General features: G+C 38.5%; 4 protein-coding genes across 8 annotated transcripts; 2 read left to right on the top strand and 2 right to left on the bottom strand.

Annotated features, from left to right (window-relative positions):
- Positions 1-16,032: 16,032 nt before the first annotated feature.
- On the bottom strand, positions 16,033-18,200 carry LOC133272241 (D(1) dopamine receptor-like). Its single transcript, XM_061459171.1, has one exon. The coding sequence runs from the start codon at positions 17,857-17,859 to the stop codon at positions 16,486-16,488; it is 1,374 nt and encodes a 457-aa protein (XP_061315155.1). The 5' UTR covers positions 17,860-18,200; the 3' UTR covers positions 16,033-16,485.
- Positions 18,201-37,897: 19,697 nt separating this feature from the next.
- Positions 37,898-84,550, top strand: TBC1D12 (TBC1 domain family member 12). Of its 2 annotated transcripts, XM_061459168.1 has the most exons (14): positions 37,898-38,724; positions 56,481-56,604; positions 62,832-62,888; positions 69,800-69,915; positions 71,579-71,661; positions 73,259-73,376; positions 73,948-74,054; positions 74,684-74,764; positions 77,354-77,448; positions 78,206-78,277; positions 80,149-80,277; positions 80,579-80,688; positions 82,365-82,623; positions 82,877-84,550. In XM_061459168.1, the coding sequence occupies exons 1-14, from the start codon at positions 37,913-37,915 to the stop codon at positions 82,943-82,945; spliced, it is 2,232 nt and encodes a 743-aa protein (XP_061315152.1). In that variant the 5' UTR covers positions 37,898-37,912; the 3' UTR covers positions 82,946-84,550. The 2 variants fall into 2 exon arrangements, with proteins under 2 accessions (XP_061315152.1, XP_061315153.1); XM_061459169.1 differs by lacking the exon at positions 62,832-62,888.
- A 350-nt stretch (positions 84,551-84,900) lies between these two features.
- On the top strand, positions 84,901-102,857 carry NOC3L (NOC3 like DNA replication regulator). 2 transcript variants are annotated; one of them, XM_061459166.1, is made up of 21 exons: positions 84,901-85,041; positions 86,235-86,439; positions 86,912-87,038; positions 88,393-88,550; positions 88,660-88,713; positions 89,334-89,464; positions 90,128-90,289; positions 91,060-91,153; positions 91,363-91,538; positions 91,754-91,882; positions 92,345-92,476; positions 92,850-92,930; positions 93,464-93,564; positions 94,038-94,110; positions 94,187-94,250; positions 94,337-94,408; positions 95,384-95,565; positions 95,794-95,922; positions 96,559-96,656; positions 101,196-101,280; positions 102,337-102,857. In XM_061459166.1, exons 1-21 carry the CDS (start codon positions 84,916-84,918, stop codon positions 102,466-102,468), a joined length of 2,511 nt encoding a protein of 836 aa, XP_061315150.1. In that variant the 5' UTR covers positions 84,901-84,915; the 3' UTR covers positions 102,469-102,857. The 2 variants fall into 2 exon arrangements, with proteins under 2 accessions (XP_061315150.1, XP_061315151.1); XM_061459167.1 differs by having other exon boundaries at positions 86,235-86,454; positions 86,930-87,038.
- A 5,174-nt stretch (positions 102,858-108,031) lies between these two features.
- On the bottom strand, positions 108,032-258,230 carry PLCE1 (phospholipase C epsilon 1). 3 transcript variants are annotated; one of them, XM_061459163.1, is made up of 34 exons: positions 258,064-258,230; positions 231,314-231,486; positions 229,895-231,034; positions 189,560-189,848; positions 166,686-167,002; positions 151,327-151,472; positions 149,287-149,545; positions 148,385-148,593; positions 143,588-144,254; positions 142,910-143,092; positions 142,505-142,622; positions 141,968-142,127; positions 133,002-133,124; positions 132,779-132,915; positions 131,560-131,798; positions 130,332-130,393; positions 130,014-130,179; positions 128,094-128,201; positions 127,553-127,669; positions 127,314-127,472; positions 126,192-126,315; positions 124,251-124,292; positions 123,363-123,487; positions 122,525-122,642; positions 118,876-119,007; positions 117,426-117,716; positions 116,221-116,384; positions 115,052-115,313; positions 114,010-114,128; positions 112,749-112,877; positions 111,790-111,999; positions 109,805-109,966; positions 109,419-109,637; positions 108,032-108,665 (listed from the first exon to the last, which is right to left on the bottom strand). In XM_061459163.1, the coding sequence occupies exons 2-34, from the start codon at positions 231,461-231,463 to the stop codon at positions 108,486-108,488; spliced, it is 7,026 nt and encodes a 2,341-aa protein (XP_061315147.1). In that variant the 5' UTR covers positions 231,464-231,486; positions 258,064-258,230; the 3' UTR covers positions 108,032-108,485. The 3 variants fall into 3 exon arrangements, with proteins under 3 accessions (XP_061315147.1, XP_061315148.1, XP_061315149.1); XM_061459164.1 differs by lacking the exon at positions 124,251-124,292; XM_061459165.1 differs by lacking the exons at positions 231,314-231,486; positions 258,064-258,230 and adding an exon at positions 145,927-145,965 and having other exon boundaries at positions 229,895-231,197.
- Positions 258,231-259,420: the final 1,190 nt, after the last annotated feature.

The raw sequence follows: 259,420 nt of genomic DNA, 5'->3' as shown, positions 1-259,420 counted from the left end.
TGACTCATTTTTTGCAGTAAAGCAGATGTTAGTCTTTGGTAATCATTCATTCTATTTGAATTTTCCTGCACATGTTACAATTTTATCTCTTGGTTTTGATGGGGATGTGAGGGGGACAGACACACATTACTAAAATTACTCTATCCCATTCTGTGTTTGTGGTTAAAATAATGTGGTTAGTCTGTGTTGCTCTGTAGCTGGGTTTTGACTTCTCTTTCCCTGTTGTCCCCCTCACCTTAGAATATAACCTTTATAGCTCTAGAAGTCAGCAGATTATGGAAATACCTTTGAAAACATGATCAGCGTGCAATGTGGCAAAGATACCTGCCTGATATCTGCAGAGAGCCTGAAACAAACCTCTGAGGAGTTAACAGGCCTGTTCATCTAAGTAAATAAACTAAAGTGCATGCTTGCTCTGTGGCTCCTGCAAGAAGGCCAAACTGGAAGGAATTACAGATGTACTGTGTTGAATTGCAATTTGGCCTCCAAAACAGGTTTTAGACCACATTCAGAGTCAATGTGAACACTCACAGGAACAGTCTAAACCATGAGATTAGGTTCAGTGAAAAGAAGTGAAAATTATAGTCTGAAACACTGGTACAAATGCAAGATGACTGATGCTAAGTAACATGTCTGCAGAAGTTCATGCAAGTCTACAGTGAATCACAAGCTGAATATGAAATAACATTCATTATTGTGCATTTTTCCATTTCAGAAGTCCAGACCATAGCTTTAACCACAGTTTTCATTGGCCAGTGATGAAACTAACCTGTTAAATTTGAACTAGAAAACCTTAATTCTGTTTATAGGCCACTTTGTCCACATGGCAGATATTGTTTGGGAAACTGGGTAAGGGCTTTGACTTCATGGTTTTAAACTTTGAAAATTTAGTTAACAATTTGTTTTTTATGCAAGTTCCAGTCACTGTAAAGAATAATACATATTTCTTTTATTCCAGCCCCTAAAATTGCAGTAACAATTGTTAATTACTGCAAGAATAGCTTTGCTTTACAAGAGGAAAGAAGCCAGTTTTCCACCTGCCATTAAGTTCCTTTCAGAGATGTGGGTAGTGTAAAGAACATTGATGATTCACAGACCTTAGTTGTTTTAAACATACAGCATGAGCGTAGCTGTGTTGAACCTGCTTGTTTGTGCTATCAGTTTTCTGATTTCTTGCTACTTGTTACACGTAATATCATATTTGATGTGGTAATAAGCATCATTACAGGGAGATAGACCGACTTCAATTACCTGTTCTCGTTCAGGGCAAGCCAAGCTCTGCATGGTATAAAAGACAAAAACTGGTGGCTGAAGAGCCATACAGGGATAGATTTCTCAATTTGGTCATGAAGCAGAATAAAATATTCCCTTACAATGGGAAGGTGCCCAACAGTCCCATTCATCTCTGCTGGGCACCTCAGAAGTTCAGTCCCTAAAGGGTATCATATATTTAACTGGCTTTAATGTTAGAGGTGTCTAACGCTTCACGTTCAGTTATGCTGGAGGACCTTCTGAATGCAGACACTTGTAAGGTCCTTCACTTTGAGCTCGAGCAACTGCAAGGCAAAGTTGTGACATGTTTTTCATCATCTTTCTTCCTTCCATCCCAAGCTGGCAAATGAGCATGACTACTGGAAAGTTTTGTAAGATTATTTACATGTTAATATATTATTAGCACCTTTGACGTGCAGATAGCTGAAATTCTGGGGTTTGTGCCATGTTTCTAATAGCATAGAAGGAACAAAGTGAAGCAAGAATTTCCTTGCTCAGATTTTCCTTTCTTTCTAAGCCTCTTCTAGATCCTGTTCAAACACTTTTCTAGGCTCAGACTCATGTGTTTGTCTGGGTTTTTGGTGTGTTTGTGTGTTGGTTCTTTCCTTCCCTAAAAATAAAGTTCCAATGAAGTTCAACCCAACCTTTCACTCAAAAGATGGCTTTTGCAAAATGCTAGAATTGTTAATGAAACTGCATAGGATTGATCAGAGATTAGCAGATTTATAAGTAAATTTCTGATGCTGCAGAATCTGAAATCATCTGTATGTCCATCCTTCAGCCAACAGATCATGCTACTGCTCAATGCTCTCTTGGAAGCCAGGCCATTGTAGGGTGCTTCAGAATCATCCTAGAATACAGTTTCCCCTCAACTCATTTGCTTTAACAAAAAATGTTCCACATATGTTTCCACCATCTTTTCTGTCTCACATTCCCATAGGCTTTTTCACAAGCTGATCCCAGCCGTTTGCCTTGTGTTCTCCAACACTGTATTTTTCACTGGAGTTTAGGAAACCTTAGTGATGAGTGTTTGGTAGTTGTTATTTGCTCCATAGGAACAGCTTTGTTCCTCACACCATGTGTATGTTTCTTTCTTGATTTGGCTTGTATATTGTCAACTCAAAGTGTTGTATTTCTGATTAGAGATACAAAATGATGTGCTAATTTTAATAAGCAAATAATTTTTCATATTTTAAATGCCACATATTAAGTGTTTTCTTCTATAATTTGCTTTCCACTGTGAGAATGTTTATTCAGTCATGTTTATTCTTTACCTCCGTAAGCAAACTTATGAAGTTCTTTCATTTCTGTTTCTCAGATGTTTGTCAAAGAGTCGTTGTCTCCTTTTGCAGAGAACTCTGAAGACCACTATTTCCTACCTTCATTCTTCACTGTATAATTAGTAGACCTCAGCATTGACAATGCCCCTTTTTTGAGCTTGGTATCGGAGCTGCTTAAACACCCTTACCACTCCAGGCTTTTCTATCAGCTGATCAAAATTTTAAGTCTTGTGAAAGGCTGAACTTCAGCTTTGCCTTTTCCATTCTTTAAGCTCATTCAAAATAATTCAGCCTCTGGCCTCTAACAGAGAAGAAAATCACAGAAAGAATTGATTTCAACCAGTGCTAAACAGAGGGATCCATTGACATACCAAAATAAGGACCATTTCCTTTCATAGAACTTATGGCATCCTACAGTCCATTTAAAAAAGCAGAAAATACATTTCTCATTGTTGTAGCAATATCTGTACAGATCTATAGATAATTTTAAAAACCACAAGTATTGTAGAATGAAAATGAGCCTTTTAAATTGATCTTGGCCACTTATTTTAGACACAGACAGAAGGAGTAGGAGGAACCCATTTAACATGAGCATTTCTAGAAATGTGAAGTGTTAAAATTAACTCAAGAAATCCATCTTGAGACTTTCTTTGCTGTCTTTCACAATGTGGTGGAGATGACCGACATGCTATGAACAGCTTATTTCATCATTTAAGTGAGAAAAGTAACTAAAGAGTAGGAAGTGGGGGGAAGGGGAGGGGGGGGAAGCTAAAATGATTCAGGAGATCAGCTATTAAAATGCTACCAGAGAATGTTTGTATCAGATGGTATGAGAGTTTTTATTCATGAAGCAGCAGGCATAGCGTGAGGATAGCAGACGGCTGGTAATGTAAAACCTGGTGCTGCAGCATGAGCTCCCCATTCGCCACGTGTGGGTGGAAACATATACAGATCACTGACAAAACTCAGACGGCTGGGATTGCTTCTTATTTTTCTTCTTTTTGTGGAATGTGAGGAAATTTCACATTCTGCAAATGTAAGTTGTGAGGGTTTCATTAACAAAATCTAGGTTGGCATAGCTTTCCATAAAGGAAACAAATTACGACTATTTGACAACCAAGTTGTGAACAGAAGACTGAATTATTTAAAACAGGTTAAATGTCTTGTGGTTTGAGTAAAAAAATGTCAAAGCTGTGTGTTGAAATACAAAGGTTTTTAATAAATAAATAAACTATAGAACAAAGGGTCTGAAATACAAGGTTTCAGTCAAAATTTCCAGAAACCTAAATGGCAAATTTGTAAAGCATATAATAAACTGACCTGGTATGTTTAATTTTATTTCATAAAACATAATAGAAATAGTCTATTTTTTTCTGAAGAAAAACGTAATATGGATAGTGCTTTCTGTGCATCATCCCAGTGAAGTGCCTCATCTGAAACTGGAGCGAGTTCTGACATTTAAGCTGTCTGGTCATTCAGTTTATTCAGAGCTTAATTCTCTTGCTAGCTGCTTACAAACTGAAGGCTGGAGGTCCGTTTTCCACAGTGTGAGCTGATATGTAGATTATTACATGGAAGAGAAATGCCAGCACAGATAATTATGAAAGATGTCATGTACCTAAAAGGTGGATGTTTTTGTAGGGGGGGAAAAACAGGCAGGAGCTATGTTTACATTGTGGTTTTACCTAAAGACCTGAGGTAATGGGGAAAACGCTGGTGTATTAGACACTAGCAAACAATGAAGTTGCCTCTGCCCTGTAAATTAAAGTGATTTTTATGGGACAGAAACACACAGGCTATACAAGCCCATGTATAATCTGACAACACAGGATTCATGGCTCTTGTATTACATAATTAAAAGCAGTTTGATATTGTGGTTTTTAAGTGGAGTTATACTATGCAGAAGTACCAAATAAAAAAGCACACCATAATGAATCAAGGAAAGACACGTGATTAAAATCAGACCTAAGAACCTAATATTAATAAAAGCAGCTGAGCAGCATATTCTTGCTCTGTGTGTTTCCCTCAACACTGCACAGGCCACTGGGTTTCCAAAAGGGTGTTTTCTGGTTTGATACAAACTGTATCCTATTACCAAGCATTTGCTGTAGGCAGTTTTTTAAGCAGTTCTGGCATTTTTGAGTCTGTGTTGGAAAATAATGGTGTTTTATTCTCATGGTAGAAGATATGAAACAATCTGCCCATAAAAAAAAAAGAGTAATAGTAAACACTGCACTTGTACGTTTCTGCTCATCTGTTTTCTTGTAGTTTGCTGTTGCTAACCAAGTGCACCATGGCTTCCGTGAGTTCTCCTGCCAGTCTCTGCCTGTACTCATAGTCCTAACACATTTATGAAAGGCTTCTGGTACATGGGGAGAGCTTCATGTAGGCAGCTGTGGAAAGGTTGGAAGTGATAACAGAATTTATACCCAAAACATAGTTTTCCCTTCGCATACTGTAGCTGCTGCTCTTCCCAAAGAATATAATTACTTTACCTATTGCCTCGCTACTCTCAATATGTACTAAGGGATTAGCAAAGCGAGACAGGATTGGATAACTGAGAAACTGAAGTTCCTTCTCTTATTTCTCAATCATAATGAAAACAACTCTAAGAGATCTTTTTCTCCCCTCAATTTAAAATGAAAAAATAATCACAAAACTTAGAAACCCTTTTTAAGCCTGCACTAGTGCTTCACAGCTGTGGAGGAAGTAGTTCATTCATCCCTTTGCTCTGCAAGGAAGGAAGTAGGTAGGTATCGTTTTTGTGGCATATACAGCACATGTGTTCCCATCCCTAAACTATGAATGTCAAAAAAAAAAAGGTATCCTGACAGCCAGCCAGACAAGCCTATCCCACTGGAGATGTGGGTTGGCTCCGGCTGCATTTTAGTCAAGTCCAAAGGGAGAAAATCACATAAACAAAGTCCTGCCCTGGCTCTCCACTGCTGTCTCCGTGCTGCAGCTGATTGTCTTCTCTGCTGGGTGATCACTGAGCCTCCAAGCAGGACCTGGGACTTGCTAAGCCTTGAAAGGATCATTCTTTGGATATACGTTTTAATCTTTCTAAAGACCTGATGTCTCTGAAAAAGTCTTCCCATTGTGGACTGAGTGCAACCAGAAGAAAATGCATCCAGAAGAGGTGTGCACATCATTGGTTCCATCACTGCACAAAACACCCTGTGCATGCACTTCGCTCTTTTTGCACTCTCTCTACATCCAACATGGTTAGATACATGTCTTTTCTGCTGTTAGCAGATTATGTTTGCTTTCTTCTTTCTGCATCCTGGTCTCTCTGTGACTACAAGTCTCAATTAGAAATGGAAAATATTTTTCCACATTCTGGCTTATTAGGAGAGCATAGTGATGAGTCCTTTATAATTACCAGGTCAGATAGTAACAGAATTGCAGCAAATACCACAGTATCAGGCAGGGAAGGAACTGCTTGTACTGTATGGAGGATGCATGCTAGCATGGTTAGCAGGCAATATAGAACACTGGTATTGCATGCAGGAAGACTGAAATTGAGTCAAAAAACCACCTTATTTTGTGGATACAAAACTGTGTGATATTAGATGCTAAGTGTAAAGGCTCTAAAAATCACAATGACTCCTGCTCTATACATCCAGTTCTTCCAGGTCAACCCCTTGCGGATGCTGAAATTCTTTATATTTTCTATTGTATCACCACACATGATACCATGCCAAGAGTGATGGGTCTTCTGCCTCTAAACTCCTATAGCCTAAGTGAGAATATAGAGTTAATGAGGAAAATTGTCCCTTTCATTGAACATAGAGTATAGCTGAGGCTAAGAGACAGCGATTAGCATTTCCTGAATGGAAATGTATGATTTTCTGAAGTAATACAGAAATACTCGTGTCAGTTCTCAGTGGTATTAAACTGTTTTTTCCCCTGTGCTGCTCTTCTTCCTTTAAAGTTATTTTTTTTTTTTTTTTTTTTGTTACATATAGATTTCCTTCATCTTCCGCCAGTGTGCTTCCCAGGAATGACTCTCTTGACTGGACTTCCAGGCAACAGGAATGTTGAAGCAACATCTAAGGAGAAAAAAATAGATTTGGAAGCTTATGGCTTGAGGAACTGTTTGAACCCAACTTGTTCCACCCCAAAATTACACATTTCAGCCTTATAAAGTAAGACATCCTAAAGAACAACTGAAGCTCAGTGGGACATTTACAAGTCAAATTTTTTGCCTCTGCAGCTGCCTTGTCTCTGAAAGTTAGGCTTAAATTCACAAAAGGGATTATTCAGAAGTGAAATAAAATGTTGTTTCTATTTAAAAAAAAAAGAAAAGTAATGCATATTCAGATAAGGATTTATTGTGCATATTTTGCTGGAGGCAAAAGAATGGTAATAGTGAGTGCAGTGCTTTAAACAAAATCCGTTTATTTGAATTGTCAGGCATCAGCACAGCACAAAAGACATTATCGTTTATCTCTGTTCTCTTGTCCCCAGACAAGCACTACATGTGCAAAGATGGTGCCTCTGAGAATCATCATAGCAACTTTTTACCTCATCTCAAGGAAATGGCTTCCACTACAAACATCTTTAAAGCTAATTTATGCTGCTTCAGTAGAATAACTTGTCAGCAGTACAGCGAAAATCTAGCCCCTTTTTGAAGAAGCCTGCAGTAAGCTCTTGTGCCCTCAAAATACTCTGTCGTTCCCAGCAATAGTTGCTCTGTATGTTATGCTTTCTTGTGCCTTGTATACAGACATTTTATGAAGTAATTTAGGCAGCTATATTGAGATCTGGCTATCTTAATACCTATAAAATTCAGCCTTAAAACGTTCTTGAAATGCATCAGCGGTGCAGAACTTCTATTGCAGCTCCATCAATAAAAATTGTTTTCAAGAAAGTCTCCTATGAGTAAAGTGCTGTCAGGCTGGTTTAAAAAGTAGTCTGGGTGGCTGGACTGGCCCTGTTATGAATTATTGTCATAATGTATTTTGGTATCACTAATATCCTGCTCTAGTCCAAAACATGAGACAAAATGTCTAATTACCAGTTTGCTGTCTTGAAATGCAGCTCTGTTATTCATTTCCTTCCCTCTGCTAACGAATGTGCACCAAGAACATTTGCCTCTGATGTTGCCTCTGAGGACTATATTACTAATTAGGCATTAGTAAATACTCTATGCTCTGTGTTATTTTATGCATCCAGTTATTTAAACTACTTTAAAACATTGATAGTTCTTATCACTTTGATGGTTTATATCTTTTTATTTCCTGAAGTATAAATGGTAAGACTTTTCAGACTGACCATCAAACAAAAGAGCAAATCCAGCTCTGTGTACACAGAAAAGATTACCTCTTCTCAGGTCGACCCCTGACTGATTCAACTTTGTTACCAACTGCAAAAGTTTGCAACTACTGTGCACACTTGATCTTGTTATCCCCTGTCTGTTACTATCCCACAACACTGGCTTTTTTTACTCCTTCATCTAGTCAGAGGTTAGGGAGTTGTTCCTTTAATCCTGAAGTAGGTACCTCCATGTCCTGGTGTCAGCTGTAACAGTTTTCTTCCTAGTAGCTGGTGCAGTGCTGTGTTTTGGCTTTAGCCTGAGAGCAATGCTGATAACACACCAGTGGTTTAGCTGTTGTTAAGTAATGCTTACTGCAATCAAGGACTTCTCAGTATCTCATGCTCTGCCAGTGAGGAGGGGCACAAGAAGCAGGAGGAAGCAGAGACAAGACACCTAACCCAAACTAACCAAAGGGGTATTCCATACCACAGCACTTCATGCCAAGTATATAAACTGGGGGCAGTCACCTGGAAAGCCCAGATCACTTCTTGGGTCAGACTGGGTATCGGTCAGTAGATGGTGACGTATTGTGCATCAGTTGTGTTTTCTGAGCTTTTCTTTTTTCTCTTGTTTCATTAGTATTAGTATTCTTTCTATTATCACTATGTTTTACTTTATTTTAGTGATTAAACTGTTCCTATCTCAACCTGTGGGATTTACATTCTTATGATTCTCCTTCCCATCCCACCCAGAGAGGGAAAGGTGGAGGGTAAGCGACTGTGTGGTGCTGAGTTACCAGCTGGGTCTAAACCAAGACCTGGTCCAATAAAGCGCTCTGGACATGCTTGACTGTCTGGCTCAGATCTCCGCTAACTGCAATAGAAGCTCAGTCAAATTGCTTAGTTGCAAGTTGTAGTTAGTTAGTTTTCATGTGGTAGTCATCACAAGGTTTGAGCCCATGAAACAGTGTATATAAATTCCATTCAGCTAGTTCAGATTTAAATATGAAAAGAGTGAAATGATGTGTTCTCACTGAGGATGGGTGCAAAGATGAATTTACTTAAAAATATATTAAAATGTTGAACTGCAAAAAACTATGAAAATGATCCTTAAAAAAAAGGGGAACCTAGCAACAGTTTCTGCAGATTTTACAAATGGAAATGTCTTCTCACTACCTAAATTAAAATAAAACTGACTCAAGATTAAATTCTTTCTCTCTGGATAAAGACAAACCTGTATTTTCCTTAGCATTTTCAGTCACTTTATGCTATGCATATAAAAATCCTTCATACATGTCCACTCTTCATTTATTGCTGTCAGTAGTGTCACTGATAGGCAGTCTACATATCGTGTAGTAGTTAATCTAGAAAAAAAAACATAAAATGCAAGCATAAGCCCTGGATTTTCTAAAATGCCTTGAATGTTTAGACACAGGTAGGGGACTGGAGAGGGATAACCAGCTCAGATCAGGATTGCTGTAAGCTTTTCAAGCCAAATATGCTAGAAAAGTTCATTACTTTAACATCTTTGTGCCTTTCTTCGGTGTAAATGCAAATTCAGTCTTAAGAGAACTGCAAATCTGAGGAACAGTCCAACCCCAGGGCGTGCATCCTGCAGTAGGAAAGGTGAAAGGGTTCAGGAAAGTGAGTTAAATTATAACAATGAGTTAAAGTTTAGAGTTGTGTGATGGGAGTTTGTAACCATGGTGTTGAAACCCCTTAAATACATCAGAGTCCAGGGGGATTGGACTGATGGTGCTTAACATCCAGAAAGCCACTTCAGCCTCCCAGGTGATGGGGAAAAACAGTTTATGAAGAATAGTGAATTTTTCCTGAAACAAATTTTTACTGAGGAATATCATCTGATGGAAATATACTTAACATGGTGTGTGTAGGTGCATTATCTGAAATCTAGCACAAGAGGCATGATTTTGGCAAAGGCAATACAACAGATGCTGCTGACAACCAAGTTGTATAACAGATTTCTCTTTTTGCTACCTAGGTCAGCTGTTTCTCACTGCAATTAAAGCTTAACTGAAATATTAAGGCATCAGCTTAGCATCAGAAAAAATATACACAGTTAAGGTATAATCTTATTTTTCTTGACATTGATATTTCCACTGAATTCATCATTTATTAAAGTTACACCTAACTTATGGATGAGGTTGGTTTGGGTTTCTTTAACCTTTATCATAGCAATTATATGTAATAGTTGCTAAATCAGAACCACTTCATTCATTTTTTATCTGGATGGAGTTTCTAAGGCCACAGTGTTGTTCAGTCTGTATTCACCTCAGCAAAATGAGTTACAACAATTTTGCAAGAAATAAAAGGAGGATGAGCGAAGACTAATTTTGGAAAAAGAGTATTTTTCTGATGCCATGAAAATGTTTTGCAGCATATAAGGACTAACACCCCTCTGCAATATCCACATCTGTGAAAGAGGAAGAAGACGGGGAAGGTGGAAGGTTTTCCCTGTGTCCTGGGTTCAGCAGTAGCTTAAACCATGACACCCTGCAGTTTGGATACCTGAGTAGACTTCCAGTCCTAGGGGAGGGGGGGATGGGAAGGAAATCAAGTCTTTTTTAGGTTTTGTTTATTAGGATTTTGCTAATGGGGGGGTTCTTTGAGAATGTATTTTTCTGTTATGGTTTGAATTGCAGAATTGTCCCAAGGCTTTATGTTTCCTCAAGCCAAATGACACATGCTTTTTCAACCCTTTCTCATTCCTGGAACTGACACATGTAAAGGCAGTGCTGTAACTGTAACAATGTTCTTAAAGTGCATGGCAATCTCTGACAGTATTTGTGTAATGCAAAATTAAGCCCTACATAAATGATATGGCAAGTAGATAAGCTATGCACAACACAAAAAATGTAAGCATAATGTCAAGGATATGCATGTGTTTCAAGTGAATCTTTTTAAAATATTGCTTAGGAATAAAGATGAAATTCAGCATCAACCTCATGTTAAGTCCCTCTTTGCTGTTCTGCTGTTGCCTTTTGCTACAGAGATGTTGCATGTAAGTAACTGGTGACACTACGTTAGTTTTGAGTAACAACACCTGATGGCTGGTTACTGAATTGCCACCTGGCACCCCTGCCACAGGGGATGGTGAGACCAGCTGTGGTCCTTCACCAGGAAGGAGTTCTTGTCCTGGCCCTGCTATATCTCCACCTCCAGGTAGCCCTGCCTTGAGGTTTATGTCCTCTTCCTTGAAGAACACTTTCTAGCCCAGTTGTCTAAGAAGGCATGCACACATGCATGCGCGTATCTGTCTCTGTTTACCCCCATGCTTAACTTTTAAACCCAGTGAAGTTTCAGAGAAATCTGACAGAGGGGAAAAGCTCTCATCTGGATAAGCATCGCTACAGCCACCCCAGGCACCTACAGACACATTATCCCCATTTCTCATGTGTGATGTAATAGTGAGAAGGGCTGCAATGGCAACTCAGCTACATAAGCTTTTATTTGACTGCAAAAAGTTTGTATTAATTTTAGCTGTGTGCTAAATAGGAGCTGTAGCAGGTTAAGACCTTTGTAGACTGACAGAAGGAAAGGGAGTGGGAATTATTGTAACAAAGATGCATTTGGTAAACATTGTAAAGCCCCATCATTTGTACTTCACTAAGCTGGAACATGTTTTTATTTGGATGGTTAGATACTGGCTAATAAGAGTGCTTAGATAAGGTATCTGTGAGGTTGAAGTGTTTTGACACAAAGGCTATTTTAAAGCTATGTTTTAGGTCACTGTTAATGGTGTTGTATGTGTGGAATGACTAGTGAACTGCTAGTTTCTGTCAACTGTTTTTAGTCAGTTAAATACACATATTGTAGTGAAATATGTAGATTTGATGATCTGAGTTATAAAAAGCGTGTTTGAGGAGTAGCCATAGATCTCCCGAAAACTCATTTCACTTTACTTTGCCAAGCCAAGAAAGTTGCGACCCAGAAATGGATTAGAAAGTGCCACCAAGTTTTTGCTTTGGAAGGAGTTTTCTTTTGAGTAGCCGCAATAGTGTGGATAGGCAACAACTTTATCTCTTAATTTCTGCTGAAGTAAACCTTTGGATTTTTTTTGTAACAGTTTGATTATATCTCATCAGACTTGAACCCAATGATGCTAATCGAATCTCGTGTGATCTAACACAGCTGCTTACCCTAGAAATCACTAGAGAAAAAATCCTGGGAAAATCAGTTTTGCTCACAGATCTGCGTGGTCTGCGGAAAGCTTAACAATGAGGAGCCCTCCCAGGCTAGGAAAATAAATATACATACAGTATCAATATTCATGTTATTAAATCAGCAACAGCAGAAGATGTATCCTGAAGGGCTAGGTGGTGTAGCTTTCCTATGAAGTACCTTCAGTAATAGGCTACTTATAATAAGCGATTTCTGAAATTTATTGCAGCCTTGAACATGACATTTACTATAATTGAACTTACAGATGTAAATTATTGTAGCATGTATCATCTGCACATCAGTAATGACCATTACCAATTAGGTACAAACACTTATTTCCAGCATTACTTACAAAGAGCAATTTTAAACTGTCCCTTTAAAAAGCTTCAGTAAAGACCAGGGGTTTTATCCTCAGGTAAAAATCCATTTATTTTCAGGTGCAATCTGACCTATTAATGAACCTTAGTTAAACTATAGCCACAGGCACTGATACAAATAGCTTTTTCCATTCTTAACACAAATACAGTTTCATAAATCAAAGCTACCATGCATTTCTGATTATTATTAAGAAAAAAGATTATTCAAATATATTCTTTGCCTGATTTCTGCCACCCACTCTGTCATACGCTAAGTTTTCATCACTCGCTGTGGTAATTCGAGACTACTTCTCTCATACAGACTACAGCTCTCAAAGGCAGTTCGAACCTTGTGAGAATGTAAACTTTTCCCTTCCATTGATTCCTGACACAACCAGGGGTTCAGTTACTTAGAGCATGGGACCTGCTTTGAGAAGCCTGGTCTGTGGGAGCTGATGGGGGGATCTGTCAGAGAAGGGGAAGAGCATCTTCAGTCATAGACTTGCCAAACTGGTGAAGAGGGATTTAAAGTTACTGGGGTAGGGGAATCTCAATTCATCCCACTCCCTACCAGTTTGATGCCAGTGCTAGCAAGAGGTACCCAGAGCCTGGAAAGGGATCACTTGGTGGGTAAGGAATTGGCTGGATGGTTGCATCCAGGGGGTAGCGGTCAACAGCTCAAGAAATGTCCAAGTGGAGATCAGTGATGAGTGGTATTCCTCAGGGGCTGGTATTGGGACTGGCACTGTTTAGCATCTTTGTTAAGTGACATGGACAGAGAGATCAAGTGCACCCTCAGCAAGTTTGCTGATGACATCAAGCTGTGTGGTGCAGTTAACACACTAGAGAAAAAGGGATGCTATCCAGAGGGACCTGGGCACACTTGCAAGGAGGGTTTGTGCAAACCTGATGAAGTTCTACAAGGTTAAGTGCAAGGTCCTGCAGGAGGGTCAGGGCAATTCCAAGCACAAATACAGGCTGGGTGAAGAATGCATTGAGAGTAGCTCTGAGGAGAAGGACTTGGTGGTGTTGGTTGACAAAAAGCTCAACATGAGCCAGAAGTGTGCACTTACAGCCCAGAAAGCCAACTGTATGCCAGGCTGCATCAATAGAAGCATGGCCAGCAGGTCAAGGGAGGTGATTCTGCCCCTCTGCTCTTGTTCTGATGAGAAGCCCCCCTGCAGTCCTATGTCCAGCTCTGGGGCCCCAACACAAGAGGGATGTGGAGCTGTTAGAGCGAGTCCAGATGAGGCCACAAAGTTGATCACAGGGCTAGAGGACCTCTGCTATGGAGACAGGCTGAGAGAGCAGGGCTTGTTCAGCCTGGAGAAGAGAAGGCTCCAGGGAGACCTTATAGTGGCTTTTCAGTACCTAAAGGAGGTCTACAAAAAAGCTGGAGAGTGACTTTTTACAAGGCCATGTAGTGATAGGACAAAGAAAGAGGAGAGATTTAGATTAAGTGTTAGGAAGAAGTTCTTTACTGTGAGGGCGGTGAGACACTGGCACAGGTTGCCCAGAGAAGCTGTGGCTGCCCCATCCTTGGCAGTGTTTAAGGTCAGGTTGGATGGGGCTTTGGTCAACCTGGTCTAGTGGGAAGTGTCTGTGATCATGGCAGGCTCCCTTCCAACCCAAGTCATTCTGTGATTCTGATTAACAGCTTTTATCACTGTACACACACTAAAAGAAACCCACAACAAATTGCTCCTGTGCATGTGTGTCTCTTGTGCCAGAGACAGCCTGCCCACAAGAAGAAAGATGTGTGTGGGCAGAGGGAGATAGCCCTCTGAGGGATGGAGCCAGCTGAAGCTCTTGCAACAGAAAGAGAAGTGTAGCAGGCAGTGAGGGAGTTACACTTCAGGATTGTATCTTATCAAGTATGTCAGTATATCCCCAGGATGGGCTTTTGTCTGGAGGGGGTGAGATAAGAAGTCTCTTACAGCTGTAAGATTCAATTGATTTTTTTTTTTTTTAGGAGATAAAAGATGCTGATGCTCTTATAATACATGTTTCTGGTTTGTGTAAGGAAGAAGAAATAGAGCAAGAAATATCGTCTCACAAATTCACTGACCCTTTAGCATCTGAATCCATGTATAGCTCACATACAATCACCTAAAAATAACCAAAGGGAACCAAACAAAAAAAAAAAACCAACCCACCCTATGTACAGAGAGGTACATCTTGTACCTCTTTTAAAGAAATATTAGGTTTATTTTGGGGTTTCTTTCCAGAAAAGGCTCTAAGCATGCTTGAATGATAGTTGTTAAATGTTAAGAAATATGGGTAATCATTAAGAGAAGAAAGGAAATACACCAATGGGGTCTCAAAGTTCTTATCCGTACGCTTTTTTGCCTTCAAGAAAATAGCTGAAAATCATTGCATGCAAACATAATAAATAACCAAACATCTTAAGCTTAATGCTTAAGGAGTTGTGTTGTCATAGTGAAGCAGGACTAGAACAGATCTCAAGAGATGCTATGCCACTTCCCCAAGACAGCATTAACAATATCAGTGTCATTTCTGACAGACATTTAGCAGTGTCGTCTTCAAGACTTTTATTGAGAGATGTCATAACTTCCCTTGGCAATCTACTGCAGTACTAATTATCCTGCTTCTTAGAAAGTTTTTCTGAAGTCTTGCCTTGGTCTTCCGTACAGTTAAGCCCATTACCTCTCATCTTGCCACTTCTGGCCATGAAGAACAGATTGCAGTCATGGCCAGCTAACCATCAAGGACACATTCCAGTAAAAAGTAGGTTAGCAGAAGCATTTTTTCCCATAAGAATTAATGCAAGTGGAGAGAAGAGGGGGTGAAATACATGCAGGAACTTAAGGACTACACACAGTTAAAATTCACAGGGAGAAGGATCACTGAGAGGAGAGTGATCAGCAACTGGCTTTTCAGCACTGTTCTGAAATATACCAACTGTACCATCTACGAGACTGGAAGTTCAAGAAAACTCTTGAATTGTAAGCATTTTTGATGTCTCTTTCTGGACAGTTGCATCTTTATCTTCCTTAGATGAATCAAGGTCCATGAACTCAATTGTAGGCAAAGGCCAAAAAAATGGATTAATGATGGTCAGTAGCAGAACTCTTCAGTGGTGGACACGGAAGTGGAGGACAGTGAGGTGTTGTTGTATTCCCTTAATATTTGCTGAGCCCTTTCACCCATACAGAAATGACCATCAATGTTCCCCAGTATTTTCTCTCCTGCAAGCCATTCAATGCCCATTTGCTCTGCTTTTTGTTGCTGTTCATGTCTACAAGTAGTGAAATGTGTTCAGAGAGATGATACGGTCAGTTTTTGTTTTGTGGACCAGCTCGCTTTCTGGAAGGATTAGCTGCCTGAGCTAGCAGGAGAAAGGAAGGATTGAAGCTGCCTCAGCTGATAGTTTAAATTTCTCTGGAGTTATAGTGTTAGTTCTCAAGCACCATCCCACTATACTACATTTTCTAACATTTGAGGATGAGGAAGATCCTAGGTCAATATCATTAAGCTGGAATACCAAAGCTGGGTACCTGAAATTGTGTTTGGGGTCTTAACATTAAATCAACTTAATTTCCCAGGGTTTTGGGCAGTCTTTTGACTCACCATAAGATAGTGATGTTTTAATATTCTATTTAAGAGCCTAAACACAGATTCAATTTGTAAATCCACAAGGCTTTGAAATAAACACACAGAAATGAAACCAAACACAAACCTTTAAGATCAGAACTATGCACATTGTATGATGTGAAACAGGGAGGCAGAGAATGGGATTTTAACTAAATCTAAGATTAATTTATCTATTATAGTCTCAAACTATCAGTTGTTTTCATTTTGATCTAATTATCTCACTAATCTTAATAAATATCAGAAGTTTGATTGAAGAGTGAGGGTAAACAAATGCATGGGAAATGTCTTCTGACTGCAAAAGAGTAAAGGGTGAAGATGGCCATGGGAAGAGGTTAATATGTGTCTGCTAGATCCTTTTGGAATGGACTTCATATTCCCATCACCCCTCTGCGGTAAGAGCAACAGGTTTCCATTGCTTTGGGATGGGATTTTTTTTTTGCTGTGGGATGGTTGTAACTTAAGTGGAGTCAGAGTGAGCTCTCCCTGCGGGATGGCTCTGTGTGTGAGGAACATGTAATCTCTTACGCCTCTGGAACAGAGTGATGGGGTCCCTGACACTGACCAAGCCCTGTACAATGGGTAATAGTTTCCAGAGATAGCTCTGCTTTGCAATCCAACTGCAAAACAGCTGGCACCTGACAACTCTTGGGGCTGCTGCCAGGGGCAGCCTGTGACTGGGAGGTCACAGGCCCCTTCTCCATAGAAAACTCCTCACTGCTGTCCTCTCCCTGAAGGTTTATGGCGTGGGGTGTGGGCTGCACCCAGGCAGTGATGGCAGGAGGGGGTACTGATGACGAAGCAGGTCCTCCCTTCTGGCAGGTGGTGTCATGGTGATAGGAAACCAGCTCATTGCTGAAGTTGACCCTCTCCACAGTGGATCCAGGTGTGCCACAGCAGAAGCACCGGCAGCCTAGGAGATTGCTGAAAGCCCGCCTGAAGTCGGCATTGAAAGCATATATCACTGGGTTCACTGAGGAGTTGGCCCAGCCAAACCACACAAAGACATTGAAGGTGGTTTGGCCAACACATGGTAACTGTCCTTCATGGTCTCTCTTGAGCTCAGGTTGGCAGAAAGGCAGCAGGCAATTGAGCAGAAAGAAGGGCAGCCAGCAGCAAACGAAGACTCCCATTATGATTGAGACAGTCTGCAGCACCTTGGTCTCCTTGCGCAGGGAACTCCGCAGGGAGGAGGTCGGCTCCTTGCCATGAACTGGCCACTGCCCCCCTGCTCTCTCGAGGGTAGAGATACGGCGGATCTGGGCCTGGGCAATTCGATAGATCCTGGTATAGGTGATGATCATGATAGCCACGGGAATATAGAAGCTGATAAGTGAAGAGGTGATGGCATAAGTACGATTCAGGCTGACATCACAGCGGGGTGTCCCAGGCAGCCAGGAGCCTGGATATCTTCCCTCTTTGGCTTTATGCCAGTGTAGCTGCACTGGGATGAAGGAGATGAGGATGGAGAGAGCCCAGGCTGTGGCTATCATGGCACAGGCAAGGCCCTGCGTCATCCTACGCTCATAGCGAAAGGGGCTGGCAATGGCCCAGTACCTGTCCAGACTGATGATGCAGAGGTGGAGGATGGAGGCAGTGGAGCACATGATGTCGAAGGCCACCCAGGTGTCACAAAAGCGGCTGCCAAAGAGCCAGGAGCCGTCAGCCACTTCAGTGACTGCCTTCCAGGGCATCACCAGGAGGGCCACACAGAGGTCCGAAACGGCCAGCGACAGCACGAACCAGTTGGTGACCTTGGCACGCAGGTGTCGGAAGCGCAGCACGGCCAGGCACACCAGCGCGTTGCCCACCAGCGTGCTCAGCACCAGGGCGCCCAGGAGGCACCCGGTGAGGACCTGCAGCGCCTGCGGGCCGCCCCCCTCTGCCGCGTTCCCCATCAGGGGCGCTCCTCCTGTCGCTGCTGCCGGCGCAACGCTCCCCGAGGGGCCGGCGGGACCCCTGGCAGCCGGCGCCGGTCCGTGGTTGGGAGGGCGCCCGCCCGCGGGGGCATCTCCGTCCGCAGCCGCCTGCCTCAGTTCCCCCCGCGAGGGAGGCGGGCTGCCCCGGGGCTACTCACCGCGCCGGTGCGGGGCCGCCCGCCCTCGCCTCGCAGCGGCTCCTTCCGAGGAAGGGACCCTCCCGCTGCGGGGGCAGCGCGGGGCGGGCGGGGGGCGGCGGCGTGCTCGGGGTCCCGCGGCTCTCTGTCCGCAGCGCCGGGATGGACGAGCAGCAACTTTCCGCGTGCCGCGCGCCCAGAGGGAGCAGAGAGGCGAGCCGGCGTTCCGATGGAGCTGGCTGCCAGGGGAGAGTGGCGTGGAAAGGCTCGAGCGACCTTCGTAATGGCACGGAGGGAGACTTCCCTGAGCATCACCCTGGGAAGAGCCTTTTTCTTCTTCAGCGTGCAGGTGCCGAAGTGTTAGGGACGAGCATCTGGCGCTTTCCAAGCATCTCCTTTTGGAGACCACGACCGTATTTCAGGTTTCTTAAAGAGCAGGATAGCGCTTTGCGTCTGCTTACATTGAGAATGATACCAAATCTGGGTATTAGAAGCTGTGTTTTTCACCAAAACAGTATTTTGCTATTTTTGGGGGGTTTTCACCAAAACAGTAGAAACCTAACACATCTATAGTTCTGCATTTTAGCAGACACAAGCGCCCAAAACCTGCCCCTTTATTTTCAGCTAGAGGTGTTTCCGGATGTATTTCCACAGTCTTCTATTTGCTGTTATAATAATATGTGTGTTGTCATATAAATGTCTTGCATATATTTGCAACCTGCTTTCAAAAAAATTATCCTAATGCAAATAGGTTATAAGCCTTTATTTTGGAAGAATTTATCCAGTAATCCTGTCATGAGAAAAAAGATTGGGACCTGAATAGAAAATATCAGCTCATATCATTAATTAAGATACCAAATGGGTACTTGGTTTTAGATGAGGTATTTTATATTTTCTTTTTGCCTCCTAATTAAAACTACTGTTACAATATTCTTGGTAATCAGAATACAGACTGGAAATCTTTAAAACAAATTTTGAACAGCAGAGCCAGCAGCTCAGCCTGTAAAACTCAGCATATTTACAGAAAAACTAACTGGGTTGTTCACGTTCATAACAGATTGTTAACATTTGGTCATGTTTTTTTAAGATTCTAGTTGCTTCGTGCCTTGGAGACCACAGTCTTCATAATGCAGCCCACTGTGTTATTCCTGCTGTGACACTGAAAATTGGAATATGTTTCTTGTTCATGCATTTGTCTATAAGCCTAACAATTCAAACAATTCATCTAGAATCTTCTCTAAGATAATATATATACTTTGTTTAAAGAGTAGTAGCTGATCAAATAGCATAGGCTGTAAGATAACAGCCAGCTCCACAACTTGACTTATTTAGAATCGTTTGTAGTTCCACATACATGGATTTTGCCAACATCTGCAAACCATAGTAGGTCTCTGATTGCCATTCCAATACTAAGGACTAAATCTTAGTTTGCAAGGATTATTTACACACTTGCTAATCTGACTCAATAAATTTACTCTCATTCAACAATCGATCAAATATCCCTGAAGAGCAGAATATAGTTGTGAAGAATTGTAAGGGACAGTACATGGAATTAAGGCAATATAGCATTGAGAAGGAAAGAGCAATGCTTTTGCATATTCAGCAGATAGTAGTGCTTCAGGGCTCTGCAGTGGAAGGGAGCTAGTATTATTCTTATAAAAACAACTGTTTTCAGTGTCTCTGCGTACCTCCAGTTCCCAGGATCTCATTATACTCTATAAATAGCTCCTTTTTAGCATGCATTATAAAGGGGAGCATACGTGATCATGCTGGTTTGTGTGCATATTTTTTTATGCAAATGCCCTACCTCAAATTTTTATGTCTGTTGGCTGAAGTAAAATCTGTCTGAGAGGTAGATATCTTAAAAAATTAATTTCCTACAGTTGTAATTAAAGGAGGCATCTGCGTAGAAGTCAGAAGCCCTACTCATATCCTCACTGACAGGAAGGTTGCAGTGCACACTCAATCCTTATTAAACACAACAGAATACACACATCGTGAATGCTCTTCTCCTAAAGAAAACATCAACAGCCACATTCATCTTCTTAGATACAAGAGGATCCAAATGCAAGATGCAAATGCTTAAGAAACTATACAGTGAGTCAGTGGCAAAGACAGGAATAGAAGCATTTCCCTGCTCTTATTCCTATATTGGGCATGGTGGAGTGAAGTGTAAGCTTACTGGAGAGGGAGGAGAGACATGGGGAAAAACACAAGTCTGTGTGAAAACCAGTGTATGCAGTGAACTGAAAATGCTTTGATTTTAAGGCACATAGCTGTTTCTTGAATTAATCTTACTCAGGATTGAACAGGAAAGGTCTGAGTGACCTCTTGTGACTCCAGAAAACTGCAAGCTCATTCCACTAGTGAAAAAATAAACTTACCCAGAGAATATACATAAAACATACTGCAATGTATATAATGTCTTGATATTGTACAGTTTTAAACAGTCACTGTATTCAAAATCTCTCTCTCCCCATGAAGAGAAAGAAGGAGGCCTAAATAGACAGACCTATATAAGAAATTAAAATCAGTTTCCTTCTCCCTCCCCTTTCCTACTCCTTATCTTACTTCCTCCTTGTAAAACTATCTCATCCTAGACTCAGTGCTCACATATTTATAGCATGTTATGAATAAGAGAAGATCTGATTCAGAACATAAAATTAAGCCTTTAATGGTTTTCTATGATTGCGTTTGGAGCTCATGCCTCTGCCTAGGTCTCTGATGCACTGGCTGAGCAACTGAAACAGGTTAAAACTCAGTGCTCAACAGTACTGTATTTCAACCCAAACCTCAAGGTGCCTCCTGGAAGGGCACCACAGTTCTCATGTCCTGTGCTGTCATGCTGGAGTTGGCTGAGGAGAAAGAGCCTCCAGCAGGTTAATGGCAGGGTCCACACTGTGCTTGCAGCTGTGTGCAGACTAATGCCAAGTCTCACTGACACTACATGGTCTCATAAAGAGGATGACTGTAGATTTCAGCCACATTTGTTCAATGCAAATCATTACTGTTTTGTCAAACAAATGTAATACCAGCAGCGGTTAATTAAATAGTTCATTTAATTTTGAAATCTTGTTCAAATGGGGGAGCACTATTATAACCAAGTTCAAGAACTGATATAATTTTATGGAATGAGATCATACTGTGTAAAGATGTGTTGAGGTACTGGTAAAATGATGCTTTGAACAAGCTGCCTTCCTTGCAGTCTGAAAAACCATTGCCAGTATGTGAATCAAACTAAACTGGGGTTTGTAATTGCCTTTACAGCTACTTTTGGGGGCTGATTTTAAATGTATTGGAACAAAATGTCATTGAAGGCGATAACATTACATCTGAAGCCAATATGATTACCCGTTTATCCATTTCTGTATAGCTAAGGAATCTAACCAATTTTGTACATGTGTGTGTGTACACTTATCATCTTGAATTTATATATTAATGCTTTCAATGCCTTGTGAGTTTTGTGAGCTTGATCATAGACTGCTAATTAATTTGTACAGTGAATCCAGCATTTACTGAAAAATAAATGTTCTTTTATTACAGAGATATGGATTTGCTGTATGAGTGAATTGGAAGCCACTAAATAATTAATTGTTTCAAAAACTATCTAGGAAAGTTAAAGAAAGAATAACTAAATCAACAGCTAAGTATCAAAAGCATGTTTAGTGTGTTCAGGCTTAACAGAAATAATTTGAATTTGTGATGTCCAGTACAGAGTCCACTGTAGCTCTTCACATCATTTGAAGTTAATGTTCTTACTATGATTTTACTATGAGTTGCTTAGTAAATCAACTCCTGAGTTTGGAATAGCTTTAAAATTAAATAAGGGAGAACAAAAGTGATGTAATATCTAACTAAATTACTTTTCTGTAAAAAATGCCTGGCTTCTCTCCCATTATAAAGGCCAGAGCTATCAAATTCACTTTTTGGAAAGGCCTTCCAAGCATCACTATATGATAGCTTATGAATACCAGTCTGTGGGAATGCTGTGACACTTTCATATGATGCAATTTGGAAGACAGTCCCTATTTGCAATTGGGATTTCCTTGTAAAGACATTAGGAGTACATGAACTACAGATAAATGGCTTTTTTGCAATACTTGCTGGTATCACAGTGCAATGGGTACCCAGCAGTGAAGATACTACCTCTTGCGTATTTGGACCACTAAGCAGCTAAACAGATTTCCTTAAGAGATAGAGAGGTTTCATATTTTATTTTATCAATCTGTCATGAAGGATAATATTTAAGAAATTTTAAATTTAAAGAACAATTGACATAAATTCTATTTTCTTGTTATTTTGGCAAAATCAAGATAGTATTTTATACCAGCTGAGCAAGAGGTAATGGCTCTTTGCAGAAACTTTGCCAATGAGATCCTTTCCTACCATAATCAGTAACGTAGTTTGTTGTAGTGTGGTTGACATATTGATGGGGTGCAGGGTCTCTGCTTCATGTGTGTATTTGGTTTATATAATCTAAACAGAGTGCTTCTGTGTTCTAGTGACTGCCTCACTCAAGCTTTGCCTGAATTGAGCTGTAGGTGTGTGCTGCAGCATGCTCCAACACCATCATCCAAACCGGGAATGTCATTAGAGTATGGCTCTCTTCCTGCTGTTGTACCCGAGTTTCCTTCCTGTGGCTGCCAGCATGCTCAGGGAGTGGCAGGATTAGCACACACTGGAGTCTCCCGCTGCAACTCATTCAGGCCATATTTAGGCTGCATACACAAGAGTATTTGGACCTAAAAGTTTGGGTGTTTTCAGAGTTTCCTCAGCCTAGAGATCATGGGTGTTAATTAAGGACCTGATACCGGCTTCTAGCAAATACTGAGGCATTTGGATGAGACTACACTGAGCTATCCTTTTCAATCCAATGTCTTGAGTAAATCCCTTATCGAGTGACTGAAGACAGCACTGTAGAGTTCTAATTTAAACACAAGTGCACTATTTTGACCTGTCAGGTCTCACACAAAAGCTGCGTGTTTTTGCTAATGGCCTAACCACTTCATCTGTAAGTGCTTTCAGAGTTCTTGGGTATGCCACCTGGACATGATGACTCTTAGGCTTCTAAAATGATAGGATTGCTCAGATTTATCTTATAGCTACTCTTCAGACTGAGAGAATGCTTCATTTTCACTACTAAAGATTAGGTCAAGGGTAGTTGTCTTCCCATCATGTTCTCCAATTTAGAACTGAAGTAGAAAAGACTTCCTAGTCTTTTCTAGTAGAAAAGTCCTTCCTAGGACTGCTTAAATATTTTTTTGATTATTCCCCTTAACCTCTGGTGACACAGAAAATGCATAGATCTATTTTAGGGCCATACCAACCCTTCTAATTCCTTTCTAATCCTCTGTCTGCTATAGTTTACTATTCCTGAGGCTGTTTTCAGTAGTTAGTTTTGGATCTGGACACCAGAATCCAAAAGGACTACACTTTGGCTTAGCTATCATTGGACATGAATCATTTAGCTACACTGTTTTTTTGGCAAATTACTTTCATGGCATTCAGAAGGATGTATCCCTTTGAACGTCTCTGTGATTTCCTCAAGCAACAGCTAATATAAAGATTCTGCCTCCTTCACTGTTCCCTTATTTGAGAATTTTTATTAGTTTTTTCATTTTATAGAAGTCTGCCTTTTCACATATATTTAAAGTGTTCACAGATGACTACTCTAAATAATAGCTATTGTAAATATCAAGAGTACAAAATATATTTAAGTGATAAACTGTTTAAAAAAATAGGTAGATGGAACAATCTTTAAAAAGCTATAAATACTGAAAGACTGAAGCAGTATAGGAGGTTCAATCAACTGTCATCTGAATTGCAATTTTAATGTGAATAGCATTAAAGAAAACCACAACTAATTTGAAAGGGTTTGCTTTGCAAAGCAACATTTCATAACTGTGCCTTTAACCTGAGCTATCTTACTTCAAATTTCTATTTAAAGCTTTCTGTTAACTATAAATAAAAAAAAATAAAGAAATTTAACATTTCTAAATTTCTTCCTTCAAATAGTCAAATGAATTCACTATTGTGCTGAGAAACAAGTGAATTCTTATTATTAATGGAAAAAATCATTCATTTCACCACAGATAATGCTAAAAGGAGTCTTTCTCCTTTATTTTAGTCTACTGTGTAATACTTAGTTTAAAGTCAAAATCCATGTTTTGAGCATCCTGTTTTGCATGTTTTTAGTAGATCACCTTTAGAGATGGGATCTTTCTGATCAGCTTCAGTAATTCAGCCTGTTCTCCAGGGAAGTTCTGTGTTGATATCACACTGATAAGATCATCCTATTGTTTTCTTTTATCAAGATATTATTCTCCACAAGTAGCATGAGTGTCTCGGGTTTTCCCAGTGGCCCAGCTTTTATCAGATTCCTTGCTTATCAGCCCCGCCAGAACAGTTCCAGTTAGGTGCTTCCACCAAAGGGACCATGGCTGGAATTTTTTCCCCTCTGGCCCACTGATTTTGACTTTCCTGAGAGAGTGCCAGTGACCCAACACTGGTATTTTTCACTCAGCACCTTCAAAAGCAAATACCTTTGAGCAGGCACCCTTCACAACTCAGGCGGGGATGAAATTCCCACTGTGACATTTAGGTACAGTGCAAAATACAGGAGGTAAAACCGGAACCTTTAGCACCCAGGCAGCCCTGTGACAGTGCTCTTGACTCCTGATCTTGAGCACCATGCACTGGCAGCCACAGAGCACTCTGTAAGGCAAAGCACCTTACAAGGTGACTGCAGGTATGGTGGGGTTGAGTTGGCTCCTGACACAGCCCGTAATTTAGGAGGTGGAAAGATGTTTTTAATGCAGTCTTTGTCCTTTTGCACATGAGCTTCATTTTTGAGTTGCACAGCTCCAAAGCCAACAACGTGTACAGCTGCTTGGGTATGTTGTGACAGCGGCTACCTTTTCCCAGAGAGGCAGGGCAGAGTGAGTTTTTACTTTTGCTTTTTAAAAAGAAATGAAAAATGCATTACACTGCTATAGTAATCAGTACCTACGCTATTTTAGCTAGTGTTTAATCTAGATTAAAGTCATCAAGTTAATAATAATGTGAAAGCCAGCCTATAATGAAATGTTGACTATTTCAGAATGTTACCTCCATGCACTTTGGGATACAAAGGCTTCATTGACTGTCATCGCATTCATAAAACAAGCTTTAAGATTAAGATTTAAAAGTGCAATCCATCGTTTCCAATAGAGGGCACACACAGCACTTTGCAGAATGAAAACTGCTTTTGCAAATGTGATGTGGCAGAATTATTAACAAATCATATTCAGACTCCTATAGAAATGAATAATTTGCACTCCACTTCTGACAAAAAGTTATCTGCTAAGTCAGGAACTTATTTCTTTGGTTTGCTTCAGAATATGCAGATTTAAATTATTCAGAAGATCAATGCAAATTTTCCTTCTTTTTTCACCCATGCCCCCACAATATGTAAATACTTTTTTGAGAGATGTCTGGTATTTTCAAAGGGTAGGCTGCAAATGGATTTTCTGTCTATACAGGACACTACTCAGCATTCAGGAATTGCAATTTAATCTCTACTCAAAATTATTTCAACTTTAACAAATTTCAGACAGGCACAGCATTGGTTTTTGGTTTGTTTTGTGTCTACCTTGGCTTGTTTTGTGTCTTCTTATTTTAGAGATATAGTGAAACAGAGGCCTGACAGGAAGCTGGAAGGCTTTCTAGCACCCAGCAGATGTGACACAGGATAGCCACTGAATTTTAGTGTTTCACAAGGACCAATTAAATTTCTCATCTTGTTAAAAGTCTGCATGCAGGCACTCAAAACTGGTTCAACTACACAGTCAGACAACACAAGGGTGGCGTTCAATTGTTTCTGTCCTGAAGAGATGACCACACCATTACCACTAGTAAGGCTTTGTGCTTGGATAACCTGTGTTTGAGGAGTAAAATTCAGTTCACAGGATATAAACAAGGCAGAAGTGATGCCAGAAGCCAGATAATAGACTTCTGAAGGCTTCATAACCCTATATTCACTCTTTTTTCTTTGAAGATTAAACATCCCTGCAAGCTATCTAACATGTATTTTTGAGCAATCTTTGGATTCCTCTCAAACAGTCATTTGACAACATAAACTTTCTATTATGGAAGCTAGGCTATCAGCCCATACTAGCAAGCAATAGCAAGCCTAATTTACCCACTTCCTGCAAACTCATGGCTGGACTACAACATTTAAAGTAATTTGTCATTGATGTTCAAGGGTAGTTAAAGATGTGGGAACAACAGATAAGGTCTCCACAGCCTACACCAGCTCCTTTGGAAGTTGATTCAGATGCAAGTTCTTGTTCTTTATCTTCAAGGTTTTCCCAGACTTCATGCAGGTAAAGGCCACAAAAAATGTTCACATAAAGATCATGGTTAATAACTATTTGGTAACTGTCACTGGTCAGAAAAAAATCCATCCTGCAGGATGTTTGATTGCAATCTTTGTTCCAAAAGTTCCAGCACCTCAAACAGTTTGCTACCTAGTGCTCCATGCTGCTTCTCTAGCAAAAGCTGAGCAAATTTGTGTTTGAATACAAAACATAAACAGAAATCCTTGTCTATAGTATACGCCTCTTTCACTGTAGTAGAACATGACAAATATTAGTTGCATTGGCTATCCTTTGATTGCATGGTAAGTATTTCCCATAAGACACCCCAACCATTTAGATGGGCAACAGATTCGTTTCAGACTTTCCTTGGCTTTTCGTCTATGGAAACTGTTGCAGGGAGCAGCATGATGTATGATTAGGTATTAACATTGAGTCAGGATAAAAGAAGATATACTCCTAGAACTGAGAAATGAGAAGTGTTCCACTGTCCCATGGTTCAGACGTAGCCATTATATAATGGTTGTGCCTACAGAATGCAGTGCTGGATTAGGACACCGCAGTGATGAACAGAGCATAAAAAACTCTGGTGTTGCTGACTATAGAATCACTCAGCAAAACCAGCTTTCAGTGCTGTCTGGAAAACAGCTCAGGATATGTGTAGGATGCAACACTGCATAACTAGAAAGTGATTATTTCTGTGTAGTAAATACATGCCTCTTCCAACCCCCCCCCCCCCCCCCCCATCCATCCATGGTGCCAAGTGCTACATTTTTGTTTTTATAGATAAACATTTCTTAGTAAATATATTCAACAATGGCCTTAATAAATGATAGACTTCAGAAGTTTCTCCCTTTCTGCACTGCCTGTGATTAGCCTGTTGTACTGCCTGTGCCTGGCTGCAGCATTTCCTAAGGGACTCTGCCAGTTTAATGACGTTTAAACACAGAGCAGTAAATTGAACCTTACCCTTTCGAATCATTCCCTGTTATTCTGTTTGCCCAAGATAAGGGAAACCTGTTCTTTTAAGTATAAACTCTTATTTACTACCATTTAGGACCTGGTTCATCATTCACAAGCAGCACTTTGTAGACTGAGGAAGGCAAGTCTTGCTTCCATCTGTATATGTATGTATATACATCATCCAGCTTCATGTGCTGTGAAGCCAGCAGAACTGCTAGGACTGTAAAGTAACACGGCAAAAAACAACTGAGATGGTGTAACAGCAGGCAGGATTTGAAAGGTGAATGCGTGGCCAGGGGCTGGGACAGAGTAGGGTCTGTTCACACCAACGCTGCTGGTTCTCATAAAACTAAATTAAAAGATTTCATCTTCAGTTCTCACTGAACTCAGGAGGAAAGCTTCTTTCAAGTTCCATCTATTCTTCTTAATGGAATGCTCTAGACACTTAGTGGACAGAATTCCAGAGCACCCAGGACTTGATGCTTAGTCTGGGCAACTGATTTTGTAGTTATGCTGTATATAATATGTGTAGGTTCAGGGTAGCATAAATCAGATCAATTAGATTATTCCTAAATATTTGCTATGAACTTGTGAAGCAAAAAGAACATGTTGGGAGGATGCAAAGACAGAGCCCTGTTCTCATAGCCTTCAACTTGCTTTAGAACACTTTTTTTATTCCTATTTTTAATTTAACAATACAAATACAATATGACTTGGCAAAAAAAAAAAACAAACAAACAAAAAACTAGCAAATTTTTTTTCCCCTGATTTTACTTTATCAGCCATAGAAGTGATTTTATCGGTATTAGCAACACAGTGAGCAAACAGAGCATGAGTCTGACACAGGAATTTGCTGTAATCACCGTGGGGGAAGACTAACAAATCTTTATCACCTACATATTGACTTTAGGAAAGTAAACATTCTCATTGCATGTGACCGTAAATGTTGATCGGAAAAGTGCAAAGTAGAGTCCGTGAAATTGAAAGAGTTCCCACAAAAACATTTTCTGCTGTAGGCTAAGGACCATGCTGATATCCTGCCTGAAAACAGGAAAGGGTTGAGGCAGAATAAAAATGATTTAAAATGGGCCTAATTAGTGGATGAAATAAGGAAGAATTGTTGTTGGTCCTAAACAAACCAAACCAAACCCAAACAAACCCAAACGGGTTAGGTGGAGAATAACCAGCCAAAATATTCTCAGGGAAAGGAGCAAAGGCCAGATCTCTGCTTCATTACAGTGACTCGCCTTTCATTTCATCCCAAAAATATGACTGCACTAACAACACAGGCTTACTCCTTGAGGGAGTGAGGATCTCAGGCTGAGGAATGTGAGATCCTGTGTTGCCTGTTTTCCCTCATCTACTCCTTATATTCTGCTTCATCTGCATCTGCTCTCTGCTAGCTTGCACCTATTCCTTCAGTGGATCTCAAAGGTTTGAACAAAATGGAAGAGAAAACTTGCAGTCTCTGTGAACCCAACCTGAGGTTTCTGTCAGGCAGATGGACACAGCCTGTGATCAGGTGACTAATGGATTAGCTTTCCTAGAAAAAGGAAAAGGAAAGCTTTCTGGATCATAGCAGAAACAGATTTTTTTCCTCTTCCTCTCTCTCTTCTGTTAAGAATCAGTGTAATTAAATTTCTGGTTTGGATGTGGTAAAGAAATCTTCTGTTTGCTTATATCTTAACCTGGTTTCAGGTAAGGGTGGTTCCTAGGCAACTCTCTGTTCCTATGAGGTTACTGACATTTAAACCAGGAATATGTTAGGAGTCCTTAGCTTTTGAGTATCTTGATGGTGATATCCAGCTGATAACAGAAATCTCTACATAGGGATGTCATCTACATAAACCAGTCTGGTAGTGGTCAGCATTGGAGGTTACATGGAAGGAGAGTCTTTCAGTGATTGTCAATAACCTGTAAAGCAAACAACTGCTAGTCTTTAGCAGAGCAATGGCAAATACAGCTTACCCCACTGCAGTGCTCAAGGAAGTTTTGGCACTGTTTGAACCACAGCAAGAATAAGCATATACCTAAGGAAAGAAATACAGGTTGAATTATCTTAATACAGATATAGAGTGTGTTTGATCCACAAGCAGTGTAGTTTAATTATAGGACTGCAGCATGACTAAGAGTGTGCTAAGGAGAAGCTTGCAGTGTGCAGGAGTCTGCCAAACTTCACGTCTCTGAACATCTTAATTAATTGTTAGTTATATTCTGAGATGAGATCCTGCCTAGAAGGCTTTGTGTTAAAAGTGCAAACTGCTATTAGTGGGGTGTAAAGATGTTCTTGCCAAAGTAGCATTTCCAAAGAAGCAAGTGAACTGCCAAAGAGCACAACTATACTGCAAATGCAAGAGCGTCTGAGGTTTTGGGAGTCCTAGGGTACAGTTATTCCTATATATTGATTTGAGGGAGCCATTCCATGTTTTAATTACAGAAGTAATGAAACAGCAGTGGGAAACCACTAAATACGTTATTGGTTATGTGTGTAACTATTAAATGTGCATTTTAGCTATTTGCATTGGTTGGTACAAGAGGTAAGCTAATATCTGAGTCCTTACTATGTTGTTCTTTTGAGAAGAAAACCCCAGTGATAGGCATTGGCCATTTTTTTTGTACAGGCTATTTTTGTGGGTTTGTTTTGGTGTTTTAAGAGAGTAGTGTTGTTTCTCAGCACTTATTTCACCAGGAACAAATTGTAAATCAACAGTTTCCTTGTTCACATTTTCCAGAACTACAGAGTGTGCCTGATTTATGAGCTGCAGTTTGGGAACTGGAGATAAGAACTTACATAAGAACACAAGAAAAGTAATTCCCATCAGACTAAGGATGCATTTAGCCCAGTATCCTGCCTCTAAACCAGAGGCTGGGGCTCTTTGACCACTGCTAGGAAAATGTCTGAGTCTCCCTGGGAGCACAAGCAGCTCTATGTCAGTGTCCTAAACTTTGAAATGATGAATGAGAGCCCCTGAAACCTCCCTGAGCAGTGGCACGCTGTGACTGACTGTACCCTGCTCGATCTCTCAGTCAAGCACTGCCCAGTTTCCCCTTGAATCCTTGCAGATGTTTTTCATTCATAGCACCTAGTCCCAAAACCTCCCCTCTCACTCTTTCCTGGGAGAATGCCCCTGGCTTGTGTGTTGCCTATATTCTCTCTCCTGTAGACAGCACAGATGGGCTTCTGAAATTAATTTCAGGTGAGCTAACTTGCCCCTTAGAAAAGTTCTCTCCTCATTGCCTATAGAGGGGACCTGTAAAAGTGCTTAGAAATAGGGAGGATGTGTCTGAACCTTGGTCTTATTCATCTACTTAGGTTCCCTGAAGCCCCTGCACAGCAGCTGTAAGAAAACTTAAGTACATCTCACCACTTTGTAGGAAGATTTTATGACACAGGAGTAGATCACCTGTCTCCTCAAATCATTAGTTATTGTTTTCCTTGAAGAAACATAAATACAGGAAAGAGGAAGACTAACTGGAGCTTAGGCTACGTCATCTACTGTGATAGCTAGCCCTGGGCAAAACAGTTGTCATGATTTTGGGATCAATTTAGGGACAATCTCTTTGCTTCTCACCACCAGACCTGTTATATAAGGAAAACGATTTTTAACAATTTCAGACTTAGCACTTTCAGTAGCCATTTTGATGTTAAAATTTACTGGCTTATGAGGTTTTGTGCGCAGGCATTCAAAATGCAAAGCTGCATCATCTTCTTGATGGCAAAGCGTTAGTGGTAAGAAAGAGACTTAACTGTTTACTTTCTTAGATCAGTTTTCTCAGGTTATGTTCAATATCACAGCAGGCTAGCATTTGCATTGTAATATATTAATGTTAAGGCTAGCCCAAAAAATGTTAGATATATGTCCCCAAAGAGAAAAGATGGTTCATGGTTTATGACAAAGGCATTCTCTTGAAGAGACCTCTACCAGCATTTGATGAGCAGTCAATAACTGTATGCAATAACATACAGTGTTATTGCAAAGTGAGAATGTTGTGGTAATATTAGTCTGCAGGCTTTGCAGCGTAAATTCACTGTGCTAAAATGGTCAAGAGAATTGTGGCCACAGCCTTTTTTTTGGTTTTGTGGAAGACACCAGTCCTGACAGAGCTTTTGATCTTAACTACTAAATACCTTTGCCCAAGGTGTTAAACCTCTGAGGTTTTCAAAACGTCACACTAGACTTGAGCTCCCACGGAGATGTCAGTTTGGTGGGGAAATCAGATCACTATATTCTGCATTTCAGCAACAGGCTCTTGTTCCTGAATGAATACCTTATGATTTTCTCCATACTGACAGTAGCACTCTGTGACTTTAGTTTTGCGAATGCCACACACCAAAGTATGCAGAGGTTGCAAGCTTGTGTTTTTAGCATTGTTCACAGTATCCCTTGTCATAAACGCCTGAGTAGATCCTTTGCCTGTGTTCACAGACTCCATGAAATCAACTGCCTAGCTCATGTGATCGCAGCATATTCCTTACACTTTAAACTTGGGAGTAAAAAATTGTCTGAATCACCAAAATCCATAACAGGATGGTCCAACACAGATGAAACTGGAAACCAGAGCTGAAACTAATGACCTAGAATTGTGCTAATTATATAAGAGATGTGTGATATTTCCTGAGTGTTCAGACCTTTGAAAGGATGCAGTTATAGATAGGGGTAATTCCTAATGAGGAATGGTATTGAAAGGTCAGCTGTCCAAAACAGTCAGTGATGCAGACAGGTCTAGTTCTGTGTTGCTGATGCATTTACCAACCAAGAAGGCTGCCTCTCTCAGACATCAAGTCTGAGTCACTGCAGCATGCGATAAATCTCTGGAACAAGAGTCAGGGTTGCAGTTTGTGCAAACTGTAAGTAAAGAGTACTGAAAAGCCTGTTTTGTTCCTTACATGATATTTTAATTGTAAATTCTTTGGAACAAAGTCTACATGTGTTTTTTTTTGTACGCTGTCTCAGCAAGGACTTCTTTAGTTGAAAGTTGTAAGTGCTATCTCTAATAGAAAATAATGAGTCAGTGAAGATTGCTTCTGTTCTCTTTCAGTGACTAACAGTGAGAACAAACTAGCCAGATTCCTCTCACTTATCTTCTGTTTTGTATATATTCTCTTGTTACCACCCCAAAACTGGCATAGCACTCAATGCTGACAGCCTTCTATGGTAGAAAAGATACTGCTCTCTTCTTTCTGACATCCAAAATGCCTGGAGTATCTTCTTCATAGCTGAGGTATTTTATAAATTGAGCTAGTGGCTTTGTTACTGCAGGAAAGTTTTAGAAAAAGAACTCATCTTCATATTTATGTAACATGACTCACTCTTTCTTTACAGAATCTTATTTGGTAAAGGTGCCTCCTTTGTAAGGGTCACCTTAGAGAGCCAGGAGCACAAAGGATCTTATTACATGCAAATTGCTCTAATCAATTTGAGGACAATACAAAATCACTGCCTAATAAATTATTCACAAAATTCAACTAAGCAGCTATTTTCTTTTCACTAATCAATTATGCTACTTCTCATATGAATGTCTAAAACACTGGATAGTAAGAATCTTGCTACCAGATCAGAACTACAGTACAAATAATGTCATTTTTAAAAATGTCAGGCAACAGCACAGTTACTGTGTGGCGTGGTTAGGGTAGAATCCCATGTTGTAATTTCTTCCATATCAAAGTGAAGATAAGAGGTTCCCACTCCGGCCAGTCATTCCTAACCTCCAACTACAGTTTAACTCTCTTTCACTTGTGATGTTTCAATTGTTTGAGGGACTTTGCCCTATCTAAAATGGACCAGTGAAATGATGTGGGATTTTGATTTTCTGATCTGTTGTAATAGTTGTAACATTCTTGCAAGGCTCAAAATGTGTTCCTTCACTCTTAGTCCTTCCAGTAGTCCTGCTCTTAAAATTCCTGGATTTTATAACTGCTTATCTGCTGTTTAGTCCCCATTTCTTCCCTGTGGATTGCTGACAGCCTACAGAATCCAAATTACCTGCTCATCTTTGCTCATACAAATCAGAATGACCTTCTAACTCGAAACTAGTTGCCTGGGGGAGCATGCACTTTTCTGTGAATTATTGCTTTGACTTTCAGATACTTGGCTCAAAGCTGTTTCATTATGAGCTATGTGCAAACTGCATAATATACGTCCCTGCAAATCACATCTTTAATTCTTTAGTTCATTAAGGTATTCCTCAGGATTGAGCATTTCTGGAAAATACAATAGAGTTTAAAAATCTTCATTCAGTTCTAAACTCTAACTTGCAGGAGTGATTTTAAATCCAAAATATTCTGTAGAAATCTGGGGTGGGAGGTGGTGCTTGGGTTTTTTTGTTGTTTTGTTAAAATATATGCGTGTGTATATATCTCTGTAAGAGTAATCTGCCTGTCTAGCAAGTCCTTGTACTGTTTTTGGCTGGGATAGTTATTTTACTTCATAGAATCTACTACGTGGATACTGGGTCCTGGATTTGTGCTGAAAACAGTGTTGATAATTCAGGGTATTTTTGTCATTGCTGAGCAGTGCTTACACAGAGTCAAGGTCTTTTCTGCCCCTCATACCACCCCACAGTGAGTAGGCTGGAGGTGCACAAGAAGTTGAGAGGAGACACAAGGGATATTCTGAACCATATGATGTCTGCTCAGCATAGAAATTTGGGGGAAGTAGGGGGATGTTTGGAGTGATGGCATTTTGTCTTCCCAAGTAACCTTTTCTCATGATGGAACCATGCTTTCCCAGAGATGGCTGAACATGTGCCTGATGACGGGAAGTAGTGAATGAATTCCTTGTTGTGCTTTACTTGTGCATGTGGTTTTACCCTATTAAACTGTCTTTATCACAACCCATGAGCTTTCTTGCTTTTATTCTCCTGATTCTCCCCCCCACCCCACACTGGGGAATAAGCATGTGGCTGTACAGTGGCTGTGCAGTGCTTAGTGGCTGACTGGGGTTAAACCACGACAGTTCTAGTGGTGGAAATAAATGCAAACACGGTGAACCAAGTGGTTTTATTTTGTGCAAAACAACCTGCTATCCTTCAGAATCCCTGACATAATTACCAGCTGCAATGACTAAAATAAGTCCACCACAAGCCAATCCTGTGTGTTATAATCTCAGCACCAGTCCTTGTTTTGCTTAGCTTACTCAACATCTGGTACTGTTTTGCAGGTTCTGCATTAATAGGAGTCTATTCAAGAGTGACATTGCCATAAAGCATCCCAGTTAAACAGTGAACACTTTGTTGAAAATGAGCACAAACACTGGATTTCCGAGCGTTTCCTTAGACCCAAAAACCTCATGAGTAAAGGCAGCTTCTGTAGCACTCAAAATGTATGTTTACTCAGCAGCCATAATGATCAGACCCCATGTGTCTGAGATGACCCGGATCACAGTGGAGAACAGAAGACCTACCATATTAGTTACAGCAAAAAGCTTAATTAAAAAGCTTTAGTTAACCAAAAAGCTTAATTAGTTCATCTTAGCTAATGGTTGCTTTTGACCAAACTAGCCTAAAAAATGCTTCCACAAGAAGCTCACCTGGCATATCCAAAGGACAGGTAATCCTAGCAACCTTTACAGGGCATTTTTGTAAGCAGCTGAGGCCAACGGTCCTTTATCTGGCACAGCTGTAGCTGGATGAGGCTGCATGCTTGCTGTCAAGATAGGCAAGACAAAACAAAACAGAATCAGGTTTGGTTTTATTCCAGCCTCTGAGATCCCAAGAATTTTCCAGCTAAAGTCCAAAGGGGTGAGATCAGACTTGTTTGTTACATGTGCAACACCCAGTGTTGCACACCCGACCACAGAAGTACAGTTACAAGATGACAAGGGGGTGAGAGGGGGGAATTACAGACTTCTTTTTTGTTTGCTTGTTTATTTCCTTACTAAAGCAAAGCCCCAAAGGCTTTTTGTTGCAAAGTCATAACACAACGAAGTGCACCAACTTCTTATTTAGGTGAATATTCCCAGTTCGTACAAAAACCAACCCCACAAAAACATTTAAAGGATGACCCTTTCTTCTCCATTTCCATGTGATGGGTGGGGTCTCTCTCCCTGGGCATGCCCCACCTGCCTGCTTTTAAAAGCAAGGACCTCCACCATACTGCAGGATTTTGGAAAGTGGGGTTATCAAGTGGAGGGTTTCTCTGGCCAAGGATTCTCAAGAGAGTGGCACTTTCTTTGTGACCGGCTGTGAGTATTACTGTAGAAATTTAAGAGTAACATGGGGCTGAGGCACTACCTTTGATGCTAGCCTAGGATGGGTGGCAACCTTGCATGGAGCTTATGTCGTTACTGCTTCTCTGAGGACTTGAAGCCCCTTTGCCTTTTCTTTTGACTGAGACATTTGGCCTGCTTTCTCACTGAACAGAGGGGACTGCAATAACTTGCTTTTACCTCTGAGAGATGCTGTGGGAAACACGAGTGCTAGGACCTGCATTCCTACGTGTCCTCCATCCGCCTCCCCAGTGTTAACCTGAGGAATTTTGTGATCCCCTCGTTCCTCTGGAGAAGATTCATCCCGTGATTTCACAATGTCCATCCTATTTATCTTTCTCCCCCTCTCTCATTCCCCTCAGAAGTTCATGTACATCCTATCTCCTCAAAAAAAAAGAGCCCCAGACAGCGCCGGCACTGTCCTGCTCACCCTGTCCTCTCGGGCACTGGTGCGGACCTCCGTGCAGGCGGCGGCTGTGCCGGGCCAATACTCTGGCCGCGCTTGAGATATCCCCGGCTCTCCCCGTCCTCCCCATGCCGCGGGACTGGCTGCCCCATGCCCTGCCCGTGACGGCTCGTCCCGGCTCCGCTCCCCGGCAACAGAGCGAGTAACGACACCTAGCGCAATCCCCGCCGCCCTCAGCGAGCAGCTAGCTCCGCCTCAGCGGGGAACCGGAGCCAGGTCTCTGTGAGTCCTCCGCAAAATCCGCCCCGATCTAAGAACCGGGATTACTAATCCCGGACTCCCGGGCCCCGCTGCCGGCTACCTCCGCGCAGCTCCGTCTGTGCGATGCTGCCGCTTCTCCGTCCTGCCTCACCTGCAACAAGCACATCTTAACCTAAGGTACCAAGCGTACCTCGCACCACCCTCGCTGCTGTTAAACGTCTTTTTATTGGTGTTACTCCTTCGGGGGGAAAAAGGGGTTAAAGTGTCAAAACCAAAACTACCGCGCGCACTGCGGGTCCTCCCTTTAAGCACGGGCGTCCTGGGGCGCGGACCCCTCTTGAGGTGTCCGGCGGTTCGTGGGTGCGCGGGGCGGGGCCGGCGTCCGCAAAGAGACTGTGTCCAGCTGCCGGCCGCGGCCTGCGGGGCGCTGGGCTACCCCCGCCGCCTCGTTCAGTCCCAGCACAAGCAGCAGGCGGTGAGGCCGGAGCGGGGGCCCGGGTGGGTGGTAGCTCGGGAGGGCACAGGCTGCCGGTCGCCGTGGTGGAGCGGCGCGGCACACCGGCGGAATAAACCTGAAGGCTGTGCTGCCACTCAGTGGGACCTTGATAGGCTGGAGAACTGGGCACAGAGAAACCTAATGAGGTTCAGCAAGGGCAAGGGTAGGGTACTGCACCTGGGGAGGAAGAACCCCAAGTACCAGCAGAGGTTGGGGCTGACCTACTAGAGAGCAATTCGTCTGAGAAGGACCTTGGAGTATTGGTGGATGGTGGACTATGAGTTGGTAGTGTGCCCTTGTAGCCAGGAGCAACAATAGTATTCTGGGAGGAGTGTGGCCAGCAGGTCGAGGGAGGTGATTTCCCCCCTTCTAGTCGACCTTGGTGAGGCTACATCTGGAATACTGTATTCCAGTTCTGGGCTCCTCAGTACAAGAGAGACAAGGAAAGGGTCCTGCAGAGGGCCACAAGGATCATCAGAGCTCTGGAGAAACTTTCTTGTGAGGAGAGATTGCAAGAGCTGGGCCTGTTTAGTCTAGAAGAGAGACTAAGAGGGGATCTCATGAGCGCATGTAAATATCTTGAAGGATGGTGGCAAGAGAACGGTGGCAGACTCTTTCAGCAGTGCCCAGTGACAGGATGAGGAGCAATGGCCATAAACTAAAACACAAGAAGTTTCACCTCAACATGAGGAAGAACATCTTTACGTTGAGGGTGGCAGAGCAGTGGAACAGGCTACCCGGAAGGGTTGCGGAGTCCTCTCTTCTGGAGACATTCAAAACCCGCCTGGACACGCTCCTGTATAACCGGCTCTGGGTGGCCCTGCTTTGGCAGGGGGTTGGACCACGTGACAGCCAGAGGTTCCTGGCAGTCTGGGCTATTCTGTGCAATACGGTAGGACCGCGCGCCTTTAGATGTACTACGGTCGGGGCGGAGGGCGGCACCTCTCTGGCGGGGAAGATCCGGCCTAGTTGGCATCTCTATGGTTCCGGATGTGGCGGCGCCGGGGGCGGGCGCGCCCTTCCCGCCCTGCCTCTCTATGGTGCCTTTCCGGGGGGAAGGGCCGTGGCCGCCGCTGCCTGACCCGCTGAGCGCCGCCGCCGCTGCGGAGGAAGGCGCGCGCCCCGCCCCCCTGGGCCCCCGCTGCGCCGGGGGGGCCGCGCCCCCACCCCGCTGCGCCGCTGGCACCCCCGGGGCTCCGCGGCGGCAAATGGTGGGGCCGGACGATGCCGGGGCTCCGGGCAGCGCAGCCGTGCTTCCCGCGGGCCGGCAGGAGGCGGCGGAGGAGGAGGCGGAGGAGGAGGAAGACGGGGAGCGGGATGGGAACCGGGTCTTGAGCCGGAGGAGCGGCGGGCCGGGGCAGGAGCGGCTGCTGCAGCGGTACCTGGCGGCGGGTGGGAAGCGCTGCCCGGAGAAGCCCGCCAACGGGGCCGCCTGCGCTGTGGGCCCCCGCGGGAAGATGACCAACGGGGACGTCGGCTTCCTGCTGTTGCCGCCGCCGGAGGAGCCGCCGCCGTCTCCGTCCCCTCGGGCAGGACGGGCCGAACCAGAGGAGGATGAGCAGGGGCTGGGGGAAGAGGAAGCGAAACTGCAGAACGGGGGCTTCCTCCCCCGCTCGCCCAGCCCGGGGGGCGGTGGCTGTGGCCTCGCGGGAATCGCTTTGGAGGAGCCGCTGAGGAACTGGCGGCTGCGGAGCGAGGCGGAGCAGCGCGGGGGGACCGTCACCAACTCCCCGCCGTCCCTCGCCCCGCTGGACGACGCCGGCAAGCGGGCGCAGGCCGCCCCCGGCTTGCGGACCTCCCGGGGAGCGGCGGAGCTCGCTGCCTTGCCCCTCGGCTTCACGGACGTGAACCTGAGCTCCCGCAACACCTACGAGGTGAGCCGTCGTCGCAGCGCCCCGGACCACCTGCCCCACGGAGGGATGGCGCCCGCGACACCGGCGCTGCCGCAGGAGTCCGCGGAGAGGACGCGGCGGGCTGGCATCGCCAGCGCCGGGAGCAGCTTTGCCGAGTTCTTCACCAGGTAAAGGGGCAGGCGGTGGGGCCGGTACCGGCGGGCCCGACCCTACCCTGGAGCCGGGAAGGGGGTGCACCTCAGGGCGCGGGTTGGCGTGTGTTGGGGTTGTCCGGAAGACCAGGTCAGCCGGATTTGGCTGCCGGGCAGCGGTTCCAACCCCGACGGGTGCTTTTACCACCAAGAAAATACTGTTACAGCGAGGAAGAGGCTTTGTGTTGGGCGTGAGGGTAACGTGATAAAGGTACTTTCACTGCTACAGACTACACGGACTTTAAACCGGAATTTGCTTCCTGTACCAGAGCATTTTACTTTCAGAATGAACACAGTGGTACTAATGAAACTGCTGGTATTGGGAGCTCCTTTGGGGCGATTCTGAGTATTGCCATGGAAGTTGAAAAGGCTCATAAAGCTTTTGCTACTTGTTGATACTGTAGGTACAGTTTTTTTATTCCACTGTGTGGTGTGGAAAGCTTTAAGGAGTAGGCTTTGTGCCCAAATTAACTGGGCTTCTGTTACGTACAACACCAAAACCTTTAGGGCATCCACCTGGGGCGCTTGGAGACTCTGTAGCAGGAGTCGCTAACATACTACACCGGAGAGACATCTTGAATGTAATAGTTTCTAGTTTCTGTTACTTCTGTTTGAAGAAGAAAGTTTAATTTCCAATTTTCTAACAGTTTTATTTTCCAAACCTTATTATAGTTACTGTGTGACAGTCACTCTGATAGAACAGTGAGTCTCTAATACAGATTAAGTCTATTAAGTGAAGAATTGATGTAGGAGAAGAGAGGTATGATCTGAAAGCAGGATCCCAAATTGAGAAATAAGCTCCTTCTGCCAGCCCTCAGGAAAGGCAGAGATGGATTCCCGCCTGAGGATAAGGATAGTGGCAGTTGCAGGGTAAGTTTAATGCCTCATCTTTGTTTCAAGGATGGGTTGAGAGATGTCCCTCTATTCCCAATATTTCCTGTTAGTATTCTTCCTTCTCACCCTTTTTTTTTTCCCCGTTGTGTTACATGGACTGCAGTACTTCTTCCCTTTGCCTCATTACTTGAACACTGACATTGGTACTTGTTGCTTTTTGCCCTAGAGCAATAGCTTATGAAATTCTGGAGGATTTTCCTCATAGAAAATGCTGAACTTGGTCTGCAGTATAAGTTGTCAGTATACACTGATGTTTGCTGTTTTCAGTGAAGGCTTTGGTAATACATGGAAAAAAAAAAAATTGCTTCTATTCTGGCAAAAGCTACAGCACTGACACCTCAGAGAAAAAAAGGATTTGCCAGAGTCAATTTCATAGGCCCTGATTGGCCCAGCTGGCTGTGCCTCTTGTGCATTGGTCCTGGTGAGCAATATTGGCTTTAGAGGCTTTATCTTCAGCTCTGCCTATACATTCATAAAAGTGCCTCAGTTACAGCTGATTTCATCTGAACAGCCAAAATAGGATCTTCTAACAAAAACCATCTACTTATTTAGAAAAAAAACAAAACCCAACAAACCAAAACCAACCAACCAGAAAACCAAACCAATATGAAACTTCTCTTCCTTGATAGATTTGTCCCTAGGTACAGTAATACTAGTTTGTAGTCTCCATTGCTTAGAAAAGTGGTAATAAAACTTTCATAATTTTTTTTGGAGTAGTTAGTTCTTCTTTTCTGAACTATTTCTGACACTTTAAAAGCTTAGATTTTTCCCTTTTTTTTTTAAGCTGCTCAGATTCATTCAGAACTGACAGTTGCCATTTGCCATTTGTAAGTGAATTTTTCTCTAGTTCTTAGAAAGAGAAATACCTTGGCTCTCAGTAATGAGGATTAAATTGTGCAAAAATTGCCCTGTGATTGAATGTTACAGCAACTATGCCTCCTTGTGAAGCTTCTCAGCAGATGGTTGCTTGCATTTTTGAGTATGCACAGAGCCATAAATGCTGTTTCTCCCTAAAGTTTAAGTAGTACCAGGTGGCCGTGTTCTATCAGCAGTACTTGCTGAGAGAGAACTCATTTGTGTTCTGTCAGGATGTGTACCTGCTCCCACACTGTATAAGAAAAGGTGCTGGATATGTTAAACACAGGTAGTTCAGCAGCCTGGAGCCTCTTATATAGGATATTTTGCACTTGTAATGCTCTTTGTCCAGTTTACAAACTGTCTAAATTTCTGCAGTTCCCTTTGTCTTTCCTAAAATTATAATTATATGGAAATTCTTTTAAATGGTGGACACTTCTTGCTGTTATTTAACAAATGAGAGAAGGCAAGGGGGAAGTCCTGCTGCCTTCATTGTGAAACTTTGTAATTGCTGTGACCAAACGGTTTGACCAGGCAGATCTGGGTTCGGAGGCTACCGTTTCCAGCTGCTCGTTCCCAGCTCTTCAGTTCTCAGACTGGCCTGCCGTGCAGTCATTGAAATGATCTGTGTTAATTTTCTGTCTGCATTTCACTGAACTAGAGGAGAAAGTGATGGGGTGAGGTAGGGGAAAATGCAAGCAGCTGTCAACAGCAGCATCTTACCCAAGCTCTGCAATGGGAAGAACAGCGGTGCCCTCAAGATTGTCAGTAATAATTATTTTAAGATCATGGGAAAGTTCACATCAATGATTACAGCTTTCTTTTTCAGGTAAGTACTAGGTGTAATATTTGGCCCTGGGATCTTAAATTGTATTTGTGCCAAATTATCAATGCTAATAACTTCCAACTCGAAAATAATCGTGTTTGCTGTCTTTTAGTTCTACTTCTTTGTTTCTCTCAACATGTGAACTGGGATGCCTCAAGTAAATCAGAGGTATGTGGAGCAGAGTGCCGTGGCAAGGAAAATTGCATGACTATGGTCACTTGTCTCCACTGTGCTACTGTTATGGTCAGAGCATTATGTGGCTTCTTGAAAGTCACCTGTCACTGCTTTGTACTTCTGTGTATGATTCGTAATATGGTCATATATAGGCACTGTTCTTCTGGTTTGTGGTCTTGCATAGCAGCTTACAGTGTTCTGTTCTTGGGTTATTGGATCACTTTTGGGTAGTTCCAGCAAATTGCTGTTGGATACAGAACGGTTCAGTGAGCAAGAATGTTTCATGGACAGTTGAATTAAAACCATGATGATTACCTGCAGTGTGCTTTATCTGTCAAAGTGGTACATACAGAGCACAACAGTAAACCAAAAAGGGCAAGCAGCAGTGAGTATTCCAGGGCTGAGATTAAGCCATGGTGATTCTAAACCTCTTGTAAAGATTAATTATACTTCATAGTTCTACATGTACATACCAGGCACCTTCTCAGCTTGTGTAGACATTGTTTCTTTCCAAACTGTGTATTTACTAGATAAATATAGGTATCATAGAATGGTTTGGGTTGGAAGGAGCATTAAAGATCATCTAGTTCCAACCCCTCTTCCATGGGCAGGGACACCTTCCGTTAAACCAGGTTGTTCAAAGCCCCATCCAGCCTGGCCTTGGACACTTCCAGGCATGGGGCATCCACAGCTTCTCTGGGCAACCTGTGCCAGTGTCTTACCACCCTCACAGGAAAGAACTTTTTCCTAATATCTAAATCTACCCTTTGTCAGTTTAAAGCTGTTCCCCCTTGTCCTGTCACTACTTGCCCTTGTAAAAAGCCACAGCTTTCTTGAAGGCTGACCTTCAGGTACTGTAAGGTTGGTATTGACAACAGCAGTGATACTTTGTTGTACTAAAGCACGGCTTCCCCAAATACTTGTTTTCCAGAAGCCATCTAGCAAGTCTTCCCGATAAAATCGCAAGGATTAATCCATAACTGCCACCTTTCAGAGGACTTCATGTGCTGTGAGCAGTAGGCATAAGGGGTTGTAAGCATGTGTGGTAGTTGGCACACAGATGCTTATAAAACATGTGTTTAGTCTCATCCTTCCTTCCTTCCTTCCTCATCCAGAATGGTTGTGTTTGTTGTCCGGAAGTTTTGAAGAATCTTCACTCAGGGAGATGGTGGAAAGTTGAAGGGACTGATGTGTGTAGGAGCAAAGAACTGAGAAATCTCTGAGGCCCACATCTTTTTTAACTCCCTGTTTGTAAACACAGCAAGTAGGTAGCTCTTCAAAAGCTACTAACCTAGCCCCTACAGATAGCCTTGACTAAGACTGGAGTTTGCAAAGAGGTTCATATCCCTGGGTATTATTTGTGTACATAGTAATGTCTCTAGATCTGTGGTTTGTATTTCAATTTATTACTAAATAGCACTGGCACCTTTTTGTGCTGTATAAGCATATACCTAGTCCACAGTTGCATCTTGTGAATGTTTAATACCAGAATCGATGTTTTTCTTTGTGTACAGAGTTTTTCTGTTACATCCCCTTAAGTTTCACAGATTTATGAACTGTGCCTGTGTGGGGGAAAAATTCTGTTTCATGATGTTTTGGTCAGTAACAAGTCAGGAGGAGAGCGAGCTGGCCTAGTTACCACAGATCTTCTAAACCTCGTGTTTGTGTGAAGATCAAAGAACATGTTTATGGGGGCAGTTCACAATGCTTGGTTTATGTTCCTTTATTACCTGTGCCTTGGTCAGTTCTTGCTGCAATCCTGAAAGACTTGTGTGTTTGGTTTTGATTTGGAGGTTTTTACCTTGTTCAGATTTACTACAGAAAAAAATACAGAGTGCTTCGGTCAAAGAAATAAACTGATTGGGAAGATAATTAAGGGAGTACAACAAAACTTCCCCCCACGGCACCCTTCACTCTTCTGTCTTTGTTAGAGGTAGGTTCTTTGCTTTCTCTAAGCAATCTTGTAACTTAAGTGAACAAGCTGATACTTATAATTGAATTACAGCTGACTGGAGAAAGTGGGCAAGGGCACCTGGACCCAAGTGACTAGCTTGAGCAGTATTTTTTTTTTTCCTGTTAGACATAATTAACCTGATATAAATAGGAAAAAGTATTCATGTTGTCAAAACAAGAAGCTTCTCTGTAGGCTCTTCATTCACTGTTTGCAAAGAATGATTTATGAGGTTGTGTTGATATGTTAGCCAGTTTCTGGCTCTCGGTCATATGAATAACAAATATAATGATAGAGTAAATGTAATCTCCAAAGTAAAACAAACTGTAGCAAACTTGACAAATGCTCAGCATTTTTTTTCTCCCAACTTTTTAAATAACTGTGTACACAGAAAACTTTATTCAAACCTGCTGTTCCTAAAAAAGGTGAAGGAAATACCCCTGCACATTTGAAGTTTCTCTTGCAAGTGCGGATTTCACTGTAGCAAATTAAATGTATATGGGAGCAGCCTCTCCAATTCCAAGCAATCACGAAAATGAGCATGTCCTCAAGGTCTGTGAGTTGAAAATGCCTGGGCCTCGTGACGTGTAGCTTTCAAAGAGTTTTGTGTTTCTGAAAAACATTGGTAATGGGTGTCCCACTGTAAATATGTGAGATGTTTTCCACTTATCATTTTGGCTAGGATGTCTGTTGAATAGCAAACCGAACAGACTTTGTTACGTGGTAGTGGAACAATCGTATGCTGATTTAACTCTGGATAGGTGCTGGATTGCTATACTGCTCTAACTTCTGCCTGCAGCCTGTCTCCACACTCCCTTCTGAAAACCTGACTAAATAAATGTTGCTTCTAAGACCTTAGAGCATACACATAATCATCAGTTTAAACTTCCCTAAATATTATTAGCAATTTTGCTTCTTTCCTTGGTAGACAGTGTAACATTCTGTGTTGGTACAGATATTTGCCCTGGGAGCCTTATAATCCTAATAGGATTTTTCCTGAAGTAAATTCTCCTTAAGCTAATACGGTGTTTTTTGGTTTTGGTTTTTTTTGTTTGGTTGGTTGCTTGTGTTTTTTTTTTGTTGTGGTGGTGGTGGTGGTTTTTCTTTGGGGGGAGAGTGGAGTGTAGGCTTTGTGTTTTCTTCTTTTTTAAGCCAGAGAGCTGAAATTGCTGTTTAGCGTGCAACAAACTGTTGGAGTCATAGCTTGTTTTGCTAAGGAGTGTTTTAAGCATTTAAACTTAATCTGAAAGTACTTCCCACTCTGCTTCATTTTGCAGAAGGTGTTTTTCATTCCTTGGTCTCTTCTACTTATTTTCTGTCATGGAATTTCTTACAGACTCTAAATTGAGAATAGTGTGACAAAGTGAATGGAATCTCTTCTGAATGGGGTATGACTAAAAGGAGAATGTTTTACATGGAAAACAACAACCAAAGGAGGTTGCTTTAACCACAGCTGGCCTCTAAGTAAATGGTAGTTTTATGCTTTTGCTCTCGTGGCTGTTCAATTATTCATTAGGCTGTTTTGTCTTCATTGCTTAAGAAAAAAAAACCACAAAGTTTAAGGGTTTTGGTTACATTTCATTTACATGGATGCAAAAATTATTATTCTTTCTTTCAGTTTTTGGGAACTGCTGAGATATTTACGATATAAAGCCTGTCCTCTTTTATCCCTTATTGGTCTTGTTTATAGTCAGCTGGGAAGGGACTAGCTTTGTTGGACTGGGCAGTAGGCATTGCTTTAAGCTTCTCAGCCTCAAACTGTGCTGTGCTTCTCAGCCTTTTTATCACTGCTTTCTAAGGAAGTAAAGCTTAGGCAGTTATTGCCTGATGTCTCTTATACTGCATAGACTGTTATCCATGTTTAGTCAAACCTTTCTGAGATTGAGAAGACTCAATTAGAAAAATCTTACAAGTTTTTGAATAAACATTGAGCAGCAGGAGGGTCTGCAAAGAGAGTCTCTGATAATTTGGCTCTGTATTGCGGAAACCAGTCAGTTGTGTGAACACCTGCAGAGTGTATTGCTTCTGGCCTGGCACTGGGGTAGCAGTGTGAGAGGTGAATAGATGTTGTGTGGGTGAACTTAGGATTTCAATTAGTAGAAAACTAGTTTTGATGGTCATGGATGAGTTTATTCTTCCAGAACTTCTGAGAGCCAAACACTCAGACTGGTGTTACTGTAAATTTCTTTCCTGATTTCTTACCTCCTGACTGAAAATAATACCTGTAGCCTGTAGAAGGAAGCTCTTTTCAGTTTTTCTCCATCCTTCCCCAAGGTACTCCTTTGTTAAGATGAAATAGGGTTCAGTTTCCATTGTTATATTTGGAACTTTATATAATGTGCTCTTGGGTAAGTCAGAGTCTTTCTTGATCATGTAGTATAATAAAAGTTGCCTTGATGGCTCCCCTTGCCTAGGACAGTTCTGTTGATCTCAGACTTCTAGAATAGGCAAGCTAAGTGATTGTCTAGAAGGAGAAAAGACACCAAGAACAGTGAAACATCTATAGCCCTTCTGCCTCTGCTGGAGCCACAGAAACCCAGACTTGCTGCTGCCTCTGTCCCTGAGGTCTGCTTTGATGTGCTGTGGAAATTGCTATGGCAGAAGGGCATACTTTGTACATCTTGTGCTTCAAGAACAGCAGTTGTTGGCACCAGCTCCTCTGCTTTCTCTAGCAGGGAAGGCTTGGCCCTGGTCAGCCTGTGGGGTCTGAAACCCCACAAAGCTCAATCCTATCTGTATTGTTTCAGTTACCTAATGTATCTGTTTAATGTAGGATCTTGTCTGCCTTGCTGCTGCGCAGTAATGAAGCTGCTTGTATGCTGGATGCCAGAAAGCTTTAAAAAACCAAACAAATCATGAACTACCAAAGGTATTTGAGAAGCTGATAGCTGTGAACTGGGAAGCAGTGGAGATTCCAGAACACAAAATATCTTTGCTTTGGTTGGCTGAAGGAACTGAGGATGTTTAGCCTGGAGAAAAGCAGGCTGAGGGGAGACCTTATCGTTCTTTACAACTACCTGAAAGGAGGTTGTAGTGAGGTGGGTGTTGGTCTCTTTTCCCAAGTAGCAAGTGGTGTGATGAGAGGAAGCAGCTTCATGTTGTGCCAGGGAAGGTTAGATTGGATATTAGGAAAAAAATTTTCACTGAAAGGATTGTCAAGCATTGGAAAAGGCTGCCCAGGGAAGTGGTTGAATCACCATCCCTGGAGGTATTTAAAAGACTTGTAGATGTGGTGCTTAGGGACATGGTTTACTGACAAACTTGGCAGTATTAGGGTAACAACAGGTAACGCGATTCTAACTTCTTGCTGTAAACCTCAGGTGTTTTGCAGATTGCTTGCTGTTCCTTAAATTCTGCAGGCAGCTGTGTGATTGAGAAATTTCTTCCTTGCTTTTTACAGAACCATCAGGCAAACCAAAAGGAGTTGGGCTCATACATATTAATATCTTTTGTCTAACAGCTCAGAAGTGGATTCTTACATTTTGTAATATTTCTGCAAATTTATTGCTAAAGCAGTGACATAAAATATACCGTGAATTGCTAACCACAGCAGAAACCTGATACATGGAGTGGCTACACAAGCAGTGCAGTAATATTTTGTATTACTATGTTACATGATTGAGTAGTCAGCATACACTCTGTTTAGGACCAGAAAGAAAGAACATTAACTGAGGTTCATCTAGGCAGGTCAGAGTAGTAAGCTTCACCAACCCATGGGACAGTCTTCAAGATAAAACTCTGCCCCATCTTTGAGCTTACTGTTCACAGACTTTTAGGCTGTGTCAAAGGCTGGAAATCTTTCTTTCTCATCTTTGTCTTGAAAATGTGTACAGTATAGAAACACGGGGACTATAGGTTTAGTGACTGCTCTGATAAAGATGGTGGCTTTTGTCTTAACCAAAAGTGAGTCAGTCATTACTAGAACAGTGTTAAGTAGTTTGCTTCATTAGGTTGTACTTCTGTGAGGTGTTGCTTCATTAGGTTGTACTTTTGTGAGGTGTCTTGGTGGGCCGATTGAAGAATTTGCTGTTGTCAGAAAACTAAGGGAATGTGTCTTCCCTGCTTCTGGTATTTATTTGATCCTCTGTGAGCTTCTGTAGCTCACTAAGCCAGGGAGTGAAAAAATGTGGATAGCTTTCTGTGGGCTTAGTGAGTTGAATTGACTTGCAAGGTATGGAAAGTCTCTGAATTGATGCAGCAGAAGGGAGTGTAGAACATTAATGGTGCAAAGAAAAGAAATGGGCTTCCCCTTAGTGGAGCTGAAACAGCTTGGCCATTATGTGTGTGGGGAGGAGCACTGTTTTCATTAGAGTGAACACCGATTCACTGATTTCATTCACTGTTTTCAAACAAAATTCACTGTTTTCATATTGCTGGTTAATCAGCTCTGGCTTTGTTGGAGTAGATATCCCTGGCCATGCACAAAAGAGCAGAACATCTGTAGTCGACTGGTAGAAATTCTCCACTTCTTGCAGCTGTGATCTAGAATTTTGTTTCAGTTCTGTGGGTGAGTGAAATTTGGTTATTATAGATTCACCATAGTGTTAGATGTAGTGTCAAAATAGCTGCTGAACTGCCTGATTAAATATGAAAATGATAAACTAGTTTGGCATAGTGTCATTTTGCTAATTCACTTTGAAATATAAAGGTGAGACCACACTGTTTATTTTCCTTTAGTCTTTTTGTATTTGAGCATTCCAGAGTGTAACTGTGTCTGTTGCCTTGTGTATGTGCTTGCTTACATATGCTTTTGAATGTTTAAGCCTGTTTGTAAAGCTGACCTGTGCAACAGCTCTTTAAGACTGTAAGCGTAGACTGTTAAAAGACTGTTCCAATAATTGTTCTGTACAGTATGTTCTTTAATAGTGCTAAATGCTTTTAACTCTTAAAGCTTCTCAGGTGTTTGTGTACCTGTATTAAAACCTTTTCTAAAGCTTCTTTGGGACTGGTATCAACTAGGAGCTTGAGCAGTCGGGCTGATCTAATTTAGTCTCTTCAGTGCAGTTCCACAGTAGTTCTCTTAATCTTTGTGTCTTCTCTAAGAGGTCAGAAACCTCCTTCTCTACCTTCAGTCCTTAGCATCTACTCCTTTACAGTTCATAAGCTTTCAGGTATACCCTATTGTAGCTGAGGATTTAGTTTATGAATAATATCAGTGGAAATGCCATTAAAAAGGAAAAAAAAAATACTGCAAGCTTGGTTTTGCTGAAGAAGCATGTTCTTCTGATTATGATTTTTTTTTTCTTTTCCTTAGTTTATTTTAGAGGGAGAAGGGGAAACTCAAAACTTGCTTGTATAGCACTTAAAGACTGTAGAGTATTATGCATGCAAACATCAAAGTCTGTTTGGAGAGGGTGGTTTGGGATATTCTTTGGCTTGTCTTGCTGTGGAGAGGAAGAGTAGATCTTTGTACTGCTAAAAGGTGCTAAAACTACAAACATCCCATAACAGGTCTATGTATGGGGGTAACAAAATGTAAGGAGAAGCTTGTGTTTAGCTTCTTGTAGTAAGCTGGTAGAAGAGGTGACCTGTAAAATCCGTCTGGTCGCCTCTCCTCCAGTATAGGGCAGAGCTTGGAAACTTATGCTTGGAGCAGCATTATAAATGCATTGAATCAGAACAGGCTGATGTTATTCTAAGTTATTGAAACTAAAAATATAGAATGTGTAATAAATTATAAATGTGTTTTATTAGCGTTTTGTTCTAAATCTCCATGTTAAGAATTTTAAACTAAACCTAAATACATTTGAATATTAACTAGCAAATTAAAGTTGAAATGTGGAAGTAAAGGATGAGTTGAAAAGCGTATCTGTAAAGTAGGGAGTATTTACTCTTAACTTTTTTATGTTCGTGTCACTTTTCTAGCTATAACTAATAATGTGAGAAGACATGTGAAAATCAACAAATAGCTCCTAGGCAATGTCATATAATTCAAATCTAAAATAATGGGGAAGCAGTAATACCCTATCCATTGGTCAAAAATAATTACTGTCTGCACTCTGAACACATTACTTTTGAGATAATTTTTTGTCAATTCCTATGAGTTGTGTACTGTATATAAACAGTTTCAAATGTAGAAATAGAATCATACTTTTTGTTGCTCTGCAAGCTTTGTAAGTGGCTAACCAAAAAGGTTTTATTTCCTTTTAATGATTCATTATTTATGCTTAGAGTTGAGTTACATTTGTTTCTGTATGTAAATTATTGAGAAGTCTTGTTTAAAGCAGAGGAGCTAATTGTGTATAATCAGGCAATGTGTTTTCTGCTATAATTTCCAAATTGTTTCACATAGGACCTTAGCAGAATGGACAAGACTTGAGTATGATGAAAAATTCTTTTGTGTTCTTAAGAGGCTTTTGCGTTTTGCACATAACAAAAACATGACATGAAAAAATGCCAGTGTGAATGTAATAATTCCTGTTATGTGATCACTAATAGTCATAAAGGAATATGGAATCACAGGTTTGCAGGGGTCTTCAGAATTGGTGCAAACTGTTCTGAAAGTATGGGTTTAAGTCAAAATGATTAATTTTAATGCTATACCAGTAAAAATGCATCTATAATAATTCATGGGACATACATCTTCTAACTCTTCACTGATACAGCTTTTTAGATGAAGATACATAAGTAGTTTCTTTATCAATTTGTCTTTCAGCTAATGCAAATTTCAACAAATTTCAAACATAGACCTGTTTTACATGCCTAGGAAGCTTATTTAAAAATTAGCATAGGGATGAAGCAAGACCAGGCTGTGTGCATAAGCAGAACTCTAATCTTTTTGGAGATGCGAAATCAGTTGTGTTGTAACACATACACAGTTTTAAATGAGTTTTACTTTGTATTCCTGAGGTTTTATTGGAATCAGTGGATTTTTAATGCAGTTTAATTATTGCAGAGAAATGCAGCTACTGGGGTTTTTAAACTGCATTTTTAAATTATTTAAAAAAAAAAAGGCAAAAAACTATGCTGCTTTTTGTCTAACTCAGTGCTCATTTGTCACATTAATTCCATGCTGGATTCCCCTTCTAAGCCTTTGTGATTCTGGGAAGAAAAGTTATATGCAGTGGAGTAAGGGTGCTTTGATGTGATTCTGATCCCTTCCTGTTTGTCTTGCTTGCCTGCAGTTAACATGAGACAGTTGTCTTCTATGCGGTGTCTAATAATGGGAACTAGATGTTTAATAAAAAGGAAAATATAACCAGACCTCACTTCCTTTGGTTCTTGTGGCTTTCAAATCTTTACTCGGTGCTTTCCTGTTACCATAGGTTTTGAAAGGTGGATGCTATGAGAAGAAATGTTTGTTGACAGAAAATGACAGTAAACCAGGTTAAGTGTGTAAATGAAGTCAGAAAAACATGTTTTAACAGTAAGGTGGGTTTTTTAAAAAGTGATTTTTAGTAATCTAACTTACTGGTCACTTCTTGGAACTATTTTATTTGTAGATCAGTAAGTAAACATTTTGAGCAAGGTCAACGTTACCTTGTAAGGGAAATAAATTAGAAAACAGTAGTCTAGCTTTCAGCATCAAGATTTAAACACAGTATTAATTTATTTCTATGATAACTATGACTTCTGAATATTTTATTTGAAAAACAAAACCAAAACAATTGCTGTGGTGGCAAACTTCAAGTTTTTGCAAGGACTGCTTTCCAGTGATGCCCACAAATTTTTGGTTAATTATCTTTGAGGTTGCTGTGCCTTTTAAAAATCTGATTGCAACTGCATTGCTAGACTCACTGGCTAAACAGTTAGAATGGCTTTCTAGGCTAAAAAGTACTTTCTAGTCCCAAAAGTACTTTAACAATGCAGAGTCAGCTATTCGCATCAGGTCTGCATTTAAGTTTGCCATCTTGTAACTTAGCTGCATTTCACACATTTCTAAACTACTATTTTATTTTTCCTTTGTAGTTCTAGCATAATTCATGCTGCTTCTTCTCAATCAGGTTAGAATAGCTGTGCTACCAAATGACTTCCTTTACTCCTGTGGTGTTCCAAGTTGGGGGTGCTACTTAAGCAGTTGCTGCTTAATGCATGGGTTTAAGTTCTGCAGGTTACATTTTAATAGAGGGAGTGGAGACAGTAAGTCAGGGTCTAGATCTTGTTTTTAGGCTAGAAGACTAAGGGCAGATACAGACTTATGAATGCTGTTTCAAAGTGTTAAGAATGCTATACTCAAATGGGAGTTCTAGGAGAAAAATGGGAAGTAAAAGTTGATTGCTTCCAACAATGCAGTATTATATCTCCACAACATAAGAGCTCTAAATCACTGGAGGTGATTCTTCTGGTAGGCTTCTTTGAGGCTGAAAGTTAAGGTTGGAAACCTAAGGATGTGGATTTGGAGTGGAAAGGAAAGCAACTTCAGGTTTTGTTTGGATGCACAAAGCAGCGAAATATTTTTAGCCTGTTCTTAAGTGGGGCACAGTGGAGTTGTAGAAAGGGAAGATTCATGTGTATAATCTTTGAAAGAAAGAAATGTAGCAAAAGGACATCTAGCTTGAAACTAGATTTGAGTTTGACATTTTTTGTCAAACAGAAAACTACCACGAAACTACTTGGTCTTGTGGAGAGGTGAATCAGTTACGCCCAGAAGCAGAGTGCTGGAGTTGTATCTAGCCTGGTGCCTTTCCTACCTGCTGATGTTCATGGGTGCTGCTATTTGAAGCATTTCAGCTTTCTTTGAGTGGCTGATGTACAAATATGGCAGCCCAATTTCTAGTCTGGTGTTGGATGAAATTAAGATCAAGCTTGAAGTAAATGTCTCATATTTTCCAGTGACTTCCTCTAAAACTTGGAAATCTCTCATCCTCTTGTGCTGGCATATAACTAGCTGAAAAAGTGGAAACAAGTTTTGTGTTCACATTTCTTTTGGGGAAACCAAAACACCAAAGTAAACAAAAGAAATCCCGTTAAAATAGCAAGTTTCATCTACCCCCTTCTGAGGCTTATTTCTGACTGCATTTAACCTTCACTAATTTACATTAAACAGCAACAAAAAAGTGTTTTGAAAAGCAAAAGCAGAGTGGAAACAAGCAATTGCATTACTGGAATATCACATGAATGCCATCTGTGGAAATGGTTAACATCTTTGGATTACTGTACTGTTGATGTGGTTAAACCTTTGCCCAGAGTACCATGGCATAGGCAGGAATACTTGAAGCAGTGTTGTTAAATAAAGAAGAAAACTGCTGCTTGTAGTTGTTGCTACAGCTGCAGTTGTGTGCTCAGAGCCCATAGGTTTTTTTGTATAACGGAATCCAAACCATGTTAGGTATAGATGTATTGATATGTGCCAATAGTGGCTTATTGTGTGTTGCTTCAGTTACTTTTCAAGCTTTTCAGTGCACCTACTGAAACATTTTTGAGTGTCATTTGAGAATGTTAGTGTGTGTTCTAGTGCAGTTATATAAAACAGGGGAAAAATCCCCTTGCAGCTTTTCCACTGGGCTTTTGTAAACTTGAGTTCAATTCAGTGAACTAATTTAATACTGCTATCCCAAAGGCCCTTTCAAAAGAAAGCATTATTCAATTGTAAAATGTAGGCTTCTTTTTAAGGAATTCTGAAGTTTTCAAATAGCATTTTGGTACAGAATCCCCAAATCCATTGACTTTTCAGTCCATCTCGATGATTTTCTGTGGGATCAATGAAACTCATGAATATTCCAAGCAGTAACAAATATATCAAATCTAGTACACTTTCTGCAATTCAGTGAATACGACTTGTAAGCGTTCACAGATGCTGTTCTTTAACAGGGGTTTTGTAAGGCTTTACTGTTGTCAACAACACATCGGATGTGATACTGTTAGCTGCCAAAACAATGTATTAAAAGTGTCCTTCCATCTTCAGCAAAGCTTATTTGTAAACCTACCATTAATTTCTCTTGAATTAGAATGCCTGTGTGAGGTTTATTCTGGCATGATACGAAGTATGACCTGCTTTTTGCCTTCAGAAGAATCAGACTTCAATAATCAATCAGATATTGAGTATCTGCTCAATAAAAGCAAAATCTTATGTTTTCATTTGTCCATTCATAAAAGTGAAACAACCCTTTGCTTAATTCAGAACACCAAAGAATATTAACACCCCTTCCCCCCCCCCCCCCCCCCCCCAAGTTTCATTATGATGGGGACTATGTTCTGTAAAGGGTTTTTTTTAATGTTATATTTGTTTAAAAAGAATTAAGAATAACATCTTGTAAGAGCTGTGAGCATGCCTCAGTCTATTACACAGAAATCTTAATGAAAACCTTCAGAGTAGCTGCATGTTTTTTGTTTTAAATCTACCAGCTTCCTGGTTAATCATAAACCAGCTTTGACATAGTGACAGATTGCCATCAGTGTTAAGGCCATACATCTTTCAGCTTCCACAAGTGCTAGAAGCAGTGGAGCTGAACTGCCAGGTAATCCTGGTGGTATTCCATAGTTATGTGCAGAGACCAGATGGTTATTTCTATCCATGAAGTCGGGATGTGTGAGCTGTTTTGTATGTCAAGAACGAAACTCCAGAATATATCTTCCTGCATATCTGCTTCTGGGGAAAAAAAAATTGTCCTCCAATTAAGTTCGAAGGCAGCTGCTGCAATAGCTGCTGATTTAAGGGCAAGGCTGTAGTGTAGTTTTTTGTTTGGATGGACTTGTTTATTTCACTAATTGTACACAGTTCTGGGATTTACTGAGGACAGGGACTTTTAAAGATGTTGGTACCATGGCTTAGTCATAAGCCTTCCTTCCAGGTCACGTGTCAGAAACCAGTAGTTTGGTATTCTGTGTGCTTACTTTGGCCCCATCAGGGAAACTTGCAATATCTTACTTCATCCCTGTGGAAGCAGAGTTGTGGGATGCAAGGATCACAACCTTATATTAATTAAGCTATTATTAATAGCAACAGCTTGATTCCATTAATGATAGGTAGCTGTTAATATAGTACAAGCAATTATTCCCAAACGTAGTTACTACTTGTCGTGGTTTAAACCCAGTCAGGTAATTCGTTCGCTCACTTCCCCCCCCTTTCTTGCCCTCCCCCTGCTCTCGGAGGGACGGAGAGGAGAATCGAAAAGAATGCAACTCCCATGGGTTGAGATAAGAACAGTTTAGTAACTAAGGTATAACACAGATCACTACTGCTACCACCAATGATAATAATGATAAAGGAAATAACAAGGGAAGAGAATACAACACCTCGCCACCAGCTGACCGATAACTCGCCCCCCAAGCCCGACCAAGCTCCGACCGATACCTCCTCCAACCCTGCAGTCTCCCAGCCCTTCCGGCTAACTCCCAGTTACATCCTGGGCATGACGTGCTGTGGTATGGAATAGCTCTTTGGTCAGTTTGGGTCAGGTGTCCTGTCTCTGCTTCCTCCTGGCTTCCCCTCCTCCCTGGCAGAGCATGAGGCTCACAAAGTCCTTGGCCAAACCAAAACATCACTATCAGCTCCGTTCCCGAGCTGAAAGTCAAAACACTGCACTACACCAGCTACCAAGGAGGAGAAAAATGACTGCTACTGCTGAACCCAGGACACTAGACACTACTATAGGAGAGTCTTGGTGTTTGGAGTTTCTCTGTTCTGGATTCCATACAAATGCTAGTCTGGAGTTTAGCAGTTTTTGGGAGACTTCCGCGATTTATCAGCATCTGCTGCTTCTCTACAGCTTGCTATTTTCTGGTGGCTAGATCTTCAACTGTGCACAAGTATCTGTAGAGTCCATTAACACAAACTTGCACAGAAGGGATTTTTGTGACAGACATTTGCTTGTTTCCCGAACAACAAAAAACATTCTAGGAACTGAAAAGATAGTTTGTTTTTGAACACTATACAATGTCTTACATTTATAAACTGTTAGTGTTTGTAAAACTATGCTGCCTGGCTAGAAACCGTGACAACACTGCAATTTAAGAGCAACTTTGTACTTTACAGATCAGTTGTGGTTGTTGAAGCTTGCTACTTCATCTGGGCAAAGACAAGAGCCACTTTTCTTGTGCACAAACATTACTGTATTCATTTTGAGAAGAAAATATATTTTAAAATAAAGCAAATGCTTAAGTGAAGAGTAAACCTGGGGATCTCTCTTTCAGAGGAGGAGCATGAACATACAAGGTTTGCTAGTTAGCACTGCACAAAAATATCTTCAGATGAAAATGCTCCATATTCTGTTTGCTCAGAAGTCAGCTTGTAAGCGTCTTGAGAAATAACCTTACAGACTACTGAAGTTTTAATCCCTCTGTGTTACGAAGTTTCTGGAAAGTAAATTTCAATATTTAGAATAAGTGTGCTGCTTTCATTTTCAAAGCTGTCATACATAGCATGCTCTGTGGGAGCTTGTGGTTGGAGTCAAATAGTACAGCTGTGTATCTAGACAAATAGTTTCTAATATGATCTTGTGATTGGCTTTTTAAGTAACGGAGCAGTACAGTCATCCCACCTGTTTGAGTGTAATTGCTTTAGGCAATGGCAAAGGTTATCTATTAAACTGAAGCTGTGTGCATGTTCCCTGGTTTTCTGGTCCATGCTTACGGAAGTTGAAGGTGTGAAGAAAATGTGAAGGTTGCAGAAAATATTAGCAGAAGCAGTAGTTCGCTATTTCTATATATATATATATATATATATATATATATATATATATATATATATATATAATTTACACAGTGATTTCCAGCTATTTTCTTTTCAGTCTCTGAATAGCTCTGTAAGATACACTAAAACAAACCACAGATAAAAGTCTGAGAGCTGTTGCATGCTGGTAACTTACATGTAAGAAAATATCTAGTATTACTAAAAGAGCTTGGTTATTGCATAATGTACCTTATAATGCACAGGTAAAATTGAGTGTTAAGTGTAAATATTTGCATCAAAGCACCTTTAAAAAGCTCTTCCACTTCAAGTTGATAATCTTAAAGTATAAGAGAAAGCTAAGGTAGCACACTGTATTTGCAGAGAGATCTCTGCAGTGATCTTGGTTTAAAGAAACGTATGTGGGTACAAACATAATTTGTTTATATGCTTATATCAAAAAGAAAACTCTCTTCTCTTTTCAGAAATTTTTTCACTAAAAGGACAAAGGAACTCAAACCTGCTGCCCAAAGTGCTCCTGGTTGGAAGTTGTTTGGAAAAGTCCCACCCAGGGAAAACCTTCCAAAAGATTCCAAAATTATTCAGCAGGTGAGTAAACATCCCACAACTCTAGGTACAAAACTTGTAAAAATTAATGCATAGGTATTGCAGTTCTCTGCTGTTTATCTCCATGTTGTTGCTATACAACTGTAGGGTGCTCTGGGAGGTATTGTCTAAAGAATAGTAGTTACTGAGTTTGAGTTTTATAATTTTCTAGTACATTCTTCAGTACATTTCTTCTTATCAAAAGGTGATACATGTTCAAAAAGTGTTTAAGCTGTTCCAGAAAAAAAATCAGAACTTGTATTAATTTTCTGTAAAAACTGCCTTATTTAATGTGACATGCTGCTTTATTTTATTTATTTATTTTAAATAATAAAGGGATTGTGAAATACTATTTTTTAATCTAACTTGTCTTTGCATAGTCCTTCTTGCCTGGAAGATTTACTTTCTGGGTGACTTACTGACTAGGTAACTTAAGCAACAAATTGCATAGAATTCTGAAACATAATCTTGTTTCATTTAGACTTTCAATCTCAAGATATTTTTGTTTCAAAATAGTAATGTAAGTTGAACTTGTTTTGGAGTTACTGGGGTACTACAGAAAGGTAATTCTGATTTCCTTCCTCTAATACAAAGTTGAACTTAATATATGCATTCCTGGGGAGCCTGTCTTTAATATGATAAAATAATAATGAAACATCATAGTCTTTAAAGATGAGGAATTGGTAATGTATCATTCACGTACGTTAACACGCAGTTCTTAAGTGCAAATGGCTGTGAATGAAGCAGTGTTCAGCCATCTTCTAGAAAGAGCTTCGTGAAGAGGGCCTTTTGGGAGCAACTAAAGTGAAAAAGGAGGGTTCTTTTTGAAGGACTTCAGTGTAATGGGACTTGTCACAATAAAATGTAGGGAATGATGAGATTACAGAAACTGCAATCTTGGGGGTTGGACTAGATGACCTTTAAAGGTCCCTTCCAACCTAAACTGTTCTATGATTTACTGTGAAGTAAACGGAATGCTTTTTCAACATTTTCAAATACAATTTTCCTTATTTATATGGTTTCCATTTTTGGGTGGGAGAGGGCAAGTTGTCTTAGTTTACTTGCAGATGAATGCTGTTGGACTTGTGCTATAAAAATACTGTAGTAAAAATCCAGATGTCTCTTTCATCCCGAGAAATGGAGAGTATGCACAACGCTACCAGTCATAGAATCATAGAATAGTTAGGGTTGGAAAGGACGTTAAGGTCATCTAGGTCCAACCCCCATGATGTGGGCAGGGACACCTCCCACTAAACCATGTCACCCAAGACTCTGTCCAGCCTGGCCTTGAACACTGCCAGGGATGGAGCATTCACAACTTCTCTGGGCAACCCATTCCAGTGCCTCACCACCCTTACGGTCATCTGCTTCCCATTTTCTAGTAATGAAGATGTTTGTTCTGGAGACCAAGTCATCTGCAGAAATAGTCTTAATTTCTTATCCTGTTGGCCCTCAGTGTCAGTTTTTCTTTTAAGCTGTAGTGTTAACCGTTTTTTTTAACTTCTCCAGAATGTTCAAAAAGCAAATACAATAAAACAGTGTATTGTCTTTAAACGTGATTGAGTTGATTCTAGCCACTAGTCGTGTGGTTTTTGTTATAATGGTTGCCAGATTATTGGATTTATATAATCTTGAGTAATGTGTCAGTAGTAGCTAATATTTTTAGCTTTTAATTTTATCTAAAGTATGCATGGTCTTTCGATAAAGTATCATGAGCTAAAATAATGCAGTTATCAGAGGGGATCCAGATTAATGTTAACACAGAGTTAGATCTACAATACCCAAGACAATTTGATTCTTAAATTGAGAGGTGACAGTAATGTCTCTATACCTAACATACATCAAATGTCTTGCATGTGTGTTTAAAAATTACAGTGTAGCTCCTTTGAAGAAAATCCAGTGGTTTTCAAGAACGTTCAAATTTGCGAAACTGGCAGTGGGTTAGAATGTATATAGACACATACGGTTATTGAAGACCAGTGGAAAACACTATCTTCACTTTCTTGAATGGCTGACTGAAGTCTCTAGACTAAATTCCTCACTCTGCAGGAGAATAAATTAAAAGAATATACTCAAGAATGCAGTTATGAGGCCTTTAATCATATTTCTGTCAACTTCTTAAAGTAATTCTGTGTGCCTAGCAAAATACTTAATATCCTACATGGAATGTCTCTAAAACTGCCACTTTGACTTTCTAAATTGAAGTCAAAGGATCAAGTTGAAGTCACAGTTTATGATCTGAAACATAAACCCTGTATATTCCCCCAACTTTTTTAGGTATCTATGGTCAGAACGATGGCTGCTCACTGTTTACCAGTTTTTGTAAAATGAAGTTCTATGTGTAAGATGATGCAAGTAGAATAGGCTTAAGCTGTAGGCAAGCTGCCTGCAAGGGAGTTTATGGTACATTATTACTAGCAACAAATCTTACTGTTCCTGAGCAGTGTTAGCATTCTCCATGGTTAAACACAGTTCTGTGACTTTACTGATGCTAATAGCCAGCCTTGGGAGGGTGCAAATAACCACTTGATTAAGGAAACTCAGTAATGAGTCAGCATCCTTCAGATGAAGGATGAGGTCTTGAGAAGCCCTTTTAGAGGAAAAATTAACTTCTGACAGGAAAAACTTCATAATGAATAGGAGAAGGAAGTCTTTTGGGTAAGGGTAATGCTTATATCAAAGGTTTATAGCAGTATTTATTAATAGGACTTCCTATTAGTAAAACAAGAAAAAAAATTGCATCATTGTAGATTTACAGTCAAAAGGCTGGTAGAACTCACATGCCCTGTTGTATCCTGGCCAGTGGAAGCCTCCTTTGTTACCTTCATTTTGGTAAGGATGATTTAGTAAATTGATAATTACATTTAAATGAATGCTTGTGGCTCCTAATCACTGTCAACTGGAAATTGCTATATATGGCTCTCCAGAGAAGTCAGGTGGTGATTCTAACTTCCAAGAAAATCTGGAAACTGAATTTGGGATACTGCTTCAGACATTTTTCAGACGATGATGCTAGCCAGCTCTGCCTTCAGAGACTGTCTACTGAGTATTACTGTAAATAATTCCTTTGCAAGTTTCTTAGCATATGTGGAAGATGATAAATGTTTTTGTCAAAAAGCCACCTTCAGGGCTTGCCTGTCTGGGGAGATGGCAGTGTCCCTTGCAGCTGTGCTGCCATCAGCATGCTGTCGGTGAGATGCTCTAGTGCAAACTGGGTCAGAGGTTGAAAGTTCTTGGCAGCTGCATCTCCCTGCTCGCAGCTGCTGGCACGCTTGGCTCTCCTTGGATTTAGAGCTGCCCAAGCAGGATGTGATTGAGGCCAACTCTTTTGCTGGACATCTCCCTCCTCTGGGCTTCCTTCCTTCACTTTTTTTTAAAAAGGGAACTTAGCAACTCCTTAGGACTGCAAATGTCGAATGCATTTGATGGTTTGAGGAAGTGTGGCTTTCTTCGTGAACTGCAGCTAATAAAACTGGCTATTATAAGAAGTATGTGGTTAGTAATGATCATTCTAGTAAATTCTTTTCAATCTGTACAGAAATCTGCTTTAAATTAGACTGCTGAAACATTTTAATACAGAAGCATTTAAAGGAGAAACTGACTTGTAGGCCAAGTTTTGGTGTGTATTGACTGAAGTCCAAGTTCTTTTTGAAAATGCAAGCTCGATTTCATTTTTTATGGTTATAGCTAAAAGAGCTTTTAATCTATAATTCAAATGATTCCAAAAATCAACTCGTTAAGATTAGCTCTTGATTTTATTAAAGCAGTCTTGAATACTTATTAATTTGTTTAAAGCAGTACAGTGATTTTTTTTTTTCCCCTAATATGCCTGAATTAAACTCAAAATACGGAAATGCACATGGCAAGATAAAAAGAAGTAAAACATACACTAAATTAACTTTATCAGCTATTTTAGCAAAGTACTGTCAATGGCAGACTTAAATTGGGGGAAGAGGCGAAGCTTATTTTCTATGTAAATCTGACGCACCATGAAGAGCTTGCAGTGATTTACAAATTATTCCTTATTCAGAAGTGATGTGTCTTTCAAAAGCTGTCATGTTGCATACAAAATGTAAGGTATTAATTTTAGACACTCTGTTAAATACTGGTGCTGATTTTGATGACTGGGTCACTGTCCTATAACCTCTAAAAGTATTTTTGAATCTCTCTGAATATTTTGAAAAAAAACCAAAAAGTACTTAAGGGTTGAAAAGCTTAATGATTTCACTTGCATATGTTTCCAATGTCGTTGTCTCCAGTCCGAGTTCTAATGGAGAAATTGCATTCACTGAATCAGCAGAACTCCCATGGTCTCCCAGGGACAACTTATTGGAGTCCTCTCTTCAGAGGAATGAATGTATTTTGGATCAGTTTTCATGCAACTCAGGCCTTGTAACTTGCAATATTAACTCTTCCCTCCAGTTTTTGTTATTTTGATATAACAGTGGAGGAAGCTCTTGATGCTTAAAAGTGTATATGGCATGTTTGTCAACAAATCTAAGGACTGAATATAGGCATGAAGTAGGTAAATAGAGTGCTAGATGCTTTTCCATAGGGTTGGTTCTTAAGTAGATTGTTATCTAGATAGGCTGGCTCATCTTGCATCCTACCAGAGAAAACAGAAAAGCAAGACTTCTGCCCGTTTAGCAGATACCGGGTAGAAATGGTAACATTGGTTAACAATGGTTGGTAACAAACTGCCTTGAAACCAGGACAATAAGTCGGGGTATTTGGTCTTGCAAGGACCAGTGTAACACCTGAGTAACAATTTCTATACTAGCAACAGTGAGATGCCTTCGATGGTTTGCCTTTGTCGACAGTGTAGCAGTCAGATTTTCAAGAAGTGTCCCTTATCTCTCCAGAGTCACACATGTAGTCAGTAAACTGCTATGCTAAGGATAAACCAAATATATTCCCCAGTGTTTTAGGCTTTTGCAGGATTATCTTGTAAGTAAAATGGTAATGAAGCTGATTGGACCTCAGTGAGACAAATGCCTCCTTTTGTTTGCACAAAGAATAGAAAATACACTTCAGCTTCAAGTAACAGGGCTTACCCAGCTTGGTAAACTTGTCAAAACTTACCAAGTTTTGACAAATTTTTACCAAAGGAAACTTGTCAAGGAGAATATTTCATGATGGCTGTGCTGTGCTGTGCTGCTGGCACAAATGCATCTTCAGGGGAGTACTCTACAATGAGTACGGATGGCATTAATGTTTTGAAAACACCGTGGAGGTGTTGACTGCTGATGTGAATTCTTCTGCTTGCTGTTTTTTTGTGGGGGTTTTGTGTTTTTTTTTTTTTGTCTTTTTTTTTTTTTTTGAAGTCTTTGAGGTTAAGTTCAAGCAGTATTGAAGTGAATTTTCACTTCCCAGAGCTTGAGAAAGAAAGCATAAGCATTGTATGTAATTTCATTTCTGTCCTTGAAAGTTCCTGGGTTTTGGGGAAACAAAGATAGAAACAAATTGATGTAATAAAAATGATGGAATGTCTTTGATTTGCTGGGACAATAACTTTTTCTTTTCTTCTGTATCATCTTTTTGATGGGATTCCTTCCTCTCTATTGGGCCTTTGAATTTCATTAGCAAAGGATGGCACAGGTGAAAATAATTGGGGGGGGTTGGGGGTTTTTTGTTTTTTTCTCTTAAGTGAGCTTTTGAGGTTGAGCAGACTTGTGTTGGTGAGCTTGAGGGGTTGTGTGCTAAGTAGCTTATAGGTAAAGATCTAGTTGGGTGTGTGAAATGCAGTCTAAGATGAGCTGAAGGAAAGCGAGGTTTTCAAGATTTGTTTTCCGAGCAGTTTCTGTTTCCTGTCATCCTGTAGACAAGATATAATTCTTTTTAACAGCTATCTTACAAGGCTAATGTTTAAATAAGTATAACTATTATGGGTGATTGGGACTAGCAACAGTGTATCATACCTTTTGTTATGCACCTAAGAACTGCCACAGAAAAAGATCACCCTTCAGGCAAAGATGCTGATTATAGAAAATATAAATTTAAATTAAAACAGAAAAAACAGTGCAATAGATGTCTCTACACATTTTGCACAAGTGGGAAGTCTTTGTATGTGTTTTCATATATTTTGAGGGCTGAAGAACAAGGAACAGATACATATGTGTTTCTTCCAACATATAAATATGTGTGAATTTAAATTTTGGCTTGCATGTTGCTATATTGTAATGGTCTTTTTAATTTATTCACTAAGGCTTTGCTTCTGTTTTTCTCATTAGGATGACAGTACTGGCAGTCTTGCGTCAATATCTGCTCTCAGTCTATTAAACACAGGGGTATGAAATTTAATATATATATATATTCTTCTAGTTGTATGCGATGCTGTGCATGGGACTGTGTAACACTCATTAAAATAGAACAAACATCACATTTTCACAGTAGCATGAATATTTTATGGAACTAACCATCAACTCATTAGATATCATTAGTAAAATAAGCAAACAAACTTCACACATGAATCTCACTAACAGCTAAAAGTGTTAGAGTATTACTGTTTATATTGCATGTTCTTGAATAGCAGGAAATAGGTAATGCTAGAGCTTGATAGTAATTTACTTACGTTTGCTGTGCCTCCTTGCTTAATGATAAAAGTTGTTAAAAGGCCTAATTTGTAATACTTTTGAACACCTTGTGTTAGCTTTGAAAACTGATAACTCTTTTTTTCCCCAAGTCATACAAGCTATTAACACAGAACACACAGTGGCACATCAGAACTCCAGATGCTTTTAATCACTATTTCTAATATGAAACTGGAAGCCTAGAAAAGCGTAGCTTTTGAAACATTTCTTATATGTTATGTCTTCGGTTTGCTGTGACTGGTATCCTTCTGAAATTAGTCCAGTGCACGTCTGTTACTTTGAAAACTTTTAATGTAATCCCACACTTTATGTTAAACTGGAATGGTACAAGTTGGCTTTTTAGTTCTGTGGATCCCTTAACTCTTGCTTTGTGAAATAGAGCAGTAATGTAACTGCTAGTTGATATTTGATACCTATGGTTCGTGTTACATGGCCTGGCCACTCTCAGCTTTTCTTTATAGTGCCCAAAGCCAATGGCTTCATGCTCTTTGTAAAGAACAAAAGGTGGAACTTGATGCGATTTGTTAAATATCCAGTTAAGGAAAAAATAAAGAGTTGAAGATGGATGGCATTACTTTGGAAGGTTGACCTAGAAAAACTCGTCAGTGTCTGGCTGTTCTCTTGCACTGTGTGAAGATTAGTATTTTTCCCTCTTTCAGTATAGGTTCTTCCTGTGGTACCTGCAGGTTGCAGAAGAATGTACTGTTCTGTCTGTCCTGATAGCATCTGGCATTTACTTCTGGGAAAATGTCTAGTTTATGACTTAGAGTTTTTCAGTGACATCTACTCTTGCTATAAGCACTTCTTTTTCATAATTACCTTGTAGCTGGTGCTAGCTCAGCAATTTTAACTTTTAACCTGGGACACACACAGTGGCGTAAGAGGGAATCCTTATATGTTAGTAGAAATTCTTCTTACATAAATTTTTGTATTAGCTTTATTAGGGTGATGTAGATGGGCACCCTCCTAAGCAGTTCTGTTAATGCTTCCATTTGTGGATGATCAGCCCTGCTTGAAATGAAGGGAAATAATCTTTCTGCTGATATTTCTAATAACTGTACCACATTGTGGAAGTAATCATATAGATGTTTTTAGAGGCCTACCTGCTCCACAGTTGAACATGTGTGTGAAGGGGAGGGAGGTTTGAAACCACTTGCAGAATATATGGCAATCCCCATTGTTTGCTCAAAAGAAGTAATGACTGATTGAATAAATCCTGTTTCAGTACAAGGCTTGGAGTTTTAGGGGAGTAAAGTGTGTTGAAAGAAATTGTCATACACAGGGTGCATGTTTTATTTAATTGGAGTATTAGTATGCCTTGATGTCTACTTTACAGGCAATCCTTAAGGCAGACAACATGAATTAACTTTCATTATAATTTTCTCCTCTAGCATACCTAAACCATAATTGGATATGTAGTGCTTAATCTGTATAACTGGTACTTTCAGGACTCTGAGGACTTTCACAATCCTTGTAATACAAGGCTTTTATCACTCATTTCCAGTTCAGCTTTTGTTGTTGGATCCTCAGAAATTAGCCCAGCAAGATGCACATTAAATTTCATGGTCAATATTTATTCCTTTAAAGCTCTATAGTTCAGGCATTGTAGATGCAAGTTTGTCTTCTAAAACGGAATCATTATGTGCACACTTAGTTAAGTACTTTATCCCTGTGAGCATACCCTACTTAAGGTCATATCTAATGCTTTTGGAATGCTGCAGTGCAGCTGGTTTTCCTTTCTGTAAGGTAATTTGCTAAGATGCTGGAAGAAGCAGCTATGGGCAATTACACATGTGTTCTACAGTGCAATCCAGTACTGTTTAGAGATATCTAAAATAGCTTTCAGTGGTCTAGCTGTCCTATATGGTGGTTCTGAGGAAGGAAAAGAAAAGAAACTTTAGTTTTGTATAGTTAAAAGCAACATTGGTGTATCTTTATCTTCTCAAGCACAAAGGCAGGTTATAAGCAAAAGATTTTTTTCCAGCCTCATTTACCTGTTACCTGTGTGTAGGTTAATAGGCTTATCTGTATTTCTGCAAGAATAAATACTGGAAATACAAGTCCCTCCGCATATTGCAGTGCTCTTAAATTATCGTCACAGTGTTTTTCAGGAAAAACATGCTTTTTTAGCCTGTTAACAGGTTAATTATTGTCAGTATTTGAGAGAATGCAGTTTCAGACTTAATAAGGTCATAACTATGCTTACTTTCTATTAAAGCTGAGATTTATTTTTCTTTGGGCTTGTGAAATGTTCTGCAACTTTCAGTAAGTACCAGATATGCTGCAATATTTTAACATTTCCTAAGCTAGAGGAACCATACATGTGACACCTCCACAATAATTTTTTTTTTTACATAGTCTTGAATCTTAGCTGTCAGTTGTTCTGTCCTCGTCATATGCCCTGCATGTTAAGCATTTGACAAGATATTTGACTTGAAGTTGTATTTCACCTTGTTATGGAAGAGTATTAGCTCACATCTTTTGAAGTTAAATTCTGTATCAGCTCAAGCTTTTTATCCCATGCTACGAATTTTAGGTTCTGTATCAAATGCATGTTTAAGGCTCATTGAACTCTTTACATCTAGTCCTATGAAATATTGCAGGAAAAAAAAGGTATTTTAGTTGCATAAATTAGTGGGTTCAGTGCATGTCTGATGGTTCTGGAATCTAATCTTCAACTAAGTTTCCTAGAGCACAGGCTCCTTGAGGAAGAAGCATCTTCCATTGGATAGTTCTGATACTTCGGAATGTGTTTAGTCTTGGAGAATGTTATGACAGTTTGAGCCTGAAGCTATTTTGGTCTCTGCCTAGACTCCAGTAACAGTTTTCCCTCTCTGTTCATGTGTGTTCTTCTCTTGCAAAACCCAGCTGTTCATGAAGTTTACTTGCTCTCAGAAACACAGTTGGGTGATGAGTTCTGCTTATGTGGAAATCTCCCCTGAAGATTTTTAATTTCCACTCCTCCCCATGCCCCAACCTCTTTCTTTCACTGTTGTTTTGAAATAGTATATCAGTTCTTAGCATGTACAATAGCCAGAAGCACTAGCACTGTTCAAGCATGTTGCTTGTAATAAAAAGGTGAGAGTGGCTTCATCCTAATATCCATCTTGCAGTGCTTTTATTATTTAACTTGCATATGAATCAGGTGTGTAGGAATGTGAAAAAGGTTGGTACTATTTGAGTTTCCTCATTTCTGACGACTAAATGAATTTGATTTCGAGCCTCCTGTTATGAAGTACTAGAAAATATGAAAGTAAATCAGAACTTCTATGCAAGGATATGAGGGATGGCATTGCTACTCTACTGGAGCCTGGATGTTGACCTCCAGGGTACTGTAACAGGATACATTCCTAAGTTAAGAATGTGCTGGGGTATCCTGTGGTGTAAAGCATGGCAGAAGTGCCTAAAATGTCTCTGATTTTAAGTGGAAAGAAATTTTAGACTTAAGATATATACTAATTACAGCAGAACTCTATGAATCCTGTATGTCCAGTTCTCTGAGACATTTGTTTGAAAGTGCCAAATCATGTTGGATGCATATTATTTTCCAGTAGTTGTCGTGAAATCGCCCTTCAGGAGAAAAATATGTTCTAGGGAATTTGTATAACCACTGGTTTTGGCCAAAGATACAGAAATATTTAGAGCAAAGTTGTATTTAAGAACAGTTGGCTAGTACCTTGTAAGTCATTGTGTTTACAAAGAATTAGATTTTTAATGTGAATGTATGTATAAACGATAATAGCAAACAGTTGCTTGCGCCTTTTCTTTCCAAGGTGCATATTTGGACTGTTTTTGAAGACAGAAAAGCAACAGAGCTTCTCCTCTAGTTGAAGCTGCGGGCTGGTTGCTTTAGATTTGTGTTTGTCTTTCCAGGGCACTAATAAAATGATGTACCAAATAAAAATTTTGGTACACGTTTTGGGGCAGAGTATGATACAGTGGTAAAAGGGTGGATAGCTGGAAAGATAGCTGAAGACTTTGGGGTTAGGGGGTTGGAAACCACTTCAGAAGGTACCGAGAGTGTTCCAGAACCATTCTTTGGCTTGTTTTCTGGTGATGCAGTCCCCTTTTCTCATCAGTTGAACTATTGTTCTCTCTCCTTCCTAGTAGAAAACAGAAAGGGGCAAGAAGTCCAAATAACTCCTCAGGTCTGAAAGGTATTAGTAGCATATAATGCATATGGCCTTAATGCTGTGAACATACCTGATCTCCTCCGATCTCTGAAGCTAACAGGCTGGGCTTCATTAGAGTGTGGATGGGAAACTACTTGGGAATACCAGAGTGGAGTCTCCACTTACACTAAAAAACTGGATGAACAAGGCCCTATGCAATTTGCTGTAGTTGACCTTGCTTTGAGCAGGGAGGATGAGCTAGATGATCTCCAGAGGTCACTTCCAATCTCAAATGATTCTGTAATAACCCTCTTGAGATGCAATTAACATGGCACCATTGAGGTTATATTTTTCAGATCATCCAATGTATTATGCCCAATGTGGAAGAACAGAAATTCTGGTAGAGATCATTAAAATGGATAGAGTAAGGAGGCTGTTGATCAAAAAGCTTTAAGCCACCTTAGTGCTGGGCAAACACTTTGTTACTTCTCTGGAAATTTCAGGCTGCATTGTCATAGAATCATAGAATCGTTAGGGTTGGAAAGGACCTTAAGATCATCTAGTTCCACCCCCTTGCCATGGGCAGCGACACTTCGCACTAAACCATGTCACCTAAGGCTCTGTCCAACCTGGCCTTGAACACTGCCAGGGATGGAGCATTCACAACTTCCCTGGGCAACCCATTCCAGTGCCTCACCACCCTTAAAGAACTTCTTCCTTATATCCAATCTAAACTTCCCCTGTTTAAGTTTTAACCCATTACCCCTTGTCCTATCACTACAATCCCTAATGAAGAGTCCCTCTCCAGCATCCCTGTAGCCCCCCTTCAGATACTGGGAGGCTGCTGTGGGGTCTCCATGCAGCCTTCTCTTCTCCAGGCTGAACAGCCCCAACTTTCTCAGCCTATCTTCATATGGGAGGTGCTGGAGTCCCCTGATCATCCTCGTGGCCCTTCTCTGGACTTGTTCCAACAGTTCCATGTCCTTTTCATGTTGAGGGCACCAGAACTGCACACAATACTCCAGGTGAGGTCTCAGGAGAGCAGAGTAGAGGGGCAGGATCACCTCTTTCGACCTGCTGGTCATGCTCCTTTTGATGCAGCCCAGGATACGGTTGGCCTTCTGGGCTGCGAGCGCACACTGAAGTCGGCTCGTGTTCATTTTCTCATCCACCAACACCCCCAAGTCCTTCTCCTCAGGGCTGCTCTGACTCTCTGCCCAGCCTGTAACTGTGTTCCCATTTATCTTTATGGGCTTTTAATCTATGTAAAAGCTTTAAATTTGTCATCTCTCTTTCTATAATGCTGTCAACAATCACTGAATGTGCAAAGTCTTCTGTTTCTCCCTGGAAGAACTAATGTGTACAAGAAGCTGTTTATTAGGCATGAGGTTCATTTGGAAACTATTTCTGGAGAAGATTTAGGTTTGATCAGAAAGATATGTAAAGTACCTTAATTTTGTTGTCCTAAAAAGATTTTTCAGCAATTAGTAGGCTTGCAGAGAAACTCTTATTTAGCCTTCATGCCTAAGGAGAGTATGAACCCATGAGCTAATTTGCTTTAGGGATAAGTTGGACATCTTCTCACAAATAACCTTTTAAGATTTACTGGCTTGTAAGAATGGGTTTCCAAGTAACTTGGCAGGAAATTTTTATTTATAGGTTATATAAAAAAAAAAGGGAACATGAGAGTTGATTTTTTTCATGTGGCTCTGTCTAGCTTCTTTCCTAAAGACCGTCTCATATTTCTGTTTTGTTGAGTTGCTTCTGTGGAAAAAGGAGTGGGATTCTTTTGTTTTTAGAATGTGTTTTAAGGGCGGTTAAGTATTTCTTTCTAAGTAGATCGCATGTGTTAACCTCTGAGAAAGAAATTATGTGAAAAAGACTTGTTATGATAAATATTGTTATATTTTCACTGACTATAGTGGAGATAGGTTTAGATAGTGTAGGTTTGATGGTCTTCCTAAAGGCTTCAGAAACCTGAGGGTTACCAGATCTTAAGGGTGGCTAGAATCACAATGAAAGAAATTGAAAGAGACATACCTTCTTGGTTAGTGGTTTGTAGTGGTGGTTTGGGGTTTTTGTAGGGAGTTTTTGTGTTTTGGTTTGGTATGGGTTGTTTGTTTTGATTTTGGGTGTTTTGGTGTTCTGTGGCTTGCTTTTCTGTTGTCAGCCTCATGCATTGCTTCAGTAGACTTGTGCATTAGCCAGTTTGGCACGATTATGGAAATTTTATAATTACCTGATCCTTGGATGCTCAGTAATCATACTGTACTAGAATAGATCAAAGATTAAGTTGGTATAAGAAAATGCTTTCTCATTCATCATAGCAGTTCTGCAAAGCTACACTATTTTGCTATTAGCAGTTTCAACTTATAATGTTAGCTCCTTGTGTCTTAAATTATTTAATATTTGAACATTAAGTGTTAGGTAATATGCTTACTAATTAGCAGTGTGGCTGAAAGTTGACATGTAATTTTTATCAATAATATTGTTTAGGAATATGAAGCACGGACAGGAAGAATGTATAAACCTCCACCCCCATCAGCAAGACGTAAAAATATTGAATTTGAACCACTTTCAACTACTGCTTTGATTCTGGAGGATCGACCAGCGTAAGTATGATCCTGCTGTGGAACTGATGATGACTGAATTCATTAGATATACTTCTGATGAGCTAAACTTCACTAGTTTTACATGAAAGTATCACTGGATTAGTCCATCTCAACTAATAGCCTAATACCTTCAGAAGAACCTTTAAGTACATTACAGCCTGCATGAGGAATTCTTTCTTGCTGTGGCTTAAGAATAGAGCCTGGGGCCACCGGTCTGTTGCCTACTCTATGTCACGGCTGCCTGTGGCAGTGTAGTAGGCATCCTTAATCAGGAAAATTCCTGAAGAGTTTTCATGGATTTCTTCACTGCCATTTCAGTGTGCACTTCCTTCTCTTTCCCCATTCTGGATACTTAATCTCCTAGACCAGTCAGGAAGACTTAACAGTGGCAGTTCTCACTTCAGGAGACCTGAGCTTGGCTTACCAGAGGAATTTTTTATAAAGGTAAAAAAAAGCAAAAGAATTAGGCACTTAACAGCAGGAGTGGGAAGAATTTTCTCTGAAACCTAAGAAATACCTTCCAGGTTGCCCCTTGAGAAAGCTTGTGATGGCACTGTTAAATGTTTGCTGTAATTAGTTCCAATTAGGAAATGGAAAATAGAACGTGTAGTGTTTCCTTTGACATTCTCTCTAGTGGTATATAAGCTTATTGCTATGATTATTTTTTTGAAATGCATTATTTCTTTTGATAGCGTGAGATATGCAGTAACTGTTTTGCTGATGCTTTTCTGTACTTTCAAAATATCACAATTCACAGCATAAGTATGTTTTTACAAGTGACGCTTGTACTTATTTTAAATTGGAGTGTCATTCCAAGTGTGTAATGTGTTACCACCATCTCATCCTTAAAGATATAGCCTGTTCTCTCTGTCACTGGAAATACTACTAAAGGGATCTTTTCTGGGTTTGGGTTGTTTTTGTTTTTGTTTTGTTTTTTTTTTTGTTTGATTGTTTAGGGTTTTTTTTGATATTAAAATCTCAGAACTGTCTTCTGTTTATTTTGAACCAAAGTAAGCTAGAGATTGGGTAAGAGACTGAGACTAAACATTGTGTTCTGATTTGTTTTGGCATAACTGATTGGTCAAAAGGAAGTGTGTGTTTGGCAATTAGGGAATCACTGTGCAGCCAAAAAACAAACACGTTTTAAGATGATGAACTTGCAGCACTGCAGCAGGCTTCATTAGCTTTAGCTCTGACATAAATGTGGATCTGTCCTTTCTTCTGTTGGTATCTTCTTTTGTGGGAATTTCAAAGGACTATCTATAATGAATAAAAACATTTACCTTTTATTGAAAATGTCATAGATTTTGTATGAACAAATGGAGTATCGATATACAGTTACATTTAATGATTGAAGTATGCATGTCCAGAAATGCATTGGAATAAATAACTGTGGAATAGTATTTTCCTTATATCAGTTCTTGCAAACTTCATTTGAGCATCGCTCCAGATTTTCAACAAATGTAAGAATCCTGCTTTGGGGGAAGCTGTATGAGAACTAATAAACAGAAGCAGTAAACATCTAGTAGTTCTCTACTGCTGTCACTGGAGCGCTTGTAGTGTGACAACTCCAAGGCTCAGAGAGAGGCCAAATTAAAACCTATTTTGTAATGGTTAAGGATGTCATTTGTGTCTGTTGAATTCATGAACACCTTGTTTTCAGAAATCTTCCTGCCAAATCTGTGGAGGAGGCTTTACGTCACCGACAAGAGTATGATGAGATGGTGGCAGAGGCAAAAAAACGAGGTATGTTAGCTGCCAATAACCAGTATAATTCTTTTAACTGTGCAGGAAAACCAGGGCAATTTCTGGCTGTTCTCAGGCTGGTAGGTACAGTGAAGAACAACCTTGTTTAATATCTAGGTTATTGTCTGGTACACATGTGCACACACTTTATATCAAAACTCAATTATCAGTTTGTTTTCTTAGTCCACCATAGTAACTTAATGATTTATTTTTTTAACTACCTGTGTAATGTGATCAGCTAGAAACTTTCTGGTTACTTGGACTCTCTTTTTTTTTTTTTTTTTGTTTTCTCCCCAAGCTGTGTTGCTACAGTTGCCACTGAGAGTCAAAGTATAATAAGGCTGACAGCTTAAAGATCTGGCATTCTTTTCAGGAATTTGACATTGATTTCAGTGTGAAGCCAGATGAAAACTTCGTTGAGTTGTGTTTTTTTGTTTTTTTTTTCCAGCCAGCTGTAGCTGTGTGAACCTTCCTAGTCCCATTAGATACGTTTAATTTAAAAAACAGATCTGTAGCATCTGGTACTGTGTCAATCTATGCACAGTTGTTGAAAGGACTTCTGTAGTCTTGTGCCTACTATTCAGGGAATAAGCTATTTCAAGAATCTGTGCTGAATGTTTTACTTGGGCTGTTGTCAGAGTTACAAGCTTCTGAACTGATTGATCCTCTATGGATCTGTGGCAGCTTACTCTGAAAGATGTAATAAGAAATCCAATTTGTTTCATTCTCCTCTTGTGGTATGCATCTTGTAAGTTGTGGTCTGTGGTCTGTGGTCCGTGTTCTGTAACTGCATCTTTTGAGGGTCCGGCATGTGTAGCAATTTAGTATATGTGCCCTAGTATTCCTTAAATTAACTATTGCTACACACACAAAGCTTCGGTAAAAACTTAATGAAGCTGACCAGCTGTGTCAGTTTACCAAGGATGGTGAGTTTATGCCATTAATGTTTCTAACGCACGCATAAACAGAAAATATCTTGCAATTTCACAGGGGTTCTTAGTGATATTAAGATAATGCTGCTCTGTCCTCCTTTTAACCATTTTAATCAGCGGATCTATAAATGCTTCTTTTTAATAGAAGGCATAACACTCTTCTCTTGTTTAGCATTGTGGCTTTGTCTTGGATCTTTAGGTCCTCTTTCCAGAAAAGAAAATATATAATCCTTCTAGATGGAAATTTTAGTAAAATCTGAATAATTTCTAAATGGGTGTAGAATTACACTTTTGAGTAATAATCTCATCCATAATTCTTGCTGTTTAGTCTGAGAAGTATGTAAAGTTTAGGCAGAATATGGTGTGAAATTCATTACAGGAAAGACAGCTTTATGTGCTTGCTTTTTAGTCATTCTGTGTACTGCAGAAAAGTGCTGTGAGTTTTCTAGCTAGATTTTTCTTTGTCTAAATGGCTGTGTATTTGAATAAATTAAAGACAGCTTAAATTAAAAAGTTCCTGAGAAACACATCTACAGTCAACAGAAATAGAACCAGCAACTGTAATTTACTTTTGATCTTGCAGACATTTAAATAATTAGATAATAGCTGAATTATTTACCTAATAATTTATATACACTAATGTGAATTATTAATATGTCTAACAGAAATTAAAGAAGCACATAAAAGGAAAAAAATAATGAGAGAGCGTTTCAAGCAAGAAGAGAATATCGCTAGCGCTATGGTGATTTGGGTCAATGAAATACTACCTAACTGGGAAGGCATGTAAGTAAAGTTCTGTTATGTAAATCTTCATAGAATGGTTTGGGTTGGAAGGGACCTTAAAGACCATCTCGTTCCAACTCCCTGCCACAGGCAAGGACACCTTCCACTAGACCAGGTTGCTCCAAGCCACATCCACCCCAGCCTTTGGACGCTTCCAGAGATGGGGCAGCCACAGCTTCTTTGGGCAACCTGTGCCAGTGCCTCACTACCTGCATAGTGAAGATTTTCTTCCTAATGTCTGAGGCAAATGAGGCAAGGCTGGCTTGTTTCTGTTTTAAAAACAGAGGACCCACATACGTTACTTCATTTTCCTTTCTGTTTGGTGAAGAAGTCAGTTTTTGTTGCCATGGTATAGCGAGAGGTCATTACAGCACAACATGAAATGTGCTTTCTGGGACCTTAATGTTTTGGGGTTTCTTTTAGCGGGGTTTTAGCATAAGCAGAGATCCTTGAGTATTGATTTTGGAAATAGCATATATTTTGCTTGTAAGTTGCCCAATGATTTTAGAAAACAAGACGTGCAATATGTGGCCTTTAACTTGCTTTTTCTTTCCCTGCTTCCCTATCTTAGGCGTGCTACCCGAAGAGTTCGAGAGCTGTGGTGGCAGGGATTACCCCCACGTGTACGTGGGAAGGTTTGGAGTCTAGCTGTGGGAAATGAGTTAAATATCACTCCTGGTATGTCTTTACAGTTCACATTCTAATGCAAAATTAAGTTGGCTAAACTTTTGTTAAAAAAAAAGTAAAAATCAGGGTATATTTACTTTTTAAAGAACTGTATTTTGCAACCTTAGGAACAGGTCTTTTTACAGTTAGACATAGTCTAGTAACAAGGATGGAAACAAGGATCAAAACCTGCTTACAGAAGTATTTTTGTCTTAAAAGAGTTAAGGTGGTACTCCTCCCAAAAAATTAATTTTTATACCTAAAATTGAGAATCTGTAGCTTTGCTTTCTTAAGAGGTGGAAAAGGGAATTGCTTTATTTTGTAACTAATAATTTTTATGAACTTGGAAGTGTTCTAACCTATTCAGAAAAATAAAAATCTAAATTAAGACATAATTTCCCTCTTGTAATTGCATGATCACCACAGAAGAAAGCATAACACAGCACACACTATAAAACTGTATACAGTAGTACTCCAGTGGTTAGTGGTAACCATCTAAATAGATTCTCCCCTTTCCCCTGGTGGCTAAGCTGAAACCAGGCAACAAAACCAAAGGCAAGGATACTTTGTGTGCTTTTGTTTTGGATGGGTGCTTCTCTTACTTATCTCTTCTGTTTTTGGTTTTGTTTTGCCTCTCACAGAACTTTATGAAATCTTCTTGTCAAGAGCTAAGGAAAGATGGAAAAGCTTCAGTGAGACGAGTACTGAGAATGACATCGAAGGTGGGTTCTCCTGAATACTAGACAGCCTCTTATTCACTTTTACAAGCCCAGGAAGTCTCACAAGTTCAGCTGCAATTGCAGCATTAGGAACACTTAATGGAAGTGCTCTCAGTCATTCCCTACTTAAATGTTCGCTTTCTTATTACAAGTCAGTAAGTGAGGAGCTTAACAGTATTTACTGTATCAATACAAGATGCATTCAAGTATTGCATGTGCTGGTTAATTTTCAAATTAATATGTTTTCTTCTGAATTTGTGAAAATCCAGAGCTAAGCTCTCATGAAATTTTTAGGTGAAATACAAAAAGAAGAAATGGGTTACTATAGTATAGTAAATACTATTGCTTAATTCTGCTTAGATGTCTCTTAGTTTGGTATCCCTTCCATAATTTGGGGAAAGGAAAAAAAAAATATCCTCTTTGTGGAATTGAGAGGTGAAGAATGAAGAAATTACACATTTCGTATCCCACTTGGGTTTCCTTGGTTGCCCAGATGGCCTTTCCTTCCAGATATATTAAGTAGGGAAGTTAGCATACTTACATTATAATGGAGTTTTATCACAGGCATGTTGCTGCCTCCTGTGGGTATTCTTTCTGTTAAAAATAGCATCGGTGATGATACATCTTTGTTATAAATGTTAACTCCTTCTACTGTTAACAGTTACTTTTTTAAAAATGCTGTCTTCTGTGAGTCTGTCAGTACCAAGTGCTATGAAATTACTTTGAGTTGGTGTCTTTTGGGGAAAGAAAATGGCACTGTAATGCAAGAAGTACTTTTTATTTGCACTTGCCATAGTCAGTCCTGACTAACTGGCTACTCTGTAAATTATGTGTGTCTTCCTTATGCTAGCCCTGGAACTCATCTAAAGCTTGTCTTGAGATTAACTGTTTATAAAGAAATTCTGTGTGTACATGACTGAAAATGTGCTTATGCTTGGAAAACACGTATGCAATCCCCCCCTTGGTTTGTGGGGTGGCTGTTCGTTCTTTTGTTGTGTGGGTGTGGGCTGACTGTGGGGAAAGCTTGGTAATTTGTTTATTTGGGAAAGGTAGTGGCTCTGGATGAGAATGAAAGGGGGAAGGGCCCATTTTTATTGTGTCAGATGTTCTGGGAAATGTAGTAATGAGGGAAAACTTAATAATAGGATTTTCATTTCTGGGTGAAAAGCAAGCCAACATGCTGTGCTTATTACTAATCTTCAGTAGCAAAGTCTTGGATGATCAGTTATTTTAGCCTCATTTAACGTACTTGAGTAGTTCTGAGGGTTTTCCCTGTTCAAACATCTTTAACTCTTTGGGAGTTCACAAAACTTAATTTCTTGTATAAATCTGGAGTTTCTTGTGCTTCATATTGTAGACTCTCAAATTCTTTGGGAATCACTAAATGGATACTGCCCCAAATGAAATGTTCCCAAATTATCCAATATAATGCCTGTTCCTTTTGAAAAAGATAGGAAGGATTAAGCAGCAGTTTTTATTTAGATTGTGTATGTTCTTTCGCTGTAATAGTAATTGCCTTCTTTCTTTCAAAGTCCCACTTACTCCTGAAAGCAACTATTGTAGTTTTAGGACATCTGGAAGGAAATGTTACTTTTCAGGCTTCAGCAGAGCAGGTTCTGTTTAGCCAGTTCATCAAATCCTGTGATCTTCTGCTTTCCAGAGGGCTCTTGGCTGCTTTAAGCCCTCTGAAAGAGCCTTTTCCACAAGTGCTACATTTATTTTTTTCTCCTTGCTATCACTAGTATTCGCATCATGTCACTACGTAGAGAATAGAAGAGGGATAACTCAAGGGCCAGCTGAATTTTTTCTGGAGGTTCTTGAGTGAATGCTGCCTTCTTTCCTGCCATTTGAAGAACAGCGATGCAAAACTTGTGCAGATCATAACTGTGTGGTCACTTCTGGAAACTTCAGTGAAGTTTCTCTTTATTTATAATCTGTAGTTACCTTCAGTCTAAATGGGATATGAGGAATGCATGACTTTGGAAGCAGTATGTTTGACTTTGCAGGTGAAGACGTGCTGGCTTCTTGTGATGATGACGTAATTCAACATTTTTTTCCCTCTAGTGTACTGTACATAGCATATTTCAGTACTCCTGGCTGAAATGAACCACCAAATGAGCTGATCAGGAATTAAAATTTGAAAAGTGAGATCTCACTGTATTGGTTTAGATCAAGGGAAGTGCTCTCACACTGTGGTCTTGAACACTCAGTAATTGAAGTCATAGTAGAAAGAAAGAAAATATGGTTTTGAGGACTGGTCTGGGCAAAGTTCAAATTCCAGTGAATGCAGGGCTGGATAGAGTGTTATACAGAAGTAAAAGGTAACCTACTTGCATGTATGACTTGAAACAGTGAGTAGGCAGGTAGTAATTACTGATAGTTTCCGTCACTTGTTGGAGTTAATGGCATATATGAAGTATCAGTGGACAGTTTTCGATCTTAAAGTATAGCACTGTAGAAGTGTACTCCAAAATTGGAACTAGGTAACTTTTTTCCCTTAGAAGCTAAGAGCCTTTATGTGCTTATGGCAGTTTTATCCTGAAATCTGTAGAATTATCTATCAGTTCTAATAAGCGTTGGTTTTGCTTGCAGATGCAGGTGCATCTGTTGCTGACCGCGAGGCCAGTCTGGAGCTGATTAAGTTGGATATATCACGCACATTTCCATCCCTGTATATTTTCCAGAAGGTAAGATTTCTGTAACTTTAGTTACAACAACTTTAAACATCCGAATAGTTAAACAAGAAAAGAAGCCTAGCTGGGTAAATATGGAATAGTTTCTAGAAGTTGTTTGTATAAATAAAATATTTGTATAAATAACAAAAATAAGATAAATTTTTATACATGCAACAGCATGTTATGAGTTTTGTTGTTTGCTTTTAGTTTCTTTTTTAATGAGAATAAAGTAGGGACACTTAATAATGGTCTATGAGTCTTTCTCTCCTGGAAAAAATTGCATGTGATTCCTATTAATGCGTATGAAATTACATGCAAAAATGAGAATATTCTCACTGCTTCTATGGAAATCTTGATGCATTTTAGTACACACTTTCAGGTTTTATGATTTTTATATAGATCCAATATATACACACATGTATATAAAATAGCATGCACTGTTGTAATACAGTAACTTGTATTACTAAGTATTAAAATATCCACTGTCTCTGTAAAGGAAAAAACAACCCTGGATGTATATCAGATATCCTCATTTTTCATTAGGTACTGATTTCCACTGAATTATTTCATTGGATTATTGTTCTGTTACTTTAACATTTCAAAAACATGCATAGTAACTGATATTAGTCTAGATGTGAACAAAGCGCTGGCTCAATTACACCTTGAAAAACTTAATATTGGCTTGCTATTTTCCTGTATTTATAAAGTGATTTTTAAAAACCTTTTAAACTTCCCCCCCCCCCCCCCTTCCTCCTTCCCCTTATATCAGGGTGGTCCTTATCATGATCTCCTGCATAGTGTTTTAGGAGCATACACATGTTACAGACCGGATGTGGGATATGTAAGTATTTGCTGTAAAATATTTATAACATGGTAAATAAGCTTAAGAAGTCATGTAGTAGAGTGTAATAAATAAGTATCTGAACTTTATGCTATTATCACTTAAAAAAAAATTAACTTTGGCACTGACTAATTTCATAGCAGTTACAATGATGGTAATAGCTGAAAATGTACAGAATGTTAAGGATGAGTATATTGTCTGGGTTGCATGAAAACTTTGAATGAATGTTCACAAGGCATTACAGTTCTGACAGATGCAGAGTGTCTACAGGAAACAAACAAACCCATCCGCAAACAAATGGAAGTGAACTTCAAGTGAGCACTTAATCTGTTTGTCCTACTGTTGTTCCCACTGCTGTGATTTCCATAGTGTTACTATCATCTTCACTACTGCACATCCTAAACATAGGAACTCCTTATTGATGTCTTGTCAAAGACTAATTGCTCAATCTGAGTTCAGTGAAGATAAGATTGTTCGCGGCAAACATTACTGTGGGTATAAGAAAAAAACAACCCCAAAACCAACCAAACCCCACCCCTCCAAAAAACCCAACCCATAAAAAACTGCCAAAAAAACAGCAACCAAACCAACTAAGCCAAGCATCTTTCTGAATGTTAGCTTACAGAAGCAGTGAAATAACAGATGCTTTTTTTTCCTTCTTTTTCTTTCTTTGTGGGGGTAGCTAGGAACACCTTTCACAAGCTTTAATCACGTCTGGGCTAGAAAAAAACTTGAGTTTTAAGTCTGACCCATGCAAAAAATATTAGCACAGGGTGTGTTTTCCTGTCTAAATCAGACATGCTTGGGACTCTGCATCGGTATCTGGTTGGTTTTTCATGTTCAAATGTTTTTAGCCCTGAATTCTGTCATGTGTGACCTCATTTTTGGAGACCCTCCCAAACTCTTTGAGATTACAAACTCTGCAGGTTCTGAGACTGCTTGGGCCAAGGGTGGAGTTTTAAAAGGCAAATAAGTAATTTTTCATGGATAGGTCTTCTCTTTTTATAATTAGGAGCACAGCTAGCCTGGATGGTTTTGATAATGAATTTTTTTTTAAATGTTAATATGGCAGTAAATTTAATGTAATCTATCCCATAAAAATTGAAAGCTGCTGGACTTTTTCTGATACATATCAATACTAGCTGGTTTAAATGAGTACATTTTTTTAAAATTAGGAGCGGGCAGCATAAATGCCTAGAAACATCGGAATAGTCATCATTGCAGTTGAAATTGGTGAAATTATTTTTAGTATTATGACTATTCAGCTCATCAGTTAACAACTACAAGAATAAATGTTTTTCGCTTTTATTGCATGCTGAAGTGTTTTTTGAGAGTAATCATAGAAAAATGTAAACTTGCATTGTAGCTAACCGCTTAAAGTAATTTTATGTACATGAACAAATACTGTCTGGCAAGTGGAAAGATATGTATTGACTGTTCTGAAACAGAATTTTGTCTCAATTCCAACATATCTGTCTGGGCCTAAACTGTCCCATATGTGAGGTTTTTCTTCATGTCTGCTTTTCCCTTAGCTTAACAGTGAACTTAAGGCCAAGTTCTGTCTCATGAGCCCTGCATCCAGCCTGTGTGGTTTTAACTTTCTTGCATTCCAAGTCCCGAGGACTTGTGAACATGTGACCTCCTGAAACTTCCATGAGGCACCGAAAACCTGCATCTGAAGAAACACTGTTTCTTGCAGAAATCAAATTGACTGCATGCATAAAATTATTTATCCATGTTGTTTCTGTTCATCTGGAAATGTTATGCAATTGTATTTGGTATATGCAGACTGTAAATATTTGTATTTCTAAAGATATAAGGTGTACTGAACCTACTCACCTATGTTTGCCCAATGCTTTTCCCACTTGAAGGTACAGGGGATGTCCTTCATTGCTGCTGTGCTCATTCTCAATCTGGAAGAGGCAGATGCTTTCATTGCCTTTGCTAACCTTCTAAACAAGCCATGCCAGCTGGCCTTTTTCCGTGTGGATCACAGCATGGTATGCACAGTTTTCTGGTTTTGAACCATAACATTCTTTTGACTTGAAGTATTGATGACTTCCTTTTGCTCTATATAATAATGGAGAACTTTAACCTGTGGTTACAAAGCTGAGAACACCAGATACTAATCCATAGAACACATTCTACTGTTCTGACTTTTCCTTTAGAAACACTTAATTGTTGTACTTAGCACATTGTGACTTCTTAGGGTATGTTGACATCCTCAAATCTTGGTGGGGTTTATGTTACTTTAAACATACTTTTGACTACTGCTTATGAGGTACTTTACTGTTTCTACAGATGCTGAAATACTTTGCAGCCTTTGAAGTATTCTTTGAAGAAAACCTTCCCAAATTGTTTCTTCATTTCAAGTCGTACAGTCTTACTCCAGACATATATTTGATAGACTGGTGAGTGCAGAGAACATAGCAAACCTAACCTTAGAACTGTTGGAACACCTTCCATTTTGCTATAGATTTTTCAGCAACGGAAACACAGCATTCAAAAAGCATTTAGTAGGTGCTTATGTACCTTAGCTTTCTAGGCCTTGTGAAATTGTGGTGAACTGTTATGTGAAACCACAGATCCTCTGGCAGGATTCAAACTTTATGAACTGGGATTAGGAGTGACATCTATTCAGATAGAAAATGAGACATGCAGGAGTCCTGAGTGTCTCACTTTCTTGTTGCTGCATGTAAGTCAGCTATGTGTAATGTAAATAGGGGAGAGGGTGCTACTACACCGTAGTTGGCTTCTGGCTTGATGAAATGAGCATAATGAGCTAAGGAAAAATGTATGACTATAGGAATATAGACTTTAAAAGCAGGAGGGTGAAGCTTATGACCTGGTTTGGGAAGGAATAAAATTGGAAATACAGCGAACATTTTGAAGTAATGAACGTTCTAAAGCAGAAAGTATCAAACTACATTATGTGCTTGTAACAGAAGGCAGTAATGCAAGCACATGAAGTGTTTGTAGTGCTGCTAGATATGGAATGTATATTCATAACTGTGGGTGGGTAAGTATGTGCTTTAAATAGGATTATTGTATGGGGTAGAAGTTTATAATAAGTAGTATATACAGTATATATAGTAAGTTGAATTGGGTTAAATTAATATAAAACAGTCATGTCATCTGAACTTGAGCTGTAAGATGCAGCTTATAGGTAAGCAGGAGTAAAGTCTCAGCAGGAGCAGGTTATACAGTAGCAGCATTGTGTCAGGAATATGCTGCAGTCCTGAGAGTTTAAGTAGATGGAAAGAGAGACATATGTTGCAGAAATAGTGCTGCTGTACAGAGTGTTACAATATTTAGCTTCCAGTCACCTGTGAGAAAGTCTGTGGTAAGGAGTGTTCTAAGGTTCCTGAAGCATTTCACAATAGGAATAATAGAGAAACAGAACCACCACAGGGTTATGGGAAGGCTTTTGCAGTACAGTATATAGAGCAGACTGAACTATCTGCCCATGTATAATGAATGCTATTTAAAAATAAACTTTACAGCAAGAAATGCAATTGGACTCTTCCCAGTATGAATAGAATAGTGACTGTCTTTAGATTTTGGTGGTTTTTAATGTGAACAGAAATTCAAAATGTATCATGGAAATGTAGTTCTTGAAATCTCATTAGTATATTAGTGGGATGTAGCCTTCTATTGAGATATGTGGCTTTAGATTTAATTTAGAAATCAAATTATGAACAGAGCTGTTAAACTCTATGGCCTAAATAATGGGAAGGGTTAAGTTACACAGTTACAATCTTTGCACTTAAGTTCTTATTTGTATATTATATCCTGCTTGAGTGTAAAGACGGTTGTAACTTCTCTAGGCAGAGCTTCCTAAAGGAAGCCTTTCAAATGGATGATTTCCTGTAGCATAAAAAGAGATGGGTTTCAGAATAGGAGTTCTGACTTCAAAAACTGGAGACTTATGGATCTTTAAAATATGAAGAAAATAAGAACATGTGAAATAACTTATCTGCTCACTCTCAGCTAATGTAAATGAGCTATAAAGGAGGTGTTTCCATATTTCTGAAATAGGTTAAAGTTGTAACTATACTTTTTTTTTTGTTTTTGTCCTCAATTGTAGGATTTTTACACTCTACAGCAAGTCATTACCACTTGATCTGGCCTGTCGTGTCTGGGATGTTTTCTGTAGAGATGGAGAAGAATTTTTGTTTAGGACAGGATTAGGAATCCTTCGGTTATATGAAGATATTCTCCTACAGATGGACTTTATTCATATAGCACAGTTTTTAACAAAGCTTCCAGAAGACATTACATCAGAAAAGCTTTTTACTTGTATTGCAGCTATTCAGATGCAGAATAGTAACAAAAAATGGGCACAGGTGAGTTTCTTGGATATATATATGTATATGTCAAAACAAACATGTCGTCACATGAGTATATGGGGCCCTTCTTTTAATGGCTTTTTATGCTGCATGTCTGACTTCTGAGCGATGGGTGCTTCCTTTCTAGTATTTAATTCTAGAAATTAATCTCCATGCTAATATTGTGGTGGTTAATATTGATCCTTTTTCATAAGACTGACTTTATAAAACTAGGGGTTTTTTTTGTTCATTAAATAATTTACTTTTCCAGGTGTTTGCCTCACTGATGAAGGACAACAAAGAAGGAGATAAAAATCATAGCCCTGCACTGAAAAGCTAATCATCATACTGCTGAGGTCAAACTGAAAATGTGGAAAACCACTTGATGACAAAGGAGTTTTCACATGACTTCTAAGTGGAAAAGCACTATAGAAAATGTGAAAATTAGATGGAAAAATGACACAGCTCTCAGTGGAGTAATGAACTGATGAAATCTTCACCCTTTTGCCAGTATTAGCTATTGTCATGGGAAGATTTGTTTTCACATAGAATGCTAAAACCTGTGAAACTGAGAAGTGGGAGAGTTCATATTTAATACTTTAAAAGAATCAGCTCAATGCAATAAACATTTGTAATAACTTCTGTTGGTACTTTAAAAAGAAATCTTGAGGCATAACTTTTTTTACAAATACCACAAAGGCACTTTTTGGGGGGATGAGGGAAATGCTAAATCTTAAGGCCCCAAAACTGCTATCCAAACCAAATGTATTGGTACAAATATTACCTCCAAAATTAACCATTTGAAAGTATTGAGGACCAAATAAGGTTGTTTGGCATGTTTATGTGCAAGATGGTTAAGATTTGGGAAGGAGTATTGTTTTTCTTTTTTTTTTTTAAGTTGCAGCTTCATTCTTCAGTCTGGGCAAATGTAATTAACTCAGGAACTGTGGAAGTATTGTGCCCAAACCTGTTAGAGCAAAAATCATCTGAATTTGAAACAGTGGTAAGATCAGGGCTGCTATTTTCAGAGTGTACGGCTTTCAAAGTGAGCGGTGTTAAGCATTTGTTTTGGTGTATTGGTTGTGCAGCTTATTAAAAATGGAGTGGGTATTCTGGAAAGGGTTTTGCCACCAGAAGTTTCCTTTTGTTGAGCCATTTCCAACCAAGAAATGCTTATATGTAATGGTGAACACTAGAAACTGATAAAGCTATCTGCAGACTTTGAGCAGCCACTTTTAACACTTAAGAATAATGCAGACACAGAATTGTTTTTGAAATGATCTTTTATTAGTGTGCAATACTGAAATCCAAAAAGCATCTGGTTTTGTGATACCTAATTCTTTAACATCTGTTAACTGTGAGACATAAAGTCACATTGTGTCACAGTGGATATTTTCAGACATTTCTTGTTGAAGATGCTGTACAACTTGTGTTTTTAGGGGATGGAAATTTAAAATGGATAGCACTGCAGGTGAGGAACACTTGCACTCTCTTGGTCCATTTTTGCTAATATTTAATGTAAATAAATTCCTTACATGTGGGTTTTTGTAATTGGTCCCTCTGTGGAAATCAGTTCCATTATGTGGAAATCAAAATTACCGTTATGTATTTTTAAGTGCAGGAGGCTTCCAGTTGTCTGGTGTTTAAAAGCAGAGTCTACATAATTGGGGTAAAGATTTAGTGTGGTGTAACTTACATTGCTATCTGGTTTAAAAACTACATATATGCTACTCATAACAATTTGAAAATGTAAATGTCAGATTTTTCTTAACTTACGTATTCACTACTTTAATTGGATCTAATTTGTCTTATATTTTTGTGTTATCTTGTACAGTTTTCTTACTTTTCAACTATAAATCTGTATATAACTGTAAATAGAAGGATCAAGCCTTCCTTTAAGACCACTAGTAACAATTCCTGTGTAAATAAAACTTACAGGCAGCTGTGCGCTCTGGTTCTTTTTGCTTTCTCTGTAACCTTGCTGCTCCATACGCCAGGAGAAAGCCTCAAGGGTAGCGTTACTGATGGAAGCGGAGCTGGTTCCTGCTCTAAGGAACCACATTTGTGTTAGCCGGGTTTCCTGCCTCCCTGAGGAGCTGAGTTGAAGGGCAGTGCAGCACGCCCTGAGGTAAGCTTTGCCCTCTGTGAGGCTAGGGAGCGCGGGATACTGTGCTCCCGGAGGCAGTGTTTCGGTGCCGGGCAGAGATTAGAGCATTAAAATAACAGCTGTATTTATTTATGAAGTGGAGCGGGTGTCCCTCTCTCCGCCCTTCTTTCCCTCAGCAATGGCTGCTGCCCACGGAGCCGGGCATGGCCGCCGCCGCCGCCAGGGGCCGCTGTGGCCGCGGGCGGGCTGGGCTGAGCTCCGACCCGCCCCGCCGTTTCCGCTGCCGGTCGCCAGCGGTGCACGCGTTCGGAGGCGGCGCCATGAAACCGGTAGGACGCTGTGGTGGGAGGCGGCGGGTGGAGGGAGCGGTGCTCGGGCCTCCCGCTGCCACGGGCCGCGCCTGTCGGGGTCCACATGGCGGGGCCTGGCGCCTCAGCCCGTGCGGAGGGCGGCCTCTGGGCCTCTGCCACGGGCTCCTAGAGAGAGGGTTGTTTCCCTGTGCTGGCTCCGCCTCCACCCGGACCAGGCAGCTTGTCCGGTGCTTCTGCGGCTCTGGAGCTGTAGGAAGCCTCAAAACTCCGGGTGCGGGCGGGAGGACGGTAAATGCGAGCTACCTACCTAGAGCGGGCAGCAGCCCCCCCCCGCAGCCCCATTCCCGGCCCGCATGCTCTCGGGCTGTGAGGTGGCGCCGCGAGAGGAAAGCAGCGCCCCCCGCCTCGACGTGGCTTCTGAGCAGGGGCATTGCTGGCTATAGCTATTGTAGCTCAGTGTTGTGTGTATGGCATGGGACAAGTGTTAGAGCTGCTTCTGTCTCTTCAGCCCTTTTCCAGTAGTCAAAACTAAAAAGGGAAGGTAAGGGTGAAGTGATAAAAATTCCACATTCGAGGAGCCCCACACTGGTCCAGCCACTTGTCCTCTTACTAAAGGGACGTATCTCCCCCTGCCAGTTCTTCTCTTCCATGCCCCCTGCAGAGCTGTGCTGCGTCCTTTTACATCCTGAACACCCTTAGGTGTGTTTTGCAGTTTTGGCACAGGGTACCCGTATTGATTGTTCTGAGCCTTGCGATAGGGCAGCCTCATCTTCTCCATGCAGCTACTGGTCAAGGAGACTTAGGAGCAGGAGAGAGCCAAGGCTCAGCATGGGAAGAGGACATTTCTCTTAGGCTGTGGTTTTGTACTTCGTACTTTATAGCGTGTTGGGGAAGATCAGCATCCTGAAGAGAGGAGACAGGGGGAGCACAGAGCGAAGAACAGTGCCCTGACAATCTGTTTTGAGTGTTCATGTGTCTAAAAGTGGTGGACATAGGGGTTAATAAAAAAGTTGTCGAACATGATTTTGCAGTACCTCTTCTCAAAAATGTAACATGGTTAGGTAAATTGGGAACTGACTGGTCCTGTTTGGAAGAAACATAGTGTTCAGCCCTGATAGAAACGTGAACTTCCTGAGATCTGAAACAGTGAAATAAATTTCACAAAGGCCATGAACATTTCAGTTACTTGTAGTTTTCTGTTTGTTTCCTAGAGAAAAAACAAAAAACGAGTTCCCAGCTTTCGCAAGTTACTGAGAACTAGTAAAATCAAACTTGACAACAAATTAAAGAATAAACAGTACAAGCAGCAGAGTGCTGCTAAGAAGTACCGAAAAGAACAAAAGAAGCTAAGGGAGGCTGTCAGAGATGCTATCTCTAAAAAACCTTTTCCATTGGAAGAATGCAGGAAAAGTCAAGGTAAGTGTTTGCTCAGTTATTTTTATAAGTGAAAAGGTTTATAAGAGTTATTAAATACCTTTACAAACCTTACCCAACTTCAACAGCATCATGTTGTTTCATCAGCTTTGAAACAACAAAGTTTCAGTTTCTGCGTACAAATAATTGCTGGTTTTGTTTAAAGGGAAGAAGGAGATAGTTACGAAAATATTGTTGCCATTCAGGCAACAAGATCTGACAGTAGAAATGTGTTTGCTGTCACAATTATTGGATTTCACAATTGTTGGAAATAATTCAGAATTATTGGAGTAATTATTGGATGTCATAATAAAGGGACAGTTTTCTGGGGTAACACAGAATACATGCGTGAACGTTGATGAGCTCCAGGTTGAAGTAAGGTGTAAAATGGTCTCACAAGTGTAGGCAGGGTTAGGCTTTCAAGTCTGAATATACATACAGGATCTTAATCTGGTTACATCATCTTGTAAAATAGCTGAAAAACGGGAAGAAGAGGAGGAAGAAGATGCTCTTCCACTGGACATGATGGATGAAGATGACTTAAAATTAATGGAGGATTTGGCTCTAAAAGCATCCTTTTTAACCAGAGATCTTTCTTCTAAGTGAGTGTTGTTGTGATGTCTAGTTTTTGTACTTAGCTTTGTGTGGTTAATATCTAATTAATATGTAATATAATACATATATCAGGAGGTCACTTTCAGTCTGTTTTTCTTTGTAGTTCCAGTTCAGTGTTTCCTTAATCTGTCAGTACATATGCTATTAATGTATTGATGTGTATCAGTGCATTCACCTGCTTTGCCTGACCTTCAGGATACTGTTTCTAGACAGTGTTCCTTCCCATGAGGTCTCTGGCTTTGAGATGAGTAGCGTTTCTCAAACTGAAGGAAATGCTTTGATCCATGTACATATCCGCCCCTTCCCTCCCTCAAGTATGTGGACATTCCCTGGGCTTCGGGGCCGTATACTTTCTATATTGCATCAGAGATTGCTGTAAAAAAAAAAAAAAAAAAAACAAAAACCAAATTTTTGAAAAAAACACATGCAACACCAAGGCATTCATACAAAAAATTCCTTACCAGTTTTCTGGAGCAAGGTATTAGGTAGAGTTCACAATGAAGTACATAAAAGGGTAGTGCTTCTAGTTGTAGAATTGTAAGTCTTTACAAATATGCTTGTACAGAGTAGTCTGGTTACATGATTGTTTGAAAATCCTACCTTGCCTTTTTTGATAAATGTGAAAAGACTCAGTATGCCTCGCTACAGGAGGCTGGTTTTAATTTTCTTTGTAAACTTCAGTTTTCTTCAGTTCTGAAGTGGTTGTTTCAGGCTAAATTTTGAAATGAGCAAAAGCATTTTTGACTGTTGAAGAGAGCACATTTCTTCTACTTTTTTTTTTTCTAATTCAAATACAAATTAGTTTGTTAATGCTGATTATAGTTACTAATTAATAATTTAGTCTAGTTTCAAAAGAAATTGATGTGATTATTCATCCCTGGCTTTTAGTTTTTTAATAAGATAAACAGACAACACACATCACAGCATGCCTGCACTACAGACAGTTGCACCATTTAATTTTTTTTTGTGAATTCAAAAATCAGTGCAAGCACTTACATGTGTGTGTTTGCACTCATTTGCCAGTATTTCAAAATTCACAAAGGTGGCTGACCTGCCGAATTAACTAAATCTCATTTTGTCTTTCTTCATTTCATATTTAGTTTCCTGTAAAAAGGAGATAGGAAACATTATATTATCCTGAATTCAAACATGCTATGCAGATACACATTAACACAGTTTGATTGAATGCTGACTGGTGCTGTCGGTGGTGAACACACTCAAACATTCCATTTTATAAGATCAGCCATTAAGTGTGGACACTTAATCCAGCTAGTGTTCTGTCATGCATGGTTCTTGTCTAATTAGCTAGCTAATTCATTTAGTTTGCCTTATATTTTTCAGTGAACTTGTTCACATCAAAAAACGAAAGCATGAAAGTGTGATTGAAAAATATGAAAAGGTGCCAAGACGTATGCAAACTGAGCCAGAAAAAGAACTCATCCATCTGCTTCCAATCAAAGATAAGGGTGGCATTATTCCCCAAACTGTGGAAAAGCTAGGTAAGACACAGATTCTGGAATTGGTATACTAGCCCAGGTGTAAATAATTTAGTCTTTTAAAATTCCGGTGTTAATTACATGCTTGTCACTAGACACTCTGTTTTTACAGTTCTCAGTGATGCACAGGATGAAGAAGAGGATGCAGAAATGGAAGATGCAGAGGGTAATAAAATATCATGTTTGCTTTTTGGGTTTTTTTGTTTGTTTTTCCAAATCACTGACATATCTAAAGAGTATTTTGCTGTTCCCTAAGGAAGTTTGTAATTTAAATGTATTTTGTTAAGAGTGTTTTTGAACGTGTTCATTACCATGTTGCCCCCAAAGCACAACAGTGTTTAAGAGCTTGTTTTCTTTTCATTAGTTTCTAAATATAATCTAAAGTTGAGGTAGGATGTACAGCAAAATAATACTCGGAAAACACAAATAAAACAATTGTGTTTTTTTAAAAAAGAAGTGAATGCTGAATAATTTGCTTCAAATTGCAGAGCACTGTAGTTTCTTGGCATAGTTGGGGTCATATATTATATGTTCCTGCTATACTTAGGGAATACCATTTGCAGATTAAAAAACATTTGGTCCATTTCTTTTTTGTAAGCATAAGATTTTGGAGTGGACCAAAAATTAATCTCCACCTTTACTGTGGAACTGCATGTATTAACCTTTGTGTGAGGTTATCGCAGTCCCCATCTGAAATCTGGTATCTGAAACTGTAGTTTGCAATATGATGTTTGTTAAGCTGCTTCTCTAGTAACCCTCTTTTTCATCTCTCGCATCTTGTGCTAGACTTTAATGAAGAACCCCTGCCTGTTCTCACTCCTGAAGAAATGGCTGCTCAAAGGAGACAAAAGCTGCAGGAAAGGAAGATGCACATAGCTGCCTTAGCATCTGCCATTCTGTCTGATCCAGATAACAGTGTAGGTAGCATCTGCTTGACATTCATCTCTGTGTGTGCAATAAGTCAATAAAGGCCTGAAGTGACCAAATAATAATAAAAGCAGAAAAATACATTTGTAGAATAAGGAAAAAGGTCAGTATTGTATCACTTCTTGGGGGGGGGGGGCAGTGAAACTTCTACTATGGTATAAAGGATTTGAATATTTATACCAACTCTGACTGGTATAAAGGATTTGAATTGGGTAAGAATCCAAGTGATTTTGTGTGTGCTCTGCTCAGGAGTAATTTGTCCCTCTGAATACTTGTAGTGTTATGAATAATGCTGTCTTTGGTATTTCCCAGCCAAACTACCTTGATCCTTAGGCTTGACCCTTATTTAAACTCTGATTTCAGGGTGGTATCTGGTAGTTCTCAGTGCTTCAGGATATGCTAATTATTTTCTATAATTCTATGCAAGTATAGTTTGAACATTACTAAGATAAAAATTTCATTGGTATTCCTAGCATTTATTGCCTCATTATGTAGTGCTGAGTCTTGAGTGACTGCTGAGTTACTAGCTGTCTCTTCCAAGTATTCAAAACTTGAAACACATTTCTTGTGGCACGCTTTTGCTAAATGTACATTGTGTTTGTACATTGGTTTGTGAGTGATCTTCAGCTGGCTTTGCCTCCTGTGTTAATCAGATTAAGAAGTTGAAGGAGCTGCGTGCCATGTTGATGGAGCAGGATCCTAATGTGGCTGTGATTGTTCGGAAGCTGGTCATGGTTTCTTTGATGGAGGTATTCAAAGATATTGCACCTTCTTACAAAATCCGGCCTCTGACTGAAGCAGAAAAGGCTACCAAGGTGAAATACCAGATTTCTTCCTAGAGTATTATAAGTAGTTCAGATTTTTTTAGTTATGCCAAATACCAATACTGATTTGGTTAATATGAATTTAAGTCTTGAGCGAAGGGTGACAAATAATTACTTGTGGAAATTTGGAAAATGTGACACTTCTAGGAGCAGAGGTTTTTTTTCTGAACCTTCTATTCTTATGTACTTCCTTCAGTAAGTAGGTAACGTGCTAGTGATAATAGAGGGAAAAAATGGTATATGAAAGTAGTATACCAAACCTGTGATGAAGGTAGTATACCAAACCGTGCACCTTGGAATAAGATGGTGGTTTGCATCACACTGAAGGGAACTATAAAGAAAGCAAATTCGGCATCATTGTTACCCAAGTGGCACAGATTTCTTTGAAGTATGCTCAGTAATTTGCTGCAGAAATGCAGAGTAACTTGTTTTCTGGAGCTTGTTTTTAACCAGTTCATCAGAAGGTTTCTTGAATGTAGGTAGTGCAGTTTAGAGGCTTTAAAATAACATCTAGTTGAAAATTGTACTTCAGTCTTCATAAATGAAATAGGCCTAGTTGGAAAAGGCCCTCTGAGCACAAGAATGTGTATAGAAATGTGTAGAAATAATGTACTTTTAATATATTTCTAGGAATGTTGTCCAAAAAAAAAATTACTACTTAGATATCTGAGAATTGTTTTAAAATCTGTTTTGTTTTTTGCCACTGGAAAATTTCAGGATTTAGATCTCTGAATAAAATCTAATTTGTATTATGTTTACAGGTTAAAAAAGAAACTCAGAAACTGAGAGAATTTGAAGAAGGCCTTGTAAGCCAGTATAAATTTTACTTAGAAAATCTGGAACAAACAATTAAAGGTACAGTCAGCACTTCCCATTCTTTTTTTGGTAGTAAATATAAAGTTGTTCATGGCATCACAGTTTACCTCCTCTGATTGAATGCTGCCTTGTCTTTGAAGTATTACTTTCATGAACTATGCAGGAGAATGCCTGCAATAACTAAAAATGTAAATACTTAGATTCTCCCCTCCATTCTCAACAGTAATCACTAAAAATATTTTGTGCAGATTGGAAACAAAGGAAGTTGAAGAAAAGTAATGTCATCTCATTAAAAGCATATAAAGGTCTGGCAGAAATAGCAGTGAAGTGTCTGTGTGAGCTGCTTGTGGCCCTACCCCACTTTAACTTCCATAATAACATTATTGTTCTGGTTGTTCCGCTCATGAATGATGCATCAAAAATGGTAAGTGATTTTCTGATTAGGGGAACAGTTCTTGTCTTGGATGAAAAATAATCTATTTCTGAGCTTTATCCACAATATCCAGATCTTGTGGGCATATCTTTTGCTATTTTAAAGGCTGTATCCACTTTCTAGTTAGTAAATACCATCACCATTAGCAGTGAGCTGTTGTCATGGACTTGGATTTACAGAAGAATTTCTTTGAATTCACTTTTCAGATTTCTGAACTGTGCTGTGAGGCAGTTAAGAAGCTCTTTAAACAAGACAAGTTGGGCTATGCTTCACTTGGTGTAGTTAAAGTAATTTCTGGCCTTGTGAAAGGTAGAAATTATGATGTCAGACCTGAGGTAAGAGTCTTTCTGTTATACTACAGAATTTTCTTCTGTCAATGGTTTAAAAAAATCTGAAAGTTAAAGTTAGTGCAGCTGCTGGCTACAGACAAGCAGGATTTCCTCACTTGATCACAGCACAGCCAGGAGTTAGGAGTGGGCTGAGACAGAGGATTAGTAAAAGATATATGGGGTAGGGGAAGGAGACTGGGAGATCAGATCCCTATAGAGATATGGGTTAAGTCAGGCAGGGAGACCTGAAGTGAAAGAGGCAAGTGGAGGAATGGGTAGAAATGGACAGTGCTGGGGAACGGACTGGATGCAGAGATGAGATATATAGGTATAAAGGAACAGGATGGAAGTAAACAGAAGAACCTTTGACTAGCAGAGCCCACTAGCTGGAATGGAACTAAGGGTTTCTTACCCTCCATTCCTCTGTTGTGGATCACCTTTCATTGTATTTATTTTATTTTACAATAGGTGCTAAAAGTATTTCTTCACTTAAGAATTAAGGAAGTAGAATTACAAAAAGATTCTGAAGACATTGCACCAAAGAAAAAGTTCATGACTTACAAAGAGAAAAGGAAAAATCTTTCAAGAATGCAAAGAAAGGTATGACCTGTCCTTTCTCATGCTCTGTGGCATTGACTTTACGTAGCAATTTGTTCAGCAATAATTGCGCTTCTGTTGCCAGTGTTATCTGTCAGCATCAGTGATTAGTCTTTGCATTGAACATTTATGAGGTTGTAAAAGGAATTTAATTATCTTCCTAATTTTTTCTCTTTCTGGTGTTGATAATACCTTTGATTAGTTGCTTCAGATAGGAAGGAATACATCTTAGCTGGTTACCCTGTAGCATCACAGTGTGACTTAAGGAACTCACCAAGCATGAAAGATTTTTTCTCTGGGTATCTTTGGAACCTGGATATTCAGGCTGGTTGGACATGTGTAATCTGTTGTCTTAAAATCAATTGTATGTTTTCAGTGGAAGAAAGCAGAAGAGAAGCTGGAACGAGAACTCTTGGAAGCAGAAGCATCAGAAAGTAAAGAAAAAAAACTCAAGCTGGTAAATAGTTTAGAAATTATTTTCCTGTTTTCGCAAAGTAGCAGCCAAGTAACCAAGTGTCTCCCCTCCATCCCAGCCAGCATTCCACACCTCTAGGTAGTGGTGACAGCTTACAAACATTTTGCCTCTCTCAGTTTACCTACTCCTATTTCTTTCCATGCTCTGCAAAAAAGAAAAAAAGCAATTGAATCCATTGATGTATGTCCTCCAGGTGCCATGTTCCATGTGACACTATGAAATGGCTGTTGTCAGTCTCTCAGAGTGTCCTTTAGGCAAAGGAGTGTGACTAGCATGGACAAGGGGGAAGAGAGGCTGTTTAACTAAGACAGTGTGAGGGGAGAAAGTAGGGGGCAGGAGAGCAGGACTTCAGCTTTTCAGCATGACAAGAGCAGATATGGCAGTGCCAGGACTGGTTTGGAAGGCCTGAGTGCAGGCTCAGACAGCGAAGCATTTTCAGTTGAGTTTAAGTGAAGTAGAAATATCTGGTTTACATGCTTATCAAATATTTATTTGATTTTGTTTTCTTTCTCCAGCATACAGAGACCCTGAATATTGTGTTTGTAACTTACTTTAGAATCTTGAAGAAAGCTCAGAAGTCTCCACTTTTGCCAGCTGTGCTGGAAGGTCTTGCAAAGTAAGAACCGAGCCCACCTTCTTTTGTGTGCATTAGAAAAGACATGAGGCACCAAAGAGATTTTTGATTTTGAAAGGGATTTATAAGCAGTGACAAAAGATGGTCCCTGACAAATGTGTTGAAATTCTTCTGTTTCTCTGCTGAAGTTTTCACTTTACTTCTAAGCCCATTTCAATGTTAATGATGTTGAATTCACCATGATAGAATCGATGTGATGCAAACCCAACAGGATGTGACATGATTCTATTATTTTGTCTGATTACTTCCTGAAGAATACAAGCATGTCTCTAATGCTGTAGGGAAGCTGTGATTAGCACTTGGGCACTGAATCATCCATCTATGTTAAGATAATAGGTGTTAAGCATTTAATTTAGCTTTGCTTTTAAGCTGTGGATTTTGGCAATCCAGAATACTTTGAACTGAGTTTGCAGATAATGTCTATAGCTTAAAAGTAAAATTTTCTTTTATTCAAGGTTTGCTCATCTGATAAATGTGGAATTTTTTGATGACCTGTTGATTGTCCTTCATTCGCTTATTGCATCTGGGGTAAGTTGAGCTTGCTTTTATTCCAGATTTCTTGAAATTATGTTCTTAGGGTACTTACTCAGTTTTGTATTCCTAGAGTTTAAGCTATCGTGAGAGTCTTCATTGCATTCTCAGTGCTTTTCATATACTCTCTGGTCAAGGTAAGAGATCTCGGGAAACAAACTTTTATTTAATAATGTCTGATAATTAATGGAGTAAATGTATTTACTTGGGATTATGTTAATAGGTGATGTTCTTAACATCGATCCAATGAAATTCTACACACATCTTTACAAGACACTGTTCAGCCTACATGCAGGTAACTTCAGATTCTTATTTTCAGTGTGTACCTAGATAATGTTTATTCTGTTTGTTTGATATCATAGCCTTAATGCAACGTTAATAAACTACAGTTGTTTTAAGATACCTACCTTCTGAAAATGTTACTGTCTGCTTTAATCTATTTCTTTCTCAAATTGCACTATGCACCACTGCAGTACAAATACTATAAGTGTTATTGCAATGTATGTAACAGGTTCTAATTATTTCATTAGGGAATGCCACATATGTGGTCTTAGATAAGCATTTATCCTGTCTGCAGTTTTAAGTTGTTTGACTCCCTTATAATTGTTTCTTTCAACAGCAATTAAAAAAATTCTCTTTTTTTCTCAAACTCTTTCCCTAACAGAAAACAATCTCTATTTTTTCTTAACGTATTTTAAAGAATAATTTCAATTTCACATCAGTTTTCTAAAATATCTCGTTTATATTTCTGATGTTTATAATTCTGATGTTTGAATTTTCAAATCTAAATCTTCTAATAATTCTGAGAAGCCAAATAGTTAATGAAAAAAGATACTTACACAGTTTGAGATTAACATTATTTTCATTAACTTCATAAATGTGTATTCACTGAGAGGAAAGATTGATAAAAAGCATTCTACAAGTCTGGATGGGTAAAAGAGTAAACTTTTGTACCATTTAACAATTTATAGAAGATGATCTCATGAATGCACTTAGGATTAAAACACTAACTGCTTCTAAAGTTTAGACATTTTTGATGGAACAAGTATTTTCTTAGAAAGGAGCACAGAAACAGTGATATACTTGTTCTCTTCAAAGCTGGACTATTTTTGCCAAAAAAGGATGGATGCTTATGTCTGTATCACATTAGTGATGTGTTTCAACCCCTTAGCTTTCATGCTGTTTTTCAGGTTTCAGTGTACAGTCAATGACAGAGTATTTAGCTACACAGTCCTCAAAATGGTTACTTTGTATGAAATCCTTTTTTTAGGTGGTACCAATGATGACATAGGGATTGTGCTCCAGTGCCTGGATGTCATGTTTGCCAAGCGGAGAAAGCAAGTTTCCCAGCAGCGAGCTCTTGCTTTCCTAAAGCGACTCTCCACACTTGCTCTTCATGTACTTCCAAATTCCAGCGTTGGGATCTTGGCAACAAACAGGGTATTAATGCAAGTAAGTTTTACTTGTTGGAACTTTTACCTTACCAGTTAAAGGGTGTTGGATTTTTTGACACTGATCTTATGCAGAATATTTTGAAGCTTTTAAGCACAAATGATGAAAGCTGAGGATCCTTAAATATTCCTGATACAGAATGACATTGAGTGAGCCCTGAACTTGACTTAACCGTCTTAGAATTGGATGTAATGTAAGCAACTTAGTCCTTTTGTTTTTCTGTTGTAGACTTTCCCAAGGATGGACCTCTTACTGGACAATGAATCTCAAGGCAGTGGAGTTTATCTTCCAGAACTAGATGAGCCAGAACATTGCAATGCTCAGAACACAGCTCTGTGGGAGCTGCATTTATTGCAGGTCAGTGAGTAGCTGAGTGATTTGGGAAGTAAAGGTCAGCAGTAAATAGGTGCTAAATGTTTATATGGTTTACCCAAATAGCAGACATGGGTCTACAGGCTTACCAATCAGTTCTGGCCCACACGAGCCTATTCCGTACAAAAACAAAGAACAGCATGGTGATAACAAGGTCAGACTGAGCTCAAAAGGGGATGTTACACATCCCCTGTGATAGCGCCACACTGGATCTTAGTGCAGATTGCCTAATAAGACTCCTTTGGAGACTGTTTCAATTCGTTAAGTTCTTTTGCATTCCAGCCCTTCTCTGGGGAGCAGCTGGCACCTTGATCTCTCATTCCAGCCAGGGTGCAGAGTCTGGGGCATGGGGAGGGCTTCTGCTGCCCTTTCTCCTGCCTTCTGGGACTAGGAACTAGATTAACTGTGGAGAGTTACATTCACAGCATGGCATACTAAGTGAATAAATGTATGACTGGGTGTTCTCAATTACTTGACCCCAGAAACTTACTGATTTTGTAGTGCTCAGTTTTTCTGTCTAAAACAAAAGCAGAATCTGCCATCTTGCCAAAATGGAAATAAATGCTAGTATCCATAGATAAATACATTATCCCTTATCTCTCAGTTTCTTGTTCCTTTCAGAGACACTATCATCCAACAGTGCAGAAATTTGCAGCTCACCTTATTGCTGGAGCTCCAACTGAAGGCTCAGCAGCTCTTTCACTTGATTTGAGCCAAAGGTGAGTTATCGGAGAGTTCTGTTTTTAAAAATAGTGCCTGAAAAGAAGCTGTTGCTCATACTTTATTAAAGGAATGCCAAAAAATAATTATCCATAAAATGAAAAGATTTTGTTTTTCAAATTCACTTCCTTTGTTCTTCTACCGCTACAGAATGTTGGCTGCCTTTTTTTTTTTCCTTTAAGCCTTGTTTCCAGGCTGTGACCAGGGTAAAATCTGGAAGTGCAGTGTTCTTTCTTCCCATGGGAGCAAAATGGCTGCATTTCCTCAGTAGCAGCCCTGGTGCGCATATGGATCAGGATCACTGAACTGTGGCTGTCCAGTGTAAACTGGAAACCAAGTTGCAGCGTAAAGTCTGCGTATGTTAAAACAAAAGAACAGCCATCCTGGTTCTTGCTCTGGGAGGTGAAATGAACAGTCTGCTCTAATACACTCTTCCTGTGCCTCACATAACTTCATAGACCTCTGTCACAGAATCATAGAATAGTTAGGGTTGGAAAGGACCTTAAGATCATCTAGTTCCAACCCACTGCCCATGGGCAGGGACACCTCGCACTAAACCATGCCGCCCTCCATCTACCTTCTCTTCTGGCCAAAGAGATGCGATCCAGACAGGAGCTGTTTGTACTTTTCATCATCTTTGTTGCCTTTTTTTCCTGAACTTTTACCAATTCAAGTATTTCAAGATGAGGAAATCAGAGACTCAGATGCAATATTTGAGATGTGGGTGATCTGTGGATTTATATGCACTGATGTAACTATTTTCTATTCTGTTCTCGTTTCTTTTCAGCTCCATATAGCATTAAGATCACAAATCCCAGGAAAGTATAACAAGATAACAAGAAGATTAGAATCATAGAATAATTAGGGTTGGAAAGGACCTTAAGATCATCCAGTTCCAACCCCCCTGCTGTGGGCAGGGACATCTTATGCTAAATCATATCACCCAAGGCCTCATCCAACCTGGTCTTGAACACTGCCAGGGATGGAGCATTCACAACCTCCCTGGGCAGCCCATTCCAGTGCCTCACCACCCTAACAGGAAAGAATTTCCTTCTGTATCCAACCTAAACTTCCCCTGTTTAAGTTTTAACCCATTACCCCTTGTCCTGTCACTACAGTCCCTAATGAAGAGTCCCTCTCCAGCATCCCTATAGGCCCCCTTCAGATACTGGAAGGCTGCTATGAGGTCTCCACGCAGCCTTCTCTTCTCCAGGCTGAACAGCCCCAACTTTCTCAGCCCTTCTTCATACGGGAGGTGCTCCAGTCCCCTGATCATCCTCATGGCCCTTCTCTGGACTTGTTCCAACAGTTCCATGTCCTTTTTATGTTGAGGACACCAGAACTGCACACAATACTCCAGGTGAGGTCTCAGGAGAGCAGAGTAGAGGGGCAGGATCACCTCCTTCGACCTGCTGGTCACGCTCCTTTTGATGCAGCCCAGGATACGGTTGGCTTTCTGGGCTGCAAGCACACACTGCCTGCTCATGTTCATTTTCTCATCAACCAACACCCCTAAGTCCTCCGCAGGGCTGCTCTGAATCTCTTCTCTGCCCAACCTGTAGCTGTGCCTGGGATTGCTCCAACCCAGGTGTAGGACCTTGCACTTGGCATGGTTAAACTTCATGAGGTTGGCATCAGCCCACCTCACAAGCGTGTCAAGGTCCCTCTGGATGCCATTCCTTCCCTCCAGCGTATGAACCGAACCACACAGCTTGGTGTCATCGGCAAACTTGCTGAGGGCGCACTCAATCCCCCTGTCCATGTCAGAGACAAGGATGTTAAACAAGACCGGTCCCAACACCGACCCCTGAAGGACACCACTCGTTACTGGTCTCTGGCCAGACATTGAGCCATTGACCACAACTCTTTGCATGCGGCCATCCAGCCAGTTCTTTATCCACCGAGTGGTCCATCCATCAAGTTGATGTCTCTCCAATTTAGAGACAAGGATGCCATGTGGGACAGTGTCGAACACTTTACACAAGTCCAGGTGGATGACATCAACTGCTCTACCCCTGTCCATCAGTTCTGTAGCCCCATCATAGAAGGCCACCAGATTGGTCAGGCAGGATTTCCCTTTATTGAAGCCATGCTGGCTGTCACCAAGCACCTTGTTGATTTTTGTGTGCCTTAGCATGCCTTCCAGGAGAATCTGCTCCAAGATTTTGCCAGGCACAGAGGTGAGACTGACTGGTCTGTAATTCCCTGGGTCATCCATTTTCCCCTTCTTGAAAATGGGGGTTATATTTCCCTTTTTCCAGTCGTCGGGAACTTCACCTGACTGCCATGATTTCTCAAATCTGATGGCCAGCGGCTTCACAACTTCATTCACCAGCTCCTTCATGACCCACAGATGGATCTCATCAGGTCTCATGGACTTGTGCATGTTCAGGTTTTTAAGATGGTCTCGAACCAGATCCTCTCCTACAGTGGCGCAAGGTCTTCATTCTCACAGTCCCTGCATCTGCCTTCCAAGACTTGGGTGGTGCAGTCAGAGCCTTTGCAGTGAAGACTGAGGCAAAGAAGTCATTCAGAACCTCAGCCTTCTCCAAATCCTGTGTAGCCAGTTCTCCTGAGAGCTTCCTGAGGGGCCTACATTCTCCCTAGTCTGTTTTTTATTTGCTATGTACTTGTAGAATCCCTTCCTTTTATCTTTAATGCCTCTAGCTAAGTTTAATTCTAACTGGGCCTTAGCTTTCCTAACCTGGTCCCTAGCTTTCCAGACAACATCCCTGTACTCTTCCCATGCCACCTGTCCTTGCTTCCACCTTTTATAAGCCTCTTTTTTCAATTGAATTTTCCTCAGGAGCTCCTTATCCATCCAAGGAGGTCTCCTGGCCCTCCTGCTGCACTTCCTTCTAGTTGGGATGCAACACTCCTGAGCTTGCAGCAGGTGATCCTTGAATATCAACCAAGAGTTTTGGAGCCCCCTGCCCTCTAGGGCTGTATCCCATGGAACCTTCCTAAGCAGGTTCCTGAAGAGGCCAAAGTCTGCTCTTTTGAAGTCCAGGGCAGTGAGCTTGCTGCACGCTCTTCTCACTGTCCTGAGGATCTCAAATTCGACCATCTCATGATCGCTGCATCCAAGGCTGCCCTGGAGAGTCACATTTCCAACCAGCCCTTCCCTGTTGGTGAGCACGAGGTCAAGCACGGCACCTCTCCTTGTCGGCTCCTCTATTACTTGCAGAAGGAAGTTGTCTTCCACACAATCGAGGAACCTCCTGGATTGCTTGTGCCGGGCCGTACCGTCCTTCCAACAGATGTCAGGGTGGTTGAAGTCACCCATGAGAACAAGGGCCTGCGAGCGTGAGGCTTTTCCTGTGTGTCTATGGAGTGTTTCATCCGCAGGTTCTCCTTGATCAGGCGTCTGTAACAGATCCCCACAGTAATGTCTCCCATAGCTACATTCCCTTTAACCCTGACCCACAAACTCTCTGTTAACTGCTCACCTGTCCCCAGACAGTTCCATACTCTCCAGCCTATCCCTAACATAAAGGGCAACTCCCCCTCCCTGCCTGCCAGGCCTGTCTTTTCTAAGGAGCCTGTAACCTTCCATTCCAACACTGCAGTCATAGGAGCCATCCCACCATGTTTCTGTGATGCCTGTTATATCATACCCCCATAGACGTGCACACATCTCTAATTCCTCTTGTTTGTTCCCCATGCTACAGGCATTTGTATAGAGGCATCTGAGCCAAGCTCCAACTGAAGCCGGTTCATTGGCTGGCGTGGCTGGGGTATCTCTACATTGCTCCAAGCATTTATTATATATTATTTATTCTTTTTCCTTAAGTGGCAGTGGTCACCTCAGAGCCTGTTGTTTTTATGTGAAGCTGAGATTGCTTTTCTGTTTGTTTCCATACTAAATTTCATTTGCCTTTTTACTGACCATCTCGTACAGACTATCTGCAGTTCTTTACAGGCAGCTCATTCTTACTGCCACAAATAATTTGATACCCTCCAGCTAATATTTGACTGTGTTGAAAAGCACATGTCCTGGCACAGACATTGTGGAAATCCATAGGTTCTTCTTGATAGGATAAAAATTCATTGTATCTCCTGTCCCTTTTCCTATCTTTTAACCGGTTCTTTTCCCATGTGATGACAGTATTCCCTCTTCTCCCATGGGTGCTTGATTTTCATAAAACCCTTTGGTGAGGAACTGTTGGAGATTGGAGCAGATTGGATCAGCTAGATAATATTTATCCATGTTATTTTATTTATTTTTACTTTTTTTGTTGCTTGCTTGTACAGGGCAAGCGGTGACTGCTTGGAGCTCTTGCAAGCAAATAGAACAGTTTTCTTCCATCCTCCAACTCAGTATTTAAACACATTTTACTTGCTTTTACTTGTATTCTTTCCCAGCTTGTTGACTTTCAGTCTTTTCCAGGTGATGCTCCTTACTCTGAGGAGTTCTCTTAAAGCATGATAGTGTGAATGGGGGGTGTGTGTGTGTGAAAATCTGCTCTTGATTTGGTGATAGATTATTTGAAAATGTGTCTAATACCATTTTATTTTCGCTGTGGTTTTTGCTGCAGGCCTGCTACAGAACATTTTGAGGCATACAGTATGAGAGGAATGACCTTTAATCCTCCTGTTGCATCAGTAACACCCAGAAGAAAGGTACTGTCTCATCTCTCTGTGTCCCTTTTTTAACCACAGTATGCCAATATAGCTTTGTATCTGTCTGCTGGCTCACTATGCAGTGCCCAGGCATTAGCACACTTCTTTTGGCTTTCTGGTTTCTGCACTTTCTGTTTCAAGTATTTATTTTTTTAACTGGCATTATATAGCACTGACTGTAAAGAAGGAAGAAAAAGCTGTATGCATAGTTCCACCTCCCATAGCTTCAATTAATGTAGCAAGATGAGTGTGGTAGCTGTTACTTTACCTATCTATCATCTATCTTATGCACTTTGCAGTGGTTCAGTGCAAATTTCTTGTCCCTCTTTTGTAATGATGAACTAATGTTTGTTCAAAAAGCAGTAATAAAGAACCAGCATTCTTTCCCCAGTGTGGGTAGTTGGCAGGACAGCTGATTTTCCAGAGCCTTTGATTGAGAGGAAGGATACTTATCCCCATTAGTGTCACGTTACAGCTTTAAAGTGTAAATTTGAAGGGAACAAAGAGTGAATGTATAAATAGGAGAAATGGGTGAACACTTTTTAGAGCCTCAGCACTGAATGTGTTCCAGATCCAATCTCCATTAAATGTCCAGTGAGTGGTGTGTCCTTGAACAAGTGATCATTAATTTTCTTTCTTCCTCATGAAAATATTATAACTTATTAACCTTGTTAGTGCCTTCAATTTGTAACTTGGTAGTGTCAGCTAAAGCCTTGAGAGCACAGGGTTTTTTCCATTGTAGAGAAGGACTTTCTGAAAATGTATTTCTACTTACTCTGTCCTTTTAGAATGACTTGACGTGTTTGGCCTGCTGGGGTATTACGTTGTCAGCTCTGGCAGAACAAGGCTGAGAACAGCAGATAGGAGAGACATTTGTTTAGTGCTTGATTAAAGAAATGCACAAGCTCTTTAGGTAGCAGAAACAAAGAGGAAGATAACAGAAAGAAGATACTGTCCATAGGTGGCTATAATGGACATAACTGCTAATTTAAGCTATGCATGGAAAACACATACTGGCCTTGTTTAGTAATGGAACTAATATTTTGTAATTTTCAGGACACATTCTCACAAGTGGATTCATTTATAGATGAAGAGCTAAACAACCAGCTTCAACAACACCGCAGTGGGACTGTTGCTCAAAAGCTCTTGGATTTTGCTAAACACTTGAAGGAATCATCCTTGTTGTAGATATATCTGTCAGTCATGTTCAGTTGGCTTCTTAATTACAGAGAAAGACTGGCTGGAAGAAATTTCCACTCACCATTAAAGGAATTCAAGTGGGTTATTGTGTGAATTTAGAACCACATAAAATACGTAACGGCAGTTTTTCACACAGTTCCAACCACTGAGCTCATGTTCTCAAAACTTGGGAACCAGAATGAACAGTCAGTCGTATCAGTAATTTAAAAAAGATACAAAACCAGGTGATTTTAAAATTGTCTGCAGCCATGCATTATAGGATTTTTGTTTATATATTTTCAGATTTTTCTAACAGAATATAGGCATATGTATGTATTTCTGAGAAATCACTGGGTTGTGTTGCTAAATTAATAAATATTTTTGCAATTTTAACATAATTTTGATTCCTGTGATGTTTAAGATACTTTGAGATTTGGCATATGTATTGTGTTCTTTCTGTTTTCCTTCTGATGTCTCCTAACCATTTACCTTATCTTGAAATGATTTTGCATTTGGTGGGGTCTTTTTCACCTCTGATGAAAAGGAGGTTATTGAATTCCACTTTTTTAGTTATTAGTATTATCCAGGCTAGTTCACCAAATTTCAGGTAGCTAAACAAATTCACAAACATTTTTGGAATAGAAATCTCTCTGTAAATAGAACAGAAAATAAGTATTTTACTGTGTGGATTACAAAACTCCCAATGTAATACCTGTGCTTCTGTCTGGTTAGGTTGCCGTTCCCATCACTTCTGAGTGGTTCTTTAAGTGTCTGCAAATATGGATGTGATTTAAATTCTGAAAAATTCCAAGGTGACCACTTGCCAGTACTTTTTTAGTCAGGAAGGCAAAAGCAAAGCGTCAACATCATAAACCATTTATTTTTTTTACAACATATACAAATACAAGTTAATTCTTCAAGTTGGCAGAGAGAAAATAGTCCAGGTGGAAAAGTCACTTTTAAAATTGCTCATTTTACATAGTTTCCAAACAATAGAAAGACTGGCACATGGTGATATTGCATTGTCAGAATACTTCGACAGAATGCTTGAAGAGGCAGAGGAAGACAACTGTACAACTAAGTCATTCTGAAACATCCTATTTGTCTATTGTAGCAAAGTCTATTTACTGCTATTTATTTTTGTATTTAATGTACTAACTCTGCCAAATGTCTACCACTACTGAAGTTATTTATCACAGGAAGAAACGCCACCATTGTTACATTTAGTGGCCTACTTTAAAAGAAAACTGAGGTTCAGAGTAGAATAGTAACAGCCAGTGATTAAAATCCAAATGTTAATTGAAGTATTTGGAGGAGGCCTAAAGCAGAATGGACAGTTCGGTTTCAGAAGCTGCACACTCAACCTTTCAGTGACACGTAAAGTTACCAGCAAGTTGTTCTTTTTTAGAGACAAACTATGAATGTAGGAGAATGTATTCTTGAGGAATTTAGAATCTATTTCCATGTTAAAGTCTTTAATTCTTGACACGATTTCTAGAAGCAGATGGCTTTCTAAAGATGACTGTTGAGATACTTCATCTAGTCCTATTTGTAGCAATAAAAGTAATGTGCTTAGGTTTCAAAATTAAAACTGACATAGTATTTGCTACTATTCTAACTGCTAAACTTGGGATCAGTAAGAAAGAAACAGGAAAAGCTCCAGGTGATAGGAAGTACCTCCTGATGTGCCTCAGTTCCTGCAAACCACCTAGTATTGCAGGACCAGTTGGTCCAAACCAACTAGACCAGGACCTGTGCCTGCCCAGCTTCTATCCCCTACAGTCATGTCACTGCATGCAGTAAATGCTACACAAGGACAAGCTAAGAAAGTGGTAGAGAAGCAACAGTGGTTTTAAAATAGTATAGAGTAAAATGCTACTCTATTTTTGCCAATACACAAAAGAGCATGAGATTTTCACCTGTGAACTGTGCAGCGTGAGGCTCTGCTACTACTTGGAAACTGTGTGTTTCTGGAAGGTGTCAGTTATTTACATTCCTTTCTTTCAAACTTTATCCTGGAAGTTGCTTCTTGTAAATAATTTGTCATGTAAAAATGAATGTATTTTCCTAATTGCTATCCATGCCAAGCCAAAAGCGCAGAAAGGGACAAAGTTATTTTGTCAGTCTTGCCATAGGAATGTGTGGACAGGTATTCCTGCAGACGTAAAATCTGTGGCTAAGCAGAATAAACTTTCCTATTAGAACAGTAATTCAGCACATGGAATCTGGGTTTTCACAAAAGAAAAAAAACCCAAATAAACAAAAATGGTTAATGCTTCAGAACTGTATTTCATTATTAAGATACTTGGAACTAACATAAAGGGAAGGATGCTATTTTCCTGTCCAGTTTCACCCCAAAATATATCAAATTTTGCCAACAAAAGTATACTTGGATATTTACCAATATCAAACTTGAAATTAAGCAGTGTGTGTACATTAATGAAAATTCTGGAGCATTGTAGTTAGCCTTACGCAATTCCAGTTGTCTACCTGCCTGTGAAGTTGGTTTTTTTTTAACAGGAAGACAAATACTTTGCTCTTCTCGTTCACTGGGATAAGCAGCAGCAAAAGTAGCTTTAGGCTCTGACTGATGAAGAAGATAATAAACTATTCCCACAGCTACAGAATGATTGTATGAGAAGAAACAGTACAAACCTTCAGGCTGCTGTTTGTTAGACCTGTGTTACACAATGTGACATGGCTGCTGCTGTCCCTTGATTGCCCAAAGGTTTTTTTTCTGTTCTTTTTAGCTCTGTGACAGAAAACTATTAGTGCATGGTAACATGGGTGTAAGAACTTTCTATGTTGAATCTAATGAATTAGCAAGTGTGTCTTCCAGACTCCTTTGATACGACAGGTGATGTTAAGGCAGTATGGTCAAACCCTATAGGAAGTATTTTTCCTAAAATGCCATAAAAACATCAAAAGAAATAACTCTTAGTGATGTGACACTGCTGCTGTGTTAAAATGAGAGAGAATGAAACTAACATTTTAAAAAGTTGCATTAGTTGAATTGTGCAGTAGATGGATATAAGAGCCAATAATTCCAAAGCAGTCCAAAGCAAACTGCCTATCAACCTGGGGTAAAGCTCACCTCTAACAAACATTTTACTCAGTATCAGTCTTGTGTGGTGCCTGTGCCCTGGGGGTTGGGTGAGAGTGTTGTACCTCATGCTTACACGGGCTGTGTGGTTAGAACTCATCATTCCTAAGTGAAGAGGCTGAGCTAGGGGTGGGGTGTTTGATTGGATCGTATTGCTGAGTTGCAAAGCGCTCTTTTGCTACATCAGCGCTGAAGATAAGCAGTGGGGAGCGCACGGCCTCTGGGAGGACAGGCCATGGGGACACTTGACTTCTTTTGTGCGCCTGCGGTTATTTTTCCTGAAAGCTGGAAACGACCTCAAGGGGGCACTTTTTTGCCTTGCTAATGACTACTTTGTAGGAGTTCTCTGTAGCATAGTGAAAGACTGCATAGCTTCGGGTGACAGAATGCAGGTTCTGCTGGTGGTTTATATGGCAGTTAATAACTTTGCTTTACTTAATTTTCTAATTATTGGGGGGAGGCTGGTTGTCACAGCACTACTACCGGGAACTTCTTTACCTTTCATCCTTGTGCTATCAAAAGTAAACCTCATTTTAGTTACAGCTGCTGTTTCTGTCCTTTGCCTGATGCAGCCTCTTGTTTAGGAGCAGCAGCATTTTGCGCTGGAGTGCTAAAGTTGATGTGGAATGACCGAGTGCATGAATCACTCCCTGTATTCATGGAGTTTTTGACTTAGTCACACCAGGTAACCAAAATGCTTTCTTTAGGAATTGGTCTAGGGAGACAAAACGTGTACAGAGCAAATCTTTCACTACGGATGGGTTCCTTGTGGAAAATCAGTGTGCTGACTGATTTCAGCAATTGCTTCATTTGTGCCCCTGTAGGTTGGTATGGACTGTTTTAACTAAACACATTAATAACTCCCATGGAGAAAAAAAAATAATAGACAACCACAACTAACTTACATATGAATGACAAATTCAGCAAACATAAAACTTTACAACAGTGTGTCTATGTAAACAGGAATATCAAGAGTTACAACGTAAGAATTCTTTATACTCTCTGGGTTTAACAGACAAGTAAAAAGACATTTCCTGACTGTAGGAAAATGTATTTTGAAATGTTAATAAAATTTATCAATGCATTGATTTGAGTTTGGTCAGTTTTGGGTGTTAAACATCTTGTGCTGAAAAGAAACAACCAGAAGAGCGAAAACATTTTTTTCCTCTAAATCTAGAGGGGTAAAAGTTTTGCATTTTCTAAATAGTAGCATATGATAAATATATTATACAATGGCATGTACTTTGGAACATGATAATAAATATTCTTTCTTTGAACACAAGCCTGAAAAACTAGAATTTATAAGAAGAAAATGTTGTTCTTTGTCAAAGTATCGCTACCTGTTAGGTGCATTTAGCTATTGTACATTATTTTGTTGAAGTAGATAAACCATAAATAATTTGAGCATTTTGTGTATATTCACCAAAGTTACACAGAAATGCAAAGGAAGTTACAGTATATTTAAATCTCTTTACAATCACTTAACACAGTGTTTAACTGAAATCTTAGGTAAAAGTGCATTATTTTAATATAATACACGTAAAAGAACACTCTGGTTCTCTGCCTTCAGTTTCCTAGTGGCAACTAGCTAAAATTAGTTTTAAAAGGGGAGCGTGACGACACGTGTTTGTTTACAGCACACAGTCCAAGAACACTTCGTCATCCACCTAGTGCGAATCTGCAGATGTGAAGATAGGGGAAGAGAAGAATCTTCCGACAGCTGATGGGCATCTTTCCGATCTATGCCTTTGCACTTAGGATTCCCAGGTTCTGGATGCTAATCTAGCAGCAGTGCCTATATTAAGCATCTATAGGCCAGGGCGCACAATTGCTGACCAGGTCAGTCCGCAGCAGGCTCCTTCCAAGGCACCTGCAGTAGGATTCAGTGATATAAATTCCAGTTTTCAAAAATAAAAGAAAGAAATACAGAAGATGGAATGTGGCTGGGATCTTTCCGTAATTTACTTTGCTTTCCTTCAGTTCGTCTGATTTGATGATTTAGGGGTTTTATAGTAGCCAAGAAATAGGGTATGAAATTTGTCCCTTCATATTTGAAATATTTTGCAAATGAAAATATTACTCGAACTTTGTTAAGGATTTGGCAATAGTATGAAAATGAATCTCAAATAATGCTTTAATAATTAGGTATACATGGGAAAAAATGTAATCTTAAATTGGCCATATATGGGATGAGATTATCAACAATGAAAAAGATTCTTCATTTACAGTGAGCTGCAGCTTCTCAGATGATACCTCAATGCTGTAGTAGCACTGTGTAAATATCTGACTAGCGTATGCCAGCAGACAAATTTAAATGTGCTAAACAGGACAATATTTTGTATTTCATTTGTTGATTTAAGTCAATGGAAGAAACTGAATAGATACAGAAAGGACATCATTAAAAATCTTTAAACATTTCTGTTAAAACTGCAGAGAGAAATTAACACTATAAACTTGTTTTAGCTAAAAAAGAGATTGTCAATCCTGATGATTTTATTATATGCATGTACTTAATAACAGAAGTTCTGCTGTATATGTCTATTTACTTTGACCCAAGGCAAAAGACTACAGGCCACTGTTATTTAAGCACAGTTAGCTGATTAAAATGCATACTGTAAGATCAACCAGGATCCAACATTTTATTTTTTTTTAAATGGGCAGAGAAAGTGTGTGAAACTCCAGTCTTCACACCATGCTGATTCACTGTAGCAAATGCCACAATAAATAACTGAAGACCATACTGTCTATGCACACCAATGGGTAAGCCTTGTATGGATCTTCCTGTCAGTCCCTTTACCTCACTATGGTTTAACCAACTCCAACTTTGAAAAAAGAACTCTGTAAATCACGTATTAAGTGAGTGCTCAGGGTTAGAATCAGTATCTCATACCTGAATTTATCGGCCTGTAGGCAGCAGTGATTGTTATTCCATAATGTCACTAAAAGTCAAACTGCACGCAGACCTTTCATCTTTGCCCTGCGGACCATCCGACGAGACCTGCAGGGGTGGCGATATGAATCCCCGATACTGCTTACTTGACTTGGTTAACTTCTTGAACTCACTGGCAAAGGAAATGCCTTTCCTTCTGTCATCTCGTGCTGCCTGTAGAGAAATAAATTGCATCACTGAAGTGGTCTAATAGGATGTTCGTAGCTGTGAAACATGGAATTAATATGAAAACACCTAAAATATTTCTCTTCTAAGCAGTCCTCCCTTTTGAAATTCCGTGTGGCTGTGCTTTCATAGCCAAGCATGTTCTGACTTTCCGAATAAATTAATTGAAAATTATGCATTGTCAAAGATATGTTTAGCAGATTTGTTATAAACTGATACAAAAATCCGTGCTTATGGCAGCTACTTAAAAGCAACAACTGCTGTGGGTTGGTGGCATCTGCTGGAAGGGAGAACACAGCTTCTTCTCCCAGCAGGCATGTCCATCATTCCTGCTTTTCTCCAAGGACTACGATAAAACAACAGGACTCTTTCACTGGGCAGGAATAAAGGGACTTTATTCCAGTAGTTAAGTTCTGCCCATTTGTTCTGCTTTCCTGCGATGGGGAGCATGGCATGCACAGCCAGAAGATTTTGAAAAATGGAAAGCTGGTAGCTGAAGATCAAGGTTGTCACAGGATTTGCAGGATGCGAGGGAACCGGGTTGCTGGATGTAACTGATGCAGTTTGGCAAAGAAAAGAATTAAAGAAGTTGCACTGAAAAGAGGAATCTGCTTTTTGTTGTAGTCTCTTCTCTCTGTCCACCCTCATGCCAGTCGTGTCTCCCTCCCCTTGAAAACAGGTTCCCATTCAGCTGATCATACACCATCTATAAAACCTGCTGCAAAATATTTAATCTTTTACCTGAACCTGTTCCTTGAGCTTAAGGATAAATTTTCCTGCCCCCTTCCACTTGCTTTGGGCCTGAAACACACACTCTTGATCAGAGAGAATCCTCTGAGATGGTTTAGACATGGAGGACTTTTTGTTTGCTGGCTCTTTTGTCACCTCTTCCAACAGCACATAATCACTTGGATTTGGATTGCTCAAAATGCTGTAGGAGTATTTGGCTTTGCAAAGAGTCTGTTTAAAAACATTAAAAAAGAAGACAAAAAAGAAAGCATTGCCTCAGATTCAGGTTACTAAATCAATTTGTCAGCTACTGCTGAGAACAAACCCATCTTACCTTGTGTGAAACCAACCTCCACCCTATGTGTTTCAGTCCTACTACATGGAAACCTGCTGCTTACCTGCTGTATGACGTCCTGAGCTGTGCTGAAGCGGGGAGCTTTGATGACGGTGCGTGGTTGTTCTGGGGAAACATCATGTACCTGAACAAAGAAACTGTCATCCTCAGAGCTGATGGCTGCATCTTCCTTTGCTTCTTGGAAGACGTTTCTCTCATTTAAATTCTGTAGAAAAAAGGAGAGAAATTAATTTCCTTCAGAGAGCTATCTCAGAGCTGGAGGTCACAAAAGGTTTTTATCACATGAAAATTGGACGCTGCTGTTGCCCCAGCTTTTATTTCATCAAATGCAAGTCTTCTACATACAAGTTTTGACAAGCCACTGTTGCTGATAACAAATACCTGTGTTTCTAAAAACAGTGTCTAAAGTACCTTTCATAGTCAGCAAAGAATGGAGGTGTGCATGGTACTACATTATGCAAAACCAGTCACTTAAATCCTTCATTTCATTATGCTTGAGTCTCCTTACATATGCAGAATCATGTTTTGTAATGTAATGGCAGCAGTATGATGGGAGATGGTGGAACATGTCCTTTTCTCTGCTTGTCCCTGCACTAAAGCCAACAGAATTTAGACAGCAAGAAGTCTGAGTGAACATTGTCACGTGGGGCAAGAAGGCGGCTGCTTCTCTGTCCTTTGTCAGGCTCAATGACTACTGCACATTTTAGACAGAATTCCTCCCTGCACCTTCTCTCAGATGATGCATTTCTCTTCAACCCCTTGTAAATTCATACGCTTGAATTCATATGCTGTAAGTATGGGCTGTGTATCACACCCTGCAAGTGGGCCTGCTCCATGTTCCTCCAGGTAAATTTGCAGCTTCGTTTCTAGCTCCAAGATCTGAGGATGCTATCTGCAGAAAGGCTCAAAATTACAGGGAGTGCTTTGAGGTCCCACCATCCCAGGACAAAACTGCAACATAATTTTCACATATATGAAGACAGATTCTAACCCAGGTCTTATGAAAGAATGGGGTTCGGCAGTGACACACTTGTGGACACATGCACTTGCAAAGTAAATATTGCAGTTAATTAAGTAGGCTGCTGTTTCCACAAACAAATTTATACCTAGTGATTTATGCTCCAAATACTAGAGGAAAACAACATAAAGATTTGCATAATAATATTGGTAATCTGAAAAACTGCAGTTTTATCAAAAGTTGTATAAAAATAATCAGTTAAAATATTTCTTTTCATTTTAAAGGATCCTAGATCATCTCTGTCATTTATGTATGTAAATGTGTGTGTATAAACCTATGTGTGCATGTATTGCTATGTCCAGACTAAACAAGCTTCAGTACATGCTGAACTGACCAGTGGAAGTGCCTCTGAAAATGAGATCATTAAGTGTCTTTCTCCTCCTTTTTTGTTTTCCCACAAGCCAGGGCAGTAGCATATTGTCAAGTTTTGGATGTTTTGCTCATAGTTTAAACTGAAGTAATCACTTCATCTTCCTCCTTTAAATTAATAGAAATCACCTCTTTAATTATTTTAGGCTATCATTGATAATTTAATCATCCTTTGAGGTTTTTAGACTTTTTTAATAGTAAAATACATTCTAATTTTTCTGAACAGAGAAGCTACTGGCATCTAAATTGATTGACTGATAACTGTAATCTGGAGTTCTGTTACCTGCGATCCTTTGGTATTAAATATCTTTATATTAATGTCCTATCAGCTCAATGTCTCGATTTGCATTAATTAGACCTGTCAGTCAAAACAGTAAGCCAGTGGCATTGAACTGCTGACTAAGCAATAATGATTAAACACCATAGCTGGTACTAGAGCTGAGTAAAGTCAAATTAGTGTCACACAGGTTCATGAAGTCTAATTTCTTTCAATTTAGAGTTATGTTTGTTTTAAAATGATGTACACAGCATTGACATTAGTCTCCAAATAGTGAAACAAATACTACACCCTTTTGTTTCCTGGTCCTAACAGCTATTTTTAGCTACCTTTGTAAATAACAGCTTAGATAAAGCAGACTTACTTCCTCTCGGGTTTTAAAGATAATCCTCCCAACGTATCCTTCTTCTGGGAACCAACTGTTCAAAAGCTGCACTACCCCTTCTTCAGGCCCAATCACTCTCTGGAATGGTGGTTTTCTGCATTCACTCTTTTCTTTAGATATAAAACTTTTCTCTTCCATCAGAAAATAGTCTGCAGCACATGACTCGGTGCCTTTTGTGGCAGCCAAGAGCTAAGAGTGACCACAATAAACACACAGCAATTAGACAGCTAAATATAAACACTGCATAATTAGTAGTTCTAAATGAGAATGAACAAGGAGGCTTTAAGAATCAATAACTATCCTGACAGTGCAGGCAAGATTTCTGATGTGCTACTTATTATTCAGATATTTTACTCCAGGGTAATGTATTGTTCTCTTTAGCCAAGCAGTTCAACTATTCCAGACAAGGCAGTACTATTTAAGCTTATTTCTGCCCTGTTTGACTGGCCAGGCATTTTATTCACAATCTCGGGACAGTACAGTCTTTTCCCACTGCTAGAATAACAATGCCTGTTGAGCTAACTGGTTTTTCTACTCATGAACTTAGCCCTCTAACTTTTACTCTGTATTCCTATGGTGCTCAAGTTCAAAGAACTGCGTAGAAATGTTTGCCCTTGTTGTAAGGACAGCCCACTGCCTCCTTTGGTCAGAAACACTGTTTTTCTCATCTGCATATCTCCAAAGAGTAAAATACTAATAAAGAACATGTTCTAAGGTTGTAAAACTCATTCTCTGAAGCCAAGATTGGGAAAATTTCACTGATGCTCTTCTGTGTTTGCAAAGTAATTAATTCCACAGTAATACTTTGCTAAATCACCTCTTTGCTGTGATGAATGAAGGACAATCCTCCATGTGAGAAATGCAGGGAGACAAATGTCCAGAGTGATGTTAGTGTGGATTCTTGCAATTAAGAGCCTGCAATTCAGAGGGCAACTTACCTGATGGAGAAGCTGTGAAGCTGTGGTCCCTCCAGTTACACTAAACACAGTGAAAGGCTCCGGGCCTGGAATTCCATGAATTGTCACTTTGTAGGTCACAGCAGCTTTCCTTTCTCCCATACTAAACAACTGTTTAGGCAACATTCAACAGGTTACTGAATGGCTTTGTACAGGTTTGTTAGTTTTAGGTTACTTAGCAGAAACTGTGCACACAAGTTGTAAGGACCTTGACAAAGCAAGCTATTCTGCTAATGAATGGCTCTTATGCTACAGATCCAGGTATTAAAAGAAAACCCAACAAACCAGTCTCCCCAAAGACCCTCCCCTGCCTTGAAGCTGAAGAGAAAGAAGAAAAAGTAAGTTTTCCAACAGGAGTACATAAACTGCCACCAAAGGACAGACCTCCACTGCTCATTATCCATTCTAGCTGAGCTCAGAGTATTTGGGTTCAGTTTATGAAATACTGGATGAAAATCTGTGGCTTCATTTTACCCTCCAAAACATTTATGTTCTTCCCTTCTGCCCTAGTAATTCACCAAGATATGTGTTGGGCATGTATTCACAGGAGGGTAACATCTGCAATGTATGTGCTGCACACACAGGCTCAGGATGTTTTATCTAACACTTCAGGAATCAGCAAAATAATAATATACATGCTTAAAGGTACTGAACCTAAAATCAGTGGCTATTTAAAAAACAACAAAAAACCACGTCCATGCATGCATACATACATATTTATATGTATTATACACACATTTATATGTGTACGTATACATGTTTGTACACATAAATGGGCACATGTATAAGTACGTATGTATTTATGGAAATACAGACTCCACCTTTTCCTGTAACAGAATTCAATTTTGCTCTCATTATCTCAAAGTTGTTGGTAATTTGCATCTTCCTTTTTTTTTGTCCCAAATGCATTGCTTATGATTCATGCATAAAGAAATGCATGAAGCAGCTCTGAACCTTGCTGCTCAGCCATACTCCTCCTCCAGCACTTCTTCTGCTAGTTCTAGTTCTATAGCTAAATACACCAGAAGCCAGACATTGAAAAGATTTACCCTCCAACAGTCTGAGCCAGGTGGGATAACCTTACTTGCACTGAATCCCAAAAGAATTAGGCATCAGGGTACTTCAGACACTTGTGCAAGTTTAGGGACTAATGTCTTTGAACAGTCTGGTTCTGGAAGTTTCCAGACCATAGTAGTCACCAAGACAAGAATACATGGAATTCACAAGAACATAATTAAATTACCATAGATGCAGGCAGGGTGTTTCCAGAGGGACTTTCTTCCATTCTCCGACTGTTTATGAACAAACTAGAAATTTCTAATGCTTCATTGTGCAGGTTACGGAGCTGGACATGTCTATAGCCTGAAGAGAAGAAAACCTTTTGAAAGTACTCTGCCACATCCTGGGATGCAAGACTCATAAATGAAAACTCATATTTGCTATATTTATACCTACAACTTGCCACATCTATAGGCTTTAAAGCAGTGTAATAACACTGCATTAACACTCTGACTGTACAACAGCATAGCACAGATGCTGTGAACTGCCGAGTGGCTCATACAGCCACCTACCTTTGTTTTGCCCTAAATCTGCAATATATTCGTACATAAAATAGCTAAATATTAGAATATGAATGAAACACGAACAAAATCTCACTGGGAAAATAGGTATCTATAGCTAGGTCTCCTCATATGCTAAGACTGTTGTGTGGTATAGAGTGGGGCAAAGCAAATGTGGAAGTATTTTTAATGTTCTGCTGAAGAGCTGCTGGCAATATGGAAACTCCTTCTCCCAGGTGACACAGAATTAATGATGTTTCCTCATCTCTCTCTCTCACCTTTTTCCACCCTTCCTTCACCTCTCCTCCAGCCATAGCTGCAATAAGGGTAATTCCCCTCTGCCCGGTGGTCACCAGATAGAGCAGTTTCTTGGGCAAAGGAAAGTGGGGAATGAAACCAATCCCTACTGCCTAAGGGAGCAGCAGGTCTCAAGGTGAACACAACCTCACAACCACAGCTCAGGATCATAGCAACTGCACACAAGATGTCCCAGTCTCTGCATCAGCACAGGATCTGACTTTACAAGTCAGGGGCAGCCTCCAGCTCTCAGGAAGTCTATTAGATCAGCATCACAATGCCAGGGCAAAGCATGCTGTCTGAATTTTGCTCCGTCTCCTCTAGAAAAATACAGCCAACTGATTAAACATGCACCTCTCCCAGCAGGATTCAGTCCAGGAACCTGCTGGACCATTCTGGCATAGGGTATCACTACAAACTACACTGTACCTCTTTTTAGAGCTTTTAGGGGAATGATTCTCTGAGCTGTTACAGCTGAGCTGTTATTTTCAACAACTGCAAACCGAAGAAAGACCAGATCTTCAAAGTGAACCCGGAAAAGGAACTGTTCATTCCACATGGGGTTGAGAGTGTTGCGATGGATGGGCTTCGTCCGGAAATGGCAGCTGTCCAGAGGCATCCCAAGCACATCGATTTCGATGCATGGGCTGCCTGTGCTATTGCTAGGGCAAACATTCTGTCCAGACACAATCTGAATCCAAGGAGTACACAGAGAAATCAATTAGTGGAGTAATTCTTTTACTGTCATGATTCTGAGCTAACTGCTGTTTATCATGCTCCTAAGCACAGTTTATTAACATGCTGACTTAATTACAACACTCCCCTACTTTTGTAATTGCCAGGGCAGGCGTTTCAGAAGCAGAGCTGCCTCAGTCCCTGCCCCCCATTGCTATGGTATCCTTCCTCTGAAAACGATACACCATACATCATGAGTGTAACCATTCAAGGCATCTGAAAGTTAATCCCGAAAGAATGTACCGGTAATGTAGTCAAAGGATCAAGTTTTCCTCTCCATTACTGTGGAGCAATGGCACTGACCTCTGGCTTGCTTTGGCATACACCACACAAGAGTTAGGGGTGCAATTCCCGCTGCTGGGAAAATTTGGATTCTTATGAATCTCACTTTTCTAAAACACTAGCTTAGAATACTTTTTTTTTTTTTGCCATAAATCCATAAATTATGTATCTTATTATATAAGTTTTTTAAAAGTTTTTTTTTTTAAGATTCAATGCAGCTTTTCATAATGTTTTGGGGTTTTTTTTGTGTAGCTTCTCAACTGTTCACAAACGTGTGAAACATCCAGGCACATGTTGTGTAGTCCCAGGAAAAAAGCTTTCAGGATTGGGTTTCAACGATATTGTGAAGGAAACACTGAAAGTAACTATGGATACAAACCAGCCAATAAAATAACGACAATTCTTTCCTCCTTCCCCCTCCAATTTTTGTTAGCTATGCTGATCTTCAGAAGCACAAGTAACAATTAAAGGCTCAATCTTTTCATACAGACACATAACTGTAATGCTGGTTAAAGACTGTAGTTAAACGTTGTCTACTTCTACCTGTTTGGCTGCATGAAATTCCCTTTTAATGTACTTACTGTTAAAGAATATATAGCTGGTTCCTTATTATCAAGATCTCTTTCTAAAGGACAAAACTGCTGGTACATCGAACAGTTTTTGTCCCACAGAACAGAAGGTTTCAAAACATATCCACAGCCACCATTAGCCTCAAACATTGCTGCATTCAGTTGCAGAGGAAGATCTGTGAAAGCAAGACAGCCAAAACTGACAAGGAGCAATGGAAAAACTAACAGTGAAGACATGATGCCTGTCATAACTATCAGTTCATTCTTAGTTTTCAGAAATAACTACAATTTATGTATCCAATCTATCCCAATACTTAATTATACAACACTATAGTAACAGTTCATTATCTTCTATGCCTTTCCATTGCCTTTATCCAATTGTAGGGCTCGCCTACACAGATATTTGGTTTCTAGGTATTTGCCCTGCACTGCAGAATGCACAAGCATCGACTCTGTAGCTTTGTGGATGACCTAATGGACCCCCCATCAAAAAGGTACAGGACCATAAGACAGGTTAGGAAACGGTCAAAAAATGTTTTGATCAACATTAAACCAGCATCTTAGGTGGCACTTCTAAGTAAAAAGCAGTTTAGTGGCTTTTTATACTTGGAAGTTATCCAAAAGAGAAAACAGCTGCTTGAACTGGGGGTAAAAAGGAGCCTTCAGCTATAAAATAGTAATAAAAATGGAAGGTGTTGCTGTCCAGGAACTTCTGTGCTACCAGGAGATCTGCTTCATTGGCATAAAGCTTCTGAACTCTGGGATGACTACTTTCAAGGACCAGATTGTCACAGAACCATAGGATAGTTTGGGTTGGAAGGGACCTTCAAAGATCATCTGTACAACCCCTCTGCAATGAGCAGCAACATCTTCAACTAGATCAGGTTGCTCAGAACCACATCCAGTCTGGCCTTGAATGTCTCCAGGGACAGCGCATCCACCACCAATCTGGGCAACCTGTGCCAGTATTTTATCATGATCACTGTAAAAAATTTCCTCCTCACATCCAGCCTGAATCTTTCCTCTTCTAGTTTAAAATCATCACCCCTTGTCTTTCTGCAACAGGTTCCGCTGAAGTCTCTCCCCTTTCATGATCTGAAAAGCTGCAGTAAGGTCTCCCTGGACTCTTCTTGTAATAGCAGGTAAAACCAAATTCCCATTTTAAGGACTTATTTCACATTTAAAATATATAAAAATGTGTGGTTTTCCACCCATACCATCTGTTTGGTAGTTAAGAGCCACGAGCTGCACGCCGTGGAGCCAGAAGATCAGTGGATGGGGATTTGAGGAGTCGATGCGTGTGGCAGCAGGGTAGGTCCTCAGGAGCTGGCATGTGGTGTGCTGGATCAGCTTCTGAGAGTACCGCCTGCACAGCCGCTTAGCAGCATTCTCGTTCAGGGAGGAGATATGATAGCACTTGGGCGTCCTTATGATAGCACTGAGAGAAGCTGGAGAGTTGTAAGGAGAGCAAGGATCTTCCCAGGTCTGCCGCATCACATCAAAAGGGCCTAGGAAATAAACAGTACCCTCAAGTTACAGCTGCAGATCCAGAGACTCCAGAAATTCAATGTTTTGGGGTGAAGGATGTGTGCGTGTTTTGGTTATAGTAGGAAAAGTTGATCCTGGAAAATGACGGTACTCAGTGTGCCACATTCCTTCTTATACAGTAAGAAACTGTAATGTTAAAGCACTGAAATGATATCATGATTAGATGTGCTAACAACCATATTCATAAATAAATACTTAATTGGCATTTGCCTGAATGAAATAAAGGTATAAAATTCCATTCTTCTCATTTACACATTTTACATGAGGAAGGCAGGCAAGATTGAAATCCAGCCGCTAAGTCTCCAAACAGGCAGTCTACAGAGGCTGTAAGAACTAGGGGACAAAGCCAAGAAAATTCTTATGTTCTTTAGAATTAGACACTAGACCTCTTCATTTTTATGACACTGGCCTCTAGAAGGGAATCTAACTACCTGCTGCAGCTATGCCCTTGAGCTGAAAGAAATACAATGCTCCTTGAGCCAGAAAATGAGTACAAGAAAGGGTACAACTCTAACTTTCTGTTTATGGCATTCTCTTGAAAGGCAGGGGGTCTAGATCTCATTCCTACTCCAGAAACTTGTCTGTACTTTCTTTGTATTTCTTTACATCTGTTCATACACAGAAGTACAATTTCCAAGTTCACAGTCTGAATTACCTGCAGAGTCTAAATATCTCCATTGTAGAACACAGGAGTTTGCACAATTACATGTTTGGACTTGGCTGAATTTTAGGCAACTAAGTCCTACTTCAGACACTAAAAATGCTTTTCTGGATCCAGCCCAACAGTTCTGCCTTCCATTTGTACTTTGAAAGTATTCACTCACATCTTTTAAAATACTAACTTGAAAATACATTACTTAAATTATATGCTAGTTTTGAATCATTTATGAATTAGGGTAGTCATATTCCTGACCAAGTAATCCTATTTTAACATTCTACACTCAATACTTCAGTTACAATGCTGTTACTGTAATGCCTGCTGCACTAACAAAAAAAAAAACATTCAAAGTTCAATATCTTACACACTGTAAAGTATTTGATCTTTAACAACTTGGTCTGGTACATATGTTGGATTACAGTCATTCCACGTGACTGGTGAAAGAAGATGCTAACTTTTACCTTTTCCAGATGCTTTGGCAAGGGTAGCTGACTCCCCAGGGCTCAGCCTGCCAGGATTGTTGCCAAAAATGGACTTCCTGCTCTTTCTTTCTTTTCCTCTGCTAGAGCCAGATGGGTTTAGAGTTGACAAGCCTGTTCCCATAAATGTAAAATAAATGAGCCAAAAAACATGACCAAGAGGGCATGACAATTTCCATCATATTTTACATTATTTTTGAAGGCCTGAATATGCCTGTCATACAGTACACAGGGCGAGCAGCATATTTTTCTCCATAATTTAATGTTAACATCTTTACATACAGACATGTCTTTATATATGCACATATTATGTATGTTTATATATACAATCTATATAAAAACTTACATGAGGCAATACAATACACAGTTATATCTCTGTGATATAACTTTTCTCATTTTACTTTTTGGCTTGAGGAAGGCTGTGGCTCTGTCTCAAATTACCAAATGGTCCTAACTAATACTAAAAAAAATGCAGTAACAGTCTCAATGTTTTCATCCTTAGAACAATAAAAAAAAAAGATCCTTTCTACAGAAGCAATAAATCTGCACAGTAGTGAATATCACAGAATTCATCTTAGATACCTACATAATTAAATACATGCAAGAATATGATTTAAAGATCTAATGTAAAGGAAAAAGCTCAAATGCTGTTGGTTAAACAGTTTAACTTCAAAATGTTTTCAGAGTTATCTTCTGTTTAGAATATGTATTTCAACAATGGGAAATATGGTAGGTGTGCAAAATCCATTAAGCATTTAATGGCCAATATGTATTAGAAGTGGAGCTGGAAAGCTCTAGAATAGCAATTACTCAAACATATGCATTCTAGCAAAATAATCATAAAAGTAATGACCTAAATTCCAGTGAAGTGAAAACACTTAATACCCCTTAAGGTCAGTTTCTGTCTGGAGAGAGCACACAGAAAACCAAAATTAAAAGTAAGTCAAAACACACAATAGTTATTCTGACACCCACAGCGGTGAGGTGTGGGATGCTCTCAGAGATCCAAGATGTACTTGTGATATAAAATATAGCAAAGCATGTACACTGCTATTTGCCTAACTGTGCAAAAACGACCCTCCTGAATTCACATCTGTTCACACCTGTCTAAAGACAGTTCTGGATTTAATACTAATATTGCAACTACAAATGTAGATCACAAAGGATACACTGGACTCCCTTCTACTGAAACCTGTCCACAGCTGTAAATTTTCAGCTCTCAATCTTTACAGCATGTCTAAGTGCACTTAGTAAAATTATGCTAATAGTTTCAATAGAACTACTTGGTTTAGTAAAGTTTAGGATATACATAATGTTTTCAGTATTGGAGACATACTGTCTCTTTGGGCCAAAGCATACACATAAACCACAGAAGATGGTAGAGGCTGAGATCAAGGAATATGAACTGACTAGAAGAATGAGGAGTTATGCACTGTGTGCTTCCAGCACTATTTAATCCCAGTTTTCAATGGATCAAATGGATTTGGCAAGCAAGATCCAGGTTTCAAAAGCCTGTTGTGGAGACAGTCACTGAGGAAACAGACAAACCTCATAAATCACCAGAGAGTGCAACACAAAACAGCAGTGTTAACTGCAGCCAGCTTGATGACCACAGGGAAAGCTGCAGCTGGGAGTTTTCTTTCAGTCTTTCCCAGGGCCATGCTTTGCATGTGACACACCTCCTAAAGGCAAGCCCCATTTTTCACTCCAATTTAAACTTGACTCCATAATATAGCATCACCTATACATAGAATCATAAATTCACAAAATCATGGAGGCTGGCAAGGATCTAGAAGCCATCTGATCCAACTCTCTGGTCAATGTAGGACCAATTTAGATGCCATCATACTACACATAGATCCTATCATGCTACCATACTGACATGTGCTTAGTACTTCCCCACAACCCCTATGCTATATCCTTCAAGCTACAGAATTTAGTGCCCACTTCTTGTGTTAGATATAACCACACTGCTTTACCACTGTCAGATAAATCCAGAGGATGGCAAATTCCCTTGCCCTTCTCATCTAATCATGATAAAGTAGCAGGTTAATTTGTAATTGGCACCCACTCACCATCTGTTTTAGATCAAAGGCCAGTTAGTTTGTGGTCAGACACTGACATGAATTCTGCCCTCCCTGTTTCCAAGACGCTTGCATTGCCTGAGTTGGTTAGGAATCTGGTCAACAGAGCTACAAAGTCTTGGATCAACCCAACCCCTTTTCTCATATTAAGGAACAGTATCCATGCTCTCCATCTGAGCAGCGGAACTCAGTCAGTAGCATGGTGCCAGTGGAAGTCTACTATCTTGCAGAGAAGGCAGAACTTCTCTCAAAGGAGTCAAAATTTGTTGGAAAACTAATTTCTATAGTTTCATGTGTTCTGTGAAAGTAAACCTGTTTTCTTAACCAATTTTCATGTCCCCTTTAAAGCAAGAGGAAGAAATCCAATAAAGAAAGCAGGTATTTGTTTTATAACTGAAATTAGATTAAAAACCTGAAATGCTTTAACTTTTTCTAAGAACATCAGAACTACTTTGTGTGTCAAAATGCCTGGAATTACCTACACTACCTCTGTTTAATCTTGAATATCATCCTTCAAAAGAAAATATTTTATTTGAAAGATCTTATTGCAGATTTCATTAAAAAGAGTATCAGATTTTAATTTTTAGAAGTTATTATTTTTACAAGTGATACCTACAATTCTTAACGTTATAGAAGATTATAAAAGAATGTGTCCCCATTTTTCAGCATGTTTATCTTGCCTATTTGACACTATTTTATGTTTGGTTAGCTTCTCTAATCTGATTATAGTTCTATTTGTATAAGATCATGGTTTGGCAGAATTGCTAGCTTTTCCACAGAGAACCATTCCATTAAAAAGCAGATTTTTCACTCAAAACATTAAACACATCAATAAACAATAAATTCTCAATTTAAAATTATTTATGTACACAGTATGAGCCAAAACATACTCAACCTCATGTTTCAACACTGAACAAGTAACTATCAGCGACCTCTTCAGTTACTCCCTCTCCTTTTCTTCTGCAAACATTATTCTTCCTACTGTACAAAGGAAGATCCTCCTATTTCCTTAACCTTTTCCATAAAGAGTGTGAGTGTGCAATAAGCTGTTCCCACCTATCTCATGGAAAGGCTCCTTTACCCCTGCAAATACGTCCCTTCCTATCCACTGAGGATAAGAAAAGATGCACTGTAGGCAAAGGTGAGACACACTGAACTGAGGTCACTTAAAGACAGGTGACAAGCAGTTCCTGCAAGGTTTTAATATTTTCCTTCCTAATTCGTAGTCCTTACATGGAAACTTGGAACTCTTAAGATAAAGCTTTCTGTTATCTGGCATTTGGCAATGAAACAGTCGTCTATGTTGTGAAGACTGGCAAATTTCACTCTCGTAAACATTTTAATATGACAAACAATATGTCTTCACATAATTTATGAATACCGCTTCTCAGCCAGAAGCTATTATTATGTAGCCTACCAAATCATCAAGAAAAAAGCTCCTCGACTACTTCAATTTGAAAATGCTTGTAATAACTAATTCAAAACATAAACATAATGTTTCCAAGAATTTGAAAGTTTAAAGCAATAAAACAAGGCAGTGTACTTACCAGGGAACTTTACAGCTTGACAGTAAATGACAAGATCTGACAGCTCTGGCGCTATCTGTCTGCTTTCCTTCTTATTTTGGGGAAGGTAGAATTCTTCTCCCAGCTCCATGTCATAAACCTATGTAACAATTCCAAGAACATGGAATAATAAAATTATTGAATGTGTAAGTACTCTTGCATATCTTACTTCTGGCTTCAAAATCTCTCATTCTTCCTACATGGTTTGCTGTCTTCACCTAACATATCTCCCTGGTCAGGTTTTATGCATCAATACCTGTTACTGATACCATGGTAGCATGCAAAGCCCTTAATAAGAGTCAGTTCTACAAATATTAAAGACAAAACTCATCTGTGTTCAGGAGAAACTGCAATTTACTACACAGCAATGGAATTGTTCAGTTGTCAGGTGATTTAATAAACGGTAACATGGCTATCTGATATCAATAGTGTAGTATTTTAATGTTATTTCAATACACAAAGATGCTGAAGACGTAGATGAAATCTTCAGTTCCATTGACATTAATTGAAATTAGATACCTAAAATAAACATCTGGATCTTGCTTCAATGAATTTGTTCATTGAGAGCAATGACAGGTAAAATTTTCAGCCAAACAATCTGTACATTCAATAACCTCTGAGGACTTTTCCTGAACAGTATGTTGAGTGTTTGTTCTATTTAATCTATTTTTCCTGGTGTGTTTCCATGCTTTCTACTATTTGTCTTCAGTAAAACACATTTACCGTCTGATGCCTCAGTTACCTAAACTGTTCAAATCCTGTTGAAGTTGGTTATATATCAAAGCGTGGCTGAGAAGAAAGGGGTAAAAAGCAGAACTACCTTTCCTTTATTATTGTAAGTAGCACAATCAGCCTTCTTTATTCTTTTGGCAGTCTCTTCATTATATTCAAACTGCAGTTTATCACTTGATAATTTATTCTCAGGTCGGTCTTCAAGAATGTTATCTAAAAATTAATGGTATTTTAATAAACATAAAGCCAAACAATTTAAACTGGAAATTAAATTTGAATTAATATTTGTGGACAATGCTGTGAATCTTAATTGAATAACCAGATGCCAAAATTATGCATTTACTGGTCAAAGCATTTTAATAGTAACTTTCTACTTTAAAAATTTTATGCTCAGCTTTGGTTAATATTTTGCACTTCTTTTAAAGCCCATCCTTTTGTGCTCATGAGATCTTTGAAACAAAATCACTAAATGAATTAAGCTTGCCATCTGTCAACAACTGATATTCCTGAATAGCAAAGAATTCCTCAAGTCCAAACATGATTAAAAATATCAAGCACATACTTGTCTTCGGACAGCAAGTTTTGGCTTTCCTCTCCTTACATTCACCATGAATAAATATTTTTTATATCTGTAGAAATTCCGCTTCAAAGCTACATATTTATCAGAGAATCATGCACCTGCTAATTTGGTCTTTCTAGACCAAAATATTGTAACTGTCACAAAAGGAATGGTTTTATTTCATTCCTGATATTCCTGATGCTTTGACCAAACTGTTTTTATGCATAACCAGTGTCATACATGCAGCCTTCTAACAGTTTCTGATCAGTTAACAGTGCCGTACAAAAATATCTGATTGCTGATTGCATTTTTAATATGAAGTAGAAACCGTATTTTCACACTGTCACATTTAACAGCAGGCTGGAAGTGCAGTGCTGATGTCATGCAGTTAAAAAAGCTCAACCAAATGGCCTTTACCTTCCTGGCTGTTAGGAGCAGGAGAAGCATTAAGGACATCAGCTACAGGGAAACATAGTCAGAGAGGGAATAAGAGTAAAGGAAATTAAGATTTACAGCCAGAGAAATGAAAATTAAGTGTCAGTTGTAAAACTATTAGCCTTACACAATACTAATGCATCAGTAAGGAAAATAAAACTGAAAATCTTCTAGAAAGTTTACAGACCATTATATAGATTAGTTTTGCTAAAATATGAGCATAATTAAAGATCTCAGAGAATAATCATTGTTATAAAGCAGTAAAACATGCCACAGATTTCTTCATATATTGGAAGGTGTGAATGTTTCTTGCTAGCTTCAGATTTCTCAAACTTCCTCCTAACTCAAACATCGCTGAAACATGACTTACTGCAGTTAGCTCGCAGTATTTTCCTAGCAAGTCTGTAATCAAAGATCTGAGTTTTCCACAGCAATGTACACACACTATCTCCACCCTGTCCCACACAAGGAGTACTCTCAAGTAGCCAGTTAGGCCAACTTCCTAGCAAAATGCAACTGAGGGCAGTGCAGGCACCAAACTCACCAATTTTCATATTAGCATACATTATACTGCTATCCCACAAGCAGTGCCAGGTCCTGAACTGCATGTTAATTTTTTTAAAATCATTAAATACAGATGCAAGTAATTTAAATAAAAGACCAACTGGAAAGAAGTCCTGTGCCACTGGGCATACTGAAAAATTATATCTAATCTGAACACAGCATCCTTAGGCTTAAAAGTTTTAATGAGCACAGTACTTTACTGTTTGCCTAGCAGAACATGCCCAGCTGTGTCAGACCAATGGTCACTCTAACTCAGCATTCTCTTTTTGACAGAGGCAATGCGAGATGCTGTTTAAAGACAGCATCCAGCCACTGGTCATGGCCACTTCCCCTTGGTCAGTTTTGTGGCCCATTTATGGAGTTTAACAAGGATGAAGCATTTATTTGACAAATGTCCTTTATCAGAACTTGAGAAGATTAAATGTTCCTGACTCCAGCTATTTGCTCTACCAAAACCTACCAGACCGCAGCAAAAGGAAAAAAATAGGCATGACTTCAGCTCAGGTGCCTCAGTGTGGTGCATTCTGTCCTTCACCTGTAGCTGAACCAAACGTGACTGACTGAACTGGAGAGCTAATGAAGTAGTGGAAGTTATTAAGTGCAGCACTTTTTCTCACCTCTGGCATGCCAATCATTATAGCCAATCTATAAATTGTTCATAAAGGTGGATTTATCCTCTGCCAGTTCCTGAAAGCTAGGGTAGGTGAAGCATGGACACCACATGAACTTACAAGTCAGTGAGGCATGCCTTGCAGTTTTTTCACTGAGCAGCTAAAGCTTTAATAAAGCCCTCTTTATTGAGCAAGCCATGGATAAGCCAGTGGCTTCTCTGCCTTTACACATGAAGTGAACAGCTGATGCTGAAAGTGTAACTGAAGTAAGTTCTTCAGGGATCTCTGGGATTAGATAGTAACCAAGGAGAAGTTTGGAGAATCTGCATCTTAGGTCAATGTAATGGCAGTCACACAGATGCAAGGGCTAAGCCTGTTATGAACTTTGGCTTTCAGGTGTCTGGATTCCTCATAAAAGACAATAAAGCTGAAGGCAGATTATGAACACAATAATTTTTTAATAATATAAATAATAGAAAATATAATTTATAAAAACTAACAGTTTAGCATACACTGCATAGTTAAAACATCTTATGGCTGGAATTAAAGTCACACTCAAGTCCTCTACATAGTCAAATTATTTTCACAGTATTATAGACTTTCTATTGATATAGACACTAAGAACATTTAGCACATATTCCTCTCAAATGGTAAGATCAACTTACTTACATCATTCCTGAACTAGAATATTTACATGCCTTATTGCTAACAACAGCACTGTAATAAATAAGCAAATATATACTGTTACCATCAGAGAGAGATTCATAGTCATAGTCGTATTCATCCTCTTCATCTTCTTCCTCCTCATTGGTAGGTGTGGGGTTGCTAGCACCATTGCTAGCCTGTGCTTGCATATGTGCCAGCTGGTGAGCCTACAGCAACAGAACCACTTATTACATTCTTGGTAAGTATTTTTAAGAAGCAGAAGAGTTTACATTGCTGCCTGCATCTTATTTATATGAAAGTACTGAATAAATATAATGAGAAATTAGTAAGACTGCTAAGAACTAAGTAAAATACCATTTTAAGGGTTTGAATATAAAGAAAGCTTTTATTGGTGGAAAACCACTCAAAAAGATATGAAACGCAATTAATTATGGGAAAATGTCCACTTTGCACAGCATTTAGAGCAAGACTGCCTTTTTCCAGCCTGAGGAATGCTGTCTCAGAAACAGTTTAAAACTTTTTTAAAAGACAGAGAATGTCCATATACTGGTACAAGAATTCAATTCTAATTCAATTATGTTTACGTTTTGGGTAAAAGCCATTAGTTTTTAAGGATTCAATCTAACTGCTGCCTAAACACAGACATGGTTAAGAGGAGGCTATCAGAGACGCAACCCTAATTTTTTGAAACGAGAAAAATTCTCATTTAAATATAAGCACAACTTGAATAGCAGAGTCCCCTCGAAAAGGGAGTAAGAAAGAGAGTATTTGCCTGGCTTGAATATAAAAAAAGAGAAAAGCAGAATTCTACTAAAAATTACTGCATGCTCTATATATACACACATGCTTAATGCATATTACCATTGTTCAAAAAACATGAATAGAAAATGTTATAGCCTCAGAGTAATACTTCATTTATGTTTATCACATAGGACATGTGGTGCGAATCATAATACTATGAAGTATTATAAAACTAAAATTCACTAATTTTATTTTATGCTGTGTCTATACTTGACTATATGTCTTGTCTACTTATTTGAGAGTATTGCAATCCACTTCCAAGTGTTGCAAGTGAGTCTTCTGAGCATGAGTATGCATTAGATTATTCGGCTCTACATATCAGAATGACAAAAACTTCAAACACAAATGAACTACTTCTAACAAAAGCTAGGCCTCATTGCTTGCGGTTAAGGAAGCACTTTACCTTTTGTTTCAATATATCCACTGGTGTTTGATGGGCTTTCAGCTTCTTATTCTTCAGCAGGATTTTTCTTTTCAGTTGGCCAGGTGATGGAAGCATGGGATCATCAGAAAAGTCACTCTCAAATAAAAACTTGCCTACCAGCTTATCTCCAAATACATTCTGAAACATTGAGAACATGTTATTATATTATGGAAAATCCCAAGGCCTGTGCTTAGAATAATTTACAGTTCCTGGCCTACCTTGAAAATTTCAGCCATCTTGCGTTGCTGAGGCAAGGAACAGTGGTTTTCTATTGATATAATAATTGGCATGTCAGAGGTGATAAATGCATTGCGATCAATAGCTTCTACTACCTCCTGCGGAAAAGAAAGGTCATTGAAAGAACACGTGATTACTTTGCAGCAGTTACTTGAAAGGAGAGAAAGGAAGGCATCCTTTTTCTCCTCTAAGAAGAAAGAATCCACAATCTGCTTTCAAAACAAGCTCTGCAGATCAACCTAGCATCTTGTTACAACAAAACTGGTAACAGCTACTTACGTTAGTTATGCTGATAACAAAAAGACAAAATTACAGTACTTGTGCTACAAAAACTAATTCAAAAAGCATAATGTTTACAATGAAGAAGTTCTTGTCTACATAGTCTGCTGTTCATATTCTATTAGGATTTAGCCCATTAGGATTTGTACTTTTCCAATAGGCTATTTTTTTCCTTCATTAGAGAAAAAGCTACTGATTTTCTTCTGATTTTTTTTTTTTTTCAATGTGCAATTACCAGCATACCTTAAAAGAGATCTTGGTAGTAAGAGTGTGCCCATGATAAATGATAGGCATCCCATCATCACCATCCCAGCAGTCTAATTCTACACTTCTGCAGCCTTGTAAAAGAACCTACAATGCAATTGAACAGTGTAAGCATGTAGAAGCCACAGTCTCATGCCCTCAAAGTAGAAGGCAGACATTGCAGAACTAAATGAAAGCTGAATGATTTAGCAAAAGTGTTAGGAAGAGTAACCTCTGTGGAGTAAATATAGCCCCTAGAAGCTTGAGAACCCAGCTAACTGCATTCCCTAGGTTGAGAAAGAGTGGGAAAATTAAGCATTTATGTTCTTAGGAGAAGTACCATAAAGCTTTGAAATTCATGGTATCTTACAGGACACAGGGAATCTGTTTGCAGAAAGTGATTGGTTCTTATGTATAGCTTAATTTTCTGAGGGAGAGAAACTTTTCCATATTTCTACCCGCAAAAGCAGCTATAAAGCAACAAGGCAATTTATTCCAGGTTTCTACTAGGATAACTTATGGGCACAGCATCTTCTGTTTGTTTGCCAGTTCTTTTTGTTGGTTTTGTTAGTTTTTTAAGTAGAAAGTGGTCTGAAAATAATGTCTTACAAACAACTTCCATGAGGATACTTAGAATGTGGCAGCCATCTTGTTTAATGATATTAAACTAATTGACACTTATCTACACGTCCATCCACCCATTTTTATTTATTCATTTATTTAGTTTATAAAGCCCTACTTGCTAGAAGACCACTGAAGAAAGCCAAGAGGAAGGATGAAGGGAAAGATAAGCTAACCCATCTGTTGGCAGCTTATTAAACCCAGCTTATTATTGCTATCAATATTTAGAATGTCTAGCATTGAAAAAGTTATCTGGATTACAATTAAATATTTTAATGAAAAGAAAGATCTCTACAATCAAAACCATTTCCAGCAAAAACGTTCATGAGCAAATGAAAAAATAATTCAAAACCGGAATAATTTTATTTTAGACAGTTGTGTCTATAGTTGGTGCACCACCACTTCCGTGACAGCCAGACACACTGAGCCAGAATAAAGAGCCCCTTCTCTTCCAATGACAGCTACTTGAGGGACAGGAAGAAACTTTACTGCATCGTGCAAGTTTTGGAGCCAGGGGAGCTTCCCATCTATTATCAACACAATACATCATTCTGTGTAGTGTTACTACAGGAACCTTCTTTGCAATTGTATTATTCTGTGCAGTCATGTTATTCAGGGTTTCCTAACACAGCCTCACCCCCATGTCTTGTAACTCCAGGCAAAGCAGCACATGGAACACCAGATAAGCTCTTCTCAATGGTGAGTCATTAACATTTAGAGTAATGAAAACACTACTCAAAGGAAGTTTGATGCTTTCTCTAGCATTTGGTAAATACACAGACACACAAATATATACACACACACACATACACAAACAAACACAGAACCAAAAGCCCTAGGGAAAAATTGCTCTTTTGCTGGTGACCACCAATCAGGCATACGGTATAAAAAAATTGAAGAATATTCCTAGAAGAAATGTTTTTAGAAGTTACAGCTCCATTTGAAATTTGTCTTTGCAGAGCAATGTACAGTATTTTAGTAGTGGTTTTGACATCTGAATGAACTAAAATATTAGATCAGTCTTTCCTGTGGGAAAGTCTAATTTTAGTAGGTTGGGTCAGACCGACTGGTGTCTAAATGCTATGAATCTCAAACTAAACCCATTTTTTGCCTAAGAAAAGGCATTTGAGCACAACTGTGCTTACAGGCAGCTTTCCCACACATCATGTTTTCCAACATTCTGTGAGCAGGGGTTTAGGACATTCAGATTTTCAAAGCAAAAAGGTTATGTTTCTGTGACTTGCCAGTTAAATAAACAAGTTCATGTTGACAACTACAGAGTGATCTAATCCTGCATACCTGGCTGTAGAGCTCTACCGAGGACTCCCCTTTAAGCTGATGGCCAGTAAGATAAGTGTTGTGTGAAGACTCTATGTAGTAATACGACAGTGGATAGTGCAAGTCCTCAGCATTCTCTTGTGACTCATCATTTTTGGAGGCAAAGTTGTCTTTATCCATCAAAAATCTAGAGATGAGATGATGTGAGGAAATTTTATACTGTGCTGAGTATTTTGTGACTGTCATGCAAACATCAATACACTCAGGTCATCTTTATATATATATGTGTATTTATACATGCATATATATATATATAAAAATTAACACATAAGTAATTACCTTGCAAATCCTTCAAAAGATAGCAGCCCCTGCTGGCACATGTTCACACTGGGTTCAAATTTCTATAAAAAGGAAGAAATTTAAGAGATATATAATAAAAATTATTAAAAATAGGTATTTTTCATATTTTTATAGTGTAGTCTGCTCACCAACCTAACCAGTTAGTATGTAAACACTGTCTCTTTTTGTGTGTAAAGTAACTAGGTGCATGCAGTATATGCATGCCTGCTTTGCAAATCACTAAACAAGCATATTAAACTCATAATTGTAAATCATAGAATCATTTGGGTTGGAAAGGATGTTGGGAGATAATCTAATCCAACCTCCTTTTCAAAGCAGAGTCAGCACCCAAACTGAAATTAAAAGGGATCTATAATCAGGCATCCTTCTCCTATACATTCTGCTTAAACACAACATACCACCATCTCGAAATAAAGAGACTTGTGGTCATGCTAACTTAAGGTTTCTTTAGATTTTCTGTCTTTTAAAGTTAGCAATTTTATATGATATGTTGGTACCTGAAATATATGGTTTTTAGACTTTGTTAACTGCTAAGTGGGGGTTAACTTTGGAGTGTTCTAATTATGCATATTTGGAAGAATTCAAGACTTTCTACATACTTTCTAATCACTTCAGCCATTGTACATAAGCGAATAAAACATTTCCTCTGGAAAATTTTTTATAATAAAATAAAAATCAGTGGAAATGGTGGGTTTTTTAGTTACAAATTACGGTCAAACTCTACCAAATGTGGTCACAAGGACACAAGAAGAAAACAACACAAGGCCAGGTTGGACGAAGCCTTGGGTGGCATGGTTTAGTGCGAGGTGTCCCTGCCCATGGCAGGGGGGGTGGAACTAGATGATGTTAGGGTCCTTTCCAACCCTAACTATTCTATGATTCTATGATTCTAACTCACTGTCATGAATGCTTTTTCCACGTGGTGACATCCCTTTCTGGATAAAACACACATAACCAATAAAACAGTTTATTTACATTATTTTTTTTCTTTTTATGGACATATTCATGGGCATCTTTTCAATTTTATAGCCCAGAATTAAGATAGTATTAAATTTTAAATTCAAGTAAACTGTTGCAACACTATCAGCATGAAAGGAAATATCCACACAGATATGCTATTCTGGCTACAAGTCAAACAATGTTAGTGTTGAAAACAGAAGTAACAAGAGTTCAAGTAAAAGGAATTGCAAGATATTTGTCTACAGACCTGGATAATACTGAGGATTTCATCATAGGTGCAGTGCTCTCCTTGGCAGTTAACTAGGAAGTCGTTTAGCTGCTGGATTCCCACTCCAAATATTCCCAGGGATGTGCTTTCAACTCCAGTACCGTTGGTTACAATACTGGCAGCAGCAATAGCATCAGATATTTGCCTCTGGTTATCTGATAGTTGCTGCCTGCTTTTAATGAACAAACCAAGGTCTGAAACATTCCTAGTCAACAAATCTTAAAAGAAAAAAATAAGGAAATAAAAGCTATATAATTATGTGTATTATATCTACTGTACAGAACATACTGTGACATACACTTGAATATCTGACTGAATATTTTAGCACTGGTATAGTAAATTAGAACAAATCCATCTTGTTTCTATTCACTAACAGAAGAAAGAGCATGAAGCAGTATGACAACACTGGGAGAGGCTTGTTTCTATTCACTAACAGAAGAAAGAGCATGAAGCAGTATGACGAGACTGGGAGAGGCTTATAAATGCTCAATTACTATAAGTAAAATTCTAGAACTTTTAACATGTATTCACAGCCTCTCACACACTGTCACCCAGGACCCTTCTGCTTCCTCTGTACACCATGTACAGCCTCAAAGCCTTTCCTTCACTGTGTACAACCTCATACCCTTCCTGTGCTGTCACTGTGTATCTTCTTCCATTCCCATACGTTAATTTTACTGTACCCTCCCCGCAGGTTGCTAAGCAGAAAGGCTGTTTTCTTTAAATATGCACAAAGCTCCAGACTTAGATTACGGTAACAGGGGAATGTAAAATGGGACAGAAGTTTCCTTCCTCCTTGTTCCACATAAAGCTGATGTACTAGGAAAAAACCAAACCAAATGAGGCACAGGGTGCAGCCACCTCATTCGTTCTTCCTACTTTTGCTCAGTGTTTCAGCCCTTTCAAAGCTAGAGCACCTGTAATCAGATACAGATCCTTGTGTTGGGCCCAGGAACAAGTTTTGTGCCTTTGCTATACTAGTTACAGATGTAACTGGCTAATATAGAGCAGGAATGCTTTTCCCTTAATTTCTGAACAAAGAACATATCTTATGTCCTGCTAACTAGGTATTAGTGGAGGTAGGGCTGAAATTCTCTATGTAAACTTGTAAGTGATAGTTTATGAGACTGAGACACTTTCTTAAGGCCAGTAACTGAAGCTCAGCAATGTAGCAGCTGTATTTTCCTTTTTAACAAACCTAAATCAGGCTGGAATCCGCTGCTATTTTCATCAATCTTCAAATTAGTGTAAAGTGGAGCAGGCTCTAAACCAGATCGATTGCAAGGCACAGCATAGACATCAAAGAGGTCTTTTAGATCCTTGCGGCTACGGACACTGCAAAAAGAGTAGAAAAGCTCAAGTTTTGCTTTTTTTACAAACTTGGATGAATGAAATCAGTACAGAATAGAAATACATTTTACCTGAAAGATTTGAAGAGCTCTACAAATTCCACAAAAGTCATGTTACTATCAGACACCATGAAGTTCTGAAACCCCTTCATTCCTCCTTTAACGCGGCCATGCCAGCTACTGCTGCTCCATGCACTAAATCAGAAAAAGACCGCTGTAGCTTGGTTTATTAAATTCCATTTATTGAAACATTCTGCATTACTGCATTAACACTTTATTTGTGCTCTCCTTAATACATTTATAACCAGTATCTGAAAGAAGCAAATAAAGCAGTATCTGATAAGATGCATAACAGTTTGTACCTTCTTGTTTTGTAGCAGCTATGCTATTCCCTCGAGACAACTGCAGACTTTGCCAGAATTAATAATGTATATGCATGCTATTTAAAACTCTTCCATGTGCAAATGGGGCTGATGCAAATGGCACAAATTAAAGCGCTCTCATTTTCTCTTTAAAGAAAACAATGCCAGTATTCCTGTAGCACAGGCTGCTCATAAAATTTGTTGAAGATTTGCTAAGAGAAAATTAAAACATATATAGAATTCCTTAAAGCTCTGTTCTGTCAAAATAAAACAGTAATATTCTGAATAGCTGTGCAAGAAAAACAGGGTTTTTTTCCTTATGCACCTGAGGTTTCTTACATGTTGGAGCATTAAAGGTGCAGATTTTTAAGAATCATAACCCTTCCCTTTCCTGGCACTCAACCCACACTATTTCCTAGCCCATGTTTTTGCCAGATTCTTCCCAAGAGCACTCAGGACTATCATCAGATAACTAAGACAGGTTAAGCTACAATCCTCCTCTTCTTTTAGGCTTGGACAATAGCTTCTGAAGGCCACTAGAAACAAAGTTCTAATGATTTCCTACTTTCAGCTTTTGGGGCTGATGTAAGGAAAAGTAGGCTGGAATTTCTTGAGAGCAAAGGCAGAAAATGATCACAGAAACAACTAGGTGTTTGGGGCTAATTATATTAGTTGACTTGAGTAACAGAGTAATAGCAAGCCCAGCCAATTTCTTTATATCTGAAACTGTTAACTGATGTTGTGCAGCTGAAAAAAAAGATTTTTTGAAGCAGGACCAGTATATTTCCAAAAGCTACATCCCAAAATCCTTAGGCTACTACAGGATTTGCACTAATAAGCGTAGTTAGGCCCAACTTGAACTACCCCTTGAGCAGTGTGAACAAATCCTTAGTGAATTTCATGTACTAATTTGTAATGGCAGGCTGAGCTCTGAGCTCTTGCGCCTCTTCCTGGGCCTAAACACCAATGAACACCTACTGCAGGAATGGGATCCACCAGCACCTTGAAAAGGGAGGCATCTCAACCCGCAGCACACGTATCAGGAACTGTCTAGTTCAAACCATAACTAATTCCAGAAGTTACAGTATTTGTTTCAAAATACCAGACTAGGTGACCACGTGTCAGACTTTATTGTGACATTTTGTAATGTTCAGATCTACAAATCCATTATTCTATGAATTCTGCCATAGGCTAAGTACAAACAGTTTCAGTTCCAACAGCTGTGATGGTGTTCCAGTGCAATCTGGATCAGTCCATGGCAAATGGTAGGGCTGTGTTTCCACCCCTGGGGCAGTCAGTTCCAAGTGAACTGGACACCCCTCCAAGTACAAGCAAACTGTGGCCTGCACTCTGCTGCCAAAGGAATTAAGAAAAATGCATTGGCAATATCAATCGTGGCATACCACTTGGCTGCCTTTGACTCTAGTTCATACTGAAGTTCTAGCATGTCCGGTACGGCAGCACTCAATGGTGGTGTGACTTCATTCAGGCCACGATAGTCTACTGTTAGTCTCCATTCTCCATTAGACTTTTGCACTGGCCATATGGGGCTATTAAAGGGTGAGTGGGTCCTGCTGACCACCCCCTGACTCTCCAGCCTACAGATCAGCTGATGGATGGGAATCAGGGAGTCTCAGTTGGTGCAATGCTGCGGCCAGTGCACTGTTGTGGTCGCAATTGGCACTTGTTGTTCTTCAACTTTCAGCAACCCCACAGCAGAGGGATCTTCTGAGAGACCAGGCAAGGTGGACAGCTGCTCAATTTCCTCAGTCTCCAAAGCAGCAATACCAAAAGCCCACCGGTACCCTTTTGGGTCTTTGAAGTACCCTCTCTTGAGGTAGTCTATGCCGAGAATGCATGGAGCCTCTGGACCAGTCACAATAGGGTGCTTTTGCCACTCCCTCCCAGTCAGGCTGATTTCAGCCTCCAGTACAGTCAACTCTTGGGATCCTCCTGTTACTCCAGAAATATAGATGGGTTCCACCCCTTGACAGCTTGATGGCATCAGGGTACACTGTGCACCGGTATCTACTAGAGCCTTATACTTCTGTGGGACTGATGTGCCAGGCCATCTGATCCACACAGTCCAGTAAATCCGATTGTCCCCTACCTCCACCTGGCTGGAGGCAGGGCCCCTCTAATAGTCATCACAACGTTGGACACTGAAGTCATGATGAAAGGGATTATTCTTCATTATCACAGGAGCTGGAGTAAAATCAGCTCTTCCACTCCATCTGGGAAACTGCTCACCAGAGCCGTAGCTCTCATGGGATGATCAGGCTTGGCCCTTGCTCCCCTCCTCAATTCACTCACCCGTTCCTCCAAAGCTGAAATAGGCTTTCCATCCCACTTTGTCATGTCTTCTCCGTGATCCTGCAGGTAAAACCATAGGGTGGCCCATGGCATATACCTCCTGTATCTCCTCTCTTGAACAATAGGATGCCTTTTGTTAATAGCTGAGACGTGTGTTGGTACACATGAGGAGCTGGATAAATCAGATAGATCATCCCTCAATTGTTTGAGGTCCTGGGACAGTTTTTCCACAGCTAAGATGATGGAAGGGGTGAGATTGTCTTCGAACTCTCGGAGTTTATGAAACATTTCATCCACTTTAGTGGTACTATGTCATTCCAGGTTACTGTTGCCAGTGAATGGGCATATGACAACAGTGCATTCCGTGTAAGTTTTTGCCACATGGGTTGTGTACATTCGACTTCATCTGGGTCTATGGGTACATCCCCGTTATTCGGCTTGATGTGATAGATCATCTCTACAATGGCTGATTCCCTCAGTGACTGGATGCCTTTGTCTATAGTAGTCCACTTGGCCGAACGACTCGTAACATCGTCCTTGTATGGAAACCTTTCTTTCACAGCTGCCAAGAGCCACCTCCAAAGACTGAGGGACTTTTTCTCTCTTGCAATTGCTTTGTCAATTCCCCCTTCTCTAGCAAGTGATCCCAGCTGCTTGGCTTCTGTACCTTCTAATTTGTGACCATCGGCCCCATTGTCCCAGCATTGGAGCAACCAGGTGATGATGTGCTCCCCTGGTTGACGGGTAAAATCTTTTTGCATATTCCGTGGCTCGGTTGAGGTCCCAGGTCGAGAAATTACCTCTTCTTCCTCTTCTTCGCCATGTGACGATGACTCCTGATCAGTTGCTAGACTGGGTGGTGAATTCATTGGTTCTTCATCTTGCTTCACCCTTCTTGCCCCTTTTTTGCTTTTTCTCTTGCATACAGGGGTAACCGATATTGGTACGAATTGGTCCTCTGGTTTGGCTGCAGTGATTATCACTGTGGTTTGAGTAGCAACTGTACTTGTTGCTGGGGGTGGTGTAGCTGCTGTGCTTGGAGCTGGGGTAACCGCGCTGTCTGTTGCAGTTGAAGTTTGAGCAGCTGCTGTACTTGCCACTGGGGTAGCTGCTCTGTTCATTGAGGCCAAAGTTTGAGTAGCGACTGTACTTGTTGCTGGGGTTGGTGCAGCTGCTGTGCTTGGAGCTGGGGTAGCTGCGCTGTCTGTTGCAGTCGAAGTTTGAGCACCTGCTGTACTTGCCGCTGGGGTAGCTGCACTGTTCATTGCAGCCAAAGTTTGAGTAACGACTGTTGCTTTGCTCTCAGATCCAGCGACACTTTTTCCCTTTGAAGGTGCTGGATAGAGTTGAACAAGGCCCTGTAAGCACAGGCCAAGCCCCAGCACGTTGCCATGATTTGTCCGTCTCTGGTATGGCCAGAATGACCACACACCTCATGTAAGTGTTTTACTAATTCTTCTGGATTTTGCAGTCGTTCGGTGGTGAAATTCCAAAGTACTGGAGGGGCCCACTGACCTAGATACTTGCCCGTACTATCCCACACACCCTGCCACTCATGGCTGTCCAGCCTCAGGGAAAATCTCTTGGTCCTCCTATATCATCGTTTAACCCCAGACAAGACCCAAACCTGACTCTGCTTAACTTTTGAAATCAGATGAAATGGTTGTGGGCAAAATCACTCTGTATGCGTACCAACATGGTGATCCCCATCACAATCAGCAAACAAGTCTCAACAGCATTAAAAGGCCATTCAAAAACTTCAAAACTCTCAAATGATGCTGTAAATGGTCTGGGGGGTTGGGACTGGGAGGGTAAAAGAATGTCTCCTTCACAGGTTGACCACCCGAGAAGGAGAAAGAGACGTGTAATTGCTAAGCACTTTTATTATATACCTCCCAAAGTATAAAGGTGGTGACCACACTGGGAGCATAAGCCAGATCAGTTTCATGATCAATGATTCTATTGTATTACAAGTCATTACCATAAAGTACAATGAGACGAGAACCTTAGCTCAAGCCCCACACTTGAAAAAACACTAATAAGCGAATACCTGCTGGAAGTAAGGTACAGTATACTGAAACTGTGAGATCAAGAGGAACAACCTTGAGAGCCAATAAATCAGCATTGTGACAAGTGACTATTAATCCAGACAGATCTGTCATTATCTCAACCCCTCGTACCCCACGTTGGGCGCCAAAAAGTACTGTCGTGGTTTAAACCCAGCCAGACAGCTTGTTCACTCACTCCCAGTGAGCGGTGCCGGGCTGGAAGGAGTCGAGACCCACATCCCACCTCCCCCGGGGGCTCTCCCCTTCCCCACTCCCAGAGGGATGGGGAGGAGAATCGAAAGAATGCAGCTCCCACGGGTTGAGACAAGAACAGTCCAGCAACCAATGTACAACACAAATCATCACCGTTACCACCACCAATGACAGCAACAATAAGAAAAAATAACAAGGGAAGAGAATACGATACTACCTGCCGAAAAACGAGTCCAACCCAGAAGACCCCGTGCCCTTCCAGGTAACTCCAAGTTCCCCTCCTGGGCATGACGTGCTGTGGTATGGAATACCTCTTTGGCTAGCTTGGGTCAGGTGTCCTGTCTCTGCTTCCTCCCGGCTTCCCCTCCTCCCTGGCAGAGCATGAGACTCACAGAGTCCTTGGTCAGGATAAACATTACTGAGCAGCAACTGAAAACATCGTTGTTATCAGCACTGTTCCCAGGCTGAAAGTCAAAACACAATGCTGCACCAGCTACTAAGAAGGAGAAAAATTGACTGCTACTGCTGAACGCGGGACAGATGGAAAAACAGGACCAGATTGTCCCATGTTCCTAAAGACATCTGGAGTCACCTGCTGCAGGCAGGCAACATTTTATATAAATATGCTAGATCAGATGCCTCAATTGCCTCCTGGCCTGGGATGGTTGCATGCAGTTGAAAGCAGAATGTGATTTAAAAGTACTAAAAAAACCCATCTCCTTTAGTTGATAATGTTCAATTTGTTTGACATCACTATGGCAAGTACCGACATAGTGCATATGACTTCTTTCCTAAAATCATTCCTAACATTTTTATCAGACAAGAAAAATAAACCATGACGAGGAAAATCTCTTGACTCCAGAAAACAGACTGCAACTGCAGAGCACTGAGTGGAAGACTGGCAGCAGATGGTAACACTCAGCATTTCACTGGACCTGATTGCTAAAGAGTATTTTCCACATCTTTCCATGAGTAACCAGCACAGGTTGTTAAAAAAAAAAAAAAAAAGACAAAGACCCTAAGAACCCCACCAACAACCAAAGTAATAAGTAACAGTCTGGGTTATACCTGTATGCCGGTATAACATGTGAGGCAGTTTAATTTCTCTTCACAAAAAAGCCCAGATCTCAATTTTTCCATATCCTGTTATTTGTTTCCCAGTGGTGTTACCATGCTTTCCCTCTCTTCCTCCACCTTACATGTAGCACTAGATCGCCAAAGAACTTGGAAATTTGCTGGAGGCTTTTAAAGAATGACAGAAGGCACCTACAGGCTGCCTGTCTTTGGAAATTATCTGGACTGTGTAAGAGGTTATTCTCAACAAAAAAAAATATTTGTAAGAACATCAGGAATATCAAGCTTATGATTTATGTATGTAAAAATACCATTTTTCAATCTGTACATATAAGAATTACTGTTATTTTAAACCAAAGATAGCCAGGTCCTCCTCTTTTAAAATTGCTATCATCAGATTCAGATTCTTTTCATTTTTCACTTGTAGAAATTTTATTTAGTGCTTCTCACTTGTTGGGGACATTGATCTAATTTACTGGTCAGGCAAAAGTTCATGCACATATTACATGGCGAGAGAAAAAGAACTAGAAATCTTTCTTGCTCTCCTCCTCCTGGATGCTGCACTGCAGCTAACAATCATTTGTTACCAGCTCAGCTTTCTGTGCTGTGAAGACTCTGCTTAGCCCGGTGGGACACTCTATCCACCACCCTTAAACTCTGGGTTCTGTGAGGAATCAAGCACGCAATGCACAATCAGCTCATGTCCAGCACCACTTCCAACTATGAAGCCTTGTCAGTGTTTGAGTCTGAATCCAGATGCTAATCTGAATTAATAACTTCTGTTGGCTGCAATCTGCGCAGAGCCACACAAATGCATACAGGCACTCCCAGTGGATCCTGTATTTCCTAGGTTATTTCATTATCTAGGTCAGTCCAACTTTCTGTTACTTTAGAAAATGGATACTTCATTTTATCTTAATTTATGATGGTACTGACAAAAACAGCCAGTTATAACAGCCCAACAATTGGCTCAGGTCTGTTTTGCTTCACTATAGTGCTTGCCCGTTTCTAAGACATCACTTTCTTTTTTGGTGTGTGTTCTATCTGAAGTGGCTGAAATAAGTTGTGGCATATACTATTGCCTGACAGACTGCCATTTATTTAATATAACATTAAGCAACAGGACATGCGGTGACTTGGTGGTTTGCTTGACACTACAATCCTTGCTGGAAGCATCCCCTACAAGACAGTATACTTTAGATGGCTTGAGACTGAAGAACCTCTCCATCCATACTACCTAATTACCAAAGTAAATATTCCCGGAATTGCACCTAAATTCCATCTTGGAGGTAACCAGCTGGTTTACTCTAAAAGAGATCTCAGGTGTAAATTAGTACGCATATAGCACTTTGCAGTAAATCAGACAGCCAGCTATTTGACAGCTTAGGCTTAGTGATCACAGTTGAGCCACATGTGAAGTCTTCACACACATGAAAACTGGCAAGCACAATTCAGACCTATCAAGGGTCCAAAGGGTAAATATCAAGACTGAAACTCTTTCCAGTACTCTGAGTCTCTTAATGGCTCATGAAAACTGGGTCAAGGCAATCGATAAAGCATGTAATTCTGTTCTGAGGAATTTCCTCAGGACCGATGTAACAGCCATACAGGGGTATGCTGAGCAAATTCTAACAAGAAGGGTCATATCAAGTTAGGGAAATCTCTACCAAGAAATGCAGTGGAGTTTCCACACAGCTTTGCCAGGGAAAATCTGTCATAACTCAGGGAGGCCCATAGTGTTAAGCTGCACAGGGATCTGTACAGAAAAGAAGGACTGAGGGGAATTAAAGGAATATTAGCTGTTCTTCCCCAGGGAACGTAAATTCTCCACTGAACTTTTTAATCTCACTTAGAGAACAACAGTAATTTTGGCATAAAGGCAAAAAGCAGGTTTGCAAAGCACAGAAGTATTTTCCAGAGGTAATAAAGCAGCATTTCTTCATTTTAATGTAAAAGAAAGCTGTTCCAATCCTTCATAAAAGAGAAATGTCTTACAGAAGTAAATCCTAGTCTGGCGTGTTCATCACATGGTTTTGAATGACAGTGAAGAACAAAAAGTAAGCAACATAGTAATGAGTCTCAGAAAGCTGTCCACAGGTGGCTCTACTCCTCATACCTATTGCCACAGTTTTTTGCGTAAAAAACCAAAAATCCCCAAGAAATACACAACATACACCATTACACAAAACACTTCTCTTCAAAAACAACGTTCTCCCAGCAGAAATAATAGCTTCTATTGTTTGTTATTGCTCTCCTGGAAACCCAAACTCATAACCGCACTTCAGTGTTCATTCTGCTAAAAGGCACTGGACTGCCTCCGTTGACGTGGTTTTCTTGAATGTCATAAAGTACCACCCACATCCCTGACATATTATCATTGTAATATTACTACAATTACTACCATCACTTTTTCTAGAATTAATACAATAGTCCACTATGTCACTGCACAACCACAGCATAACCTTCTGCACTGCCTAATAACACCAAAAAAACCTCCTCTCAAGGAGGAGAGGCCTGTAAGAGAAAGATTTCAAGTCTGTTCCTCCAGTTCCCCAAGGCAGTACTACAATCATCACCAGGAATGTCAGCAGAAGTTAATACTCCCCAAGGTAGAAATGACTTATGCTAAGAAACCTTAGAACTTCAGTTCACACATCTATAACATTTTTGTTGATTTTCATTATACAGATGATGTTTGTAACTATGTTTTGGATCAGATCTGGAGAAAGAGCTAAACTCTGTATCTGTGTAGCTTTGGAACAGCATTCCAATCTGCTTTTGTAATAGACATAAACGGAAACATACTGCCCAGGGACTTGCTACAAAGCCGTCCTCAGATTCGTGGTATTTCAGCTTAAATGTCCTATGCTGTTCTGCAATGTGTTTTAGATGTCTCTCAAAAGGCTAGTGACATTACTGGCATTGTTTTTGTCAGATTCTGTTAGTTTGGCCTGAAACCCACATTCAGTGATAATTAAGTAACAGTAACTTTTTTCTTTTTAAATCAAAGCATTGCTTTTGTCCTTACCTAGACTGACTCTTGCTTGAAGAAATTACAGGAGAGGAGACTGGTCTTGCTGGTGAAGATGTTGTAGCTCCTAAATTAGGAGATCCAGATGCTGTTAGAGAGTGAGCTCTTCTTGATGGCAGGTTGTTAGATGGAGAAACATTAATAGTAATATTCTGATCTATGGAGAAAGCAAAAGTTTGCAGCACAATTACAACATCTGACCCAATAAAAATGTTTTTGTCCAAGAGACCTGTAATATAATTTATTAAGGTGTAGTAAGACGCTAAAGGGGTTTTAGATTTGTCCCAAGACAGTAAAAAAAGATACATTCTGAACAACACTTATATGCCCATTTCATCTGAATGGAAAGGAAATGCTACTGAAACTAAATGAAAGAACAATCATAAGCAACTACATAAATTGACAGTTTATAGCATTTGGAGTTTCAACTGCAAAAGTAGTTTCATATAATAGATGTATTTTTAACACCATAAAAAAAAGGCTTTGAGCAAAACTCTGAGGGATTTTTAAATGCTGAATTATTAACATATCTACCTGGTTCTTCATGTTCATCAAGATCTTGAGGATCTGAACCACTCCTATTACGATATTCCTTAGAGCTTTTTGCCTTCCGAGTTGCCATTTCATCATCAGTGGCCTCTCCACTTTCACCCTAGAAATAACAAGCACCATAATATTTTATACTGAGGTAGCACCCAAAGGTCCCAACAAGATTCTGTTCTCCTTCTGCTAGCCCCAACATGTGCATGTCCTGAGAATGCTTCAAGCATGAGACAAGAAACCTGAACTATTGGAAAACAAGCTCAAAACCTGAAACTGCAATAAACTGTTTTTAAATTATTCTCTAACTTTTCTCTGGTTCAGAATACCGTTAGCTGCACAGTAACTTGTAAGAAGGAAACAAATCAGCCAAACTACATGAATAACAAAATATTCTACCCTCATGAGTACTTTTTTCTTTTTCTTAGCTGCGCTTAATCCCAGAGTGTTGTTTCTCTGGACACTAGGTTTCTCAGTGCTTTTGGTAAGAGTTCCTGTGGTTGTGTTCCTTGCACTCCATCGTCTGCCTCCAAACAGTTCAACAGCCTGAGCCAAGGTTGGGCCTTCAAACCTTCCGTCCTCCTGCAAAAATTCTCAGTGTTAACAAAACAAGAGAAAGAACAGACACGTTTTCTTAAGCAATAAAATAGACATCTCTAAGGAATGAATGAAAGACAAAACATCAGGGGGAGGCAATTTTTAATTACTGCATGAATATCAAAGGGCTATTTTGTTTGCTATTTTGGCAGGGGTTTTGGCCCTAACTCTCATCACTCAGTATTTCAGAACTTCTTTCAAGTACAGTCATTGCTCTTTCTTTAATAAAATACTTATTCCAAAACTCCAAACATATGAGCAGCTTCGTAATAAAAACAGACTTAACTTCAGTGTACTGAAGACATGCAAAGTTTGACAGAACATTATGTGGAGAATCAGATTTTACTGATTTAAGCTGTGTTGCAAAGTTGGAGATTTGGTTCTCACTTTTAATTTTAACTTATAATAGATACTAATTACATTACATTAAGTTGTGGACATTTTTGAACTTTTCCTCTACAAAGTCACAGCATCTTTTACCTGGTAAAGGCTGACATACTGTTTCCGTAGCCACTGTAGTCTTTGATCAGGGAATCTCCTCATTTTTCTTACAGCTTTAGTCAATTCCAGCAATCCATCATACAGCATTCTGGCAGTGTATTTTGGAGCAACAAAGTGCAGCAACTTATTATCAGTAGTCTGAAGTCCATAAAGTAGTGTTATACCATTTTCTTCAAGGGACATGTTGCAAAGTTTATTTTGAACACACACAGTGTGCATATCAATGCCAGAGTGTCCCATATATACAGCCTTGGCTGAAAACAAGTCCAAAACACCTTCCACCAGTCCAGTATTACCAAGAATCTGGTATTTACCAAGCTCAGCAGTAGTACCCAGCACACTCAGTTTTGCCTTCGAGTTTGCAGGGCAAACTGTTGTTGGTTTTGTCCAAGTCAAAGTACTATTGTCAGGCTGAAGCTGAAGGAAGCATCGTGCTGAGAGATGTGTCTCCTGATCATAATGAATGACAGTTGCCCCTTGTTGCATGAACTGATGGACATCAGCCCTGATAGATAACACATACCAGGGAATGAGTTCTATCCCATGGCAGAAAGCCTTTTGTTGCTCTTCTGTTGAACTAGTGTCCCACTCCTTCAACTGCTCAAATATATCACTTTCAGAATCTGAAAGATCTCCGATTATAAATCTGTATGTGGGTAAAGACAAGAGACATCTCTTTAGTGATACATGTGCTTATTTATGCTGACTGATGAATATATTTCTACTGTAAATTAAACAAAAAGCATACTGTTGTTTTACAATTTGGACTTACAGGAACATCCGTAGTTTTTACAGTATTACAATTTACATTATTGCAATTTCAAATTAATAAGCAGATGCTGCTACCATTAATTATAACTCCTGTAACAATATATTTTCTATGAACTTCCCAAACATTACATTATCAATAAAAACCCTCCATTTGGATCTTAAAGCCATGATTCCAATTTCTAAATCCACAGCATAAGATTGCTTCATTTGAAATATCAAGTACCATATACAGAAACTGTTAGCAGGAACTAGTGGATTGAAGACAGGACTTCCAATCTCTGCTCTATTATTGATTTAATCTGGTGACTTTTCTCATTATATAATTCTCTGATTAACAGTTGTAGAAATAGTGGTTCAAATACATATGTTCCTCATAGGAAGGAAGCAAGAATTTGATCAGATACTTCCTACTAGAAAATTTAATTTTATTTAAGCAAAAGATTAACATGACGCTTGCATTCAGCAACTGAAAGTTTCAAAATAGTTTACCATTATTAGAAGCAGTAGATATGGAGCAACAATCAATAATACTGAACTAATAAATGAGGTAGTTTAAATACACTTTTTTCCTTGCAGAAGCTTCTAACATGTATGAGTGCAAAAATGTTCAATATTTTGATACTGCTTTAATGAACATAAAAAAGAGCAAACTGTTCCATGAAGCAGAACTAATGAAGCACATCTTCCTGAGGCTATCTGGCCAATAAAATCCAAACCAGCTTCCTCCGCATATTCTTCAAGGCATCTTTTCATAATAGCCTCAGTGCTTCCTCTTCATATCATCACGTACACTCAGCTCCTGCCCATGTTTTACGAGCTAAGCAAAACCAATCCATGCTGTAACTTGTTCCAAGTCACATATACTATCTCCCTAAGCTAAACAGCATGGAGAACCATTAGCTCTTCCTCAATATCTTCTCCACCCTGGGCACTAACTGATTTTAATTTTTTCCCTTATTCCATATATCAGCTCTAATGATTCCTCTATTAATTTATTAAGCAGTGAGATTTCTACTTCTCTCTCCACCAAATTTAGCAAAAAGTGGCCAACAGACTGGGGATTTATTACTTGTGACTGACAAATGGACAGTAACTGTATCAGCCTTCGCTGTAGCTCTATTTCCTTAAGAAATCTTGCTAAAACTAAAGGTCATGCATTGTAACTGAGCTGGTATAAACTGCCTTACCAGACACATAAAAACATTTACCTGTGTTATACGAGATTAAGATTTTCAAAGTAAACAAATAACAAAAGAGCTCTTTCTCCCCCATGACCTCAAAACAATCAAATAAATCTCTGCAAAAATGCTAGGAAATGTATTCTGAGACTAGATGTGCATGGCTGGAGGAGTCTGGTGTAGTGGAGACAGAAATGGCGGAGCTTTGTTTAATGCCTTATTTCACGTTTGATAGCATTGGCACGCTGCAGATTAAAATGCATAAAAAGCAGGTAAGCCAAGAACACACACAGAATCATATAGAGAAATATATTTTTGACACGAGCTGCCAAAAGCAACACAGCTATCAATTATTGAGAACACACTTACAGAACTCGGTTTGAATCAGCTTTCTTTACATGTGCTGCACTGAGAGGCAAGGAAATGAAAAGAAAGGATAAAGGAAACATTAAAACAGATTGCAGTTTTAAAGTGGAAAATTGCAAGGGATATGAAAAGCAAAAAAAATTTCCCCTATTTAGAAGTTATTTACTGTAATTAGGAAAGCTTAAAAGTGAAGATGAGATATGGGTAATAAAGCAAGGTATCAAAGTTTACAGTATCTGAATAGGTAATTTGATTAACAATTCTATAAAAACAGTATTTCAAACTTCTCTGTCTTTTCCTGTCTACCTTTACTTATTTGAGAACTGTCAAGACTTAGTTCTAGTAAAGACTAAAGTTTGATATTTTTCTGGCATGTACAGAAATTCAGGTCACTGATTACAGAGTGATAGAGTTTATTTGCTAACACAATTGGGAAAGTAATTATACACACTAACACTGAGTTTATTAGATGCCTTTCATTTTTTTCAAGTCAAACTAATCTATCAGCTTTGGTGGGTTCATGTTCCACAACACTAACTCAAATCAGAAGAAGGTGATTGCCCTCATGACCAAAATACTACAATTATCAGGTAATATGTAATTATTATTATTATAAAATTTAGATATTATAAAACTGTATGCAAATACGACTTTTCTCACTTAAGTTTCTTCCTTAGAAATTTTTAGTCATTCATAGCATTAAAATAAACCAAGCATTGCAGCCTCCATACCACAGCTTCTGCAGCAATGTGCTCCTGTGCCTCACCCAGCTGTCTGAAAGCCCAGGGAAGAGATGGCAGGTGAATAAGGAATTTCCAAAGTCTAGGAGGTGCCTGAGCTAAATGAGTATTTCCAGAAGTATCTTTCTACAAGTGATTATACTGTTCAAATCAGTTCTATAGATACTAACAACTAAGTAGTTAGTAGCCTGAAACAGGAAACACAACTTCAATTACTTATCTTCAGTTTTGTTCATTTAAATTTTAAACTTTCATTTCAGTGTTATATTAGCTTTTATCTTTTTACATTGAAGTCCTACTTTAAACTGTAACTCAAAAGTTTATATTTAAATAAAAAGCATAATTAATTTACCAAGTACTGATTTCATAAACACATAACAAAGAAAACTTTATTTATTTCCATACTATTCTTTTTAATTTAAATTCTGCTTTGTTCATTTAAGTGAAAAGTTTATTTCCCTATCTTATTCTCCACTTTAACTGTTGTAAGCTGATTTTAAAGCGTAATCATTAATAAAAGTAATTCCTGGAAGAAAGTCTTTGAACTGAAGTAAGTCAAGAGACAACATAAATGGACAGAGAAGTGTGTCTGTCTTTCTTGGCTTAATCTACTGCTCCACTTTCCAGAAGCAACTAAAGCCAGATGTGAATAATTCTATTAGAAACCATCATTTCAGGAAATAATCATTATTTATTTGAAATGAAATTTAGAATTGCATGTTAATTAAATAAATGCATTTAAAACAGGAAGATGGTAGTTCCTTCTCAGGCAGTCACTTATTAGATTTTATGTGTAAGTAGCTGAAATATGTTGGATACTTCTGAACATATGGGTATTTCTGATTCACATTATCAATAAAGTAACTCATGCAATGACTTAAGCATGCTCTTCTGTGCAAGCCCTCACGTAATTTTACAGGTCTTCCTCTCTGAACAGTACAGATCCATTACTTAAATTGAAATTATTCTAACACGGTTACTTAGTTTAAACCCACCTGTGTCTATATGGACTGCAACTTAACCAGAAAGCAACATTCTAGACTTAGTGATCTCTTAAACTTTGCACTTCACATATTTCTTGATGGTGAACAGTACAGAATATACCACATCTTTGAAGTGAAAATCTGAGATTCCTGAACACAGTTTTTTTTACAAAGGGCACAATTAAGAAAACTTTTATGCAAAATAGCAGGACTACAACAACCTGAAAATTCAAAATGTGTACTGATTTATAATTGTTTTCTGGACATAATTCAAAAGCCTTAAATGAGCATGTCCTTAAAAGAAAAGATCTTCCGAAGGATAACAAATAACGTTTTTTCTGAAGTGGGCAGAATGCTGCCCAAGCATGCAGAATGTAATGTCCTGAGCTCTGATAACGGATATGTCCTGGTGCTATTCCTGTCACCACAGATCAAAATTGTCATCGTAACTGTGGGTTTTTAAAGGGCTATGAGTAAGACGAAAAGGATTTACCCTTATCATGAGAGGAAGTAATTACATCATGAGGGAAAATATAGCTATACAGAGAGTTTCCTAGCATTTGAGTATCAGATACTTAGCATAACTGCAGGGGAAAAAGGTTCTGAATTGGAAGAAGATAAATAAAAGGGAAGATGTTAAAGTTTGCCTTATTAGTAAAAGTGAGCCTTGGTAAAAGGAAATTAAAGATTGAAAACATGAAATATACAGGTGATAACAGAAAATAAAAGGAGACCTACTGGTAACGGTTTTTGTCCTTCAAAGAGTTTTTTCTTGAATTACTGCCTTCAATAAAATTATCTTCACCCTCTTCAGATTCCAAACTGCGATTGCAGCTCCGAATCGTTTGGAAGATATTGTTTGCTGTTGATTCTTTTTCTGGATTATTTAAACCATCTTGGCCTACTCGTTGCAAGAAATTATCTTGTCCACTGTAATCTGAAACAAACTAGAGATACCTAAAAGATTAGTATAGTAATGAATAGAATGTGTCATCTACTTTTCACCGAAGAAGTTCTTACAAGAATTAATATTTAGCGTATATTTCATATTAGCTTCTTATGGGATTTTGTATCTACTTCCAATCTTAAACAGACCAAATCACTGCATAAATCAAACAACATAAATTTCAGTAACTCCTGAAAACTCTTTAAGTGCCTCAATCTTAATCTTTTCATCTAACAGGGGCATTTTCCTTTTAAACCAAAATTATAAAACTCAAAGGAATTGCTTCTTTTCATAGAGGAAAAAGCCTGATCCACTGAGCTGAATTCCATTTTTAAGGAATTGAAAAATTTCGAATTCCCAATTAATTAAGTGGAAGGTCAGAGCATTTAACAGAAAGTAGTTAAATCTTTAAGGATTTATATACTTATTTTACTCAAAGTATAAAGATGATCCTTTAGTCCTAACTTTAATTTCTCAGTACTCCAGTACTGAACTAGATATAAACAGTCACATCTAAATTGATACACTAACTATAGGAATTAAATTGAGGTGTATTTAACTCAACAGTGGTAATAGCCTGGTTTAGAAAAATTTAATTAGATGATGCTTTTGTATAAATAATAAACAATATAAAATAATAGCAAATAAAGCACCTGAAAGCTATGAACATAACCCTTTAGAATATGAATCTCACCTCTAATGTTTCATTCTGGGCGTTATATCGTGGACAGAGTCTGATAAGGCTCGATGCCCCATCCAAAACTTCACAAAGCTCTTTTAAAAATACACCACAGAAAGGAACAACTTTACAGCCTGGAATATTGAGTGCCCGGTTAACCACTTTCCTGTATTCAGATGATGACTCATGCTGTGCCATAGCATCTTTCAGACTTCGCATGGTTTCAATATCTGACTGGTCCATAAATTGCCACATTTTTAAAACTTTCCTTGACCTATTGCAAAAAGAGATTACAACATTTATTAAAAAAAATTAAAATCAATTTACATTCAAGTTCAACACCTACAGCACATTTGTAATAGAGGAAATTATTATCATTATTCAGAAATGAATGCATGAAAGCAAGATTATTTTTATGAGAATTTGGGGTTGTGGACCATTTTGCCCCTTTTGAATTATTAAGAACAAAACTAAAAAGAATCAAGCAGTATAATCTACTGGAATCATATTTGACGTTTTAATAAAAGCTCAGGTGCATAAGACATAGAATCATAGAATCAGAATAGTTAGGGTTGGAAAGGACCTTAAGATCATCTAGTTCCAACCCCCCTGCCATGGGCAGGGACACCTCACACTAAACCATGTCAACCAAGGCCTCATTCAACCTGGTCTTGAACACTGCCAGGGATGGAGCATTCACAACCTCCCTGGGCAACCCATTCCAGTGCCTCACCACCCTAACAGGAAAGAACTTACTCCTTATATCCAATGTAAACTTCCCCTGTTTAAGTTTTAATCCATTACCCCTTGTCCTATCACTACAGTCTCTAATGAAGAGTCCCTCTCCAGCATCCCTATAGAAGCAGGCTTTCTAACACTTTCATTGTGTTACTGTCTTAAAATCACAAGGGCTTGGGAAGAAATGAGAAAAGATTAAAGAACTTATAAAGATAAACCAGATTATTTATTATAAATTCCTTTAGTTGTATTATGAAAAACCATAAAGTTAGCAAAAGTTGAGGGTTTTAATTAAATTTATTTAAAATAATTTACTTTGATTTTTTTTTCCTCATTTCATTCACAAAATAAATTACTTAATTTCATGGAAATAAGTAAATCAGGACCATGTTCCAGCTCTCAGGCACCAATGCAATGCTGTAGATGAAAAGAACCTTTGATTTCAAACAGAAATAGCTCCTGATGCTCCCTGAGGATAGTGGGTACAGCAGGGAGCCTTCCCGCATTCTAAACTGTATGTCTGTGCAATGATAGGGCCTTTTTACCTAGTCCTGGCTCCAAACATACCAAAAGGTCTGTAGAAAGGCTAACAGTAGAATATCCTTAACCTTTCCTTTCTGCCCCTGTCTGGGAAACACTGCTGAGCAGCACTAAGCCTTCCTCTCCTCTCTTTCCCTTGTGCTGTGCAGATGCATCAGAGATAAAATTAAGCCTTTAATTGGCTTTGTATTTTCTCTCACAACTTAGCTTGTAGACTGCGGATGCATTCTTCTGAAAAGGACTCCTCATGCCTATGAGTGTTTCAAATGTGTTTTATATAGCAAAAATGTAAACCAATCACTCAGTGAGAATCCTTAGTAATCCACAAAGAGCAACAATACAAACACTTTGAAGCTTTATTACACAAACATGTTAAACAACGAGGGTCAAGCTAAGAAATGGGAAATATGGTCTTAACTCTTCCCTGTTCAGTCCGGTTGATCAGCTTTACTCGATTAGATTAACCACAACTGCTTCCCCATCTTCTTTTGACATTAAAAAATTTCTGCTAAAAAAAAACCAAACAGAAATAAATTTTCTAATATAACATATTTAGGATGTACTAGGAAAACCAATGGTGTCTCCAGAGCATTTTAAAAAACAGCTTTTAGCATGCTTCATTTTTCCAAAAGGGATTACTAGAAAGTCACTGGGTGAGATAGTGTGATTTAGCCATGGATTTCTGTTTAGCCCATTGTTCTCCAGAAACATCTGCTTAACAGAAGCTGCAGTGTAATCTGTCACTGAAAAGCCATTTAAAAAAAGAGTTGCCAGTACCTCAGCCCTGCCAGAAATTCCATTACAGCGTTGTAGTTGCCCATATTCCAGCAGCATTTTGCCACATGTACTAAATATGAGAAGACTTCTCGTTTCTCCTCCATAGAACCTGCAGTCAGGATCAGCCAGGTAACCCATGAGCTCACCTTGTAAAATAAAACAGATGGTACAGTCAATCAAAGCAATGTCACTTGGAGAATTCATGCATACTTGATGGAAAACGTGGGGTTTTGTGATTTCCTTCTGTCAGCAGCTATCAGGCAAAATTCTACTTCTACATTCTGGGCCAAATCATATATGCAATGCAAACACACCTTACACACAGCCATACTCATATTACAGCAGTTAAATGATAAACTACTCTAGAAATACTTAAACAAAAACTTACTGCATCTCAAGATATTCCAAATATGCGTTCAGGCCACAAAAGAATATGGACAGATTTCTAAAGCTGCCAGAGAGATCTGCAGTGTAAATTCTTATTAACATAACTTACAAATCTCAGCTTCACTCTAAATAACCCTTGTTCGTACAACATGGACAGTGAAAGTTGATAAATTGGAATTCTTATTTTTACTTAACTTCACAAAACTGGTACTTGTATTTAATGTACAAAATTTGCTAATTCCTATATGCACTGAACATTTGAAATAATTCATATTATTCAAGATTACAAATTCAGTAAGAAAACCCCACCTTCCTAAGTGTGACCATACTACCAACTTCTGTTCTGATTAATTAATGCCAGAATCAGAAATTAATGTTGCGTGTGATTCTGTTTGTATTTAAACAAGCAAAAATCAAACCTTCATTTTATCAGTGTGCAGATTTTCTTTCCAGTTTATGTTCCCACAACATCCATAAAAAGTAGCTATATTTCACATGGAAACCTAATTTAAACCAACTGTTCCTTCTTACAATATGATTCCCTGGGGGCTTGATTTTTATCATTGTGTAAACACTTAGGAAGCAATAAACGTGATTTGTTTACTGACACTAAGTTCCATTCTTTGGTCCTGAAGATCTCAAGTGTTTACAGACAATACCAGTGTGAGGAGAGCCTTATAAAAATTAGGAAATGTTAGTTCCCCCCTCAGGGGGCATGGACTTTTATTTAAAAAAACAAGCATGTGAAATAAAATGCGTTAGTACTTACAGGGGAAAAACCCACCAATCAACTACACTAAAACTATATAGGACTTCCATTTATGCAAGTCTATACAGACACAGCGTTCTGAGCCTGTCACTCCCAAGGGAGAACAGTCAAAAAAAAAGAAAAATCTAAGTCACTATCTAATCTTTCTAATGCCTAAATCAATCAAGAACAACTGAACAATAAATGAGAAACGTGCAGAGAAGACAAACCATAGCTCAAATACATGCAATGCATATGTGTGTACAAAACCATCACATTTTAAAGACTGAATTCCTGAAGAAATTAGGCTGTAAAATCATTTCATCTTTCATACAATGAGGACATACTTGGGAATGCATACCATGGTGATGGGAATGCTCTAATGGGATGTGAGGAACAGGGGACAATGGACCCGTTAAAAAACAGTATTCATCTGTCCTAGCCCTCATTGGACAACTTGGGTATGGAAAGCCAGAGCTGGAAGAAACCTGCTTCAAGTCTAGTGGTTACCAAAAGAAAGCAGGTTAACTATTGTTTCAATAATTACTGTATGTTTTACAATTGACATGTAATAAGAAGAAAGTTTAGGAATAGATAACAGGTACAGAACTTTCAACAATGGTAGAACAAGTACCAGAGTCCAATGTTGTAGATCCAGAAGAAAATTTCTCAAACACTGTTGCTGTAGAGACCATGATACAAAATAAATAAAAGCTATTAATACTGGCTGCCCTATACAAGATACATCTAATGGCTCTGTCAGCTCTAAATGAGAATGTGAATTTAGCTGAAATTTTATTTGAAGTGCTCAATTGGCTATTCCTAAAATGTAAAAACTGAATCGATAAAGAAGTGCATACCTGATGAGCATTAGCGTATGGAAGAACACACAAAAAACCCAGATCACTGCATGACACAGGTCAAATGAGGGCAAAACCAGAATAAAAGGTAACACAATTAATGCATTTAAAAAAAACAGAAATTGTGAAACAAAACAGTTCAATCTGCAGTTCAAGGCTGGCATAGATTTATTTGTGTATGCTAGAATAAAGTTACATATTGTTTTTGGATAATATTCCTGTTTTCCAGAAATGGCTCTCTTAGGGAATGCAAATGCTAAACATGCAATCTCACAAAAAAGAATTAGTATTTGTTTGGTGTAAAATACCAAGTGTAGTAATGACAGTTTGATTAATATGTGTTTAAGGTAGTAAAGATGTAATGCTCAGGAGAAAACAGTATCAAAATTGAGAAAGAATGTCTAAAAAAGCAATTGAATTTAGACTCCCAACTAAGAAGCAACCTTGAAACTAGGACAGCCACTTGTAGAAATTTTATTTAATAGGGAGTTTAGGGCTGCTATAAACAATTATGAATTCTTACAAATGCTCAGTAAAAGCAAACAGAAAATGATAAAGGTCAGTTACAAGGCTTTGTAGCATCAAGACTGTGTATGTAAATGCAAGAGCAAAATAAAGTTGCAAACAGCAGTAGTGTCCATGAAGTTTATGCTCATTCCTCTTTCAGGGCAAGAACAGACTTACAGGAAGAGTAAACAAGTAGGAAGGAAAAAGAAAGTTTCTGAATTTGTAAATCTTAAAACAGAATGGGCAAAAGCAGATATAATGGATTGGGCAGAATCAGAGGACAGAAGTGAGCATCTAAAGATACAACCCCCTCCTGAAAATTAATCAATTTTATTAATCTGCTTTAGAAATTTCAGTATTTTCATTTTTCCTGGAGATCAGGAAAAGTGTGAGGAGCAGGCTGGGATACTTCAGTCAGAAGCAGATAATGGAAAATTTCATTCATATCATTTTACATGCTGATGAATTTAGGAATGAAGCAGAGCTGTTCTTCTATATATGCTACAGACTGTTTCAACCTACAGTTCTTTTGTCATATCTAGCAGTAGCCAGGAGTATAAATTGACTTTTCTGGTGGTTCTGAATAGCACCAGGTCTCCAAAAAGATTTTCTATGAATTATTCAGAGACTGTTGTTTGATTAATCTGAACCCATCATACATTAATCTGAACACATCCCCTGGAAAGGGAGATTATGGGCTTCTCAGAAAAGCTGTATCCCAAAACTGGTTTCTTGGAAGGTTTTATCAGTCTGAGACTAGAGCAGCAATGATTAAAATGGAACAGTACTGTCAGAAAGGAGGGAGCAGAGGAATGGAGCAGTGAACAAAGGTCATCTCCTTTCATTCAGGGAAGTTTCTGCTGAATGTTGTGCTTAACATCTGCAATGGCTTTTGTACTCCTAGCTTTTTTAGTGAAGACAGCTGGAAAGCAAATTCAGCCAAATAACATTGCTAGGGGGCATTTCCCCAAAATTAAATGTGGCCCTGGAACCCGGGTAGGAAACAAACACAGAATTAATAAGCAGAATTATCAGTTACCCACTTAAATTGCCATGGGGTATTTTTCTTATAGATGTTTTGAAGGGGGGAGATCTCATTGAATCAATAGGCTTTACAGGAACAGAAAACAGAAGCTGAACCTCAGCAAACTCCCTGCATATTTTATTCTACCCAGGCAGATTAAACTGATGGATCCACAAACTTTACAATGAAGAAAAAATATTCTCAAGCTCTTCAATAAATGCATAATGAAATAGTTTGGGTATGGCATTAATTTGAGATGATTACTCATTACATCCACAGCTAAAAGGAACAATGTACAAGCAACACTGAAACGCAGATTAAGTTGAAAGGACTGCAATCTTCAGGAAAAAATCGTGTTTGACAGCTTAGAGGAAACTGAAGCATATTAATGAAAACATACACTAGTTAAACAATACGCAGTAAACCCACTCCAGAATCTTGTGATTTATTGATAAACATGTGAGCAGTCCAGCATATTTCCTCCAAGGTACGGCTCGTTAGGAATCATCAACATTCTCAAATGACTGTCCTGCTGCCACTGGATCCCCCAAACACCTCATAATGTGTATACTAAATTTTTGCTGTCTTGGATGCATAAACTGCCTCTGCACAGAGGGTATTAAAAAATAGCAAACTTTTCAGGATCTTCGTACAAACTAAAGATTCCACCTGTGTACACCTGAGGTAGATGCACCTCACACAAAAGACACCTTGGCAAGGAAGTAGTACAGACAGTATTTTAGAGTGGCATAGTGTCACTAAAACCAGGTGTGATTTCTACCTCTAAAAGTGGTTTTCTAGCAAGCAGGGGACAGCAAAGGGAAGCTCCCTCCTGGCAGCCTCTGACTTCTGGACACTTCAGCCAATTGGATACAAAACAGCACCTCCTCTTCCAACAGTTCATTCTTGGTTGGCTTGCAGAGCTATCTCCCCAGCTGCATCACACCTAAGGAACACCTAATGCAAGGATGAAGAACTGTCAGGTAGCCAGCTACCCAGTCATCAGGCTGCCACTACAGCAGCACGAGGGCTTCGCATTTCAAGCAATGCCTGAACTAACTAGCTCCAGGACACCACGGAGAGCACACCCCAGCCAAAAGACTGCACAATAACAGTCTTGCCAAGCAGATCAAAATACACTAAGGGTATTCCTCAGAATGACCAGTAATGCTTTTTGGACCAAGTTTTTGTGTTAGGTATCACTTTACTGTCAGATCACAATATACATATCGACATATTAATCATTATTTCTTAGTTTACTTTTTTTTTCCACACTTGACTTACACAGTTCTGTTTACTTAACTCATTTTAAACTCCCTTCAGAACAGAAATCATCACAGCAAACCTATAATTAGATTTCCGCTGCACTGCTGATGAGTCTGAAAACTATGAGAAAATATATCCTGGCTTCATTGCTATAATCCACATGATTGCAAGACACAAGAAAAGTCAGAAGATAAAATATGGTCCACTTAAGTAAGTTAGTAACAACATCTGTCTTTTCATTCAGATAGAAAAAAATTACTTCAGGATTACTGCATACTAATACTAAGTAGTAAACAAGGAAAATCAAATAAAATAGATACTTACAGATTTAAGCATTTTCTGGTCCCCTAATACAGAGCAGCACTGACAGCATTGTGCCAAATTAATTTCAGATATATTGCAAAGTAGCCTTGTTTGGAACTCTTCAGAGATATAGGAGCCTCCTTCACATCTGAGTATGAGCACACAGATCTGAGTCTGATCTGCACCAGATGTCCAGGCAATACAGACTGTAGCTGAGCAATGATCTCTAGCACAGTACTACAAGATCTGTACAGTTTAAGGGGTTTTGCAATTATCTTTTCATATCACCTCTACTATTTTGACTGCACTAAAATCCTTTCAACAGACTTTTTTTTTTTAGGTTTTTAGGCTTTTTGTACTTGGATCAACGTTTTCACATAAATTCAAGTTAGATTCCGCTAATGCATTTGGGAAAGGCATATTATAACTCAATGTTAATCTTCAAACATACTGTGAATTTCTTAGTCACTGACTGAGTCTTATTCAATGTTTCAACTTACTTTGGAATTTTTACAACTGTAGCAAGACCTTTATTTAGGATAGACAAACCTTGGACCTATGGAGACATTCTCAGAAAGCTCCACAAATTTCTGTTATGATTTTCAGTTTTCCCTTTTCACTCATATTTTAAGACAGAAAAGCTTCTACAGCTCTACTTCCAGAATTAATAGTAGGAATATATTTCTTAAAAACAGCATTTTATTAACAAAAACTAAACAAGCCCATGCTAAACTTTTAAACATGGGAAATCTATCAATCATTCAAAAAATAAAATAAGCCCCTGTTTTTGACTACCTGATCACTAAACTACCACTGTTTTATAGTCAAGTCTACATGCAGGCAAAAATCTCCCAATTTGTCAGTGACAGGACTCTGATACTTATTATTGATGCTCAACTGCTTTTACTAGTAAAATATGAAGGACATAAAGGAGACACCCTTGATGGAACTTGATCCTCAAGGTGTAGCATATAACCTTAAAGTCCTTAGAAGTGTAAACTACAGGACTGTTTACCATTAACTCTACATGAATCCTGCTCCATATAGTATACAAGACAGAACAATGCTTAATGCAAGTTAAGTATTAAATGTATCACTAAATTTGTCATGGATTTACTTCACTCCTTTTCTCCTTTTTAGTTTACTAGTGCTCAAGATTCTAAAAGTTCATATACATATATATTAAAAAAAAAAGAATATATAACTTGTAGAGAATTCATTGTATGCTTATTGGAAATTAATTTATTATCTTTCATTGGACTGCAAATGCAGCAGTGGTATTGAGTGAGGAAACTGAAGATTCTCCACCTGCAAAGCCCAGTGTTTTGTCATTTGTACTGCTGTACACTAATTTCCCCAGCTCTTAAGTTTACAAAACTTTCACAGTAATTCCCAAGCTACATACTTCAGTGGGTGATGCTACATGGAAGAAATGATGTCTTCTATTTTTGTATTACATTTCTTAGGAACTTCATGATACTTGTGAAATGCAGCTTTCAGTGGTGAAATGAGCAAATGCAGCTGTCTACCTGCAGATTAACACTTACCATCACTAGCAGTTAATATAAAATCTTTTGCCTTACCACAAACTAAGATTACAGTACATATCTTTGCTTGATAAAATCAAGGTGTTTAAGTAAAATCTGAAGAACTTGAAAAATCCATGTAAAAAAATAACCCTCAGCAGATATTTATCATGCAGTATTTATGGCAAGAGGAAAAAACAAACATTAACTTGTTTAAAAGCAAAATTTTTAGTATATCAGTGTACTTTGACTTCTCCTTCTTTAGAACAAAAATTAAATTCACCTTTCACAACACTATAAAGACTTTCCACAAAGTAAAAGTGTTATTAAGGGATATTATTATTCTAAACCTGTAAGGAGCAGATTAATATTTACGAGGCTTTCAAAACCACTAGCAGTGTGCAGTGTTATCACTAATAGCTGGCTACAGTGAGTTCCTTTGCATTGCTAACTGTGCACAAACCCCTTAGTTCTTAATGATGGATATAAGGAGAACAGTATGCAACATAGAACTGGTTTACTTTATGTGGATTTTGCTAAAATGTCATTATTAACATTTTTGGGCTTTTGCTATAAGATACAAAATATTTTTCAAATGTATTTTTTTTAAACCTGAGTGTTTAAAATTGCATATTTTATGAACAGATGGTTCACTTTTCATGCTTGAGTGAAATTATATAACCTTACAAAGAACATTTACCATTTTAAATCTGATTAAACACTATTCCAAACAAGGACTGGAAACAGTTTGATATTAGAACAAACACAATCTTCTAAAAAGTATTATGCAAACCCATTTAGGCATTGCAAAAAAATGCTGAACTAAGAGGCAGAGCGCAATATTTATTTACATTCCATTATTTCAGTAAAATGCTATGTCTCTGTTTTGCTAGTGAGGGTTTAAATATGTGTTTTGAATGAACAATGAAGAAAACTGACAAATTTAAACCATTAAAAATAAACCTATCATCAATTAGTGTACTAAATGGCCATATTTTTAGTTAATGTTACTGATATGAGAATGACTTAGTGAATAATTAAACCTCCCCAGTAGCACTGCTATAAAGGAGGAGTTCAAACATTTTTACCTTCTTAGCTTATTTTTTGGCAATACTGAATTTCATATCTTTCATTTTCAGTTCCATAGTGGGAATAACTTCAGACAGCTCTTTGAATGATCTTTCAGTCTGGTGCAATTTCAATCACAATTGCTTTGTATACATATCTCAGCATGCAAAATTAAATGCTTCAATTTGTTTTAAGGGTTTATTGCTTTTCTTTTCCTTGAAGCTGTGGCCAGAAAGAAATTAATTAAATGTTTACATAAATATAAATGTTTACAACATGTACACTGAACTTGTGTTTCTGTGGATGCTTTGCTGGCAAAAGGCAGAAGGTTGGCTGGGAGTAAAAAACGTACATTTGGAAGAGTCTGGGAGAGTAAAAATACATGAAAAAGGTGCCCAGGAAGACTGTGGCATAACATAAAGGCATGATACTGAGTACATGGCACTCAAGATAAAGAAGCAGTGCAAACAAATAATACCATAACAGAACCAGAGAGAAGAACTAAATGAAGAAGAGAAAGGCACAGGAGGCAACAAGGAGAAATGGAAAAAAGTATGTTTTTACAGTTACCAGGCTCCTAAAACTTACTTTGGTACCATTTTCCTAATCTCTTCCCAGCTACCAGGCCTCTGCTAACTCTGCAGAATCTCCTTAATTGATTCCTGCCAGTTTTTACGCATCCATGAAAACTGAAGTTCTGAGAGTGAGTGCTCTATCAGAGCAGAAAAAGATATTAGTACTGTTATTATGTGCACAGTCTTAGAGAATCCAAAAGCCAATAGGTTTGCAAAGATGGATGTTACTATATCTCACTCTCCTCCCACACTAGCCAGTAATTCAGAATCAGCTTTTAATAACATTTAGTAACAGGAAAGAATATCTGTCTTTAGCTTGATTCACTGCCTTGCTCTGAAATGACTCTATGATCAATTTGATATTATTAGAAGCAAATGAAATACCAGCTGTGTCTCACTGTTGAGTACACGTTGTGCCCAAGTCTCCACTATCATATAACTACTGTTTTAATCAAACTTTTAAAGACTATGGGCCTTATTTATAGTTGATGATACTGAATGTGTGTAGCCCAAAATATTCATAATAAATAAAACGTGAATATAAAATACCTTCTAATTATCTGTGTACATGTGTCACATGCTACAATATAGCTTTCCATTCTCCTAGCACATTAAAAATATCTAAAAAGCTGAAACATTTAAGAATATTTGAAATATCTACAGGTGGGTTTGCTTCTTCCACTCCTGTAAATCTGAATTAATTTCTGAAACAAAGTTACATGCTATAAACAGGCACATGTGAGCCATAGTTTTTTCTCAAATACACTGGCTTAGCAGTATGTTATCCTTATTTATATAGGGATACTATGCATCTTTAAAACATACAGAAAGATTCTTCTTTACCTGAAAATGCTTTAAAGAGATGTTAATTTATATACTGCAACACTTCCAAGTTTGGAGCTATACACTTTCTGAAAACACAGAAGTCCATTGTTTTAAAGATGGCTTTCCCTAGTTTCTTCTGGCAATAAAACCAGAAATAGAACAAACACAGAACATTCTACTAAACTTATTGCGTAAAAATCTTATTTATTCACCTGCTGTTGAAAATCTGAACCAACTGCAGTCAGACTATCTGAAACAACGTTTTCTTCAAAACGTTCATAAAGAAGTAACAGAATTAAAGATACTAACAGGCAAGGAAACAAACAACCCACAGCAACAAGGTGTATAATATACAGAATTTTAGGTCAAATAGGTTAAAGCGACAAAAATGTAATTCCCTTCCTCTGAGATCATTTGAAACCTCAGGCTGTTGCCAGAAGAAAATGAGAGAAAAACAATAGGACCTATTCATTCTACTGCCCAATTTTCCTACAATGCATTAAGTAAAAACTAAAATTACTGTCCACTTTTTTCAGTTTCTCCTTTAAATGTCTTCTGAAATGTTACCAATAATTTTTGTTTTCTATACAGTACAGAGACAAGGAACAAAACACAACCTTTATGACAGCTCAGATTACAAACTGCCATCCTGGAAAATTAGGATGACAACTGGATCAAAGAAAGCGTAGAAATATATCAGGGGTCTAAAATCATAGCAGTTAAATGTTTTCCTTTTAGTAATGTAACTTCTGTTTTCACTTTGTATATTTGTTAAATCTGATCTAAACTTCAGGATTAAGGAACTGGAAAAAGCTGCATTTTATCATAGTATTGTAAAAGAAAATTTCTGAAAAATTTCAATTTCAACCAATTTAGATGTCTAAGGTAGTTCATGCACTGTCTAGAAGAGCTGTAGACGCAGTTGAACACAATACAGTTTTCTCTCCTTTTTTTTGTAAACCAAACAAAATTCCTGGTTTGGTTTTCAGTGTTTTGATGCCACACTATTACATTACTCCAACAAAGTGATTGATTGGATTTGTTCTTTACAAGGGAATTAGCACCTTACTAATTGCAGAATGCTAGGATGCATTTCTTCTAAAGCAAACCTATTTATTTGTTTTCATTAGGTCTGAAATATGTACATTTCAAATCCATTAGAAGCATGGTATCATTTCTCTCAGTTCTGTTCTCCTCCTCATTAGATACCTGAAAATTATTGCATAGTAATCGATATTCTTTCTACAGTGTAGTATATAAACACAATGATTCACTAATACCTTTCATCTGCATCTCTCATCCTTCTGCGATTATCAATCATTTTTAACTTTTCCTTTTTCAAATCTATTGCATCTACTCCACATGTTGAAAAGTTCTCTAATTCTTTGATTACTTTTTTTTTTTTTTTTAATTTAACTTTAGTTTTATGAGCCATTTCTTAAACAGTAGTGACCAGGCTTTCTATATCAGCGTTACAGAAGTTACTTAAGCTTCAGTGGCAATCTCACCATGACCATCTTCTATAGTACTTCCAGGGAAGCAAAATATGAAAAAACATGTTATGTTTTGCTTCCAGGGAAGCAAAATATGAAAAAACATTATGAATCTTTAATGACTGGGCTATATGTCATACGAACTTCTATCTGTTAAACAGTAAATCCTGCATACAAACATTAGCAGATTATAAGATTCTGATTTTCTTTTGAATATTTTATTTCTCTGTGAATTTCTGTACAGACCTGAGAGCTAGAATGACGTGAAACTTTTTAAATGCTAATGAAATACAACCCTAGAATGCATTCCATCTCGTTTTGTAGGGTTTTGTGTGGCTCTTCAGGCAAGATGTAAGCAGCCTGCGGAAACCTAGCCACAAAGACAGTAAAAAAGGAGATCTCCAGAACATGTAAGTTGGTTACCTCACCTTTAAAGCAGGAATAGAGCTCCTATTATAACAAAAAAAAAAATCATGCAAGGCCCACAAAATTAAATTTATACTACCTATTGCTACTTATTTTTTGCATTGTCACCTGGTAACACTAAGGTTAATGTCTGCTTGGCCAAAAGCCTATTCAACCTTTGTGAAGGAACAGCCTAATACATTCCAATTCAATGCGAAGTCCTTCTGGCTTGAGGCACAACCACAACTGTCCTCCTTGTGTGTTAAGTTAGGTTTGATACAGATTTCTTACTATATACTTAACTTGGTTTCCTGATTTCTTTTCATCTTTTTCACAGTTTTCAGTTCCTCTCAGGCTCACAACACTGTGATCTCAGATCAAGAGTATCTGACAAAAATGTATTTCCATTGTCACACTAGGAGACCCAATGATTTTCAGAAACCTTGCAAGACTCTCAAGATGTTAAAACAAGGTACAGATAAGGAAATACTGAAAATGGCAAAAGCTCCAGCTACTGTTATCCTGCCTTTCTATAGAGAAAAAAATTTAGGAAGTGTTCCTGATGGATTATCGTCATTAATGTGATCACTAAATCATGTCCAGTACTTTAAGTCAAAACCTTACCCAGGTAATATACCAAAAGAATATGCACATTACAGGCCTCATCCAGTGTTAGACAGTATGCTGTCTATTACAGTTTTTCACAAATGAGAACTGAGTAGGAAAAATAACAGCAGTTATCTACTGCACATTCAGCCATCTTAATTGACTTCAAACAGCAATTTCACCTACTGCAGAGGGCAGCTGTTCTCTGATTCTGTTCTGCAATTCTTCGTAGACTATTTCCATATCAAACACTTACAGCTGACCGCTCAATGTAAGTATACATTCTTCTGTGTAAGTCCTTCCTATACCTCTTAGACTTCACTGTAATACTGTACACTAAATACTGTAATTCATAGTAAGCAACACTAACCAACAGTAAATACAAAGGTTTAAACAAATGACTATAAGATACTCATGTTCTATGTATCTAATCAGTAACTATTTAAATCATTCACATCTAGAAAACAGTTTTAAAAAATATTTATTTAAAAACATATTTAAAATATAAAGGAACCATTTGGTGTTTCCCAATATCTACTGCTCAATCTTGCACCTTGCAGCCAATGGGAGTTTGCAATTTCAGTCATGAACTGGGTTTTCTGTGAGTTACTGAATTTAAATAGTAAATATTTCTAGTAAAATTTACCTCAATAAGACCAATTTTTTCCCCCTACTTTTCACTTAAAGTCACTTTTAAAAAGGTATTTTAATAGAATCATAGAATAGTTAGGGTTGGAAAGGTCCGTAAGCTCATCTAGTTCTAACCCCCCCTGCCATGGGCAGGGACACCTCTCACTAAACCATGTCACCCAAGAAGCCATCCAACCTGGCCTTGAACACCGTCAGGGATGGAGCATTCACAACCTCCCTGGGCAACCCATTCCAGTGCCTCACCACCCTAACAGTAAAGAATTTCCTCCTTATATCCAATCTAAACTTCCCCTGTTTAAGATTTAACCCGTTACCCCTTGTTCTGTCACTACAGTCCCTAATGAAGAGTCCCTCCCCAGCATCTTTATAGGCCCCCTTCAGATACTGGAAGGCTGCTATGAGGTCTCCATGCAGCCTTCTCTTCTCCAGGCTGAACAGCCCCAACTTTCTCAGCCTGACTTCATATGGGAGGTGGTGAAGAAGTCTCAACAGGAATGACTGAGGTTGTTCCATATCAATGGGAATTTTAACATTAAAGTTGCCTCTTGGTGAAACAGTCAACATTATCTTTTAGTGTTAGCGGTTCGTAACTTTGCAATTATTGTAGTCTAGCATTACTTGTTTGGTAATGTTACATGGTAATTTTTCATTCAATTTGAATTAATTCCTTTCTATCTGGTGCACAGATTATATACCACTTAGTGCAGTGGATTACTGTAAGTATAACCTGGAATAACTTTTTTTTAAACATAGATGTTATATGTTTAAATGGAGTTATTGTACAATATTTACTGCTTGTAATAAATCACTATTTTGCTATCTGCTTTATCTTCTGGTGGACTATATCAGTTATCACAGCCAATCACAAGCATGAACTTTCAAAATGTCTTTGTTTATAAATGGCAAGAGAATTCTTGTGCAAAGAGTCATGCTTTTGTTGGCAAAAGTCAGTGAACGCTTGCTAATATTTTTTGGCGTTGCCTATAGAATTACTGCAGTGTATTTATAACGTGGGAGCCAGAATGACTTTTAGGGTGACAGGCTTCTGATACATAATGGGGAAAAAAATTCCATGCCACTGTTCTGCTAAATGAGCAATTGTACTATATAGAGGATTTTTTCATATAGCAGTATGGTTTTTAGTAATTTCTCTGACACGACATAACACTTGTTTAAAATGACAGTCAATAATTTCTGGTTTGTGACACAAAGGAACTTTTTTATTTAATAGAAGAAATACTGTTATTTTCATGGAAGCTTATATTGAATGAGAGCTGCAGGAGTGTTATAGATGAATAATGAAGATTAAAATATTTTCAAATTATTAAGTCCAGAGGAGGGCCACGAGGATGATCAGGGGACTGGAGCACCTCCCGTATGAAGACAGGCTGAGGAAGTTGGGGCTGTTCAGCCTGGAGAAGAGAAGGCTGCGTGGAGACCTCATAGCAGCCTTCCAGTATCTGAAGGGGGATTATAAGGATGCTGGGGAGGGACTCTTCATTAGGGACCATAGTGGTAGGACAAGGGGTAATTGGATATAAGGAAGAAGTTCTTTCCTGTTAGGGTGGTGAGGCACTGGAATGGGTTGCCCAGGGAGGTTCTGAACGCTCCATCCCTGGCAGTGTTCAAGGCCAGGTTGGACGAGGCCTTGGGTGACTTGGTTTAGTGTGAGGTGTCCCTGCCCATGGCAGGGGGGTTGAAACTAGATGATCTTACAGTCCTTTCCAACTCTAACTATTCTATGATTCTATGATTCTACTTGCTTTTCAATCCTGTGACTGTTCAGTATCAGAACACATGATGATCAATTTGATTTGTACAGCTAATTGCAGAATGTCCTAACACACTGCTTTGACATTGTACCTCACCAAGTCATACTTGAGCTCGACCTCTTCACCTTTTTCCCACTGCCCCCACTACGGCGATCACTGTAAGAGAAACACCACAGGAAGGGGGACCCTGCCTTTGTCAGCAGATAGATTCCTCTCCAACTATGCACCATGCACAGTATTTTCCTAAATACAGTAACTAAAGCTGATTTAAGTAATATTTAGGCTCTGTCTAAAAACCAACTTTTAGTTGCAACTTTTATGTTCCCATAATAGAATTACGTGAGAGAAGTCCACATATTGACACTATTTTATTATTTAATAACATGCAAGAAACAGGAATCCTCCAAAACATGCTAAATACTCAGTCACCGATTCTTATCTGCTCAGGAAGCAGGAAGTTCACTGAGGTTTAATACATATTCTGCTACATGTACTTAATTGTGTGCTGTCATTTTGATACTTGCACAACTTTCATCTCTTACTAAAGCATAAGAATGCGTTGGCTAACAAACTAAAAGAGCGTAAGTCAAGACTACCTTAATTTTATTCCACTTTTATGAATCTACGAGCTGCTAACATTACACATGATTCACACAAAAAAAAAAAAAGAAAGAAATTGTTCCATCTAAAACCTAAGGTTTTATTTAGGGGTGCTTTTGTTTTGGGTTGGGGTTTTTCGGGTGTATTTTTTTTTTTTACAATTTTCTCAAGGCTTGATTGATTTTCTATGAAACTCATCAGAAGATCACCTTTCTAAAAATAAAGTAAAATGAAAATGTGTGATATCAAGTGAAACTTCATTGTGCAACAGCATTCAAGACACACTGGGTGATTAAGTAAATAAATAAATAAAGCAGATTAGTTACACAGCAACTTCTAGTTTATAATACTTCTGGGCTGACTCCTAAGATCATGCTTAGTCTACAAAAATCCAAAAGAAATAAATAAAACTCCAGCTCCTGAACAAAATAATAAACTGACTGAAAGTATACCCCATACTGTCAGCATAAATACAAAGAACTAGAAGTCTTTTTTTTTCCTGTTTACTTTACAACGTGCAAGAAAAACTTCAGTTGCAGTTTTCCAAACTCACTGAGCATTAGGTCACATAACTCCTATCAAATTCAGTGGAAGTTATTTAGCTAAAATCCCCTCATCATCTTAACTTATGTTTTAAAAATCTGTCATGACAGCTAAATTCAGCTCTGAGAGACAAAGGAAATAACTAACCCACAAATCGCATAATATCCTTTATGAGAAGTAATTTCAAAGTTCTGTCTTACCTCATTAAACCTTGTCACCAGATCTTCTACAGCATTATGCTCACCATTGGGAGAAGAAAGAATAGAAGCAGATATGGAAGCTTTAATAGACGGCAGCTTGCTTTGACACTCAGCGTTACCCAAATCCCTGGTTAAAAAGCAGAGGTAGTCAATGGGTAAGACTTTACGATAGAGCTCCTGCTCCTGCTCAGTCAGCATGCTGGCAACCTCTTCTGGGAACTGGATGAGGTGCTGCAGTTCGATCAGCTCTTTGCTGATACCAGCCACGCTGGAGGGAAGGGCGCTGGAGCCAGCCATAGATGTGCACACTTGACGTTCTGAAACAAAACAAATAAAAAATTTACTAGGCTTTTGCCTTAACTCTTGGACTGGGCAGTGCAGAAGCAAGACAACTTGCTCTTTTGTTCTGTTAAACCATTCATTTGTTCAGCAGTACACTATATCCTAACTGCTTTACATTTAAACAACCTAAAATGTTCTTTCAGTCAGGGTCTTTCTGCACATCTCTATATCAGGTATTAGCTAACATAGCTGGTAAATGGGGCTTCTGAGATTAAGCTGCTTGCCAAAACATGCTTGTTTCCTGACTTCCAAATGTTTGCTTCACTCAGTGTCAGTCTTGTCAAAGCTTCAAATAAAAAGATCATCTAGGCAGGGTGCAGCTTGGTTTTGCCTCCATATTCAAGTCTGCAGTACAAATGGTTTTGAGGCCTTGCCTCGGGCATGGGGACTGTAGTGCCACAAGAAATAATGTACAATGATCACGTAAACCTCGTGTCAGTCAGCATTTTTTTTTTCATATTCCTCTTGCTGTAAGATACAATTCATCTGCACTCACTGCATTGTGAAACTAAATGTCCAAGGTTACAAGGCAGTTTTCATTCCCCTGGGAAAATGCATGTATGTGGGAGTATGCATGTTTTATCCATTATTACAAAACATTAACGGTAGTTTTATAATATACTAACAGTGATGTCCCTTGAAAAATAAAACTTTCCCTAAGAAGGAAGAAGCCAAGCTTTGTAATACCATGTGGGAAGCCTGAAACATCAACACCATGATTCCAAAACAGTGAGTGTGAGTCTTCTGACTAGATATGTTTAGATTGAATTCTCTGAACAAAAATTTTTCAAGAATTACTTAAATGTACAAACAGCCATAGTAGTATGCCCAGTACTCTTCTCCCTTCCCAGGAAAAGGAGTTTATTTTCTGTACTGGTTCACAAAATATCATCAGAGATTTTTTACATAAATAAAGCTTTAGGGCTAACAGAACCTGCTGAGAAATTTTCAAATACATAAAAAGCTTCTGAAAGAGCCAAAGAGTAATTATGTCTGTACCTAGACTAGGGAGGGAAAAAGTGATGGACTTAATTTGCAACAAGCAGTATCCTGGTTACACAGGGAGGAACTCCGTTTCAAGGATACTGAAGCAGTGCTGTACAGTATCTGCAGATATGAAGAAAACTGTCAAGATCAAGAAAGACTGGGGGGGGAAGACAATTAAGAACACCATGTTGACATGTTGATCCTGGTTTGGCAGCAGGTGAAGCACAGTGAGCTTCTGGCCTTCCTTTCAGTCTTGTTTGCTTTGATTCTGTATGAAACTCCAATTCTGTTTTGTACTTAAATCTGTGCAAAACAATTCTGAAAGATTTCGTTAGAAAAAGCTCATTTGACTGTTTCTGATGTAGCATCAGAACATAAGGTGATGCCAAAATAGAAACAATGCAAAATATAATGATCATTCTATATTACATATAGTTTACATATATAGAATATATACAGTATATGTATATACTATACATTACTATATATAGTATATACATATACTATATTTGCATAGTGCTTTGCATATATGGACCAAACCATCACTGTCACCACCAGCATTCTCTCAGGAGGATATGAAAGGCATGACACAAACATCCGCTAGCACCCATCTGCTCCTTAGAAGTCACAGTGCCTCACTGACCCCCCATGCATGACAGCTCTTCTCACTCAAGAACTTTCCTGTGAAATACAAGGCACCCTGCCAGCCAGAAGGCAGAAAAGTACAGCATGTACCAGCCTCTCCTGTGCCTCGCTGCTGAAAATGAGGTTGCACAGGTTGTGCTTATGTTGTCAATTTATTCTGGATCTCAAATGCACTCTTGAAGTGAACCTCCCAGGCATCCTAACTTACTGTGCTTCAGTTTACAGCCTCGGAGCACAACAAAGTGGATGTTTTTCACATGACACTGCACCAGAAGATGTGCTCCCAGAAGGCAACTAACACATCCCAGTTGCTAACAAGCTTTAGCTGTCAACAGCATCTGAACTCTGGAGAGGACACTGATGTCAGGAAAGGACAGCTGAACCAGACGGCTCGGATCACAGCTCTGCTGCAGAGATCACTAACACAGGAGACAAGGCAGCAAGCACTATGAACCATGCAATGTTGCAGAAATACTGGTGCTCTGCAAATCCAACATTGTTTGGTGGCTACAGTTATAAACACCTTGTATCAGTGTAATATGAAAACAAGGTGCAACTCTGTAAGGAGTGCTCAGTCACATAGTTGCCGATGGAAGAGAGAACGTGAGTGAAGATGAGCTGTTCCCCGACATAAGGCTTGCTGATGAGATTTAGGGGTGCACTTTCAGTAATTCACCTTCCCCATTACAATGTCAACTACCAAAACAGCCCACATTGGCACTTTTGAGAGAACTGCGTTCCACATTGCGTCAGAACTACAGCTTTGCTCAGACCTCAAAACCTGACAAAGGTGGACGCTGAATGTGCAACAGACTAGATCCTATTGCAGGATCTTATTGCACGCTGCCTTTGCCTAAGTGTAATCACCCTTCAGGCTCCATTTAATACAACCTCTCACATCTAACAACAAGGCTCAACACACTGAAATGGCCAGAGGTGCTCCAGACTGCTGAAAAGTACCAGGAGTCTCTCATTTGAATCCCTGCTAAAGCAGGGATTTTGAAAGCCATTAATGAAACTATATTCAACGAAACCATCATCATTCATAACAAAGGCTTCACAAGCCAGCTTCTTTCTAACACAAAAATGAAGCTGTCAGAAAGTTTTTTCGTGGAAGCTAAGCCAAGGTGATTCAAGTCACAGGCTAAACAAGATCAGCCACTGATATTGCTGGATTTGGAAAAGGATAAGAAATAAAAACTCTTCCTGATTCAAAAAGCTTAATTTCAAAGTAACATTTCTCAATTCTCCATTAAACTGAAAGAAGTCAGTAAGTTCTGCATTTTTAATATAAGGGTCTATGGAACAAGCTGCTGCAGCAAGAGTGCAGCTGATATACAAAGAGAGGTACACAGGCCAAACAGAATTACAAAGGCTCACAGCCTCTTCATGGCTAAAGTATGAATATAAATGCTAAAGAAGTGGAATTATAACTTACCTCAGTTGACTATTTCTATACCTATAAATATTTCTTCCATGCATAATTCATGTCTTGGTTGTTGATGGATTTCACCTCTCCAAATTCTAATTTTTTGTCTTTCCTCATTCCAGTCTCCTGTGTTTTAACACTTAAATCCAGGATCTTAATTCTCAGCTTCACCACTCTCCATGATTTACACTCTGCACAAGCCAGCTCCTTTTTCTTTCTCTCTATTTATTTGCCTATATTAAACTATCTTTTTTTCTGGACCATTTTTTCATCTTTCTTGTGTTTAAGACTTTTATCATTTATCATGCCAGAAACCGATCTGCACTTCTCCCTTCTAGAAAACTCCCTAACCAGTCTCATCCACAAGTCCTGTAGCTTTGTGTTGTCAGTTTATGTTCTTCAGGAAATAGATCCTGTCTTTCTGTGCTTCCAAGAAAGACCAGGTCCTTAGATTAACTTGCAGAATGGAATGGCTTTCAGGTCAAAATCACAGTAGATTTTGTTAGTTAAGGTAGGATACAGTCCTCACTAAAATTAGCTGCTGCTGCAGTAAATGGTATTACTCTTTGTGCTCTACTAGACCAAGTTAATGCTAAAACTAGGAGCAGAAAATGAGGACTATGACTATTCATTTGCAAGTTGTCTAAAGCTGGAATTGATAGCTTTGCTTTATTGTTTTGATAAACTGCTGAAGCAGATAAAAGCAGTGCTTGCTATTTCAAAGATTATTAATCAAAACAAGATAACCTCTGCCTTGCTTTAAAAAAAGGACTCATGGGTTGACTTAATCATTGCTGATATACATGAGAACAAAAAGGTTCATCATCTCTAACAGAAGAGTTATCTGTTTAAGAATGGGAGAAAAGTACAAAACGCCGGCTTCAGGATGTTACACAGCCTAGGCTTGCCATAAACGCTGTAAAAAAGTCTTAAGAATTACTCATTTTTGTCTTTTGTTAAAACTTTCTAAAATGTTCAGTAAGGAGCTCTTCTATCAATAGATTAAGTTCAGATTAACTCTATTACTATAAAACTTAGAATTGACATACATGCTGTATATGTACAGGGTCCATAAAAGCTATACTGAAAAAGTATATTTCAAGTGTGTAAGTATGTAAAAACATTTTTGTGTATATATACAAAAAAGTTTCAAGACACTCCTGAAAAACTTATTTATTTCCTAGTGTTTTTCTCTATGAAGCCATATTATGTTTGTGTTAGCTTTATTAGCAAGGGGTTAACTCAGTATTTTTTTAATACGAAAATCAAGTTCATTTTAAAGAAAAATACAAAGAAATTTTTATAAATAAACCCATGAAAAATACTGCTAGAACTCTAGTGTTAATTAGCTGTAATTAGAAGTAGATTTTTTCACATTTAAATGTTCTACTAAATTCAGTAGTTATGACATGTGATCGGTCCTAACAATAAAAGCAAAATTATCTGTACATTTAACATATTTCTTGTAAAGCTAAAATTTAAACTAGCATATTTATTAAATTTTATCATGCACATAGATAATCTATTAATACACAATTTGGTATAAATGTTGGGCAGCTGCCACCAATTTTCTCTAAGCAGAATTTCAGGATTGGTTTTGAGCAAAGTAAAAGTGGAAATCATACAAAGAGAGAAGGAAAATAAATAGAGCCCCGACTGTAATCACACCAATGTCAAAAGTGCGAATCCTGTGTAAAATTACAATTGCCAGCCATGCAATTTGTACTTTGATAAAATCACATCACTTTCCATGTGAATTGTGACCAAGTAAGGACAGTGGTGTAGAATTACTTTCATCCCGACTCAAACACAACAGCTCTTACATTTGATACTTGTAGGAATGTGCCAGGGAAAAGCCACTGTGTTTTTTTAAGTGAGTGCAATCTCTAAGGAGTAAACCTGCCAAAAAGATGAAAATGGACTTTAAGCAAAATTCAGTGAATTGACAAATGAGATAACTGTATTTTTTGTGTGTGTATTTGTATTTTATTTGTGTCTTAGTTTTATTTCTTGTTTGCTTTTCTTTCTACACTTTGAGGGTAAAAAAAAGTATTTTTTCCATACATTAAAAAAACAGTTTGAAAGCAGTAAAGTGAAAATAATCCCTAAAAAGGTGCTTACACTCTAGAAGACTACTGAGGGAAGATCCTGTGATTACAACAAACTGTGTTTCTAAAGCAGAAAACAGATTTCAATAGCGGTAAGAATGAAAATAATTATTAAAGCTATTATAACATCTATAACTCAGGTGTGATTCTGGTAGCAGACTTTGCTTCCATCAAATTATACGACTGTGACTGAAATTACGCAAAAAGAGGATTTTCTCAGATGGTTTTAAAAGGTAGTCAATGGATTATAATAGAAGTCTTTTTTACATGACAGGCTACAGACTGCTCATATGCTTTAAAGAGAACATATGGATTATGGTGAGAAAATAAAACTATGTAAAAAATAAAAAGTAAAAAAAGAGACACAGGTGAACAAATGTCAATATTTATAATGCAGAAGAGCTCTGTCCAAGAAAATACAATAAAAACTCTCCCAAACAGAAGACACATATGTAATATGTGACAGTTTAATTAAACACCAGCTTCAGATACAAACCAGTATATCTGGGATAGCATCGTTTTGCTGTCTCCTGGATGTGACATATGCTAGTAAGATGATAACCTAACCAACAAGCTTTTGTTAATTTCCTGTTCTTCTTCTGCATAATTAAAAACATTTCTCTCTCTTTATGAACACAAATTCACTGTTATCAATTTTGACTGCAAACAACTCACTCCAGTATCAAAGAGTGGGAAGCTTGCCACAGAACAGGATCAAGTTTAATTTCACTGTGGAAACCACTGAAATGAATAGATCTCATTTCTTCTTCAAATTTATTTATGAGTCAAGTAATCAAAGATTCAGAAGACACACCTGCTCTCCCTCCATATCTCTAAATCCAGCAATATGAGCTATTATTAACAGGGGAGCTTTGTAGCTACAAGGTTCAGTATGACCTGAGCATCAGTAAGCAGGAGATAATACTCTGAGCAAAGGAAGATTCCCAGGCGATGACTTGAAGGAAAGAAGACAAATTTAGCCTGGGGTTGGTAAAATAATCCTTTATTAGGCCACATAATGTTAGAGCCACACTCTTGGGGGGCAAGATCTTTTTCATGGAATAGAAATAGCAAACTCCACAGCTAGTTTGAGAATATCTGCTTTGAGTTTAATTTGACCATGGTAATAGCAAGACATTGGAGAAGGTAATCTCTGGTGAAGCAGCAACAAGTCATCACAACAGGTCACATAAAAAGATAGTTTCTACAGCACAAAGGAAAAAACTAAAAGGTAGAAATCAGCTGTAAAATAGAATTTTGCTGGAAATAGATGACTATGAAACTGTAACACAGATTTTTCTACTAAGGCTGACATTTTATTGTTGAATAGGGATATGAACCTCTGGAGAAGAGTTTTACAAAAGGCAGCAATCATGTTGAGGTATAACTGAATTAAATTACAATTATACACAAGAAAATCCTGACTCATGAACCGACTGACACAGTGGAGTTCAGCAAACAGAAGGATAAGGAGTGCTTCTAACAACAACCACTTTCTCCTAAAAATCCCTTCTTGCTTTAGGAAATGGCAAAATGTTCCATTTTGGAAACCATACTGAACTGCGGGCTCCTTTTATCTTTTGCAATTATAGCATCAAATGAAATCCCAGAAAAAACTAGAAAGTACTGAAATAGCAGGAATATAGGAAGAACCTAGCAAGAACACTATGGCCTTTCAAAGTACTTTTATAGAATGTACCAGAATTTGTAAAGCTACTTAACAAAGAGTTAATAAGAACAAAGAGTTAGTAACAGCAGTGAATTCTATATTGCTGTTAAGGACATAGTTATTTCTTTGTGTAGTAATTCTACTTCTACCTCCAAGTTCAAAATTCACTATGTAGAGGAAAATATGAAAAGACTCACTCATACAAGAATAAATGAATGAACCAAGGACACAGATGTTTAAAAAAGATCTGCTGAAAATGGAAAAGAATAATGAACTGGAAATAAATTGATGGGTTTTACAACAGTATGAAGGGCAAAGATAATACTCTTAAATCACAACCATTTAGCACTTGCACTTCATTATTACAGAAATAGAATGCAAGTATTTTAAGTCATACTATTCACTAGATGTATTTTAAGATGAGTTCACTGGTACTGATCAAAAAAAGCGGTTTTTTAAGATGTGAAAACGAATACATGATTAACTGACGATGATTCAATCAGTAACATGGCTGCAGCCACAATATCCACTGGAATGCTGGGCAACAGATGCATGGTTCTTCCCACATGTTTTACAGTTTGCTGTCATGGTGGTCAGCTATCTCTACCCCCACACACCCAGGGCTGTTCTACTACAGGTTTGATTTCTGCATGCAAAATATTGTCTACTTAGAGTGCACAAAAACACAGCGATAAAATCAGAGCCCATGTCCTTGCTGCAATCCTTACAAATATTCCAAGATAAACACAGGTACAATCCGTTAAATTTGGATTAAAAGAAATTAAAGCTAGCTATTGCACTTGGCCTAGATGGGCATTGTAGGTCCCTTCCAACTGAACTATTTTGAACTATACTGTTGTATATATCACCTATCTTTTTTCTTGTAGTTGGAGTTAAATGTGGACTATCTTCAAAGCTAATAAAACAGTCACATTATGAACTACGATAAAAGCAATGTTGGATTATATAGGCATTTATAAGACTATATAGGCATAGTGTCACTAAGTATATATGCTTTAAAAGACTCTACTTGTAGCCAGCATAAAAGGTACTTTAGCTTAAAAATGATTTTTAACTACTGATCTTCAACATCAACTGGTTGTGATGAAGAGGAATCATGAAAACAACAAAAAACGATATTAAGTGAAGACAGCTAGAGTGAGTTTTACTCTTTCTCTGAAGAATACAATATCAACAAGTGCTCTCAGGTCAGAAAGTTTGTTACTTAACAAATACTTAAAAATAAAAATTGTGAAACATCACAGTAATGTAACATGTTTCTTCCTTGCACATTCTGCAATACCAAAGAAACAAGCAGTTGGAGATGCACACTACCTGATGGGAACCTGTAAGAATGTCTGCCAGTGCAGGTGCCCGAGGACACCTGGAGAGGATCTCAGGTATACAACTACAATATACAACATGCAAAAAGGGTCAGTACAGGGAAAGCACAGGCTTTTCTAGTACATGTTTATTGTTTATTTTGTGGTGGATTAATATATCTGTTTTTCTTCACCCAGACTAAGAAATTACTAAGAAAATTAGTATTTTTCATGTAGGGTTAAACTATAACCCAGGAAACCAGCCTGAGAAAAGGAAAGCCTGTAACTATAGAGGAATAAAATGAAATTTTTGCTGTAATGGTTTTTCAGAAGGGAAGTAATTCAGCTCTTTTCTTGTGCAGACTACTTCTCCCTGTAACTTGGAAAACCTATAACCAATCTCTCTGCCTAGAATCACAGCAATCTATTATTTTAGGGGTAATCCTAATTACTTCTAGTCTCACCTCTTTTCCTAAGTGCAATTAAAATGCAAGTTTCCGGTGTAGTACAACACCTGTTTGGTAAAGAACAATTATCATAGCTAAATTTACTGAGTAAAGAAAAATAATCGCAGAATGATCTTACAAAATTAAATGAAAGAAGCTATTCCCCATTTGAGAATGTCATTTTCAAATATAATTTTAAAAGGTATCTTTTAATGCAAACATCTAATTACACTAGTTACCAGAAAGCTTTCAAAAGGGTTCACAGCTGGCATCCTTAAAAAAGCTCAGATTTTCCCATGAAGAGGATGATGGGAAACCAAAGGAAATTCATGTATTATTCTAGTATAGGGTTAACATGATTTTACATTTTGCATCATACTGTCATGCTTGTGTTATATTTCTGTATTTCTTTTAAGAAAGTATTGCTACTAGCCAGCTATTTTCAGCAAGGTTTCTGGAATCACAAATGACTGCATCAGAAGCCCAGTTTAAATGACCCTGGGAAGCACTTTAAAAGGAAAAAAAATCAGCAACACCTAGGTCGATATAATCAAAGTCCTTTCACTGACATACAGAACACATCAAATGCAAGTGGCTATACCAATGACTGAAGGACCTAGCCGTCTTGAGCTACCTCACCACTCCAGTGACAGCCATGACTGCTGTGCAGTAGAAGCATGGGCTGTTGAATTACCAGGTAACCATGGAACTCACTGAGGGCAACCCAGAATTTACTGGGGTTGTAAAATTGTAAAGTTATATATAAGAAGCAGTTAGCAGTTTAACATGTAACTCACTGAGCTAGTTACCTGTCGGGTCAAAGGCAAAAGTTGCATATGTGTTTTAGCAACAGATTCTCATGTTCAACATGTCCAGCTGCGACAGAAAGAGCATTCATCAAACCAAATACTTTTCTTGGTAGTATAGCCAAGAAGTCTATATATGGAAACACAGCAAACATGAAGAAAATATATTTTTCTTTGTGATTATATAACTGCTCAAAAGGATTTCTCTATTTGTAGAATAATTATTTGCATTCTGCAGACAACTAAAGCTCTTAGCATACATTTAAAACACAAAACAAATAACCTAGTAAGTTGCATGCTGAAATTCATTGATTCCCTCAAAAGCTGTTCTACAGCATGCATCCAATCTCAATGGAAATGCTGGTATGCTTAATAAAACTGTGAAGTCCAAGAAAGAATCTATAGTCCTGAGACAAGCAAAATGTAACTTAATGAAAGTTACTCAGCACAATAATAAGAACTTCCAAGAAGTCAAAGCTGAAAAGATTTGCTTTCTTTCCTTCAGGTGTATTTAAATTACAGAGTAGAGGAGCCTACATGATTTAGCCTTAGAACCAAAATCTTTTGAATGACTCAGGAGTTTAAACCATAGAGAGATTAGTGGAATACAGCAGACTACAGAGAACAGGGCAAGCACATGTGTGGAAACTGAAAGAAACAAAACAGCAGACTACACAAACCATTAAATCAACCTTAACTTCATAGTAGAGATTTCAACATCAACAACTTGTCTCAATATCACTTCCTTCTTCCTACCTCAAATATAAGTACTTTAGATACTTATTTATCCATTAAACTTTTTTACAACCTCCCTAGTGAACTGCTATAGCTCTGCTAGACTAAATTCTGCTATAAGCAATTATTTTCTATAACTGTTTTTGTTTAGTTCATTTCATTTGGCAATTAGCATAAGCTAAAACAAAGGTACAGTTACACAAGATTGTGTTCAAGCAAACAGAGTATAGCTACATGTATTATACTGTTGTTACTACTTATCTTGTAAAAATGAAAGTATTTATCCCATTTCGTTTTTACAGGATTAATACACTCACTACACAAAAGCTCTTCTAAACAGTCACAAGACTTTAGTGAATTGTGTCTTTGTCATTAGCTTTAGCTGATTATACTAGAAAATGTTGAAGGTCCTTTTCTAACATGAAAACTTTCAAAATTAATAATTTTGCTATCCAAAAGCCCCTCAAAATTACTGCCTTCTGAGATGACTTCCTCAGATTTTCAGGTATCTCCTTTAATCTGAAGACTTCAAATGCAACTAATTCCTCCTCTGAAAGTACATACTAAAAATTAACAGTTCTCTTTCTTTCCATTCCTTGTGGTGACACCGCTACCTGTACACTGGTTTGAGGTGTAAAATGGGGTTAGGGCTAACTCCGCCAACAACATTGTTTACACAGTAAGAAATCAAAACAAAATGACTGGCACACTCGCCTTCAAAACAAATGATTCCAGTAATGTTATATGGCAGTTCAGTATTTTGCCTTGTAAACCATTCAGAAAAATGTAAACTACTTTAATAGTAAAGCAACGAGTAGTCAAATTAGTGTATAAAGGTTAGATCTACTGGAAATAGGAAGCATGCTAGATACGGAGTTAAGATCCTGTGTATGGAATGGAGCTCTGCTTTCCTAACAGCAATGGCTCAGAAAAAATAAGGGCCACTAAACTCAAATGTTTTCTATGAGTTTATAGGAGTTGGATGTGGCAATAAAGGTCTTCCCACATAAATCACCAATGATATCAATAGTCCACTATCTTGTCAATGTTTTTACAGACACAGACTAGCCATAGAGTGCAAAAGAGAGCTATACATTTGTGTAGGCTTGAATAGTGAGACCTGGAGGGAGAGATTTAGATCAGAAATGCATAAATTCAGTTCAATGAAGTGAGGATTGAGAGGTGACTTGACCATAGCAGATATGTAAGCATGTTTAACAGGGGTAAAAGCTAGTATTTAAAGACTTTAATCAGTAAGAAAAAAGGCATAACAAGCACAAACAGTTGGTCCTTGATGACAAAATCAAACTGGAAATAGGTCACCCACTCTGAATGCAAGCATCACTGACCTCTTGGAAAGAGCTCTGCATGTGTATGATAGTTCTAAGGCATCCTCTTAAGACTTTACATTAGCACTGTTGCCTTTCAACTACTGAGCCTAAAACAGAGACAACTGGGTTGAATTAAATGGCATTTAAAAGGATGTCAGGCTATAGCTAGAAGTCTCCATTGACATTAGGCTTTGCGATTCTATGAGCTGTTTTCCTTTTACAAACAACATGCTCTTATTGCCCTCCTGTCTTAAAATTTGATGAAACATCATCCATGCAATCACTTTTTTTTTAATTTCTTTTGCCTCTTGTGCTTTCCCTTTCCTGTAAGATTTAAAAAAAAAATAAAAAAATAAAAAAATTCCAAACTATACAAATATCAGGGGTTTGGTTCTTTTTGTGACATGCATGCAACATGCATGAAGCTCTGTAACTTTCAGTCGTATCAGAGATAGAGATGAAGTATGCAGGAACCTAGTCTGCAAAAGTCTGCTCTAAGTCAAATGAAATGTAAATGTAGAACTACCATTTTCATGCTTTTTTACACAGCATGAAAAACACGAGGGAAAACAATTATGTTCTATAAAAAACTTGTATACATAAAAGAATTTTTCTCAAGATGACACTTTTGCAAAAGTGAGCATGTTAAACACTGAATCTCTGCACAAAATTTTAGATGAAATTATTTCCTATTTCTGTGACTAAAATAGTTATGAATTTACATTGAGTTTATCCAAATATTTTGGCCAATCAGTTGATAGCTTTTGTAAAAATGACATTATCAAAATAAAAAGGATCAACTCTTTATTCTGAAGCTAATCTACATTTGTTCTTTATAACTCGTATAATTCAACATAGACAAACCAAGACATTTTTCCTCTTGATGTTCAAAAGCAGTTTGGGGTTGGGGGGTGGAGGCTTGGCTGTTTCTTTTGCTCCCCTGCTGCCCCCCAGGTTATTTGGAAGCAAATACAAATCCTAGTTATAGACACAGATCCTAATTGTATCTCTGCATACAAGAATTTTAAATATATTTAGTTTTTCCCTGATGTCTTTTTTACAGTAATTCATTCTATATATGGTTATTGAAAATTCCTTAAGTTTTTTCCTCCCAAACACTAAGCTTGCATGCAAAATCCTATGCCATCTTAAGTTTCATAGCATTGGTTGTCTTTAAGTAATAACAAAACTATTTCATGGTGCTTTAACAAATGACACCATAATTAAGTTCATAAAATATTAGTTACATTTTATCAGTCAAGAAAGTGCCTCCCCTGACACAAAAGAGAATTACTGTGATGTAACTCTTCTCAGCAAATACAGCAAAAGCATTCTTTGCTGACCATACAAACCATTTTTACTTTTTCCATCTTTTTGAGTTCAAATTAGTCACTGTACTGGTTTCTTAGCTTGGATTATTATTGCCATAATGGTTTACTGTGGTTTTTGTTAACATTATTTGTGTTTAATTTATTCACTGATAAAAATGATGTTTTAAAGATCTCTAAAACATCAATCAAGTCTTTAACCTACAAATTCTACCATGACCTTGTACAGCTCAGGATAGTTAGGTACATGAAAATAAACTTGTACCTTTGGCACATTTTGCCCTTCTGAGATTTGCAGAAGTCTCAATATGGTTCCAGTGGCTGCAGATACATATCTGCAGGCAGTAGGAAATGTTAGTATTACCTACAAATACTCTACAAAACAAAGTGTAGTAGGAAAAAAAAAAAACCCAAACATGTAGTTCAATGGCTTCAGGTATAATGATTTCCCATCCCCTTCCCCCCCCCGAAAAAAAACAATATCTTGGAAGAGTCTTTAGAAAAGGTCACACATATTTATGATACTTCAGAAACTATTCCACTTTTACAAGGAAAAATCCATGTTTAAGAAATTTTTGTTCCATTTCTCTGCAGAGCTTTGCAATTTAATTCTGGAAGCACAAATACAAGTGAACAACTTAAGAACAAATCTTCTCCAAATCCAGCAATAACATATTAAAAGGCATTCAAAACAATAGTTTTTCCAGATTGAGATGTCATCCCCCTCCCACCCCCCCCACCCCCCCCCCCCCCACCCAAAAATGCTTTCAGAAGGCACCATATGGTTAAATCAAAAAGTATGTATCTGTGCTTTACTCTAAAATATCAGAGGAAAGAGAAATTGAATTAGGGAGGGGGGACAGGAGGGGAGGATAGAAGAACTAATGCAGCAACATCAGATCTATCCCCTTTCTATAAGAACTGAACACTTTATAAAGAAAGCAGAAGATGTGCATGAAATCACAAGAAACAATTAAAGGTACTTTTAGCATCAAACTGTATTTCTAGTTCTTTTATTGTTGGATATTTTGAAGGCAAACTATTTTCAATTTGCAACTGATAGATCTCACTGGTAACTTCATTATTTCAGAATCATTAGAACATGCAGCAACACATTTTTATACGTAACAACTATTTCCAAACTGAATACTTAAACATTAGAAAACTACGTCAATACGAACTGCCTTAAAGAACAACTAAATAAATTATGCACTAAGAAAAATTCTCACATCAGCTTCTTTTCTAGAAAATGCTTGCACCATTTTGCCTCAAAACAAAGCTAAATAAAATATCATAAAACAGTCCTGTCAAAAGCAGGGTCTGAGCTGAATTTGTAAGTTTAATATTTCAGAAATTAACTAAAATAATTTCCCCTCTATTTCTTGTAATCCTATTAGGTGTATCTCAGATTGGTTATCACTGTCTGAATAAAAGGATTAAAACCACCATTATTTTGCAATTAATACAGGTACACTGGATACCAGACCCTTTTATTTTTCTGTTGTCTAAATCACTCAAGGGAAATACAGGTGCTGACAACCAATACAATCTTCTTGTTGCAATGGGATACTGTCTTCTTGAATGGTGAATGTTTGTCATAGTCTTTTGCTAACAGCCAGATTAGGGAAATGGGAGGGTTAGCACATAAAAGACATTCCTTTCACAGGGTAAAATCTTATGAACATTCACTGAAGTTACACATGCCAGCTTTGGAAAAAAAGAAAGTAAATACAGGTGTTTCTTTATGACCAATTAGTAGCAACACATTGCTTTTACATGCTGCTATGCACTTCTGTCATTCAGAAAGGGAAAAAAAAATCAATTTACTTTAGCATCCACAAAACATGAACTGGTACAAGTTATAAACTGCATACTGAAGATCCAAGAATAAAATATTACTAAAGAAAATAGCAGGAGTGGATTTACATTCAGAAGTATGTTAGTAAATTGTAACATTTGAGTAATTTTTAAACTTCAGGGAAAAAAATAATTACCTGGTGCTAGTACTTTTCTAAAACTTTTTTGTATCTCACATTCATATTTTGTACAGCGTTTTTTGCAAGTCACTTATTTTTGTAGAATAAGAAAAACAGGAATGGTCCACATCATAGTTACAATGTGAAATGAATAAATGCAAAGTACACCTAGATTATTTATAGATATTTATATCGCATTCCATTTTGAGCAAGTTGAAATACAAAATACACACTGAAGAAAGACAGAGAGGGCTTTTTATTTCTTTTTGTTAATATGGAATCCTTCATTTTACACCTAACAACAGTTTTAGGTGTCCTTAAAGCACTGTTATCAAATGCAGGCATTATAGATCCAATATTAGATTAGAACCCTTACCCACCCAATCTACTTCTAACTCAGCTGCCTGTGTATAATCAGAACCAAGTACCATGGGCCATAGAAATACAAATCTTACCAGCAAATGTGTCATCCATTGAACCTTAGATTCCTCCTGAAATACCAGAAGAACAGGTACTTCCAATACGACAAAAAGTCTGCAGGCTGCACTTGTCTAAACTAACAGTCAGGCAACAGCTGCTCAGTTTAAAGCTACAGACTGTGGCAAAATGCATAACTGACGTGCCTTGTGTAAGCCATGAAGAAGACATGCATTTGGCTGGCTCACTGAGAGGTCAGGTTACCCCCCTCCCCAGATAAAAGCTGAAACACTGGGATTCGAATGGAAGAAAGTTTAGAAATTAAGGACGAGTGTATATCCTGCGAAGACCAAAAGCATTTGATTTTGACAGCAGAGTTACAAACTAGAGCAATTTAAATTCTGCTGGAGTTTTGTTTTGAAATATATTAAGAAATAAGTTAGCCTATACCCAAACTTTTGTACAAGTTATATTTATACCAGTGTTGTTTAAACAGGCCAAAAGTACTAAACGGATTTAGTTTTGTTTTAGGAAACTTCAGCGAAGCATTACAAAAAACACAATATGGGTTTCTCTATTAGCAAATGCCCTACCTTTACAGCTACTATGCACTCTGCACTAGAGTCGCTAATAAAAGGCAATAGCATTAGCTTTAATGGGACAAAGGGCTATGACTTAGGCAACAATCCAAAAAAGTTTCTTTGAGAGGCAAAGAAGAAAACCTCCCAGAGCCTTCCAGAACTGTGATTAACCATAAAGAAATTACAAATAGGGGGACTTAAGAGGACAGCAGAGCCTTTCAGACTGCATCTGTGATCATAAACTAAGTACACACCAAAACTCTGCCTTGATCCCAGAAACTGTTAATATCATATTCCGGCATTTTTATAACTTCTTCATTCTAACCTTAGCCTTGTCTACACACGGTTTACATCACTTTTAAAAGCACCAGGACTACATCATGAGAAGTTAGTTATGAAATTTGCTAGAGCACACAAGACTGAAAAACAATACACTGCCACAAGAAACCTTTCTCCATTTCCCCAGGAAGTCTGAAAGAGCGGTCTGTGCAGAACTGGAATGTGAGCAGTACACTCAGAGTCACTTTGTTTATTCGGTGAATATATGTCTTGTCTGAAGATACTCTACTGGAGGAATGATCTTGGAACCCAGCCAAAACACCATTATTTTTTCATTGACAGTACCAGCATGTTCTTTCTTAACTGGAAGAATTCAGTGATGCTTCCAACTCCCAGATAAAAACTACTACATTTAGGTGTCTGTCGAATTCATGCTAAGTATGATAATACAAGTACCTCCATGGGAATCCAGTACAGAACTTAAAAATTAATTTTATTTATAGATATCAGTTTTATTAATACTATCTCTGGACAAAAATATAAAATAAAGCATCAGATTAAACAATTCTTATTATAGAGTCAATACTAAGGAATTTTCTACCAATTATAAAAGCATGTATCTAAAAACTTCAGAAAAAAAATAATCAGAATTCTCTCAATCCTACAAAGGAAACTGTACAGTATATCTGAGAATTTAACAAAAAAAAAAAGAAGCTTCTGGATATAAATACAACAACATTATGCTATAAAAGTTGATTTTTTCTTCTAATTTGTTTCCTAGAAACAAAACTTCAAGGGAATCTTTCGAGATGACTCTTGAGTCATCTTGAGGTCCTTGGGTTTTTTCTCTATGATTGACATGCTAACATAAACATACCAAAAAAGTTTCATTCTACACTTTAAAAAGTTCCCATGGACACTACTTTTACAAGGCCCATTCAAACAAATGTTCAGATCTTTAAAATAATAAACAACGATAAGTACCTCAGGGATTAACTATCTGCAATTTGAATCCCATTTGATTTTTTCTGAAGGCTAATTACTCTTCATGAAAAAATAAGAAATTTTATTTTAAAATAACATAATACTGCAGAAACTTCTGTTCTCTCAGCCTTCATCCACAGACATTACTATGTCTTTCATTCCCTTCCTTATTCTTTTTTCTGCTGGTGGAAACACCAGCTATAGAGTACCAACAAAAATATTCGTGTAAGCAGAAACTCAGTTACACAAGTCAAAGGATCATCAAACTGCCATATAATATTACTGGAACAATAATCTATACAAAACCACCCAAAACTCAGTTCTGTTTCTTAACCGCTTAGTTCTATACACTGGTTAGGATATTCAGATCCATACAGTCACATATGGATCATTCACCTGTACCATGAGTATCATATCTGTTCTATCCAAAAGAGCAATTTTACACATGAAAATACTATTTTTTTTTTATTTATATTAGTTACACTAGTTTACTTCAATTCAATGCCTAGATAGATTATGTATCCTTTTATCTTGCAGTAACATACCTTACTGAACCCAGAAAGAGGACTGGCTATGCTGGCAGATTAATTCTTTCTGCCTACAATGTATTAAATGTGTTGGATTAAATGAAGTTTTTGTTAAATTAATGTTGGCAAGGATCCTCCTTTAAGTGTTTCTCCTACTGCTCTTGCTGTGACCAACCTGGCTGCAACCAGGGCTTACCAGATGGTGACAGATCCAGGAGACTGACTGCAGTGATATTTCCTTTCTGCCAGTTTACAGAGATAACCACTGTAGTCAGCTCCAGATAGTTCCAGGTGTTGCCTGGGTACAGTGTCCTCCCAAATCTTTCTCCTTTCTCTCATCTCAGACTTGATTCTGCCATGTCACTCTTAATTCTGCCCCTAACCAGGTGACCTGCACTTGTTCTTGGTCTTTCTGAGCCATGTCCTGGAGCCAAAAGAGTAGCATGAAATTCTTGGTTTCCTGATTCACACCCTTGCTCCAGGACAAATTGTCCACTTACTGTCTAATTTATCACCTAGATTTGACTTCCTCTCCTACATTGTATTGCTTGTCCCATCTTCTTACCTTGGATTCTCAGCCTGAGATATGCTTTGTCACTTCAGGTCTTAATCTCAGCTCAATTGGCCTTTATCCCTCACTTTAGATGGTCTTAACCTTTGGGCCTAAACCCAGACCAGCTAAATCATGTTGGCCTTCTTAAATTTGTGTGCATAAAGCCTGTTATTGCCCATATAGCTGTCAGACAACTGACCCAACTTCAGGGATCCTGGAATTTCCCTAATATTGTAATAATAAGCCTTTTGCAAAGGGTACAAGAAACAGAAGTGGGAAAAGCCACAGCAACTTAGGGCCTGTTTGCTGCCCAATCTTTGCTGATGGTGAAGTCTAATTACAGAAAAAGGGTTGATCTCCAAATCCTGGGCAATAGGTTTTCTTAAGATAAATACACTCTGTCTCCGTGTTAATAACAAATCAGTTTCCTTCTGTTCTTGGTCCAAAATTGCTGTTGTCTATTTAATAAATTCCTAGTGAGCTTTCTCTGGAAAATGAACAACACGATCAAGGATGTAGTCTGATTTATATCACTTAAGAAAGTGGCATCAGACTTGATCAGCTTTGAAAGATGCTAAAGTGAAAAGAATATTGACACAAAATGTTTGCAGTTCACTCCATCCTCAGACACCTCTTTTTCCTTCTATTTTGTTTTCCTTAGGTTACAAAACTACAGAAGTTACCCCTATAAGGGATGTAGAACAGGGGGTAGGGGACAAGGAAGGAAGGGTAGAAGTTTCTTTCCAACAATAACTCTGATGCAGATGTCAAATACAAAGCACAAACATTTTCACAAGTTCCTTCTTTAAAACAGACCCCAAACATTATTTCACTTTCTGCATAAAAATGTCAACACCACATGAACTGTGACAATAACTGAGCCTTCAACTATGATCCCAGAGAAAGTTCTGGCCCATTCACAACTATGAACAAACTTCTGTAACAATCAATTTGCAAGAAACAGAACAGGCTGAGAAGCATGATTTCCTTTCTATGGGAAGAAATCTGGTTTCAATCCAAACCCCATTGAAAGACACTCGCAAAACTTTTTACTAACCAGAAATTCTGAGTTACATATAGAGATGCTAAAAGAGTGCAGCAGAAATGTGTGCAGTGTTCATACATGAAAATTATGTCCTCTGTAGTAACATAGATGCTGACAAGGATGTGAATGTCACTAACCAGTTGTGGGAACTCCAGGCATCTGTGGTTCCCGGGAGTCCATTCTCAGACTGTCTCTGTGCTACCAGGACCGGAGTTGCAGCTCCTCAGTCAGGAGCCTGACAGCTCTTGAGAGCCACCCGAGAGCAGGGCTTGCAGTTTCACTGCTCAGACCCCAGAGAGGAGTCTCCTACAGAGCAGGCCCTACAGGAGTTTTTAAAGACTCAGTCCCACATCCACGTGACTGGGAATTCTGGCTTCTGAGGTCTGGTATGTTTGGAAGCCTACTCTGAACTAACAACACTGGCAGCTGATTTGCCCACAAGACCATCGTAGCCCTGGGGACTCAGAGCACTCAGGGTCCTCAGCTACTGAACAAAACTTTGGAACAGTATTCCTGGAGTTAGACCACTTGTGACTGTATGGTTCATTGCATATGTCACTAAATAACTCCTGAAGGACTGAACATAAAGAATTTTGTGACGTGCTTAGTGCTAGGGAGATATGAAACCAGGAGGCTATGCCAGCATTAGGGACTTTCTGTTTGCAGGATCACTATTTCCAGGGGAAATACTACATAAAATCCCTAACTACAGAGTGAATAAAGATTTTGAGAATTCTTCCTTTTAAATCATAAAGGACACTCCCCATTAAAGTAACGGTCTCCTCTTTAAACAGATTGTGCAAGAGAGTGATGAACTTTATCTCCAGAAATTGCAAACATTTTGAAAGAAAAATAGTGGAATGTTGTCTGGTCCAGAAGAGGTTCTCCAAGCATAAAGCCAACAGCCCTTAAGATCTTTTCAAGACTGGCTGATACAAATTGGTTTTAACAAACAAATTCACTTCCACTTTTGAAGCTTTTTAAGAACTGTCTCGAAACTCATTCCAAGTACAATAATAATTACTCTGCCTACAGCTGACAACTGCCAAGTTGTGCCCACAGTTTCATGTCTGTACTGAAGCTTAACTTGTAGCAAAGTTAAGGAATGGGCTTACATGGTGGAAGATACACATCTGCTTGACACAGATCCTGCTATCATATTACATAATTTTGGCACAAGACTGGATATACTGCAATCTGTACATGGGGTGCCCCTTAGAGCAATTCAGAAATCATGAAATGTGGAATTCAGTACTTCACCCACTCTATTTCCCTTGTGTTTAAGCTTTCTACTGCTTTCAGATAGAGCTTAAGTTACTGGTCTCAGTTATGCATTTCTAAATGGCTTGTGATTTTCTTACCAGAAAAAAAAACCTCGTTCTCCTTCATACTGGTGTGCTAGTGATCAACCAAGGTGCACAAGCTAGATTTCTTTATTTTTGTAAGGCAAAAAGAAGAGTTATATCTGAAAATAACCTTCTACATTCAGAAAACTTCAATAACCTAAAGCTTCCTCAACAGAGACCACTAGAGTAAATCATATCTAGACCACTACACTAAATCAAATCTTTAGTATCTACACAGGTTGACTATGGAATTGCAAATCACGTTCAAGACCTTCGTCATTTCTTTAAGATCTCACTTTCTTGAGCTCAGAATCCAACAACTGAAGTGGAACAAACTAGTTCCAAGTGTGCTAGTACACAGAACATGCATGTGTAGTCACTAGCCCAGGCTTCATAAAAAGAGACAGCTATATTAACATGTCAGTAAGCCTGAGCTAGTAATTACTGCTGCTAGTTCCAGTTTCAGAGAGCCTGCAGCTCTACAGTGACAGTCACCAGCTGGGCTTTTCAGGCACTGCAGGAACATGCCCCATGGGAAGCTGACATTTGTACTCAGTTGACAGAGCATCCTTGCTCAATCAAGCCTGGAGTATCAAAATCCTGTGCTCCCTTCTCTCACTCTGTAAGAAGGTCCATCACAGTGCACCACCAAATACACAACTCAGTTCTTTTAACCTTGCTTTCCAGAGCTGTTGCAGGAACATATACGTTTACTTTTCTAAAGCACTCATCTCCCCAGAACAATTAAAACCCAAACAAAATAAAAAGGAAAAATCCTACCAAAATAGGACACTGTACTGTACATATCTTTGTCTCTTACAGATGACGAGCATATGTGAAGCTTAGTGACATTACTCAATGTACTACTGAAATTCACTCAGATGCTACAGTTTGCCATCTGTACGTGTTCTCATAAGATTTTAGTGCCTCTCTCTGCCATTTGATACACCTAAAGAGAGACGAATTAAAACTGAAAAGAGCTACTTTCAGGGATAAAAATAAGACAACCTGATCCAAGCACAAACTACACCAAAATTTGTCTGTAAAAACAGGAGGTCAGTAACTGCACTAGTTGAATTTTCAATGAGAATTCTGTACTGATTTTGTCATATTCCTGCAAAATTTTGGGCAAACCATAATATTCACATGCTTCAATTCTACAATTGTACAACTGAGATACTACATCCTCTTGTTACAGTATATCAAATGATGATAAATCCCCAAATGCTTGAGTACCTTAGGAAATACTCTAGGCATTTTCACTAAAACAGAATTTAACAAGCAGTTACTATTTTCTACAAAACCCTGGTTTAATGCAGTGAATTTGTACCAAGAATGCTTTTGTCCCATTTAACTTCCAAAACTGACTAAACTAAATCACATAATGGCATTCTTGTTGCATCTGATGATGATCAGCATGGAAAGTTAGTATATAACATCTATCCTCCAATAGGCATTTTCAACATAATACCCATATCATTTGAAATGAACCAGTACTAGAAAAATGGTAGATCTGGTAAAAGATCAACAATAAATCAGTAATGAATGGTACATACTTATCACACACTGCTATGCTGACAGTTAGCCGTATAATGATAACAATAACAACCAAGTAAAGTTTATATGCCCTTCTCAAGTCCTGAACCAAGTCAGCCCATGAGCAGGAGCACTTTGCCAAAGAAAAATATTATACAAAGGAACACCCTAATAGCAATGGCTTAGGCATTAACTTTGGATGCAGAAAGGAATGTTTCTAAAGAGAAAAAGGAAAAAAGTCTGAAAAGGTGTCTGCTTTGTAATAAGAATTTTTCAGGTTTGCATGCATTTATTAAAGTTACATAGCTAATCATTATGACATAATGATGACAAATGAAAATATTTGAAAACATCAAAATCTTTTTCATCTGTTGACTTCAGATAGAAGTATATAAACTACAAAATATTATGTAGTATTTTATATTTTGCGATACATCCTATACTTGAAGTGGGCAGGGTTTAAAAAATTAAGTCTTCATTACCTTTAAGCATTGTTCTTCCAGTCGATCCTCCAAAGAGATTTAAAAGACCACTTCTTGCTCCTAGTGATGTAGTTGCTTCTAGTAAAGCACCAGTTATATAGTTAGAGAGAGCAGTCCTCTGTAAAGTGGCACGGTACTGACAGTAAGCACCTGTTACACATGGTTTTACGCAAAAGCCATCACCGTTGCATAGACAGCCTGTAGCAAGAGTTGGCAGTTTTCTCAGAAGATGAGGAAAATATTCCAAAATGTCTTCTGCTCCCTCTTCTTCTCTCACTGTACTGAAGATCTGTGAAGAATGCAAAAGCATGAGATGTTAGTTCATATGCTGAAGATAATAAACTGAACATTAAAAACTTCCAGACAAGTGTGACTTCATGCAATTTCGGCAGCCTTTGCAAAAAGGGTCTGTGTTAACCACCACATTTATGCATTAAACCTGAAATATCTATTAATCCAAAACTGGTTTGTGAGGATTTTGAGTTAGTTTCCCAAACAGGCTATTTAAATAAGATGGCATTCTGGATTTCAATGTATGGCTAAGAGAATTCTAATGAAAACCAGTTTTAAGCACCAACATTAGACGAAGAGAAAAAAAAAAAAGCCACATCAATACATCTGGCCAACATCTAAATAAGTAACACACACAAAGTTATTCATAAGACTATTAAATCTACTGTACTTTCAGTAAAGTCCTACAGACATCAGTAGCAGAAAAACAGATTTCCTCGGGGTTTGCACTTTTTCTTGCTGAGTGGGGTGTGTTTTTGCAAACAGAAATTGTTTTAATCTCTGCGAGCAATCGTTCAAAATGTTCTGGTGTCATGCTCATTACATTACTTCCAGCCTACGCACAGATCCTCTATCTAATATTGGTTTAGTACTCTTTTTCCGATATTTGTGCTAACACACTAATGAACTTCGCTCTGTGGCTTAGCAACTAAGTAATGTTTGCTTACTTAAAAGAGTTTAATGATCAAAGCAAGAATCTGAAAGAAATCTTTTCATTAATATTCAAGGACAGACTTGATTCTTGGCATTCTTGTATGCTGACTTACTAATTAACATTAATTTGTGTCAATGATCTGTGCTTTGTAATTACAAAGTGTAAACTACCAAAATAAAAATTAACATAGGGAAAGATCATTATAACTGTGACCAGGACAGGTGCTGAGACAATTTTCATGGGGCTGCTCCTCATCAATCCTTAGATGCGCACACAAAATAAGCTGATGGCATAATGACCGTTTTTTGTGATTAATGGCTTGTTCCTTGATGCCATCCTTCCCCACCCATAAATAAAATACAGCTATCCACCAACTGCAGATATTGCATTCATTCCTATGATGAGAGCACACATGCACCAAGTCAAATCATTAGAAACTGTTTACACAGCCTGCGCACACCAAATGTCAGAGGCACGGGCAACCTCCACAGGACACATACATGCCCAGCCATGTAACCAAGGAGGGAAGTGGCTCCTGACAGTGATCTGCACACACTTCCACTTCTGCCCTAAGGCCTGCCTTTCACCTGCCATGTATGTGAGGGCAGTTCAAACGCCCTGCTCCCACAAGGTATCTGACAACGTATCTGACCCGCTACAAACAGAAGCTGTGAACAGTGATGTAACTCTTTCATCCAGATAAAGAAACTGAGAATAGCTGAAGCTTTGATTCAGCTACTAAATTCATAATTTGGCATTTTTTTTTTTTTGCCATAAATAAGAAAATTAAATACTATCCAATATTCACTAAAGAGTGTATTTCTTAGCTTTTTATTTTTGTGTTAACTATTTACAGGGGAAAGCAGTCAAATCTTTTTAAAAATATAATAATTTATTAACTAATAATGTAATTCAGTGGTTTGAAAAATAACGCTGATACATTTATTAACATAAAATATATCACATCTTGCCTATGACTTTTAGAATTCACTTCCATTAGAAATATGGCTTCTGTGATTCATTATGCTGTGAAATGCTGTAGTATCTATTCTTTTTCCCCACTCCCTGCAAATTTTCCAGATGTTTTTTTTTTTTGCCTTCTAGAAATAGCAAACCTTTACTGAGCATCTTTATGGTCTCTCCTTTGGTATACAACAGTTTCATGGTCTCTTAAACTCTCATTAAGAACCCTGCTCATCTCCACCTTTATTCAGAAAGAAAATGCACTCCTAGAAAGTGTGTTATCTGGGTAGGATATGTGCAGACCTTTTAATCAGGTGAGTGTCTGCAAGGAACAGTGGGATGCGCACCTTTCCAAAAGGTGTATTGTAAAATAGTGAACCTGCCTTACCCAAGGATTATGAGTGTGTCACACGTGGCAGACATGATTAGTCTTCTTGGCTTGTTGAAAAAAATATTTAGTTAATGAAAATAATTTAACTTCTCAAAACTGCAGTTACCTTCCAAAATATTTTTAAAATTTGGTTCTGTAATTTATAAAGGCATGTTCTGTTGCCTGCACAACCAACGTTTCTTTCAGCTGCCAAAGCAAAGAAACCATTTGTTGACAGAAATAGGCGACAGTGCTTTGCTGGAGAGATTGTACATAGAATAATGGTGTTAATCTCTTTTGTATAAAGTAGACTTCGGGGCACTAGCTGTCTCCAAAGACTCTGTGCTTCACATACCATTTTCAAATACTGTTTGTTTTGATGTGTTAAAGCTCTGAATTTGTTACTGCTGCTGCACACAAATGAGTTTAGGAAAAAATACAGACTTACAATGCATATACTTAGCCACTAAAGAGAATTTAAGCAATAAGAAAAGGAACATATCCCTCAGGTAACTGATAGGGAAAATCACCTTTCAGTGAGATTGCACTAGAGAACTGGGGAAACTTAAACTTGCCTGGTAGCCAAAAAAAAAAGTTGATTCCAAGCCAGGGCTTACAGTTCATTCTGGCAGATGTAGTTACATTGATCTACATCACTCCGAAGGAATGGTTACTGCAATTACAAATTAGTATGAACCAAAAAGAGTTAAATGCAGCACTAAACTGACAGTTACCTGTCAAAAAACAATGACTCACAAGAGCATATCACTCCTGATTCACTCTTGCCTTCCATTTCAAAGTCAGGTGCAATCTGATGCTGCGCTGTCTCACATACTACATGTTGAGCTGTAACTCACAAGAAACTGAGGACAGTAGCTGGATCTGAAAGTGTTGCAATATTAGACATATTTCAGATTTCTAAGTACTGCAAAGTACTGACACGTAGTAGAAGGAGTTTGGGTTGAACTCTCATATATATCACTGTAATGAGTACTAAATATGCATATGGTAAAATTTACATGCAATTATAAAACCTCAAGATTTACTTTAAACAAGCATACATTCTAACACTTTTTTCTTTGTTTTTTGCTTTTAAAATAAGCAATGAGCTGAAACATGTAACTCAATATACTAATACACTGGTATTCCAATGAAAGTATACTGCTGCTTTTTTATTCTCTTCCATTGTTTAAGAGATTTTAATGGTAAGTAAAAAGAAAATAATTTACTAGCAATACAAAATTTTCCAGAATACTAAAGAAGAAAAACAATGAAAATTAGCATTACAATAAAGATCGAATTTAGGCAGAATTCCACCCTGGTAGTTTTACAACAAAGTCCATATTTGGAAAATAAATGGAAACAAAATATATTTTTCAGGTCTTAGTAACTTATGCAATAAATCATCAAAACTCTACTTTAAAAAAAACTCGATTTTGCTTCTAGTAACTTAAAATGGGTTTCTGCAAGTTAGTTTATTGATAACCTTCAGGCAATAAAACTTTCTTACAGTGACAACAAACATATTTTATTAAGACATTCTCTAAAAATAACTATAAGAACTACAAGAACAAGCAACTCATGCTGGCTCTGAAACTATTCCACATTTTTCTCTCATAATCTTTTCTTCTCTTTAATCATCACTACAATTACAAACCATATTATGTCCTTTTCTCCACAGACATTACTGTAGGTTACCTATGTAAAAGTGGCAGAAACGTAAACACTACAGCCATTCTTAGCCCTACAGTTTAAGACAGATATTCCCCCAAAATGAAGCTGGAGTTCACAGGTTCTGCTGTACTGGAAATACTGGGTATTGCAGTTCGCTAAAATAATTGTTCTAATGTCTTACTTAAACTTACACATATCTCTTCCTATTTACTGTGATCTTTTATTTGTTTCTCTCTTCATGTTTTCTGTCTCACATATTTAGCTTAGAACCTGGGGGCAAGTTACCATTTTGCCAAACAACTAGCAGCTGCTTGGTGTATATGAAACCCAGAAACTGGAATTAAGAAGAGACTGAAAATTCCTATTATTAGGAAGGAGACTTAATTTCTCTAACTTTATATAAAGAATATGTGTACCCAGAAAGTTCATTTTAAAGAACAGTCACAAAAAATTATACTTAGTGCTACCATGTTATAGAAACAACAGAAAATAGACTCTAATGGGGCTTTAATAATTCACTGCATTGTTTCTGATTGGCATCTGTCCAACCTCAATTAATATAACCTGAATAATCAAAATGAAACACAGAAATGGGGGAGGAAGGAGTCTGTGTGTTTAGCTACAGAGCTATTAGAAAGGGCTGCCAACAGCTCATGTGCAGCATTCCTGCAATACAAAGCCTTCATTTCTTGCATGTTTTTAAAGTAATTTTAAATGCCTGCAAGCCAGAATGGTATATTAACAAGTAATAAGTCTCAGGACAGTATGTCTTGCAGATCACTTAAATATGTACTTTGAAAACACAAAGATTTTACAGAATATATGAGTCTGAACACAATTATTAACATCACAGGAAACACTGCTCTTTCCAAATATGCTCTGTTCCAAGAAAAAAAAATCATTAAAATGAGCAAATTCTGATGGTTCTCTTTCATTTACAGCAGGTTTTTCAGACGAAACCCCTCACTAATATTGACCAAATGAAGCTACTAGTAATCGCTTGGAAGTCATGACCAAGGATCATTCCAATCACTTTCACATGCATTTACTTCACAATGGTTTAATTCAAATACCTATAGCCTGATTTTCAAAGACATTGGAACAAACAACTGTCAATTGGGATTTGCAGAAATGCTGAAAATCAGACAGAACAATCTACGAATAAAGGTTTGCCACTGTTCTGGGATTTAAAGTCAGGTCATACAAACTCTTAGATTTCTAAACCAATACAGAATAATTACAGAGATTGCATTTAATCTGACTCATATTTTCAAAAATAATTCTCGCTGTGCAAAAATAGAAATGAATCCCACTATTTTGTACAGTCAATTCTCCACTTTTCACTTACAATGATATAGTCTGAATAAACATTACAGGTACAAAGACACTTGGGACAAGGCTAGGAAGTTCAACTCTGGAAAAGCACTGCAAGCTTTCTGACCTAAACTGCCCATTTCTCAGCACTGTGTTTGCAGAGATCCCATTTCTGAGAAGGCTTACTTGATTGGGCATGCTTATTGCTTACAGCACTACAGAATCTAGTTACAGTGCTTCCTTCATCAACTTCCTCTCTGTGCTCTCATAAGGCTCAGGCATCTCTGAAGAGAAATTCTTTACAAAATTTGGTTAAGACAACAGGAAGCAATCAAATTCTGCATGGATGGATGTTTGCAATGTTAAGGGGGAAAAAAACTTTTATTAAAAGAAAACTTCAAAAGCTACAGCAAAAATGTTTTATTTTCTATTTCTACTGGTGGAGACACCAAGTAAAAATTTTGAAAAATATTTTACTTAAATTGCAATAAAATGTAGACTGAAGACATGCCTAAAAGAAACAAATCTTTAATATAGAAGAGCAAGTTAACAAGCATCTGCATGCAACTTCATTATGACTCAAACTTCCCCTGCAGAAAGCCAAACCTTTGGCAAAATTGCAAATACCTACAAACGCTTCGGGTTTTTAAAACAAATTTATGAATTCACTGTGTTTTATTTACAGAACAGTTATTCTGTTTCAGGACAGAAGCTTCATGTTATTATGCACTAAGCATGGATTCCAAGGGTTCCAGCTACAAAAGTCTATTTTTAAAAAATTAAGAAAACAGCATTAGAGACTGGAGGTGAGCATTGGGTTCAAATGTGCATCATTGCAAATGTTCTGCACAAAAAAAGATCAAAGACTGACCACCTCTACAAGACCTTCCTTGAAGAAAATGAAGAGGGTGCTACAAGTTTCGTATGCATACTTTTCTGATTTTGAGGAAGAAGGAAATGTTTAACTCCTGGATTTTCTAAAACTGGAATCTGTTGTAACAATTTTTGATTACATGTCAATGATGAGAACTGAAATACATTCAACACTGAATGCATTTTCTGTTAAGCCTAGAATAGTTTATATACCTGTCTTTCTTTCTCTCATGTACTTAAGCTCTCAAGAAGACATGCCAGATCTCTGTATCTCAGTTACGCAGGTTGCTCAAAGCTGAAGTATATTATGACTGACAGAGATGGTACTGTGAACAGCAGAAAGGTCTGTTGTGTCAAGGCTGTTTCTCAGCTCTGTTCACCGACAGATCTTGTTCACGTCAGCAAACAAACAGGTGAGGCCTTCAAAAACCCTTTTGAGAAATTTTCTGTAAGTCTTTTCCAGTATTTGGAGTAGAAAAGGTAGACATTTATGCTTGGTGGTCCTCTGCAGCCTGTGACCAAATAAGCACACACCGGAACAACTGATCAAATTTTTGTCCAAGTGTCTTACTAAGTTCTGGTATTTTACAAGACAAGTGGGGCAAGGGATAAAATCTGTGGTCAACTAAATTCCATTCCTACTCACTATTCGAGATGAAGCAGATGATGACAAATGGTCATCCACAAGTTTTAGCAAATCGTACTGCCACTCAAATCTGCATGAGATTCACCACCTATCTCAAGCTTCTCCGATTTCTGTCTTGCTGCGACACTCCACTGCACAGTTTCCCCCTGGTTGCACAGTGGCAAATGTGGAAAGAGCTATCTGGAAGGAACTGCAGTTTTACAAGTTGGGGTCAAACTCCAAAAATTCCCACGAATCCTCTTCCAGCATCTCATGATCCATCTTTTTTGGCTAACAAGCAACATTCCTGAAGTATTAACAACCATCCCAGATTAAAAAGAAAAGAAATAAAATAAAGGGTCACATATCATGATGGCCTTCTTCACACTCAGCAGCTTTTAGAGATGTATTTGAATGTCACCCTTAGGCTGGCTCTGCAAGCCGATTGTTCTGCAAAGCAGAACTCATTTCAGTTTCATCAACGACACTTGCCATCTAGCTTGCCTGCAGCTTTACCAACAGGAAAAAAAAGAACTGTCATCACCCAAAGAAACTTCTCCTGGAACAGCCATGTCGTTGCAGGTCTGCATTTGTGTTTAAGAAATAGCAGTAAAGGACTGGTTTGGCACAGTGTGACACAATCACCATCCACAACAGCATGTCAGGATGACAAATAGGCGATCTGTTTGCAGGTAATCTCAGAGCTGCAGCAGCAACTCACCAGCAAGAAAGCTGCATCTATAAATACATACTTGCAGTGAAATGCATGTAATTGTGCAAAGGCTGTTCGGAACATCAGGAGTTAACAGCACCCTCTAGAAATTAATATGCTCATATCTTGTTCTATGTATTTTCACATGGTGTATAAACAGAATATCTTGAATGCTGAAATACTACTTTTCGTAATGGAAAAATTCCTTAAAATATCCTTAGACTGCTGAAATGCTGGTTTGTATTTGAAAAAATGCCTAGAAAATAGGAGAATACAGTGCCATGGAACAATTCGAAGTGTACCTCATAGCATACTGGGATTACTGTTGCTTTTAAGGGGGCACAGATAGGGAGAAGACCTTGCTCAAAATACATACACACAGTAACTATTACCACTACAATTTTGCCCAGTGACAAATGCACTATTTACTATAGGGTAGTTCAGGCATATTCAGGTTGGTGTGGTTCAGAGGTGGTGTTTGACACTACAAAAACAAAACCAGGAGCTACTTTGAGAATGCAAGAAGTGGAAATGTTTGTTTACTGCAGCAGCCCACCAGCACTGAAGCATCAGGAAAGACAAAGGGGAGGATGTTCTGAGTAGATAGCTGAGGTAGAAAGATCTTAAGTATCACTGCATTGAGGATGCTTTGAATGCAGTCAGCAGAAGTAGGTAAAAAAGGACAGAAAGGAAATACAGAAAAATGAAGTAAGATGGTTTTGTTGGTTGGTTTTGGGGCTTTTTTTCTTGCATTGTGTGTATTTTTCCAATGTATCTAACAAGATTGTGATTTTAAAAAACTATCTACTTGCATAATTTGCAATTGCAAGCAGTGAGTAAAAGCAAACACCATAGGTATGCCCTCATTGCCCTGGAATAAATCTACTGAGTCAAAAGTTAGGTGACCTCCCCAGGGCAGGACATGTATGGCATGACAGAGCACGCAGCAGATTCTGCCCAGTCACCTTACACATTCGAAGGAAAGAACACATCACAGGAAAGGAATATGGTCTTCAGGCACCTCGTCATCATAGGAGTCAATGGTTGTTCCGGCATACTCAAAACAAACTCTCTCACTCAAGGCTTTTCTAATAAGCTCTAGTGCTACAGTCACTGTGGGAGGCCCAGATGTTTTCCTTTGCTTTTCTGTAAATGAGCTTCAGGTTCTAACAATTTAGATAAAACACTGCAGCAAGCAGTTGTCTTGTCAGTATCCTCATTGCAGTGCCTGTTCTTAAAGGCTTTCCAAACTTTTGCTCTCTCTTCAATGATTAGGAAGAAGAGGGTCCTCCAGTGCCAGCACAGAGCACAACAGAGTACCATGCCTCATAGCAATAATGCTCACTTATGCAACAGCAATTTTTGCTGTGTATCAAATTCTTCACAGTAAGTTGTAACTGGGCAACATGGCACGGAAGAATAGAGGACACAGGAAAAGAGACAAGTTCACCCTGGTAACACAGGCAGCAGTATCGACAGCATCTGGAAGGTTGCCATAAGAGTGAACAAGCACAGATGTGCCCAAATATTTATATTCATTAACTGGTGTTCTGTGAGCTCTCTACAGCTTCAATTGCAATTACAGAATGTGTATTACCTCACCAGCCAATATTTCTTATGAATCACATCCTGTTAAGGATGAGATCATTTCAAGGAGCAGAAACTGAATTTAATGAGGATCAAACCACCTTGCAGAGGCAATCCTTAAACATAACTCATCATTCTTCAGAAATAATATCAGCCATCTCCATTCAGTTCCAGTATATGATCAATATCTTTAGTAGGAAAATTGTTTCATTTGCGATAAGAAGAAAATAATTATACAGTTTTAAGAAAATCAATATATTTGAGAGCTGGTTTTACTTATGACCAGAAATTGTAATAGCAGGCCCAAAAATCTTATGAGTCATCATTTTCACTTTTGGTAAAGCCTGGTTGCTACCACTTACTAATTTTTCTTTTTTGTAAGGTAACAGTACTAATTATTTTAAAAGCCATTACCAAAGGAAAGATGGACTTCACAAATTTGGAAGACAGAAAAAACAATCTGATATACATGGGGCACAGATTACCACAGCATTCCCACCCCCAGAAAGTCCTACTCTTAAAGAATCATCAATCCGGTAAAGAAGAAATAGTGTTTGTTCTCATAACAAGTAATATGCTTTAGATCCAAATAAGTACTAAGAAGAATCAATTTAAGATATAAAATAGAAGCTGACAAAAGACATCAATTAACTGTCATTTGAAAGCTTGCTCATAAGTACTTGAGATTTCAATTTCATTAAGGAGAAAGTGAAAGGATGACACCAAACACAACACAGGAGCTCTTGAAAGTGAGACTTCCATTATCTTACACAGAAAAGGCCAAAAATACCTCTTTCTGATCAGCTATTTATATTTCTGTTGGCACCAAAGTATATGTAACAAAAAAAAATCTTTCTTAATAGTTATTATTTGATTACAAAATTCTCTTGCTAATTTCTTCAGTTTATATTATAATTTTATAGTATTTTTCAACTTGGTATATGCTGAGCTAAATTTCTGATAACTGTTCTACTTTTGTCAACTATTTGTGCAGTTGGCATGTTTTTTATTTTCTAAATGAGTGCTTATTTACTTTCTCCAAATTTTATCAAAAAAAATTGCTGGTTTAATTACTAAATAAATTAAATACACTCTAGTCAAATATCTGCATTATTTCAACTTTATTCTAAAGGTAACCACCTATTCTAAACATTACTACTAAGCAAATGCACAATCTCATTTAGTAAGAAGATGAAAGCTTGATCGTTGAACACCTTATCACGTGGACTGGAATGACTTAACAGCTTTCAAAACTGTCTACAAAGTTTTAAACATAAAAAACATTTTTCATTCTAAAATCATATATTTTTAATATATTTTAATAATGACGTTTTAAACTTCTTACTAATAAAAAAATCAAAGATATTCCAATCATATAAAACTTGTCAGGTGTATTAGAAAAAGCATTTAAAACAAGAAAAAGACTAGCAGTTTGACTTTTCAGTAGAGAACAGAAGTTTTACTGTAGCTAAGTAATAATCTAAAATAAAAAGTAATTAGGATTAAAATTCCATGTCAGAAAGCACACTGAAATAACTCACAGTCAAACCGCTTCATGTTAGAATATTAAGTATGCCACAACCAAATAATTCCAAATCAAGAGAGATGCACATTTTCATTGTAGATTCCACCTTTAGTTGTACATCTCTGGAACATCAAACTGTAATGGGATGCTACTATAACAATGGATCTCTAAGCTTCCTAGATGAAATATAACAGAAGCTACTGAAAACTCTATTTAGTACAGCCTTAAAGGCTTATTGTCTTCAAAGGTAGATGTAAATGTATAATTTTAATATTCAAACAGGCATCATGTTAATCTTTCTAATTTCTGAAACACTGACAGCATGAGAGGTGCACTCAAACCAGGTGAATGCCGAGCACTCAGTGCTGAGGAACCCAACAGCTCCCTTCCCATGTCTATTTATTTCAACCATTATTTCAACCATTATGGAGCAATAGGGAGTCTAGATTTTCTTTAAGAAAAAAACAAGCAACCCCCCACACACATCACATGCAGGCAGAAATCAGTATGATTTTGTACCTTATAACAACTGTAACATTTCCATTTGAGGAAAGGGCTCCGCAGAGCTCACACATTTAAAAGGAACTGCATCTCCACGCACATTAACTGATTTTTTAAACAACTTTGAAAGATGAGCTTAGTTACATTTTTCTGAACTACAGAATTGACAGCTTGAAGGGCAACTCACAGTATGTATGAAGTAACAGGACCATGTTAAAAACAAAGCATGAAACAGAAAACCCCAAAATTATGGCTGTCAAAGACTGTGTCTTACCAGCCTTTAAATATTTTGCTTATCATCCTCTTTCTACAAACTTACATATTTGACGAAGTCAGGTGTAACTGCTTTTGCAAAACTCTGGGTTTACCTGTTCTTATGAAACATTACTTTAAGACATATACTTACATAACTGATTCAAAAAGCATACAGTCTATTTCATTCCTGTGTCTTTGATATTAAAATTCAAAAGATATTTAATGATAGCAGTTAAAGTTCACAGCACTGGCTAATTTAATTTTTATGTGGTATGATGTTGCATCTCTGTGACTAAAGGACCTGCTTCAAATTGCTTACAAAGGTCTCAAGCTCAGAGTAAACGTGACAAAGCTAAAAGACAAAGTACATGTAATAAAACTTTGTATTTATATAATCACTATTATAATTTGTATCAGACTGACTGATACTTGGATTTTATTGTACTGTACATTGTGGATTTATGTTGAAAGGCAGATCTTTCCAAATCTATCAGAAACAGTCTACAGCTTAGATCTACACTCAGAATTACATACACATAAACTGCCACAGAAGCTTGCTGTATCTCTAATTTTTTTCATTTAAAACCTATTGTAATTGATAATGTTGCAAAAGATCAGTAGGACTGTTACTCCAGTTGTAAAATTTATGCATCCTACCCATGCATACAGCTAATAAAAGAGCAACTTGGAGCATTTTCCTTAGCACAGGAAACCTATTTCTCATTTTCTAATTTTGTAGACACTGAATCCATGCCTTATTTGTTTGCTTGTACTTCAGCTGTTGAGTTCACAGGGTCACATGAATAATTATAAGATTATTCTGGATAGTACTTAGGGGCCAGGAAATTCTCAGAGTTTTCATGACTGAATTGTTTAATAGACTTTTAGGTCAGGCTACAAAACATGATTTCATGAAACAATATAACTGTTCTATAAAGAGGCATTTTCCACTTTGAGGAGTTTTTTATTAGTTACCTAGAGATAGGAAAAGCACCATTCCTTGCCCAAAGTAACAACAGAATATTGATACCCTGAACTTAATTTTTAAATTATATTTAACCTTAATTTGCTGATAAAAAGTGAGACTGTATTCACCACTGCCCACAATGAATATATATCAATAGGAAGTATCAAAAGTTTAGGAAAGTTTAAGGTAGAGGCAGTGTGAATAGGTAATACACAATGCAATGACCTAAAGAAATCATTTCTTCTTTTCCTTGTTTCCAGCTAGTGTGTTCAGATGTTGCCTTAAAATAAATAACTGTCCCTCAGAACACAGTACATTCAATTTTTACATCTTGTTTTTATTTTATGGCATAACTTTGATGATAGATACCTAATACACACTGATGGCCATACTTACATTAAGGCAACTGTATACTAGCATAAAACTATACTTACCAAAGTTAATTGTTACTGGAGAAGTTATTAGGTTTCATCAGAATCTGCTAAAAAGATGAAATGATGGTATTCATTTACATTAAAATTTACAAGTTTATTTTGCTTTCTCTAAATGGAGCTTTGGAAGCCAATTCCAAGATCTGAACATGGGACAATGACTCATTAATTTTTTTTCCAGTTCAGTTCTACTTGCCTGAAATGCACAAGCTAGATAATCTAATGTTCTGCAATTTCCAAAAGTTCCTATTCCGACATCGCAGTCGGAAGATGTTTTTTAAAGTAAATATGATCATTTTAAGAGGGAGAGAATGAAAGTGATTGAGAAAGAGTGACTGAACAAGAGAATGGGAATGAGAGAGCAGAAGTTCAGTATTTAAATTACATGTTTTAATTGTTAATGAAGTAAATATGATTCTGCAGGACCAAAATATATGTTCTCCTTTCCTTTCCCACTGGAGTGGAATGTCACTTGAGGCTTGATTTTCAGAATTTAAGGCCTCTGGCTCAAGACCAGAAGAACAAAAATATTTCAAATTAACTTTCTTGTTCTCTGGGGATTGTTTTTTAGACACAGGGACTACAGTTTAGTCATCCATGAGATTTATTTTGCTTTAGCGTTAGCTTCAACTAAACTCTGTATATACAACAGCTTCCTTACCAAAAGTCATAGCCACTCTTTTCAGTGCAATCATTTTTATAAATTGCAATTATATAACACTATTATATGCCTAAGTGACCTACATATATGCTTAACCTCTCAAAATGAAGGATAAAACTCAGATCCCTATTATAAGCTTCTCTTCTCTCCATCACACCAGTTTAAAAAAAAATAATAATTCATTTATTTATAATTACACATGCCCAATTTTGGATTTTTTTTAACTTTTTCAAAACTTAATCTTAGTGAAAAATAGTGCCCTTCAATAGAATTGGGAGACCTGAGCCCAGATGTGTTTTGAATTAACTGCACCAAGTTTTCATGTACATAAAAAAGTATTCATGTACTCAAGGGAGGAAAATTTGTAGTGCATATTTCAGTTAACTTCCAAGCAAAAATGGTTACTCTCTCATTTTAAATAATTACCATAGGATAAAAAAAAAACAAACAAACAAAACCCAACCTCCTGACTGGCTACCTGTGTATTTACTTTCTTCATGGGGCATTACTCTGCTGGACTTACTAATACATCAGCAAAGGCCCATATTCACATACATGCTACTTAGCAATATGGTCAGTTAATAATACTATACCTGTATATCCCACTATCACCTGTTTTATCACTGTGTATACACTTCAAAAGAGGAATTTTATCTTCCTATGCATTTATTCGGCTCCTTGGAAAGCAAGTTCCACGGCCTAATGCTGAGATACATTATCACAGTATACATGACTTTTAACACTGTTCACACTGTATCAACCTTCAGTTACCTTTTATCACTTCACACAAAGGAAAAATCAGATATGTGGGCCTTTTACTGAAGCCCTCAAAGCTTTGCCATAACCCTTCCAGCCTATTTGCTTTTAACATAGTAAAGCTACAATACTAAACTACAAAAGCATCCGAAAGGTAAAACTCCTCATGTTATACAAGTGAAAATAAGGCAAGTTGTCACAGTGATAGAGTTTGTGTTCATTAAAGATAACCATCACAACTTGCTCTTACTAACCATTAGAGCTTATGTACAAAAAGAATATTATTAAGTTGTTTTTACAAGTAGGTACTTGGCTTCCTCATTAACCAGCCTACACAATAAATTGCTTGGGCCAAGTCAAAAGCACTGTTCATAGTTTAAATTCCTGAAACATAGTACTTTACTGGAAGACTAGTATAGGAATTGAACATTGTACAATTTTCAAGTTTTTTCAACTACTTAAAAGTACAACATATGTTTGAGAAAAGGAAACAATTCTTTCACTATCATCACTAGTATGAAGTAAGTTGCCTGTAATTTTAGTTTCACATGCCTACAATGTGAGAGTAAGACAAAACAGGATTTTTAGTCTCTAGAAAAGCAGACATAATAATCAAATGTCATCCTGATTGTATTTCTACCAAATATTTTTCTCTTAATTACACTGGGTGAAGTGATAGGTACAGAATTTGCTTTCATTTATATTCTTACCGAATATTCAAAAAACCCAAATCTTACATAACCAGTTTATTTCACCATAATTCACTAAAAAATATCAAGTGTTTTCTATAAATTCCTGCTGTACATGCAATATTTCTTCATCAATTTACAGTAACAGTGAGGTATTCATTGGGGGTTTTAATGATGACTTCATTAATTGTGTCTGTTATCAAAACAACAAAGTAAGAAAAAGAAAAGCTTGTACTTCTATTACTTTATTTATAGAGTTAGAACCTAAAACTAAGCAAATAACTAGACAGAAGTTCAACCAAGTTTTATAACTTTAAGTACTAAAATTCTGTAAGTGGCTTTACAATTAAACACAATAAGCTAGTAAACATTCACATGCAATATGCCTAATTTAAATAAAAAAGGAAACAAAACCCAGACTTTTAGAAATTGCTAAATGTCTGCATCTACAGGGCAAGTACTGCCTGAAAAAGACCATGTTCCAGTAAGAAATATCCTGTCTAATATAAAGAATATATTTTTCTGCAACTCTACATTCTTCTTTCTGAAGAAGTAAAATTTTCCTGTTATTCCTGCAGTAAGAAAACATTTTTGTATTTTATATTACATGAACCATACCTTTTCCCCTTGTGTTTCACCATATCCATATCCGTGTCACATCAACTGGGAAGAAAAATAGAACTGTATAAAATGTGAACAAGCAAACACAAGCAGAAACTGCAAGCTAGCTTTCAGCAATACAGGATGACAGCCTGTTCTCGTCTACAGAGACTGCCGAAGAGCCTGGAGAGAAAAGAAGTTCATTGCCAAATCTTAATCCCGTCACTGCATTTCACATAGTGCTGCCTCACCTCTGCAGCTCTTACAAGTCTACTTTTCCAACAGTCAGTGGAAATCTCTTCTCTGTAAAAGCGCCGTAAGCATTTTAGTTTAACCACAGACACACAGATAACAAAATCTGACATATTTAATATTTAATTTTGCTGATATACTGGAGATTGTGTTTACATTAGTGCAAATGAAATTATGCAATGCTAAATTTATCTGAAAGGAATGCCTTAGACTCCTGGTATTGTATGAATTTATAGAAAAAAAAATTTACAATGTTAGCCATTAAGTAATTTCTAAAATGTACTTATAAATACAGAAAATAATGTCACCAGCATGATGTAAACTCATTGTAAGTAAAAATAAAATAATTCTTCCCACGTTAGATTTATCATCTCTAAGTTACTAATGCAATTATATTATTGCAGAAAATATATAGATTAATTGGTAAATAAAACTTTGAGCCAAATTATATAAACACAAGAAAATTATTTCTAATGTCTGTTCTCTTGAAAACATTCCCAAGCATACTGCTGAGGTTTGCTGCACACTGCTCTACTCTTAACTCTGCAGATGTCCTTTCTATTGACCCGCCGTATTTCTTCACAAGGGGGCACAATTTAGACAGGGAAGGACTGTTTCACAAGCTATTTTTGCAGACCTAAAAATTTCAAGTGTGGCTGTATGCTACTTTAAGAGGGTCACAGAGGAACACAAAGTGGATGAAATAGAATTTTTCTTAGTGCAAGAACTGAAATAAGGAGCCTTACAAATGCTTTTTTTTTTTAGATGAAAGTACAGATGAGTGAGCCCACATGGAAGAACTACAGCGCACTGGCTATATCGTGAGTGCATGGCCTTACATTCCTCAGGAAGAACCCTTAAAGTAGGTCACACTTCAAATTAACTTGAATAAATCTGTATGTTGTAACCTGGGTAATTTTACCTGAGAAGTGAGCCTTGTTACTATTTAGTTTACCCTCAAATACTGCTCCTGAAATCTGTGGACAAACACTGATTGAAAAGCAATGACAGCTGAGAATACTAAGTCATGGAAAGCCACCGAGTAGCAGAAACTGTGAAATAAATGGAATAGCTGCATATCTTCTGAAAATATATTATAAATAACATGACTCATCCCTTACTGTCTCTAAAATACCTTCCATTAAAAGTTATGGAAAAACTAACACAGAAGAAAAACCATGAAAATATATAGTACAGTTGCATGCTAGAGCATCAGCAAAGTAAACAACATGAAAGACATCCAACAATCAGTAAAACCCAATAGCTTCCTTCAGTGTCTCTTACAATAATTAACAGACTTCAACAAATACAGTAAAAGGGTACATAGCAGAGACCACTGTTCATTACTTCTTCTGTCTAAAGAAAACACATACAATGACTCTGGGGAAAAAAAAATGCACAAACGTTTAAATATTATTGCACTAACAGTACTTATCAGGATGATCGTTATTAAATATAACATCATCTAGCAAGTAATGTAAAAATAGCAGGAAAAAGCTGAGTTCTATAAAAAGTTTACAAAACTGTATAAAACTTTGTCATTAAAGGCTCCAAAGATCAGTACATTATGACCATTTTAAGTACTGTAGGCTGTGGCATTACAACACAGTTTTCTAGAACTGAAGCAAAGACAATTTCACATGCATGTTTTTCTTGAATAAGACTTTCTGGAATACATTGCATCTATTTTTCCACAGGATCTTTAGTTTTACAAAAATAGTGAAATATCATAGAATTACCTGTGGAGAAGTGTTCATTAAAAAAAAATTTTTTGTCTATCTCTAATCACTGATCTTCTGGTATTGCCTTGACATTTGGGTACCTGCTTTGGTACCCAAAATTCCCTAATAGCAATTTGTGGTTGATTTCCTCAAGTGCTGGAAGCCAGAAGAAATTTCTTATCTGTTACTGTGAGGGAAAGTGTACTTTTTCTTGAAAAGGCATAACTACAGGATATTCTAAAATCTTGTTCTTTCTGCCAAGGATTTGTGTCTGGAAAACAATCCCCTTTTATGGTATCAGTACTGACAGAAGTCTTTACACAGAATACCCAAGCATGAAAAGACAGGGTAAACACCTCTTCCACATACACCAATTTCATTCAGTTTTTAAATAGGGATCAATCAATGATACTTGAGCAAAAGAGCAACAGAAAAAGCATGCTGGAAGGAGAGTCAGCATTGGTAATCAGTGAGAGGGATAGCTCTAGTCTCTTCTTTGCCTACTTTATGCCCGATGACTGCATTTCTATGTAGAATGACAACCTAAGTAAGTACATAGACACTGCTTTATGTTCTCTAGCTACTGATTAACTCTGAAGAGCATCTGTCAAAACTGAGACTCTTTGATAGAGAAATATCATATAAATATTTAAAGATACCTCTCCCACAGAAAACATGTTGAATACTCTTCCAACCACGCTGAGGTTTGCAGCACAGATTAGCTCCTCAGGGAAACCCCTATCATTAGACATGTCTTGCAACTAAACTTTACAAAAAAACAGCTATTCTTCCTTAGCTGGCCTGCCAAATGTTTTACTGGAAACAGACAGAAACATCTACAGATGTTCCACCTGCTACCTGTCTTATGTGACAAAACTGTTCCTTCATTTCTTTGAAACCGTAATCTGTCTTCATAATGGGTAGCCCCACGTTTACATGGTAGATTAATGAAAAGATGCCCATCTTTGCTATAATCACTCCAGTCCCAGTGGCAGCTTCTGTTCCACTGGAAAGTAGGGGAACAACAATCACTTTGAATTAAGCAAAGCAGGGAATCTAATAAAGTTCAGCTGAGTATTTTTAATTGCTTTTCTTAACTACAAGAGAATTTTTCCAAGGTAAATTTGAAGTTTGTTTGCAAATATCTGTGGGCATTTAGTTCATAATGTACTGATACTTTTAAGTCTATGCACATTTTAAAGGATACATTAATGATTTTTAGTAAAATGGTTTTGAAAAAAGGTAACTGATAAGAAACATGACTACAGTAAAAAATAATGACTTAAAAGTATGCAATACATTTAGGTAAGCCGCTCTAGAATCTCTAGTTTTACCTATATAGTATACATTGCTAAAGTTCACATTTTTTCTTAGCTATTACTTTGCAATCACTACAAAAGTGTTTGAGAATTGAGAACAAGGCGCCTAAAAAAAAAAATGATACCATTTGAACTGAAAATTCCCGACTCCTGGAGTCCATAATAAAATCTTCACTTTAAGTGCCTATGACCATGTTATTATCCAAATAGTGTGAGCCCTGGTACCATCTAGTACAGAAACTGCTTTACTCTCTCAAGCTTCTTTAATGTGCAGCATGATCCACTATGCAAAGAAATACCTCAAGACAGCCAATCTGTTCTTGGCAGTCCCAACAAAACAAGAATCTAACTGATTTGTTCAAACACAATTTAAGTGCACTTCTGGCAGATAAACAATGAAATTCTCTTTCCTCTTTGGGGACTTAGGGTTTGTGCAGAAGAACAAAACACTATCTAAATTCCATGTACAGTTTGGTAATGCTCTCTAACCTTTGAATTGAAGATCATCACGTCCCCATAGTCCTGAACATATTCTTTTCTACACAAACAGGTTTATTGAGCTAACAAAATTCTCAGCACCCTAAAGTGCCTCCCTACACAAAAGAGACTGGGAGAAGCAGGCTTGCCGTCTACATCCAAGATCCCAGGCCTGAGCTGTTCCTGAGATCTCATTAGGCACTCCCAATATTACATGTAGGACACGCAACAAGTGTTGACATGCCTAAGCCAGTCAGGAGTAAGACATCAGTAAGACATCCTTACTCGCTCTGTCTTAGCACAGGGTAAGCAAGAAAACCAAATGCTTTTCCTGTCAAATACAGGTTTTCAGGGATTTTTCAGCGCCACAACATATGGACCTGATAGCATGAGAACATTTACAGGAGACTCCACTCATCTGTGGAATCCAACAGATGAACACTATTGTTCCCTCCAACCCACATCAACAGCTTTTTCGTTGTTGTTCTTCCAGCTCAAGAAAGAAAAGCTGTATTTTCCCAGTAATGTCAAGGAATTTTAGGTAAACAAACCACTGCAAAATGCCTGAGGGATGACAGTTTAGAGTTTATTGTGCCAGCACACGGGGGATAAATGGTACAACCTGCTTTAGCAGAAGAGGACATTCTAACCAGATGCAGGATTTTCATGACAGAAAGGTGAAGTTGCCCTATGACTCACCTTTGTTTTCCTTCCAAAGCAAACAAAGCAACAAACCATCTCTGTAGAAGACTGACTATATGACCTCTTAAGAGCCTGTCTATTCCAAAATAGCTTTAATTTCAATGACCTTCTTTGACATTGCAAAGAGATGAAAATTTATGCTACAGCATGGAAGTAAACTGTATTTCCTACAAATTATTAAATACATATCTCGTTGGCTTTCTGCTTCTCCGTATCAATGGAACTGGAGGGAGCACGTATCTGCAAGGAACTCTATTACAGTATACAGCCTAGGGGAGGAGGGAGGAAGGAGAAAAAGGGGAGGAAAATGAAGACAACATCCCACATATCCTCTTTGGTCTGCTTGCCAGATCTGTCTCAAAGCAGAAAAACCCAGATGCAGAACTCTCGTGCTACAACTTCTCCCACATGACTTTCAGTAAGTTTGCCTATATAGGTTTGTCCCAAAGGGCTTTAGCTTCATAGACAGTTTGGAAGCTTTGTACCAAGACATGCATTTGCAATACATTAAGTACTCTAGTCCTTTCACTGAGAAAGTGAGAGCTGTTTCAAGCTCTAGAAACTTATGCTTTTCATCACAAATATTCTGTATGATTTGATCCAAACCATCCCTGGAAAGCTTCTTCTTGGTGAAAGGAGAAAAACATCCCCATAAAAAAAATATTTCCTCCAAAAATATAAATGGGAACTCTCCAGCTCATAAAATTACTGGTAAGAAGGAAGGAAGACAAAAATTCAGGAGATCATTTCAGAGGAATTCAGAAAAACAGACTGAAGCCTAGCTTTCCACTTTTTATACCTGACAGAAAACAAGTGGAAAGTCTGTTAAAACATTGCCAGAAATGTCCATCACTAAGTACCTGAACATTTTCTTTCCTGTATATTTCCTAATTTCTAAAGTTCATTGAAAAGTTTTACTGGTCATGAGTCCATGAATTTTCCCTCTTACTTTCCAAAATGAGGAAGGAAAACTATACCCCCAAATCAGTACATAACACCACTATTGTGTCACAAATGCAGAAGAAGTGGAGAAAATAAGTATATAAATAACATCTCCAAAATAAGAACTATACAGAGAAAGTCTGCAGGTAAACCTGTAACTACTAACTTCCAGTATTTAACTCTTCACTGAACAACTCTCCTTCAACCGCCACAATTATAAAGCTAGACAAACCTTTGTACAGTGCCTGAAATTTCCAAGGAGTTACATAACCCTTTCAATGAGCTGGGTAAAGATAAACTGGTGCATGGCTCACTTACTCTTAGATATTAACAAACAACAAGATATTCTTTAATTCAAGACATGCAAAAATACCAGGACATGACTATAAGATGGCATCCAGGAGAAAGTCTTACCTTCTGACAGTAGTAAACTTCAACAGTCATTGAACTTCTTTAACCCATCCACAAGTACTCTCCAAAAATGCATGTAGGCAACCAGTGTCCAAGCCATTCCACTGTTATATAAAGGCTAACTTTCTATCAACCCCATTTCTATTCTTCTGAGCTAACTTGTTTTTAGAAAGCTGCTATTATTTCTGAACTTCAAAACTGGAGCTACTCACTATTTGTTCTGGTCAGATCAGAAAACACAGCTACACACTGTGTTTAATAGTTAAGATTTACATCTGATTCCATCTGCTGGCAAGAAAATTGTTTTCAATGGCCAATTGAAAACAATTGAATTGTCTGTACAAGGGTATGGACAAGCAACAGGCTTGCCCACAATCTTATTCATTTAGTAGAATGTAAAATGGATAATCAGGTTCTTCTAACAAGGAATGTGGCATCCAACATTTAAAAATCTGCTAGTGAAGACTTTGAGGAGTGATATTCTAATGTTTTTTGAAATTCACAGGCTGTATTGTAAACACCTTGACTTTAAAGCCTAACTCTTTTTGAAATGCATAGCAGTGAAGATTGAAGAAAGAAAATTCATTTTAAATTTCTTTCATACAATCTTTTTTAGTGTTTGCATTGTTCTGTACATGAAAAAATGTTCCTTTTCATCATTTTGCCAAGAGTAACTTCATAAATCCAGATTTTTAAATGTTTTTCAAATATATATGCGAAGATAGAGGACATTTTAAGCAATGACACAAAGCAAATTGAATAAAACTTTTACATTCAGATAATTTGCTCAGAATAAATCTTCTTTTTATTTATATTCATATAAACATAACAGTCACGACATGAGACTATCCAAGAGAAAATATCGTCTCTGTTCAAGCCATATAAGCACAAAAAGACAGGGAGGTTGGCTCCATGATGGGCAAATTCACCTCAAGGAAAGATTATTCTGTCTTTTTTGTAGAAGAGAGCCAGCAAAACACCAAACCCCAACTTTAAACCATTTAAAGTTTAGGGGGGAGGAAATCTCAGAAAAGTAAGGTTTGACATATACATCAGGACCTTATCCTTCCATATAAAAAGTGACATCAAAACTAATTGAGCTACATGTCATCAGAAAGCCTATGAAAAGAGCTAACTCTTCTTCTTGCTCACACAGGGTGGAAAAAGACCTGTCTCCTTAACTATGCTGTTAAGCTGGAAATGAAAACATGAACATTTCTGCACAGCTTTTTAATGTAAGTGGAGGAGGGTTTACCATGAATTTCCTGAAGGAATAATTTTTTTATCTCTTAGCCTCTTCTGGACAGAGTTCACTTATATTTCTCCTTTGGCTGACCATAATTCAAGCAGTTTGGGAAAAATACTTCTTTTTTTTTAAACGTAATATGGCAGGAGTCATTCAGCATTCCATGGGAAGACAACAGCAGTATGTGGAAAATACTTAAAAGAAATGATGGGAAAGGATCTTTTGGCAAACTTTAGACACCAGTGTTTGTTGAATCTTTTGAAGTGCTGGGTAAATAATCCTATGAAACAGTAAATTCATAGCACAAACCAGATAATTTACTCCCAATGTAGCATACATATGTTTCTGAAAGAACAGAAGACTGTGAGAAGAAGTATAAACCTGTAGTTATTTTAGCAACACTCCACTGAGCATGTGCTTTCTGACCAGTGAAACAGTTAAAAAGGGGGTAAGTTTGTACATGCTGTTCCTTCACGAAATATTCGACACAGAAAAGTGCCAAAGTAGCTTAGTTCAGAAAGCAGCTCTGTTATAATACAGCACAAAAACATTTTAACTGTAATTTTTGCAAATAACATGAACACTTGTTCTGGATTTTTAAATGTTATTTGTCTTTGAATGTTGAGAAATAAATTAGTTACAAGAAGAATAACAGAACCATGAAGTTTGGAGTCAAATGTAATAAGTCTGTTGAGTCTACTGTAAGTAAATTTACTGTCAAGAAGAATCTTTTTAAATACTTCTAAAGTAGCCAGTTACTTCCCGTAATGAAACAAACCATGAATGTTTCCATGTGCAATTAAATCTCCATCTTGTTTGTGTACCATGACTAAACTAATAAACCTTCAGAGCTGGGAAAGCGGTGCAGCACAGTACAGACACCTGAACTAGCTCTGTGAAATTAGGAGCATGTGGAAGTAATAGCATTACCTGTTTTTTCCACTGTGTTATATTTCGTCTCTCTCCTTGCCATTACATTAGCTAATGGAACAGTGACATAACATGGTGATGACAATTCCATTTCACACATGCATTGATTACAATGTATTTGAATTATTCATTCCTTTTCAGACTATAAGCATAAACTTCCTTTTATTTGATCCAACCTGTAGTAGATCACAGCATGAAAGACACTATGAAGTACTTTTTCAACTATTTTCTAACATGCTAAGAATAAATTTAGAAAAAAATAATATTATTATTTTTGATCAGTCTAAAGAAAAATATTATTCTTCCAGTAGACAACAGGACATTAGAACCCCTCATGCCTACACAAAGAGCAAAGAATAAAAACTATCCACCAACATAACAGAAATACTCTATCTGAATCAATAGACGTTGACTGCTCCACTTGTTATCCCATATTATGTCTACTCTGTAAGATATCCTGAGATGCATATCATGAAGTCATACACCCATGCACCATTGGGTGAAAACAAAAATACTTAATACTGGCCATACTCTTTACTGTATCTGCCTAATCTAGTTTTTAAAATACCCAAGTCTGCTCTGCATTCACATCTATTAGCAGTCTAATACTTTTAAAAGCACAGCTTTCTGTACAACACTTGATGAAACTGTGGCCCAAATGGCTGGCAAAAAAAAGCAGTTCTGGTCTGCAGGCAAAGGAACACCAAAGCTGCTGTATTATTTGAGCCTATGGGCTCTGAAAGATCACTCCAATCTCCCCTGCCATGTCAGTGCAGATATAGAGCAGTATTCAGTCTTTCTGCAGAGGCTATGTCAGACAGATCATAATTTGCAGTAACGCAAGGACTTGAGAAAGGTGTATCAGAGAAGATCTTTGACTAACTGACACACATTTTTATACCTTTAGAATTAATATTTGAAGTGGAGGAAAATGGTTACATCTCCATTTGGGCTTTGTGGCTTTTCTTCCAAGCTTTCAGTTTACTAATCATACACCAAAACCAAGTATGGAATTTCATTTTGTCTTGAGTTCAGTTTTCAGATTTTCTTCTTTTTCCCTTTACTTCTGACTAAAGAAATATCCACCAATGCCAATTAAAAGTGATAATGCAGCATAGAACAGACGTTAATTTAAAGCACTAACAGAAGCTGCTTGTTAAGGGTATCAGTTACTAATAAAACTGTATGAATAATTCTCTCCACCAGATGGCATATGCCTCACATTTTGTTTCAGATAGACTTCAATGACATGTTGAAGATCAGACTTTTCCTGTACAAATGTACAAATTTCAATAATAGTTTTGAATTTATACAATTTCAACAAATGAACAGATATGTGCTGTAATCAAGGTACAGAAAATAAGTAATTTCCACATTACAATACATACAGCCATTCATGAGCTGTTTTGTAACCTTAGCTTTTTCTCTCCCGGAAAGAAGATGCTAATACAATTCTACCAAGAAAGTTGCAGAGACTTGAGCCATGTAAATGTAGTGTAAGGATTCTGCTACCACTATATCTAGGTTCTCTAATCAAGTTGTATTGTCAAAAGGACTGCAACAAGACAAACATTTTATAATTATGGGTATTGTATCAGATAATTCATAGTTACTAATGATCCGAATATATGTGCATGTGTGTGTGCAAGAATGTATGTATGGTCTAAGCGGAAATGAGTGATGACAGTTATGCAGATAGCATAGTTAAAAGAGAAAGAAACCCTGTCAACACATTCGGAGAATGTTTCAGTGGAATTTAGGCCCAAATTTTCAAATTGGACTCCTATAATCAAACCTGTAAATCCCTTACCCTAATGATGCTGATCTAAGAAATACAAGGCAGTTCTTTGACTGATGTCAGTCAGATCATTTGCATCTGTCCATGGTATTTGACTAAGACAAAGGAACCATGTTAGACATCATGTCAACAGCTGGTTGGACAATAACGAAACAAAGAGTTGAGGTCAATGACTCAAAGTCCAGCTGGAGACCAGTAACGAGTGGCGTCCCTCAGGGATCGGTGTTGGGACTGGTCTTGTTTAACATCTTTGTCTCTGACATGGACAGTGGGATTGAGTGTCACCTCAGCAAGTTTGCCGATGACACCAAGCTGTGTGGTTCAGTTGATACCCTGGAGGGAAGGAATGGCATCCAGAGGGACCTCAACAAGCTTGTGAGGTGGGCTGATGCCAACCTCATGAAGTTCAACCATGCCAAGTGCAAGGTCCTACACCTGGGTCGGAGCAATCCCAGGCACAGCTACAGGTTGGGCAGAGAAGAGATTCAGAGCAGCCCTGCGGAGAAGGACTTGGGGGTGCTGGTTGATGAGAAAATGAACATGAGCCGGCTTCAGTGTGCGCTTGCAGCCCAGAAAGCCAACCGTATCCTGGGCTGCATCAAAAGGAGCGTGACCAGCAGGTTGAAGGAGGTGATCCTGCCCCTCTACTCTGCTCTCCTGAGACCTCACCTGGAGTATTGTGTGCAGTTCTGGTGTCCTCAACATAAAAAGGACATGGAACTGTAGGAACATGTCCAGAGAAGGGCCACGAGGATGATCAGGGGACTGGAGCACCTCCCGTATGAAGACGGGCTGAGAAAGTTGGGGCTGTTCAGCCTGGAGAAGAGAAGGCTGCGTGGACACCTCATAGCAGCCTTACAGTATCTGAAGGGGGCCTATGGGGATGCTGGGGAGAGACTCTTCATTAGAGACTGTAGTGACAGGACAAGGGGTAATGGGTTAAAACTTAAACAGGGGAAGTTTAAGGTTGGATATAAGAAGGAAATTCTTTCCTGTTAGGGTGGTGAGGCACTGGAATAGGTTGCCCAGGGAGGCTGTGAATGCTCCATCCCTGGCAGTGTTCAAGACCAGGTTGGATGAGGCCTTGGGTGATATGATTTAGCGTAAGGTGTCCCTGCCCACGGCAGGGGGGTTGGAACTAGATGATCTTAAGGTCCTTTCCAACCCTAACGATTCTATGATTCTATTCTATGATTCTAATTAGCAAACAGGCCAGCCTTTGAACAGGGATCTACAAAAAAATAGATTTTCTTTTGCATCCTTCATTCTCATTCAAGTTTGTATTAATACCTGCAAAGTATCAACAGCTGGACCACATGTGTTAATAGACATACTAGTAAGAAGATCCTCTAACTACAGACAACCAAATGTGAGAGAAAAACCAGGTAATGTTCTTTAATAAGGAGAAAAAAAAAACCAAACACGGTATCAGCGAGTTGCTTATATAAGTTGAAAATTTAAAAAGTACAGAAATTTAAAATGCAGACTGGTCAGCAGCAGCAACACTGCTGTCTTACAAAAACAGTGGAGTGTCAAATTTCCTGTTAATGATTTGTCAGTGCTTTATGTATTTTTAAGCTCATGGACCTTTCTTCTTGAAAAGAAAAGAAAAAAAATCGTAATGAGGCAAATCCAGAAGGAAAAAGAACACAGTTTTCAATGTTACACAATAATGATTTATCTGCTCTAGACAAATACACTCCAAACTACTTATTTTCCTTCAATGGCAACCTTGACAATTCATTAAGAAGTTGTTACCCAGTCTTAAGGTGTCTGAAAGACTTTAATGTTTTAACATTTTGACCTAACAGCTTTCCAGATACTCAAAAACAAGTGTCTAGAAAACTTGAACTTGTTTTACTATCCTGCAGTCTCACTGTGCCATCCAGCCCCTGCTCACCTTCCAGCTGCTCCTGACCCCAGGTACAGTTGTGGAATTCTCTTCCAGGCAGCTGGAGCTAACACAGGTACAAAAGTCACAGACTGAAGCTCTAGGATGTGATTCAGGACAAGCATAAGAGAAGCAGCTCAGGTATGCCAATGGGAAGGATAGCTTTTCGCCTCTTTAAATTTGGACATGAAATGGTGAATGTGGAGGGGGTGTGACCCCCTGCACTATTCTCTGCCCAGGTCTGCAAGGTTTCAGCAAACCATAGCTTTAGTGGGGTTGCACCCAGGGCTTCAATATTCTCAGAGTGTTGAAAGAAATCACCATGAGGGTCACAGCAAAGAAGGCAGCAATGTAAAAGCTGAAGTTGAAAGTTATGTACATTACAGCAGAGGGAGGCAATGAAACAGGACAATGTCAACATGGCTGGGGCAGAGGCGTTAAGTCCGACTACAGGGTGATGATACAATGCTTACGGGACTTTTCACTTTAATTTCTCTTTTAAAATTACAGTTAAGGTCAACTTTTCTTCTGCTCTCCACAGGAAAAAAAAAAAAAAGAAAAAGTTATGGTCTAGATTTTCTTAGATAGGGCCAATATAGTATTTATGGACTGAACATGAAGCAAATAATCTCATTTCAGTCAAAAACTACAAAATTTGATCCAGCTAAATCATGGACTCAGTGATAGGCTTCCAAGCTGTGGTGCACATATTATTAATGATACACAAATGTCACTTAAGCAATGAGACAACTCTTGCACGTGCACATTAAGTTCTGCTGCTACCATGATAATGGTGTCATAAGAGCAAGAGAAATTTGGGAGCTCTGTCCCTCCTCTGCAAGAGAGAGGTGGACTCAAGAGATCTATAGCAGTGTCAAATTTTCTGATACACTTCATCTTAATCTTAAAGGAAACCTTGTTATTCTAAGCTTTCCAAAATGAAGTTTCATTCTATTTCTTTCATCATTTATTTTTATTTGTTGCACAAAGATTTTGAAACTTATTTTTATCAAACCTGACACTCAGTAACTCTGTTTGCAGATTTGAAGTTTTTAAACTAACAACTATTTTTTAAAAGCATGTTATTTTCATCAGATACTTTCCATTGCAGAAAATATTCCTGGAAAAAAACCCAAAGCTATAAAACATAATCTAATTAAAAACCCAAGAAGCTAGTAGAATAGCCCAGCTACTGAGCCTTGCCACACATGCTTGGAGCTGTCACACCATGCCTTGCCAGTGTGCTTCAGGACATAACGGTTTAGAAATCAAATGATGACTAACAATCTCTCTCCAAATTCTATTGATTTTCTTTGTATTTCTACTTGAAAGTGCAATCAAATACAACTTTACACCAAACCATTATACTACTAGCACTAGCTTACATATGCCTTAGGTCCAAAGAAAAAGGGCAAAACCCTAAGTTCTGGTTAGGTTAGGAAATAAGATTTTGTTGGTTTTTGCTCTCTCTATTTTTAAAGTCCCCAAACTCAAAGGACTCTCTGTCAAGTCTCTCTTTTATTTTCCTTCCAAGTTCTTCACAGAACACTGGCTCCTTTTCATTAGTTCTTTCAGTTAACTACCTTTCATATCCTATTAGCAAATTCTACCCAGTACTGTTAAATCAATTTCTACTTCTTTTACTTAACAAAAAAGTTTTTTCTGGGTTTTGTTCTCTTGGATCCAGTGAGTCACAACCACATGGATATGTCCTGTGAATCTGCTTTCATCTTGTCTGTTGTTTTCCTTGTGTTTCTTTGCAGACCGGAGAAATTTAAATAAAGCAAGAACCAGAGGAATCTGGTCACTAATGCCTAATGTAAGTATTAATTATAACAGACTTCTATTTTCCTGATGAGTACAATAGGGAAAAAAGTTACTAATCTGCTATTTTCTACGATAGTTTGATGAAATGTGTATTTAAATCAGCCAAAAATACCAACTCTCTTGGAAAGCCAATTGCAGTCTAAAAGTGTCATACTACAGCCAGGTGCAATCAGTTGTCCAATGTGCAGTTTAAATGCTGTTTACTAACCTTCACTAGGAAAAATCAAAATCCCCAGAAAGAGCATGAAAAGGAAAGGCAAAAAAAAAAAGCTAAAAATTAAACATAATAGTCTCATGTAAATTTGTACGAGCTCAACAAAGATGGGTGTAAGGATAACAGCAGGAGTGTCCATTAAGACCACACAACTGCGTGAAGAAGGAACTTCAGGCTTAACTATTAGACTTGGCTGGATAAAAAAAAATATTATCTAGTAGTAGAGAGCCAAAAAGAAATATATTTGGGAAGTCTTTTTCTGTGTGAAAGACTGAAGGATAAAGGAGGCTCCATGAAGACCACCATGTAGGGAATAGTAAGCAAGCTGAAGGTAAGCTCAAAAATGGCACTAAGGAGCAAGAGAAGACAGCTATCGATAGGCTTAAGTAAAAATAGCAAACCTAGTTAGGAGTTATAAAAAAAAATTAGTTATCAAGAGGGAAGAGGAACTCTCCTCCCTTCCCATCACAGAACATAATGAGAAACCCCCTGCAGACTTCTGAGATCAGGAAGCCTAGAAAATGAGAGCAGCTCTTGGAGGCATCCACTAAAAGGAACATGGGGAGGAGGAGTCTGGAAAAGCCTCAGAGAAAAGGGCCCAGTGCAACCTGCAGGGGAAGCCTTTTTCAAATGGCAACCGTGGGATCATACCCTGAGGTAAATGCTATTAAGGCTGGCATTTGTAGAAATCTGCAGGCCCTAAAAATGGTGTGGGCTGAGGCCTATAAATGGGTAAAGATAAAAAAACAGTTGATGGATACAGCACCTTGTCCAGAGGAGCAAATGCATATTCTAAGGTTCCGCAGCTGGGACCTTCACCACAGACCAAGTTACAGCTCTTCCTCTACTACTGGCTGTTAAGAAACTCAGTGACCTAACAACTAAAGAATATTTAAACCCCTCAGTCAAGGGAGAATCCCTGGCCATGGGAGTCAACATGCTGTCAGCTGTCTCTGTGCGATTTTCTCTCATGCCAGAGGGTGCAGACTAAATAAGATCTGACCACTTAGGTCACAGGGAGAACTAAAGAAGAGCCAAGGACAGGTGATGCTAGATGCCATAGGACAGCCTGATACACTAGGACAAAAAAAGAAGGGTCAACAACTGATCCTTCCACAATCCTACAGTGACAACCTCAGTTCTGAAAACAGAGGGCAATGTTTTCATTACTCTCTACATAAACACCTTTCAAATTAGTAAATAGCTCATTTAAAAGCCCTGAAGAAAGATGTCTGAAGCCAGGACAAAACACAGCTGTTATCTGTGCAGATGTGGGTTAAATTCGCTGCAAACAAAAAGAAATGGTGTACTGCACAAGCCAGTACTAAGACCGGTCAAATATACCAATTCTTCCCCAGTAAACCTGCCCTCCTTTAGTCTGCAAAAATACATATACAAACTCGGTTGTAGAATTCCAAAACAGTTTGCATGATTACAAAAGCTATCATATGCTCTATCCAAATCAGTCCAAACACCGGGGGGGGGGGGGGGGAAGGTTGAACAGGAGAAATATGACTTAATAGTCAGGTCATTATGCAGACCACAGATCAATCAAAATATTGTCTCACAAACATAAATATTTGGAACTGCCTGAAAAATTCCATCACATTCACCCAAATTCCCCACACAAAGCTTCATCCTGGTGTTTCCGATGCTGGATTAATTTTCCTGTACCAAATGAACTCCCTGAGCAGCAAAAGCTTTGTAATCTATAAAACATCTAGGTACAGCAAACAATACTTCATCTCCAGAATTCCACCATAACTTTATTTGTAATGACATCCAAATTATTTGTTTTATTCTTCCACCATTTTATAAAGGTAATTTTAATTCTGAAACAAACCACTAATGCTTTTATCTCCTTGTCAGCTGAACTACTGGAAGGAAAAACAGGAAACAGCTGGTCAAAGCTAAAGTGTGAAGAAAAATGTGTTCATAATTAAAATATTAAAAATTACTCAAAATGAACATTGCTTGCAAAGGCTGGATTTGAAAGTTTTGCAAACCAAAGGCAAAGAAACACTGCAAGCTAAACTAAATATGCAATGATTCAGAAATGTCTGCTCAAGAGAGGCATTCAAATTATTATAAAAGCCCATCTCCAATCTGCTGGTTAAAGGAAGAAAAAAAAAAAGAAACAAAAAAAAAGACCTCCATTTATGGACTGCCAGAGAACAAGAAAATTAATACACTGCTGGTTTAAATATGACCCATGCTATATTTTGTGCTTGTTGAAAACCTTTCCCTATCTTTTCTACAGCCTCAGCCTGTTGAGTGACTTGGTGCTAATAGACCAAAGCCTCCTTTATTCTGATGGCAAATCCCTGGATGACAATAAAATGTTCACGTAGCAAAAGATTTTGCACTCCTGTAGTTCAGCCTGTATTTCAAGTAAGATAAGTTAGAAAAGAACACTGGAATACTATTTAATAACATAAAAGGGAAATATTTAGAATGTTCATAAAATAATACTTTTTCCTTCTAAAATAGAATCATAGAATAGTTAGGGTTGGAAAGGATCTTAAGATCATCTAGTTCCAACACCCCTGCCATGGGCAGGGACACCTTACGCTAAATCATATCACCCAAGGCCTCATCCAACCTGGTCTTGAACACTGCCAGGGATGGAGCATTCACAACCTCCCTGGGCAACCTATTCCTGTGCCTCACCACCCTAAGAGGAAAGAATTTCCTCCTTATATCCAATCTAAACTTCCCCTGTTTAAGTTTTAACCCATTACCCCTTGTCCTGTCACTACAGTCTCTAATGAAGAGTCCCCCCCCAGCATCCCTATAGGCCCCCTTCAGATACGGGAAGGCTGCTATGAGGTGTCCACGCAGCCTTCTCTTCTCCAGGCTGAACAGCCCCAACTTTCTCAGCCTGTCTTCATACGGGAGGTGCTCCAGTCCCCTGATCATCCTCGTGGCCCTTCTCTGGACTTGTTCCAACAGTTCCATGTCCTTTTTATGTTGAGGACACCAGAACTGCACACAATACTCCAGGTGAGGTCTCACAAGAGCAGAGTAGAGGGGCAGGATCACCTCCTTCGACCTGCTGGTCACGCTCCTTTTGATGCAGCCCAGGATACGGTTGGCTTTCTGGGCTGCAAGCACACACTGAAGGCGGCTCATGTTCATTTTCTCATCAACCAGCACCCCCAAGTCCTTTTCTGCAGGGCTGCTCTGAATCTCTTCTCTGCCCAACCTGTAGCTGTGCCTGGGAATACACACATTTGCACAGACAAGCCATCTACTGCAGTCCCAAGACTGTAAATAATAGACAGGAAGTGAAATGTTACAGTTCCCACGGCAACCATAATGTGCTTATATAAGTAAAGCATCTCTCATATGCACAGGGTCAGAACTGTGACGGCCTCAAGTTTGTAGCATGATGCTCTAGGTCTGCAAAGTTACTCAAGATTAACTCCTAATTTAAAACAGAGAAGACTGACGACAGTTTTCTCTCAGGGGTCAGCTGTCTGATCTAACCCACAACCACATTTGAAAAATTCTCCATGGCTCAGATACACTCTTCTGTTTCTTCTGAATGATAAGATATTCAGAATTATCATTCAGACATTTATTCATCCTAGAAGTATTTCAGTGTTGACTGGCTACACACACTAAAAAAAAAAACAAAAAAACAAAAAAACAAACAACCAACTTGTTCTTATGCATGTAACTCTAAAATTACCAAATATTAACAGCTGGAGCAGTGGGAAATACGGGGGGGGGGGGGGGGGTTCCTGCACTGGTAATTGAGGATATGTCTCTTCTGTAGACTACAGTGCAGCACAGAGCTACTAAGCCTGTTGAGATAAAAGAAAAAATTTAGCCACAGCATATGGAGAGTGTTTGGAAGAAGTTTATCTTCTCCAAAACCTAAGTGAGCTCACTAACAACTGACTGTCTCTAAGTCTATAAAACAGATGAGATCATCATTTGTTTGTAAAACAGCTAGGACAACAGATTCAAGTCCAGAAGTAGAGCTTACATGAACAGTAAATAAGAGCATATGAAACTGAAGGGCACTGAAGTTCTATTTATCAAGTTAATGATTCCACCTGAATTATTTTATAATGCATTATATGTATTTGTATTTATATAGACAATATTTCTAGTTTAAAATTACAGTTTTCAAACTGCTTAAAGTAAATTTTAATGTAAGTTCACCATATTAAAACTCTATTAAAATGTTTGACGTAAAATTATGCTTCCCGTACAGCAAACAGCCCTATTTTGCACATGCTTCTTTTTCTCCCTCCAATTAACCTTTTCCCAATAGGGGATTTTCAATAGATCACAACACGACCAGGATTTCACCCACTCTAATACTTGAAGGGAATTCCTAAATACTTTAAGAACTAAGACTGCTGCAACATGAAACCAAAGCAGCTAATAATGCATCCATTGTTTTGCCCACACTTTATTAATGAAGATCCGTATGTGTTGTGGTTTCTTGAAAACAATTTTTACAGTGTCAGAAGAATAAAATAAAAGTAATCATTAATAAGAGTACTTAAGAATCACTTTTAATCATTGTATAAGAAGCTCACATTATTGGATTCAAAGTACAAGTGGTGGCAGCAGCGAACAGGCTGTTTCCAGTTACTGAAAAAGCTGGGGGGGGGGAAGGAGAGAGAAATAAACTCTTCTATTTTCACAACAGTTAATTAGATTATTCAGAGTCCTGCAACAAGTGCATGTGCTGATTTCAAGCTAAGAACAAAGCTTTTCATTGCTGTTGCACGTTTCCATACTATGACTCTCATACTCAGCTAGAGGACTGATGAGTGCATCTTAAGAGTCTTCCATCACAGTTCAAAAATTATTATATCTGGTTAGAGCTCAAAATATTCAAAAAATAGATACTTGCAGGACAATATGAGCACTGTCTGATACATGTGCTTTGCAGGTAAGGAATAGCTTTTAACTATATAATTTTCTAGTGAAATTATGAGGTGAATAAAAAAAACAGGAAAAAAAAAAGAAAAAAAAGAAGTGGTTACAAATGCCAGGGCTGAACTTTCGTGTTTCCAGCACTGTCCCACTTTCGACATTCCTCATGAAAGCTGTATGCTGCCACACTGCCCCAAGTCACTCTAGTTCCAACTGCTGCACTGATGTAATTAGCTTTGGTTGGTGTGGGAGCACCCCCAGAGCTCTCCTGTCCCTTGATACTCCAGCTCATATGCACTTGGACAGTACCCAACAGCTGTATTAGGTTCAATTGTTACTCCTTTTTTTAAGCTGTCACCAGTCCATACTTTCAAGCAAAATTCTTTGTGAGCAGAGGCTCATAACTACACTATATCAAATCACTTTTCACAGAGAACCAAACTTCCTCATATCTTATGGAGGATGCCTTAGATATTGCAGCAAGTATAATTTTACAGTAGAGATTTTTTCTGCAAGTCCTTCTTGAAAGTTCATACTGATAAGAAATGACTATCAATGACTGTCAACCCAACTTTTTTTAAGAAGACTTGAAAGCCTGTGGAAAAGCAAGATAACAAACTCTATATGACATCTCATAAATTCACATTTTAATTATTCACTCACCAACAGAGTGATCTTTATATGGAACAGTTTTTATTCACTCATACCAGAGTAAACAACCCAAACTTTTCAACAGTTCATATAGGTAATGAAGATAACTTAGTTTCAACTGAGAAAGAATTTAGAAGAGTGTCCAATTCTAACACTCTAAAATGAGCTCTTTAATGTGCTGCAGGGAGATTTTCTAAAACAGATCTTCATGCTTCTTTACAGTTAATGAACAGTCACTAGAAGGAAAGTCAGAAAATGTGGAAAAACTGAAGGCATAATATATTGGTCCTGCCAAGACTCCCACACTGTTGGCTCTAAATACCTTAGTGTGCTCACAGCTAAAACTTATTGTTCATAATTTGGCCCCAAATTGTTAAAGCTATAAGGCAACTACAAAATAATACAAAGTATGAAGATATTTATCTCTATCACACATTATTGTAATAAAACTGACTAGTTCTACAAACATAGGGTAAATTTTCTGGTTTTAAAGCTAGCCTTTAAAACTGGGGTAATTCAACCCAGAGCAAATATAAGTATAGTGCTTCATTTAACAAAGTTCAATTTATTTTTACAGCACTTACTGAAGGGAAAACATAATTTCACGCCTATTTGGCTTTTCTTTTGCTTCCCTAATTTTTTTCCAAATAGCCAATTTCACTCAGGAACTTTTTTCTTTAAACAAAAGACTGCAACTCTTTTGCATAAGAAAATGGAAACACAGGGTCCAGGTAAAACAAAAACCATCAACCATCTCATCCAAATCTACTAACTACTTTAACACATGAATATAAACCTGTATGTCCAAGAACATGGTAATCTTAGCAAAAGGCAAACTACTCATGCCCAGTCAGACTAAAAATTACTCTTAGAGTGGAGAACACCAACCACTTACAGATTATTTGCTTTTTTATTATTTTCTAGATGTATCTTTTTCCTGTAAATTCTTTTCAGTGTGCTGGAGTAGACATTTTATTTCAAATTGGAAAACCAAAAAAATCTCAAACCCCAAATTCATCTGTAATCCACAACATAGCGTAGCAAACTGGGGTTTTTTAATGAAAGTACAAGTATAGCATAGACTTTAGCACAAGGAGCAGTGTTACATTTTGGATATGTATGCAAACCTGCGAGAGAAGGGAGTAAAAGTCGATTAAAAGGACTGATCTTAAACAGGCAGCAAGAAACAAAAACCTGTGGGAAAAATTACGTAATCCTAACAGAAAGATGATATCACAGCAAATCTAGACCTGAAATTCCTACAGAAACAATTAAAAATCACCAAGAAGTGAAAGCCTATAAGAATTTAATTTTTTTAGGCTGCTTTGTGGGTTGTGAATCTCACGGAGTTTGGCAGGACAACTTCACTAATAAGACTCTTCTTGCCAGGTGATTTCATATAGCCACTCCAGCAAGTCTTGCATCTGTTCTAACTAAATCAGATTCTCTTAGTGAAATAGTACATACACAAGGACTCTTATGCTTATTATTATCATTAGCAGAGCAGGTAAGTCAGATACTGTCAAGTTTTTGTTTCACTTCTTCAGAATAAACATAAGCTTCTTCATTATACAAATTCCATTTTGAATATACTGGAAAAGTATATTAAAAGATACTGCTAGATAAAAAAAAAAGGATTATACTATTCATTCTGACAAAATATTTACAATTAAAGGTTACACAATTAACCAGACACCTGAGAAAAGCTACCAAAAATTGTTCTTCTGAACATACAGCAGTACTAACACTTTCTTTGTTCATAAACACGTTAACATTTGATGGAAAGTGCTTTGTAGTTAGTGTAACTGGCTGTCTAAACAATCAAAGCAGATGCTATTTCCATGACTGACAGTGGAAATAACATCTGCTCAATCTATCCATATTTTCAGAAATGCCAGAAAAGCATGCAACATAAAGATACATTGACTAGTGTTGCTGATACAACTCTGATGGGGGGGAGCTGCAAGGAGAGGATATTGAGCTCCCTCTAGTTTCAGAATTATAATTATCGTTTATATTAATTATATAATAGTCATTTTAATTCTAAATACATTCAGAATCAGCAATCAATTAAAAAAAAGAAAAATATTCAATTATCTATTAAACAGAAAGCTAGTTCTGCCTGGATCTGTTTTCTTAAAAATATTACCTAAAATTACTATTTTAGATACCACATTAATAAAACAGGATAGCAAATATTTTTTACCTCCAAATCTTTTTTCTGTTCTTAACTCTTTGTTAACAGATGCCACCATCTGACTATAGCTCAACTTCATGTATATAAAGAAGTTCTACTACAAACTCCTTACACTATCCATGCACGATCAAACCCCCTTGCATTACATTGATTTTATACATAACTCATAAAAACACTATGGACACTACACGGAAAAAATACCTAATGCTAACAAATACTGAACCACTACACCAAATCGTTAACTATAAAACACACCTAAGTGACAAATCTCCTCTCAAATCTAATGAAACCATTATCCTATCTGGAAACAGACGGGCAATTAAGTTTTTTAAACTGTTGCCTTATTAGTATTTGGCATTTCAGTAGCACCTTAGCAGCTATGAAGAGTAGAAGATACATTACTGTACTAACTTCTGTCTGAGCAGAGTTAAACAAGCCAGCAGAATTCTTGCTTCTTAAAGCTCAACTACTAGCATCAGGAATGTAATGACACAGCAAAGATGGTACTGATGCCTACAAAATAAGCTTAACTAAAGAATTCAGCTATTATGCATTGCAACTGTGTTATTGCAGCTGTCATCTGTAGATACTGAGGTCACTTACCCTGCTTGAGAGCATCACCCTGCAGTAGTCTATTGAGCTGCTCAGATTTATTCTCTTAGTCAATATTACACTAGCAGCACCACAGAAACACCGTATCAGGACAAAAAAAAAAAGAAGTGTGCATTAGCACCGTGAACCTAGCATCTCACAGAGACAGATCCCAGAAACTCTGACTTCTGTAATTAGTCAGATTGCTAATATGATGCACCTGAGATGAGCCCAAGTAGTGGACACATTGTGCCAGGCCAAGCAAAGCCAACACCAAAGCTTGCACTCTTATTATTAGTTTCTATGTTTCCATTTGCAGCATCTTTAATATGCGAGGGGCTCGTACTGTTCCAACATGGACAAGTAAATTTCTCATTAACAGATACAACAGCCATCTTACACACATTCGTCTAATAATGGCAAGTACTATACTGTATATAGCCCCCCAAATGGTACACAAAATTAGGAAAAATATTAAGCATAAAGATCTTCTTTCTTCATACAACACATATATTAAGTCCAAAGCAGAGGAGTCTAAATCTGCATACAAAATATCTATAAACCATAATCATATGCTACATTAAAATATAAAATATTTAATGTATTTTCTATATAACGCAAAGCCTCAGTCCCACCTTCCTGTGTAGGGAAATTAAAAAGAAAAACTTATTTAGCAAGACAACAGTCCTGTGCCTTTCCTTTATTAGCAATAGAATTTTTATGTAAGGGATATGCACAAACGAGACCCACATTTTCCTACTTAAAACATAAAGGTCTCTATTGTTCCATGTTACACCAGTACTGCTATGAAAACTTAATTTCTCCAACTTTTTTTCTCCTTGAAGAACAGAACTACTGTTCGCTTAGCTGTTCCAAACAGAATGCATGCTCAAAGGGTGAGATAAGGGGAAAGAAAGAACAAATTACCACATTCATTTACTACTTTCTCCTTCTTCCTTTGATTATTAGCATGAAAGCTTCCTACAAAGGCTCATAATTCATTAAATTATTTTAACCCAGTGCATATGTTCAACAGATCCATATAACTGCCAAATCTACTGTGAGTTAACGTCTATGTCTGTGAAAAACCATCTATAATGCTAATATAAACCATAAACACATAGAAATATTATTGAAGAAATAATATTTAACACTAAAATAACATAAAAATAATGCTAAGAATGCTTGATGCACATCACACATAAAGAGATTAAATACAGAGGTTGATAAGAAAAATATCTGTAGTCACCACTTGGGAGAAGAAGGACTTAGAATCATGTGGTTTTAAACCTTTTCTGACCACAAGAAAACATTCTGTGTACTGTATTTACACAAAGTGTTTTACTGTGCCTGTTAAACTTTCTTACTACATTTGTAGACAGAACTTTTCCTAGTTAAATAGCTATTCAGTGAGTACCTACTACATTTATTTCTGAGTTTTCCATATGTACTACAAAAAAAATCTTCAAATTAAAGCCCTTACCCCAAAATGCTGCACTTTCAGGGTTATGCAGCAGCAGTGGAAAGTGGTAAAACAGGCATTCATGTTAAAAACTAAAGCACTCAAGTCAAATTGGAAACACCTAATGAAGAAATCTAAACACATCCTTCCCTTTTCATACCTATATAAATAAAAATTACAGTAGACTTCAGCTACAAAACACTCTCCCTTCTCTCCCAAATAAGCTTGTAATGATAAAACAAATGTACTGAGTAGATATCATGTTAGGTAAATACATGGCTCATATTCATCCCTTAATGAGAGCATGACCTTGCACTATGCAGCACATGCTGTACCAGCAAGTTTGTACTTGAATATCTCAATAACAAAAAGCACTACAAGGCTTTGCAACTTGCTACAAACACCTGACAAATACATGTTCATAAAACTCTTCAATCAACTGGTTAAATGGAAAATACACTAAGTTCTAGAAGGGAATGAGGAGGGGCACAATTGTCATGGAGCCCCTGGGCCACCAAGTCCAGTCTTCTGTTATCACTGACGAAATTTCATATAATCCTTTTCATTAACTTTAGGGTTAGATTTGATGATCTTAAAGGTCTGTTCCAACCTTTCCCTCATAGAACCTAAATGATTTTATGATGCTACACAAATCAGTTTTCCTTCATTTTAGTCCTACTGAATGTTGTTGCAGAGTCTGAGCACTAAGTGCAAGAAATTTCTTCCAGTTTTCAACCCACATTTATCAGGGATGTGCCATGTCATTTTTACAATAATAATCCATGCATTCAGGATTCCATTCTAAACTTAAAATGTTTTGTATTATCTAATTTAAGATAACACAAATCAGGGCGTTATAGGCACATTAATACATGTTATTCAATTATTACATTGTTTTTTTAATTATTTGCAAGTGTTGAATCATTATAAATATCTGCAACTTGGGGAAAATATTATGCTTTCTTACAAAAAATTTTTTCACTGTAATCTAATACTGCCACTTATCATTTAATAAAATTTATTTAATGGAAATATTATACCATTAATATATCCATCAAATCTATACTTCATATAAATATATATGCATATACATAGATGTATAAATTTTATACAGATAAAAAACTTTATATTTTACCCTGTATCTGTTTTAAAGGACGACAATATATTCTTCTAAAAAACACTTGTCAACATAAGGTTCAACACAGTTAAGTGAAATATCCTATTCAGTGTTACTAAGTGTTTACTAGTTAAAGGGGTTTTGGTTGGGTTTTTTTTTGAATGAAAAGGTCATCAGGTTATCAGGACATTTACAAAACAAGACCCAAAACAACAAAAACAGCACTGTGAAAAGCTTACCTCACACCATAAAGACATCTCAAGAATGGAATTAAATTCCCATTTTATTAAGGTCTGAATTACAGTTAGCTGTTCTGTTGTAATCCTAGAAAGCTTCAAGACACTGCTGTTTCTTCTTTGCTCAACATAATTCCAAGCAACAGTTCCTATGTGCCCTGAAGGTAATGTCCTAACAATTGCTCTCGTTCCAGTATAAACTGACTTTTTAACCTCTTTATCGTTTTTACAGAATCGTCTTATCAACAATGTAGAACGTTCCTTTTTGTTCCTGAAAAAATCCTCATCCAAATCTTCTTCACAGCTATCGTTACAGTCTTCAAAATGGCTCAGAAATGGCTTTGAGGGCATTCTTCCAGTGAAGTTACTTCCACAGAAGTTGTGACCTGAGCATGCCACTTTAACCTTCCGTGATGCTCTTTCCAGACATAAATACTTATCCCTTAAAGTGTCTTCATACAGCTGCTGCTCATTTTCATTCTCACAATTATTTGTCAACTCCATTAATCTGCAAGTGCAGGCCGGGGAGCCAGTGGTGTTACCAACACCAACGCTTACTGGCTGCAAGCAGTTATCCAAAATGAAGCTGCTGTGTAAACTGCATAGAGCTTTTGACATATTCCTTTCACTAGCACAGTGAAAGTGAAAAAAGGCCACTTTATCAGTATCATTGCTGTCATTCTTTTTTACTGCTGTCTGGCTTCTCAGCGAAGGTCCATTCATTTTCAACTGAATTCCAGCAAGCATGGCTCTTTCCAGTGAAGCAGGAATTCCAGTTTCCAGGCATGCCTCTCCCCCTCCTAAAGGATCACAGGATTTATACAGCTGGCTGCACGGGATATTGCTCTTGTAGTTTTTCTGTAAAATGTTACAGTTAATGTTAAGAAATTCCACTGAATCAGGGATGGAACTGTTCCTCTCCCAGAAGTTTTCATTACTATTGTCATTAGTCAGTTTTTCTTCCGCCAGAGAGAATATTTTGGGCACCGAGCCCTGAAGACTTTCTTCTTCAAGTCTGTTTAAGTATGAGAAAGCGTGTGTGGTTTGCCTTCCTGGACTGGCAGCATGTCTTTTTATAACACTGGTGTCCAAAACATTTTGAGTATTTTCATCTCCAGCTGACTGAGCAGGTATCACTTTACCCTGTGCTACAGAGACAAGAACAGACGCTGTCATCTCCTCAGAGGTCATCTTGACACAGTCTTTAATTCCTAGATGTGTGTTGGGGATGCAGAAGGGGGAAGGGGGGTGTGCTGTCTACCAATCGTCACAGCATGATTTCAGTGTAATAAAAGGTTCAGTGCTAAGTAATTTACATTGACATCTTGTTCTTTTTGAGCTGGGTTTTAAAAGAAAGTGTATTTCTTCACTGTGAGGCTATTAGGCTTTGCCAACCTTGGATTACCGGCAAGAAATACAAACATTTTTAAACCAGCTTTTTCCTGTGACATGGCCATTCAGCTTGTCTCTCCCAACAATTACTTCGTCTATCATTTGTAGCACACACACTCTTGCCTCAGGTTGTATAAGATGACCAAACACATAATCCATGTCAAAGACACTTCTCTCCATAAGGCATCCAAAAAGTTGGTTTTCTGTAAAAAAAAAAAAAAAAAAAAAAAAAAAAAATTAACAGAATCCATGGCACAAAATCCATCATCACAATTACAGCAGAGAGTTTGGGGGTTTTTAATGCAAAGAGAAAGAACACAAAACAACACAAGTTAATTATACTGAGACCTAGAGAATCCCAAAATACACATTTAAATCTGTCTTAAAGTCTCACTTGACAATTTGGGGAAATCACAGTAATGATTTATATATCTAAATAGCTGCCTTCACTTTACTATGGAAAGTTACATGACTGCAGAAAACTAATTTTACTGAAGCTGTAACACTGAAATTGAACATATAGGATATATTCAAAGAGAAAAAAGGAAATGCCTGTTCTATAATTTTTTTGACATTTAGGCAGGATAGGTTAAAATATTTTGAAGAACAAAGTTATTTTTAAACCTACACTGTCTTTTAAAAGTAATTATTTTCCTGTTCAGACATAATTCTATGATAAATAGAAGTGCTTTGGTATTATGTGGTTTCTGTTTTCATTAAATGTTTGTGAAATTTAATGTTCATGTTGTTAGCATGAAATCATGAGGAGACTACAGTATTTTTGACAGAACTTTATGACTGCAAAAGCATGAAGGCAGAATAGGGTAAAAAAATTGAAATATTAATTATCTTTTTAACTCCTTTACTTGTATGCTTTAAGCTAAAAACATGCCCTTTAACACGTGCCACTAACTCTCAGATTCTTTCCTGCAAATAGAGTGGTGGAAGTAAATCTTGGAATCAGAAAATAAGAGGTGACAGATCAACGAAGGAAACAGAATAATAAGAGCCATACCCAGCTAAATCATGCGGAATTAAAATTAAACATATATAAGCTTTTATTTCAATTTACCACATTTAATGTTTAAAACCATTGCATGTTATTAAAACTGTGGAAAATGCAAAAAGTTATATTAAGGCATAAGTTTACTAAAACAGTCTAAATTCACTAGAAATGAGCAAAAAAAACATGACTTTGAAACTTGAGTAGCAAAACATACCACAGAACTGAGGCAAATCACTGGCTAGGTACAACAACTTGATTACTGAACTGATCAAACAAATGTTGACCCAGGCACTATTTACATAAGCAGAAGGGGCTCCTTCCTTCAATTCAGTTCATGCAGTTTAGCTAAGCACAATAATTAAATCATCTGTAGTTGATGAAACAACAAGGACTGATGGGAAGGATGAAAGTAATTTAGAAAGTCATTTAAAGTGTGAAATCTATTTTTATTACTCTTCTCAAGTAATTATAATTAACAATTTTATTTTAAACTATTTTAGTGCCAGCTTCCATTTTTATTTATTACTGATTTTCATCCAAAAGCAGTTTGGCAAAAAATCAAAATGTAAAATGTACTCTTTGGTTAATAGGATGTTTGATATGCTATTTTCTCATATAATAAAATATACAAGTATAACTGAGCGTATCATTTTTCGGGGGGGGGGGGAGGTGATGAGGGGACAGGAGGAGGGGTGAGGGAGTGGTGTGTGTTTGTAGTAAAAAAAAAAACAAACTAAGTTTTAATAAAAGTTACATTTTGCTGCAAATCCATGGCTTAACATTTTGCCAACCGGTGAACAGCATTCATTCTTCAGAGAGCAGCTACCATAACTGCATGGGAAATCTCAACCTTCAACAGAGATTTCAATTTCATTGGTTTAACAACAGAAGAGAGATCAGAGAGGGTCGCAAAGGAGAGTGACAGAGACAGAACAAAGAGCCACGAGTTTTACATTCTCCATCCATTACAAAATGCTTGTGCATGCCAGATCAGCCAGAGGAGAAGCAAGAAGGGAAACTCAGATCCTGTACAAGGGAGAGATTTAGCACCAGAAAGGAAAATAAAAGCTGCAGTTCATAAAAAAGTCATGCAGAAGGAGATAGCAGTAGTTGGATAGAGTGGCAGGGACAGGACTTAAACTGAAGCTGTTACCAACGCAGCTCACAGAGCACCCTATAAAATAACTGCAACAGCACAACTGTAGAGGAGGTACAGTGGGAAATCAACACCCAAGCAATTCTTTTAAGTCTATATTCCCCGACAGTGCCTATATCATTAAATTGTACCCTGAAATTCATTTCAGTTCATCTTCTTCAATCTTGCCTATTTCACTTTCAAAAACAAACAAAAACCCACACATATAAGCACATACACAAAAAAAGGAAGGTACTTCTGCAATTACCTTATTCTACCATTTCCTATCTCTTTTCCCTATCCTCCTTCCCCTTCAAATCCCCACTAACAACTTATACAACTTTTTACCACTACACACTTGAAGAAAACTGTAAGCAACCCATCTAGAAATTCCCATCTTATTTCTTCTGGCAATCATTCTGTGCCTTTGAGTCCAAATCTATATATGGCGATGCTGATCAAATGAGAAAGATCTAGGAGGACTTCTAAGAGAAGCAGCTGTTTTCTTCTTGATCTCTTAAGTTTCTTTCTTGCTATAGCAAGTAACAAGAATACTCTGTAAAGGGTACACAAAAATGTATATATATTTATATATATTAGTATATATATAAGTAATAGTCTTCAGTACTGATTTTTTAAGGATTTCTTTCATCTATCGAAACATGTCAGTCTACTGATTCTCCTTTCCTGTTTGCATCAGAAAAATTCCAGCCAATCAAATAAAACTACAAGCCACAAAAATATATTTATTAATGTACTCCCTCTAATATTGCTAAGCCAGGAGTAAAAATTAATGGAATGGATTGACACTGAAAATATACCTCTTACTACATTAGTGAGCAAACAAAATTCTTACAAAACCACATCACTCTACAAGGCTAAAAAGAGAACATCACTATGCAAATTTAACATCACACAATAAACCTGAGATCATAAAACTGACCACGCATGTTAACTTTTTTGCATCTTTATAGAGAAGTTTAAAAAAACAAAAAACACAAAACAAAAAAAAAACCCAACAAATTAATGATATCACTGATTCACTGATTTGCTTCCGTAAAAAGAAACCTGCAAAAAAAGAGATACATTTATATCCCCAAATGTCCAAAAAGCTCATACAGAGGCCAGGACTGGTCTTCCACAGTCCTCCTTCCTTCAACATCATTCTCCCACCTGTCTCTTATGCCAAAGTCTCTCCACACATGTCCTCCCCAAACTGCTTTTCTTGGATCTTTTTCTTTTCTCTACAAACTCTATGCCATATCTTCCCCAACAGTGGTTTTGTTGGTCACCTTCCTCCTCAGCTCCAGAGGATACACTCCTGCCCATGTCCCTCTACCAGCATCACTTTTTATCCATGCCTATGTTTGAAATCCAACTCAAAAGCAATGTCTGACTAAGAGTCTCCCTGTCTATGTCCAGCTGTTCCCACCCTCTCATGGCTACTGCAATGTGATAGGGAACTGATCCATCTCGAGAATTTTTTGCTCAAGTTACTTGACAGCTAGATCATTTTCCCAGTCCAGCTCATATATGGTTGTACTAACGTGTGCTACAACAGCACAGGGGAGAAAATGAGCACCATGGGGGGGGGGGGGGGGGGAAATGCCACTTAAGTTGGTTTACACCTTTCTGCAATCTTCAAATGTAATTTGATGTTTCAGCTATGTCAATCTAGCAGGTAGCTGACACTAAAGCTGGCAAACTTGCTCCTCCCCTCACTCTTGACCTTTGGTCCCCATTTCTCCCATCTCATGAAGCCAGGCATCAAGAGTCTAGAGAGTTAAGTTGATTCAGCTGGCTGATTTTTCAGGAAATTATTCTTTCCATCCAAATGAATTGACCCACCTTGTGGCCACATGATCACTACACACCATGAGAAGGAAATAGTAGGAATGCCTGGTAGGGACCACACATCTCAGTAGTAGCTTCAGTTTAGATCAAGTTTGCTATGATGTCTAAATGCACCATGAACATAGCAGACTAAGAGAAAAGTTTTCTTGTGCACGAGTATGCTAAAATTTCATGAAATAGCTAATAAAAGCCATTATGGGAGAGCCTGTCATCTAGACAACTGCAAAAATATCTGAAGCTGTGGCTTTGCTGAACAGATGACAAGGGTTTCATGTGTCCCTCATCACACTCTTCTCAGCCTCTGTTTCTTACTTTAATCAATAGGTTTCAATTCACTATGCCTGGCAAATTCCTTAAACTGCTGGAATTCATTAGACATGTGATGAAACATGTTAACACAGTTTTATAAATGCTATCAAGTGTAAAACTCACCAGCTCAACCAATAAAACATTGTAGCTTGCTGTAAAGATGCAGAGAAAGAGGGAGAAGGAAAGCCACTCCCTGCGGCTTACTTGCCTAGCTGCATATGGGTGGCCAAAGCCGAGATCTTTATATAATATCCTCATACAAACATATACATGTATTTGCATATAAAACAACGCTGAAATTATTCAAAATCATGTTATCTTGCACATTCAACTCAAAACACACCTATTTCACAGTTAAATCTGAATATAAAGTACATGAAGAAGACAGCTAAGCCTGCACTGTATTCAACCCATACTGACATTTTCTAAAGCCACTAGATTAGCTGAAGAAATCCATTAATATCGACACTGGTTCATTTTACAAGGTTTAAGTTATGTCGGAAATGTAATGTGCTCCTTCTATCAGTAAAGTAAAAATATAAGAAACTAGATCCAGCATTAGTGAATCATCCTGGATGCAGAGGTCAGCCAATAAAGACAAATGAATAATGAAAATAACAATCTGGCAACCTTTCTGCACACACATATACAAAATGCACTAAATCTAAAAACATGCTACATAAAACTAATTTGTCTACTTTTTTTTTTAACACTGCTGCATACACTGTTGGGGTTTAAGTCCAGTCAGCAGCCACTCACTCACTCCCCCCCATTACTCCGCTCACCAGCTCCCGGAGGGATGGGGAGCAGAATTGAAAGAATGTAACTCCCACGGGTTGAAATAAGAACAGCCCAGTAACTAAGGTATAACACAAATCACTACTGCTACCACCAATAATAATAGTGATAAAGGGAAATAACAAGGGAAGAGAATACAACCGCTCACCACCTGCCAACCGATACCCAGCCCAACCCGAGCAGTGATCTAGCCCTTCCGGGTAACTGCCCCCAGTTTATATAGTGGGCATGACGTGCTGTGGTATGGAATATCTCTTTGGTTGGTTTGGGTCAGGTATCCTGTCTCTGTTTCCTCCCTGCTTCCCCTCCTCCCTGGCAGAGCATAAGACTCACAAAGTCCTTGGTCAGAGTAAACATCACTGAGCAGCAACTAAAACTGTCAGTGTTATCAGCGCTGTTCCCAGGCTGAGAGTCAAAACCACAGCACTGCACCAGCTACTAAGAAGATAAAAAGACTGCTACTGCTGAACCCAGGACATACACTTTTAGACTTAAAGTGCAAGCTTTAAATTAGTATTAATAATATTTAATAACAATTATAATACTTAATAATTGCTTATTCCCCAGCCATCTGGAATTGGTCTACAATAGTCTATGTAAAATACCCAACATCAGACTATAAAACTGTATTAATTTATTATCACTTAAACCTATAATCCATGACTCAATTAACTGCCTTTCAAAGTCAGCAAGAATTCTGCTTCAGAAGGAAAAAAAAAAACAACAAAACAGAGCACATTAAGATTTAAGACGCACTATTATTTAGTCTAAGGAAAGGCATGTGAAGGATCAGAGCCATCGCACAGGGCAGTAAGTTGAAACTTTCAACTCTAGGCTGTCAAGGAAAAGATGTTTAGATAAATATTTGAGGATGTTGTTTGGACTGTGGGAAGAAGCAGCAACTGCATGAGGGGCAAGTATGGGATGGGTTTCATAGTAAAGATGGGGATTGTTTAGAGAAGCTGCATGCTGCCAGATTCCAAATGCAATCCAGTATGTAGGATGCTGTGGGAACTTTACAGGGAACTCAGTGAATGCCCAGCAGGGGCCAAGATTATGGGTGCAAAGGATGAAGGGAACTGATAAACAAGCACGTGATGTTACAGAACACATACTGGTGGTTCCTGCACAGCAGAATAGCAAACTGCTATTGAACTGGGATGGAAGGTAATTTAAGACACCTAAATGGCAAATTGAGGCAACCTGACAATCTTGGCTACACTGGGACATCTATAGCTATTTCTCCAACTTTTATCCTACATATTACATATAGATGGTGACTACTAAACAAAAGGTATTTCAGCACACACACACACACAAAAAAAAACACAACAACAACAACCAAATAATTATATTAATTAATTCAATTTAATAAATATTTACATAGCATCTAAGGCATAAGCAATCAGCAAGTAAAATTCTTGGGAAGCAATAAACTACAAATAATTTGGCATAGTAATTGGATACAAAACTATTGATCATCTGACAAGATCCCAACAACTTAAACAATATTATCCCAGTTCAAGTTCTTAATGACACAACTGATTCGTAAGGAAAGTTATTTGTAAACTACAAACATCCATTTACATTTATTTTCTAGTAATTAAGCTGCAGTTTGTTCCAGACCAATTCCTTGAAGAGAATGGGAAACCCACATTTATTAACTCCTCTTTAACTTATCCTGTATCATGCTCAGTATTAGTTTATCATTACAGTGCCTTATCTCAGAAACAAGTGGAAGATACCAGTACTAAAGCAGGACACCATGGCAATGTCATCAGTTTTCTAAACCTTTCTTGTGCCCGGGGAACCACGGGCAAACAGTAAGGAGGAAATAGCCAGACACTTAAAAATCACTCAAGATGTGCACAAACCCCATTTGAACAGTTGGAAGCAAGTTATGACAACATTTTATTTGGCACAGAGCATCATGCAGAACTTCAGACTTACCACCGTGTCCATGTTTCAACAACAAAAAAACTCTAAGAACTACAGTATTTACATATCCTGTCAAGTTAGAGTCTTTTTTCTAATTTCTAGAATACTTATCCAAACATTATCAAGTATTAGATGTCTCAAACTATGCAAATGTCTACCAGATGGTGAACCTTCTCAACTGCCTCATCATTCATTGCTGCATCAGGCAGAATCTGAAGCTACTGCCAGATACCAGCTCCACTCTTCATTTCTGTACAAAATTCCTTTTCTGTATAAGGAGACACATTGAGAGAACCCAAGACTGAATTTATCTCATTGTCAGAGTCAGTTCTTTAGTTATTTCTAGATACGATCCACAATAAGTTGTTTAAATAAACTTCCTGTTTGGTGGTTACTTGAATTTCATGCTAAATGACCTTATCTGAAAGCTGTAATTTCATCATCAACACTCACATGAACTAGTCCTCCTCCAATGCATGACAATTCTAACTATTAAAGGCAAGATTATCCTTCTCTATCTTTGAACAAGTACTCCTGGAATAATTCCCTTAACTTTTTGAGGAACTGTGAAAACAATCTCACATGAGTGGGAAAAACTTTGGAGCAGAGACTCACACTCATAGGAAAAGGGAGTGCAGCAGAATTTTAAACAAAAAATTTCAAAGAATAGAATTCAATGAACTTGACTCTGGTTAAGTAGAATCTCTCCGAAAGATTAAATAAAACTATAAGGAAACACAAAACAACTGAAAATTAATAAAAGATACTATATGAAAGACACGGACAAATAATGCCTATGCAGAGGAAAAGTAGGAAATACAGTTAGAAATAAAATAAACATAAACAAAAAAAAAAAAAGAAAAAAAAGTCAGCTACAAAACCAGTGGGCCAGTGCATCAGGATGTATTTTAAGACCTAAGAATTCAAAAAGGAATCGTGCAAACCATGCAGAAGTGGACAAAATTAAACATAAGGTTTGGGGTTAGAGCCAGCCTACTGGCAGGCTGCAGCCAAAGTAGCTGATCCTTCCTTCCCTGTCACTTCCAGTGAGGCATTTTCACTGTCTCCTGAACAGGAACTCCTGCAAGGAGGGGAATCAACTGATCCAGAGGAAAAGTAACCGAGGGCAAAGGAAAGACTGGTCTTCAGGCAGAATTATCTGATGCCACTTACAGCACGATCAGTTGACAGAGGACAGAGCAAGCACAAAGCAGGGTGAAGACTACAGGGAGAATCCAAGACAGAGCAGAAATGTAGCTACAGCATCTCACGTTGAAACAGCTTTAATGACTCATCAAAATACATTCTAAAAATTCATCTATAGGAACATAGACATGTAACTATAAAAACTTCAGAAGTTAAGGCAACACAAGTTACAACTAACAAGTAAGGTAAAACACAACAAAGCAAAGACCATAAGGAAAGTTCCATTACTTAAAGGTAGTAAGAATCAGTAAGATTGATATAAGATGAAATGTTCAACCATTTTTCAGAATTCAGATGTTACCCTCTGCTTCACTGGAATTACTCACATGCTTTATTCCTGTTTCAACACAGGCAGAAAATCATCTTTCTCTGAAACTACCAAAACAAATACATACCATTGTGATCTTAAAAACCAAGAGCATCAATTCAATTCTCCAGATTTGTATTCTTCAGAGTGAATAACTATAGTTATTAAACAAATCAATTCTTTCTCTGCTTCTTATCAGATCATCCTCAAATTAGAGCTAGATCTGTTTAAAGCTAATACAATTATATCTCTTAACCACACTCTCTCAATTTTTAACTAGCAAAATTTCCTACAGTTTCACAAACACATTTTCATTTAGTCAGCTTGCAAGACTTCTTCAGAAAAGCTTTGGTTATCCCCTCCATCATCCTCAATATTTTACCGTCACAATATTTATCAAGATTAAATATCACTGTACTAAAAGGGTATTTACTTCCATCCATGTAGTCCACTGAAAATCTTTCACCTTGAGGTCGAACGTGAGATCAAGCAACTAAACAAAGGTGAAACCTGCCTCAGACATGCAGAAACAAAAAACAAAATGCAAGGGGACATGGTTCAATTGGGCACAAAGTGTATGATATTTTTCACCTGGCAACAATGGGCAGTAACTTGCACTATGCAGATGTTGCTTTGTTCTTCATCATTTCAACATGATGGTCTTCCATCATTTCACCACAGCTGAATCCTACACTAATTATAGGATCCTCATTACTCCTATTCTTCGCATTAATACTCACCTAAGACAAAGGGGATGTTGTTCCAATGTTAAAACACTGGAAACCTCAACACTCATTTCCAGCTCCTCTACAAACTACCTTTTTCTCATTTCATCTAATTTCAGTTCAGCCCTGAACCAAACTGCTATGAAGGAAATATGCACTGGACACAGCACTAAAAGACAAGGACAAGTAACAGGTTTGTGTCTTTCAGCCCTAAGCAAGTGCTCAGCTAGTTAGCTCAGTATTTAATGTGAAGATTAACTGAGCCTAGTAATGCACTCTTGCCACAAGGGCAGAACTGCCTCACTCAGGCCCACTGAGGATCTTTTACAGATCTGAAGAGCAGGTAGCATATTCACAGCATGGCCTATATGTCCTGTACTTGAGTACCAACAATCAATCATTCAGATCCTTTGAAGCACCTACAGCTTCAAACTGAGAAATAATTTAGCCATCATCCCATTTCAAGGCTTTGTCCACCTTCAAAGATTTTGTGGTTCCCCTGGATTTGATGCCATCAGTAATATCTTCATTTTATCTCAAGTTCTACCCATTCACATGTTCATTCACATGGTTTCTCCTTAATCAATTTATGCTATTTCTCCTCAGTTGATAAAGCACAGCATGTTTCTGCATTACAGCCACCCAGTGTTTAATATGTTGGAAAATAACTGTGGGAGCTTCTACTGATCAGGACTCTAAGCAAAATCCCACAAACAGAAGCAAAGAAGCCGAAATGGAGAGGTTTCGTGCACAAAGAATTTCAATTACAAACTGTTTTTAAAGCACTGTAAATGGTTTTTTTTCTGTGAAAATATGAATGAAAATCATTTGTGTCATCAAATACTAATAATCAAATAATAACATGAGGAAAACTATTTTTCTGTATTTCCTGTCATTTGTCAATCACTTCTGTGGCCTTAAAATATTAATACAAAATGGAATGCTTGGATACAAACATTACTGTTCTGAGAACTTAGTTATCACGTTCAAAATCTGCCACTTCAAAACATGAACTGTTTATAACTCTAAAAAGTCAACAGTAACCTGGGACTGTATACTAATGTAATTTGTAAATATGGTATACTCCCTCCATTCTAGTTTCTATCAAACTCTCTCTTCAAAGTATCATTATCACATTTAAACTCAGTGTGCGAGCAGGAAAAATTACGTTATTTGATAGTCGGACAAGTTCCTGAAATGGAAGGGAAAGTAAGCAGGAAAATGATTACAGGCCTTCACTTGCAAAAATACATCCAACCACAAATTCACAATGGCAGACCAGTGACAGAATTGGGTGTTTCACACTTTAATCCCAGTTTTTTTCCTACTACACCCTGCAAAAGATGCTTTTAGAGATGCTGCCTTGCTCAAAGGATGCTGTTTGTCTAAGTCAGTTGCTTCAAGCCTTTAGAAGTCAATGCCTTGGTCAGCCAGCCACTCACTCAGCTCTACAGTAGGTTGACCCTTTCAGACTACTGGACAGGGTTCAGACATCACAGTACATCAACCACACACCATGCCCTTCCTGGAGCACCATCTGTGCCTCCCAGGCAGATTTCTCTCCCTGCATCGGAATCTAAACATCCGCAGTGACAGAAACCAGCACATCAGTTTCCACAAAAGTAGGTTTATTTACCTGGACACTGCAATAACAAGTACTAATTCAGAGGATCTACAAGCCTCAGCTCAGCAGCTTGTAACTGAGTGACAGTTCAGCCTTGAGGTAAAGAACCACTTCCCAAATATCCTAACACCATTATCACTCACCTTCCCTTTTCCTAAAGTAATATCAGAGAGATTAGCATCACAAGGAAGAAATCCATGCCCCTCCAGCAGGAATCTCCAGCCCTGGAGAGTCTTACCTAGATTTCTTACCTAGCTCTAGTTAACAGCAAAGAGTCACTGGTAGGTAGACTTCCCACCTGAGCTCATCTAGCATTTCTGTCCAATGTGAAACCATGCCTTTAAGGGACTTAAAGAGGCAGACTGACATATATTTCAGTACACTGCAACTGCACCTTGCCATAAAAAGATGCCACCCTGACAAATCTTCAAAATTACTCCAAACAAGGTCACACTATAAGCAACAAGAACACCTCAGGTTCCTCATCTTGTTCATTCTTCCTCACAGCATTTTTCCTGTGTGAGCACCCAAGCCTTCTCTCATTTCCCTCTCTCTCACTGTCCTGCATTAGCTGGAATTCTACCCACACTCATGAGAACAGAACAAACCTGTAATAAATATATTTCTACTAAAATGTCTGATGGTATGCTAGGGGCGCATAGATCACTACAGTTTATCTTCTGTAAACCGAAGCTAACACTTTTATTCACAGTATGCTAAGGCACAGTAGTCCTATCAAAAACATTACTTGAGTCATAACTCACATATTATTACTCAGCTGTCATAACTGCAACAAGAGTAAGTCTGAAACACCACTATATGTTCAAATAAAAATGAAAAGCAAATCTGTATGTGAACAAGAGTTCAGTCATTTGTCAATCTATGAATTTACACTTTAGTTCTAGAAAAGCAAAGAAAAATATTTCAAATGCTGAAGACTAACATTATGAAATTACTGTACCACTCTTGCGATTTCCCAAAACACATTTTCTTTGTACACCATTCCTGACCTAGTCATACCATTCATTCAGGAATCATAATATTTAATCTTTTATTATTCTTACTCTCTCTTTGAACAACTGCTATTTCATCTGCATACTAACGTCATGCCTAATAGAGAATGCAAGAGAAAAAAAAACAAGGGGCTTTGCTTAGAGAGTAAGAGAAAGACATCTTAAGAAAAATGTCATTTTCAGACTATTGATAGAGCACTCCTGAAAATACATGAAAACTTCTATACTACTACTACTTTTCTAACTTTTCCAGATACTAAGCACTGTGATACTGAGAACAGCACTACTCAGATACAGCAAACAATATTTGCTCAGCCAATCAACAGTATGTTCATTTTCTGCCTATGATGGCTTTACCAATCACATCATTCTCTGGGAGAAAGTTCACCCTGACATCTGCCTCTTTCAAGCCATGAAGTAATCTCTAAGAAGCTGGCTCTTGCCAGAATTAAATGTGCAAGCAGCAAGTGACCACACAACTGCAAATTATTTTTTCACAATGTTATATATACTATGTTAACATACGAGATCTTTACCAACATAATCAATTCTAAGTGATAATTTTAAATAAAATGCTTTAACTTTTAAAACTCTTGTAGGCATCACTGTAATTCACATTATAAATACTACTTACTCAATCTTACTGATTAAATAGATAGGACAGAAATACACCCTTGGTCAAAATTAAGAGATTTCTTTTATAATATACTGTCACATCTTCTAAGATAAGCTTAACCAGACACAGAGAAACTTCTATGTTCGGGGTAATATCCATAATCCTTAAGCTCCACTCACACTTCTTTAACAACTTAGCCTATTTGAAGGAGAAACATGCCTGAAGATCAACATAGCATGTCTCCACATATGATTATGACACATTTAGGCAATCCTTTATTTAAGGATCTTTTCAATTACTGCAATGAATGTCTACATCCTTGCTGAGCAAATATGGATTTATTTGCTTTTCTTCATTATCTTTCAGGGCCTCTATCAAAGTATGGATTTATTTGCTTTTCTTCATTACTTTTCAGGGCCTCTACCAAAGTACTCCATTAAGTATTTCTGATAACTTGTGAGATTCTTGTTTAGAACCTGTGACTTACAATTGTACATTTTACTCTTTCTTAACTGCAGACATCATAAACCAGCTCACTCTAAGGTAGCAGGGCTCAAGAATAGTAAGAATTTGGAATCCTAAACATGAAAATCTGCTCCCTTAATAAGATGGGACTTTATCCCAGATTTTTAGTCTACTTCAGTCTTCACAATATTGTTAATTGGATAAGAATATGTGGTAAAGCTAATTCTATACTTGTCTAATGCAAACAATCACTTCTTCATACTTTGTTATGTTTCTTGGAAGTTCTCATACTGTCAGCTGAAGAGAGAGAATACAGTTTTTACACAGTGAAGTGCTTGGGATAATAATGGAAAAGTATTTCAGAGGATATTTAATGTCAATGTAGAGTATTCAGTAGCTAAAGGCACATTGTAAAACAACAGAACACACAATAACCAAGCTAATGAATTCTGAATAATCATGTCTAAGGAGATGCCAGTTCCAACCAAAGCTTTTCTTACAGCTGGTGTATTAATAAGAACTTTCTCCTTCATAGACCTTTTGCTAATGTGTGAGCTCTATGAGCAACTTCTTCAGAGCCAGAACAATTTACAGAACTTCTGCACCTGAGTAACATCTGCATGGTATTTGCTGAGTCTTCACAATTTTTGAGATCTGCACTTTTGTAATAACCTGGATTGCTACAAGTTAAAAAGTTGGAAGAAAAGGCATACAGACACACAGTGTGACTTTGCAAAGTCTTTTCCATAAGAAACTAGGATGAAAAACAGTCACAATTTGGAGAAGGACACTTCCTTCTCTGTAACACCCTCTATTATTTTGACATAAGCAGCAATATGTGCCAGAGGCTCTGCTAGCATTCAAACAACACTGCTTTGCTAAAATCTGAAAATGCTACTAGGAAATTTTGCTTGGGTTTGTTTTTTTTTTTCTTTTACCCTAGATAAGCATACGTTCATATTTTCATATGCCTCAGTAATAACATATTCTCTAAAAATTAGGGTTACTTATATAGGTTACAGTTTCTCAGTCAAGCAGAAAGATTAGTTTGCATCCATTTGATTGTGTATTCCTGCTGCTAACACATTACTTAAGATCCTTACACTTACCTGAAAAAGGGAAAAGCATATACATATGCCTGATGTATACCCCAAGATTGAGCGGAGAAAAAGAGAAAGCACCAGAGAGGAAACAATGCCACAGTTAAACAAGCTTGAAGAACCCAGCCACGACTGGTCTGTAAAAGATAATGAACTGGCAAATGCATGCTGAATTGCTCAAGGTTATTTCTGCTGTAACAGTTAAAGAAGATAAAACGACTCCATTTTCTGTAATGCTCTTGGGCATGATAACAACAAAGCAATGCTGCAACTAGCACAACAATACGCAATGTTAACCCAGGACAGGGTCATCACAGATATCTGCCAGAGGGACTGTCAAGGCCCCAAGGCCACCAGGTTCTGAAAGCCGTAACTGGCCGCACTTGTGACCCCTACCAACGAGCTCAGGAACCATTTCAGCTCAGGACTGTGACCCCAGTCCTGGGCTGAGCTATATTGTTGGCAGCTCTGAGACAAGGTCCTGTCCTCTGCTCCTCCTGACCTTTCAGCCAGACTTGTCAGACCAACATCAGGACCAGGTGTATGTGCTGGTGCTTGATACGAGCAGGGGATGCCAAGAGCAGGGATGAGGAGGTTACTCAGAAACACAGAATCAAGCACTATCAGGCCAGTACTGAAGCAGCAAACCAAAATATAAGGAGCAAACTAAGGCCTTGTAATCAGGCTTGCCTTGGACATGATGACAACACAGACTTCATCCCGCTGAGGGGAAAAATACCTCAGATCAGATGCAGGAGGCTCACCTGAAGGACTGACAGCCCAAACTGACCATTGCTGGCAGCTGAATGTGTTATGAAGTAACAACTAGCATGAGAAAAGATCCCTGAGGAGAGGCAAAACAGCAACAAAAACAAATTTTCTGTGCAATCCTCATAGTTTTGAATAAAACAACAGCTGGTGCTAGGAACAGTGCTCTGTGTACAGCAAAAACCTATGTGATGTTTCAAAACAGTGTAAAAACAAAATACTGTTTCAAGATAGTTTGTAAGGTGATGTATACCAGTGGCTTGCCACAACTGGTCAAGTTCATTGACTATATCTAGAGAAAGTGTTTTTAAACAGTAACCCAGTGAGGGTATCATCACCTGTACCAGTACTCACGAGGTGCAGTATGCAGTCTGAAGCTCTCCATTTCCCCAACATCTTGCATATTATATGGAGCTGCTTCTTTAAATAATAACAGTTTCTAATGTGGATGGTACTGCTTTCTCATATGTCCCTTTCTGGTTGTTAGGAAGCCAACAAGGAAGAAGCAGATCATGTGCGAGAACTGAGGTGAGCAGAAAAAACTCAGTACCTATAAGTCTAGAATAAAGTTCATGGATAACAGTAGATGACCTATGAAGAAACAACATATAAAACCAGTACACGTAAATGAAAGCAGACTAACCTGTCCTTTGAGATTTCAAATTAAACATTGTTCATCTGTCTTCTTAGGCATGCTACTGCCACACCTCAAAAGAGTCACCTGCTCCTACAGATCTTTTCAGTTCTGTCCTTTCCAAATCAATTCACATGCCTTCAATTCTAGCGCCTTTTTTTTTTCCTCAGTAGTCCTCTTATCTTATTATGAAATTATCTTGCAAACTGTTAAATGCCTCCTTAAACCTCCTCCTGTTAATTCAGCAGGGACTATGACACACTCACCCTCTAGATAGCCAAGACATCTTTTTATTGACTTCCAAAGCAATCAAAAATTATTTATTGAATACTGCTTTCCCTTTTTACCAACCCTTAATAAAACTATAATCAGTAGACTGAAATTTAGTTTAGGAAAGACAAACTTTACCTTCAAACCGAAAATCTACTGTAGAACTCTCAAAGTTTTTGACAAACTTACAGTACAGTTCCTGAGAGTAATCTGAGAACAGGTTAAATAAGAAACAGACAGCACACCCCTCACACTGAGGACTTACTGGATTCTGTATGGTTTCTGGCTTATTAGCTGTTCATTCACGCTGGCAGGTTTTATTTAAGCATTCTAATGCTGTTATAAAAGCAGAAACAGCTACAGAAGTAATAACACTAATAGTATTATAACATTTCAGTAAGTTTCTTGAAAATACAATGTATGCATTTCATCACTTCTCATTTTACATGTGAGCTCATCTACAGAAAATTCAGTGTAACTGTAAAGAAAATAGCAACAGTAACTGTAGAGAAAAAAGCAACAGCGAGGTGTACTTTATACAACTTTATAATAGTTGTACATAATCAGGTGTGCATAATTATCTTCTATAATAACCATAAAAACCAAAACACTTGGTTGGTTTTCATTATTCACTCACCAGAAAAATTACACAACCTCTATACAGTCTTAGGTACAGTTATGGTAAGAAGAATATGCAAGAGGTGTTATTACTGTACAACCTTTAAACTCAATAGGCTGATTTTTAATGCTTTATACTCAGTAATGAATATTTTAAAATTGTACCAGTATGTATTAAAAATAAGCCTAAATTTTATTAATAACTGCCTTCATAACAATATGTTTTCCTTATTTTACATAGTCACACATCACTCAATGGATTGCCAGATTATCTGTATACTGAAAGTTTTAAAGCCCAGTATGAGAGAAGACCATGTAGTGGAAGGGCCTGCACCCAAACACACAATAAATCGATACTAGAAAACAGCACCACCTATGCTCTTTTAGTTATATACTCATATGCACATCAAATATTAAAAAAATTAAGCAAGCAGGTCTTCATATTTAGTAGAAAGAATAACAGAAACAAGCCATATGTATAAGAACCATATTACTGTACAGAAAGGATGTTTTTGTTGATATTTAAGACTAACTAGAGGGGAAAAAAAAGTACAGTCAAACTGAAAATCAGAGGATAAAGCCCAGGTTGACTTATACAAGTTCACAGCAGATCAGAGGTCTTTTCCTGGGAGTTTTGGCCCACATCTAGTGAGCAAGAGACAGACAAGTCCTACCAAGAATAGGTCAGGGACTCAATACTTGCAAAAATCTGTATGCAGAAAGATCACAGCTTCCCTTTTTCTTTGACAGAGGAAGGGCCCCAGCTTTCATGCTTTTCTGGCAAGTAGAGGGAACATGGCCAACTTCCTTTGCATTAGCTGGCCAAGAGCTGAGACAGTCTCTGTCTCAATTCAAAACCCTTATTGGGATGCATATTGTTGGTAGCAGAATAGAGCTTTACTGTAAGCAAGATGGGTAAGGCAGGAAAACCAGGAGACAGAGGCCATCAGGATTTTAAATCATGCATTGATTTTGATGAGTTAAATGCATCTGAAATGTTTGGGAGAATTTTGATAAGTTCAAATTTCAGCAAGAACAGCTAATGAAAGATTTGTTGAGTTGTTGGGGTTTTTTGTTGTCTGGGTCTTTCTGCCCCAAATAGTTCCCTCAGAGCTCAAGGAAACAGAGAAAAGCTGATAAAAGACTGAAAATGGCATTACAAAGTGAAAGAAAAAATAATCAGAGCACCATGTCAAGTCAGAGTAAGGCACATGAGTTTAGAGCAGAGTGACTCATGTACAGATTAGATACTTTATAGACCATCGTAGCTCCAATGGTGTTATATCACAATTTTCCCTTGCTTTAAACCTTCCTCAAATATTTTTACAGCTCTCCCACTAACTCATATGTCAACTCTATGCAGATTTCTATAAAGCACATAGTTGAGATGAAGTTCAGGGTTGCACAGAAGCTCTTATACAGGGTAATAATGGGCTGTACTGCTCCAACGGGGGTACATTATCTTTTGTCCTCAGAAGTTTTAGCCTCAATAACAGTTTTTTGTACCTAGCCAAAAGGACACCTGACTGTTAGAGATAAATATTTTCATTATCAACTTGCATAATAGAATAAAGTGTTGATGGAACAAAATGAGGGGATGATACAAACACAGAGGCAAGTTTTTGGCAAAGTAGAATGACATTTGCAAATTTTAAGAGAACACACAAACTTGCCCCTTCTGGAGGGATGTCAGACATCCTGAAAACCCTTTACACATCTCTACCATTCCTATTCCTATCTGGTAACAAAACTCCAAACAGATGTTATGAGCTGCATCTTGAAAGACAACTCAAGCTGGCATAGTGGTCTAATGTTACACAGACATTTGAAAGATTTTACTGCATATTTTAACACTGACCTGTTTTATAGCCTGCTGTCTAGGGAACTGTTTATTTCTACAAACCACTACTGAACCTGGCTTGCAAATCTAGAATCACAGCTCAAATAGTATGGAGAATTAATTTCTAAGCAGACTTCACAGTATTGCTAACTCTTATAGTCACGTACCCAGAAAAGGCAGCAGTTTTGTAAAGCCCCTAGTCATACCACTATATAATTACTCATAATCTCAGCTTTAAAAACAGACCATTTAGTCACAAAAGCAAGAGGCAAATGGGAACAATAAAGGCTTAAGAATTTTAAGACAAAAAGATCCTACATTTACTAATTTTGAGCCAAACTAACCTTAGAAAGGGAAGGATAATGAGGATTTGGAACTTGATGCACTGAGCATTTGGTGCTGACTACGCAGTTTTCATAATAAAATCAGTTTGTTGGCATGCCCCTAGTGCTCTGAGGAGCTAGGAAACTTATGAAAATAGGTTTTGATTGTACATATTATCCATTTATCAGTATCACAAATTACACTTCTTTTATTTTTTTTTTTTTCTGATTCTCCCAAAGATACCTAAAATTTAAGCATTTTCTCATCCTGGAAAAGCAGAAAGGACCATTTATGTCCCAAATGTTGCTGATTTTGAAGAAATTCTTATACCTTTATACAAATGAATCTACAAAACTTTAATGAAGACTTCATATTTTCCCTGATCACATCATTAAATCACTTCTATCACACACAATAAAAGTTTTAAGACAGAGTTCCAGAATTTGCTGCATGAATATAATCACAATATAAAAAAAAAAAACACATTCTTCAAAAAAATGTTCATAACTGAAGGACACAGAAATTCAGTTAAAAATAAAATATGTGTCATAACTCAGAATTTGTTGGAACAAGAAAAAATTTCATCTGACTACTAAAATTTAATAATTTAAGAGACTCATAAACCTGCTTACTCATGGCCCTAAACTAATATTTTAAAAGAATATTCTTTCCTTATAGCAAATCAAAAATGTTTCCATAACCAAACAAATTTAATCTACGCAACTAGATTGGTAGTTGATGATATATGCTTAACACAAACAAGAATAAACAGTTAACATTATAGTCTTTATAGCAAAATTGCCCACTAAAACTCAATGTTTAATGACCACAACATTTTGATACCAGTATATGTAAATACATACTACGTACATACTTAACTCCCATTTCAGGAAAGCTGGATGAGAATGGAAAAGACTGAATAGAGCACTTTGGATTTCAACCATATTCCCAAACAAGTTCAAAACCTACATCTACAACTGTTTTCTAGTTAAGTACCAGAACAATTTCTCCTTCAAATTCACACATCTAAACAAAACAAACAAACATTTCTGTTTCATACTACAAGCTAGTTCGACCATGTAGTAGAACCTAGTAATGCAGTCTCTGAAATTTGTTTTAATAGAGGCCCAAAAGGCAACTGGATAGCAAAACCTGTATTTTTAGACACATCATATTTCTGCCAGCATGGAATAAGTAATACAATAAAATCAACAGCATCCAGTGTTACATGGATTTGGGCTAAGCAAGAATAATCTATCCAGATCCAAGGTTTACTGTTCCTTAGAGGGGAAGAATTGTACAAAGTCAACGTCATGATTTTTCCAAAGTTGGAAACTTCTCAACCTTTCAAACACAATGTAACAGTATACACGCAGCTGGCATTTAAAATCTTTGCTTAATTAGTTGCATGATAACATCTTTAGGTTAACTACTCCATAGTTGCATCCATAACAGAGGCATATTACATAAAATATATATCCAAAACATAAGAAGGGTATATAGGTTTCTGTGACATGGCAGACTTAGAGGAGCCCATATTTTCAAAGATACAGAAGGCAAAGAACTGCTTTTAGATACAACCCAGGAGTACAGACAGACCAGTTTTAATGCTAAGGAAAGAAAAAGCTCTGCTCTTTTCCCTTCTCAGCAAATTGCAGTAACTCTCCTTTTCCAGAAACACTGCAGACTTCATGTAACACTGAGAAGAACGCAAAACTAAGCAGTCTTGTTACGTACCAGTTCACCAACAGGTCTTGTGGGAAGAAAGGGAACAGTGGTGTTAAGCAATATGAGTAGACTTTGTTATGTGTAAACACAGTTAAGCTTTTTTTGACCCTTTCAGCTGATACATATCTTCTGCAGGTGTCCAGTCTGCAGCAGCACAAGAGTAATCTCACTGAGACAAGTACCTCTGATAGAAACTCAGCCTGAAAATAGAGATAATCCTTGCTTCCATGCACATAAACTCACACTGCAGGGAACTGAATGTATGCAATCATTTTCTCTTGTGGAAAGCAATCTGTAGCCCCACATACCACAGTATCAGGTGACAACTGGCAATATGCTAATACCATACCATGGCTATGTCAAACCAAAAGCACCAAAAACATAGAAGAACTAAATGGTATCCTCCTCAAGTGTCAACCACTCTCTCCTACAGCCTAACTCTGGGTAACAGCACATGATACTCGGCACTACAGAGAAGGAGAAACAGGAAAACATCCAGAGCAAGAGCAAAATTTGGAACTGGATGAATTACTGGTGGGCAGGGAGTACTGAGCAGTAATTATCACCCTCCAATACTGCCCTCCAAGCAGCCTTATCTTTTAAGAAGAAAAGATCATTTTGAAAACAAGCAAAACAAAATCAAACACACAGAATTGGACAATTTAGTGTACTTATTACATATTGGCAGGTATATCAAGACTATTCAAAGGAACAGTGTATTTAATTTGGTTATATTTTCATTATAATTTGTTATAACTTATTGGAATTGTCATACAGCGACAGATGATGAAATAGTGACAGCTACTTTCTAAATCTGTCCTACAAAAATAAAATAAAGAATAAAGCCTTATAATTGGACCTACATATTTAAATTACTCAGGCTAATGATATTGGGAATGTCTCTAAATGAGAGTGTCATGGAGGTTTTAGTTAATGACACATAGGAAACCATGTGTTTTTATTACTTCCTTCATATTACATTTCTATGTCTACTGAGTGAACACCACCACCGACGTGGAAGTCCTTGCTTATACTTTGCTGAATTAAAAGCACAGAATATGAGCAGATGTATATTAAAATCAATAACAACAGCATCATTTTGGTTACTGAGAGTAAAATATTTCCAATATAAGCAGCTGTCCAACTGCTTGATTTTATTGTTTCTATTTTGTTGTTTCTCACACAAATACACTATAAAGAAAAGGCAAACAAAAAAGGTGCCATCACAACAAAGCAAAGGTAATTATACACATTCTCCCCTTTTTGTATGCCCACTTTGTTCTTTGGGGGAAAAAGGCAAACAACAGTGTTCACAGAAGTAACAGCTACACTGAAAAATTTGAAGGGCTTATAAAGGAGCCACATTTTCATCTAAAAACTGCAGTACCGCCACAATAATGCAGAAGTACCACAATAAAAAAAGACTTCAAGAAGCATTATCTGCCTGGTATTCTTTGACACCTTTGCCACTCCAGATGTTATAGAAAAGCAGCCCACAATGGAGCTAAATGTGAATTACAGAACCAAACAGGAAGGCAGCCTGTTTGTCAGCCAGCCCTGCAGTCTGAAATCCAGGGGGTTGCAGCCTTGGATAGTCATCTATTCATATAGATATTCTTACCCATATAGATATTCCTCTACTTTCACCACTTCCCATAAGCCTGCTGAACTCACACAGGTACACACAGAGTAAGCAGAAACTTGAAGCTTTCACAAGAAATACCTGCAAGTTAGGTTATTCTCCTACAACTTTTGGTGGAAACAGTGCATATGATAACAGAACATCCAATATTTTTTTTAAATTACTAAAAGTGACTTTTTCTAGTAAAAGTTAGAAAAATACTATCCAATTCTTACAAATATCTGCCCACCAATGTAACAATATGGTTATAAATGCGATTTGACATGCTTCTCTGAACTGAATAACAACTAACTGGTTGAAGGTACATCTTTGAAAAATGTCAGAGTATGAAACTAACTAAAATTAGAACAGAAGCAAAGTACTGTCTTCAGAAGGCAATTCAGCCTCCATATTAAAACACTGGGTTTTCTTTTTCCCTTGCAATTTGGTACACAGTTGTAACCCAAAACAATCATAGCAACCCTAAAGGAATTAAAAAAAGATTTATTCTTAGCAAGAAAGCTCCTCAAGAGGAAATCCACGGGTTGTTTTTTAATGTGAACTGCTGGTAGTGCACAAAGTAATAGCTACTCTGCTCATGACCCCTTTTTATCTTGCTGAATTCCAAAGGAAAACTTAGTTGGGTTTCCCCAAATACTGCTGAAAGGTATTGGCACTGCCACAGAAGAAATTAACCTAATCCAAGCAAGAGTTTTGTGCTTGGAGTAAAGGAATGCATTATGAAAATGTTCAAAAGATTCAGTGTAACAAAAACCTCAAATACCAGAGACCACTGCAGCAGCATTCTTCCTGTATGCTGTAGCACAGACAGAAAAAAAACTGTGGGAGGAGAGATCTCACACCACAGCACTGTCTGAAACAGCAGACAGCAAGGTCCTACTACACAAGGCAAGGTCAATGCAACTGGAGAGTCATCTGTTTAAGAAAACACACTATTATTAGATGCAAGTTATGCAGCAGTTGTGCATACTAATAGAATAAACCCGTTACCCCCAAAATAAATGTTTTCAAATGACAGCTTTGACTTTGCACTCAACGTGTCAACTTTTTCGTCTCATGTAAAACATTCAAAACAGTAACATAAAGAATACTGAAAATACCCATGTATTTAATTTTTAATTACTTATGAAATGTTACAACAATTGAAAAACACAGCTTTGGGTTTTTTTTTAAGGAAGTGGCTCCATTGAAAATGTTGAAACAAGGTATTCAACATTACATACTGATAACAATGTAGACTAAAAGTATCTCAGGGGTGACAGGCTCTTTAAACTATTATGATATGCCTCGGGCTACTTTGAGTAAAATACTTTCAGTAAAATATTTGAGTAAAAAAAAAGTATATTTTACAGAATACACATCCCTGTACAAGACTCAAGCCTGCACTGTCTCCATACTGGAAAGTTATGCTGGAGTACATACAAGTTTTGGATGTAAAGAATGCACAAGGCAGCTTCCAGGGGCATGTCACATATTTCTCAAGATGCGTGTCCCTGCTACTTTAAATCATTCACTGAAAGAACTGGTATTACCTGTGGCACCACCACTGACACTCAATAAATTGGAGAAATGCAGCATGCTCTGGGAGAAGATGGAAAGAGGGGCTCATTCCTTCTAGCTCTTGTAGTTTACCAGTTTCCAGCAACTGATGGCATATCTAGCTTTTGTTTGAAATGTTGGATAATTTACGAATGACTGGGCAGTTAAGAAAAGAGCATTGTGGATGGCCTAATTTAAAATCAGTGACATTTAATTAAGTCTTGCACAGAGATGTCAGCATGACAGAATATGTGAAACCACCAAGGACAAGACTTTGATCCCACAGTGACATATTTACAAATTAACTGCATTGTTTCAAGTAAGATCAAAATTCTGTGCCTCAAAAAAAGAAGCAAAAGAACAGAGAGCTCCCAATAAAGAAATGCAAAGAAAAACTGTTGCCACTTTATCCTCAGCTCTTAAACACAAGTCTGATTTCAGTAGATGGACATTTTGCTCAAAAAAAAAATCATAGAGTGAAATATGACCAATATCTGGCAGCACCATGACTGTGGAAACCCCACCCACAAGCAGATATACGTTTAGGTTTGCCAAGACAAATAAAGCAGTATGCAGAGTAAGCTGGACTGCTTGCACATAATATGTACTCAGTCATGTAGGCCCTCAAGTACACGTGCAACAACCCTCTTCTAAATGAGATGAAGAAGGCTCAAGAACAGACAGAACTAATCTAAGGAAAAACATGGATTTCACATTAGCATGCTAACAGCTTAAAACAGAGCCACGATGAAAAGTATTATTTACAAATTAATCAGACTGCATACTAAAGGTACAGCCAGCCAGCTGCTAACCTGCTGTCTGCATAATCAAGTGACAGCCATTACTCAAACGAAACCATCAATGGCTGCATTGTGCACAGACGTGAGAGTAAGTCAGTCCACTCTGGAGCTGTGTGATTTGTTCCAATGTTACTAATACTTTCGGAAAGTATATAAAACAAACAAACAAAAAAAAAGTGAATTATTGCTAATAACACTATCATTGTCATTTATAAAATTTAGAGCTCAGTCACAAGCCAATATCCATTTTGGGGTAGGTGATGTACAAAAAGAAAAAAAAAAAATGACAACCCTGTTCCAAAGTGCAGTCCCCAGTCTTTCAAAAGAAAATCTTAAAAAACCCTTCTGTAAGTATGCAGATAGGGTATGCTGACGGCTAAAACCCCCTTAGTTTTAATATTTAATGAAAAATCCCTATGCAATTATGTACTTCTAATGAAATAATGGATTGTTTTTTGCCTCCTTTATAACTCAAGTCTTTCTTTAACTAATTTTTGTTTCAGTTCCAAGAACTACTGCTAAATTACAGCTGCAAAGAAGAAGAGCTGCTAACTTGAGCTAAATGTTTCCAGCCATTATAAATCTACCACAATCCTTCCTGAACAGCTACAACAGTCACTCTTCGGTATGCGCCTTGGTGCTATACTGGATTGTGGTGCAGGTTTTAGTCACTAGATCTTAACATTCACATTTCACTTAAATAAAACAGCCCTTTGATACAAGAAATACTCTCTTCTATGGGTATTTACAAACAGTGCTCAGGGTCCTTTAAAACATTCTCTTGGATAACCTAGAGAATTTCTTTCCGTCATCTTGTAAATCTCCCAAACATGAAATTACCTTATCAACCCTTTCATGAACTTGTTCTATGGTTTCCAGCAAATACTGTTTCAGATTTTTTTTATTCTGCAGGAGAGTGTTCATGTTTCTTGAACAAGGTGTACTTTTTTTCTTTCCTTATTGTTTTTTTTCTTTCCTTATTAAACTGTTGGAAGTCCGGCTTAAACATCACACTAAATGGATAAGATGCATCCCATTAAATCTATGTGAACTGAGGGGGCAGGAACTGCACTGCCTGGTCTGCAGTCACAAAGTATTAATTACAAACTTCCTACTGTGTGTGAAAATAGGAATGAACTCATTACAGTATCCTAGATAAATACCTCAATACGGCAGAACATGAATGAATTCTATTGAGATGACTAAGGAAGAAAGATTTTAATAATCCTTTGCAAATTTATGCACAGACTGGACATGCTCTTTTATGACTTGGGCATTTCTCTCTGAAGCACTTCCTAAACCACAAAATGTTGTGTCTGTTTCTGGTTTCACCTCATTTGTTTCATTGCTCCCAGATTTGTTTAGGTGTTTTTGATTTTGTTTGCCACTGACTTTTCACAGGATGAGAAACCACAGATCAAAGACTATTATCTGAAGTTGGAAACTCATGACTTCTTAACCTACATAACTGTCGCTGCTTTGCAGTAAATACTAAACGGCTTCTGCGTAATTGGCAGGTTCTCTGATCCCCTTTCAAACATTCAAATGTATAAAACATACAGGATTGAAATACTTAACAAACTTTTGTCATGTAAATACAACAGCAAACCCAATTCTGCTCCTCATCCAAGAGCCTTATCATGAAACACAAAACACTTCCTTGAAGTACAGCTGACCCTTTATGCATTTCTCTATTACTCTACCCAGCTCCTACACTTCCTTTGTCAGAAGCCTAGCTCAGAGCCACCTGTGTAGGCTCTTCTCCATATCACCTGTGCTGGTGGCATCCCAAGAGTGTGCAGTAGAACTGATAAGCATCATACCCAGCCACTTTGGTCCTGATCCTATAAACACTTCAGTGAAACTACTTCTCTAAGTGTTTGCAGAATTGGAGACTTCGTAACTCAACCCTACTTCACCAAAAAGAAGTCTGGAGCTGGAAGGAATGCATTCACCCCTCGTGCCCGGGCGCCAGGGCCTGCAGCACCCACAAAGAGTGCTTGGAGACCATGAGAGAGGCTCCCCAAGACCTACACCAAGCTGGGGAAAAGAGACATCACCCCGGCCAGTCACAACCAGAGGTTTCTCCCACAACAAAAAAAAAAAAACAAAAACAAAAACCACAAACCAAGCAACTGTTCGTACAATCACAACGGGTACAAGAAAAGAGAACAGCGAAAGTGAGGGATGAATTTATAACAATTTATAGCATGTGGTATAAGGGAGCCCACCCCAACTTGCTTTTACATTTGGGATCTTCTTGAACCTTCCCTGAGGAAGAGGGGGAGCCCTGACGCCGAAGAGAGAGAGGGTGCGGGCAGCGGGCAGCGGGCAGCGGGGGCCACCAGGGTCCTGCCACCGGCAGCCCGGGGCCGCAGAATATGGCCGAAAGTGCAGCCCCCGCCCGCCCCGGGCACAGCCGCAGCGCTGAGACCCCCGGGGCCCCTGAGGGAAGCGCCTGCCTCGATCGCGAGCCAGGGAAGGACCCCGCGAGCGCGGGCGGGGTGAGCAAGGGACGCACCTTTCAGTGTCCCCCCGGCATCTTCCTCCTGCTCCTTCTCCTCGGGCCGGCGGGTGACTCCAGCAGCGGCGGGGCCTCGCGGAGGAGCGGTCTAGCTGGACGGGGCTGACCCCGCCTCGCCAGCGCCCCACGGCCGCCGCTGCCCGGGCCAGCGGAGGGGGCAAGGCGCCTACCCTGGCTGTCCGGGGGCGGGGGCTGCGGGCTGTCACGCACCGCCCAGCCGGGCCTGGCCGGAGTAGGGAGGTGCCGCGGGACAGCGCCGCCGGCTGACTCAGCCTCGGGGCCGCGGAGGGGGTCCCCTGGGACCGCCCCTCCTGGGCGGTGAGAAAGGGAATTCTCCCTCAGAACATCCCGCGCGCACGAGTCAGGCGGGATGCGGTGAGCCCGCCGAGGGCAACAGCCCCGCCGTCCTGCCCAGAGCCAGCCCCGGCACCGCGGCGAGGGGCCGCGGGCTCTGCAGCTTGCTCTGCCGCTGCAGCTCCTCCTCAGACCCTCCCGAGCCGCGGACACTGCGTGGTCGGAGGTGGCAGCCCCGAGCTGCTCCGCTCGCGCCGGGAGGTGTTTGAACCACTCCACGCTCCTACATGTTTGGCGGTAACCCCGCCAGCAGCCCTGCCCCTCGGCCACAAACCCGACTGCTTCCCCCCTCCGTGCGTGTGTGACTGCTCATAAGGGATCAGACGGCGCCCGCAGGGAGCACCCCTGAAGACAGCGCACCCCGGGTCTGTCCCACCACGGGTCCCCCGCCCGCCCGCTGGAGCTCCCCGAGGAAGATCTTCCCCCTACCTCCCGCAGACGGGCCGCCCCTCCCCGGCTCCCCGGCCCCGCGCCTCCACGCCGCTGAGGAACGGCACCGCCCCCCCAGCCGCGGGACCCGGTCCAGCACCATCGCCGTGCGCGCCCGCGGAACGGGGCCCGGTCGAGGCTGCCTCACCGCATCGGAATGTCGGCACGGCCCCCGCGCCGCTCCGCGCCCCCCGCGGTGCAGTGCAGGAGGTGCCGGCTCCCCTCGCAGCGGCAGCAGTGCAGTGCAGTGCAGGAGGTGCCGGCTCCCCCCGCAGCGGCAGCAGTGCAGTGCAGTGCAGGAGGTGCCGGCTCCCCTCGCAGCGGCAGCAGTGCAGTGCAGTGCAGGAGGTGCCGCCTCCCTCCGCAGCACCATTGCCGCTCACGGGTTGCTGCCGTGCACACAACGATGCGATTGAAGAGCGCGGCTCACGACCTCTGCCCTGTACCCCGCTGCCAACCCCTACCTCCGGGAAAGAGAGGGGATCCTGTGGAAGACGAGGGAGGAAATGTTGCCCTGCTCCCTTGGAAGCTACGGGAACATGCGGTTTCGGTGAACCCGGCTGTGCATCTT

The sequence above is a fragment of the Pezoporus flaviventris genome, unplaced genomic scaffold (assembly GCF_033815535.1).
Source record: "Pezoporus flaviventris isolate CSIRO_AGI_PZ_B2104156 unplaced genomic scaffold, CSIRO_AGI_Pfla_v1 ptg000029l, whole genome shotgun sequence".
Lineage (NCBI taxonomy): Eukaryota > Metazoa > Chordata > Aves > Psittaciformes > Psittacidae > Pezoporus > Pezoporus flaviventris.
This window is presented reverse-complemented; position numbering and strand designations above follow the sequence as displayed.

Coding starts and splice junctions, on each gene's coding strand:
- LOC133272241 (XM_061459171.1), bottom strand. CDS start 17,859: ATGGGGAACGCGGCAGAGGGGGGCGGCCCGCAGGCGCTGCAGGTCCTC.
- NOC3L (XM_061459166.1), top strand. CDS start 84,916: ATGGCCGCCGCCGCCGCCAGGGGCCGCTGTGGCCGCGGGCGGGCTGGG. Junction 90,290..91,059: donor AAGCAGAAAAGGCTACCAAG/GTGAAATACCAG, acceptor TTATGTTTACAG/GTTAAAAAAGAAACTCAGAA. Junction 95,923..96,558: donor GGGAGCTGCATTTATTGCAG/GTCAGTGAGTAG, acceptor TGTTCCTTTCAG/AGACACTATCATCCAACAGT.
- PLCE1 (XM_061459163.1), bottom strand. CDS start 231,463: ATGGAGAGAAGTGTCTTTGACATGGATTATGTGTTTGGTCATCTTATA. Junction 167,003..189,559: donor TGGAAGAACAATGCTTAAAG/GTAATGAAGACT, acceptor GTTTTGTTTCAG/AACGTCAAGTGTGCACATCT. Junction 112,878..114,009: donor ACACCCTGCCTGCATCTATG/GTAATTTAATTA, acceptor TTGCCTAAACAG/TTGTTTAGTATGGGAGAAAG.
- TBC1D12 (XM_061459168.1), top strand. CDS start 37,913: ATGGTGGGGCCGGACGATGCCGGGGCTCCGGGCAGCGCAGCCGTGCTT. Junction 73,377..73,947: donor CTACCTAACTGGGAAGGCAT/GTAAGTAAAGTT, acceptor TCCCTATCTTAG/GCGTGCTACCCGAAGAGTTC. Junction 74,765..77,353: donor TACTGAGAATGACATCGAAG/GTGGGTTCTCCT, acceptor TTTTGCTTGCAG/ATGCAGGTGCATCTGTTGCT.